At 35.4% G+C, this 272,448-nt stretch overlaps 50 protein-coding genes, 2 long non-coding RNA genes and 2 pseudogenes across 68 annotated transcripts; 24 read left to right on the forward strand and 30 right to left on the reverse strand.

Moving 5' to 3' along the window:
* Positions 1-2,987: 2,987 nt before the first annotated feature.
* On the reverse strand, positions 2,988-7,022 carry LOC108840725 (3-oxoacyl-[acyl-carrier-protein] synthase II, chloroplastic). The gene is made up of 14 exons (XM_018613583.2): positions 6,547-7,022; positions 6,085-6,275; positions 5,779-5,982; positions 5,570-5,680; positions 5,392-5,487; positions 5,236-5,281; positions 5,064-5,143; positions 4,653-4,721; positions 4,376-4,460; positions 4,031-4,185; positions 3,872-3,952; positions 3,667-3,726; positions 3,424-3,591; positions 2,988-3,243 (listed from the first exon to the last, which is right to left on the reverse strand). Exons 1-13 carry the CDS (start codon positions 6,800-6,802, stop codon positions 3,475-3,477), a joined length of 1,551 nt encoding a protein of 516 aa, XP_018469085.2. The 5' UTR covers positions 6,803-7,022; the 3' UTR covers positions 2,988-3,243; positions 3,424-3,474.
* A 6,480-nt stretch (positions 7,023-13,502) lies between these two features.
* Positions 13,503-16,788, forward strand: LOC108857645 (protein DA1). The gene is made up of 9 exons (XM_018631689.2): positions 13,503-14,153; positions 14,343-14,604; positions 14,696-15,042; positions 15,133-15,253; positions 15,356-15,439; positions 15,545-15,664; positions 15,743-15,955; positions 16,054-16,294; positions 16,373-16,788. The coding sequence occupies exons 2-9, from the start codon at positions 14,410-14,412 to the stop codon at positions 16,687-16,689; spliced, it is 1,638 nt and encodes a 545-aa protein (XP_018487191.2). The 5' UTR covers positions 13,503-14,153; positions 14,343-14,409; the 3' UTR covers positions 16,690-16,788.
* A 1,753-nt stretch (positions 16,789-18,541) lies between these two features.
* LOC108821358 (probable galacturonosyltransferase-like 1) lies at positions 18,542-19,959 on the reverse strand. The gene has a single exon (XM_018594429.2). It carries the CDS (start codon positions 19,792-19,794, stop codon positions 18,745-18,747), a length of 1,050 nt encoding a protein of 349 aa, XP_018449931.2. The 5' UTR covers positions 19,795-19,959; the 3' UTR covers positions 18,542-18,744.
* Positions 19,960-25,670: 5,711 nt separating this feature from the next.
* On the reverse strand, positions 25,671-27,146 carry LOC108862385 (uncharacterized). Its single transcript, XM_018636533.2, has 2 exons — positions 26,992-27,146; positions 25,671-26,550 (listed from the first exon to the last, which is right to left on the reverse strand). Exon 2 carries the CDS (start codon positions 26,515-26,517, stop codon positions 25,831-25,833), a length of 687 nt encoding a protein of 228 aa, XP_018492035.2. The 5' UTR covers positions 26,518-26,550; positions 26,992-27,146; the 3' UTR covers positions 25,671-25,830.
* A 4,932-nt stretch (positions 27,147-32,078) lies between these two features.
* On the forward strand, positions 32,079-33,174 carry LOC108853073 (pathogenesis-related protein 5). The gene is made up of 2 exons (XM_018626538.2): positions 32,079-32,199; positions 32,317-33,174. The coding sequence occupies exons 1-2, from the start codon at positions 32,145-32,147 to the stop codon at positions 33,000-33,002; spliced, it is 741 nt and encodes a 246-aa protein (XP_018482040.2). The 5' UTR covers positions 32,079-32,144; the 3' UTR covers positions 33,003-33,174.
* A 2,823-nt stretch (positions 33,175-35,997) lies between these two features.
* LOC108840276 (pathogenesis-related protein 5-like) lies at positions 35,998-36,915 on the forward strand (annotated as a pseudogene).
* Positions 36,916-41,780: 4,865 nt separating this feature from the next.
* LOC108831752 (uncharacterized) lies at positions 41,781-44,736 on the reverse strand. Of its 4 annotated transcripts, none has more exons than XM_057009253.1 (6): positions 44,304-44,736; positions 42,982-43,108; positions 42,576-42,718; positions 42,439-42,498; positions 42,263-42,331; positions 41,781-42,182 (listed from the first exon to the last, which is right to left on the reverse strand). In XM_057009253.1, exons 1-6 carry the CDS (start codon positions 44,514-44,516, stop codon positions 42,063-42,065), a joined length of 732 nt encoding a protein of 243 aa, XP_056865233.1. In that variant the 5' UTR covers positions 44,517-44,736; the 3' UTR covers positions 41,781-42,062. The 4 variants fall into 4 exon arrangements, with proteins under 4 accessions (XP_056865233.1, XP_056865227.1, XP_018460798.2 ...); XM_057009247.1 differs by having other exon boundaries at positions 42,576-42,733; positions 44,304-44,733; XM_018605296.2 differs by having other exon boundaries at positions 42,439-42,501; positions 42,576-42,733; positions 44,304-44,733.
* A 3,874-nt stretch (positions 44,737-48,610) lies between these two features.
* LOC108826587 (methyltransferase-like protein 2) lies at positions 48,611-50,936 on the forward strand. 5 transcript variants are annotated; one of them, XR_001945521.2, is made up of 8 exons: positions 48,611-49,155; positions 49,232-49,356; positions 49,456-49,489; positions 49,579-49,654; positions 49,789-49,966; positions 50,059-50,152; positions 50,230-50,329; positions 50,459-50,598. XR_001945521.2 is itself a non-coding variant. In XM_057009264.1 (8 exons), exons 1-8 carry the CDS (start codon positions 48,645-48,647, stop codon positions 50,596-50,598), a joined length of 1,251 nt encoding a protein of 416 aa, XP_056865244.1. In that variant the 5' UTR covers positions 48,611-48,644; the 3' UTR covers positions 50,599-50,936. The 5 variants fall into 5 exon arrangements, 2 of the variants coding, with proteins under 2 accessions (XP_056865244.1, XP_018455505.2); XR_001945512.2 differs by having other exon boundaries at positions 50,059-50,148; positions 50,213-50,329; XR_008945241.1 differs by having other exon boundaries at positions 50,059-50,148; positions 50,237-50,329.
* A 1,910-nt stretch (positions 50,937-52,846) lies between these two features.
* On the forward strand, positions 52,847-54,502 carry LOC108806818 (protein BRASSINAZOLE-RESISTANT 2). The gene is made up of 3 exons (XM_018579018.2): positions 52,847-52,905; positions 53,042-53,390; positions 53,508-54,502. The coding sequence occupies exons 2-3, from the start codon at positions 53,130-53,132 to the stop codon at positions 54,255-54,257; spliced, it is 1,011 nt and encodes a 336-aa protein (XP_018434520.1). The 5' UTR covers positions 52,847-52,905; positions 53,042-53,129; the 3' UTR covers positions 54,258-54,502.
* Positions 54,503-54,602: 100 nt separating this feature from the next.
* Positions 54,603-56,453, reverse strand: LOC108806810 (arabinosyltransferase RRA3). Its single transcript, XM_018579006.2, has 2 exons — positions 56,062-56,453; positions 54,603-55,874 (listed from the first exon to the last, which is right to left on the reverse strand). The coding sequence occupies exons 1-2, from the start codon at positions 56,215-56,217 to the stop codon at positions 54,759-54,761; spliced, it is 1,272 nt and encodes a 423-aa protein (XP_018434508.1). The 5' UTR covers positions 56,218-56,453; the 3' UTR covers positions 54,603-54,758.
* Positions 56,454-57,431: 978 nt separating this feature from the next.
* On the reverse strand, positions 57,432-59,712 carry LOC108811840 (uncharacterized membrane protein At1g75140). The gene has a single exon (XM_018583948.2). The coding sequence runs from the start codon at positions 59,399-59,401 to the stop codon at positions 57,602-57,604; it is 1,800 nt and encodes a 599-aa protein (XP_018439450.2). The 5' UTR covers positions 59,402-59,712; the 3' UTR covers positions 57,432-57,601.
* Positions 59,713-64,250: 4,538 nt separating this feature from the next.
* Positions 64,251-66,644, forward strand: LOC108857722 (uncharacterized). Of its 2 annotated transcripts, XR_001950374.2 has the most exons (5): positions 64,253-64,525; positions 64,641-64,740; positions 65,324-65,429; positions 65,952-66,043; positions 66,217-66,644. It is a non-coding gene; the product is annotated as an uncharacterized LOC108857722 (long non-coding RNA). The 2 variants fall into 2 exon arrangements; XR_008945245.1 differs by lacking the exon at positions 65,324-65,429 and having other exon boundaries at positions 64,251-64,525.
* An 85-nt stretch (positions 66,645-66,729) lies between these two features.
* LOC108851950 (putative wall-associated receptor kinase-like 11) lies at positions 66,730-69,873 on the reverse strand (annotated as a pseudogene).
* A 48-nt stretch (positions 69,874-69,921) lies between these two features.
* LOC108851960 (protein vip1-like) lies at positions 69,922-71,050 on the forward strand. 2 transcript variants are annotated; one of them, XM_057009281.1, is made up of 3 exons: positions 69,922-70,112; positions 70,440-70,602; positions 70,697-71,050. In XM_057009281.1, the coding sequence occupies exons 2-3, from the start codon at positions 70,484-70,486 to the stop codon at positions 70,866-70,868; spliced, it is 291 nt and encodes a 96-aa protein (XP_056865261.1). In that variant the 5' UTR covers positions 69,922-70,112; positions 70,440-70,483; the 3' UTR covers positions 70,869-71,050. The 2 variants fall into 2 exon arrangements, with proteins under 2 accessions (XP_056865261.1, XP_056865264.1); XM_057009284.1 differs by having other exon boundaries at positions 69,923-70,112; positions 70,471-70,602.
* Positions 71,051-72,958: 1,908 nt separating this feature from the next.
* On the reverse strand, positions 72,959-75,800 carry LOC108855670 (putative wall-associated receptor kinase-like 11). Its single transcript, XM_018629547.2, has 3 exons — positions 74,726-75,800; positions 74,465-74,596; positions 72,959-74,371 (listed from the first exon to the last, which is right to left on the reverse strand). Exons 1-3 carry the CDS (start codon positions 75,735-75,737, stop codon positions 73,146-73,148), a joined length of 2,370 nt encoding a protein of 789 aa, XP_018485049.1. The 5' UTR covers positions 75,738-75,800; the 3' UTR covers positions 72,959-73,145.
* A 2,359-nt stretch (positions 75,801-78,159) lies between these two features.
* Positions 78,160-80,344, reverse strand: LOC108863302 (uncharacterized protein At1g01500). Of its 2 annotated transcripts, none has more exons than XM_018637684.2 (3): positions 80,217-80,344; positions 79,213-80,023; positions 78,160-78,573 (listed from the first exon to the last, which is right to left on the reverse strand). In XM_018637684.2, the coding sequence occupies exons 2-3, from the start codon at positions 79,897-79,899 to the stop codon at positions 78,361-78,363; spliced, it is 900 nt and encodes a 299-aa protein (XP_018493186.1). In that variant the 5' UTR covers positions 79,900-80,023; positions 80,217-80,344; the 3' UTR covers positions 78,160-78,360. The 2 variants fall into 2 exon arrangements, with proteins under 2 accessions (XP_018493186.1, XP_018493195.1); XM_018637693.2 differs by having other exon boundaries at positions 80,316-80,336.
* Positions 80,345-80,637: 293 nt separating this feature from the next.
* LOC108863271 (probable methyltransferase PMT28) lies at positions 80,638-83,940 on the reverse strand. Its single transcript, XM_018637661.2, is given in 10 exon segments — positions 80,638-81,027; positions 81,030-81,079; positions 81,162-81,356; positions 81,450-81,612; positions 81,615-81,691; positions 81,771-82,038; positions 82,107-82,377; positions 82,451-82,600; positions 82,676-83,704; positions 83,780-83,940. Coding segments are annotated over 9 exon segments (2,145 nt in total). The 5' UTR covers positions 83,501-83,704; positions 83,780-83,940; the 3' UTR covers positions 80,638-80,881.
* A 696-nt stretch (positions 83,941-84,636) lies between these two features.
* LOC108863292 (3-ketoacyl-CoA synthase 4) lies at positions 84,637-88,034 on the forward strand. The gene is made up of 2 exons (XM_057009310.1): positions 84,637-86,182; positions 87,456-88,034. The coding sequence occupies exons 1-2, from the start codon at positions 85,015-85,017 to the stop codon at positions 87,833-87,835; spliced, it is 1,548 nt and encodes a 515-aa protein (XP_056865290.1). The 5' UTR covers positions 84,637-85,014; the 3' UTR covers positions 87,836-88,034.
* Positions 88,035-91,559: 3,525 nt separating this feature from the next.
* Positions 91,560-95,015, reverse strand: LOC108805157 (sugar transporter ERD6-like 4). The gene is made up of 17 exons (XM_018577164.2): positions 94,543-95,015; positions 94,359-94,421; positions 94,200-94,289; positions 94,054-94,113; positions 93,890-93,955; positions 93,713-93,778; positions 93,524-93,599; positions 93,379-93,443; positions 93,206-93,298; positions 93,030-93,110; positions 92,877-92,961; positions 92,700-92,746; positions 92,543-92,605; positions 92,389-92,448; positions 92,242-92,307; positions 92,108-92,167; positions 91,560-92,022 (listed from the first exon to the last, which is right to left on the reverse strand). Exons 1-17 carry the CDS (start codon positions 94,735-94,737, stop codon positions 91,795-91,797), a joined length of 1,464 nt encoding a protein of 487 aa, XP_018432666.1. The 5' UTR covers positions 94,738-95,015; the 3' UTR covers positions 91,560-91,794.
* Positions 95,016-96,646: 1,631 nt separating this feature from the next.
* On the forward strand, positions 96,647-98,533 carry LOC108815154 (alkylbase DNA glycosidase-like protein mag2). Its single transcript, XM_018587807.2, has 2 exons — positions 96,647-97,887; positions 98,238-98,533. The coding sequence occupies exons 1-2, from the start codon at positions 96,803-96,805 to the stop codon at positions 98,254-98,256; spliced, it is 1,104 nt and encodes a 367-aa protein (XP_018443309.1). The 5' UTR covers positions 96,647-96,802; the 3' UTR covers positions 98,257-98,533.
* Positions 98,534-98,775: 242 nt separating this feature from the next.
* On the forward strand, positions 98,776-103,350 carry LOC108810587 (uncharacterized). 2 transcript variants are annotated; one of them, XM_018582693.2, is made up of 16 exons: positions 98,776-98,921; positions 99,102-99,322; positions 99,620-99,746; positions 99,858-99,901; positions 100,135-100,228; positions 100,317-101,050; positions 101,177-101,308; positions 101,401-101,473; positions 101,574-101,613; positions 101,729-101,801; positions 101,917-101,982; positions 102,076-102,153; positions 102,236-102,408; positions 102,503-102,549; positions 102,639-102,849; positions 102,936-103,350. In XM_018582693.2, exons 2-16 carry the CDS (start codon positions 99,144-99,146, stop codon positions 103,298-103,300), a joined length of 2,436 nt encoding a protein of 811 aa, XP_018438195.1. In that variant the 5' UTR covers positions 98,776-98,921; positions 99,102-99,143; the 3' UTR covers positions 103,301-103,350. The 2 variants fall into 2 exon arrangements, with proteins under 2 accessions (XP_018438195.1, XP_018438205.1); XM_018582703.2 differs by lacking the exons at positions 98,776-98,921; positions 99,102-99,322 and having other exon boundaries at positions 99,650-99,746; positions 100,135-100,223.
* A 99-nt stretch (positions 103,351-103,449) lies between these two features.
* On the reverse strand, positions 103,450-106,140 carry LOC108810603 (uncharacterized). 2 transcript variants are annotated; one of them, XM_018582719.2, is made up of 7 exons: positions 105,993-106,140; positions 105,655-105,906; positions 105,111-105,296; positions 104,930-105,007; positions 104,746-104,811; positions 104,592-104,657; positions 103,450-104,487 (listed from the first exon to the last, which is right to left on the reverse strand). In XM_018582719.2, the coding sequence occupies exons 2-7, from the start codon at positions 105,835-105,837 to the stop codon at positions 103,741-103,743; spliced, it is 1,326 nt and encodes a 441-aa protein (XP_018438221.1). In that variant the 5' UTR covers positions 105,838-105,906; positions 105,993-106,140; the 3' UTR covers positions 103,450-103,740. The 2 variants fall into 2 exon arrangements, with proteins under 2 accessions (XP_018438221.1, XP_018438214.1); XM_018582712.2 differs by having other exon boundaries at positions 105,655-106,050.
* Positions 106,141-106,625: 485 nt separating this feature from the next.
* Positions 106,626-107,956, reverse strand: LOC108859630 (uncharacterized). The gene is made up of 2 exons (XM_018633544.2): positions 107,632-107,956; positions 106,626-106,761 (listed from the first exon to the last, which is right to left on the reverse strand). The coding sequence occupies exons 1-2, from the start codon at positions 107,850-107,852 to the stop codon at positions 106,740-106,742; spliced, it is 243 nt and encodes an 80-aa protein (XP_018489046.1). The 5' UTR covers positions 107,853-107,956; the 3' UTR covers positions 106,626-106,739.
* A 375-nt stretch (positions 107,957-108,331) lies between these two features.
* On the reverse strand, positions 108,332-109,515 carry LOC108808873 (protein RADIALIS-like 5). The gene is made up of 2 exons (XM_018580971.2): positions 109,135-109,515; positions 108,332-108,560 (listed from the first exon to the last, which is right to left on the reverse strand). Exons 1-2 carry the CDS (start codon positions 109,401-109,403, stop codon positions 108,533-108,535), a joined length of 297 nt encoding a protein of 98 aa, XP_018436473.1. The 5' UTR covers positions 109,404-109,515; the 3' UTR covers positions 108,332-108,532.
* A 2,184-nt stretch (positions 109,516-111,699) lies between these two features.
* LOC108808864 (pentatricopeptide repeat-containing protein At5g48730, chloroplastic) lies at positions 111,700-114,339 on the forward strand. The gene is made up of 2 exons (XM_018580964.2): positions 111,700-112,916; positions 113,088-114,339. Exons 1-2 carry the CDS (start codon positions 111,825-111,827, stop codon positions 114,147-114,149), a joined length of 2,154 nt encoding a protein of 717 aa, XP_018436466.1. The 5' UTR covers positions 111,700-111,824; the 3' UTR covers positions 114,150-114,339.
* A 1,031-nt stretch (positions 114,340-115,370) lies between these two features.
* LOC108839371 (uncharacterized) lies at positions 115,371-116,638 on the forward strand. The gene is made up of 4 exons (XM_018612144.2): positions 115,371-115,530; positions 115,697-115,803; positions 115,954-116,015; positions 116,141-116,638. Exons 1-4 carry the CDS (start codon positions 115,479-115,481, stop codon positions 116,250-116,252), a joined length of 333 nt encoding a protein of 110 aa, XP_018467646.1. The 5' UTR covers positions 115,371-115,478; the 3' UTR covers positions 116,253-116,638.
* Positions 116,639-116,778: 140 nt separating this feature from the next.
* On the forward strand, positions 116,779-119,375 carry LOC108805282 (isoflavone reductase homolog P3-like). Its single transcript, XM_018577293.2, has 5 exons — positions 116,779-117,521; positions 117,886-118,020; positions 118,433-118,676; positions 118,749-118,952; positions 119,054-119,375. The coding sequence occupies exons 1-5, from the start codon at positions 117,345-117,347 to the stop codon at positions 119,218-119,220; spliced, it is 927 nt and encodes a 308-aa protein (XP_018432795.1). The 5' UTR covers positions 116,779-117,344; the 3' UTR covers positions 119,221-119,375.
* Positions 119,376-121,868: 2,493 nt separating this feature from the next.
* Positions 121,869-123,775, forward strand: LOC108805301 (isoflavone reductase homolog P3). The gene is made up of 5 exons (XM_018577317.2): positions 121,869-122,130; positions 122,392-122,526; positions 122,871-123,114; positions 123,212-123,415; positions 123,499-123,775. Exons 1-5 carry the CDS (start codon positions 121,954-121,956, stop codon positions 123,663-123,665), a joined length of 927 nt encoding a protein of 308 aa, XP_018432819.1. The 5' UTR covers positions 121,869-121,953; the 3' UTR covers positions 123,666-123,775.
* Positions 123,747-124,930, reverse strand: LOC108805309 (glutathione S-transferase DHAR1, mitochondrial). Its single transcript, XM_018577330.2, has 3 exons — positions 124,731-124,930; positions 124,513-124,603; positions 123,747-124,395 (listed from the first exon to the last, which is right to left on the reverse strand). The coding sequence occupies exons 1-3, from the start codon at positions 124,786-124,788 to the stop codon at positions 123,903-123,905; spliced, it is 642 nt and encodes a 213-aa protein (XP_018432832.1). The 5' UTR covers positions 124,789-124,930; the 3' UTR covers positions 123,747-123,902.
* A 1,892-nt stretch (positions 124,931-126,822) lies between these two features.
* On the forward strand, positions 126,823-128,274 carry LOC108805320 (gamma carbonic anhydrase 1, mitochondrial). Its single transcript, XM_056989426.1, is given in 7 exon segments — positions 126,823-126,877; positions 126,966-126,979; positions 127,125-127,259; positions 127,261-127,344; positions 127,817-127,843; positions 127,845-127,989; positions 127,992-128,274. Coding segments are annotated over 7 exon segments (528 nt in total). The 3' UTR covers positions 128,060-128,274.
* Positions 128,275-130,830: 2,556 nt separating this feature from the next.
* LOC108863022 (uncharacterized) lies at positions 130,831-132,910 on the forward strand. Its single transcript, XM_018637314.2, has 8 exons — positions 130,831-131,066; positions 131,181-131,429; positions 131,521-131,592; positions 131,685-131,723; positions 131,812-131,919; positions 132,003-132,100; positions 132,215-132,326; positions 132,483-132,910. Exons 1-8 carry the CDS (start codon positions 130,917-130,919, stop codon positions 132,729-132,731), a joined length of 1,077 nt encoding a protein of 358 aa, XP_018492816.1. The 5' UTR covers positions 130,831-130,916; the 3' UTR covers positions 132,732-132,910.
* A 4,490-nt stretch (positions 132,911-137,400) lies between these two features.
* Positions 137,401-138,339, forward strand: LOC108844511 (uncharacterized). The gene has a single exon (XM_018617779.1). It carries the CDS (start codon positions 137,401-137,403, stop codon positions 138,337-138,339), a length of 939 nt encoding a protein of 312 aa, XP_018473281.1.
* A 360-nt stretch (positions 138,340-138,699) lies between these two features.
* LOC108841710 (jasmonate O-methyltransferase) lies at positions 138,700-141,518 on the reverse strand. The gene is made up of 4 exons (XM_018614472.2): positions 141,360-141,518; positions 140,762-141,202; positions 139,801-140,091; positions 138,700-139,204 (listed from the first exon to the last, which is right to left on the reverse strand). The coding sequence occupies exons 1-4, from the start codon at positions 141,432-141,434 to the stop codon at positions 138,827-138,829; spliced, it is 1,185 nt and encodes a 394-aa protein (XP_018469974.1). The 5' UTR covers positions 141,435-141,518; the 3' UTR covers positions 138,700-138,826.
* Positions 141,519-147,615: 6,097 nt separating this feature from the next.
* On the reverse strand, positions 147,616-151,502 carry LOC108863072 (phosphatidylinositol/phosphatidylcholine transfer protein SFH4). The gene is made up of 14 exons (XM_057009353.1): positions 151,211-151,502; positions 150,714-151,023; positions 150,443-150,542; positions 150,083-150,349; positions 149,919-149,996; positions 149,730-149,831; positions 149,593-149,642; positions 149,148-149,247; positions 148,986-149,081; positions 148,795-148,908; positions 148,596-148,716; positions 148,129-148,529; positions 147,970-148,044; positions 147,616-147,889 (listed from the first exon to the last, which is right to left on the reverse strand). Exons 1-14 carry the CDS (start codon positions 151,242-151,244, stop codon positions 147,869-147,871), a joined length of 1,869 nt encoding a protein of 622 aa, XP_056865333.1. The 5' UTR covers positions 151,245-151,502; the 3' UTR covers positions 147,616-147,868.
* A 350-nt stretch (positions 151,503-151,852) lies between these two features.
* LOC108863052 (bifunctional nuclease 2) lies at positions 151,853-154,366 on the reverse strand. 3 transcript variants are annotated; one of them, XM_018637363.2, is made up of 11 exons: positions 154,274-154,366; positions 153,701-153,986; positions 153,444-153,614; positions 153,296-153,345; positions 153,151-153,207; positions 153,021-153,086; positions 152,855-152,929; positions 152,662-152,780; positions 152,476-152,567; positions 152,274-152,342; positions 151,853-152,176 (listed from the first exon to the last, which is right to left on the reverse strand). In XM_018637363.2, exons 2-10 carry the CDS (start codon positions 153,984-153,986, stop codon positions 152,281-152,283), a joined length of 978 nt encoding a protein of 325 aa, XP_018492865.1. In that variant the 5' UTR covers positions 154,274-154,366; the 3' UTR covers positions 151,853-152,176; positions 152,274-152,280. The 3 variants fall into 3 exon arrangements, with proteins under 3 accessions (XP_018492865.1, XP_018492856.1, XP_056865339.1); XM_018637354.2 differs by having other exon boundaries at positions 153,701-153,989; XM_057009359.1 differs by having other exon boundaries at positions 151,853-152,171; positions 154,274-154,341.
* Positions 154,367-162,159: 7,793 nt separating this feature from the next.
* On the reverse strand, positions 162,160-163,718 carry LOC108840190 (chlorophyllase-1). The gene is made up of 2 exons (XM_018613025.2): positions 163,301-163,718; positions 162,160-162,961 (listed from the first exon to the last, which is right to left on the reverse strand). Exons 1-2 carry the CDS (start codon positions 163,568-163,570, stop codon positions 162,257-162,259), a joined length of 975 nt encoding a protein of 324 aa, XP_018468527.2. The 5' UTR covers positions 163,571-163,718; the 3' UTR covers positions 162,160-162,256.
* Positions 163,719-164,282: 564 nt separating this feature from the next.
* LOC108838067 (uncharacterized) lies at positions 164,283-166,227 on the reverse strand. The gene is made up of 8 exons (XM_018611049.2): positions 165,995-166,227; positions 165,802-165,894; positions 165,624-165,702; positions 165,447-165,525; positions 165,324-165,363; positions 165,113-165,247; positions 164,878-165,015; positions 164,283-164,798 (listed from the first exon to the last, which is right to left on the reverse strand). The coding sequence occupies exons 1-8, from the start codon at positions 166,216-166,218 to the stop codon at positions 164,537-164,539; spliced, it is 1,050 nt and encodes a 349-aa protein (XP_018466551.2). The 5' UTR covers positions 166,219-166,227; the 3' UTR covers positions 164,283-164,536.
* Positions 166,228-166,462: 235 nt separating this feature from the next.
* On the reverse strand, positions 166,463-169,279 carry LOC108861268 (BEL1-like homeodomain protein 10). 2 transcript variants are annotated; one of them, XM_018635105.2, is made up of 5 exons: positions 169,086-169,279; positions 167,819-168,610; positions 167,310-167,722; positions 167,171-167,231; positions 166,463-167,092 (listed from the first exon to the last, which is right to left on the reverse strand). In XM_018635105.2, exons 2-5 carry the CDS (start codon positions 168,500-168,502, stop codon positions 166,697-166,699), a joined length of 1,554 nt encoding a protein of 517 aa, XP_018490607.1. In that variant the 5' UTR covers positions 168,503-168,610; positions 169,086-169,279; the 3' UTR covers positions 166,463-166,696. The 2 variants fall into 2 exon arrangements, with proteins under 2 accessions (XP_018490607.1, XP_056865343.1); XM_057009363.1 differs by lacking the exon at positions 169,086-169,279 and having other exon boundaries at positions 167,819-168,893.
* Positions 169,280-174,704: 5,425 nt separating this feature from the next.
* On the forward strand, positions 174,705-176,820 carry LOC108862325 (uncharacterized). Its single transcript, XM_018636422.2, has 5 exons — positions 174,705-175,129; positions 175,223-175,365; positions 175,443-175,714; positions 175,813-175,967; positions 176,056-176,820. Exons 1-5 carry the CDS (start codon positions 174,853-174,855, stop codon positions 176,643-176,645), a joined length of 1,437 nt encoding a protein of 478 aa, XP_018491924.2. The 5' UTR covers positions 174,705-174,852; the 3' UTR covers positions 176,646-176,820.
* LOC108862307 (jacalin-related lectin 3) lies at positions 176,631-179,381 on the reverse strand. Its single transcript, XM_018636400.2, has 7 exons — positions 179,240-179,381; positions 178,922-179,125; positions 178,394-178,840; positions 178,052-178,297; positions 177,579-177,950; positions 177,254-177,475; positions 176,631-177,168 (listed from the first exon to the last, which is right to left on the reverse strand). The coding sequence occupies exons 1-7, from the start codon at positions 179,240-179,242 to the stop codon at positions 176,866-176,868; spliced, it is 1,797 nt and encodes a 598-aa protein (XP_018491902.2). The 5' UTR covers positions 179,243-179,381; the 3' UTR covers positions 176,631-176,865.
* Positions 179,382-179,536: 155 nt separating this feature from the next.
* On the reverse strand, positions 179,537-182,614 carry LOC108862299 (pentatricopeptide repeat-containing protein At1g19720). The gene is made up of 2 exons (XM_018636389.2): positions 179,759-182,614; positions 179,537-179,677 (listed from the first exon to the last, which is right to left on the reverse strand). Exon 1 carries the CDS (start codon positions 182,483-182,485, stop codon positions 179,780-179,782), a length of 2,706 nt encoding a protein of 901 aa, XP_018491891.2. The 5' UTR covers positions 182,486-182,614; the 3' UTR covers positions 179,537-179,677; positions 179,759-179,779.
* Positions 182,615-183,743: 1,129 nt separating this feature from the next.
* On the reverse strand, positions 183,744-184,800 carry LOC108846025 (thioredoxin H-type 2). Its single transcript, XM_018619574.2, has 3 exons — positions 184,641-184,800; positions 184,135-184,260; positions 183,744-184,039 (listed from the first exon to the last, which is right to left on the reverse strand). Exons 1-3 carry the CDS (start codon positions 184,728-184,730, stop codon positions 183,896-183,898), a joined length of 360 nt encoding a protein of 119 aa, XP_018475076.2. The 5' UTR covers positions 184,731-184,800; the 3' UTR covers positions 183,744-183,895.
* A 297-nt stretch (positions 184,801-185,097) lies between these two features.
* LOC108845169 (uncharacterized) lies at positions 185,098-186,250 on the forward strand. Its single transcript, XM_018618646.2, has one exon. The coding sequence runs from the start codon at positions 185,146-185,148 to the stop codon at positions 186,016-186,018; it is 873 nt and encodes a 290-aa protein (XP_018474148.1). The 5' UTR covers positions 185,098-185,145; the 3' UTR covers positions 186,019-186,250.
* A 1,688-nt stretch (positions 186,251-187,938) lies between these two features.
* LOC108840365 (purine permease 14) lies at positions 187,939-189,346 on the forward strand. Its single transcript, XM_018613230.2, has 2 exons — positions 187,939-188,091; positions 188,162-189,346. The coding sequence occupies exons 1-2, from the start codon at positions 188,052-188,054 to the stop codon at positions 189,304-189,306; spliced, it is 1,185 nt and encodes a 394-aa protein (XP_018468732.2). The 5' UTR covers positions 187,939-188,051; the 3' UTR covers positions 189,307-189,346.
* Positions 189,347-192,377: 3,031 nt separating this feature from the next.
* LOC108858091 (purine permease 14) lies at positions 192,378-193,949 on the forward strand. The gene is made up of 2 exons (XM_018632073.2): positions 192,378-192,536; positions 192,649-193,949. Exons 1-2 carry the CDS (start codon positions 192,497-192,499, stop codon positions 193,725-193,727), a joined length of 1,119 nt encoding a protein of 372 aa, XP_018487575.2. The 5' UTR covers positions 192,378-192,496; the 3' UTR covers positions 193,728-193,949.
* Positions 193,909-195,460, reverse strand: LOC108844540 (uncharacterized). Its single transcript, XM_018617809.2, has 6 exons — positions 195,156-195,460; positions 194,912-195,023; positions 194,687-194,814; positions 194,544-194,594; positions 194,300-194,440; positions 193,909-194,188 (listed from the first exon to the last, which is right to left on the reverse strand). Exons 1-6 carry the CDS (start codon positions 195,447-195,449, stop codon positions 194,096-194,098), a joined length of 819 nt encoding a protein of 272 aa, XP_018473311.1. The 5' UTR covers positions 195,450-195,460; the 3' UTR covers positions 193,909-194,095.
* Positions 195,461-197,115: 1,655 nt separating this feature from the next.
* On the reverse strand, positions 197,116-199,038 carry LOC108855388 (protein SHI RELATED SEQUENCE 7). Its single transcript, XM_018629198.2, has 3 exons — positions 198,703-199,038; positions 197,929-198,591; positions 197,116-197,710 (listed from the first exon to the last, which is right to left on the reverse strand). The coding sequence occupies exons 2-3, from the start codon at positions 198,584-198,586 to the stop codon at positions 197,325-197,327; spliced, it is 1,044 nt and encodes a 347-aa protein (XP_018484700.1). The 5' UTR covers positions 198,587-198,591; positions 198,703-199,038; the 3' UTR covers positions 197,116-197,324.
* A 5,873-nt stretch (positions 199,039-204,911) lies between these two features.
* On the forward strand, positions 204,912-206,643 carry LOC108810031 (protein TRIGALACTOSYLDIACYLGLYCEROL 1, chloroplastic). Of its 2 annotated transcripts, none has more exons than XM_018582195.2 (3): positions 204,912-205,055; positions 205,389-205,479; positions 205,563-206,643. In XM_018582195.2, the coding sequence occupies exons 2-3, from the start codon at positions 205,433-205,435 to the stop codon at positions 206,557-206,559; spliced, it is 1,044 nt and encodes a 347-aa protein (XP_018437697.1). In that variant the 5' UTR covers positions 204,912-205,055; positions 205,389-205,432; the 3' UTR covers positions 206,560-206,643. The 2 variants fall into 2 exon arrangements, with proteins under 2 accessions (XP_018437697.1, XP_018437764.1); XM_018582262.2 differs by having other exon boundaries at positions 205,011-205,072.
* A 5,347-nt stretch (positions 206,644-211,990) lies between these two features.
* On the forward strand, positions 211,991-212,640 carry LOC108857418 (protein SMALL AUXIN UP-REGULATED RNA 54). Its single transcript, XM_018631408.2, has one exon. It carries the CDS (start codon positions 212,137-212,139, stop codon positions 212,479-212,481), a length of 345 nt encoding a protein of 114 aa, XP_018486910.2. The 5' UTR covers positions 211,991-212,136; the 3' UTR covers positions 212,482-212,640.
* Positions 212,641-216,854: 4,214 nt separating this feature from the next.
* Positions 216,855-222,682, reverse strand: LOC108836461 (filament-like plant protein 4). The gene is made up of 6 exons (XM_057009407.1): positions 222,286-222,682; positions 221,528-221,617; positions 221,225-221,444; positions 217,589-219,755; positions 217,455-217,512; positions 216,855-217,372 (listed from the first exon to the last, which is right to left on the reverse strand). The coding sequence occupies exons 2-6, from the start codon at positions 221,615-221,617 to the stop codon at positions 217,019-217,021; spliced, it is 2,889 nt and encodes a 962-aa protein (XP_056865387.1). The 5' UTR covers positions 222,286-222,682; the 3' UTR covers positions 216,855-217,018.
* Positions 222,683-237,188: 14,506 nt separating this feature from the next.
* LOC130507900 (uncharacterized) lies at positions 237,189-237,987 on the forward strand. The gene is made up of 2 exons (XR_008942531.1): positions 237,189-237,549; positions 237,622-237,987. It is a non-coding gene; the product is annotated as an uncharacterized LOC130507900 (long non-coding RNA).
* A 6,057-nt stretch (positions 237,988-244,044) lies between these two features.
* On the reverse strand, positions 244,045-245,136 carry LOC108844565 (uncharacterized). Its single transcript, XM_056989438.1, has one exon. The coding sequence runs from the start codon at positions 245,134-245,136 to the stop codon at positions 244,045-244,047; it is 1,092 nt and encodes a 363-aa protein (XP_056845418.1).
* A 2-nt stretch (positions 245,137-245,138) lies between these two features.
* Positions 245,139-247,001, reverse strand: LOC108844573 (uncharacterized). Its single transcript, XM_018617856.2, has 3 exons — positions 246,518-247,001; positions 246,209-246,419; positions 245,139-246,153 (listed from the first exon to the last, which is right to left on the reverse strand). The coding sequence occupies exons 1-3, from the start codon at positions 246,999-247,001 to the stop codon at positions 245,139-245,141; spliced, it is 1,710 nt and encodes a 569-aa protein (XP_018473358.1).
* A 5,437-nt stretch (positions 247,002-252,438) lies between these two features.
* Positions 252,439-253,348, reverse strand: LOC108851445 (auxin-induced protein 6B). Its single transcript, XM_018624880.2, has one exon. The coding sequence runs from the start codon at positions 253,260-253,262 to the stop codon at positions 252,801-252,803; it is 462 nt and encodes a 153-aa protein (XP_018480382.1). The 5' UTR covers positions 253,263-253,348; the 3' UTR covers positions 252,439-252,800.
* Between the last annotated feature and the right edge of the window lie 19,100 nt (positions 253,349-272,448).

Here is a 272,448-nt window from a genome sequence, read left to right on the forward strand (position 1 = left end):
TAAAACAAATTTTCTTACTAAACTTTTTACCTTTGTAATTTTGAATGTGTATTTATAGAGAATAAATAATTCTAATATGCAAAAGTCATCAACAGAACATCATGGTCCAATGGTAAGGACGGACTCCTTCCTGCATCCAGGTTGTGAGTTCGAACCCTGTTGGAGGGAACTAAGTCATGATTTCTGGACATCAACACAGATATAGGCATAGTCATGATTTCTGGACATCAACACAGATATAGGCATATGCTTTAAGGCCCATTTGCATACCCGGAAAGAGGGTCTATCCGTAGGCTGCACCTCCCCTTGGAAATTAGTTTGGGCCCTTCCATAGGCCCGGGATACCCCAGGTTAATCAAAAAAAAAAAAAAAGTCATGGCTCCACCATTGGTGAATCCCAAACAGTAACTAATAGCCTAAAACATTCCAAGAAATTTCCAACAAAAAGATCGAACCTTTTGAAGTTTTAAGTCTGGTGTAAGCTTGGGCTCGACGCTCCTGATTCTCAAGCAATCTCTGAAGCAAAACCAAGGTTCGAGAGGCGACGCCTGTGGAGCTAGTACACAAGGCAATACAAGTGTTGGGCAATAACAAAGACCGAAACTTTACTTGATTTCAAGATCTAAGTTTGCGACTTTGTGGCTGAGAGTCGTGACTGACATGAGAATTAGGGTAAAAGATTACGTAAAACCATAAGTTTTTGCAGTTTTTGGATTAGTTTTTGATTTTTGTTTTCCCAAAAGTTATTTTGCATCCAATTATGATTTTGAAAAAATAGGTTCTCTAAAATGTAGGGAAACTAGTTTTTGCAAATAACTCTATTTTAACATAAAATCAAAAGTCAAGTTTTCATGGTTTCTTCTTTATCTACTGTGGTTTTTCAATTTTTTTAAAATAAATTGTTTTATTATATATGTATTAATAGAAAACAAGAATGATAATTGCTATAGAAAAATGTTTAATAAGAATAATATGCTTACAACTGGTACCGTTTATGAAAATTTGTGATACATTCTTTTGATAATTTTAATTTTATTTTAATAACAAGAAATAGACTTCTACGTCAAAATATCAAACGAAAAATCATTAATCAAATTTTTCAAATACCAAAAAGACAAAAGACAAAATTCAGAACTAAAAATATATTTAAATAATCATATACAGTTTACCAAACTTATAAAACTATATTTTAATTTTATTTAGTATGTTTAAATAATAAATTAACTATCAGTTCTATATTTTTTAATATGTGTGGAAGTGAATATATTTAAAAATCTAACTATTGATATTTTTGTTTATAGTATTTGTATTATAGAAGATTTTTAAAATATAACTAATTTTTATTTTGATTAGATTTTTTTATATATTTTCTTTTTACTGCAATAATTATGTATTGTCATATATATATATATATATATGAATTTTGGTTTATCTGTTTAATTTGCATTTTTGAAATAATTTTATTTAATAAAGAAATGTAAATGAAGTGGTAATATCTTGTATTATTTGTTGCTTCTTAGTAAATATATTATTCTTAATTTTTATTTCATGTTCAAAAAATAATATAATATAGTAAATTTAAAACTAAAAGATCATCATTCAATTTTTTCAGAAACTCAAACTACAACAAAATCAAAAAAAAAAAAATAAGTATATCATTAATTTTTAAAACAAAAACCAAAAGTTAAATTTTAAAAGTAAACTTACGGATTATTAGCTAAAACTTTTAGGAGGATTTAGGGTATTCTACGGGTAATTATCCAGTGTTAACATCTCTAGATGTTGGTTTGAAAGCACATTAAAATCGTAAGAACGAAAGTAAAAACTCGATCATAGATCGAACATATTTTACAGATAAAGTTCAATCATATAATAGTAGAGACTATGAACATAAAAACAAAAACAAAAGCAAGAACCCTCTCTCGACCCTCTGAAAGATAAAATTGTGGTAAGAGAGTCCAGAGAATTTCATCTCTCTAAGAAAAGAGAGAAAAAGGGTTCTTGATCGGTGAACTTGATTGATTTAGATGTATATGTTTTTACCTAAATTTGTTTACTCATTTAATTTTTATGGAGGAATGAGTTTAATTATTAAATTTTTCATACTTTTTAACTCAAATGATACAAATTTTTTAAAAAATCCACTTAAATGATACCAATTTAGGGTCTGACTGGTATAGCGGTTGCGGACATTTGCAAATATGGTTGAATACGGTTTTAAACGTTTTTAAGAGATTTGTACGACTGGTACAACAGTTTGAAATCGGTCAGTCTTTGGGATACTTATAACTAGCTGCCTACCAAATACAGAAGCAGTTAAATACTAAATTAACAACATTTACATATTATATAATTATAAAAGTATTAAAAATTATAATATTATAATAAATATAAAATTATACTATTGAATTTTTTAAAATTATAGAAAAAATAATTTTGTTTTCAAAGTTTATAATATATATATATATATTATTTCAATTTAAAATTTTATTGAATATTCTTATTTTTATTTCTATATTGTTTTAAATAAAAAAAATATCTTTCCGCGACCATCCGCAACCATAAACACAAGAACTTTTGAATTTAAGAAGTTCAGAGCGTTTGAAGCGATTTATAATAATTTCTATGATTGTTATAAAATGCCAACAACCCCTATCAACCGTAAAAACTATGTTTGCGGATGGTAACAAAAAAACCAATCATATCATTAGAAAAATGCTTAGTTACCAACTTTTGTTTCTTTAAATGTATAATTTTTTTTGATCAAAAAACTAAAAAATAAAAAAACAAATGTATAATTGTTTCACATTAAAAATGTTTTACATTCAAAGATTGACTAAGTTTTAGAAATATTAAAATAATGGGCCTAAAGAAATTTCCATGTCTTTGATAGTGTTATTGGTCCAAATGATAATGGGCCTAAAGAAACTTAACTTGAATGGGCACATATCAAAATTTTCTGATATGTGCACAAAATCATAGCGTGATAGATGTTGAATCTTTGGTAAAGCTTTCGAAGAAGACAAATACAAGAAATGTTAGCTCAAATATTGCAATCTTACTAAGAAAAATGACAAATGAAGTATTGTTGTTGCAGCGCACACAAAGAACAGATTGTTCATGACAAATCCTCAGCTACCTCATCAGTTTTGTTCTCTTTTCCACTTTGCTTAAACTCTGTGTGCAAGTTAATCCAATCCTGAATCATGTCACTACGAAAAACATGGGAAGTTCTTGTACACACTGCATCAAAACATGGGAAGTTCTTGTAGACAAGGATATCTATCTTATTAAAATATATGTTACGTAAGGAGCCAACTGTCCCCAAAAAAAATCTGAGATTGCATCAACGATGGGCCAAGATAGCATTAAAGAAGGAGAAAGAAAAATATATGGAAGAGAAGAGAAGAAATAAAGATGTACCTTACAGCAAGTTACTCAAGAGTACACAGCATTGGACTTTTCGGCTTTCATTTATTTGTAAGGAGCGAAAATGATGCTAGAGTTTTGGCCACCAAAGCCGAAAGAGTTCGACAAGGCTGCTTTAATATCCAGTCTCTCCTTCTTAAGACCCACAAGCAGCTTTGTATCCTGATCCATCATTTCGTAATTGAGGTTGTGGTAATCATTCAGAGATGTCAAACTATAAATTTATATCAGTCATACCACTTCTTTGTCTGGATTCTCGAGGTTGATATTTGGATGAACCCATCCTGTCTTTATTGCCTGTAGGGGTGAGAATGTCACATAATGTTAAATGTTTTGTCCACTCAACTTCTTTCCTCATCCAAAGAAAATTGATTGTTTTTATACACAAGTTCCTTTCATGTTTGATATAGTGATGTCTAATAGACTTAAAAGTGTCATTAACCTGAACGGTTGCAACAGCCTCCACGGCACCAGAAGCTCCCAGCAAGTGCCCAATCATAGATTTTGTTGAGTTTACCCTTAGCTGCCAATTTTTCAGAGAGCACGTGAGAAAATACAGACATCAAGACAGGAAATGCGGTGTAGGTAATAACAATTTTACCTCAGGGTTTTGGCCAAAACAGTGAGAAAGAGCGTGGTACTCCTTAAGGTCTCCAGCTGGTGTAGAGGTAGCATGAGCATTCACGTAATTTATGTCTTCCTTAGAAATCCCGGCATGAGCTAACGCTTTCTCGATAGCAAGAATGACTCCGGCACCTGCGGATGATATTAGATATCTCCTTCAGTGAAAAAGGGTTGAATGAATAAGAAACCATTGAAAGTAAAGCCTAGAAATATGCTCTCGAGCAACCAAATAATGCTCGTCTCATAGATATCGTTTTAACTTCATAGAAAAGTAAATCAGGCGAAGGAAAAAAAAAGCTCAGTGGATCAGAGAATCAATTACCATCAGGACGTGGTTCGGTTATATGATATGCATCACATGTGAAACTACCCCCAAGGAACTCTGCGTATATAGTTGCTCCTCTTTTCTTCGAAAGCAGAGTATATCAGTTTATACATAAACATTTTCATTTGTGAAAAGAAAAAGAGGTAACAAAACGTTGAAGAAAAAGAGGTAACCAAACTTTGAAGAATAATAGGTGGTGGCCAAGTAGTATGGAGCAAAAGGCAAAACAAGAGGCATCCGTTTCTGTTTGCAATTTTTAAAAGGAGTGACAAACCTTGGCATGCTCAAGTTCTTCTAAAAGCAGAACTCCAGCTCCCTCTCCCATGACAAATCCATCCCGGTTCTGTTTAGCAACCAAGAATCAGGTTTAATAGATCTTTCAGTATTATCCTACACGAGTTAGATGCACTGGACATTCTTGTCTGTAAAAAATCTTTACAGTGCCAAGACAAAGAGAGCTGACACCAATGGTTTCCCCCAATGTTTTAAATGAGTATCACTAGAAAACCCTTTAATGCATTAGAGATCTCAATGAGGTGATGAATCACCATGTGGTCCATGTATAGGTTTATTAGGTTCCCATATTTTAAAAATTCACGTTTTTTTAGTAATCAAGATTCAAAAGGAACAGTAAGAGAATATTGAAATAAAAAGGATAAGAGGTAGTCAAATGGTGGGAAATTACACTATCCCAAGGACGAGAAGCTTTGGTGGGATCATCATTATTTTCTGAAAGTGCCCGGCAGGCAACAAAACCTCCCAACCCTGCATCAGTACACATGAGATGAGATTTTGATGATGGCACAAAGTTCGGTAACAAAGGGATGCATATAGTATGAAAGGCAAAGAGTATGCACCTATTGGAATAATAACCGAGTCAGAGCCACCACAGAGCATTACATCCTATAAGTTTTAGGGAAGAAGAGAGCCAAGTGTCACACACAAAATAGTTTCACCATGAACACTAACTACCATATTATAACAAAAGTTCCCAGTGGATGGAGGATACTTACAGCTTCACCTCTAGTAATGTGGTTTGCCGCATTGAGAATACAGAAGTTTCCGGTGGCACATGCAGTTGAAATAGAGTAGTTTGGACCCATCCATCCCTAATGTACCATAACGAAGAAAAGTCAAAACCTACGTGCAGCCAGTTGATTGGTATATTACGACATATAATATTGGTCAGACCAGATCCAAGGCAAGCATAGCGGAACCCATATTTGTAGTGGCAAAAGGTACACAGAAAGGGTTCATCTTCCTGTAAGAGATTTTCAAAGCTTCAAGCGCATCGTAAAAGACCTGTACAGTAGCAAATGCAACAATTAGAAACAGATTTCCACATGAGGGTCCAAAACTGTTTCAAATCTTTTCATTTTTGTTTCAGAACAATAAGATACCTTCATGCCTCCCATAGCAGAGCCAATCAAAACACCACATCTTGATTTGTCGAACTCTGCCATGACATCCTGAGTCACCCCACCATCCTCCAACGCCTTCTTGCCAGCGGTTAGAAGATAAAGCATGAACTTGTCCATCCTTTTGGAAAGTTTAGGAGCAACCAATCCTCCAGTCGAAAAAGATTTAATCTCTCCAGCGATTCTCTTGGAACAAAGGCAACATATAGAGTGAGAAAAGAAAAAAACTACCAAAGAGAAAAAGCCTCCTTCCTGACATTATATATATAACAGAGAGAGAGAGCTTACAGTGGGAAATGCAGAACAGTCGAAACTCTCAATAGGGCTAATACCACTGTTGCCTTGAAGCAAATTGTCATAAAAAGTATGAGGGTCATGACCTAGTGGTGTTTCAACTCCCATGCCAGTCACAACAACTCGTCGAGGAGGTTTCTTGCTAACCATTGCTTCCTTCTCCATCTCTAGAGTAGTGACTTGCCCTAATAACCCAATAATAATAATAATAATAAAAATTAGTTTTGCTTCAAACACTAAGCCTTCTACCAACAGTAACAGTAACAAAAATCTCTGCTTATACTCTATCTCTATACGTTTTTATAACTTTTAAAACCGCACCGCAGTTGAACCGCTTCTCCTGCACCGCTTAAACCGCAGTTTTTATTCAGAGCCTAAGTTGGTCAACTTGCAGAAACTGCTAAGAATCTAGACAGTAGGAAAATAAATAAAAAATAGATGGAATTTGGTATATACCAGAGGCTGATGCTCGATTGAATCTCCTTTGCTTTGGATTCAAGAAAGTGTGATTAGATTCGAAAAGGAAGGATGAGGCATTGTTGTCACGGGAACTCATAAGAAGAGGCTGGGGTCCATGGAGCGAGCATTTACTAAGCAGTCTATTCCGGTGAGGCCAGCGGCTACTACTCCTCGTAGTGTCGAATTGAGTGGCGGAGGAGATGCAAGCAGCCACTAGCGAATCGCATAAGGAAGACGCACCACCCATCGTCATACTCTCGGATGAAGGTGGAGAAAACGAGAAAGGTGTGAGAATCTAGCAGAAGAAGAGATTGGATTATTCTCGAGTAATGATTATCTGATCTCTCTCTCTCTCACTCTCACTCAGTTGAGTGTTTGGAGTAGGCGTAAGTTCTTGTGCGGAGGGAGACGCCAAGTCGTTTCTCTGAACATCTGCAAAGCGCGAGAGACCTCTGAGAGAGAGAGAGAGGAATAAAAAGTTTAATAACATTTTATTTTATTATATATCCCCAAAAATGTTAACGACCAGAATAAATTAGTTATTTCAATTTTTTGTTGCTTTTTTATAGAGAACTTAAGCTTTTTTAGTTGACAAAAAAAAAGCTTTTTTAGTTTTTTATTTTTTTTGACGGAGTGAAATTTAAACAAATGACTTACTACACGCCAAAATTATTTAAAAGTTGCTACGTAGTCTTTTTCATAAAATAATTATGTTTTTTTGTGCAACAAATAATTGTGTTTATCTGGTCCTTAACAAATGTTTTCGAAAATTAGATTTGGATTTTGTCTAGAATAAAATAAATAATTCGCAAAACCACCTCGGTGTTATCGAAGGAAGAAGCGACACTAAAAGTCTTTTAACATTTAAAAAAAAAATATTAAAGTCAATTATTTATTCATTCAAGCGTTGTCCAGTGATAGGGCAAACGAATGACTTTTTATTTTGGGATGTTCATGCAGTTGTAAAAGAATTCTCATGAGTCATGATTAAATATATAAGAGAACTATAAGGTATTTCCTTGTACTCGAACTTATAGTTACTTGGTCAGATCTGATAGTGGGATAGTAGCTAAGCATGCATCACTGCTACTCAGCTGCTTTGGCTATATTTTATATCATGCATATATGTTTGGATGTGGCTAGCTTTGTAGTCTATCTGCCGAGTGACTGAGTGAGTATATAGAACTAGATAACAAAACAAAAGACTACATCTTTTTACCTGCTTTTACGCATACACCATGATATGGTGGAGCATAGAAAGTGGGTTACTGGGAACTTCGACGGCATAGGATCGGATTGGTATAGATACTTTTGATACATCCATCTTCTACAAATGGGTCAGCAATCTATGATTCTTCTATTTTAATCTTCTAATTAGATTCTGACCCGCCTTTTCAAATGCGGGTATATTTTTCATTTTTTATGATGAATTTAATTTTTTTTTTTGGTAATCATATTTGTGTTTAATATTTTAATATAATTGTTTGTAACTATATTAAATATGTCAAGTTATACCATACGCTTATGTCATATGTATTTCATAAATTATTTTAAACTTTAGTTCTAAAGTTTATAACATATTATATTTTCGTAGTAGTTACCTAACATAATTAGTCAACAATATTTGTATCCAAAAAATGATTCGGAATCGACCCAAAAATCAAAGTCTCATCATCTATTATATTTGGCATATACACTAAGACGGTTTTTAAAGTGTTACATCCGAAAACTAATATCAAATCCAACCCGCATAGAAAACCGAACAATTTTTTTGAAAAAATGTTTGAATTCTTTTTAATGTATTTTGTTAACCCTACCCAAAACTCATATATATATACATATATATATATATATATGTGTGTGTGTGAATATGTTAATATGGTGTTCACTAATTTTAAGTAAAATCACATTTAGTAAATATTTTTAATCGAATAACCTATTTAAAAGTCGTTAAACTAAAACCTGTAAAATATATTTTTGTGAATAATATTTCCATAATAATATCAACTGATCATGTTTGTAATTTGATAGAACATATAAATTAAATAATTAAATTTTATTATAAACAGATATTTATATTTATTATCTATCTTAATTGATTCATGAACTTTTATTGCATTGGTCTAAATTTTAATCCTTTTTCAAAACTATATATTCAGTTATATATTAGCTATGATTTTTACTCATGGGCTGTTGGTAGTTGTTTATCATTATAATAACAAATATTTATAATCCTCTATATATTAATTGAGAAACATTTGAAAAATTGTAACCTCAATTTTGTAATAATTAAAAAAGACCCAAATGCTTAGGTGTCATTCAATTAGATAGTCAATTACATTCAATTGAAAAATAAGTAGGTCCACATTCGATTTTTATATATTGCTAGATGCATTCATTGGTCAAACTATATGATATGATAGATATGATATGATATTTATAATATAAGCATTTATGATTGTTCTGCTAGATATAATTAATATTTTATTTTATTTCCTTAAATAAAACCTACGGAATTACCATAATGACTAATATATATATATGACAATTAATGTTTCTAATAATAAAGATTTGATAACAATTTATATCTCCTCCATCATTTTTTGTTTCATTTTATATTATTAAAATAAATTATATAATCGAATTAGCTATAAAATTAAAATATAGATTTTTCGTATATGTTATATTTTGAATTTTAAAAAATGACAATAAATGACTAAAATTATTAAAATTATTATGTTAAAAATTAATGATCAATGGTTTAACACTTTTATTATAAAAAGATACACATGATTTTAAACCCACATTCGATTTTTATATGTCGCTAGATACATTCGATTTTTATATGTCGCTAGATACATTCTTTGGTCAAACTATATGATATGATATGATATTTACAATAAAAGAATTTATGATTGTTCCGCTAGATATAATTACCATTTTCTTTTCTTTCGTTAAATAAAACCTACGAAATTAACATAAATGACTAATATATATATATATGACAATTAATGTATCTAATAATATATATTTGATAACAATTTATATCTCCTCCATCATTTTTTGTTTAATTTTATATTATTAAAATAAATTAAACAATCGAATTAGCTATAAAATTAAATTTAGATTTTTCGTATATGTTATATTTCGAATTTTAAAAAATGACAGTAAATGACTAAAACTATTAAACTATTATGTTAAAAATTAATGATCAATGATTTAACACTTTTATTATAAAAAGATACACATGATTTTAAAACCATATGAGTAAAAAGTATCATTTAATAATAAAACAAATAAATATATAGTTTAAACTATATACCATATAATATTACATAAATATTTTAATTTCAAAACTTTCAATGAGTTTTCAAGAACATTTATAAATTATAAACTTATTAAATTTTTCACATTGAAAATTTTGTTATCAATGATTTAAATATTTTGTTATAAAACGATATAAATGATCATAGAACCGTATGATTGTGAAGTTTCATTTAATAAATAACTATATAAAATATAATATATAAAATATATTATTCTTAGAAAAGTAAATTGGTCCATCTTAACTTATATTACACTTTTTATTAAACTAACTATCGAATTTATAAATAATGTACAGAAACAATCTCGCACTTTCCTTAAATAAAAGCTATGAAATTACCTAATATAATTAACGTATATATGAAAATTAATTATTATGAATAGTGAATATTTGATAGCAATTTTTGTATCTTAGTTTTTTTTATATTATTAAAAGATATTAAAAATCACATTAACTATATATTAAAAACATTTAGATTTTTTCTTATATGTTATTTTTTGAATTTTTCAAAACGTTTATAAATTATTAGAAATTTGAATATATCACTTTGAAAATTTTGTGATCAATAGCTTAATTTGTTTTGTTATAATAAGATACAGATAATTATAAAATTGTACTAACATGAATTTTTATTTTATAAATATTCAAATTAAATAATATATATTGGATGTATCAATTTTATTCGTTCAGTTGAAAGCTTTCAAAACTTTGTGGAAGACTAAAGTCAAAGTAATTCAATTTTGGAAATAAGAAGATGATGGTTCTAAAATCATTAAAATAGTTCTCAATGATGTGAAAGTTAAATATTAAAAAATTGTAAAACATGTTTTTGTAATAAAAAATGACTTATTGACCATATTACAGTTTTTATAGATATAAACATGGTGATAAAAAATTTAAGCCCAAATTGATCAGACTCATCATAAATTCAAAATAGATTTTAGTACATAATTACAATTACAAATGTTCAGCCCAACATATCTCATATATAGTATACAGTATAACATCTTTAAATTAATAATCAATAAATTAATACACACTAAAAATCTATATAAATTAATATAATTTAATAATCCCAAATTGAATTTTTGGTTCAATTAGTATATCGATAAATTAATAATTTCTATAAATTAATAAAAAATTATAATTTTGGTGTAGTCCCAAAATTATTAATTTATAGAGGTTTCATTGTATATATATATATATATACTAAAGGAAAAACATTTTAAGAAATTTATTCACACTATAATGGAATGTGGCAGTCTCACAATTATTTAAGAATGAACATTCACACTCTAACAAATTTTTTCACACTCTACATAAATGTGTTCAAACTATGTATTTTATGTTTTATTTTTAATATAAAATTTACATGTAAGGTTCCAAAAAATATGAATTTAAAATCCAATTCTACGATAGGATATTAATATATGATAAAAAACAATCCAAAACCAACTAATATTCAAATTAGGACGGTTCAATATGCTAAACCGAAGAGTATCGAACCGAACAGAAATAGATAATATGGTTTTGTTTTGGTATATACCGTCGTAACCAAATGGATGTAATTTTATAAAAACCGTAGGATTTGGATATGGTTTGATTTATAACCGATTAAACTGAAACATGTAAATATGTATATATTTATAACGACTCATGAATATCTATTTGTTATATAAGTTGAACCATAATTATAATTTGTAAATCACTTGAATCACTTGAATTGTAATTAAGTAACAATTTACTGCAACTGAGGCTTCTTATTTTCTTAGTCTTTCTTTTTCGATATTTTGTTTTATTTTAACAATAACTAAATTGAAGTAAAGATTATAAATTTGATCAACAATTAGTTGAAATTCTTTACAACTTTTTTTTATCTTTAAACAAACAGAACTGTGTTCAATCGAAAACATATTAATTTGATGAACACTAAATATGGAAGAATATAAAAGCTTTTATTTCATGCTTCGGTTTTGTCTTTTATTTTTATTTTCAAAATTTAGAGCTTTGGTATTAATTCTAGATTGGATTATTTTATCAGATGATAGAAGCATTTTTTTGTTTTTTATTATTTTATTTAAATATATAATATTTTTTAGTAAATGACTTTTTGACAACATGACTCTAAAATTCGTATAATATATAATATGATCTCAAACTAAATAATTATTTTTTGGTATAAAACCGAATAAACTGAAAACCGACGGTATATAAGCCAAATCGAACCGAAGTAAAAATGGATTTAGAATAGTAGTTATATTTTACTAACCAAAATACAGTAAAAACCGAACATAACTGAAACCAACCCGATATCCGGATTGAACACTCCTAATCTAAATGAAACCGAACTATTGTTTCATTCTCTAAAACATAATAAAAATAACAACTTCATCCCGCGCAAGGCGCGGACCTTATCCTAGTTATATATTATAAAGCTAAAGATGACAAAAAAAATTATCAAGCTAATAAATAATATTTATTTTTGTCTAAAACTAACAAAAGTTATTAAACGTGGGATTGTATCTGGGTTGTAAAGGTATTTCTATTAATGATTTGTATGTGGAATAGTTAATATCATCAAAGAAATGTTCATGAAGTCTATATAGTCACGTATGAGTTTGTACCAATGAATAATTTTATACCTTTCAATTTTTAATAGTATGAGGTATATTACGGTTACTTCTAAAAAAGAACGAATATTACGGTTGCATAAATCGTTGTTAGTGGAAGTTATTAGTGGAAGTGGTTACTTTAAATGTAGTTATAAAATATGTTGGACTAAACCTATATCAATAGGTCATGATCCAAAAATTTAATAGTATTGATAATAAAAGTCTGGGCATCCAAAAGTTTAATAGTATTGATAATAAAAGTCTGGGCTTGTAATGCTATGGGCCTCTAAAAGCCAGCTAAAAGTCTCAGTTACGGTCCTCTACGGTCACCATAACTTCCGAGAATGTATAAGAAATGAAACGGAGACTTCACGTATATCTCTAGTCACCGGTTTATCGACACGTATATTCATACAGATAACACGAGTTGCTTTATTAATTAACAAAATTCTTGCATCTTCATTTCTCAAGTATTTTATACGTTCATGTAAAATGTATACGTTAGCGTCTTATGACGTGCGTGTAACTGTGTATAGACCAGAGACTAATGCAATATGACATGATTGAACTTTACTTTTTGAAGAAATTTGAAACTTCCCTTTACCGTTTTCTTACCCCAGTAATAATTTACTTTCAAGTTAAAGTTTGCTTTTCTAGAATAAAAAGGTTCTTTAACTGGGTTTGCTTGTAAGATATAAATCAAGCTTTTTCAGAGTTCGTCTATATCATTAATTCATTATTGAAAATACTAAATATACTTTTCTCTTTTCTTTTTCCTTTCCTAGCTTTCTGCTGCTGAATTACCACTGAAAGTTAACAAATTTGAGAACAAAACCTTAAAATAATTCTTTGTGTGAATCAAAACTCGAGATAATCGATATTATCCTATAAATCGAGTAAACAATCTGGGTTAATATGTCACGATTATTATTATTAAACAATACTTAAAGTATCTTAGATATATGAATAAAAAAATGTGCAAAAATAATAAGATTTGCAGACAAGAATTGACTTTTAAAAATCGCATATTGTTTCTCTTAATAACTCGCAGCGTCGCGAAAACAAGGAAGCTCGACGACCAAAAACATCCGACGCGGAGACTTTAGAAAGAAAAAAAAAAGCTAATTAATCCTCTGCAATCCAGAGTTCTCGATCAACGATCTCTTACTCCTACCTCTTTCGTGATCCTCATCAAGCAAAAAAAAAAAAAATCCTTTTTTTGTTGTAAATTTGGGTTTATGCATTTGCACAAAAAAAAAAAAAGATTTTGACTTTTTTTGAAATAAGAGGGCGTAGTAATGAAGCACATTCTGGGTTGATTCCTTTTGAAGTAGAAGAACATTGATTTTGTCAAAGTTACCTTACCTTCTTGTTTCTCTTTTATTAAAAATAAAAAGAAGAAGAGATTCCTTTCTTTTTTTTTGTTTCCCTTTACTCATTTCTCTATCCCGTTCTGTAAAGATTCTTAGATTCTCCTCCAAAGTTTTGAAGCTAAAGGGGCGTCCTTTTTAAGATTCTCCCTGTTGGCTTCAGTTTCTTCATTCGATCGTTTCGTGTATTCATTAAAAGCGGAGGTTTTTAGATTTTTTTTTTTCGGGAGGTTGCGTAGAAGCAAACTGAGATCTTCTCTCTGATCCAGGGGGGTTTCGCCTTAATTTTTCTCAAAGGTAAAAGCCTTGATTTTTCAGGCATCTCCACCGCTTATATATGCTGAATTGGTTTTTCATTTTTTGAACTCGTTTTGCCTAATTGGTTGTGGTTTAATCGTTTGTTGTAGTCTACAAAATGCTGTTTCTTTTTTTTTTGTCTGAATTTAGGGTTTTGGTCTGAAACCAGAGATCTTATGATTGTTGCAGGTGAAAAGAAGTTTTATTGACTATATGAGCAGATAGTTAGTTAGTTATTAGGGAAGAGGTTACTACTATGGGATGGTTTAACAAGATCTTCAAAGGCTCTACCCAGAGGTTCCGGGTTGGGAATAATGACCACGATCACAATGGCGGCGGCTATTATCAGAGTTATCCACATGATGATGATGAGCCTAGTGCTGCTGATACAGACCCTGATCCTGATCCTGATGATACTCCTCATCATACTCAGGAACCATCTACCTCTGAGGTTATTACTATGACTGTTTTATATTAACATTACCTCCGCTCTGTTCTGTTCTGTTGCTTCAACCTTTTCTTCTTTGTTTCCCTTTTACTAGGAGGATACATCTAACGACCAGGAGAATGAAGAAATAGACCGTGCAATCGCATTGTCTCTACTAGAAGAGAGTCAAGGACAGACTAATAATAATACAGGGAAATACGCAATGGTGGATGAAGATGAGCAACTCGCTAGAGCCATACAAGAGAGTATGGTTGTTGGGAATAGTACACCGCGTCAGAAACATGGAAGCAGTTATGATGTTGGGAGTGCGTATGGTGGGGCTGGTGGAGACGTATACGGGAACGGACATATGAATGGAGGTGGAGGTGGAGGTGGAGGAAATGTATTTGCCAATGGAGATATTTATTATCCAAGACCTACTGCTTTTCCTATGGATTTCAGGTTTCACTTTTTGATGATTAGTCTGTTGAGTTTGTTTCTGTCCAGCTAAGTAGTAAACTTATCGACAACGTGTGTCACTTACCCTACTAGGATTTGTGCTGGGTGCAATATGGAGATTGGACATGGAAGATATCTGAATTGCTTGAATGCACTATGGCATCCAGAATGTTTTCGATGTTATGGCTGTAGGCACCCCATTTCTGAGTACGAGGTGTGAAGTCAAACTCTTCCAACTTGTTATTCATTTGGTTGTAGTTAACCTTTGAAGTAATGCATAACATGTTTTCCTTTTTCTTTCTTTTTTTCTTAATAGTTCTCAACATCTGGTAACTACCCTTTTCACAAAGCTTGTTATAGAGAGAGATATCATCCAAAGTGTGATGTCTGCAGCCTCTTTGTAAGTAAAATCTTTAACCTTTTTCCATTTTTTTTAAAGTGGCTTTTTATGTGTTGACTTCTTCGGATATTGCAACTTATCTTCTGTTGATTTCTTGTGTGACAGATTCCAACAAACCATGCTGGTCTTATTGAATATAGGGCGCATCCTTTTTGGGTCCAGAAGTATTGCCCTTCTCATGAACACGATGCTACCCCAAGATGTTGCAGTTGCGAAAGAATGGAGGTGAGTCTTACTGTCCCACAACCAACATCTGCAGCTCAAAGTCGAAATGTCAACTTTCGTTTCTTTTTATTTTTGTAGCCACGGAATACAGGATATGTTGAACTTAACGATGGGCGGAAACTTTGTCTCGAGTGTCTGGACTCAGCGGTCATGGACACTTTTCAATGCCAGCCTCTGTACTTGCAGATACAAGAATTCTACGAAGGGCTTTTCATGAAGGTGGAGCAGGACGTTCCACTTCTTTTAGTTGAGAGGCAAGCACTTAACGAAGCCAGAGAAGGTGAAAAGAATGTGAGTATAAAAAAATTATTACTTCAGTGAATATATCACGTTTTTGCTTCTTTTTTTTTCAATAGTGTTATAGCTTTTTGGTTGTGTGGCTCTCTTAGGGTCACTATCACATGCCAGAGACAAGAGGACTCTGTCTTTCAGAAGAACAAACTGTTAGCACTGTGAGAAAGAGATCGAAGCATGGGACAGGAAACTGGGCTGGGAATATGATTACAGAGCCTTACAAGCTAACGCGTCAATGCGAGGTCACTGCCATTCTCATCTTATTTGGTCTCCCTAGGCTACTCACTGGTTCGATTCTAGCTCATGAGATGATGCACGCCTGGATGCGCCTCAAAGGTGAGTTTCTGATTAAGACTGCTTCTTCTCTTGTTTCCACATTGTTGAATCGTGTTATTACAATGTGGTCTTGAATAGGCTTCCGGACACTGAGCCAGGACGTTGAAGAAGGAATATGTCAAGTGATGGCTCATAAGTGGTTAGAAGCAGAGTTAGCTTCTGGTTCAAGAAACAGCAATGTTGCATCATCATCTTCTTCTTCTTCTAGAGGAGTGAAGAAGGGACCAAGATCGCAGTACGAGAGGAAGCTTGGTGAGTTTTTCAAGCACCAAATCGAGTCTGATGCTTCTCCGGTTTATGGAGACGGGTTCAGGGCCGGGAGGTTAGCGGTTAACAAGTATGGTTTGCCAAAAACACTTGAGCATATACAGATGACCGGTAGATTCCCGGTTTAAGAACAAAGTCTTTTGTTTTTTCGATTGTGATACCCTTTTTTATTTATAGGATCATCATTATTCTTATGTGATTGAATTATAGTTGTAATCATTCCATGATTCTTTTGTATTTCTATTATCAGATTCAGAGTTGGCCCAATCTAAAATTGAACCGTATCAAACCAAAGACCAAACCGAACTGAACCAAAAACTATATAACTGAATACTAACAAGTAATAACTGGTTGTAAACAAGTCTTTGGATATATAACTGTTTCATCATACAAGTCTTTTGACTGTAACAAAGCTAAAGAACTGACAGTTGTTACTTGTTAATTGTCGGAGTTAGATAATGGCCAAACGATTGGATATGTGGGTCACTGGGCTTGTTAATAAGATATGGTGATCAACAGATCAAACGAGTAAGCTCTCTGTATCAGATTGTTGGTCATAGTACGGTTGTAATGCTTTGATTATAACAAATTTAATAATTGTGATTGGTTAAGAATTAATTTGCTTCAGATCAACTCAAGCTACAGTGATTAAAATTGACGAGCTACCTATTTTGTTTTTCCTTTTCTTGGATGTGAAACAAACCACAAACCTACCTTCGATCTGTGTTTCTTATCTACCAAACCGGAGATCTTATCCCGGTCTGGTTTGTTGTGATTTTGAATGGTACTGTTTGTGTCGTGGTGTTCCATTGTCAATACCATTGTCACGTATTGCTTATAATAAAGACTATAATAAAAGCTCAGAAGTCACTCTACTTGTTATTTTTGAGTTTTGACTGTAGTCAAATAACTTCCCACTCGCTATACTTTCATGTAAAAGAACCTCTTTTTTTTTTTTTTTTTTTTTGTAACTGGAAGAACCTCTTTATCATATAATCTAACACTGGAGGATAAGTAAGTTTGAAAATGTTAGGAAATGTACCGGTTAAACATTTTTTTTTATTAAGAAAAAGCCTCAAAGGCTCAAAGGTCAAACTGTATAGTTAATGTATGATGGGACTCTGCTCGTGCTTTTTTCTTTCTCTCGCTTATACCACCGACACTCTGTTTCCAATAATTTTTTAAAACGTAAACAATTACATATTAAAAAAAATTATTTACTAAACCGTTTAGTTATAATTATAGATCTGTATTATAGTTTCTTGTTATTTCATTCAAACAAGCACGTCCCGGGTTAACTACCAGTAGTCTTGTAGTAAACTATCCTACAAGAACATTTCTTCTTTTCCTTTTCTTGTTTTTCTTCAAAATATCTACGTTATTATTTCTAATAGTATCCACTACATACGCATATGGGAATATACTTGGAAAGGAGCTGGTTTGGTTCTAATGTTTTTTTGTATGATTTGGTATTTTCGTATGAGAAAATGGAATTGCAAACTTAAGACACGTGCTTTTGTTTTGAGGACAGTTAATAGAACTTCGAAAATTAGGCAACACATGTGCCCTTCAACCTATGAACCATCTACACATAGAATCGGTCCATGGAACATCATGTACCCTCTTCCTTTTACAATAATAGATTCTTTTAGCTGGAAAGACTGCGAATTCTATTTCTACAAATACCTTTTTGTTCCATTTACCCTCATATGATTATTCCCCGTATCACATATGCAAACGCATCTTTTTCCGGCTAATAAACGCTCAATAATTATTCAATCATCTCGATTGACAAAGAAAAATTATTCAATCATCTCCAATTGACGAAAATGACAATGGGGACATGTAAAAATGCTTCGTTTTATCAACAATATGTCGTTTGAACATAGGCATATCGTTTCAAAAAACTTCATTTGTTCCATACTTCTATTTTGAATATGCAAACGCAAACACAGCGTTTTGCCGCCTCCAAACTTGCGAAACCATTTCAACCGCCTCCGTTTTATTGTTAATTTCTATATACGTACTCCGAACAAAACGATCAAAAACAACGAACAAATGCAAAACGCTTTTTGTTTGTCACAATTTACGAATAGATTTACATGGAAAAACAAAAATCACGTATATATTTTTAATTTCTTTAATGTATGTATGTACCGGTATAATAAGTAAACCGAACTGGGTCAAGAATCCAAAGCAAACGGCGTTTGGAGAAGATCGTAGGGAGACCAAAGCGCGTCTAACGGACAAGGCCGACCAGCGTCGAGTCTAGCCCATGGCTTACCTTTCCCACTCCAATGCAACAGACTCACCGGACCAGGATGCAAGTCTCGGCACAGTCCCCTGAAGTTATCTCCTCCCAAACCGTGCTGGTTCCAACGATGATTAACCGGTTTAATCAAACCGGCGAAAACCAGCAAAAACGGCGGTAGCGAACCGAGCTCGTATATCCTCATCCGCTTCTGCATCGCCATCCAGTCCTCGATGCGCGCGGTGTACTCTCCTTCCCGCCACCGCGAGAGATCGATCACCATCACTCCGGTGTTGAAGTAGCAGGCCCTGCGATCGGCGAACGTCAAGGAGAGAGTCGGGTTCGACCAGAAGGCCGAGGTGAAGTAGGAGGTGAAGTTGGCTCTGCAGTACTCCGGCGCGGCGAGGACGGTGTCTCGGCCGAGATCCGTGGCGGCGAGTTTGGCGATGTCGTCGACGAGGATCAGATCGGAGTCTAGGTAGACGACGCGGCGGACGCACGGCGGGAGGAGATCGGCGAGGTAGCTCCGGGCGTAGTTCAGGGGACAGTCTAGGGCGGAGCGGATGGAGGAGGAGATCAGGCGGGAGACGGAGGAGACGTTGAAGACGTAGACTTCGAACTCGAGGTAAGGGAACGAGGCGGAGATGGTGGAGCGTAGAGACGAGGCGTCGGCGGAAGCCGAGGCTACGAAGTGGAAGACTATGTTTTCGGGGCAAGAGGAGTGTTGGAGGACGGAGAGGACGGCGGCGACTGAGCCGCGAATGTAGGCTAAGTCTAGTGTCATGGCCACGTGGACAGCTCGACGAGAGCAGAATATTGGCTTGGTCGACACGTCATCTCCGGGATCGATTATGGGGCAATCAGCAGAATTGTAAAACTGTGGGGCTTCTTTGAATTTTTGGATGATTGAAGAGGCGGAAATGGGATTAGGAAAAACAATGAAGAGAAGCGAGAGGAGAATGAGAAGAAGATGTTGGGACATGTTTTTTCTCAGACTCTCTCACGGTATTGGTGAAGGTTTCTCTCAGCTGAGAAGAGCTGTCTCTCAGACTTTGATCATGTGTGTGTGTGTGTCTGAGAGAGAGATATAAAAAGGTTTTTGTTTAGATTTTAGGTTTCTCTCATGAATTTATATATTGATTAGATTCCACGCCCTTTTCATCATTTTATATTACTTCTTTTGTGAACATGATTAGGAATATAAATGATAATAGCTCCTGAATCCAATATTGTGTCAGTGAAAAATTATTGTTTTGGTCAAATACCATTTACTGAGTTTTAGAATTTGGGAATTTTTAATGTTTTGTCATATTTTTTGATTAAAGAAATGTGGTAATTTATTACTTCCACATGTTAGCCGAAAATCATTGTAGATCCACATTATAGGCTATATAATGTTATATCAATTGGTGATTAAGTTATTTAGTAATAAGGTTCCAGTAGTCTTTGTAATTTTATTCAATGTTGTTTCCTACACAATGCAAAGAAAGACATGGAACTTGATAAATGACATTGATATGTACTTATCAAGATCAAATTCACACACGTAATATACATATGTTTGTCTGCATGCAATACAAACAAATAGTCTTTTGGAATTCGAATTTTGTGGATACATATGTCTCGATGATTTATATAAATATTGTGTGGCTGGTACTAGTACTACTACTTACGATTCAAAATGCACAAAAATAGGGGGACTATGAAAACGTGATGAAATGTATGTTTTGAGAATAATTTAACAATCAAAAACTCTAAAAATAATATATATATATATATATATATATATATATACATGACTTGGTCAGTAATTTTTATGGTTGAGATGTTATGTTTAGCTTAAAACTTCATTGTCAATCTATTCGTATTTGTTATAGGTTTTGTTAGTTTTTCTTTGAAGTTTCTATTTATGGTCCTTTGTCACTTTCCATGAATATATGAAATTCATAGGTGAATTGATATATATGATATATATATATATAAAGAATATTGGATCAAATATTAAAAGAATTGTAACGCTGGTAAGCATTTTACAATATTGCTTCCACGCTTTTTTTTTTGGTTATTGGTTGTAGATAGTCTTTTATTTTTCAATGATTGAAATTTGAAATTTTCTTATATTTCTTTATTTCCTTGACCTTTTAATTTATTTTCATTTTTGGCTCATAAGGATGGGCACATGGTCAGAGAGCCTTTTGAGTAGGTTTCTCTTGTTCTTTCCCTTCCAAAGTTTCTAATTATTGTCAGCATGAACTAAGATTTTAGAATAAACTAACGTCTATTGTTACTATCATATGATAAAATTTAAAAATCACTAAAAATAAGCTCTGGCTATAAATAATCGATAAGGTTTTACCATTAAACAACATCGTCTGGGGAAAGTTTTTTTATATAAATTTTTGATGTAAGAATTAGTATTACTTTAACTAATTGATACTCATGACTACGAATATCAAGAAGGAAATCTGAGTCCTTAGTTTTACGCACATATGTAAGCTCGTTTTATTTAGTATTGGTAGTAATTATGTTGAAGAGAATTTGAGACCATGATATTAAAAACATAGTAAAATTTTCTTAAAACAAATACAATATAATTTCATAAATATCCTAATTACAAGGTGGTGGACTATTAGTCTTGAGATAGTTTCGTCACAATACGGACCCGCTTTCGAAAATTTATATGGCCATTTGAATTAGCGTTAATCCGCAAAAATACGTAAAATGCTATGGAACTAGTCGGTTGACTTCAGTCGCCGGATCCCTAGAGTTATAAAAACAATATCCATTATAGTTTCATAACTATCCATTATAACTAGCTATAAGCCTATAACCCTGATCATAAAAACAAATGCAGAAAAGCATGATGCGTGGGCCAAACGTGAAATGAAATAATATCTCAAATCCTAGTGGAACGACTTTTCTGCCATCACCACCATCCACCAACCAAATGTAAATCGCGATCTTTAGAGTTTAGACATGTCTTTTGACAAAAAAAGGCATGTCCTTTTTCTCTGTACTCTTTTTTGCACATCAAGGTCATTTTTTTTGAAATGGATACATTCATTTTGCAAACACAGGCTGTCCGGACCACCAGAAAAGTGTAAACATCTACCTTATTAAAACAGAAACATTCTGTTGGACCTAACATTTATTTTGTAAGTTTTTAAATTAAATACACTTTTATACTTTTTAATTAAACCTACATTAAATTATTAATGTTCCTTTCTTTATACTATTATCCATGTTTTCAAACAATATACTTATTTCTTTATACTACTATCAATGTTTCCAAACAATATATTTTTTATACAACTATCAATGTTTCCAAACAATACAATAGTTAATCTTAGTTATTTTATATCTATCATTTCTCTTTAAAATTTTGTAGAAATATCATAATTTTATAAATTGCAAAATAATAAAATTTAAAATTTGGATTATAAGATTACAAAACTATGAAACTATTATAATTTAAATCAAATTAGATTACATATCGGTCATCCAACAGTTCAATCGGTTAGTCTCGGATTTTAATGATTTTTTTAATATAAATATTTTAAAAACTTAAATTGAATTGTTAGATCTCCGGATTAACCGGTATAATCACAATCGGGTTGAATTAAAAAATCTATCTTATTAAAACAGAAACATTCTGTTGGACCTAACATTTATTTTGTAAGTTTTTAAATTAAATACACTTTTATACTTTATAATTAAACCTACATTAAATTATTAATGTTCCTTTCTTTATACTATTATCCATGTTTTCAAACAATATACTAAATTCTTTATACTACCATCAATGTTTCCAAACAATATATTTTTATACTACTATCAATGTTTCCAAACAATACAATAATTAATCTTAGTTATTTTATATATATCATTTCTCTTTAAAATTTTGTAGAAACGTCATAATTTTATAAATTGCAAAATAATAAACTTTAAAATTTGGATTATAAGATTACAAATTATGAAACTATTATAATTTAAATCAAATTAGATTACATATCGGTCATCCAACAGTTCAATCGGTTAGTCTCGGATTTTAATGATTTTTTTTAATATGAATATTTTAAAAACTTAAATTGAATTGTTAGATCTCCGGATTAACCGGTATAATCTCAATCGGGTTGAATTAAAAAACATTGATTTAAGTGCAAAAATATTCTAAACACACTCTTTAAAATTACCAAAATATTTGTGATATTATTAGTGAAATTTTTCATCGTAAAATATTCCGCGCTTCCAAACGCTGGTCAAATCTAGTTCGCTATTACAACATCTAAAAAAACATTCTAGAATTTTGAATATGATTTTTTTTGCTTTCTAAATTTCTTTTTTCAACTTAAAATTTAAAGTTTTGAATATTGAAACTTGAAATATAAAGTATCACTATTCAAAACTTTAAATTTAAAATTTAATATTTTATTTGTATTTTTGTCATTTATTACTTTTTGGTTATCATTTTAATTTATAAAAACAATTATCTCGTAAATATTTCAAAATTGTCTTTATAAGTTTAAAAAAAAAAAAAGACTTAAAATATTTTTAAACTAGAACTAGATAACAACATTATTACAAGATTTAATATAGTATTTTGTTTGTAATTTAATATTTAATTATGTAATTTTATTCATAATTTTGTATATTAGTATAATATTTTATCAATTAATATTGCTTTAATATTTTTAATACATGTGTTAGTTATTTAAAAAATTTATAAATTTATATTAGTTATGTAGAACATAAAGACCGTATTTTAAAATACAAACAATTTTAAAGTTAAGTTTGAAATTTTGTTTTCGGAAAAAAACTTTTTAAACTTTAAATTAGAGTTTTGAAAACTTTAAAATACAGATTTTTTTGGAGATGCCCTAAGACATCTCATTTAGAATTACCATTGAAGATAAAAATTCGTTGGGTAATAAGCGATCTTGAATCTAAGCCATAACACCATTACTAAGTCCACCTGTTAAAACGTATGTTTCATTTACTTAGCACAATTGTTTTCAGATATAGTTTCATTGAGTTAAATTTAGAAAACTACTGTAAATTTTAAACACGAGAAACAAAAATAATTAAGATGGCAAAACTGATCTGTTGGGCAATCCTTTTCTCTTGAAAATCGCTTCACTTATTTCCTAAGGGAATTGGGTGTGATGAGTGCGAGGTCTCATTCTTCTATTTACTTATAATTTCAAGCAAAACTAGTTTTATTTCATCATTATGATTCTGATCATAATATGAATGATATGTAGCGCCACTCTTAGCTAATTAATCACACGGTGGTGAACTAGTGATTATGAGAGAGCTTCATTCCTAATAAGAACTCAGTTTCGAAACTCCGTGTGGTCATCCGATCTAATATTACATTACAAGAATATGTAAAATATCGTAAACTTTGTGGGATAGTCGGGTGATCTTGGTTGCCTTATTTCCATGATTACTAGAAGAGAAAAGGACACTCTTATCTAATTTTTACTCCGCAGATCCAAATCATGATACTCAAAAACTATGATCACCCTTATTTAATATCCTTACTCAATGTCTTAAACGTTAAACTAGAAATTTAATTCAATATGTGTTTTGATGGATGATAAACACCACGGTGTGATACTAAAAAATAACATGCACAATGAAGTAAAGTTTTGACAAAATATAAAACGAAAATAACAACAAACGTAAAGTATCTATGATATTATCAAGTTAGTAAAATTCGTCTTAATTCACACTACATATGAGTTCTCTCTATTAAGTCTTCAAGATATGTCATCAAAATAAAGGCATGTGGCTTCATATGACAGACTACACATAGTGACGATCGTAATAATAAATAAGCATGTGCAAGAATAGAAGGCTTATAGTTAATACCTGTTCATGTATCTATGCAATATACATATGTATCTGAATTTTTGAAATAAAATTAAAACACAAGTATATGATCGGCGGCAAATATATTGTAGCTTTTGCCTTTCTATGTGTGTGTATAAACTCAGACAAAAAATTGAAAACATACCATCAAAAGGTATATTTCGAATGAACATTTATAGGATATGTATACAGTATACACGTACATGCGCTTCCAAGATTCCATACGCCATAACTTCAGTCTTCTTCGGAATCGTTAGATCGGTACATATCCTACTTCCTAATACTTTAAAATCTTGGATTCATCGACTTCATTTGAATTAAATATCTGCATGTGTATCCATTCGGTCCCATACTTGTTTTAGTAAGTAAAATTTATAATGCCGCATGCATGTTTTTGATAGATAAAGCTTGAGAGTTGAGACAATACTAACATAGTACTCAAAACATTACATACTATTTTTTAGGAAGGTCGAAAAACTATAATCTTAAAAGAGCTGGGGATAAATTCATATATTTACAACTGTTAAATTTTTAATAAATATTGTGACGATTAAACAAATATTATGAGAAAAATAATAATAGAACAAAAATCTTTCTACCGCACAAGGCAGACAATTGTTCTGGTAGCTAGCTACTATACCAAGTAATAAGGAGCATCTTGTGTCTTGTCTTCCAAGCTAACACTAGAGAATATCTACCTGCTGTAAGAACTTAGCCAGCAATGGGAACAATACAAAAGCAAACTGAGAGACAATCCCTTGACCAACAAGAAGACATGTTGTGCAGACAATAATGTAGATTGAACCATCACCAGATTCATATAACCTCAAGTTCAAGGTCTTTCAATACAATACGAGGCTCCAAGAACGTGTTTGCTAAAATCGCCCGCTACTAATTCAATATAACATAATGGTAAATTATGATCGACTTTCACATTACAAGAATAAACTAAACAACATAAGTCTTGTAGACTCGCAAAGCAAATCCTCGAAGAAACAGGTATTATTAATTAACATATGAACAATTTTGCTAAGCACAAGATCAATACAAGCCAAGTCATAGAACAATTTTCCCGGGGTTTATACAAATCCGGTCTCAAATAAACAAGTGGAGGAGGCAAAAGCTCTCTAATCGATTTTCCTCACTAGCTTAAGATGAGGGAAAACACAACGACGATAAAAACAAAGCATAGCAATGCCTTCAAGTGGTAGTCTTGTTGTCCTTGTCTCCCCGTGTACCGTTGATAACTATGCATATGCGAGTGTCCTCCATGGAAAGGGTTTGAGAACCCGTGAGGGAAACCACCAGAAGCAGCAGCAGCAGCTCCATACATGGCTGCATCAGGGAACCCATGGAAATGGAGGTTGAACAACGAAGGTATCAAACCTCCAAACGCTGCAGGCAACGCGGTAAAGTTACCGAACCGAGCACCCGCCACGGGAGCTGCAAAACCTCCCATGAACCCACCAAAACCGTGATGACCAAACCCATGGTTTGGCTCGGGAGGTTGCGCTGTTTCGGGTCTCTGTCCCGATGGACGGTTCGGCACTTGGATTCCAGGAATGGACTTGGACCTAGGGTCGGTAGATGATTTGCCTCTACCGTACAGAGGAACCAACCTGTCTTCTTGGATCACGGCTTTGCAAACGGGACATTCACTTGAGGTTGAGTGGAGATGGAGCCATTTGTACAAGCAAGGCCAACAGAACAAGTGACCACAGAGAGTCACAATAGGATCTTGAGCCAAGTCAAAGCAGATGTTACATTCGAAGTTACTCGAATCATCGCTGTTTGTATTGTTGCCGCTAGAACAAGAAGGTATATCAGACATGATTCACCAGACAAACATCTGATTCTCTTACTCCTACAACAGCATTAAGCACATAATAATTTGAATTAAGTAAAACAAACATAGGAATTACATAATCTGGTAATCTATTACTTAATAAGGCTATATATTTTCACTACCTGTTTACGTAATAATTTGGTTTCGAAGACTCTATATATCATATATTAATTTTGTAACATCAATTTAAATCACCAAAATTGTTTGCCCAAATTTCCTTTCATGAGGATTAAATAAACAATTAATTGCTGGATCACTAAAGCTTCATGAGGATTCAATAAACGTCCAGATATCTCTGTTAAAACAACTAAAATCTCCAGTTATATATTCCGGCGATTATAATAACCAATCAACGTTATACCGGAATCAAACCAAATCAGGCAAATCACTAAGCATAAACACGAAATTCAAGAAGTTTATTGAATCTTAAACAAAGAAATGATCGGAATATATACGTACCTATTGACTAAAGAGTTCGATCGCGGCGATGAAGGGATGATACAGATCGCAATCCTGGGAGGAGCAAAGTTCGCTTAAGGGCTAAGATTGGCCGGAGACAGGGAGGGGACCAACCATGGAAAAATCTTCTGACAATTATTTAACTGACCTGTTTTATAATTTGTTGTCTTTTTCTATTTTACTTAATTAGCGTGTCGTAGTGGTCCCCAGATACACGTGAACACATGTGTACACGTGACTTTGAACTAGTGGTTAGTTGAAGTCAACTATGTCTTGTTGATCGTTGGATAGTTAGGTCGATAACGATCTAGTTAAAATTACTTCTGAGGTCATGTACCTACCAGTTAGTGTATTATTACCGTCGCACGAGGCGGCTTCAAGGCTTTTTAAATTCAAAATTTTGACAGTGTTGGTTTTGACTTTTTACTATCCTGAACTTCAAGTGCAAAATTACTTTCGTGTCTGATCATTACTCTGGTTCCACCGTGTTAGAATCCTTTATTGGCCATCTTTGCCCTTGAGAGACGTCGGTGAGGTTTGTGATCCTATTCGGAAACCAGAGAATCTCTCCCACATGAAACTCTTATTCACGGAACCTAGAACCTATAGGTAAAGTACTGGCTAACATCAATTCCATAGAAGTACTACAAAACTCTTTTTTTTGTGGAAATGCAATCTATGATTTGAAGCTTAACCACGCTGCCCTTCTTTCGTTGAAAATGTCTTCAGAACTAATCCTTGAAAAAGGTTTCATCTCTATGTTGTACAAGTTCCATTGGTAAAAGTGCTGATGGACTAACTTTTTTTAATCGGGTATTCATTTGAATTGTGAAGAAAGTGTGTTGCTTTATTTATAAACAAGAGGTGATAAACATTTTCTGATTTGGTCGGTGAAGGAAGTGTCACATGTCACCCCCCCCCCCCCCCAGAAAAAAACGGTTAGTCCAATTTTTGTGGATGACATGTGAGATACGAAACACATGTCGCAGCGCTCTTTTTACTGTTTCAAGAGATCTATCTTCCCAGGTACGTTCTGTTCTTGACATGCTTTTGCATTCTCCTGCAGTGTATCTATAGTATGTTTTTTGTTCCTTAAACATTATGTGAATAGGTACACGCACAGTTGGGCAGGTGGTGACAACGGGTAATGATAGAAAGAGCTTTGAGCCTCTCGTTTTTAGCCATCTTTGGTTAGAAAAGTGGTGAAGAAACCTAAGACTTAAAACCAAACAATCCTTCTAGTTGCTTTTGATCCCTTAATCCATTATTTCCTCTGTGCTTTGATCTTAGATATTTTTGTATTACTTGGAAATAAGATCCTATGAATGAGGATACTTTTCAAAGCTGTAAATGATGTATGACGAAAATATTATGAAATAGGTAAGCCCCTAGTAGTACTAATTTAATACCGAGACTCAGCAATGAGAGGTCTTCTAGAATTTCGGAAAGTTTATTTAAGGGCTACATAATAAACACGGCACTTGTACCTGTCGGTACTTATCTTGAGACATAGGTCTGTAAAACACATTATTAATCGATTAATAGATGATCATAAATTATTTTGGTTGCAATTTTTGCAAGTTACTTAGGCATTCATATATGTATCCGGGGATTTTATGGAATAGTCTGCGGCATGCTAAAATTCTTCTAACCGTCTTGGAAAGGTAAGGGCATCTCCATATCTACTCTATAATTTACTCAATTTATAGAGTAAATATAGTGATAAATGGAGTAGTGAATAAAAAATAAAAACATTACTCCATTTACAGAGTAATATTTTTTTTTTGTTCATTATTCCATTTTCTACTTTATTTACTTTATAAACGAAGTAAATTATAGAGTGAAGATGGAGATGTTCTGAGAAGGTTTTAAAAAATTATCTTTTCAACTATGTAGTTTAAAAAGTGAATATATATATATATATATATATATGTATAATTTTGTAGAGAAGGTAAATATTAGTTGAAGGTTGAGAAGTTAAACAAAATTATCTTTCAACTATTAAATCTCTCTTTACCTTGAATGGTTAAGTACTATTATGTAGTTCAAATATAATGTAAGAATCATGTAAGCGCTATCACGTATTACAAGCCATACATTAGTGTATTTCTTTCTTATTACTCATAATAAATAAATAATAGGAAAAATGTCAGGAAAAAATGCAAAACAATATTTTTTTTGTAAAAACAAGTCAATTCATTTAATGAAAGGGGGACTTCTTGAACAAGAGAATTCTATTAGAAAAAGGTATCCGCACATTTATAAAAAATTCAAGATTTTTATTGATAATTCAGTACAGAATATTTTAGAAAAAATTGAGATACGTAATAAATACTATTTTTACATACGTGGAAAATAAAAAACGTAAAATGACAAAAAGAAAATCTGAAAGCGAAACAAACTCGTACAAGAAAATTCAAGTTTGTGTCGTGTGTTTTGGATCTTTGAATAAATACGTGATCAAGATAGTAGAAAAGTAATCACCAATTGACAATTGCCATATCTACCAGTTTCCGTTCACCTCGCATATCCCAAACATCAATATGGAAAAGACGGGCACACCGATTAGACCGGAACCAAGAAAATCATAGTTCAAAAGTTTGTTATTGAACACGCTAAACTAAAGGACAGATGAATCGTATACACATATTTACACGTATCTCATGCACAACTTAGCATGGAACATTTTTAGCAGAAAAAAAGAACTTAGCATGGAAAATAAATTATATTATCACTTAGAATCTTTCGAATGTTAAATGATATAAAAATTGGCTCTAACAAAGAAATACACCATTACAAATCCGGCATCTTGTTGTCGTCATGCAGTAAGGAAAAAAGTTGAGACGATAACACGTCTTATTAGTTTTGATCCATGATATACAAAATTAAGTCATATTATTCGTAAACACCAATATAGATATGAATCATGGACTTTTCCATAGAGATTTGGAATATCCCCAAATTAATAAAAAAGAATACACCATTACAAGACACTATAGTTCAACCATATATTACCGACCGGGTGTACCTAGGACCTAGGTGAGAGATAGATGGGACAAATCCAGAAAGTCAAATGGTTCAATGGCCCTATGAATCTTTAGTTAAAAACTTTTTTTCTAATATGATGTGTTATATTTGCTAGTTCTGCCCCTGGTTACAGACAAAATCAAAATGTATATTTGTATGTCTTTGTCAAGTCTCCCTAACTCTGTATTACACGGCTGCGCAAAATATTTGTTTTGATTTGATTTGTTATCCATTTTAATTCGAACCTAAAATTTTTGATATTCGTAAACTTACGAAACAAAGCAGATCACAAATACTAATATTTTTATGAATGAGATATTCGATTCAATCCATTATATATACATTTAAAGAATTATAAATATAAGTTATATAAATATTATATTTTATATAAGTTTACAAGAATTTTATTTAATAAATTTATTAAATAATTTATTAGAATTTTAAAATTGTAATCTGTTTTTATGATAAAATATTATTATATTTATTTTCTAGTTTTTATTTTTATGAATCGAATCTGATATCCTGTAAAAAATTCTTTAAAAAATTCAAATATTCAGGACATTGAATATCCGGATAGCTACAGATCGAATCAGATCGGATAATTAAGTATTCGTAAGAAACATATTGGATAAAAATACCTCCAAAAATCTGGAAATCCGATCTGTTCTACCCTAAATATGTACATTGGCCAAACAATTTAACTATGAGGTATTCACTTCAACTTTTCTCATAATACAATTTGATGCATTTGTTTTTACAAAATAAAATTTGGATTACTAAACCATATATATTATCTTTTAAAATAATATACCTATTTATAGATTTTTAATAACCATGATAAATGTTTTAAAGAATTTAGCTATTTTTCAACTTTGCTATTTATATATTTATTTGAGTTTAACTTATTCAGTTAGCTAGTGCATTTCTAACATATGTGCATTTCTAGCTGAAAATAGAATTAAAGCACATATGTTAACTTATTCAGTTAGCTAGTACATTCAGTTAACATATGTGCTAGCCAGTTTTATGTAGTTTGATTTTTGGTATATCCATATATATCTTTCATGTAAACTCATATTTTCTTTTATCAGAGCATTTTTAACAGTAGAGTACACATGAAGCTCTCAACAAATAGAAAATATTAATATCTTAATTTTATAACCTTTTCAATTTATTTCCAAAATCTAAATCATAGGTACGTAACATGTGTAGAAATTTTCTCTCACATATGTTTAAAGTGTTCTCAAACAAGAACACTTTTTAAAAACTTTATATTTTGTTTTTGAGAACACCACAATGTTGATGCTCTTACTTCATAACATTCTTATAATGAATACTCATTTTTCAGTTTGACCAAATTTTATAATAAACTTGATTCATTTTTAATCTAGATCTAGATCTTTTAGTTTTATAACGTTTAATGATCTGTTAATTTTATAAAAAGACATATATTATAACTGAAATGCTATTTTATGAAATAAAATTATCTATTATTATATAAAATATATACATTGTTTACTAGTTATAATAAAAATATTTTACAAATTATTTCACATATTCCATTTTAAAATTTAACGAAGAAGAAATTCTCTTTAAAAAAAGTTCCTTGTGTTTCAGATTTTAAACCTACAAAATAAAAGATATATGTAGAATTCACAGACAAAACTATTTCAATCCACCTTTTTCTTCTAAAATATACCTTTTTATTTTTTTTATCTATATTTACAAATAGGAATAGCATTGATCTATATTTTAACTCTAAATATAAAAATGCTATTTTGAAAAATATATTTCACATCTATCATGAAATTAATTTATTTTATAAGACAATAAAAATATATTGGAAATGGTTTGATAGTTTTAGTTTTTATTTCATATATCTATTATCTTATTTTTCTATTCCAGAAATAATCATTTTGTTTTCTGTATATTCTTAATTAGTAGGAAAAAACAGTTACAAGTTACAACCAATATTCACGTCAGTCCTTGTGAATTTTATAAAAAAATATTGAAAATGATAAAATTCAGTCGGCAGCACACTTGAAAATCTACTATAAATAGGGGAGCCGTGCCATTAACTTTCATTCATCATTACATACACATTCGACCAATACTCGAGAATAAAAATGGCTAACTTCTCTAGTTCACACCTTCTCTTCATCTCCTTCATCATAGCTTCAGGTATACTCACAAATATACATTCTTTTCCACAAAAGTTTTCACAGCATTTTTATTTTATGCAAAGGAAATGATATAATATAATACAATCTAACTAACTTGGATTGCTTATTTTACAAGGGACACTATCCGTTGTCTCCGGAACCGTCTTTACCATCGTGAACAGCTGCAGTTTCAACGTCTGGCCAGGCATCCTCACTGGAAACGGCGCACAACTCAACGACGGCGGCTTTCTCTTAACCCCTGGAGCTTCCGTCGATGTAACCGCACCCGCGGGATGGTCCGGCCGAATATGGGGCAGAACGGGCTGCAACTTCGATGGCTCAGGCGCTGGGAGATGTCTCACCGGCGACTGCGGCAACAAACTAAAATGCGCGGGCGCAGGAGGAGTTCCACCGGTCACACTCGCCGAGTTCACAATCGGCAATGGCGGCGGACAGGACTTCTACGACGTAAGCCTCGTCGACGGCTACAACGTCCAGATGGGAATCACGACGCGAGACGGCTCAGGCGACTGCCAAAACGTTGGATGCGTTTCGGACCTGAACGGGAGCTGTCCGAACGATCTACGTGTTATGGACGGGGGGAACGTTGTGGCGTGTAAGAGCGCTTGCGCCGCGTTTAACAAACCAGAGTATTGTTGCACCGGTGCGTTCGATAAACCGGAGACTTGTCCGCCCACGGATTTCTCGAGGATTTTCAAAGCGGCTTGCCCTAAAGCGTATAGCTACGCATACGACGACGCTTCCAGCACTTTTACTTGCACCAATGCTAATTACTCCGTCGTTTTCTGTCCAAGATCATAGATAGATACACGCTTACATTATATCATTATCACACAATCATTATACTAATTATCAACGTGTATTACCGTGGAGTCGCTGGATGTAATAAGAGCTTTTGCGGGATGAGATAAATTCCGCAGGCTGACATTATAGTGAATAATAAAAGCTACAGAATAAACTTTATGATAAAAAATCGTGTGATTAGCTATTTTTGTGTGTGGAATGATAGCGTACTACATAATTAACCAACAGACATGTCTAATATTCAGAACGTGAATGATTTTACTCACTCAATAAACTATTATTTTAATAATTTATCATTACATTAATCAATAATATGGTATACTATTTTTATCATTAATTTTTCTTTATTATTGGATATGTTCTGTTATTCTAATAATTAATTGCTTGATAGTTCAGCTGCTAAATACATGTTTAATGATGGAATACAATTTTCTTTTTTTTTTCTTTTATCGAAACCCACATGGGTTCTATAGAAGTAATTCACCATGCCATGCTCTCTAACAACGATTCCTGTTCGTATACGTTTATACTCCACTAAAGGACTAGTCAGGCGAAGAAAAAAGGGGAGGCATGCAGATACTGGCGTGAGAGTTTGAGCGTTTATATAAAAGGCGCGCGAGAGGAAGAGTATTGAAGTTAAATCTAATCTGATTGCAGCGAGAAAAGAGAGATTGAAAATCTTCGAATGTTGTCGCAAAGAAAAGGACGAAGGTAATAAGTGCATGGAGAGAAATGAAGCGGAAGTTTGGTTGTATATCTTCGGTCTACTCGCAACAGACATATCAATAAATTATGTTTCAATCTAGTATAAAAATAATGGTACTACTCGTTTTAAAAAAAAAAAAAAAAGAGTGAGAGAGGTCACATGAAAACACATTTACATTGTAACATACTAATATCAGAACAGATAGTAAATTCATTTGGGAGCTTAGTTAGAGTTATGTTTCTTGATTTCAGGGTCTTTTTTTTTGTTTGATGGCGGTAAATTACATGGTTAAACAACAGAAGCAAGAGGAAATAACATTCTACTCCTTAAGCCAAACATCTCCAGAACAAGCTAAAACTAGCTGCAGCAAGCCACAAATGGTTACTCAAGTCGGGGCATCACTGTACTTAGAGGATCTGTTATGAAGTCGGGGCTTGTTTCTTTTAGCTGATGCAGTTGAGATCAGTGTTTCTGGCTTCTTTGAATTGCAACTTGCACGCTCTCTTCATTCTCTTTGCAGCTTGGACAAACGCCATAATAACTTGAAGCTCGTCCATTTGCTGAAAATATCATAACATTAAAATTGTATCATCATAAACAAAACTATAACACACAAGACGAATCAAGTGAAGTCTCAGAAGGATACCAAATGCTCCTGAGACATAAAGTGTCTCTGAACAATGTCAAATAGTTGCTCCTTTGATGGATTTGGAATTGCATCCACCTACAAGATTTTTATTCATGAGCAAGAGCACATAGAAAGTAGAGTTCTAGATCAAGTGAAGAGAAGGTTTTCTTTCTTCCTTATTATATAATAAACTTACAAGGTTGAAATGTTGCCAATATTTCAGTAAAGCAGGCATTTCCAGTTTGTTAAGATCAACCTTCTGCGTGAAAGCATTAGTACAAGATCAGTGGCATTAGATTCAAGGAAACGAAACAACTTGTCATAGAAACAAGGCTGAGAATATCAGTTTATAAGGTTACAGCTTTTATGTGTCCAAAGAACAATATGCCACTTAGTAACTCACTGGAGACTAAACAAAGTTGAAAAATCTCTATCGAGTTTTTCTTGACAATTGACAGAATCCTTTAAGAATAAATAATTAATTTGTTTTTTTCTTTTTTTGCTGAAAAATGGAAAATCAGAAATCTTGAAGAAAGACAAGGAATCAAACTTACTCGGATTTTTGTGATGTAGACATGTAGCGTGGACATGAGTTTCGTTATGCCGCCTTTGAATAGAGCCCGGCGGTTTAAAAAGTCTAATCTCTATGTTTTTTTTTTTTTTTTGGGAAAATTTAACCTCTATGTTGGAAAGTTCCGTTGGTAAAAATGCTGCTGGAACATTTGTTTAAATCTCGGATTCATTTGAATGGCGACAAAGTGTGTTGCTTCTTGTAGATATTTTTTTAAGTTGTCCACACAGTACATAACATTTTTTTTTTTTGAGAACGTAATCAATACTAGTATTTTGACGTACGTGGAAAAAAAAAACGTAAAATGACAAAAACTGAAAAATAAACTCGTACAAGAAAATTCAAGTTTGTGTGGTGTGTTTTGGATGTTTTGAATAAATACGTGATCATCAAGATAGTAGAAAAGTAATCGCCAATTGGAAATTGCCATATCTACTAGCTTTTCGCTCACCTCACATATCCCCAACATCAGTTAGCAAAAGGACACACGACTTAGACTGGCAGCAAGAAAATTATAGTTCAAAACTTTTTTTTTTTTTTATATAGTTCAAAACTTTCTGATTGAAGATGCTAAAATTCAAGGACAAATTAATGAATCACATATACAAGTTTACCTATCACATTAAATTTGGCTCTACTAACCATTACAAAAGAATATTCAACCATATGTTACAGACTAGATCACATGGTATGTTTTTGTCAAGTCTCCCTAACCCCTGTTTCACTTACAAAGTCGTCTATATATCGTTTTCTGCATTTATTTTAATTATGCCTGTGAAAAGCTTGTGGAATTTAGATCTCTGTAACTTGGTCAAATATCGTTTGAAGAAATGATAGAATTCATTCAGTTGGTTGCACACTTGAAAAAATTACTATAAATAGAGGGATCCGTGCCATTAACTTTCATTCATCATTACACATTCAATTAATACTTGAGATTAAAAATGGCGCGTTTCTCTTGTTTACACCTTCTCTTCTTCATATCCACAGGTATACGTACTGACGTACACACATGCATTAATGCATACATACATACACTTTGCCCCTCATCTTCTTCTCCTTCATCAGCGTTCCGCATAAGTTCTCACAAAAGTAATTGTTTCATGCATAGACAAGGATATAGTATTATAAGTATCTCTAAGGATATTTATTAATACAATATAATATAACTATATAAGTAACTTTGATTGTATATTATGCAAGGCACAATTTCCGTCGTATCCGGCACCGTCTTCACCATCGTGAACAGTTGCAGTTTCACCGTCTGGCCGGGAATCCTCACCGGAGACAACGGTGTACAACTCAACGACGGTGGATTTGAGTTAGCTCCAGGAGCTACCGTCGATGTAACCGCTCCTGCGGGATGGTCCGGCCGGATATGGGGCCGAACGGGCTGCAACTTCGATGGCTCCGGCGCGGGAAGTTGCCTCACGGGAGACTGCGGCAACAAACTAAAATGCGCAGGCGCAGGAGGAGTTCCACCAGTCACACTCGCCGAATTCACAATCGGCACTGGTGGCGGGCCGGACAACTACGACGTAAGCCTCGTTGATGGTTACAACGTCCAGATGGCACTCACAAGTCACAACACGAGACGGCACAGGCGATTGCCAAAACGGTGGATGCGTTTCGGACCTGAACGGGAGCTGTCCGAACGACCAACGCGTTCTGGACGGAGCGAATAATGTTGTGGCGTGCAAGAGCGCTTGCGCGGCGTTTAACAAACCTGAGTATTGTTGCACCGGTGCTTTCGATAAGCCGGAGACTTGTCCGCCGACGGAATTATCAAAGATATTTAAAGCAGCTTGCCCTAGAGCGTATAGCTATGCTTACGACGACCGTAATACGAGCCTTTTTACTTGCACCAATGCCAATTACTCCATCGTTTTCTGTCCCAGAGCATAGATCCATTATCATTATCAACTGGTAATATGTACCGTGTAATCGCTGAATGTAATAAACGCTTTTGCGGGATGTAATAAATTCCGCAGGCTGATATTATAAGAAATAACTAGATTTTGATCCGTCCTTGTAAAGGGCGGGTATATTTTTGTTTTTAATTTTCTTTTTTAAAAATTTAATTTTTATATTTGTTATTTTTTTAATCTTACAAATAAAAACATAAATAAGATTACAAAAAAACACCAAATATAAAAATTATACTCTAAAAGAAAAAAAAAAATTTATGGTGGATCAGGAAAAATAAATGGCTTTATATATAATGAAAAAGTAATTTTAAATAAAATTTATATTTTTAAATTATATATACCCGTTATATTCATAGTTTTCAATTTTTTTTAAAAAAGTCAGATGAAATATAATCAATTATAAGTGTTTCAGATTTTATTACAGCATCAGAGTTTTAAGTTTTAGATGTTAAATTTTATGAATAAAAATGAAAAAAATTTAGAAGTCAAATATATTCACCTAATACTTTATCTACATTTAAATGGTGCTGAAAAGCGTTTTATTTGTACCTATTATTTAACTAATTTTAGTGGGATACATATATGACTTATAGACGAATTAAAATATAAAAATGTTTTCATATTCGATCTGAACCCGTAGATGAACCGATAAACCCAGTAACCCATCTACAATCTATTTCAAATTTTATGTAAATTTTTTAAATTAAAAATCTGGAAAATTGCAAAAACATGCTATTAACCGGACCGACTGATTCGGTAAAAAGTCTTTAGTTGTATAGTATCTTATTTTTTAGCCAATGTTTTAATTTGGTATTAAAAATTAGTTAAATTTTTCTTTTTTTTCCATGGAGGAGAAAATTAGAAATTCAAATAAAAGTGTGAATATTATATGTTTATAGTATATTATGTGGCTAGTGCTTATGTGCCTATACAGATGTAGTCGTATATTTAGTTTCTTATATTACTTATATATATATATTTTATTTTTTTTTGAAACTGGCTTCATATATATTACTTATATATTTGGTTGACGTATTTTACTGTTTTGAACATTTAAAATAATCTATCAAAGTATTAAGGAAGCTGGGGAAGATTAAAGTTAAAAAAAAAAGTAGGGAAGGTTAATGCTTTATTAGACCACCGAGAAGTAGGGTGAGACTAATATTTGCTTTATTGTTTTTTATTAGAAGTCGGGGAAGCATACTGAAATGAGATATGCGAAATATTAGGTAGTTCAAGTGGTCTATTTTTTCATTTCCTAATACACCCTTAATGAGTTTTTAAATTGAAGGCAAAATCAATGACACAAAAAGTAATATACCCTGTAAGAGTAGGGGTAAATACAAAAAAGAGTTCCTGATTTAATAGTATTGATAAACTACAGAATGAAATTTATGAAAAAATATCGTATGATATTTAGTTAGTTTTATGGGATGATGGTATATACAGAATTACCAACATATTTTAATATTCATAGTATTTTTTTGTAACAATGAATGATTATACTCACTCAACTAACGCAAATACACAGAAATCTAACTGGTTAACAATGTGATGTATATTTTTTTTCTCCTAAGAGCAAGCTAATTACAAAGTTTCTTAGTTTTGGATATTTCAAAATTTACAGAAAAAATAATTTACTGTAATTAAATTAATTAGATTTTCAAATGTTAAGATACGCATCTGGCATTGAAAATTCTTCTAGAAACTTTAAATTAACATTTGAGAACTCTATTCATTTAAATATATACTAGATTTTGACCCGCACGCCCGTGCGGGTATATTTTCTTTATAAAATATATTGCTATTTATTTTTCATGTCAATATTAGAATTGGGCAAAAAACTCGAATCCAAAAAATCGAACCGATCCCGATCCAAAAAGAAGTACCAACCCGAACCGAAATTAATTAAATATCCAAATTATTCAAAATTTTGATATTTAGATAACTAAAACTGAATCCGATCCGAACCGAAGTATTTTTGATACCCGAATGTATTTGAAAAAGATTTATATAATTGTATATATATTATTTTTTAGATTTAATGTATATTAAAACATCTAGAATATATATGGTACTTTTAAGTTGGTTTAAATAATTTAAAATATATGTAAATAGTCAAATGTAAATATTTAAAATAGTTAAAGTATACTAAAAACACCAAAAATACTTAAAATAATTATTGATTCTCTATCCAAATATTTAAATCAAACCAATTTATATGTTAAGTTTAGGTATTCTGATATATGTTATTCAAATTTATATGCAATATATTATTTTGTTATATATTTAAGAAATTTAAAGATCTGAATCGAATACGAACCAAAATTTAAAATATCCATATCTTTGACCCCGGAAATCCGAAACCCAAATAGACCCGAACCAAATAAGAATGGGTACCCAAAAGTCCACCCCTAATTCACAATCTCTTTTTTTCCTTTAAAAATAGAACAAACATATAATTAATAGTATTTTATACGTACCATCATATAAATAATTACATATATTATATTTTTAAAATTCAATGTGAAATATAAAAATCATAATTTAAGTTGGTATATGAAATTTGACTTTGTATTATATTTTTCTTATATATATTGAAAAACATTTTAATAATGGTTATTGGAAAATATTTTAGTAAAAATAAAATTTTGAAAATATGTTTATTTTGAATCAGTTTTTGATATAAATCAACTTTAAATTATTATTTAATTTTTTTTTATGATTATTTTAGACAATGATATTTTTAGACAATGGTATTTGTATATTTTAAAATTGGCCCAAATAGAGTGTTTCTTATAATATAATACATTTTCAATTTTTCTTAATAACATAAATTCATTATTTTCTTATAATTATGATATATATGTTTCCAAACAACATTATATTTTTTTATACTGCTATTCATGTTTCCAAACAAACATATTTCTTTTTAAAACTGTTATCCAAGTTTCCAAATAAACATCTTTTCAAAATTGTTATATATGTTTCCAAACAAACTTAATTTGTACTTCAGTTTTAATAATATAGATAAGATTCTTTAATTAAATATTTACGACTTTTTAGGAATGTAGGTTTTAATAGTTAGATATTATACTTGATTTGCAAGATTAGAATGTATTTTGCGGTAGTTAATTGATGCAAAAATGGTTAAGTTTATAGCGAGAATATAGGAAGATAATTTTGTTAAGGAGATTAATAAATGATTAATCATGATTTTGAATCCCGAAAAATATATAGTGATAAGATCGTATTGTTTAGTAATGATTTATTTTATTTAAATAATAATATAAACTATGATAAAATCTATATTAAATGTATAATTTAATTTTAAAACACCTAATAGACAGTTTTAGATTATGCAAACCAATATTAACCAAGGAATATCACATGGAATCTATGACTTAGTAATGGTAAAGGTACATATGAATATAAGATATTGAATCTTATTATTTGTAGAGCAAGAGGAAAAAGTTTGGTCGTGAATTCCATTAGATATTGTACTGTGGTTATGCAATGAAAAGGTTGAAAATTCAGATTGCTTTCAGTTGGTTCTGTTTTGTTAAGGTTTTCTACAGGTTTGGTAATTATATGGTTTGTTGATAAAAGAAACGGCAGATTTGAAGGTTTAGTTGCTGTCATTTAATACAGCTGGTTTATTATTGGTATCGCTTAGTCCCTGGTTTATTATTGTCATTGTTTAGTCTCGGTTAAATCATTAAAAGTAATAGAAGAGTTTAAGGCGGTGGCATTCTTTGGTAAATATTGAGGAAAAATCTGGGGTATTTTATTTTTGTACTTCAGTTTTAATAGTTTAGATATTTTTGTTTAGTGTGAGATATCAAAGTTAGGAACCTAGCAACAGAAATGCTCTGAGAAAATGTTTTCATATATGAAGTATCTTCTTCTAATAATTCATTGTTTGGTGCACAGTTAATGATGAAATACAAATTTTGTATAGAAATTTTAGTTTTACAACCGGCGGGGTTAGTCTAGTGGTACTTGAAGAGTTTCGGTTTCAATACGGTTCCGGGTTCTATTTCCACTGGCCCCACAAATATGAGCCCATTAATTTCGGCTCATTTGAATGTCCAGAAAACGATATAGCCCATCACATCTATCCGGAGGTTAGGTTTGTGTCATCACTGATCCGGATTAACCTTTTTTAAAAAACAAAAAAAAAGAAATTTTAACTTTACCTCAAATTTGATATTAGTTTTTAAATTTATTTAAATGATAATTATCTTAGATTTATTATAAAAAGACAAGATTAATCATATAAATTATTTATAAAAGTTTAAGAATTATTTATATAAGTAACTAGACTTAACCTAACCCTCTAGATACTAAACCATAAACAATAATTATTAAACCCATGACTTTAAAATATTTTTGATTGAATATATTTTTTTAAAAAAATATTCAATTTAGTTTATTTCAAACAATTTCTCAATTATTTATCCACAGGCACATGCGTTCCATAAAAGTAATTCACCATCGTTCCATAAAAGCAATTCACCATCCCATGCATCCACATTCCTCACCTGGCTAACTTACCCATATCGTCATCATCGTCGTCCTTGAACAGCGATTCCTGTTAGTATACGTTTATTCTCCACTAAAGGACCCAGTCAACCGAAAAAGAAAGGGGATGCAGAAAAAGAGACCGCCGTGAGAGTTTATGCGTTTATATAAGAAGGCGAGCATAAGATCGAGCATAAGCTAAGTCTCGAGAGTAAGATATGTGATTGCAGCAAGAAAGGAGATAGAAAATCTTGAATGTTTTGTTTATTGCGCAAAAAAGAATGAAGAGGAAGAAGGTTGGTTGTGTGACTTCTTCTTCTACTCAGCAATAGGCCTATCAATTTTGTTATGTTTCAATCTAGTATAACAAACAATTATACCAATCGTTTTGAGAAAAATAGAAAAAGAGAGCGAGAAGTCATATTAAAACATATTTACAATCTAACAAACCAAATATCAGAACATAGATTAATTTGAATTGGGAGCTTTAGAGAGTCATGTTTCTTGGAATCAGGGTCATTTAGTGGTTTTTTTTACACGGCTAAACAAAGAAGCAAGAAGAAACAACATTCTACTCCTTACCCAAACATCTCCGGAAGGAACGAGCTAAAACTAGCTGCAGCAAGCCACAAATTGGTTAAACAAGTTTGGCATCACTGTACTTACAGGATGTGTTATAAAAGTCAGGGCTTGTTTCTTTTTAGCTGATGCAGTTAAGATCAGTGTTTCTGGCCTCTTCTTTTGATTGCAACTTGCACGCTCTCTTCACTCTCTTTGCAGCTTGGACAAACCCCATAATAACTTGAAGCTCATCCATTTGCTGAAAATATCATAACATTTTTAATTGTATTTTAGCAGAACAAAAATCAAGTGAAGCCCTCAGAAGAATACCAAATCTACCTGAGACATAAAGTGTTTCTGAACAATGTCAATTAGTTGCTCCTTTGATGGATTTGGAATTGCATCCACCTACATACATGATGTTTTATTCATGAGCAAGAGCACATACAAAAGTAGAGTTCTAGAATGATGAGCAAAGAGAAGGTTTTATTTTTTATTCTTAAAAATTAACTTACAAGGTTGAAATGTTGCCAATATTTCAGTAAAGCAGGCATCTCCAGTTTGCTAAGATCAACCTTCTGCAGAAAAGTTAAGATCAGCCGCATAATGTTCAAATAGCAAATGAAAGAAACCTCAGACTGTGAATGCATACCATCATGTTCTGAGGGGGAGTAAAAGCAGAGCTTTTAGATTGGGAGTCAGATGATAAAGACCTGCTCAGGGTCTTGTGAGATGACCGAGATGATCTCTGCCTTCTTAGCTTCGACTTATGAGGCTTCAGTGTGTCCTCAGATGCTGGAAAAGAAACAACTTGTCAAAGAAACAAGGCTGATAATATCAGTTAAAAAGGTTACAGCTTTATGCCAGTAACTCACTGGAGACTAAACAAAGTTGACAAAATCTCTATCAAGTTTTTCTTAACAATTTGCAGAATCCTTTACGAATAAATAATTTACTTTTTACTTTTTTGCTAAAAATGGAAAATTAGAAATCTTTTTTTTTTTTTGCTAAAAGATTAAAATTAGAAATCTTGAAGAAAGCAAAGGAATCAAACTTACTCATATCAGAACCATTCCTTAGTGTGTTTTCGAAATCAAGATCATCGTCATCTTCGTTTCCAGTAGGAGCTTCAAGGACACTGAGTGCATTCCTCTGCAACTTTACTTCTATTCCATTTGTCAACACCTAAAAAGAAACAACAATGATTGAGATTAAATATATATTAATTACTCCATAAAGTAGTACTGACAGATTCATTTAAATAAACTCCAGAAGAAGAAGAGTAGATGTGATATGTTCCTCATATCATTGAAAGAAACTTTTATCTTATTTCCAATGGGAACTGGTGGGAATGTGATATCATAAATTAGAAAACTAGTACTGCGAGAAAATCGTATATAATATTCAGATTATTCTTTAAAGTTGAAAGTCCAGAATATGGTGAAGTTACACTCCTTTTTGGTCCACATACACAGAGACCCTATAAACAAAAAGGATCTTGGCAGAACGAATTTTATAATATAAACTGTAAACTAAACCAACCAGAGGAAAAAGATTTTGATAAAAGAAAAGTAGACAGCAGTGGCACTGCTTGGGGACGAAAATGACTCAACTAAAAACAAAGAAAGAAGAAAACAAATGATTATATCATTAATCAAAGACTCTTAAATTTCAAACAGCCAGCTTGAATCCATAAAGGTATAGAGAAATTAAGATGATAACTAGTGCATATTTGATATGATGGTATTTTCAACAGGCGCGAAAAAAAAAATTAAAGTTGCCTTCTTTTTTTTTTCCTGCCTAACTTTTAATGTTATAAACTCAAAAAATTCACTTATCCCTTCCCTATAGCTGATTCCTGAGATTGAGCCAGAATTTCAGCGAGGAACATCAAAATAGATACTAGTACTAAAAGGTGTTTCAGAAGCTTTTTATTAGGAGAAAAATAAATATAAAAGAAAATAAAATCAATGAAGGCTTCATGTATAACCTAACCAACTAACCAAGAACACCAAATGCAAAGGTTGAACAGTTGTAAAAAACAAAGCCAGTAAAACACTAATGGTAAGGTTAAATGCTAACATGCATGCAAAGAAGCTCAATCGCCAGATTTATTACACTCTTTTAACTCTTGTTTTAATGATTAGATGCGACAAGACAGACAATAAATAAATCGAGGAGAAACATTACAACTACTTACCTAGTAAATCGAAGCTCATTGATGATATAAACTACTATCATATCCAGAAAACAAATTTGAAAACTTTAGAGATTCAATAGATTGAATCCTAATTTGATAAATCTATAGAGTAAACCCAGATTGGATTGGATCGAATTACTAAAAAATAATAAGAAAAAGATGAAAACTTTGGTGACTAACCAGCCAATGCCAACCACCGAGACCGACAGCTTTCTTGACAACACCTTGAAGACCAACAAGCACCGATTTCGTCCGGTTGTTTCCGGTAACCACCACTTTCGTATGACGTGGCAGCACCGTTAACTCCTCTTCGCTGCCGCTGTCTCCGCAGAAGCTCTGTACTTGGCGAAATCCGCCATTAACGAGTCCTGAGCTATCCACAGTCTCCAGCATTCTTCTTCTTCTTCTAATTCGATTTAGTCTCTCAGGGGGAAACAAAAGATTTCTCAATTTCAGCTCTCCACACTGGTACAAGATCGAAGATCATGCATTGCGAGAGAGTGAGAAAGTTAGATGATCTAAGGAGAAACTAAAGAGAAATCTATGCAAAAATTAATAGGTTTGTTCCACAAGAAGCAGCAAAGAGAGAGAGAAGCAGAGTAAAGAGGAGGAAGCGAGGGAAAGAGAAGAGAGAGAGAATGATAATAGCGACCGGCTCCAAACACGTTGACCAATTAAACTTGACCACGTAAGCATTTTACTGACACTATATGCGTTATGCAGAAACAGAACCGGTTTTTCAAAAAAAATTCATTGGATTCAACCGGAAGGTTACTTTTCGTAATTTTAGACACGCGATTGACCTGAATGGTTGACTGGTGTTTAATAAAGACAGGCTTGAATGGGACCCATTTCGCGGCAAATGACGCTTGTATCCTTCTTCATCTCACTTTTTTCATTGTGTGAAATTTAGTTTTCCTCTGTCCTTATCTAATAAATTTTGCTCTTTTATGATGGTTCTCTGTTTGGTAGAAAATTGTTTTTTTTTTGTAGAACTATGTTAGTGTAAACAGAAAAAATAAAGAATCCGAGGAATCAATTGCTGGTTTAAAATATAATATTAGTGAAATTAATGGAACACATACTGTACATCAAAATAAACAGTATAATAATTTTAAACTCATTTAGTGACTAATAGTATCTCTAATGTAAAATTTCATTTTTTAAAAATAGAATAATTCCATAATTGAGTGTGATTTTTTATAATCATGCTCTGTTTTAAAAGTCACTAGATAACAAATGTAGTTATTTTTATTTAATTTTGAGTAATACTTTCTTTAGTCTTTTCTTTTAATTTTTTATTATTATTTTGATTAAAGAAGATAAATTGAAAACCTGTTGATAATATGTTATGAAAGGTCCTTAAACCAAACCAGCAGCCATCAGGCTATGTTGCGGTGTATATGAATTCATTTTTACTAATTTAAAAAGAGAAATGATTTTTTTACTTTTTACTATGTAATATTAGACACCTTTATATCAATCATTTTTTCAAAAATTAATAGTTCCATAATTAAGTGTGAATTTTTTTTCTAATCATGCTCTATTTAAAAGTGAAAAATAAAACAATTAATGAAAAAGCGTTATTCTATTTATGGAACAAATCAATTTTATCTTATTATAAAATAAAAAATAGAATGGATTTGAAGTACTTTTTATTTCACTATATTTTGGAATAAAAATGTAGTGGAGTTAGAAATGTTTTCAAAATCTTTTATTAAGTGATAACTCTGTTTTATTTTAAGAAGTACAATGGCTTGTAAAAGTACAAATTAAAATGACTCTTTAAATATCATGGGTGTAGTTAAGAAAAACAATACTATAAAGATACATGCTCTGTTCAATAGATAGATATATCACGTGCCAAATTCTTTTCTATAATTAGTGACATAAATTTAAAGGCAAATCCTTATTATATAAAAATAAAAAAATTTAGAATTTTAAATAATAAAAAATTAACTAAAAACATGAGACTTTGTGTATATGCGCTCTTTTCCCTCTCTTTAAATCGGTAATATATGTGTTACTAACAAAAAAAAAAAACAAATTTTAGTACGATACTTAAAAAAACTCTAGCCAAATAATACACAAATCATAACAATACACTGCTGAAAAAATATTAATATCGAATCATTATAATATTTTTAAAATCATTAAATAAAAAATGTAATTTTTATCGAATTTTGCATAAAATACTTTCTCTAGTATTTTCTTTTAATTATTTTATTATTTTGATTACAGAAGATAAATTGAAAACTTGTTGATAATGATGCTATGAAAGGTCCTTAAAACCAAACACAGCAGCCATCAGGCTATGTTTTTGGTGTATATGAATTCATTTTTTTACTAATTTAAAAGGAGAAATGGTTTTTCTTTTACGTTTTACTATGTAAAATTACACAGCTTTAGATCAATTATTTGTGCATAACTTTTATAGGGCCACTGATTGTCATAGTCAGAGTTTGCAATGGCCACCCCCGCAAAATAAAACAAACCGTCCCCATATTTGGGGAAACTATCAAAGCGACCCCTCACCAAACCCCCTGCTTCAATTATTCACAACTTTTAATGCTTACCACTAGATTTTTGACCCGCCCTTAAAATGACGGGTATAATTTTTTGTTTTATATTTTTAAACAATTCAAGTTTTAAATTTGTGTTTTAATTATATTTGTGTTTTCATTTATATAATATATTTTTAAATGATTGATAAAAGGTTTTAATAATTATATTAAAATAATTGGACTACACCTATATCAATAGGTCATGTTCCTATCTTAATAGTATTGATATATATATTTATGTACTTTTGTAGAATAATAAATTGCAATATTACTAATCTTAATATATATTGGAATGTTAGATTTAGGGGTAGGCGTTTAGATACGGATTGGCTATTTTGGATTTTCGTTCAGGTATTTTTGTACTTCAGATCGGATTCGGGTACAACTATTTTTAGTTCGGTTATTGGGGTTGGGTTCAGATATTTAGATTTTGGAAAAAAAATTCCAGTATTAAATTTAATAATTTAACTTTCACATAACTGATCTTATATTTTTAATAAATTGAATGATTAATAGATTTGGAGATAACATTTTAAAAACAAAAATCACTAATTTGGTTATTATTTTAAAATTTTAGATGTAATGTTTGTTAATTAATGAAATAAAAAACTTGACATGCATTTTAAGTGAATATAAACTCATATTGTCTGTAATTATGTGTATATTATATGATCTTAAAGTATCTTTGGCATCAATATAAATATTTTAAATAAAAAAGAGATGTAAAATACAAATATATGATTAAGTATAAATATGTTGGATTATCTTTGGATATCCATTCAGATTCAGATATTACCCGTTTGAGTTCAGACATCTAATGTCTTTTAATTCAATATTCGTTGGGATATTTTGCTACTTCTTTTCAGATTTCAGATCAGATTTTTCGGGTCGAATTCGGATATAGGTTCGGATATCGGATAAAATGTCAAGGCTTAATACTTAGATTTAAAGAGAATCACACTTGATTAGTTATTTCCATATATTCTGCAATGCTAGATTTCAAAATAATTACGCTTGATTGTAGGAAAGATAAATAAGAACGTTAGATTAAGAGTGATATATATCGGGAGATCGTATCTATATGCTAAACTTTTGAAAAAAATCAGTTATAATAAATGTTCAATATCCACATGGTTTGTTCTGAATAATTATGATTATATTATTAATTTCTAACTGATACTAAAAAAGCGGAGTCGTAATATATGTGTAAACCAAACTAACCGTTTGAGGTCAATTTTTTGTAGTTCTATATACTCTTTAATTTGTAACCTAAGATTTTTTCAGTGTAATATTATATTTTAGATTTTGACTCACTAACATTTCAACAAATGGTCGAGGCTATTGCAACCAGAACTGGAGAAGACTATAATCACAATTGATTTAGTATTATTAAATCTGTCAGATTTACAAACAATTGACTGGTTTAACGTTTTCATGAATTTCAATGTCATTTATATAATGTATAATATATATATAAGATATAAAATGTTAGTGACGTTTTTTTGCAAGTAAGATAGTAAACGTAAATTTTAAGTTTATGGTAAGTCAATCACCCGGCTAAATCAAAGCTGATTAGTAATAGTTGTAATTTAAATTATTAATTGATTTTAAGGTAGTGGCATGAAGTTGTAATTATTGAGGAAAATTAAGGGCTAATTTTTTTTTTACTTCAGCTTTAATAGTTTAGATATCTCCCTCCCATCAAAAATCAAATTCTTACTTATTTAATTTGAAACATAAAAGCTATAAAAAAATATCTAGAGACCAGAATGGGCCTTTTGCTTATTTGAATTAAATGAACACAATCTGTTAGCCACCGGCAAATTTACGAGGGTTACATGTTCAACATTCAAAAATATCAGGTTAATTTGGTTAATTATAAAACTTCAAGGGGTTTATAAGAAAAAAAGTTTTTGGAGGGTTTTGTTCAAAGAAGAGAGTGAACAGCCGGAGCTTAATGGCGAAACCTAATCGTCTAGCTAGGTTCCTTGATTCCGGTATCTACGAGTCATCCGACGATTCTAAATGGCTATTCTTAGACCCAGTTCGCATAATCAACCGTTCGTACACTCGATTTAGGGTCTCACCTTCTGCTTACTACTCTCGTCTCTTCAACAACTCAAAGCACCTCAATTCACAACAGCAGCAGCAGCAGCAGCAGCCCAGCGAACCTAACACGAGAAAGCGTAAACGGAATAAGAAGAAAGACGCTAGCTTTCACCTTCCTAGTGCGGGAGAGCAAGCTTCTAGTCTTCGTCATCAGGGGGCGAGGCTGTTCTTATCCGAAGCGTATGAGTCGCTTTTAGGGGAAACCGAGTTGTTGAGTTTAGTAAAGGGTCTAAGCAGTGATGATAGGACCAAGTCTTGTGACGACGATGAAGTCTCTTTTGTTGAGCTAGGAGGAGTGTGGCAAGCTTCTTTGTACGAGATAACTCTGTGTTCCAATCTACATTCCGATGATGATAAAGGTTTTGTCTTTTCTCTAGTTCACTTTGCTAAATCCTGTCTGAAAAACCAAGGAACCTGATTATTTGATCTCAATAGAGGAATGCAGTGAAGAGAGAGTGTTTAAGGTGTTCAATAACCTAGTGGTGAACGAGACAGAAGAAGTTGAAGCTGAGTTTTCGAACGGGAGATATATAATGCCTAGGAAGAGTTGCTTCTACATGGTTTGTGCTACTTTTATGATTTGCTGTCTTAAAGATTTTATTTTTTTATTTTATTTGATGTGTGATATGGTTCTTCTCGCCTGATTTTGTTTACTGCAGTCTGATTTACTGCACATCCGAAACCTTGTTCCTGGTAAGTGGTAACTATTGTGATGTTACCTTATCAGTAGGCGACTGAGCCTAGTTAATGTATTTTATCTTATTGACGTTATATATATGCAGCTAAACATGAGGAAGGCTTCAATCTTATAGTTATTGATCCGCCCTGGGAAAATGCAAGCGCTCATCAGAAGTCAAAGTTTGTTCTTCTTGTCTCTCTCTGTCATATAAATATGTTAATATCTACTTGAAAGATGCGCGTGGAATATGCTGTTTATTGTATTTGAATGAGAGTTTATGAGACATGTTTTATTTTTTTGATTCTTGTTTTAGGTATCCGACTTTACCAAACAGATACTTCTTGTCCCTCCCAATCAAACAGCTCACTCATGATGAAGGAGCTCTTGTGGCTTTATGGGTAACCAATAGAGAGAAATTACTTAACTTTGTTGAGAAAGAGCTATTCCCTGCGTGGGGAGTTAAGTACGTAGCTACAATGTATTGGTTAAAGGTTGATCCCAACTTGATGCACCCTCTTGGTTTTTGAGTTTGCCTTCATGACTTGAACTTTTAACACGTGTTGTCTATGGAAAAATGTTATAGGTGAAACCAGACGGTACAATGATTTGCGATCTGGACCTTGTCCATCATAAACCTTACGAATATCTGCTACTAGGCTACCGCTTTAACGAAGTAAGTCAGTCACTTCTTGTCTTTGTTACTTGAATAATCTGCAAACTGATCTTCTGTTTCTCAGCTGTGTGTATGTCATAGCTTGCAGAACCAAAACATAGGTTAGATTTTGAACTCTTGGATAAGAACAAAGTTATCATAAGCATCCCTGGAGATTTTTCGAGGAAACCCCCAATTGGAGGTATACTTCTACATCTCTAGCTCACAGTCTTCATCGAATTCACGAGCATAATGCTGCTGTTTGTTGAAATTCTAGCTGCACAAGTTCCCTGATTCTCTTTGTTCTTTTTCACGTGGACTTTTTGTGTAGAGATACTAATGAAACATGTTCCCGGGTCACAACCAGCTCGGTGCCTTGAGCTATTTGCTAGAGAAATGGCAGCTGGATGGACCTCTTGGGGAAACGAACCGCTTCACTTCCAGGACTCGAGATATTTCTTGAAAGACTAATGTGTGCATCAACACATAGGTTTTGGCCAGAAGAAGACTGACTTGGACCAATTTTCATTGTGGGGATACGCTGAGGAGACCTTCGGGTAGCACTAGAAGGTCTTGCCGACTGTTAAAATAAGACGAGAAGCCTGAAAGAGCTAGAGTAAGATTATTGTCTGAGAGAGTCAGAAGGTCTTGCCGACTGTACCATCATTTTTCTTTTGACATCATTGTACCATCAATTTAGGAAGCTAATTTTTTTTCTCCTGTCATGGCAGATGTTTCAGAAAAATTAAAGATATCACCAGTACAGTAAAATCACATACTTTATTAATATATTTTATTAGGTTTCAATTCTTTATAAAATGCAATATGAATAACTAAAGGCAAAAGCGTGTAAAATTAATTCAACAAGTGACTACTCGTTGGAAGATCATATCTGCTTTGATGGGTCAATGTGTGGGGCAAATCCACTATCCCATTTTCCTATTATGTTCAGTGAACTATACATTATTTAAAAAACATAAAATTAAAGAAAATCAAGACCAGTGAATGGAAGGGCCACAACAATAATTCCAAGTATAGTTGATTGTCATAACAATCAAATAATATGCTTACCAATAGACATTTTATCTGTTAAATTTGATTCAATTCACTATTTATTTCGATTCAATCTGAAAAATATGAATATCCGTAAGTCTTCGAAGTAAAACAATATTAAAAACTAATATCCGTTAAAAATGAAACAAATCACAAATACTAAAAAAATTAGAGGCGGATATCTGATCCGCTCTAACTTATATACAAATAGATGTAAATCTATGACTAAATACTGAGTTTTACATGTATAATCTTAATTATTATTTTAACATATAATTTTATTAATTTTAATATTTTTATTTATAAAATTACTTATAAAATTTAAAATATATAAAATATTTATAGAAAACTACAATTTTCTAAAATATTTGTTTAATAAGAAAAAAATATTAGTTTTAAAAATTCATAAAAAAATAGTTTCACTAGTTTTTAGTTTATCTTTTATATTATGTAAAAAATTAAGAAGAAAACAAATGTGTATAATGTTATGTTGATTTATTTGTATTGAAAAAGATGATAAAATATCTGTAAATATCTATGAATATTCGCAAATATCTATAAATTTTTTAGATATCCGAAAAATCGGATATCTTTATTTTTTGAAACAAAATAAATAAAAAAATTAGATATTCGTGAAATGCAAAGTAAATCACAAATACTGAAAAATGTGGTGCTATTTGATCTGTGCCCTCCCCTACTTACAAATATTAATAGTGCATATATTTCAAACATAAAAGGTTTCAAGCTTCCCAAAATTCTAAAAAATTACTACATAATAGGTCAGTAAAAAAAACCATCTATCAGAATTCTATTTGCATATATTTTTTGTTTTCACAATATTATCAATAAAAATTATAAAATTGTGGTAGAAAACAAAAGCAAAAAGAAAAAGATAGTAATCATTAGATAGCACATGATAATACCACTAATCAGGACAAAAGTGAGCATTTCTTTTGTTTTTGTTTCTTACTATAGACTCTATAGTGACAATTAAATTTTAATTAAAAAGAAATAAATCATGAAACGTTATGAGGCTTAAATTAGGAGAAATTGCCAAAAATACCATTTTCATAGTACCACTTTTCATGTTTACACTAACCACTTTTACCACTACTTTTAATGAAGGGTTTAGATTTGAACGTTTAGGATTTAGGGTTTAGATTTTATGTTTTAGGGTTTAGATTTGATGTTTTAGGGTTTAGGGTATAAAGTTTAGGGTTTAGAGTTGAGGATTTAGGGTTTATAGTTGAGGTTTCAGGGTTTAGGGTTTAGGATATTGAATTTAGGGTATATAGTTTAGGGTTTAGGGTTTAGAGTTGAAGATTTAGGGTTTAGGGTTTAGAATTGAGGGTTTAGGATTTAAAATTTTGGATTAAAATTTTGAAAAGCATATAAAAATAAAAATATAAGAGTCTTTAACATTTTAATAAATAAGGTATTTTTGAAAATGTGTACTTAGTGGTGGTAAAGATGAATAATGGTACCTTCAAAGTGGTATTTTTGAAAATTCCCCTTAAATTAATTTGTTTTCTGTTAACATGTCCGAAAAACCAATCAGGTGGGGTGTTCCACGGTCATACTATCAGCGGACCCACTTCCTTAACGGGACCCACATGTCTCTCTTCTTTTCTCTTTATAATCAGGCCATTGTTCCACAGATCGAGAGAAACATACATAACGTACTGCTTCAACTGATTCACTGCGCAAAACCACACAGTAAGCAACGTACGCCACAGCTAAATCTCACCATTCGTCCAAAACTATATAGACACGTGGCTTATTTACGTCACACTCATTCACCCAGTTTTTTCCTTTATTTAATTGATTTTAATAATGGAAAAGATTCTTTGTAACATTCCAGCGAAGAGAGAAAAAGCGTCCTCCTCGTGACGGAGCACTAACTCCTCACTCTTCTTTCTGAAGGTGGTTGAGGGAAGAAGAAGAAGAAGATGACGTCTGACGGTGCGACGTCGACGTCAGCAGCTGCAGCAGCAGCGTTGGCGACGAGGAGGAAGCCATCGTGGAGAGAGAGGGAGAACAACCGGAGGAGGGAGAGGAGGAGAAGAGCCGTAGCTGCGAAGATCTATAACGGTCTTAGAGCTCAAGGTAACTACAATCTCCCCAAGCACTGCGACAACAACGAAGTTCTCAAGGCTCTTTGTTCCGAAGCTGGTTGGGTTGTCGAAGAAGACGGAACCACTTATCGCAAGGTATATATCTATATAGATCTGAGCTTATTGTCTGAAAGTTTCTAAAAGTGGATCTAGTTATGTTTTGTTTTGTCTGGGGTTACTATATTTAGATCTCTAATGTTCTTCGACCATCAGGGACATAAGCCTCTTCCTGGTGATATAGCTGGATCATCCTCGCGAGCCACTCCTTACTCCTCTTCTTATAACCAAAGCCCATTCGAGAGTCCAATCCTTTCATACCAAGTCAGTCCATCGTCTTCTTCATTCCCTAGCCCTTCTCGCGGTGGCGGCGGCGACACGCACAACAACATCTCCACCATCTTCCCTTTCCTCAGGAACGGTGGGATACCTTCATCGCTTCCTCCGCTCAGGATCTCAAACAGTGCTCCGGTGACTCCACCAGTCTCGTCCCCAACTTCTAAGCACCCCAAGCCGTTACCTACTTGGGAGTCTTTTACCAAACAGTCCATGGCCATTGCTGCTAAACAGTCAATGTCGTCTTTCAACTACCCGTTCTACGCGGTGTCTGCACCGGCGAGTCCCACTCATCATCGCCAGTTCAATGCTCCCGCTACTATACCCGAGTGCGATGAGTCTGACGCTTCCACCGTTGATTCTGGTCATTGGATAAGCTTTCAGAAGTTCTCACAGCAGCCTTTCCACGGCGTACTCTCTGCAGCAGTGCCGGCTTCTCCTACTTTCAATCTAGCGAAACCACCCGTGCCTCAGCGGTTATCTTCAAACGCTGGAGCGATCCAAGAGATTGGTCAAAGCTCGGAGTTTAAATTTGAGAACAGGCAAGTTACGCCGTGGGAAGGAGAGAAGATCCATGATGTGGCTATGGAGGATCTTGAGCTCACACTTGGAAACGCTAAAGGTCGTTAGTTGATTGATATATGAAGAACAAAAAGAATAACCCGTTGTGGCATGTCGGAAGGGAGTGTTAGTGTGTTTGGTTCAGTTCATGGTTCTGGTTCTTGTACTAGAATTGATATTCATAGTACCAATGAGTTTGTTTTACATTGCATTATTTTGTAGATAGACTGCAAGATGTACGTTTCTATTATGTATCATTCCTTTTAGATCTTGTAAGACATTAAAAAATATATTTATTTTTAGTGGCTTGAACTTGAGATATACCAAAGGATGAAACAGGAAGGGCTGAAACAGAGGAAACAGAGAGAACAATGTGGAAGAAAAAGGGTTCATCATGTAACAAGAACAGAGATGTAAAGAAAAAAAAAAGACTTGAGATCGTAGTCATAAGTTACACAAAATTCGTAATACAAAAAAAAAGAAGACGTGAAAAGTAAAATTAGAATCACAGAATATCAAGAAACTTTTTGAGCCTACCCTGTTTTTTTTTCAGGTGAATGAATCATATCATCATTCAGAACCATCTGGGAAGCTATCAAGAGCGTCTTGCTTACCGTTTACATAGAACTCAACCACAGCTTGCATTCTATTAAGCTTATCCGGATGGTAATTCACATGAACAATCACCGGTTTCACCTTCTTCTTCAGCTCCTGATCCTTCCTAACAGTCTTGAAAAGCACCTTACTGTTCATAAACTCATACATATCCATCACCCTCTTCGAAGCATGCAGCCCAACGTAGTCAGGATGCGAGGGATAAAACAACTCCTCGTTGAAAACCGCTTGGTCCCACAGCTTAGCCTTGGAGAGCCTATCCGCCACACGATCAAGCAGCTCTATCGAAGGAACCGTTGGTCTTAGATAGAAAAAACCAGAGTTGAAAACCCATATCCTCATTGTGTGAGCGTACCGAGCCCATCCCATGGCCGGTTCGTCAAACACATCGTTGAATCCATAAGCCGTCATGTTGCTATGCCCATCGCTCATCGACTCCACGTCGGAGTCTCGGTACAGATGCCTAAACGGGTTCTGCAAGAAGACAATGTCCACGTCCGAGAGGAGAACGCCGTAACCGAGCTGCAAGAACTCTCTCAACACACGGAACTTCAGTCCGGAGACCGCGTGGTTCCCTCCGGTCTTCCCGACCGTGTCCACGTCCTTGTCCGGATCCCTCTTGTAATAAGCGACGTCGTTCGATTTACAGAAATTCTCAATGTAATCGTCCAACGCGACGACCAGGTAGTTAGTGATGCCCAGTCTCTTCACGCTGGCGATCTGAACCTCCAGCATCGCTTTCACGTTCGAGTTTGCGAGCGCCACGATCACCTCTTTATCGACGGCGGTGTCCTCTAGAATCTTTGCTAGTCTCGGGTTTACGGATTCGTCGGGGAGGATGGTTGGATTGGTTCTAAGGCTCTTGACGGTTCCGAAAGGACCAGGCTTGATCTTTGGTCCTAAAGATAGAACCTGTTTTCTCGCGCTGTCTGATCCTTGCTCAGCTGAACGCAACTTCTCCGTTAGCTCCCGGACCTGCTTCTTCAGATCTGCGTTCTTCTCTGAGAGAGATGCAAAATCTGATTTCAGCATCTTGATACGTGCGGGTGATTCACAAGAAGAGGATCCAGTCTGAACAAAGAATCACAAAGTCAAACTACAAACTCAAAACCTATAAAACAACACATTGCCACTTAAGACCTATAATGGCTGAGACTAGCGCAAGGGGATACTCAATTTAGGTTATATACATCTATGTAACTTGTTTAGAGAACCTAAAAGGGGAGCGACTATAGATCTAGGGCACGAGATCGAGTACCTGGAGGCGTTCATTTACAGTAAGAGAGGAGCTCGAGTTGAAGAAGCCGTTGGGGAAGAGAACGGCGCATACGCAGCCGATGATGATACCGATGAGGATGGCGATCGCAATTCGAGATCCACGGAGCTGTTGGGTTCTGTCTCTACGACCAGCCATGGCCGTTGACTTTCTCTCTCTCTCTCCTCCTTTCACAAAGGAGACGCAGAAGCTTAAACTTAAAATGACTCCTTCCCTGATTTACTACCCCAAAAGAGAAAGAGTTTGGTACAACGTGACAAAAGCCCTAGAAAATGTTGTGTGTTTTTTCGGTGGGTATTGAAGTTGTTGAGAGAAGAGAGAAGAGAGAGAGAGAGAGAGAGAGAGAGAGAGAGAGGGAGGTTGTTTAGCCTGTTCTGCATTTACAACGACGACGACGATGAATCAAAGGCTGCTAAGTAATATTCCTCTACTTCATGGTGTAAATTTATTTCTCAAGTTCACTAGTTTTAAGTGAAGGATGGACCGTTTGATGAGATGACTCGATTTTCTGACGGTCAACATAAGCACAATATAAAACCTGTAAATGGTAATTAATTTTATGAATATTATGAATGCAATAAATGGAATAATTCAGTCAACATAAGCACACTATAAAACCTGTAAATGGTAATTAATTTTATGGATATTATGAATGAATATAATCAAAAGAATATAATGCAAATAAATGGAATAAAAAACTACTCACTCAATCAATTAATTCAACCAATTATAAAAAGATACAAATATTTAGATTTTTTTTTAAAAAAAAAATATCATTCAATCAATTAGTTGAATTATAAAAAACCAAACATTATTTTATTAGTCACACATTATCCAATAAATAGAAAAATGCATTAAAATATGTAAACTATTTATATTGTGAAACAATTTATTTTTTGCTAAAACTACCTACAATTAGAAAAAGAAGAAGTATAAGATAGAAACTAGAATTTCACTCTAATTTATTTCATTTCATTTACTAACTTTTAAACATAAATGTTTTATAATTATATTTCATTTTATTCTATATATTTCACAAAAAAATCATTACAATGAGATTTATTTTTTAATTCATTTAAATGGAAGTATTTTAATTTGAAATCTCAGGGAATAATCATTTCATACAAATTTATTCTCAAAAATTAGTAATCTTCTTGCTCCTAAAGAGAGATTTCAGAGATATATTAAAAACCCTAAATAAGTCCGCACATCTAGAATCCACTTGCTAGCACGATCACACATGATAGACCAAACACACTATGCATGATTGAGATTAGTTAAGCTGTCAAGCCTTGGATCGCATCTTTTTACTACCAAACGTCTATCTAGTGATCAACAACTTGTGCCAGCACTTTGCAAAGAATTTAACATTTATTCAAACATTTAAAAGACAATGTCTGTAAATTAACAAAGGAGGAAACTTTTAAAAAGCTTTAGAAATTACAAAAGAGTAAAACTTTCTTACATGTCAAAATTCAAATGTTGCAAAAGTCCAGATCGATTCTTCCTTCTTTTTTTCTTTTTAACTTTCGTCGTCCATAACTTTGTTGTTACCATACAAACTATCTCTCCTATTACCAAACCCGCTCGAATCAAGACCCGACCCACCTCGATAATTATTATGATCCTGCGCGGTTGTTCTATACCCTCCTCCATCCACCGGAGCTCTCGAACTCTGCTCATTACGGTACGGGGACGCACCAACGTACCTCCTCCTAAGATCCATCAGGTCATCGTTTCTTCTAGCAGGCTCAGTAAAACTCGGCTCCTTCGCAGAGCTGTTCTGTCCCGCGGCCGCCGTAAAAGGATCATCCGGTCCCCACGCGGTGAGTGATTCTTTCTTCTTCGCGAAAAAATGCCAAGCTCCGAACAGAAACAGTATGAAGAAGAACACAGGACTGCTCCAGAGCATCGTGTTGAACTCTCCTTTGAGACTCGGGAGCTTCGACTTGTAAACACCGAAGTACCCGTCTCCTAAACCCACCACGAGAAGATTCTCTCTGTCGCTAGCTACCAAAGGCCTCGCCTTCACAGCCACATTCCTCGAATACGACTGACGATGGCTCAAGAAAGACGATCTGATCTCTTCCAAACCAGCTGAGAACAAGAGACGCGGACCGGCGGTTCTCACGTAATGCTGAGTCGATACGTTGAAGGCGAAAACTTTCTCTTCGTTGATCACGAGTAGGTATCCTTTGATCGACTGTAACGCCACCGGCTCCTCCATTTGAAACTTCTTCTTGGATCTAACTCTGCATTTGAAGTTCATTATATCTCCGTGGAGCAGCACGTGGATGATCTCCCCTTCCGACGTGAACCCGTAGGCTTTGGACCGTTCCGTCGCGTCGAAGACGTAGCTTCTCGCGAGGGAATGGTTCAGCCCTTCGCACTCGGTTTCTCTGATCTTCATGCTCCTCAAGTCCAGCGAACCTGCGCCGGACTCGGTGAGGAACAACAGCCTCTGCTTCAAGAACACAAGCGGTCTACTCGACGGGAGAACCGAACCGTGAACCGTCCGGTTCTCGGTTAAAACCGTCAGCTTCCCGCTGAGATCCGTGGCCAAGATGTACCTAACACGACCGACATGGTGCACTTCCAACAACGTCACGGGATCATCAGCAGAATCGTCAACATCGAAGGCACCAACGTGCTCCATCGAAACGGAGTTGGAGTTCCAGTCCTCCCCGTTAGATCCCTCGTGGATCCGGTGGAACAAAACGGCGCCGTTCTGATGACCAGTGACGACGAAACTCGAGTTCTTGAACATGGAAAGATACGAAACCATAGCCGTGACGGGAGAATCAACCGTGGTGAAGAACTCGACCAAAACGTCGCCGTTTCTCAGGAACACGTAGACTCTGCCTCTAGAGTCCCCGACGGCGAAGTACTTGCTGGAGCCTTCGAAGTCCTTGAAGGGCAACACGTTGACGCAAGTCGCGTCTGAATCGAGCTTCACGGCCGACGTGAAGGAGAATCTCTCCGACCAGAAAGGACTGTACTTTGTCACCGAGAAGGCCTTGGCTCTCCCTCCTCCTCTTCCTCCGACTTCTTCATCTTCTGATTTAGTGATCTCGTTGTTCTTCGAATCAGATAACTTAGCTTCTAGATTAGAGACGATCTCCGTCAGATTCTTAACGAGCTCCTCGAGCTTATGCAGTAGAGCATCTTCTCGGGTGGATTCGGTAACCGATACAGCTACATCGGTTTCTTCGAGGATGGCCGGAGATTCGTTGGTATACGAGGGCGCGATGAAAAGAAGAGTGAGGGTGATTATAAAGTAGAAGGTGAGAAGGAAGGACTTGCCGTTTCGTGGATCCGCCATTGTAAGTGTGTGTGAAGCGGAAAAGGTTTCTCCTTTTTTTTGGCCGTCTCTGGATCAGTGAGTAACCGCCATATAAGCAGATCTGTAGGAGGAGATGTTAGAGAGATTCAGGATCTGGAAAGAGAGCCCGGTTTGGAATTTTTAAAACTGAGATTTTGGGGTTTGTTTAGTAAGAGAAATAATTGTCCGAAAGAAGGAGACTTTTTATGTTCCGAGATTTGATCCGGTCGTCTTCAGTCACGGTGAAGCTTGGATTGGCGCTAAGAAAATATCAGATACATGTCTTTTAAGATATTTTTTGAGACTACTTTTTTTTTTTGACATCAGCATTCAACACTTACGATTTTTTTTTCTTTTAGCATATAAAATATAAGCTATTGGTGAAATTTGTGGTTGGTCATATGCAATTGTTAATTTTTTTATTTAACGTATGACTGAATCAGTAATTATTTTTTTGGATCAGAAGTTGAATCAACCTTCATGAAAATCTAACGCTCAACGAATGTCCTGACTAATTGTGATAAATAGCCTCGTTTTTTTTAATTAGCAGCGTAAGACGTTATTCTTTTTTTTTTCCACTCATAGGACGTTATTCTTACAGGAATAAAGGTTAAAACTTAATTAATAAAATGTAAGTGTTTCAAAAAAAATGTAAAACGCATATTCAAACCCAAAACACACATAAATTGGTTTTTGTTTGTTTCAGGTTAAATCAATTTACTTCAAGAACTAAACATTTTTTTTGAACAACTCAAGAACTAAACATTAATATCAAAAAAAAAAAAAAACATTAATATCACAGATATCATTAAGTTTTTCGCCGCCGACCCTTTTAGATGGCCACATATAGAAATAGAATTAGAAAAAAGCTCACATGCTGATCAGCGACAAGATCCACTGACTCTCCACGTGAAGTTTCTTGGTCACAGTGAAGCAAAAAGCCCTCGATATTTTCACAACACATTGTCCCAGTGCTCATACATGGACAAAGTCCACCCAATCTCAGTTCTCACATACGAGATCTCCCTTACAACCTTCGTCTCAATTTATAAGACCAACAAAACAGAAAAATGGCTTACTGACCAAACAAAAGCGACTGTATCAAACCCTTTTTGTGTTATGTCACTGAAAAAGAGAAATGTGAAATGAGGAGAAAGAGGAGTGTCTGAATAGCCAAGGAGACTGCCTAACGACTAGCCAACTCAGAGACTCTCGATAAAGTCTTTGATACATATGGTGTTAAGACGCAGGCAAGTCATCCTTGGCTACCACACAACTTCTCCTTCTTCATGTCACCGTTTCTCTTTATTTTTTTCTTTCTCTTATGATGTTGTTGATGTACACACTGTAATACTATGTGTATATATAGGACTGACGGCATGAGTACCTAGTGGACACAATAAGTTTGACCCAACTTGTGTGCATGGCTATGTTGGAATATGTTCTTAAAGATTTGGTACTGGGATGGTCTGATGAGTATAACAAGTTGCCGAACCATATTTAATATTCGTGTTTCGACGTAGCTATGAAAGTTGTTTATGTGTTGGAGATCTCTATTCATATTTGCTATATAGTGTTAAGAAGAAGAAAAACAATTCAAAATGATATTGTCACTACTTGTAACTAGCCTGGCTACCAAAATAATGTCATTACAATACAATGATCATTCATTAATACACACCATCTGATGTTTTTCAGTTTATAACTAAGTATTCATCTAAATAGATGGACGACATTAACTCAAACTAAATCCAATCTTTTTCAGCAATACAAGCTGTTCGGTATTCCTAAGATCAGCATGCCCGCATATTACAATTTACCATCAGTCGTCTCTAATCTCTATAAATGTTTTATCTTCTCTATCGGGTCAATACCCTTTTTCTTACTAGTTGACTACTTGTGTAATTGGGACAAAAAAGATAAGAACATTTTATAAAAGTCATGATGCCATATGAATTTGTGTAGTAAACATGGAATATATGGAGCTTCCTGCAAATACTTATATAAAAATACAATTTTTGGTATTATTCTTATTTTCATTCAGAGTTAGCTAGAAAGAATGTACCCTCATGATGGAAACGAAAGCTGTCACCCGTATATTTAGGATTCTGCTTTCACTTGAAAAGTACTAATTTATGTATGCATACTTGTATGAATGATCTGAAAAGGCCACACAATTAATAATGCAGTTATTGCCTATTATAATATTTATCGACATAGTCTTCTATATAGCATATAAATTATATATTATTAAAATAAAATTCATTTTTAATTAAATATCAAAATCATTTTTAATATATTAGTGAATCAATTAAAAACTAATAATAAACCAATAACTTAGCTAAAAATCTAAAACCTAAATATGATAAATAAGAAAAAACTAACTAAATTTTAATATGACATATAAATTTAATATTACTAAAATAAAATTCGTTTTTAATCATATATAAGATTCATTAAGAGTATTTTTTAAATTAATAAATTAGTAACTTAGATAAAAACAAATAATGAATCAATGATTTAGCTAAAACATAATAAAAATACGATAAATAAGCAAAATTATCTAAAATCATAGAGAACAGAAAAATTGCCAACATTCATTTTCGTTAGTAATTTCCTATGATCACCGCGAGAAAGCTCTGTCGCCGTCGAAGAGACCCACCGAGAGACACATTCGACGAAACCCAGCAAATAAAAACCGATTAGAACAAGAAGAGGTTCAATCACATGCATAATCGATCAAATCGCCAAAAAAATTGCTTTTGTCGAGAGGATTCAAGAGAGAGAAACACAAGTTTGATATACTCTTAACGCGTAACCAGACCTCCACCCTCTTGTTTGTTGACACGTGTCCACCAAAATGCGTTCTTTCGTGGGCTAATTAAAGAACCGTTTCTTCCGCTTTCTTATTTTTTAAACTTTTTTTTTAAAACAATAATTACCTAAAAAGACGGCATTAAACTATCGCGATAATGATGTTCTAAATTGCTCCAAAAAGAAGCAAAGAGAATGAAGTGAGGTTTTAAAATTTAAATTTATAGGAATCCATGTGAACGACGAAAGACGATTGCTGTCTGGTACTGCGTGCTAAACGATTCACCTTTGAATTCTCCGTTCGTGGTACATGAATGAGCTGTGAACTCTGGAAACTGTTTTGTAGACTCTTAATATCCTCCAGATAACTTGCGAATGCTGGCCACTCTTCTGGTTCCGAAACTAGGCCTGCGACTTAAACCCGAAACCGAATATCCGAACCGGATCCGACCCGAAGTTAACCGGTTCGGCTCGGTTTCGGATCTAGGGTATTTAACCGATGGGTAAATATATGAATATCCATGGGTATCGGGTCGGGTTCGGTTAATACCCGAAACGGCTCGGGTAACCCGATTAATCCGAATTATCTGGGTGAGAACATGAATTATAGATTGTTTTCCGCTTTCTACGTTTAAAATCGGTGATTATATGTCAAATCTTGAAGTTTTATGTGTAAATGACAAAAAAACATGTATCAAAATGGTGTTTTTATGTCTGAAACATGAAAGGAGGCTGCAAATTAGGGTTTAGATAAGGGGAAACACGAAGAAGAAGTTGAAGGAATTTACAAAATTGCTATTCATTAAAGAAAAATAAATAAATTAACAAAAAAAAGGTCATCTCCGGTGTTCGAACTCAGGTGGGCATCAGCTTTTAAAGCATACTTGACCGCTGGGAGACTTTAACTGATTGTCCAATTCAGTCAAGTATATAAATATAATTACATTTCGGGCTTTAATTGGATACCCGGAACCGAACTGAAACTGGCGGTATCCGAACCGAAACCCGAACCGAAATTTTCAAAGTACCCATTGGATATAGAATTAATTTATCCGAAGACCCGGACCCGAATGAATATTATCCAAATCTGAACCGAATATCCGAAGTCCCAGGCCTATCCGAAACCATCTTCACCAATTAAGAACAATCCGTTGCAAACATAACATGAAATTAATTGTCGTAAATTTTTCATGCACTCCATTACCCAAATTAAAGCCTCTACCTCCGAATGGAGAGGGGACATACTTGCCCGCACATTTCGCGCTCCCATTAGTCCCTCAAATCTTTTCAAAGTACTATACCAACCTTGTCTTGAGAAAAAAATCTTTATCTTTCCACGATCCATCGATAAAACACCATCGCCTGGGATTGTGACAGTTTGATGCACCTGGGGTGTTATAGTATGTCTTACATCCAATTCCTGAGCCATTAAAACCTTTTAGTACCTATGTATCCATTTATTGTTCACTGGTTTTTAGTCTTTTTAGAAAATTAAATTGAATTTTATAGATAAATTATACTCACTTTGTTCCGTAATATAATATGTTTATTTGAATATACAAGAATTAAGAAACTTATATTTTAGAAGCTAATATTATTAAATAATATAAATTAATTATAAACTATTCAATCATAAATAATGTAGTAAACTGCTATTGATTAACTAATTTTCAATAAAGTTAAAATACCTTAAAATATCAAAACATTTTATATTTTAAAACATCAAAACTTTTCCAAAACATCTTACTCCCTCTGTCTTTAATTATAAATAGTTTTAGAGGAAAACTTTTGTTTCAAAATATAAGTTTTTTCCACATTTCAATTTGCTTTTGTATTTATTGAATATTGTGTATCCAATAAATAATATATGTATTTTTTATGGTTGGTTGGATTTGTACAATAAATACTACTTTGTAAAATATCTACATTTAAAAACAGAGGGAGTATAATATTAATTTATACTAACCAATAATGTTGCTCAAAGTGAATAAGACACGTGAGTTTCCAGAATTAATGAACCTTGCCAAGTTAAATCACGCGCGAACGTTTTAACCGCCTTCTCTCGTTATATTTCATATACGCCGTTGATTAATTTACACGTCAATACTTCTCGACCGTAAGATCTTTCTAATAGCCCCGAAACTTTTTAACCGACTCGGATTCTGGGGCTCTATATAAGAAGTCGTCAACTTCTTATGCCTTTGATCTTTTCTATCCAAATCTCCCGCTAATTGGTCGATGGTTCTCATTGTTAGGGTTTGGGCTCGATCCCGGTGACGCTGATCCTGAGCCGCTATTACGTTCATCGAGGTATGTTCTTTTCTGTGTCTAGGGTTTCTCGATTTTGGTTGCTACACTCTTTCGGTTCTTGTGTTGGATCTCGTCGATACAATTTACTTACTTTTGGAGACTATTATTTGCGTAGGATTTAATATGAGCGGACAGGGGTTAACGAGATGTGATCAATTATGCTTGATCGACAAGCAACCATGAGCCCGCGTGTAAGAGGAACGATCTTGGTCCCGGTATCTTCTTATTGCTGTAACTCTTGCACATTCTTTGTTTGGGCTCTCAAACGAAAAAGATGTATAAACAAAAGATAGTTAGGGGATGTACATGACCTTTGCCATGACAGGTGCGCTTGCTTGGCAGGTCACAAACCCTTAATAAAAAGATACAGAGTTTTTGGTTCTGCGGAGGGATGGGAGATGGTACGGGATTGGTTTATATTCTTTCTTTTGCCCGGCTCTCCCTCCCTCCGGGCTGTGTGTGCGCGCCTGTGTCTCTCTTTTACTTTCTTGTTCATTCATATGCTTCTTGCATGCCCCCATCATGCTTCTTGCATGCCCCCATCATGCTTCTTGCATATCACTATATGCTTCTTGCATACACACGTTAGGCTTCTTGCATACCACTATATGCTTCTTGCATACACACGTTATGCTTCTTGCATACACACGTCATGCTTCTTGCATACACACGTCATGCTTCTTGCATACCACTATATGCTTCTTGCATACACACGTTATGCTTCTTGCATACCACAAAGAGAATCACATTGTGGCATCACTTGTGCCTTTCTAATATGTGGCTTGCATATGAACGAAGAGAATCACTGAGCATCGCTTGTGCTCTTTAATATGCTTCTTGCATGTGCTGACAATCGCAAGGGAACAACAAACCTGACATTGAGCCTTTGATGACTTAAACAAAGGTAATGATCTTAATCTTTTTTTCTTTCTCAGAAACAGAACGCCCCATATTGAAAGAATTAAGGTGGAAACTTCTAATTAGTGCCTTTACGACAAGGCAGTTTCGCGATCTTAATTCATCGCATCTTAAGTTAAATGCGGTTTATTTTTTGTTCTCCAACTACTTTAACTGCATAGTTGTGATATATCAGAATATGTTTGCAGAATACTGTTCTGTTTCTCTATTGCGATCATGTAGCTTGTACTCATAGACTATTGACAAGTTTTCAGAATATTATTCTTAATAAATTCTCAAGGTAATATATGGATACTGAATTTGTATATTCTTCGGGATTGGGTACGTGGCTATGATTATAAGGCTATAGGTATATACATTAATAATCAAAGGTTTGGCTCAAGTAATTGTTGTTCTGATGTGGCTGTGGTACTGTGGGTAACACTTAATGTGAGCTATGCTGGTTCTTTGCGTTTTTACCATCGAGTTATCCTAAAAGTGGTGGATTTGTTTCAAAAATGGTTGGTAGGACGATGGAATCAGAATCTATAAAAGCTGAACAGTTGCAAGGAGGTTGGGCTCTGTATCTTGTGGATTTTTGGTAACACTATTTATCCAACGGTAAGGTTATTGGTAACTATTGTAAATGGTATAAGACATTAATGCATGGTTTCTCTATTTTCCTTTCATCATTGTCCTTTGTCTGGCTCATAATTTCATATGATATGATGACTAATTGTCTGAATGTTACTTGTCCTAGTTGCATGCAAGCCTAAATTCTGTTTTCGTCTCAGGTGACCATCTAAAATGAGCAAGCCTTCGTCTGAATATATATATTTATTTGGATACAAACGAGAGAGTAAGAAGTGGACCTGTCGGCTCAGATGGGAAAGTACAACCTGCAAGAAAGTTCGGCTGTAACCTATTGGGTTCCTTTTTTTCTTTTTTTATTCTCTTAATTAACAAAGAGATAAGAAAAGCTTATAGGTTTTGATGGTATAGATAATAAGGATTCGTTTGCTGTTTTGTGTAGTAGTACTCGAATGAAACTTGTGGGTGGAGGATAGTCATGGCATTTTTTGTGTACATCTGAGGATGCCTCCTCAAATGTTTAAAGGCAACACTAAAAAATTATGGGGTTTGAAAAATAAACGACTCTTACGAGGAGAGTAGAAATTCTTTTATTATTCTTGCTTCAAACAATGACACATCTATTATAATTTTTTTTGTTTTGAGTAAATTTAAGATTCAGAGAAAAAAGACAGTTTGATGAAAAGCTTTTAGAGTACGTTTTGTATCAAAACACAGGATCGCTTCAAATCTCTAAAAGGATAATAGTTAAATGCATAGAAGCGAAAAAAAAAAAAAGGGACAACCCCATCGGAGACTAGAGAGAGATGCAAGAGAGAAACAAGCCTTCTACAGATAAGTACACACGAACAGGTACAATTAGAGAGGAAAACAAACCACAAACAAATGCCAAACCATCAAAAATGGCTTATTTTTTTCAGAGTTACCTACACTTTGTTCACCATGTAGTACGAGGAAACAATGGTTCAACATCTGACAAGGACGATAAAGGGACAATACCTGGGGCCGGAGCTGTAACAGCAATGGTCCACGAATCAGCAATCTCTATCATATTCATTCCTTCTTCTTCCTCTTCATCATCACCACTTTCAGTCTCTACCATTATTAAATCCTCTGGAGATGAACATATCTTCTCTAACTCGGTGAACACTTCTCTCATGTATGGCCTCTTCTTTCCCTTTGAATTCAAACATCTTCTTGCTAGATTTGCCACTGCCATTACTTGTTCCGGTTTGCAGCCATCTTTCATTCGAGCATCCATAATATCAAAAAACTTGTTCTCTTTCATTGCATCTCTGAAATGATCAGCCAAACCTCTTATTTCCTGAGAATCCGGTAGGGTCAGTACAGGCTTCTCACCTGTGATTAGCTCAGCAAGGATGACACCAAAACTATAAACATCACTCTTATCGGTATATTGGCTAGATCCATAGTACTCTGGATCCACATATCCCACTGTCCCTGAGATAACGGTCGTCCAGTGAGTATGATCCACTGTTACCGTCCTTGAAGTACCAAAATCCGACACCTTGGCTCGACATTTCTCGTCTAGTAATATGTTTGTTGACTTGACATCTCTGTGATAGATTGGAGAACTCGCAGCAGAGTGCAGATAGGAAAGAGCACCTGCGATATCTACAGCAACGCGCAGACGCACGCCCCATATCATTGTGTAATCATCAGATTCTTCATGTATGTGTTGGAAAAGGTTGCCATTGGGGATAAACTCGTAAACCAGAACAGGAACTTCCGTCTCCAGACAACATCCCATGAGCTTGACGACATGTCTATGGTTGACCTGTGAGAGAATGACGACCTCGTTGATGAACTCCTCTAGTTTGTCTTCATCTACGGCTTTAGATTTCTTGACAGCAACGGTTTTACCATCGACAAGCATTCCCTTGTAAACAGTGCCTTGACCACCCTGGCCAAGTATCCTGTCCTCACTGAAGTTTTCAGTGGCTTTTTCAAGCTCTTTTGAGGTGAATATTCTCGTCTTCTCTATGCTGCCTTTAGTTGTATTGAGTTGTTGTTGCAACAATAGTCCCCCATTACGTTTGAAGAACTTTTTTTTCCTCTGTCTCATCTTTCTCTTTTTAAGAAACTTTCGCAAAAACCAGATTCCACCTACTAGGAGTAACGTACCAAAACTTGCGCCTACTCCTGAAAACGACACAAGAGAGAATATTGTGTTGATGATCATCACATGTTTGCACTTTATGAGATTGTGATATGATTCTGAAGATTGACTTACCTATCATTATTGTTCCAGTCTTATCGCCCACGCAATCATAACTTCCAGGCACATTTACGCAAGTTCCACTGTTTGCACAGTACCCGCCAATTCCATCAGGGCTGCGTTGATGGAGGCATTCATTAACATCTGAAAAATTAATATTTATAGATTGTGGAATTTTTAATTAGCTATGTGTTGTTTATAATAAGTTCTTTGACATGTAATCCTAACAAGATGGAGACATGGAAGATCTGTAAGCCTAACAAGATGTTTACACCACACAGAAATATATACGTTTTAAAACAATTAATGTACTAACCTTCACATCCGTTGGACAGATAGGGGTTGCCTGTATAACCTTGGTTGCATCCACAGTTTGCATAGTTGGTCCCAGAAATGGTTATATTGTTGCATACACAACTTATTCTGGATTGATATCTATATTCTAAGCTTCTGTACTCTTTTGAGTTTTTGCAGCTCAAGGAGTCTAAGAATGGAAGGTTCTTTGTTTGAATGACCCATCCTATGCTAACTGTAGCATACTCTTTAGCAAAAAAAATTTCCGGCTCTGTTACATTTGATGACATGTAGACTTCATCTGTTAGGAAAGCGACTCTACATTTTCGGTTTGTCGAGTTTCCATCATCATCATCAAAGCTCTCTAACCTGAGGCCGATCACCTGGTGAGCATCAGTATCATCTGGTAGACTTGCACGGCAGCATCCATTGCCATCACAGCTTCTTTCATATTCCCCTACGTTATTAATACAATCTTGAGTGTTAGCATAAGGCAACGCATTGCTAGAACACCTGGATTTGTCGAAAAATGGGACGTCTCTTTGTTTGAAGTGCAACTTAACTCACATCCCACCATGCTTGGCTCGATGTTAGTCAACGACGCCTTGCTGTTGCAACCAACAGCTACGAGGCTATTTCCATTCCCAATGAAAAAGGGCTACCCGTCAAATTCAAAACCGATCCTGACTCTTTTCTTCCATCTCTGGAACATCCAACAGATATTATCGGGATTTTGACTCGAACCGATCCATAAGACCTGCGACTATTGTAAGTAACAGCTCCGTCATCAGGAAGAGAGATATACACAACTTCCACGCGCATCTTGGAAAGGAATGGGGAAGTAGCGTTTTTGCATTCGATCTTGTACCATTCGTTGAGGTAACAACCTTCTTGGATTCCAAAAGGGTATGGGATCTTTATATTTCTACATGATTCGGGTTGACACGAGCTCGAAAGGGAGAAAACATTTGAAGCAAGGATGAGCACAAGAAGGGGAGAGAGAAGAATCGAAAAGGAGGAACTGGTGCCGCACCTCATGGTGTTGCTTCTCTTGCTGGACATAACTAGTTCCTTGTTAAACAAGTATAGCCAGACTCACAAGGTTACTTGCAGCACAGGCTAGAAAGGAACATGAGATGTTTTGTAAGAACTTAGACCATCTCCATCGCTGGCTTTTAAAGGGTTTAAAATTATAGCCCAACCTCTTACCATGTTTTGATTAAAAAAATAATATAATTAACTTGAATGATAAGAGGTGCCTCTTAATTAATGATTTTTAGGGGTGAGTCTTTAATGACGTGGCACGTCCAAATGAAGGCTATTTTCCCTAGCCTTGCTTAACGACATCGTCGTATCTTCTGCTCAAATTGCGTATGTTTCCTACTTCTCAATCGCAGCGGACGATGGTTCCCGGTGTGGATCGGCGCTGCGGTTTCCTGGAGATCGGCCTCTCCTCGTTACTTGATCTTTCCATATCTTATTCCCTGTGTAGCCTCTCTTCACTCATCAGTCCATCGCTGTCGTCTTTCTTTCAAGCTTCTCTGAGTGCGAATTGGTCAACAGCAGGTAACTTTGATCCTTCGACTTCTCTCGAAAGTTCTTCTCTTGATCTATAGTTAGAATACATCAAAATCAACTATCTGATGTTCTTGATGCCAACTTCAACGAGTTTGGCTTGGAATCGTGTTCCAGAAACGAATCATGTAAAGCTAAATCGTTATGCTGTAGAAATCGAAAATATGATTTGCGTAGTAGTAGTATTCATGAGTTTTGATTTCGTCTAGTTTCGTAAGCTTGATCACGAACTGTAGATAAACAGTCTATCGAAGTCTAATTAAGCTGAAACAATTAGGGCTTTTGTTTTCTAAGAGACGAAGTTGCTATGCTTTGCAGGATACTAATTTGATTATTTGGGTTGAATTAGCTAACTGAACAAGATGGATCATGAAAATGGATATGGTGTGGAAGTCACTGGGCTATCTCCAGCCGTTACTGAGAAAGATCTCATCGACTTCTTCTCCTTCTCTGGTGCAATCGAATATATTGATATTGTCAGGTGAGTTTTACTTCCATTAAATTTGATATCATATTCCTTTTTCTCTGCATTGATTCAGAAGATAAAAACTCTGTTATGTTGTTAACGAGATAAGGTCGGGTGAGCAAGCGTGCACTGCGTATGTGATGTTCAAGGATCCTTACTCTCAGGAAACTGCCGTCTTCAGAATCGAATCACTCGGTTCTTTGATTTTAACTTCAAGGGGCAACCATATTGGAGCAGCGAGTTTGCATAACTCGTTGGGGACAGCATCACGAGGAGTTTGACTTCTGGACCGCGACTCAGCGTGGTTTTGTTGATGACACAAACTCACATGTATGAATCTCTTGCTTTTATCTTTCTACAAGCCACTGGATAGCAATTTAGTTATGTTCAGTATAGTCTTCATGTTGAAAGAACCGATGATTTTGTGCTGGTTTGCTCTCATGTAATATATCAATCTTTCATACTCAAACAGTGTAAATATATTTTTTGGGAGTTTACCAATGGACACCCAAAAAATTGAAAGTTCTTAACTTTTCAAAATTAATTAAAATAATTAAAACAAAATGCTAAGAATCACACTTAAGGGGTTTACCAATGGAGTTGTTCTTAGGGAAATGAGACGGGAATTCCGGATAGATAAATCCCAAACTAGGAATCCTACTATGGATTCGAAGAACGGGTAAACAAAGGTGTAGGAGATGATCACTGAGGTAGAAGGATCAACTCGAAAACCAGAGTTCGTATGATGCGAAGTTCTTTGTATGAACTTAGCAAGTAACTTGAGAGATAAGCAATAGGTTTTAAGAAAGCTTTATTGATTGATTGTATGAATATAAAAGTGCCCTTAAGCTACATATATATAGCAAACCAAGAGGAGGTTTAACTATGAAAAAGGAAAAACATAAACTTATAATTAAAAGGAAAATTAACATAAGAATTTAGAAAATAAAAACTTAGAAATATGGAAAACTAGTAAAGAACCGACATTGTGACTTTCCCGTCACAGGAAATATCATACGAAAAGTGTAGGTGTGCTGTAAACAATTTTCGTCCGAAAATATAAATTGACTAGAGGAGCGTTTCTGATACGTCAAGGTCAATAGTCAACGCCGTCGTGTTTGAAAGATGTGTAGTTGCCTAATCATCACAACAAAATGTATAAATAATTTAGAAATGTCGTATAGTTCTGGAAGAAGAAGAAAGTTTCATGTCATATGACCAAGTCCTATAGCCACTAAGCAGCAACAATTCAACATCAACAAATAAATTTGATGTTTATGTGATAAAGTCCAAGCCCCAGCTTAAGCCCACTGAGCTGAGTGCTTGGTGAGATCTCTGTTTCAACATAAGAGGAAGTTGAACATAGGTAAACTTTGGACTACTCACTTGAGGCGACTACAGCGGGTGCTTGTGCAATGAGTGAGTTATGAGATACTGGATACAGTAGCGGTGGGCATTTTATCCGTACCCGAACCCGTATCCGAATTCGACCGAAAAACCTGAACCGAAACCGAACTGAAGTAGCAAAATACCCGAACGGGTATTGAAACAGGAGATATTGGATATCCGAACCCGAACGGATAATACCCGAATCCGAATGGATATCCGAAGATAACCGAACATATGTATACTTAGGTCTATATTCATAGTTTACTTCTTTAATTTTATTCAAAATGTTTATTTTTATTATGCACATAGTTCAAAATTAGATAATTTACATATAATTAGAAAAAGGTGAATTTTTACTCACTTAAAATGCATCTCAAAATTTTTATTTCATGCATTAACAAAAGTTAAATCTAAAATTTAAAAATAATAATCAATATATTATCTTTTATTTGTAAAATGTTATCTTTAAATTTATTAATCATTCAATTATTAGAAAATAAAAAAATCAGTTAACTGAAATTTATATATTTTTAAATACAAAAAACTTGAGAAATGAAAAATTTAATATTTCTTTCCAAAATCTAAATATCCGAAAACCCGAACCGAAATACCAGAACCCGAATTAAAAATACCAGAACCCGATCCGAAGTAAAGAAATACCCGAACGGGTATTATACTCCTATACCGAAATACCCGAAAATTTGAAATATCCGATCCGAACCCGAACGGGTACCCGAACGCCCACCCCTAGTGGATAGTATTGTCTGTAAGAACATACTGATTCTAGTTTTTTTAAGTCGAGCATGAACTTAAACTTGGTACTGTTTCGACTTTCTATCTCTGTATTCACTTTTCTTCTTACCCAAATCGTTTCTTATTTCAAACAAACGACTGCGTGTGAGGGAAGGTTTTAGTCTTATACCGAAGACTCTCGAGCTTAATCATCTTAAACCTTATATAATAAGATTAATACAATCGAGAAGGCTATAAAGGCTTAAACTATAGATATACTACAAGTACAAAATATTATACAAGATCGAAAATCATTTGCAGAACACAGCACAAATTTAGTTTGGTAGCAATGAATAACAAGTACCCACAATTTTCACACCAATCTTTGAAAACACCATCAATTAATTTTATTCACCATTACCAGATTTTCTTATAGTTTACCATGTGGGACGAGGAAACAATGGTTTAACATCTGACGAGGAAGGCGAAGGGACAATAATGAATGCTGGAGCAGTAACGCCAGTGGTCCACGAATCAGCAATCTCTATCATATTCATTCCTTCTTCCTCTTCATCATCATCCTTGTCAGTTTCAATCTTTACCAGTGGATCCTCTGGAGATGAACATATTTTCTCCAATTGGGCAAACACTTCTCTCATATATGGCCGTTTCTTCCCCTTGGAGTTCAAACATTTCCTCGCTAGATTTGCCACTGCCATTACTTGTTCCGGTTTGCACGCATCTTTTATTCGAGCATCTATAATATCAAAGAATTTGTTCTCTTTCATGGCAGCTCTGAAATGATCCGCCAAGCCTCTTATTTCTTGGGAGTCCGGTAGGGTTATCACAGGCTTCTCCCCTGTGATTAGCTCAACAAGGATGACACCAAAGCTATAAACATCACTTTTATCAGTATATTGGCTAGATCCGTAGTACTCTGGATCCACATATCCGACCGTCCCTGAGATAACTGTGGTCCAGTGAGTATGATCCACAGTTACTGTTCTTGAAGTACCGAAGTCCGACACTTTGGCTCGATATTTCTCGTCCAATAATATGTTTGTTGACTTGACATCTCGATGATAAATAGGAGAGCACGCAGCAGAGTGCAAATAGGAAAGAGCTCCTGCGATATCTACAGCAATGCGTAGACGCACGCCCCATATCATGCTGTAATCATCAGATTCTTCATGGATATGTTGAAAAAGGTTACCATTGGGGATAAACTCATAAACCAGAACAGGAACTTCCGTCTCCAGACAACAACCCATGAGCTTGACGACATGTCTATGGTTGACCTGGGTTAGAATGACGACCTCGTTGATGAACTCCTCTAGTTTATCTTCATCTACAACTTTGGATTTCTTGACCGCAACCGTTCTACCATCCACCAGCATTCCTTTGTACACGGTGCCTTGACCACCCTGTCCAAGTATCCTGTTGTCGCTGAAGTTTTCAGTGGCTTTTTCAAGCTCTCTTGAGGTGAATATTCTTGTCTTCTCGACGTTGCCATCTCTTGTTTGTAATTGTTGTTGTAATAATAGTCCCCCGTTACGTTTGAAGAACATTCGTTTCCTTCGAGTTATCTTTCTCTTCTTAAGAAATTTTCTCAACAACCAAATTCCACCTACTAGGACTAAAACGCCAAAACCTGAACCTACTCCTGAAAATAGCACATGATGATCATCACATGTTTGAATCTAGGAGAGTATCTTTATCATGTTAAACTAATCTGAAGATAAATTTAGTGACTTACCTATCATTATTGCTCCAGTCTTATCTCCCACGCAATTAAAAGTTCCAGGCATATTTACGCAAGTGTCACTATCTCTGCAGTACATGCGCCTTTCATTTCTATTAGGATCCCGTACTTGGCACTCATTAATATCTGGAAATGGATATGAAAGGTGATTTTTGAATTTGTTCTATGTATTACACTGAAGTCACCAAACGTTAAAGATTTTGTAATCCTAACGCACAAGAAAAAGAGAGAATCTTTTTATACAATTTTACTGACCTTTGCATCCGTTTAAGAGGTAGGGGTTGCCTCTGTAACCTTGGTTGCATCCACAGTTTGCATAATTGGTCCCAGAAGTGGCGATACTGTTGCATATGCAGGTCACTTCGCGAACTTTATAAAATGAAACACTCTCGTACTCTTTTGCGGTTTTGCAGCCCAAAGATTTTATGTAAGAAAGATTATTCGTCTGAATGATCCATCCCATCCTTACTGTAGCATACCCCTTAGAGAAAAAACTTTCTGGCCTCGTTGCATTCGATAGCATGTACACTTCATCTGTTAAGAAAGCGACTCTGCATTTTCCGAGTGTCGAGTTTCCTTGATCAAAGCTCTCTATACCGACACCTATCACCCGTTGATCCTGAAAACCTTCTACAGTTTCCTCGCAGCAACCATTACCATCACATCTTCTTTCTTCTTCTCTTTTGTTCTTTGTACAAACCGGATTGCTAGAACACCAGTCATCGTCGAAGAAAGGGATGCTTTTGCTAGGTGGCCTCTCTTTTCTTGCAGTGCAATTCAACTCGCATCCCACTTTGATCGGTTCAATGTTGGTCAACGATGCTTTGCCGTTGCAACCAACAGCTACAAGGCTGTTTCCAGCCTCGAAGAAAAAAGGACTATCCGTCAAATTCAAAACCGAATCTGAATCTTTTCCGTCTCTGGAACATCCAACGGAGGTTATCGGGCTTTTGATACGGATTGACCCGTATGAACTGGGACTGTATGAAATGAAAGAATAAATACTCTCTGTCTCAAGCGGAAGAGATATATTCACAACTTCTAGTCCCATCTTGAAAAGGAAGGGAAGAGTGTCGTTTCTGCATTCGATTTTGTACCATTCGTTGATGTAGCAACCTTCTTGGATTCCAAAAGGGTATGGGATCTTTATACTTCCACATGATTCGGTTTGGCACGAGCTTGAAAGAGTGACAACATTAGAAGCAAGGAGAAGCATAAGCATAAGAGAGAGAAGAAACAACGTGGAGTAATTGTTATTGCACCTCATGATGTTGCTTCTCTTGCTAGACAATAATTTTTTCTTGCAAACGGACTCACAGGAATGTTACGGTTACTTGCAACACAGGTTACAAGTTAACATATATATATTTTCACAAGAACTTGGGAGATATCACAGGACAAGTTTGCTGGTGTTGTGTGGGAAACACCGAAACAGTTACCATCTGAAAAGTATAATTCAACCAGTTGCGAATTCTTAAAGGTCAGGTCAATAGTCAACTCTTATGTTATAACTATATCCCCAAAATTACATTATCTCTTAGTCCTAATACCTTTTTTTAATTTGAAGTCTTACCTAGAGACAACGATAGAAGAGTGATCGATTCGTCTTCTGTATAAAAAAGGATGATAAATGTGGAAAAGATAGACAAAGCTAATACAATACAAGTATTAAGAACAAAGGAGGTGAAAGAAAAAAGGTTGGATGTGACAAAGTAAGAGAAAAAGAAATTAGCATAATTGACTATATTCTTATATTTGAACCAAATTATCTTATCTAGTTTACAAGTTAGTTTTCTCATCAGCCAAGTTCTGAATACAAAAGCTAACTCTCTCACTCATTTATTTACAGGAAATAAGATGCCAACAAACCCACATGAAAGTGTTTATTTCACATCACACCCAAAATACTACGGCTATATAAAAAAAGAGAGGATATTTCTATACTTCAATTTATTTTATTTAAACTAGAGAAGCCTCCTCCTGAGGTTTCTGGTAGTTGATTGATAAGAGCATCTCCAAAAACACTCTCTATTTTAGAGTTTACAAAACTCTAAATTTGAAGTTTTAATGTATATTTCTCCAAAAGAAAAACTTCAAACCTAACTTTAAAATTATTTATATTTTACACTATGATCCCTATATTTGTTATAATTAATATAAATCCATAAAACTTATAAATAACTAGCACATATATAAATATATCACATTAATATTAATTAATAAAATGTTACAGTAAATATATAAATTATAAATATAAATATATAACTAAATATTAAACTACAAGAAAAAACACTATATTTTGAAGCTTGAAAAACTTCATATTTGAAGTTTAAAAATGTTTTTAAACTTCATATTTGAAGTCTAAAGATGTTCTTAAACCTTAAAACTTTTTATTTTAAATTTTATATGTAGTTTTATGTGTAAAACTAAAATTTATAAAAAAAAATGAAAATTATATGATATGATTTTTTAAAGATTAAAGTGATAAACAACAAAATATCTAAAAAAATCATAAAATGTAATATGTAATTGTAATTAAGGACCAAAATGCAAATAAAAATGTGAAACTTCAAATTTGAAGTTTTGAGTAGTGATACTCTATATTTGAAGTTTCACTACTAAAAACTTCAAATTTGAAGTTTTAAAGTTTTTTTTGGAGAACAAAAAACTTTAAATATGAAGTTATAGAGTGTTTTTTGGAGATGCTCTAAGTACTTACGAGAAGACCGACACCAATCCCAATACCAACACATGCACCAAGTCCAATTCCAACACCAACTCTTACGTACACCTGCATTGAACCATGACATCTCTCCATCTAAGCACTCACTTCTCCAATACATATCTCCCTCATATTCCTCTTTGTAATTCGCGTATTCTGCTGTCTGTAGATAAAAAGAATGATACTTCGAAGGACACCAACAGTACAAAAGAATCATACTTTCAAAGATCAGCGTTGCTAGTTACTTCTCATACAAGCTTCTATGCAACAACTCCCATTGCTTGTTTAGTATCAACCAGTGGCGAATTTCTAATAGCTTAACGTCAATAGTCAACCCTAAGTTGTTTTAATTACAATTAGATTAGATGCCGCAAGCAACCATATTTAGTTCTAAATATTTCTAATTATCATCTCGTTTACTTAATACATTTTGTAAGTCTTATTAGCAAATATACAAATAAACTAATTCACTAATTAATCACAAGTCATTTTTGGGTTTGACCAAAACTTAATTATTCAGCATATTTTGATGATAAAACTAAGGCAGGAAAATGATTGCTCAACTCCACCACTCTAATAAAGTCTAATGGGAAAATTGTCCTCTGTAGATAAATTGAACTTGCTTTCATTGTGTGTAAAGGAATTCTAAGAACATTATAATACCCAATACAATAATCCAGTGATGTATACTTATAATTGACTTTAACATAATTAACTACTTTGTAGTTTGTATGATCTTTGATTTAGTTATCATATTTTGGGACTACAGTAAGAGACTGCACAAAATTTCGACGTGTGTACATGAATCATAAGTATACAATTAAATATTCAAAGGCATCTAAGCCATAGAGCTCGTTTGCAAGCTTTCATTCACAAGTGTTTGATTTCACATCACATGCAAATACAAGCTATTCAAAGGCATTGAAGCCAAAAGTAAGTGAATTAGGAGTTGTAGAGTGTAGACCTATATAAAAGTTATCCGCATCAGCCAACTTCTGAATATAAAAGTTACTTTTACTCTTCATCACTTATTTACAACAACACAGGTACCAACAATCCCACACTAAAGTCTCTGATTCACAATCACACCCAAAATACAAACAATTAAAAATGATTCTTTCAAAAATTCAAGGTAAAAATTTGCAAATGTATATATATATAATTTAAACTACAGAAGCCTCCTTCTGAAGTTTCTGGTAGTTGATTGATAAGTACGTACGAGAAGGCCCACACCAATGCCAAGACCAACACAGACCCCAAGTCCAATCCCAACACCAACCCTTACACCTGCATTGAACCATGACATCTCTCCATCTAAGCACTCATTTCTCCAGTACATGTCTCCTTCATATTCCTCTTTATAATTTGCGTACTCTGTTGCCTACACACAAAAGAAAAAGAATGATAACGTAAAGACACCGACCACAGAAAGAATCATAATTTGAAGGACAGGTACTTCTCATACTGCCCATCTATGCAGTAACTCCTACTATGTATTTACTATATGACTCTAGTTTCTACCAGTAATAGTGAATGTTGAAGTGGAAGCACTCTTATAACACTGCAATGATTCAAAGTATTTGACAGACTTTTTAAAACATTACAAAGATGGCATATATTGGGGGATTGCGGGTGGGAACCACCATTGGGTTTGGGTCATAGAAGCAGCAGACAAAAGGATAAGAGCTTCAACATAACAAGAGGCATATGGGAGATTTTTATTTGTCTCCTTAAATTGTAAACTGTATCTAGCCACATGTCCACATTCACCAGCCGGAGAGACTGGTCCACTTCAATTCTTTTAACAATTTTTATCTTCTTGTGACTACCAACAAACATGTATTTAGTAGGGAAAAGAGATCCGATCAAAAAGATTTTAAGTTTTCATCAGAGATGGTAATCAGTAAGTTAAACCCAAATAAAAAAAAAATGTCCAAGAAATAATTGTGAGGCGATGAGAAGACATATGCTATATCTTGAGACATTCAAGAACAAACTCAGATAATAACTTGAAAGTTACCTGAAGATCAAGCTCAGATGATGTGTCTTTCTGAGGCTCTTCTGCAGTTTCATACTCTGGAATTGAATCCAAGGCCATTCTTCTACTTTGCTTCTTTCTCAAACCAAGCTGCAGAGTCTTGGTTAAGATGATGGGTGTTCCTGAGAAGCAGCCAGTGACATAGACCTCAATAGTTGGCAACGGGGACAATAAATCTTGACCAGTCTTGTTCTTCTCCTTTAGGAAATCAGACCCTGCAGTGATCTCAGCTTCACAAGTCATGTTCCACTGCTTCTTCGACTCATTTCTATCAGACATCTCAAGAGTTCCAGACAAGACTAGCTCCTTCTTGTCATAAACCTCAAACTTTACGCTACCATTTAACCTGATACTGTCTGTGCTAACATAAGTAGCTTCTTCAGATTTCTTATCAACACGATCCCTCCTGAGCTGTGAAGAACACCCTTCTGAGTACATGCTCATCCTAACACCGTTTATCTCCAGAAGCGTGTCTGGATCCAGAGGAATGTGGTTGATGGTGAGTACCTCAGGGGTTGAATCTTCCACCTTGAAATTACTTATCCTGACGTAGAACACTCTCAGATCCAACCAGGGGGAGGAGATTATGGGGCTGTGCTGGTTATAGTTATGATATCTAGATATGTCAAAGGCTTCACTTTTGTTGAGTGTCTCACAAGTCTCCTCCATGACACAGAGGAAGAGGATCAACGAGTATGTAAAACCCAAGGTTAAAAATTCACTCCAAAAAAATCTAATCAGAAAAGTGAAAGCACTTGTGTGTAAGCTTTAGTTCCGATGCAAAAGCAGAGACCTGGTTTTGAGGAACAGAAAGACTTATCGTTAGGACATGAAAAAAAAAGAGAATAAGGAAAGAATATTCCCATCATGCAACACACAGTCACAACATAAACAATAGAGCTGCTATAAGTTGTTGAATCACAAACGTTAAAGTTTCAAGAAGCTCTGAAATTGAAAGTGTACTCCTTCAAGAACAAAGTAACTACCTTTGCCAACACTAGAAGCTTCTCAAAACTATGTAGTAGATCCCAAGAGACTGAAAAGAAATAAATATTTCAATTATTTAAAGAGAAAACAAAACTCACCAAAGAAGAAACTCTATCCACAAATCCTGACTTGTCTAAACTCGTGGTGTACACAATATTAACCTTCTTGTCAACGTCTAAAAGAAACAAAAGATTAAAAGATATCGGAGGGAAATATTTGTTTATGGCCAAGATTATACTTGTGTAAACCCCACCACCACAACTAAGATCACAGCTTTTCTTGTCTATCTAATGGGAACGCAGCGCGTGTCCGAGGATTAAGATGGGCCCACTTGAGCTGATATAGTTTTTAAGTATGTCCTTGTCTGAAGAGAAAACATCCATTAAATGTCGGTAAAATATAGAAAAGTCTACGGGGATAAAAAGGAAGAGCAAAAATATCAGAAACAGTGATGAAGATGATGTGTTCTTCTGACCTAGCAATCTTATCAGAGTTACTTCTAACGACCGACCTTACCTTAGTAATAATATAAATTGCATTTGAGTCCTCTAAGTTTAAACTTAATCACTAAATTGTTTAGATGAACATGTATACATGTATGTAACTCAACAGTCTAGTAACCTCTGATAGATATATAGTAACAGTAACAAAAGTAAAAAAAGAATCATGGACGCCACAATGTCTTCTGAGCACACAACATTCCTTCCTTGTCTTGAGCATAAGTCATACGTATCTCCCAATGCAAGCTTCTCAAAATCTCTTCCAGTGGTTCTAATATCTCCACTTTGTCACGTACCACCACCCAACCTCCGGCCTTGTCAATCTATCCATCTCCACCACGATCGAAGCCGGTTGCTTACACCTGTTAACAACAACAAAAATGTAGATCTCTCATTTGACAAGCAATTTTTAGATTCAAACGATCACTACTAACTTTAATATACCTGTTCTTGAGGCGTGAGAAGAGATGATCGGCATGGAGAAGGTCATAAGATCTTGGATATGTTCCAAATGGTTCACACCAATCATGGTATATACCGATGAGACCCCTCTCGTATATGAAAGGAAGCGTATCTGGAGAATGAACCGGCACTACATTCATCACCCACACGCTCTGATTCACCAATGACGCCGCAAACCTGTTGTAAGAAAATGAAAACCAGTTAGAAAAGAATCACCAAATGTAAAGAAAGATTTTATCCTTTTCCCCCCCCCCCCCCCCCCCCCCATACCCGCCATAGATTGCTGTCATGTCCATCACATTCCGGATATGTAACCAGTCGATTCCTAGTCCAGTGAGGTAAGATTTGTTAACCATAGCTTTCCAGTGATCTGTATCTCCAACGGCTTTATCTTTGTTGGTTAACCACTCAGGGTATGTTTCGAGTCTCTTTGCCATTCTTCAGGCCACTCTGCTCCATGCTGCTCTATAGCTGACGGTATCTCATATAAACAGGTTTTCATCGGCACATACCTATCCACAAAAAGCTCAGCAGACTCACCAAACAAGTTCATTGAAAGAAAAGATAAAAAACTATATAATATATACTTACCAAGCTGCGTCTGGGTTCTCGTTTTCCTTGCAAAGAGGTGGATTCTTCCTCCTTCTCAATCCATAAATATCATTTGATTCTGGTTTCTGATATATCCTCACTCCCATTTCACTTGCTTCTTCGGTTTTGTGTGCAAGAATGTTCCAACAAATAGAAGCTGTCAATGCTGTCATCGCTTCATCATCCTCAATCTTTTCATTATTACTTGACAATATGAAGTAACCATTAGGTCTTAAAATCCTGTTCATCTCCAGAAGAAGTTTACCACCTGAGATTAAAAAAAAATTATGATGACTCAGAAGAACTCATCATGACACTCTAATAGAACACACTTACCATGAGAATGCCAGTGAACTCTGCAAGCAGAACAATGAATGGTATCAAAGACTCCACTAGGGAAAGGAAGCCTTCTGCTTGCCAAAGCACTGACGAAAGTAGGAAACCCACGCTCAAGAGAGACCTGTGCTAAGTCGACTAGATCGTCTTTTAAGCCTAGAGATACTGTCAAAACATCCTTATCCAGCAGTGCAGCTACAAAACTTGACTCTGAACATCCAATGTCCAACACTATACGAACGTTCTTCCCCCATTCAATATCTGGTACCATCTATCAAAACACCAATTCATGTTTTCAAACACTTCTCTTACACAAAGCTTGCCTCTAAACAAATGATACTCACCTCTTGAATGAATTCAAGGTACTGAAGAACGTTTCCGCTGAAGGCAGTCTTGTTCTGTGGGAAAGTTAGGTATTCACCGGACTCATTCACCCAGTTATGCTTCTTTATATACCCAGCCAGCTTCGGATGCGCCACGTTCTTATACAATATCTGATGTGAACAGAGAGAAGCATGAGATCAAAACTAACTTAAAAGCAAAGTAAAAGAAGATCAACAATCTTAAACCTTAGATTTGCTTTCAGGCCAGGGAACAGGAGGATCATAGCCATCATGCGGTAGAGGAACAAGACACATCACAGGCTTCTTAGGACAACTCCTCTCTCTATGTCTGTAACTCTGAAGCCTCCCTATTAACCCGTCGTTATCAATACACGGCATGTAATTATGCTTGCTCCTAGTGTTACACAGTCTCCAGCTATACTCAGCTTTAGGATCAAACACTGGACCTTTCCTCTTCCTCTTTACTTCTTCCTTCTTTTCTTCCACTTCTTCATCCACCGATGCACTTGACTCGTCTCCATTTCCATCGGACTCTCCTTCATTGCCATCCGACTCGGTTCCTTCCTCTCCATCTTCCTTATTAGACTCAGACTCCTCAGTTTCTGCTTCTACTTGTTCTTGAACCTCCTTGACCACAGCTTCTTCTTCTACTACCACCACAGGCTTAGGCAAATCCTTCTTCTTATGTGGATGAGACACAACAACAACATGCTCTTTCTTTTTCTTGGCTTCGTGTTTATGAACAGACCCACCACCAACGTGGTGTCTCCCCTCTTTTGATTTCGAACCAGTCTCAACTTTGCTCTTCTCATGTGATTTGCTAGATTCAGTATGAGCTGGGTTAGTGCGAGAGGACACTGGCTCAGCAATGTCGTCGAAGCTTTCTCTCTGAACATTGAAGGAAGAAGCGTAGGAAGATAAGAAGGACCAGAAGAAGACGAAGCAGAGTCCCAAAACAACAATGAAAGCCATCTTCACCCAAATCCCACGCGGCTGTTTGATCCTTCGAGCGAAATGAGCAATCCCCATTTTTCTCTTAATCTCCATCATTATTGAAGAAGAAGAAGAAGAAGACCACTTTCAACGCATATGTCTCTGAACAAAACAGAGATCTCCACAGAACACCACTAGGGATTGATTAGCTCGGGAACCAAAAGGATCTGGGGGAAAGCTAAGCAAACTCAATCACAGACTTAAAGCAGGATCTAGGCGAGTTTCAAAGAGCCCTGAGCTCGAGTTAGTGGGGGAAAGCTGCTAAAAGAAGAAACTTTATTGATCTGGTCGAAATGAGATTCACAACTACGGAACAACAAATCTCAGATTGCTTACCAGAAAACGTAAAGACAGAGACTGAAAATTTACAACTCTTTTCTTAGAGCTTACACTAATATTATCCTCAATGATATGTCTGGCCTTTTTCCATGTTTAGTTGAAAGTTGAAAAAGGAAAGAAAAAAAAAATATTGTAAGTTCGGTAATAACTGAGAGCAGTGGTCAGAGCTAAGTCCGGTGAGTGTCAAAAGAGCGGTGAGATTACTAGCAATTATGGGCTTTAACTAACTAAGACCAATGGGCTTTAAGTAATTGAGCTCAGTGGGCTCATGCAATGTAATATGAGAGTGCTGATTACGGCATATTCAAGCAACATTATAAAATGAGAGACGTAAATTTCAAATAAGAGAAAGCGTGATAGAGAGAGAATCTCAACTTCCAATGATAATTGGGATAAGCATTTACTACTGTGTTAGCCACGTTTATAGGTGTGATAACGAAGTCAACAATGCTGTTCAACTTTAGACAAATCTTTCATCAATCACACAAGTCACAATAGTAGTAGTATTTTTAGATCCTGAAAATCTTCTACAATTTCTTCTCAGTGGTAAAATTATTTACATAAAATGTTAATGGATTTTTCCCAGTCCACTAGCACTCCCCTCTTTCCAAAACTTGCTGATAGAGAAATAAACACTCATTTAACACAAAATTACAAGTATTTTAACGAATTTTATTCATTTAAAACTTGAGAAAAAATTAGAAAGTTGGTGTCGTTCACGTATCTACGAAAGTTCATTTTTGGCACACGCGCAAACATTTTCTAAAAAGAAGTATATTTACAGATAGAGATGCTAAATTTTATATAATTTCTTACTAATAAAAAAATACTGATTTCTCAAAAAAGCAAAAGAAAAAGGAAACAGGTCACATGGCTCCTCACGTTCCTCGGGTCTCTATATTACTGTGTGCCTTCCTCAAGATTCCCTTGGACGGAGCCTCCACTTACCACCACCGTTTCTCTTTAATTTCTCCGCTTCTTGGTTTCTCCTCTCCATTCCCTAACACAAACCCTCGTATTATTCTCAGACATTTTGTTTTTTTTCTTTCTCTCTAAATCAAACCTCTGTGTGTTTGGTTGGTCTTCGTCAAAGTTGTCTCCTTTAAAAAAAGAAAAGACAGCCTGAATTTAATAGTCTTCAGACAGCATTGTCTGAACCAGCTCCTTACCGTACAAAAAAATAACAAACTCTTTTTTTTTCTGTCAGTTCAATAAATCTCAAACCTTTGACCATGGACAGTACCGGAGAATCACGACTCGGCGGGAACGGCGGTGACGGTTCTGTCGGAGTACAGATCCGACAAACCCGGAGACTACCCGATTTTCTCCAGAGCGTGAATCTCAAGTACGTGAAGCTAGGCTACCACTACGTGATCTCAAACCTCCTGACCCTCTGTCTACTCCCCCTCGCCGTCGCTATCTCCGTCCAAGCCTCCCAGACCAACCCCGACGATCTCCGCCACCTCTGGCTCCACCTCCAGTACAATCTCGTCAGCGTCATCGTCTGCTCCGCGGTCCTCGTCTTCGGTCTAACCGTCTACGTCACTACCCGGCCCAGACCCGTTTACCTCGTCGACTTCTCCTGTTACCTCCCTCCCGATCACCTCAAAGCTCCCTTCTCCCGTTTCATGGACCACTCTCGCCTCACCGGAGACTTCGAGGACTCTGCGCTGGAGTTCCAGCGCAAGATCCTCGAACGCTCCGGCTTGGGGGAGGACACGTACGTCCCCGAAGCGATGCATCACGTCCCGCCGAGGATCTCCATGGCCGCTGCGAGAGAAGAAGCTGAGCAGGTCATGTTCGGTGCCTTGGATAGCCTCTTCGCGAACACGAGCATAAATCCCAAGGACGTTGGGATCTTGGTGGTTAACTGTAGTCTCTTTAACCCGACGCCTTCGTTGTCTGCGATGATCGTGAACAAGTATAAGCTTAGAGGGAACATTAGGAGTTATAACCTCGGCGGGATGGGATGCAGCGCGGGGGTTATCGCGGTTGATCTCGCGAAAGATATGTTGTTGGTGCATAGGAAGACTTACGCGGTTGTTGTCTCCACGGAGAACATAACTCAGAACTGGTACTTCGGTAACAACAAAGCCATGTTGATACCGAACTGCTTGTTTCGCGTCGGCGGCTCCGCGGTTCTGCTTTCGAACAGGTCTAGCGACAAGAGGAGGTCCAAGTACAGGCTTTCGCACGTGGTCAGGACGCACCGCGGAGCGGACGACAAGGCTTTCCGCTGCGTGTATCAAGAAGAGGACGGTACGGGGAGAACGGGTGTTTCTTTGTCGAAAGATCTGATGGCGATAGCAGGGGAGACTCTCAAGACCAATATCACCACGTTGGGTCCTCTTGTGTTGCCGATAAGCGAGCAGATTCTCTTCTTCACGACGCTTGTTGTGAAGAAGCTGTAAAGTATAATAGAATATGATATATTATTGTGTTGTGATGAATATAAGAATACAAGATCCATATATATAGTGGTAACATTAACATAATGTTGACACTAGATAATGTTAACTTTCCTAAACACGTAATGGAAATATGCTAAGAATATATTGAGGTTGACTTGCTCTTCAAGTCTTTCCTTTTAGTCTTCAGGGTCTTTATGGGTTTCACGGGCTTCACAATCTTGGTCCGTAAGATACACATCTTCCGGCCCGACATATCTCTAATACTCCCCCGCACGACAAACGTGGGATGCAACACGCAAATCTGCAACCACAAAGCAGACCACGTATGTCGTGGACACTATATCGAGGAAAACAAATCAGTAGATTCCTTCGAGAATGAACTTCAACTTAGACAAAGAGGGATGAAAACTTCAGTTCTTCTTTGGTCTTGACAATGGGAATACATCCCGTGAGCGCAACTGCAGCTCCAAAAACAATCGTCCTATCTCGGACAGTCCGTAACTTGGACTAAACAAATTGACCTAAAACTTGAACGTTCTACTAGAACTCTCCCATAATGGTTAAACTATAACCAATAAATCCCAAACTATTGGAAAACAACTAACTCTGAGAAATTCTAAACTATAGAAAATCTCTAACAAAAATAATCTATGTGAAACCACAACCCTTTAGCATTACTGAAAACCTCGTATTCTCTTGCACTCACAAAAACCAAACCAATATAGAAAAACAAAAAAAAAACCAGAAAAAAAAAATATTTGACTTGAAGTCAATCTAACGTACTAGACAAACCCTAATAATATTATTAACTAAAAAAAACACCAAACCTAGCGGCTCATGACCACGTCACAACGTCTTCATCGTCACTATTCTCACTATCTTCTTCAGCATCGCCAACACCAACGATGATAAGCATCATCAAAGCTTAAAACTTATAATGCGGAAGCTTTAATTTTGATCCCTAAAAATCGAATGCTCTGATACCATATTCTATTATACTTTACATGGTATTAGAGATATATTATTGTGTTGTGATGAATATAAGAATACAAGATCCATATATATAGTGGTAACATTAACATAATGTTGACACTAGATAATGTTAACTTTCCTAAACACGTAATGGAAATATGCTAAGAATATATTGAGGTTGACTTGCTCTTCAAGTCTTTCCTTTTAGTCTTCAGGGTCTTTATGGGTTTCACGGGCTTCACAATCTTGGTCCGTAAGATACACATCTTCCGGCCCGACATATCTCTAATAGAAGCTTTTTAACGGTAAGGTGAAACCGTATATTCCGGATTTTAAGCTCGCTTTCGAGCATTTCTGTATCCATGCTGGTGGAAGAGCAGTGATCGATGAGTTGGAGAAGAATCTGCAGCTCTCGCCGGTTCATGTCGAGGCTTCGAGGATGACTCTTCATAGGTTTGGGAACACGTCTTCGAGCTCGATTTGGTATGAGTTGGCTTACATAGAGGCGAAGGGAAGGATGAGGAGAGGTAACCGTGTGTGGCAGATTGCGTTTGGGAGTGGTTTTAAGTGTAACAGCGCGGTTTGGGAAGCTTTGAGGAATGTGAAACCTTCAAAGAACAGTCCATGGGAAGATTGTATTGACAAGTATCCAGTAACTTTAAGTTATTAGGCTTCGTTTTGAGAAACTTTGAGAGACTCTTTAAGTACTATTCCATGGTTGTTTCGTTAACGAAAAAGAAAATTAGATTTGATCTTTGACATTGTCAACGTTTCTTGTTCTTTTTAGGGTTTTTAGTGATAAATCCCCTGTTATAGTATGTAATTTAGCCATTCAAGTTCTATTCCGTTATAGTATGTTACTCTGTCTATTGTTCCATTGTTCCGTTTAGGGATGTTGTATTGGGTTACCCAGCCCAACCCAACCCTATAAAATATAAACCCAACTCTATTCTAACCCAACCCAACATTAACCCTAATAGTCTATGCATGAAGGGGTTGGGTTAGGGTTACCCATTTTATAAAATCTTTTAAAACAAAAGCAAATAATATTAACATGATTAACACTGTTTAGCTATTTTGAGAATTTTGACGGAAAATGAGATTTTGCAAATTCAACAAAAAAACAAAATTTTGTGTTTTTGGCAGAAAACCTTAATTTTTTGATTTGGACAGAAAAATTCAATTTTCAGGTTTTGGTGGAAAAACTTATTTTTTTTTGTTTTGGCAGGAAAACTCATTATTGTGGTATTGACGAGAAAACTCAATTTCTCGGTTTTGGCAGAAAACAAAAATTTCTAAATTTTGACGGAAAAAATCGATTCCCCAGTTTAAGCGGAAAACTCGATTTTTCGGTTTTGGTTGGAAAACTCGATTTTCCGGTTTTGGCGGGAAACCTCGATTTTCCGGTTTTCTCGGGAAAACTCAATTTCTCGGTTTTCTAGGAAAAAACCGATTTCTCGTTTTTCTCGGAAAAACCGATTTCTCGGTTTTCTCGGAAAACTCGATTTCTCGGTTTTCTCGGGAAAACTTGATTTCTCGGTTTTCTCGAGAAAACCCGATTTCTCGGTTTTGGCGGGAACCCCAATTTCTTGGTTTCTCGGGAAAACTAGATTTCTCGGTTTTCTTGGGAAAACCCGATTTCTCGGTTTTCTCGAGAAAACCCGATTTCTCGGTTTTCTCGAGAAAACCCGATTTCTCGGTTTTGGCGGGAAACCCCGATTTCTCATTTTTCTCGGGAAAACCGATTTTTCGGTTTTCTCTAAAAACAAGATTTCTCGGTTTTCTTGAAAAACCCTGATTTCTCGGGAAAACTCAATTTCTCGGTTTCGGCGGGATAACTCGTTTTTTGGTTTTGGCGGGAAATCCTAATTTCTCGGTTTTGGCAAGAAACCCCGGTTTCTCGTTTTTGGCGGGAAAACTCAATTTCTTGATTTCTCGGTTTTGACGGAAAAATTCGATTTCCCAATTTTGGCTTGAAAACTCGATTTTTCGGGTTTCTCGGTTTTGGTGGGAAAACTTAATTTATCGATTTTGGCGGGAAAAACCAGTTTTACGGTTTATGTGGAAAAACTCTATTTTGTGGTTTTTGGTGGGAAAACTCGATTTTGTGGTTTTTCGGAAAAACTTGATTTTTTCGATTTTGGCGAAAAAACCGATTTGGCAAAATATTTTTTTTTTTGTGATTTTGACGGAAAAAAATCATTTCTGAAATTTTATAGAAACTTTTTTAGCAATTTTAACGAAAAAAAAAAAATTGAGGGTTTGACCCTACAACAAAACATTGTTCTATAACAAAAAATATCTAATAGGGTTAACCCTGTGAAAACCCTTTATTTCCTTAGCCCAGCCCTAAAGTGGCCCTAAACATTTTATGAATAATATATTTGGGTTAGGTTCTTAAATTATTGAATGGGCTGGGTCAGCCCTAAATCTCACAACCCTATATAACATCCCTAGTTCCGTTATTTATGAACGAATGTCGTTTACACAGAGTTTTATTTTAGTGATTGGTTCTTCTTAAGATTTGCTTAAGAGATTGGGCTTATCACTTGTATTTTGAGTGTTAAGAGATAATACACAGTCATTTTACGTTACAGAGAGCCAAGTGCCTTATCAGAACTTTAAATAACTCTAGTGATCAAATGAATGAGGGAAAGTATTATAGAAAAAATCTCTAAGCATGTTATACAAAGAGTTTTGCCATAATAAGATAGCACAAACAAAATAATCACAAACACAATCATTTTTTTTTTTGCAAACTTGAAACTTCACTAATATGTATGTGCATGCGTGAGAAGAACATACCTTGATTTGTTGACCAATCAATAACAGTAAACTAGATACTGACCCGCCCTTTTCAAGGGCGGAAATTATTGAAAGAAAGACAATAAATTTTTATATATATAGTTTTTGAATAATATTGTTTTTGGTTATAAAATATTCACATTTTTTAAACTAAAACTTGTACAGTGAAACCTCTATAAATTAATAATATTGGGACTACACCAAAACTATAAATTGTTTTAATTTATAGAGGTTATTAATTTATCGATATAATATATTGAACCAAAAATTCAATGTTGAGACTATAAAATTATAATATTTATAAAAACATTAGTGTATATAATTTATAGAGTATTAGTTCAAAGAGTTTATACTATATATAAACGTTAATATGTGTGAGATTCAAAATTTATAGGTAAAATATTTAGACAATGCTTTTAATTGTTACTGAGAAAACGAAAAAAATCAAATAAATTTTAATTCCACAAAAAATAATGTATTTTTATTATAATATTGTTTGTAGATATATTATAAAGTATTTTATTTTTAAGTTTCAAATACAATGTTAGTTGGTTAAAACCCAATATTTATAAGGCCTAATGTAAAATTGGTTTACATAATCGTATGACCCTTTATTTGTAAAGCAACAAAATTTTAATAATTTTCCAAAACCCATTAGTTAAATCATTTATAATGTGTATTTATGTTGGTTTAAATTAAGTTGTTAGTCATGTTGATATATTCAAGGAACCAAACAGATTTAAATAGCCAAACACCTACTATTCTAGAGAAGGTCCAAATTTAAATTACAACTTCTAAATGGTAGATAAATTTTAGGACCCTAAATTAATATAGTAGAAGCGTCTGTATGTCCAGTTAACAAAATAGACATCTTACTGGGCCTTTCGGTTTGCTAATATTACGATCTTCATGTCGGTGTATAACCTAATGTAAAACTTTTTTTGTATCCAGAATATTAGTCCTATAGGCTATAGGGTGAATAAGTTAATGCCCTTCAGAGCGATTGAGCAAGAACCTTCTTCAATGAATCATTCGCAGCTACAAGAAAGATTTAGAGCAAAATTGCGATGGCTGAGATGAATGGCTACGGGCGGGGTGACACAAACTCTCCTCTGTGGTTTTCTCTTCTCTCCAAGTCACCTGTCTCAAAGCCTAATGAAACATTAGTCTCTAAGCCCCCGAAATTTTTGATAAAATTTACATGGAAATAAACCCCAAATCTGTAAAAAAAAAAAATTCAGTCCCCAAATTATTGAATTTTTTCTTGACTCGTTTGCAGCCTCCAAAATTTCAAAACCGGCCCTACCTGTCTCAGGTATTCTTATGTGTCTTTGCGTCTAGGTCTTTATGTTTTCACGTTGATAGGTTTTTTTAGCTATCTAGAACTCTATGAACAGTATATTATTCCTTTATTATCAGTGAGAAATAGAATACATTTGTTTTCAAAACAAATATCTTATGGTACTAAGCTATGCTTTCATGGCAAACATGCTCAGATCATCAGTCTCATGGTGACTCTGGTGTAAAGACTCATAGCTTCTTTAACAGACAACATCAAAGCATACACTCTCACTCTCTCAACTTAGCTCTTATACACAGTTAATATAATTATATTGCTAATCCGAAAGACCACACACAAAATGAAATGCTTTTACAATATAAACACATTATATAATCAATGCCCAAAGAAAGACACTGAACAAAGCACAAATGAAAGTCTTAGACAAGGACAAAAGAATGTTCTGTAATGGCCAAAAAAAAATATATGAAAAAATGAATGCTGTCTTGTCTTCTTCTTCTTCTTCTTCTTCTCCGTCTCTTGAATCATCTGAACAAAGCTTGAATCTCTTCAAGAGTTTTACCTTTAGTCTCAGGAACCCAAAGACTTACAAAAGCCACAGTGAATCCACAAACCAAAGCATAGAGAGTAAACGTTCCACCACTGCTCCAAGCTAAAAGCATATTTGCAGTCATTGTGACTAACCAGGAGACAAACCAGTTGGCCAAAGTTGCTATACTCCCGGCTAAGCCTTTTATATTCACAGGAAGAATCTGTTTTTACAACAACAAAAAAGAAACTTAATTATTAGTAAGAGATTAGTACTTGTTCTGATGTTAACATCAGATATTCAACTACCTCAGACATTATCAGCCACGGAATTGGTCCCATTCCTAGAGAGCAAGCAATAACCATAGTCTGTAAAGATGTAAAGAAGAAAGTTACTTTTGGGTATAAAACAATGAAAAGAATGTAAATACAACAGAACTTACCACAACTCCAACTACAGAGACCATGCTTAGAATGTTGTACATATCCGACTCAGGTGATACAAATTCCTAACAAGAGATTACAAACTCAGGATTAAAGTGAAACCATACATTTCAAGAAATATTAATATCAAAAGTTTAAAAAAGTACCTTAAGGTAAAATGCGACTGCTACAATCACCAGGCTTATGGTCATCCCTATAGAAGAGATCTGCATTTTTAAGAGGAAAAACTAAATCATTTGTTTGCAATTTACACAGAGTTAGTTAGATACATATATATATACGTCTCAAGTAAATCCTCACCATGAGCAGAAGTCGCCGACCTGATTTATCCACCAACCATGTAGCTACAGCAGTCGCCACTACCTGGTTTAGAACGATTAACAGAACTGTTTTAAAAAAGTTGAGACTAATGTCTCCTAGATTTAAAGCTGTATTGAAGGATCCCTTATATTATTACCTGAACAGCACCAACTCCAAATGTTGCTACATTACTCGATGAGACCCCTAAGTGAATAAAATGGGAACAAAGTCAGAGCATAATTAAACTAAGAGTATGTGTTTATTCTTCTCTTAGGAACATTCCAAAGAATCAAAGACAAAACATTTTTGACTCTCTCTCTCTCTCTCTCTCTACCTGCAGATTCAAAGATTGTACTCGAATAGAACAAGACGCCGTTAATTCCTCCCAGTTGTTGAAGTACAAGAAGTCCTATACCAACCTGAAACACACGTGTGAGTTTCTCTCACACAGTTAGCTCCCGGAAGGTAAAAGAGTAACTAACTGTACCATTAGTGGGAAATAATATCTCCTGCGCTTGAGGTCTACAAACCGAATTGCAGAACGTTTGGTAGATGATGCCACAGATCTCTGTATTTTGGCAAAAACATTTAGCCATCATGAACCCGTGTTACCATATTGAAACCAGCAATCATGTTTGAGCAGTTTTCAGTTTAGGCAAATACCTTGATCTCATTAACCTCAATGGTAATATCAGTATCAAAACCACGGAGAACTTGCAAGGAAGTTTCAAAATCATCTGTTAAACCCATCTTTGCCTACACCAATAATAAGAAAAAAATGATCAGTAAAACAACAGACTCAACGATAATAGGGCAATAAGGATCTAAAGAGTTACCAGCCACCGAGGAGATTCAGGGATGAAAAACAGACCAGGTATCAATAATGTACATGGCAATACTCCTAAAGTTAAAAAAAAAAGACAAAATCAAGTAAAGTGATTAGACCGTAACGAGAGTTAACATGTAATGATTGAGAGTTACCTAAAACTGCAAGAATTCTCCATGGAACAAAGAGGCCGAGTAGATATGCCAACATTATCCCAATTGTTACAGAAAGCTATATATAACCACACAAAACATCTATTGTATAATGTTTAAAAAAAGAAAATCACCTCATATAAAATGCAACAAAAAGTAAAGTGAAGATAATTAAAAACATGTGACCCAGACCTGGTTTACTGAACCTAAGGCTCCTCTCATGTTCTGTGGAGCGATCTCGGCTATATACACAGGCACCTAAAAAAATCCAGATTCAAAGTTGTGTAAATATATATATACTGTAGATTACTTTTGTTCCGAAAATAAACATTCCTGAAATCAAAAGAGCTCGTTCGAGTCTAGTGTTACCGTGTAAGATATGATCCCCACGCCAAAACCTTCTAACAATCTTCCCATGTAAAGAAAAGAAGTATCCTAAACCCAAAAAAGAAAAAAAAAAAAAAGAAGAATGAGTTAAAGAGACAGGCCAACAACAACATCAGAAAGTTGAGAGAGAGCACCCAAAGACTTACTTTGGCAAACGATATTGAAAGCCAGCCAATAATATTGGGAATCGCAGCAATCATCAGAGACTGTCAAAGAAAAAAAACACCACACAGCAGTAAGAAAGAAGATATTATATGAGTGAATTAAATCAAGAAACAAAAAACTCTCTTACCCCTTTTCTTCCGATGTATTCAGAAATCTGACCACTAGCAATAGCCCCAACCATAGCACCCACATTGGATAGAGACCCAAACACAGAGTACTAAAACACCAAATACATGATAGTAAGACTCTGAAAAGAAAAAAACAGAGAATTTATAAAACTTTTTACCTCGGATACAGTTAAACCAAGATCCTTAGTAATGTGAGCTTGAGTTGGAGAAGAATAACCACACTGAACAACACACAAAATTCAGAGCTTTCAACATTATAATAAGTTGTTCCATTATTGATCAAATAAAGAAAGCTTAGATTATTATTTTTTGTGTGTGTGTGTGTGTGTGTGTTTGTCTTACAGTGAAACCGAATTGAATAGGACCAAGAGCAACGATCAAAACACAAGCTAGGACAGAGATGGAGCTGTCTCGAATGACTTGAGAGGATTCCAACATGCTAGATTGTCTTGAACCCATCCGATACCAGCTTCCCGTGTGTAAGAATGGTCTGCGAAGATCATTCCTTCCCTCTTCCGTCTCATCCCTGAAACTCATCTTTTTTTTTCTAAGTTTATAGAAACAATCGTAACCTTCAGAGAAGAAAGCGTAGAAGAGGCAAAATGAAAAAGGCTTTTATATGGAAAAAAGAAAAGAAAAGAATGAGCTTAAATTTCTTCTGGGGTTTCGTATGATCTCTATGAAATTTGATTTGGAGGAATATATGATGGGAGGGAGATGTCTTCTCTTTTGTAAAAAATCTATCGTAGGTTGTGAGCCAATGCGTGCGTGGAGAGACGTAGACAGTTTCTGAGTTTTCGACCTCACAGACCCGTTTCTTTGAATCATTTATAGGATTTCGATATAGAAACAAAATCATCCTAAGGGATTTTTCTTCTTTTTTTCTTTTTAGTTGTCGACGTATAATAAAAACAAATCTTGATTTGAAAAAACATTTTTAATGTAATAGATTCGTCGAAACAAAATAATACAATCCACTAGAAGTTTTATCTAGTAATACTAATAATCACTTTGATTTATATGGATTTTATATAAGATTGATCGAATCATCATTGACGCATGTTCACATATACGACCACTAAAACAATACTTTAATTTATCTATCCTTTAGATACTCATTCACATAACTGATTACGCAAACACTATTGCTCTTCAAATTTTCATAATTCAGTACTTTATTTTATCAAATTTATCAAAACTAGTCCCACATATTGGAAGGTTGAGGTGACCTTAGCTAATATATATCATAATCGTAATACCACTATTGTCTGCGTGTGTGTTTAATTCTATCTTTGTTGTTCTGGTAAACCATCTATTTTAAGATATTTTATGTATGTAATAAACTTCCCATATTGACAATACGTCAACTACGAGCACACTAGATGTTTTTTTTTTTATTAAACCAAAAAAAGTGACAAATGTAGTGGAAAGTTTAGCTAAAAGCTTGAATATACCCAAAATCAATAAACATCAGTGCTATACTTGCCTTGAAGACTCGCATAATTGAGACGAAGTTGTTATAATATTGTAAGGTACAATTTTTTTTTATTTTTTTTTGAATGAGTTCTAAATCGAGAGAACTCTAATTAGGTGGTCTATGAGGCCACGACAAAAGAAGACAGTAGATATCACACCAAACACGTCTTATTTTGGGGTTATGATTCATAGGTTCTGATTCATCCCCTACTTCACATATAAAAAATACTATTTTGCTGACCCCAAACTGTAGATTCGTTTATATTCATTGGTTGTCTCGTCATCGTCTCTCACGTGTATTTGCCTATGTTCTCTTGTTAACGTTGCCGGATCCCGACACAAGCTTTCTGTTTCATTGTCCCCACCTCTGCTTAGTTGGAATCTTATAGTCGACGATGCTTTTAATTTTTTATTCGAAGATATTTTCAAACTCCAGTTCCATTCCATAATGAGTTGATCGGTAGCATACAAAAATATACATAAACTTTCTTCAAAAAAAAAAATACATAAACTAAAATTACAGAAAAAGAATGAATACCATTACCAAACCATATATAACTATAGATATCTACTATAAACTAAATGTAAATGTGTGAATAATTACAGATTCAGCTTCAACACTAACTACATTTTCACCACAAAAATCCTTCGCAATCTATGTTTAGTTCATCTTCTTCGTCCACAGAAAATGATAAAGTAACAAATATGCTGATCTTAAGAAAGCTATCTCTTCATGGGACTATGTTTTATTGCTGCTCATATTTCTTAAACGTCTAGTAAACGATGACACTGATATATAATAAAGTTATCATTATCATCTTACAACAAAAAATGAATTTACTAAAAATCGAATGTAATGTGTGGGATAATTGTTGTTGGATTCATGGGCTCAAAGTCTTTAAGCTCGTTAACAATGAGTATCTGGGCTTGACTTGTGACCTAAAAACCCATATACATTGGTTATCGGAGCGTGAAGGTCACTCTCATCAAAGGCGCGCCTAAGAGAAAGATACAACGACGGATCAGACTCGAGAGACGTAGCTTTCTTCACTCGGAGAAGAAGTGGAGAAAGTAGATACAATTCAAAAACCCTAATTTCATCCTTTCTGAATCAATTGATTTCAACATGGGCGAACAATCCTCATCTCAACCACAATCGCCTCAACCCGATTCCCACACCCTAATCCCGCCGCAATCCGTCGCCGATTCAACCGCACTCTCCGGCGATATCGTCTCCTCCACCACCATCGACACCCGACGGATCACAGAGCTAGGCAACGTCTCGTCTCCCCCTTCCAAAATCCCCCTCCGTCCCCGGAAAATCCGGAAACTCGCACACGACGGCGGCGCCGACGAAGACGCCAAGGCCGCGGCGGCGGAGGATAGCAAATCCGCCGCGAAAGGTAAACAACCGTCGCATCCGCGCGCCGTAACCGTCCCGAGGATCCACGCCCGCCCGCTCACGCACGAAGGCGAGCTCGAGGCGGCGATCCACCACCTCCGAAGCTCGGATCCGCTCCTCGCGGAGCTGATCGACGTCTACCCTCCGCCGTCGTTCGAGTCCTTCCCGACTCCCTTCCTCGCCCTGATACGCAACATCCTCTACCAGCAGCTCGCCGCCAAGGCAGGGAACTCGATCTACACACGCTTCGTCGCTCTCTGCGGCGGCGAGCAGCTCGTCGTCCCCGAGACGGTCTTAGCGCTGGACCCTCAGCAGCTCCGTCAGATCGGCGTGTCGCGGAGGAAGGCGAGCTACCTCCACGACCTCGCCAGGAAGTATCAGAACGGGATCTTGTCAGATTCCGCGATCGTTAGCATGGACGATAAGTCTCTGTTCACGATGCTGACGATGGTTAACGGAATCGGGTCGTGGTCTGTTCATATGTTTATGATCAATTCTTTGCACAGACCGGATGTTTTGCCGGTTAATGATCTCGGGGTTAGGAAAGGTGTTCAGATGCTGTTTAACTTGGAGGAGTTGCCGAGGCCATCGCAGATGGAGCAGCTTTGTGTTAAGTGGCGACCGTACAGGTCGGTGGCTTCTTGGTACATGTGGCGGCTCATTGAAGCGAAGGGCACACCGTCGAATAGTACCGTTTCGGCGAGAGTTATGTCGTTGCCGCCGTTAGATGACATTCAACAACAAGAGCATCAGCAGCAGCAGCAACAGTCACAGCAGCTTCTGGATCCTATGAGCGTGTTCAGTATCGGGTAAGTATGATCAAACTAAACGGTTTTTTGTTCGTATCTAATATAATGTGCTTTGTCCAAAGATTTGGGGAATGTGCGTATATTTGATAATGAGTCTGGTAATGAGCTTTCATGTCATGTGTGCTAGAAATCACTGATGTTCTAAAATACCATCAAATGGAGGTTGATTCATTGCCTGATCGATGTTAAATTTTGAATACTTTATTTCTCTCAAGGATTGGTGGTGCATTAACCATTTTTCTTGATTATTATTATCCATTCCAAGAAGCATGATATATCATTATGATTTAAAGCTGCTACAATGTGTCATACGCTATTTCTGATAATCTTTGGATGACATGTTATAACAGGGCTTGGGGACAATCATAGCTGTGTCTCCTCCCGCTTTGCTGTCTTAGTTCGTGGGTGGTTTACTTGGCTTCTTATCTGAGCTATTGTTTCTGGTCTTCGGCTTCTTCTATCTAAGTAAAAATGTCCGGGAGAAGGAATCAAATGAACTCTTTTTGTAAGCTGATGAACCAGGGATCATGGGTCTTTAGATGAGTCAGAGAGTCTGTAATGTAATCTTAAGAGTAGCTGATGAATGACAAAGGTGTTTTCAAGACAACTTCCTTCCTGTTTATGTCTGAAACAGCACCATATCTCATCCTTAATCTCTAAACCATCAAAGATTCGTAGCTAACATTGTGGTATAAAACCACGATTACTTTAATTTTCTAAATTGTAGTATAAAACCCTGATAAATACAATACAATCGAACAAAGTGATCACTACTAAATATAATCTCAATTCGATTATAATTTAAAAGTTATTTGGTTTTTTTACGGTATGCCTAATTCAAGTAAAATTTATCAGATAAAACTTTTTGGACAGGGATATATAGAGAGGCTCATTAACGGCCCAAACCTAATTAAAATTTTAATCTCCGTAGGTACTAAATTTCAGTAGCCGCGAGTCGATCTCTGGACGGGAGGAAGAAGCATCCAAGAGTTTTTTCCCCGCCTTCGCCGCAGCAAACACTCTTCCTGTCGCCGGTGAGTTCTGTTCCTCCAAGTTTTCCCCTAATTTCATTGTTCCTCCTAAGTCTCTTGTCTGTTTCTGTTATTTCCTAATTTTAAATCTACAACTGTAAGAATTCTCCGGCGATCGACGTGGTAAGCTTCAATTCGTCCTTCGTACTAACTCGTAATATCTACTACTTAATTTTCTTCTAGGGAGGAACAATTTTTCTTTTTAAAATAAAAAAAACGGGATCAATGAATGAAGAAGAGCCTTCAGGAAGTGGTGAAAAAGAATGTAGCATATCATTGTTTGATTATTCCGTTGAAAATCATCTCAAGGCAATGGAATCGATCAGTGATCTTTGTAATGAAGCTGGTATTGATATCGAGAAGACTGATCTCAACGGACTATCATCATCTGTTACACTCTTGAGGTCAGTATAAGAGTCAGTTATGTGTGATATGATATTAGTTTTAGTACTGTATAAGTGTTTTGAGATCCGTTGCAACTTCTGTTTTCTGTTTCATGAATGTGTTAATGACACTCTTAAGAGTAGAAATACAAATCAAACGAATAGTTTTGTTGTTTTGTTTCAAATAGTTATTTCTACCTTCTCTTTTATCCAACTGTTCTTTAACCATCTGAGAGACCACCTGATCACTGTGAAATTGTTTCCACAATGTTTTCTACTCGTTGATTTTGATACTCAAAAATCTAATATATCATTTAGGGAATGGAGGCATTTTAGTTATGAACCAAAAAGTTGTGGATTCTATAATGAAGCTGAAAAAGGCTGTGAACCAAAAGATGTCAGCAGTCACACTTTGCCTCAGTTTTCTTCTGCACGAGCTCCTAAGGTTTGTATTTATCTTTGCACTAAAAGTTTTTTTTTTTTTGAATCTTAATTCGTTACCTTCCATTTACTTCAACAATAATGCTCTTTTGACTCTGTATTATTATTGTCGCAGCTTAAGATAGATGGCGATGAATCATCATCATTAGGTGAACTCAGGTAAATAATTTAGATTTAATATGATCTGTAATTATTTAAATCTCAGCTGGTTCTGCTAGCTAGCAAAACTCATGCATCACTTTGAGTTTAGTGATTGAGTTAAGCGGGTAATTAGCTAGTCAGCACACTGGGCAGTGCTTGTTTATGTGCCTATATACTTTGTCCTTGTTCAATAACCAACAAGGGTTTCCTGGTCATGATCTTTTATGTGATGATTGTATTCACCTCTGCAGCAAGGATTTTGTTATGCATGTTGGAGGCTCTGTTTGGGCATTGGAGTGGTGTCCCAGAGTTCATGCAAATCCAGATGCTCTGGCAAAATGTGAGGTGATTATTTCATTTTTTCTACTTTTGATACTTTTACATAAACAAAAATCTTAGGTTTTCATTGCTCTGAGTCTTTACTGTTGTGCAGTTTCTAGCTGTGGCTACTCATCCCCCTCAGTCATACAGTCACAAGATAGGCGTTCGACTTTCAGGCAGGGGCATTATTCAGATATGGTGCGTTATAAATGTCAAATGCGAGAACGATGGCGCCCATATATCAGGGAAGAAGCCAGGAAAGTCTCAAAAGAAACCATCCGTTGAACTTAATAAAAAAGGAGAACCTAAAAAGCCGAGAGGCAGGCCCAGAAAGCATCCAGTAGAGACAACAGAGCCCAAGAAGACAAGAGGAAGACCTAAGAGGAAGTGCACTTCTGACCTTCCTGTTGAGCTTGACGGTGACGTTCTATGCGTTGAAGCTTTGTCTGTTCGGTATCCTGAAGAGCCAGTTGTTCCCGAAACTCCTCTTCCAGAACCTTCAGTAACAGAAACTAAAACCAACAACGGAAGCTCAGGACAAGTGTTGTCTTCAGAAAATGCAAATATCAAACTTCCCGTACGGAGAAAGAGACAGAAAACCCAACGTGCTGAAGAAGCATGCAAACCTGTCCTGTTAGAAGATAGTGAAGCTGTTGGAAACGTACCAGGAAAAGCATCCTCAGGTATCTCTGAAGACGTTGCTCTTCCAAGGGTAGTCTTATGCCTAGCACACAATGGAAAAGTTGCTTGGGATATGAAATGGCGTCCCCCATCTTCAGATGATTCTCTTAATGAACATAGAATGGGGTATTTAGCTGTCTTGTTGGGGAATGGATCTCTGGAAGTGTAAGCCAAAGCTACTTCTCTTTCTTCCTTTTGCTTTGAGTTTCTGTCTCCGCAATGCAATGCGGCCTTGTCTTTGTTTTCAACTAGGCTGCATGTACCATAAAATGATGAACAACTTTTATGCAGGTGGGATGTGCCAATGCCTCAGGCGATATCAGCTCTATATTTGTCTTCAAAGAAAGATGCGACTGATCCTCGTTTTGTGAAACTGTCTCCCGTTTTCAAATGTTCAAACTTGAAGTGTGGTGATTCACAGAGGTTAGTACATGTCTTACATTTGCCAGTTTTCTTTTAACCTCGCGCACATAAAGCATATAACTTATTATTCTTGCTCATCTATTATCGTACAGTATTCCTTTGACAGTTGAGTGGTCGACTTCTGGGAACCCTGACTTCTTACTCGCTGGTTGCCACGATGGCACGGTAACTATTACATTATTTTTCTATCTGTAAATGTATTGAGGAATAAGAATTGCACTGCTTAATTGCTTTGGCTCTGTTTGTTTCGTTCTATTTGCATCAGGTTGCTCTCTGGAAGTTTTCTACAACTAAACCTTCAGAAGGTATTATCACAACATGACATATTTTTCCTTATATGCCAGTTAGTTTATTCTGACATTGTGGCTAGAGAGATAGTGCTCTGTTGGTTTCACATTTGCTTTTTTCATTCCGGTGCAGATACAAGACCTTTGCTTTTCTTCAGCGCTGATACATCTCCTATTAGGGCAGTTGCATGGGCTCCTGGTGAAAGGTCAGTGACATGAAATCACACCCATAAAGATCAGTAATTCTCGTTCTCTGTTTTTTGTTTTCATTCAGTTTGAGATTAAGTGGGCATATAGTAATTTAAAAAAAAAAAATTGCAGTGATCAGGAAAGTGCAAACGTAATAGCTACTGCTGGACATAAAGGTCTCAAGTTTTGGGACTTACGGTACACCTTCATATATATCAGCTACATACATCGCTTTTTTCGGTGTTGATACATAACCCATTGCTTGCTTCTTATCTTGTTTTTTTTCTGTAGTGATCCGTACCGTCCTTTATGGGATTTGCATCCCGTACCAAGGTTTATTTACAGCCTCGATTGGTTACAAGACCCAAAGTACTAATTGTTACTCTATACTCAGTTGATTTGAGATCAATCATTAAAAGTTTCTCATGGTTTATCAAATTTTTATCTGTAGATGTGTCTTATTGGCCTTTGACGATGGAACAATGAGAATCCTAAGCTTTGTGAAGGTTGCCTATGATGTTCCCGCAACCGGAAGGCCGTATCCTAACACAAAACAGCAAGGGTTAAGCGTCTATAACTGTTCGTCTTATCCCATCTGGAGTATTCAAGTATCACGGCTAACAGGTTTAAGAATGCCTTTCATGTAATTGCTTAAATTTCAGTTGTAAGATATTAGCTTAACACACACCACTGAACATAATGTTTTTAACTTCATCAGGCATGGCTGCTTATTGCACTGCAGATGGGTCTGTTTCTCGTTTCCAGGTTTGTTTATTAATTTTTTTCACTGCAGCTCTTCTGTTTGTGTATTTTGTAAAGATTTATTCTCGGTCTTGTTGGGGTTTTTTATACAGCTTACGGCCAAAGCGGTGGAAAAAGACTCGAGAAACCGGACACCTCACTTCCTCTGTGGACGACTAACAATGAACGATTCCAACTTTATAGTGCATAGTCCAGTGCCTAACGTACCAATCAACTTGAAGAAGCCAGTTAGTGAGAACGGTGAAAAACAGAGATGCCTTAAAAGTCTCTTGAACGAATCTCCTAATCGACACACAGCTCCAGGTGAGTTAAAAACTCTTTACCACAAATGTCAAGTCTCCTGAGCACCTTTAGACCATTAAGAACTAATTTACTTTTCATTTCTACAGCTTTTGGAGAGGACGAGGATCAGGGATTAGAGTCTGAACCCGAGGGAAGTAACAAGAAGTCATCAAAATCAAAGGCTAAAAAGGGAAAGAGCAGCACAGTGGAGGAGGACGAGAACAGAGGAGCACTGGTCTGTGTGAAAGAAGATGGCGATGAAGAAGAAGAAGGAAGAAGAAAGGAAGGAAGCAACAGTAGCAGCGGAGTGAAAGTAGAACAGCTCCCACCTAAAATGGTGGCGATGCATAGAGTGCGGTGGAATGTGAACAAAGGAAGCGAGAGATGGTTGTGTTATGGTGGAGCTGCTGGGATCGTTAGGTGTCAAGAGATTGCTATGTTTGGTTCGGTCGGTAAACAAAACTGGAGATAAAATGTAGAACAATGCTTTTAAATTATCTTATTAAATCATTTAGTCACAAATTGATAATATGGAAACTGATTCATTCCAAAACCTTGTTGATTCTGTCGTAAAAAAAAAACAAGGAACAAAGCCCTGAAAACATGTTCTACAAAACGAACTGATCGTAACAGTAAGCTTCCATTGAGAAGCAAACAGAATCTTACAATGGATACAACATTTTTGTGAAAAACAAAACTCTCGACACTAATCCTGGAAGCGTGTAATAATAATAATAATAATTCCGTTCGTTGGATCATCAGTATGACTCTCTGGCTTTGGTGTTTTACTAAAGAAAAAGCCGAAACAAATGGAAAATGCCCCGGACAAAAACAAAGGGAAGTAAGTAACTACCTTTTAGTAGTGGTGCAACTGGTGAAAGATGATGAATCTAATATTGTAATGTAATGTTGTCATACTTGCATCCGACATTGACGGCCGTGGAGGTTCTTAAGCTTAGTGAGTTCTTTCCTTCTCTTCCTAGCTTCCGCTGCAGCCAAAGAGCCTTGCTTCTTCCCCTGTAGAGACATCAAAACACGGTGGCCAGGGGTGACTCCGTTAGCCGAGTCAGAAACATCTTCATGCTTGAAACTAAAACCTTGCTGCGTTGTGGCGGGAGCACCATCTCCTTCTGAGAGGGCTTCAGCTGCAGATTCGTTGAGATCATACAGAGGTCTTGTTGTCTCGGTTGAACCAGAGTCCTCTTCTTTGATGCTAGTAAGAGTTTTTGTGACCTCAACTGGTTTTGGTGAAGAATCATCGATATGGTGATGCCCGTTTGAAGAGACAACTCTTTGCTGATCTTCGAACGCAAAGGGGACACCATTGCTCTGATCAGGAGGAGGAGCAGGGAGAAACCAAGGGCATGGCACGACGTAAAAATGAGTCTTCTGCCCATTATCATCTCCAGGATTTCCATTCTCCTGCGAGGTCATGGCTTTGGCAGACACTCCTCCAGTGGTGGTGAACGGTGCTGTAAAACCGTTTTGGCTTTCGTGGGGGGAGACCATTGGATTTGATGGGTGAGTAACATGAGGCCAGCAGAAAAGCTGGTATGGATTCTGGTTGTAGAAGTAAAAGGGAGTAGTAGATGATGTAGACATCTCAACTTGTGATGGTTTGGGAGATTCTTTTGTCTCGGGTTGTACTGACTTAGCTACCTGTAAAAAAAAAAACAGAAATCACAATGAGATGTGGCACTGCAAGCAAATATAGTGTACCTAACACTGATATGGTGTTTGATAGGATTAAGTGAGAGACTGACCTGTTCTTTCAAGTGCTTGTTAATAGTCTCCAAAGACTCAAACTCTTTCAAGGCCCAATCTTTTTCCTGCCAGCAGAGATGTCATTAGCTTATTATAACAACGCTCTCAAAGGGTTCACTATTTGCTAAAGCTAGAAATGTAAATACTACATACCCTTCTTAGATTCTCATTCTCATATGCTAGATCAGCTGCTTTTTTACTCAACTCCTCGCACATTGCCTGTATATATATATGCGACATTATATACTTTACAATAGTATTTAAGCAGATATAGACCTAGATGTTTACAGGTCCAAAAGACGTAAGCATAGCATAACCGGGCGATAGTGAACCTTACCTGTCTTCGCCGTATCGTCTGCCTAGCGGATTCTCTGTTAGCTAGAATTCTTCGGATTCTACGCTCTTCTCTTTCAGCCTAAAGAGCAGTAATAGTAGCAGCAATCGTAAGCTCCCAATAAAGAAACTAAACAAAAAAAAAAGAGAAAACTACAAAACCTCTTGCTATAGAAAAATCTTACCTCACTTAAATTCTGCCTTGATCGGCCACAACCACTTGGTCTATTATTACACCTTAGTGTCGAAGCAAGATTTGGTTTAGGTGGTGTTTCACCACCATTCGATTCAGTTTTAACCGGAACTTCAGTTACTTCTCTACTAATCGGTTCGACAACAACATCTTCTTCTTCTTCTTTCACTGCTCGTTCCTGTTACACAAATATATGTCTTAACTATTTCCAGCAAAAAAAAAAACATGTTCTTTTAAGTTGTTTTCCCGATATAACTTTAAACTAGTTAAACGACCAACAAAAAGCTCTTCAGACATAAAAAAAAAATCTTCTAGATGATGACATCAGTATTTGTTTGTAACTAATAAGCGTAATAACAAAATTAAACTGTATCATATTCTCAACCTAATTTAAGTGTAATAACAAAAAAAAAACGTTACACTATTATTTTCTTCCTGGCTATTCGAAATCCGATTATTTGGATCTAAATACTACAGCGAAGAGAAAGACAGTTGAAAAAGAATATATGGGAAAGCGAAGAGACGGATACGAGAACCTCAGGTAGATCCGGAGTAGGTAACGTTTCCGAGTCAGGCGGAGGAGGAGACTCGGTCTTGACTCGCTTCCTGACTCGTTTCCCTTTGCTTCCCCAGCTCGCCGCCGATTCGAATACCTGCTCTCGCATTACCGCCAGCTGCGCCAAATCCGCTAATGCCTCCGCCGCCTCCAGCTCCGTCATGTTCGCCGCCGCCGCCTCAGCATCCTCCTCAGACGACGAGGTAGAACAACAGCTCGATGTAGGCTCCAACTCCATCCAGAAACAAATTCAAACAGAAGATTTTGAGAAGAAATGAAAAAAAAAATAGGAAGAGAGAGAGAGGGAGAGAGAGAGACTGTGTAACTCTTCAAGACAAGAGGAGAAAGAGGGAAATATGCCTGAGGAGCCCACCGTTTGCGAGAGCTCGACACGTGTCGTGCCAACTCATCGTCTACAATTGGTGTTCAACAATAGCACCGTGTATCTACGCCCGCCACGTGTCGTTTTAACCAAGTTAGCAACGGCGGCACGTGCCGTGTGAGGGGCGTACGTGCGAAGCCGAGATTTGGGACCGCCGCTTATCTCTTCACAACTCTGAGGGGGGGGAAGAAGGCGCGGAGTTTAAGGTGAAAGGTCGGTTTGATACTTTTGATTAGCTCAGATTTCGCCACGTGTGATGGTTTTATTGGATATTTACGTGGCGACCTCTGACCCATGAGATTAAGTGGTTGATATATGGTGTTGCCATCTTACGGTTGAGCTTTTGGTGCATCCACCAACACACAATCAATTTCGGCTTTCGGAACCGAACGTATAAATGGGCTGGGTTTTGGTCGTCATTAATGAGCCTTTTAATTATCACAATTGGCCAATCATGTGGAGCACACTCACTAATGAGTTTGACGCATGATGGATTAGTTTAATTTTACGGTTTATGATTAGCGGAATAATGGAGAAGCTCATGCGTTCTGTTTAAACACATTCAGGTGTACATGTTTTGTCATTAGAGATTAGATAAACAAAATCAATTACATATATAGGTAGAGAGCTCTTTTCACTATGTAAACACATCACATCTATAAGATGTTTACTCATTCCTCCATTTAGAAATGGATTCCCATCTCCCTACAAAAAGTAAAATAAACGAAGTTTATATTAAGGAGTGATTATGGAAATTTTTAAGAACCTAGGAACAAATCATATAGAGCGATTGTCGATAGATATATCTGAAATTTTTGACCCCTTCAACCCATAAGCAACTATAAGAGAGTATTATATATAAATAGTAAGACTCAAACTCTATATTGCTTCTTGTTATATTCAAGACCATTTACCCATCACAGGAAAATCATAGACACTAGACTCAATTCCTATATTGTTTCTTGACCGTACAGATGTTATAATTTTCTTTTCTTTAACTATCAGAAGGTTCTAAAGTGAAGATCGTAATTTTCCAATACCTAAAACAATAATATGTCACATTAGTTTTTCTCTCAAACGGCTTTAGATTTCGTGACATTTGGTTTCTGCTTATGGTTATTTTTCAGTTTAGCTAACTACACATTGATAATGTTTCAAGTTAAATATAAGAATACATAAATTTAGCCATATATAAGTTAATGTGATGTCAATATTCTAAGAGCATTTCCAACTCATTTCTATTTTCACCTCTATAATAGCATTTAGAGATGAAATTGCTCTAACCCACCTCTATTTTTTTTCTATAATAGAGATCTCTATTTTTTCCTCTATTTATAGAGGAAGAAATAGCATTCCTCTATTTTTTACTCTATAAAATAGAGATTGCTATTTTGAAGAAATACATTGGAGCATATTTCATCTCTATTATAGAGTTCCTCTATTTTAGAAGTGAAAATAACAAAATACATTGGACATAGTCTAAGCAAAAAAGAACTAAGTATAGCAAACCAGACTTGCTAATTTCAATTAAACTTATAGGCCAAAAAAAAGATTTTAAAAGAATGATAGTCATACTTGGCTTTATCACCGAACCATCCGTAAACGGACTTTGCGGTAGACGATACGGTTTCGACGGCTTCTTTGCCACCGTGTTCATTGAATGCGTTTGTGACTCCTGTCAAGGCAGAGTCTATCCTCTGCCCAACAGTAGTCGGCTGTTCCTCCTCAGCCACCACAGAGTTTGTCGAAACAAGTAGCATCACGGACAAAACCACAGCTACCCATGTTTTCGCCATTCTAACTCCGGCAAACTTCTTTTTAAAAAATATTAAAACAAATAGGATTCTGAAACTAGAGGTAATGATCTTTTTATTTAAGCGTCTATATAAAGTTAAAACGATTTTTCCGTGTTGTACTTCCTTTTGTTGGGTTGTAAATTTAAATGTTCCTTTTATATATGAGAACAAAAACGATAATTTAGTTTGGTTTTATTTTAGCTGTAGCGGTCAACCGTTGACGGCGGTTACACCGAAAATAGTACTAGGTAAGGTGGCTTTCGTTTCATACGAGTTCTAAATTAAGTAACAGTGTAATGATTTTCGTATGCGTTTTTTGGTCCATATATATATATAGAATATGGTGAAATTCGCGCTGTTATTATTTTTACAAAACGTGTTTTGTTTTTTTCTTCGGATTACTAGGCCTTTATATATGTATGATTATCCATATGTGGAGAAGAAGACTCGTGTTCCATCGAAAATCAAAACACAAAAACTGACAAAATATATAATAATCAAACAATAAAAACAAAACCATAATAGATACAGAATTTGATTTATTTGATGTGAAAAAAAGAAAGACAAATAAATATGTAGCAGAGTGAAAAGATAACGAGACAATGATCAGTAATCATCAGCAAGCGAATATATTCATCTGAATGTTTGCATATCAGTATTGCTTCATATCAATGTGTGCTTCACTGGATTCTCATATTCTTCATTAACCTGTCCAAGAAAATCAGTAGAGTTAGTTTGAGGATTTGCTTAATGAAAGCTTTTTTATTGATAAATAAACAGTGCAAAGTTAGAAACTTAGAATCACTCTGGAATATATGAATATTATAAAACTTGATACATACATTTATAAGATTCAAAGGGAGGTACAATGTGCGCATGTGATGATGTATTTATAAGGATTTGATTTCATGTGACTACTTCTCGAATGTCGAAAATAGAAGGTATGGTGAGTGTGGATGCATGTTTTTTTTATTTTAGTATTTGATGTACAATTATAGGATCCAGCGTTAATAATATACTTCAACCACAAAGACTAACTCATATTAGTCCAATAACAGCCAAAATTTTGAAACAATTTTCACTTACATATTTATTATTTAATCAAAAAACGAATGTAGATTCTAAATATTTGGTCTTAGCCACAATAAATTAAAGAATACACGATGTAAATATTGGATTTATTTCCCTAATAAGCGACCATAAATTCTACAAGATCTGTTCTAAAACGACAAGACTTCACCTTCTTAACATTTTACCAAAAAAAAGAAAAAGAAGACTTTACCTCAGATCAAAGTCATTGATGCCTCGTGATTTACTTCCAACATCGATGGTCTTGTATTTGGGCAAAGGGACTAAGTCTTGTTCGATGTTCTTAATATCTTCGACGAGAATGTCATAGTGACGTTTGACTTCCTCTGCCGATTTACTTCCGACGGCCTTTGCCACGTTTTGCCAACGGTCGGGAGTGTCTTTGTCGTAAACGGCTAAAGCCCTCTCGAAGATTTTATTTTGTTTAGATGTCCAAGACGAACTCATAGAACTTGAGGCCATTTTTGTATTATAAACTTCTTTACGGATTTTTGTTTTGAGATATTTGTTTAGGTAAACGATTAAAGATAAACAAAAGGGATTGTTGCTCAAGTTACAAATACAAACGAATGCCAAGATAGGCTCCTTATATGGAGGAAAAGAAAGTAATAAGAGATTCTGCAAGTGGTGGTATTTATCCTTTTCAGGTTATATATCAAAATAAAAAAGTATGATGTTCTTATCTACGTTTTTGGGGTCCATTAGTCCATATATGGTTCTTTGGGAGAAGATTACGGAGAAATCGATCGTTCTGGCTTAGTATTCTACTAATTAAGTTTTGAATGTAGCAGTAGATATACTACAGTTACAAAATATATTGAGAAAGTACTCGTCGTCATATTACTTAAATGATTATATCATTCACAATATTCTCATCAAAAGTTCATTTATATGCTAAACTTTTTTATTTAACATTCCATGATCTGTTGAACTCTATGAGTGTTACGACATCGTTGAAAAATGTTATGTGGTTCAAACCCGTTAGTAGAATATCCTCCTAAATATAAATCCAGATATTGTGTTCAACTATTCATTAGCCATTAGATAAATTGGTCACGTATGGTAGTAATTAGAGTGTGCCGTAAAGAAATCATTAATGAAACGTTTAGAATGAAATCTTGAAGACAGTGGTATTCAGAGAAAGTGAAGACTGAACCAGTAAGACCCCATCCTGTCGTTGTACTCCAATGAATCAGATTCACCTTAGCTATATGACAAAAGAATGTGCTGAACTGCTGATTCGATGAGTTAAAATATCTTTATTTTATAAGCAGGTAATGTCACATTATAAAATGGTTAATACAATCATTGTTTGATGTGAAAAGAAAAAGAAAAACGGTTTGATGCAAGAAATATGAAGATCGAATTAGGGACTCATTATGTCATCTCATGGACGAAACTTCATGGAGTTAACTTTTATACTTTTACCATCGATTATATATTTTATACAAGAATAGTTATTTGAAAGGAGATGGATCGATGCTCTTGGGCACTATGAATCTAATAACTTATCTCGTGTGGTGTATGAAACCAAATTTGGACGACGACCTTTTTAATAAGAGCCACTTATAATTTGCTGAATAAGAATAGTTCCATAAGGGATATTATCACCTCCTTGGGGATAAAATTCCAATATCCCTATCTCTGCATTGATTCTTATCATAGTTGTGCGTGTTTTATCATTTTTTCAAAATGAATTTATCTTAATACAGTAGGTATATCAATACATATGTTTCACTATTCTCTTTTATTTACAAAAATACAAGAAAAGTAAGACTGTTCTATAATTACGTAAGAATTATTGATCATTTCATAAGTTAAGAAAATGTTAAGACTTCTGCAAACTCGGCTTAATGACTTATATTGGCACAAATCAAATACTAGTATAATCTTTAGTATTTGTGAATAACTTCGTATATTACGAATATCTAGTTCTTTTGCTTTACTTCAAAAATTCAAGAATATCCGGAAAATTAGATATCGAGAAAATAATTGGATATTTGCAGATATTTACAAAAACTTACGGATATCTCATCTATTTTACTTGATACAAATAATTTAGAAATTTCGATACAAATCTATTCTTTAAAATATTTATTTCACATGATATATAAAATAAAAAATTAATAAAAATAGTCAAACTACATGTTTTGTAAATTTCAAACCTAGTTAATAATAATAATAAGACAAAACTTTTTAAAATTGTAATTTTCATAGCTTATTTTTGGTTTGGTAGTTTTATAAGTAAAATGTGAATATAATTTATTAGATTACATATTAGAATAATTATGATATAACCCAATACAATTAAAACTCTACGTTTAATCAAGATATATATGTATTTTTATACTATCTTCTAGAACAGAGTAGATATCTGCTTATTAAAATTTTAGTATTTGTGAAATTTGATTATATTTAACAGATATTGATTTTTATTAATTTATTTCACTTCAACAGTTTATTTACACTTATCTAGAATTTTTGGATCGAATCGAACGAAAACAAATAACTAATAAAATCAAAATAAACTAAATGGACAAAATGTCTAGTCCTTCCTTATATGTCTTGCATTTACTCCCAAAAAATTAAAAGATGTGATCCCCCACCGCGGGGTTTCGAAAATCGCAACGGTAAAGTAGCCTATAGGGTCGAAACAGAAAATGTAGAAGCATTAGACGACTATGAGTAAAAATCATAAATGTTAGGGTTATATATGAAAATACCAAAAGAAAGACGCGAGAACGGCAAAGGCAACCCTAATTCGAATCCCATCTCTGTGATCTTGTTCACCTCAATATTTTAGCTGGGGCTAGGGTTTTACCCAGATTTATCGATCCACCTCCATTCATCTCTGTTCAAAAAAAAAACCCCACATCGGAGAAGATGAAATCTCTCCTTCTCTCTCGACAAGCCATCCGTCGTGTTTCACTGTCCCCACCTTTCTGCAGATACTTCTCCGCCGTCACACCGTCCATCTCCCACTCCGATCGTCATCTGAGAAGAAGCCACGACGAACCGATCCCTAGACCCATTATTTCATCTCCTCTCACTCGCCATTTCCACTCCACGCGCGAGTCCCGCCTCAGCGACTCGACCGCCTCCCAGATTCACCACGACGAAGACAACGACGAAGAAGAAGAAGAAGATGGAACCACGAACGAGTTCCTCTCCCGATTCGTCTGGATAATGCGCGGGAAACTCTCGGAATCTTACCCGGACTCCGACAAGAAGACGGTCGACGGCATGCTCCTCCTCATCGTCGAGAAAGTCGTGGAGGAGATCGAGAGCGGAGGGTTCAGCAAGGTCGGAGGAGGATCGACTCCTCCGCCTTCTTCTCCGTCGGAGGAGTTCAGCGACGATCTCTGGGCCACGATCTGGGAAGTGAGCAACACGGTGCTGAGAGACATGGAGAAAGAGAGGAAGAAGGAGAAGATGAAGGTGTACGTCCAGTCTCCCGAGGTGATGGAGATGTGTAGGTTCGCTGGAGAGATTGGGATCCGCGGGGATCTTCTCAGGGAGCTTAGGTTCAAATGGGCGAGGGAGAAGATGGAAGAAGCCGAGTTTCAAGAGAGCTTAGAGCAGATGCGTGATTTGGACACTTCAATTCGAGAATCTGAAACAGTTGATGCTGATGAGGAAGGAGAAGGAGAAGAGTCTGTTGTTCCTAAGACTATCTCTCTTCCTAAGCGTAAGGGGAAGTTCAAGTACAAGATCTACGGGCTCGAGTTGTCTGATCCGAAATGGGGTGAAGTGGCTGATAAGATCCACGAAGCTGAGGAGGAAGCTGACTGGAGAGAGGCGAAACCTGTTACTGGAAAATGCAAATTGGTTATGGAGAAGCTCGAGGCTTTGGAGGAAAAGGATGATCCTAAGGGATTGATCGCTGAATGGGTTGAGTTGTTGGAGCCTCAGCGTGTTGACTGGATTGCTTTGCTTGATCAGCTGCGTGAATCAAACACCAATGCATACTTAAAGGTTACACCTTTGGCCTACTCCTGTAGCGTTGGTTCTTGACTGATAGCAAAGTAGATTGTTTGGACTTAAAGCTTTCAACTTTGTTAATTGGAGACTCGTATCTGTTAATATAGTTAGGTTGTTAGGTTGTGTGTTTAAATCAATTTGGTACTGGTTTTGATGTTTAAACAGGTGGCAGAGCATGTCCTGGATGATAAATCGTTCAGGGCAAGCATCTCGGACTACTCAAAGCTCATACACTTCCACGCCAAAGAGAACCACACGGAAGATGTCGAGAGGATACTAAAGAAAATGTCTCAAAACGGGATCTTTCCAGACATTTCAGTCGCGACAGCACTGATCCACATGTACAGCAAGTCAGGCAACCTGGAGCGAGCAACCGAGGCGTTTGAAAGCTTGAAGAGCTATGGTTTAAGGCCAGACAAGAAGATCTACTCGTCCATGATCATGGGCTACGTTAACGCAGGCAAGCCCAAACTAGGCGAGAGGCTGATGAGAGACATGGATGCGAGAGACATGAAGTGCTCGGACGAAGTTTACATGGCTATGCTTCGAGCTTTTGCGCAAACGGGAGACGCTGATGGAGCTGCTGCGATGTTCACATCGATGCAGCTTGATTTTAAGGATACGAACTGTTTCGAAGGTTATAGCTTGCTCGTGGAAGCATGCGGGAGAGCAGGGAACGCGGGAAAAGCCAAAATCAACTTCGATCAGATGAGAGCGCGCGGGTTCAAACCTGACGATAAGTGCATTGCGAACATGATCCGAGCGTATAAGAGAGAGAACTCGTTGGATAAAGCGTTGAGGCTTTTGCTGCAGCTCGAGAAAGACGGTATCGAACTCGGTGTGATCACTTACACGGTCCTTGTTGATTGGATGGCTAACCTCGGGCTTATAGAGGAAGCAGAGCAGCTTCTGGTCAAGATCTCTCAGCTAGGGGAAGCCCCACCGTTTGAGCTCCAGGTGAGCTTGTGCTATATGTACTCTACTGCCAGGAACGAGAAGAAGACACTTCAAGCTCTTGGGGTTTTGGAAGCTAAGAAAGATCAGATGGGACCTAACGAGTTTGAGAGAGTGATAACTGGGTTGAAGATGGGCGGGTTCGAGAAAGATGCCAGGAGGATGTTTAAGCATATGGAAGCTCGGAAGTTTCTGCCTTCGGATAGACTGAAGATCGATATGGGTGCATCACCATCGTTTGGGTCCGGGTTTAGTAGCAAAATGAGACGATAGATGTGTCTCTATGTGAAAGGAACTTTTGAAGCTTTCATCATTCCAGAGTTTAATGTTGTGAGTGAACTCACATTTCAGAGAGTTTATGTTTCCTCCATTGATTTAAAACTGTAGTAGCTGTGGTTCTGTAATACTAATAATCTTTGTTCCTTTTGGAATTTTGGAGATCTATTCACCTGCTTCATTTTGAGTCGTGATGTTTTTCTCTGTGGATCTTCCTGGTCCTAACAAGTGCTTCAACGAGAGTTCTTGTTTATGAATATCAACTTTATTTTTTGCATTGTCTTTGTTTCTTCGTTTCTTGTTTCTGATTTTTCTTCCGTGTAATATAACTTGGTTCGAGTTTCCAAGAATGTAATCAGTTTATTTCATGCCGCCATAACCGGCCACAATGCGAAACCGGTGTTTGTTTTAAACCGGGATCTCGAATTTAATAGCAGTTTCATTTCATGCCGCCATAACCGGCCACAATGCGAAACCGGTGTTTGTTTTAAACCGGAATCTCCAATTATTTTTGACGTCTTCATCAACTTTGTAGAAAGCGAATATATAATTTCTTCCACCAAGTTGTGGGTAGTAGATAATTTTGAAAAATTGAAGGAGATGATAATGTCCATATATGATGTGTCTGCCACGCATCATACACGTGTCAGCTAATTCCTACTGTTCTGTAAAAAGTTAGAAACCATAATTTAAAGTTTTTTTCTTTTCAAAAAGAGATAAAATTATGACAAAAGAAAAGAGATCAAATAATCTGTCACGGATTGAATTTCCGATTTAAATAATTTCCGATAACCGTTTAGGTTTGACATGGATGGTTTGTGTTATACCCCAAAAAGACAAAACTTACGACATCATATTTAGTCATGTTTTTGTTTTGATCTTTGTTATAACCGTTTATGCTCTAAACGAAAGCAAAATGGGATATATATCTACAGATCTAGTTAAATTGTCAATAAGATACGAGATAGACAAGAAGATAAAGCTGGTGGAAACTCAATAACGTCGGTGGGAAGCAAGCTAAAATATCTCTCTGCAAATTTCAGTTGTTTATTCAAATCTATTACCTAAATCAGTGGGCGCTCTACTGTAGTTTCAAATAGCCAAAAAAAAAAAATCGATGGGATTGATTTTCTTATTTAAATTATATGAACTTGGACCGAAGTAAAATAATAATAAAAAACAAACTTAGGGATAAGAATTTATCTAGATTACTTGCACACTTGCATGGAGCACTATATATATAGAAAAATGTTCCACACACATCACAGATAGATCTACTGATCAAATAAATTTAAAAGACTATTGGAAAAAAAATACTAAAAGCAAATGGGTTCTTTAATGTCAGGATGGGACTCTCCAACAAAGGATCCCAACTCAGGTAATCAATATAAACCATGAATACACGTATGAGTAATTAATGGTTGTGCGATGAAATGATACATGGATTTTATCATATATGTTCCATCATCTATATGACACTTTGCGCGCAAATTTTAAGCGCGGTCATCTTTTTCCGAAATAATGATGAAATTGAAAATTTACAGTGAGAAGGTGCAAGTCACTTACAAGAGAAGAAATCGACGCTTTCTGGAAGACAAAGAAGAAGACTGAAGAGGAACATGTTCAAGCCGTTTCCAAGTTGGTTACTGAGGTCGAGACCAATCTATTAATTTATTAAAAGCTTTAATTCAGGCCCCCAAAGAAGAATTTTCGTCAGTGATTTTTAGTAATTGACTTGATAAACGGACCACCAAAAAGAATTAAGGTCTAAAAAGAAGCCTTTAAATTTATTTGTTCACAGGAAGTTGCGGAAAGTCAAGGGATAGAGGATCCTTACGAAAACCAAAGCAAGAAGAGTGGATGGTAATATGCAACTCTTTTACTATCTAGCTAGGTTCAAGTCATGAATCTTATAAATTTGGATATTATAAAATAAAAAAATGAAGTTTACAAAAAAAAATAAAAAATGAATTGCTGTGTGTTGTTAGGTGGAGAAGAAGCAACTGGGCGTTCTTGAATGAGCCAAGGGAGGAAGAGGGTCGACCCAATAATTACGTTCCGCAGTTCCAGGTGGCTCACATCGCCAAAATCGCGGGCTAATTAATAGCGCTACAGTCACCAGCTTGTCAGAATTCACCTAGGTGAATTGTGATTTTAGTTTTCTTTTGGGGTGGTTTAATTACCGGGCGGTCACATGTTATATAATATATATGATATTGTGGTTACTTGTTGGCCGTATTAGTATCAGGATGTGAGTATAAAACATGTAACAGGGGTGTGGGGTTTTAAATTTTTTTTTTTCTCTTTTGTTATGTGCCATGTATATTTTTTTGGTTGTGTGGGTAAGGAAAGTAATCTGAAATGTGGATTTGTACATTTGTCGTATGAGCTGGCTGCGTGGGTGCGTGGCCATCTTCTGGTAGTAATGAAATGAACTCTCCTTTTTTTTTTTTGTTCAAACATAAATGAACTCTCCTTTTATGTTACCTACTTCCTGGCCGAAATCGAACCATTTATCAACAGTCTATTATAACAGTCTTTTGGTATTTGTGTAGGTTCTGTAAATTGTTACCTTTTTGGTAGATTCAGATCTGGTGTGATAGAAGGACCGTCTTATATTTGGAATTTTTAAGTGATGGTGGTCACTATAGTTTTTCTCAGTTTAGAAAAAAATTCCATGCCACAAATAGTGAGGATCTTAGTTTTTTTCAAAATCACTTTGTTTTGAAAAACGTGATTCATTTGGTAAAAAATTGAAAGCCAACTACCATTATAGGGCTACTTAAAGCCAACTACGATTTTAAGGCCACCTGAAGCTAACTACCATTGTAAGGCAACTTAAAGCTCAAAATAAGGCAGCTGAGGGCACCGTTTTAGGGCAACTTAAAGCCAACTACGATTTTAAGGCCACCTGAAGCTAACTACCATTGTGAGGCAACTTAAAGCTCAAAAGAAGGCAGCTGAGACAAAAACAGAGTACATCGGTAACTACCATTTTAGGGCAACTTAAAGCCAACTACGATTTTAAAACCACCTGAAGCTAACTACCATTGTGAGGCAACTTAAAGCTTAAAATAAGGCAGCTGAGACAAAGACAGGGTACATCGGTAAAATCTTGCTCTTTATTTATTCTCACTCGAGAAGTCTCCGAAACTCAAAATTCAACGGAAAAGAAGTAGGAAGAGAGGAGAGATGGCGAGCAAGATTCTGGTGATCGGGGCGACCGGTTACATAGGAAGAGTGTTCGTCAAGGGAAGCGTCGAGTCCGGCCACGCCACTTCCGCTCTGGTCAGAGAATCCTCTCTCTCCGATCCCGTTAAGGCCAAACTCGTCCAGAGTTTCCAAGACCTTGGTGTCACCATACTCTACGTACATTGCTTATTAATAAATCCCTTCTCCCGCGTCTCTTTAAATTAAATCTTACTTTTTATTAGAATTGTGTACAGTATAGTCTTTTTCTTGTGAACACACAAACTGTAACGATCGGATTTAAAGCATAATAGTGCTAAACGTCTCTAGACCTTTTTATTTTTCTAAATGAATAGATCAGTCCAATAGATGATCTTACTTTCCCAAGACTGTCTAAAATGTTTGGAACGCCTAGAATCGCGTCTGTATAAAACCACGTCGACCTTGTTTCTCTTTTACACTGCTCTTCTAAGCTTTGCATAGATATTGTGTTTTCTAATCTTTGTTGATTAGCGTCTGATGGTTCGTGTTGTGAAAACAACAGGGAAGCGTAAATGAGAAAGAGAGCTTGGTGAAAGCGATCAAACAAGTAGATGTCGTGATTTCTGCTCTTGGTCGAACTCAGATTCTAGATCAGGTCAACATCATCGACGCCATCAAAGAAGCTGGAAATGTCAAGGTCCGTTTTTCAACCTCTTTCTTTTCTTTTGTGTATAAGATACATCCATTTTTGAATTAACAGGAGGTTATGGATTGAAGATTGAAGATCAACAGTTTATCTAATAATATTAGTTTTGTCCAAATGTAATATTAGTTTTGTCCAAATGCCATTCAAACTCATGACTTTATAAACTTCGTAGTTTATAGTGGTTTTTCATGCTGACACTTGATTATGGATCAAATATCTATAGTTCCTAAACCCGAACCACAACATGTAATTTTAGTTTTGTCCGAATGTCACTCAATCTTATGACTTTTGGACTTTGTTTGTAGTGATTTATTGTGATTTTTCAAGTTAAGCTACATACATACTTTCTCACAATATCGAGAAGATAATAGATTTTCAGAACGACCTCTTTTCAAATATGCAGAGATTCTTACCTTCGGAATTTGGAAATGACGTAGACCGTACGGTGGCCATCGAGCCGACGTTATCGGGATTCATCATGAAAGCTCAGATACGTCGCGCCATAGAGGCCGCGGAGATACCTTATACGTATGTTGTCTCAGGTGGCTTTGCTGGCTATTTCGTACCTAGTTTGGGTCAATGCCACTTGGGACTCAGAACTCCTCCTACAGACAGAGTTTCCATCTTCGACAGTGGCGATGCAAAAGGTACTCGATACACCCATTTAACGTTACACTCAGTTCAGTATTGTGATCATTTTTCTTCTCTCTTTGTTGTAGCTATTATCAACACAGAAGAGGACATTGTTGCCACTACAATGAAAGCTGTTGATGACCCGAAAACACTTAACAAGATTCTCTACATCCATCCACCCAAGAACATTGTCTCGCAGAACGATATGGTCAGTTTGTGGGAGAGAAAGATCGGTAAGACTCTGGAGAAAATCTATGTTTCAGAGGAAGAACTTCTCAAAAGCATCCAAGGTGATCACTTTTACCATACAAAACAGTTTTTCTTTTTTTAATCTCATAGTGATCAGTAAAAATGGAGTATTACTAAAAGTCTTTTCTTTTCACTTGTGAAGAGGCTCAGGATCCAATGGATGTTGTGATGGGTTTGATCCATGCAATACTAGTGCAAGGTGAGCTTACCTCCTTCACTATAGACCCTTCTGTTGGAGTGGAAGCTTCCGAGCTTTACCCTGATGTCAAGTACACCAGTCTCGATGAGTTTCTCAACCAGTTTGTTTGAGAACAAACAACCTCTTTATGTTGCATGTATGTTTTAATAATCTGAGATCGATTACATTCTGTTATAATGTAAGTCTCCGTGGAGAGTGTCATATATATATGATGTCCATCCTTATCTATAGGATTGGATATACACAAATCAGATACATGTTTATCTATAACTAACGTATCTTATCTATCGCTAATCTTAATTCAAACGAGGCTTACTATTTGATTGATACACAATAACAAAACATAATAGGTCGAAGAACATTATTTTGGCTCCGAATGATAACAGCGGGTTGGACGGTGCGGAACAAGTAGATTAGTTAATGCAGTGCGGTTTTACTGCGTTTTATACATGAGAAACACACACTGCGGAACAATTGCGGTTCGTATAAGCGGTACGGTTCATAACAAAATATGAATGGTGACATTTATAATGAATAGTGTAACTGCAGGATACATATAATTTATTTTATATTATATAAACTAAAATATTAGTGATTGTGATATAATTTTAAATATATATGTATATATATATATTATTTTTAAAAAATTATATAACTGAAATATGAATAATATTTTTGGGTATTTCGACATAAAAATAATATCTAAAATTATTTGATTATTTAAAACTCATTATAGTTAAATTTATAAATATATAGACTATAAAAATTTGGATATTCATTCATTTTTCGATTCGATTTTGATTCGGTCCTAGAGATATAAGTCCACTAGTATAATTGATAGGATAATATTTTAGTTTGATTTTTTCAGTTCCGGATAAATGTACCAAGACCTACTTACTACCATTAAATCTTAACAATTCATATAAACAATTTTGTTATTTTGCATTCCTCAGTATAAAATGATACATATAAATGTTGTACATGTATAAAGTATTTGTATATTTTATTTCATAAATTTTATCAAAAATTAATATGATGGTAAATTTTATAAGTTTATAATTTAATTATAAAGAAAATATTAAGTTGAGTATTAGTTTTTACATTTTTAGCAATTAAAATAATAAAAATATTTTTTTTGTCTAATAACATACTTCAAACCACACCAAACTACTCTCTTTTCCGTTCTTGTGCTGTCTATTGTGCGGTCCGAGAAGATTTTTTCCCACCTATAGTTTTTCTTAATTTATAATTATTTTACCTGTAGAAATTAGTAAAGAAAAAAGCAGTTGAATGGTAACATACTTCTCGTCCCGCAGTGCTTATTACTCGGACCGCTGTCAACACTTAAGGCCTTTACTGATAGGGAAGATAGACTTTGAACCACATCATCATCACACAACAGATGTAACCAGTAGTTTAATCAAATCTATTACTTAAATCAGTGGACGCTATACTGTAATTTCTCCAATAGCCGAACAAAAAAATTAGTTTGATAGGATTGATTTTCTTCTTACTTTATATGAACTTGGACCGAAGTAAAATAATGATAACTAAAAATAACTTTTATCCTTTTTTTTGTTCAACAAAAGAAATGTTATATCCTTAGAGATAAGAATTATTTAGATGACTTGCACACTTGCATGGAGTGCGACCAATATATCCTTAGGGATAAGAATTATCTAGAATAGTTTTGTTAAGACCCATTTATTAAATGAGTTATATTAAAAATTATTGGGATATTTTCAACCCATTTAATTTAATATAATAAATTAATTATTTTCGTTGGAAAATTCGGTTTTGTAGTTTTAGTGATAAAAATTGGTTTTGTAGTTTTGGCCGAAAACTCGAATTTTGGTTTTGGTGAGAAAATTTAGTTTTCCGTTTTTAGCAGGAAACTCGATTTTGCGATTTTGACGGAAAAATTCGATTTTATAATTTTGGCAAAAAAATTCGATTTTGCAGTTTTGGCAAAAAACTCAATTTTGGACGAAAAAACTTGATTTTTCGGTTTGATTTAATTATTGTTAAAAAAATCATAAAATTAAAACAATTCACAATTAAATCAGTAAAGTAATAGTTTAAATGAATCTAAATGAGTTTAAATGGGTATATGGAAATTTTTTGGATTCTAAATGAATATTCTTAATAGACTTAGTTTTAAATGGGTCTAAACGAATATAAGTTTTAAATGGGGTCAGTTTTAAACAGAATATATTTAAATGGGGTGGGTTTTATCATTTTAACGTGCGGTTCCGAAATGTGGATTTGTACATTTATATTGATAAGTATCATCGTATGAGCAGGCTGTGTGGGTGCGTGGCCATCTTACTGGTAGTAATGAAATGGACTCTCTTTTTATGTTATCTACTTCCTGGCCGAAATCGAACCATTTATCAACAGTAACAGGCTTTTGGTATTTGAGTAGGTTCTATAAATTGTTACTTTTTTGGTAGATGCAGATCTGGTGCGATATAAAAGGGCCGTCTTATATTTGGCATTTTTTAATTGATGAAGGTCACTATAGTTTTTGTCGTTTTGAAAAAAAATACCATGTCACAAATAGTGAGGATGTTACTTTTTTTAAAACCACTTTGTTTTGAAAAAACGTGATTCATTGGGTAAAATTGAAAGCGAACTACCATTTAAGGCAACTCTGTGGTCAAAATAAGGCAGCTCAGACAAAGACAGGGGGTACATCGGTAACTTCACGTAAAATCCTCCTGATCGAAACGACTACAATAAATCTGCGTCGTCGGTTCGCTCTCTTTTATTCAACTCAAGAAGTCTCCGAAACTCAATATTCAACATCAACGGAGAAGAAAGAAGTAGGAAGAGAGAAAGAGATGACGAGCAAGACTCTGGTGATCGGGGCGACGGGTTACATAGGAAAAGTCTTCGTCGAGGGAAGCGTCAAGTCCGGCCACGCCACTTTCGCTCTGGTCAGAGAATCCTCTCTCTCCGATCCCGTTAAGGCCAAACTCGTCCAGAGTTTCAAAGACCTTGGCGTCACCATACTCTACGTACGTTGACTATTTTCAACCCTTTCTCCTTCGTCTCTTTAAAAATACAATCTTATTTTTTATTCATTGCCATGATTCAATGTTTATTCGAATTGTGTACAGTAGCACTTTTTTTCGTGTGAACACTCTCAAATTGTAACGATCAGATTTTAAGCATAATAGTGCCAACCAAACAGTCTCTAGACCTTTTTTTTTTAATGAATAGATTAGTCCAATAGTTGATCTTAACCACGTTGACTAGAGTCTGATGATTCACAACAGGGAAGCTTAAATGAGAAAGAGAGCTTGGTGAAAGCGATCAAACAAGTAGATGTCGTGATTTCTGCTCTAGGTCGAACCCAGATTCTAGATCAGGTCAACATCATCGACGCCATCAAAGAAGCTGGAAATGTCAAGGTCCGCTTTTCAACCTCTTTCTTTTCTTTTGTGTATAAGATACATCCATTTTTGAATTAACATGAGGCTAATAGATTGAACTGTACATTAGTTTTGTCCGAATGTCACTCAATTTTGTGACTTGTCCGAATGTCACTCAATTTTGTCTTTTAGACTTTGTTTATAAGACTTTGTTTATATTAGTGAACAAAAAAAAGACTTTGTTTATAGTGATTTTCTTCAAGTTGAGCTAACTACACTTGGTTATAGACATGCACATTACATCCATACTTTCTGACAGGATCAAGAAGATGCTTAATATAAGATTTTCACAACGAATTCTTTTTATTTTTATTTTTATGCAGAGATTCTTACCTTCGGAATTTGGCAATGACGTGGACCGTACGGTGGCCATCGAGCCGGCGTTATCGGAATTCATCATGAAAGCTCAAATACGTCGTGCCATAGAAGCCGCGGGGATACCTTATACGTATGTTGTCACAGGTTGCTTTGCTGGCTTTTTCGTACCTAGTTTGGGTCAATGCCACTTGCGACTCAGAACTCCTCCTACTGACAAAGTTTCCATCTACGACAGTGGCGATGCCAAAGGTACTCTATACACCCATTTAAAGTTGCACACTCACTTCAGTTAACTTGTCATCATTATAGGTATGAAACTCTGATTCTTTTTTTTCTTTGTTGCTAGCTATTATCAACACAGAAGAAGACATTGTTGCGTATACAATGAAAGCTGTTGATGACTCGAGAACCCTCGACAAGATTCTCTACGTCCATCCACCCAAGAACATTGTCTCGCAGAACGATATGGTCAGTTTGTGGGAGAGAAAGATCGGTAAGACTCTGGAGAAGATTTATGTTTCAGAGGAAGAACTTCTCAAAAGCATCCAAGGTGATGATCACTTTTACTATACAAACGTATAATAATCAAGCAAACGTATTTACTAAAAGTTTCTTTTCTTTTCACTTGTGCAGAGGCTCAGCCTCCAATGGATTTTGTGATGGGTTTGATCCATACAGTACTAGTGAAAGGTGATCTTACCTCCTTCACTATAGACCCTTCCGTTGGAGTGGAGGCTTCCGAGCTTTACCCTGATGTCAAGTACACCAGTGTCGATGAGTTTCTCAACCAGTTTGTTTGAGACACAAACAAACAAACCTCCTTTTATGTTGCATTTTAATAATCTGAGATCGATTACATTCGAGTTTTTTAGACGCTAATCTTTTAATTCAAACGATCCTTATTATTTGATTTGATACACAATAACAACAACATAAACAGGTCCAAGAACATTATTTTACTGATATAAGAGAAGATAGACCTTGAACCACATCATCATCCATCACACAACAGATGGAGGAACTAGTAGTACTTGACATCAGGGGTTGACCTTGTGTTCCCATCCTGCTATCACATACTTCTCCTCGGTCTTTGTTTTCTCAAAGGAGTCGAGAGAGAACAACGCTTTCATGTAGCCATGAACATGAGGCAAGCTCTCGGGGACGGACCAGCTTTTGTAGTGTCCGAGAGCGACCTTGAGATGGTAAAGCTTTGGTGCTAAGCTAAGATCCACCGCGCTGACTTTCCCACCCGCGATGAAAGGACCGTCATGAGTCTTGAGGTGAGCCTCGAGAGCTTCAAGCTCATCGAGCAAGGCCTTCTCGGATCCGTCGCTGGAGTCTTTGCTCTTCAAGAAAGTGACGAAAGCGCCGAAGATTTTGGATCCGACGGAGGCAAACTCGGGAGGGGTTTTGAGAGATGGCTCGGGGTACTTCTCCTCGAGAATGCCGGTGATGACGTCGGAGTCAGGAACCCACTTGTCGTCGTTCTTAAGCACTGGTACTTTCCCTTCAGGACTAATGGCTAAGAACCTGTGTCATTAAATATATAACCAAAGCCGGTGAATCAGTACTAATCATCAATGAGTAGGACAGGTGAAACAAGGTTAGATTCGATGATGTAAGGTAATTAGGGTGAGAGAAACTGACCATTGAGGTTTGTCGGAGACGTTAATGAGATGCATTTTGTAGGGCAGATTCTTCTCCTCGAGGGTGAGAAGAACCCGTTGGCTGAAAGGGCCTGAAACGACAAAAAAAAAACATTTGTATTACAAATTTTAACATTTCGAAGAGCATCAAAGATAAAATAAACTTGCAAAATCAAAGCTTTAAGGAAAATAGAGAAAGAGAGGGAGAAAGATGTTTACAGTCGCCGAGAACATCAGGGGCACCAACGGCGGCTTTCACGCAGACTTCGAGAGCCATCTTCTTTTTAATTTTATTTGGAGCGATGGAATAATGATCGAGTTAAGCAGTGCCTTTAAATAGAGTCCTCACACACACACACTCTCTTTAGTGAATCAACCAAACCAGTGGTCCATTATTGCGGAGGGACAATGTTATCTTTTTCCACGTGATGTGCGTGGCAAGAGACACGATATGGAGTTTTGAATCGTGTCGGTAAGGTTATCAACTTAACCACAACACTAATGCAACACACACACAAATTGTTGTATCTCGTGATTCAGATTTTTTACTAATTGATCCAATAAGAATGATCAACGCGTCAGATGGGAATATTTTAGCGTAACTGTTAGGCAGGCCTTCAATTTTATATTAAGCACATCCCGTTAGATTCAGATTCCAGAAAATTATCAATGGTTCATTTATTTATTATTGGTTCAGTTAGACATAGCGGTTTGGTTGAACCAGAATAAACCAATCTAATTGTGGGGATTCGCCGTTCCAGAGTATATTCCCTTCACTTCTACCATCTTCCACTTCGTCACCGAGTCCTGCCGGTTAACTCTAGCTCTAGGAAGGTGAAGACGACCAAATGGGAACCCTAAGGCAGAGCATTTTACTCCGTCGGATTTTGGATCCGTCAGCCTCTCGATCGCCTCGGGTGTCTCGCCTTCAAAGGCAAAAACTGCTTTCCAGAGAGCAACGTAAGCTTCAATGCAGCTCTAGATTTTTCACTCCAATTTCAAATTCGTATGAAAGAGAAGCGTCTCTTAAGTTACAGTTGATTAGGTTTAGACGTCTGGAATTGATGTTTTTGTAGGTAGTCGTTATACTAGATTTGAATAGCAGAGGTGATCAAGTCCATGTAGTATCCAGGCATCGGACATTGCTGAATGTATTTGATAAGGGCTCCGATTGTGGATACGGAAGCTTTTGTTGCACCAAGCGCATCAGTCATTGGCAACGTTCAGGTTGGAAGAGGATCATCTATTTGGTGTGGATGCGTACTACGAGGTCAGCAAGCCCTCTAAAGCTTCAGTGTTTAGTGGTTGACTGATTTGGTTTCTTATATAGTGACCGAAGTTTTGTTTGATATATATATATATATATATATATATATATATATATATATCATCTACATCTCTGTATCCTTAGCTAGGTAGGTCAACCGAGCAGAGAACGAATGTATGTTCTTTAGTCTTCTTTTATGGTGTAGTGATGAATAAGACTATAAGACTGCTCAATGTTATGCTACGATTATACTGCAATCTTCTCTTGATGAAACGTATGAGTATATGATATCCACTTTTATCGAATTTGAGCTGGATTTTCAGTGCCGGTATGAGTTCTTTCTTTCTTTTCTGTGATGCTTTTCTTTAGGGTTATATGGTTTTGGTTAGGCCTGGGCATCCGGGTCTTCGGGTCGGGTTCGGGTCGGGTTTTATCGGGTCCGGGTCTTTCGGGTCTTCGGAATTTAGACCCATATGGGTATTTATAATTTTCGGGTCGGTTCTGGGTCGGGTCTTGTCGGGTCCGGGTCGGTTCGGATCTAGAATTTCAGTACCCGTAAAACACCTATAATATTCGGGTATTGTTCGGATCCGGGTCGGTTCGGGTATATAAAACCCCAAAAAACTCGAAATACCCAAACTGGACCCGAAAACTCGAAAAGTACCCGAAAAAACCATAAAAGTACCTGAATATTTACCCAAAATCAGACCTAAAAACTCAAAAAATATCTAAATATCCAAAATATTTTCTGAAAATCTAAAATTACACTCGAAATTTGAAATTATACCCCAAAATACGAACCTAAAACTTAAAAAAAAATTAGAAATACCAAAAATATACCCAATCACCCAAATATACCTAATATATAAAATAAATCTCGGGTATTTTGGGTACCCGATCGGGTTTCGGTTCGGGTCCGGGTCTTACCCGAGACCCGCGGATCCAAAATAAAAAGACCCATATGAGTACTTATAATTTTTCGGGTCGGTTCCGGGTCTGGTATTTTCGGGTCGGTTCTGGATCGGGTCCTCAGGTCCGGGTAAAATGCCCAGGCCTAGTTTGGTATTAGGTTGTCCTTTCGTACAGACTGCAGTTATTGGTACTGTATGGTTAAGCCTATTACTTCTTACCAAGAAGCAGTGGACTAACATACACTCTAAACTTGCTCTTTTTTTTATTCTGCGCAGGGGATGAGAACACCGTTAGTGTTGGATCAGGAACTACTATTTAGGACAACTCACTTGTGCGTGTGGTAAAATCAAACTTAAGCGGGAAGGTGCCTCCAGCCATCATCGGAGACAATGTACCCATTGGTTAGTGGGAATCTCTTGCTATTTGTTTTGCAGTTGTCTGATAATTCATGCATCTCTGCTAAGCATCTGGGATATTGTTTTAAACCAGATATATTACAGGTCATAGGTGCTGTTTTGCATGGATGTACTGTTGAGGATGAGGCCTTTATCTGGATGGATACGCCACGATCTTGACGGTGTTGTCGTTGAAAAGCATGGCTTGGTTGTTGCTGGTGCGCTTGTTCGACAAAACACTAGAATCCCTTCTGGAGAGGTATACTTTTTCCTAAAAGTTTGTATTATCATAAGCTCATTTGTACTGAAATACTTCTATTGCTACTTAGACAGCATAGGGTATGTCATTAACAATGCCATTTCTTGTAAGACAATCGTCTCTAACGCTGAGATTATCACGCTGAGATTATCAAGGATTAGATGCGAAGTTGAAATGCAGTTTTAGTCTAGGAATTCTTCTCCTCTGTCTGAAAAAAACATAATTAATCCACTTTCGGATGAAGTAATAGAAGCTCAACTTTCATTTTAAAGACTTATGATCATGTTTGATTAGGTCAAAGTGCATTTTAAACAATGAGGAACACTCTTCTATTTAGTATTAAGGGTTTACCAGCATGTGAATACAAAAGCGTGCTTGTATCTCATCGTAACTGATTCAACTCCTTCGAAAACCAATGTTTACCGACAGATTTAACTTTTATGTTTTAACATATTTGTCTATAAGGACTCAGATATGGGGAGGAAACCCAGCAAAAGTGCCTCAGGAAGCTCCGTAATAAGGAACCTCACGTTGCAGAGAATGAAAAGCCACTAAATGCGGTCGAGTTCGACAAGGGTCTGCGCAAGAGGTATGCTCAAAAAGACGAGGAGTATGAGTCAATGCTTGGTATTTTCAGAGAAACTCCACGGACCTTAAACGCCCTAACAACATAGAGCCTGATAAAGAAGCCATGCGTTCTTCAAATGTGAACTGATTTTTTTGGGGTATGCTTTCTGATCGAAACCTTATTAGTATGAGATGTCTCAATAAAGATTATGTTTCGGTCTCTGGTTTGAATAATGGCAAGTAGAGTACACTAGAGTAGACTAAATGTCCAGCTTTGCTCGACTTTTTCTTCATGGTTTCTTAGGGAATGGTCTTGTCAGGAGAAAAAACTTTGGATGCTATTACTTTGGTTTGAAAATAAGAATCAAACTAGATTAGGACCCGCCCTAAAGGGCGGAAATTGATTTGTCAAATTTCAATTAATAATATATGGTATATATAATATGTGTATATAATATTATATATATTTTGTGTAACATTTATATATATATATACATATTAGACATATATATAATATTTTATTAAATATATATAGAATTTAATAGTGTTATAATTTGTGTTGTACTTGTTATTAGTTTGTATTTAATCTTCTTTTATTTTTAGTATAATAATTTGCCTTGTCACACCTTTTACCTTTTAACTTATACACATAGTTATGCATTTTTCAAAAAAAAAATTTATACACATAGTCTCGTAAAATGTAATATATAAAAAACATATTTAAAAAATCTACTGACCATATGCCACCATTATTTGGTTGTTTGAACAAAAAAAAATCATGTTCTTGTATAACTATGTATGTTGTGATATGATGTAGGTGAAGAGTAAATATATGGAAGTAAAGTTAGTGATACGAACATGAACCTATGTTGGTCTATGCCACAATTATTTGGTTTTTGGAAGATCAATGAGCATAAGCATACACGGTCTTTGTATGCTTACGTTGTAAATGAGTCGGATATTTTTTCTCTTATGTCTGGAATGATATAGAACTCGTTGATTTAAGAGTGATTCAGTTTTATATGATCTAATTAGGGCTGGGCAAAAAATCCGAACCCGAAAAACCGAACCGAACCCGATCCAAAAAAGTAGCACCGAACCCGAACCAAAATTGATTAAATATCCGAACGGATTCAAAATTTCGGTATTTAAAGAACCGAAACCGAACCCGATCCAAACCGAAATATTTTGGGTACCCGAATGTATCCGAAATAAATTTATATACTTGAATATATACATTATTTTTATATATAATGTATATTAAAAATATTAAAAATATATAAGATACCTTTTAATTTTCCAAAATACTCGGAAAATATATGCAAATAGTCAAAAGCAAATGTTTAAAATAGCTAAAATATACTGAAAACACCGAAATAGTTAAATATCTATTGATTCTTATCCAAATATTCAAAGAAAACTAATTTATGTGTTAAATTAAGGTATTTTGGCATATATGTTATGAAAATTTATATGTAATATATTATCTTTCTTATAGATTTTGAAAATTTAAAGTATATAATAAATTTTGAAAATTTAAAAACATTTTAAATGGGTTATCCGAACCCGAACCGAACCCGTAAAGATCTGAACCGAACCCGAACCGAAATTTAAAAATATCCGAATGAGGCTGAAATCTTTGACCCCGATAATCCGAAACCCGAATGGACTGAACCGAAACCCGAATGGGTACCCGAACGTCCAGTCCTAGATCTAATTATATTAAAAGATTAACCAAAAATATTATAAAAGTGTTACTGGTTAGGTTTAACTAATCTATGTTGGTTAAGATTTGGTTTAATTTAAGTTGGTAGGTTGCATTGTATAGGAGACATCATATATTCTAGCAACAATTATGAAAGAGTCCAAAATTTAAATGAGAACTTCAAATAGTAGATAATCCCTAAATTAATAGATTAGATGTTATGAAAGATGAGGAGTGAGTGAGTAATAATAGACTGATATGCATGTGCAAATTCATGTGCGCCTATGTTGCTATGAAGAATAAAGATCCAAACCCCTTAGATACATTTTATATAATTTCTACAAAATTATTAGTGGGGTTGATGGTATTGGTACCGTGAATTACGCTTGCTTGGTCGTCTTTTTTTTTTTTGTGTGTGAAAATAAAAATCAAATCTTGTATCGTCTCTTTTTATTATTGATTCGTCTCTTTCTTTTTATCAAACGGCGTTTCTTTTCTTGAAATTTCTCTTTTGGTAGTATTTTTGTCTTTGTTTTCTAGCTTTTTGTTGCCGTTTCTGCAGGAATCTACCAACCATTTGTTTATAATATAATTCGAATAATTGAATTCTCCCTACTACTACTCCCTTTGTAGATCTCAATTGAATTTAGTGGTCTCTCAATATTCAGAGCTCGAAACAGGGACACTCTATGGAGCTAAAATATTGGGGCACTAGATGATTATGATTGTGTATAGAATTGGCTTCAACTTTCATGATTGTTTGTGTACGTAAAGTGTTCAAGGTATGATGAGTGTAGCATTCATTGATTGACATTTCAAGGAGCAACTGAGGCTAATTGTATATAATCAAATCCGTAGCTAATAATATCATAAGCAAAAGAAAGCCGGAGTTTGCATATGATATGATATGATAAACATTTAAATAAAGGTAATGGGAAATTGTTTTATATTGTTTTTTTTTTGGGGGGTCGAAAGTAATGGGAAATTTGTTATCTTTCTTTTCTAATAAGCGGCGCCAATTGCAATGCGTGGCTATAGAAGCTTCAACACACTCAATGACACGAATGAATAAATCTTTAGCAGGGAAACAAATCCAGAAAAAAGCGTCGTTATCAGTTACTGTATATTATTTGATTTCGGTAGGGGTAATCTCGTAAATAATCGTTATTAACCTGTCCTCTTCTTCCTCGCCTAGTAGTCACCGAGTATAAAACTGAGATTTAGCCAATGCAAAAATATCGGGCAAGGCCTTATCGAGTGCACAACAAGAGATACAGAGCGAAAGAGATCTCATCAGAGAATGGTAGCGGAGGTCTTGCCCAATAATAGCCAGGAAGCTCATCCTCCAGTGGTACTTGGACTCCAACCAGCAGCTCTTATCGATAACGTCGCTCCCGTCGATTGGTCCTTACTCGATCAAATTCCCGGTGATCGTGGTGGCTCCATTCCCGTAAAGCCCCTCTTAACTCTGTTTCTGTTTATTTTTGTTGTTATGCGATGTTCTCATTGGTTTAGGCTAAGATTTTTTAATCGAATTGTATCAATCTGTTTTTTTTTTTGGTAGGTGCAAAAGGATGAGTTAGAGCATATACTGAAAGAGCTTAACACACATATAAGTGCGGCTCCATTAAAGAAGATGGCTGGTGGAAGTGTGGCTAATACTGTTCGAGGATTGAGTGTTGGGTTCGGTATACCCACGGGGATCATTGGGGCTTATGGCGACGATGAACAAGGGCAGTTGTTTGTGAGCAATATGGGTTTCAGTGGTGTCAGTATCTCAAGGTTGAGGAAGAAGAAAGGTTCCACTGGGCAGGTTTATTTTACTCCTGCTCTCAACTGCTGAAATTGCGCCTTCGTTTATTTGGAAAGAGTTGGTTTTGAATCTTCTTTTAAAATTGTTTTAGTGCGTTTGCTTGGTTGATGACTCTGGTAATCGCACAATGCGACCATGTCTCTCCAGTGCTGTCAAGATTCAGGTTTGTTTGTCTATTCTCTCCTTTTTGAGGAGTTTGTAGTTACTTACAGTGAATGAGATATAGGATGGTGAAAGCTAAATTCTCTTTTCCAGGCTGATGAGTTAAGCAAAGATGATTTCACTGGCTCTAAGGTTAATACCTAGCTAGCTCTTCTATTCTTTCTTTTTCAATACCAAGCATTCTAAAACAACAATGTTTGATGGTATTGCTCTGTTACAGTGGTTGGTCCTAAGATATGCACTTCTTAACTTAGAAGTAATTAAAGCAGCTATTGGATTTGCCAAGCAAGAAGGTCTTTCTGTTTCTTTGGATTTAGCTAGTTTTGAGGTTAGCTTTTGAGACTTTACTAATGATTAAGCATTTCAGCTTGTTTCGTTTGAAAAAAAATAACTAAACATTCTTGTGATTAGATGGTCAGGAATTATAGATCAGAGCTGAGACAGCTTCTGGAGTCTGGTAACATAGATCTTTGCTTTGCTAACGAGGATGAAGCAGCTGAACTGCTTAGGTAATCCCATGTTACTATATCCCATTGCAAAGATCTACTCTGTTTCTTTTTTCTCTTCCACATTTGTTTAAGTCCACAACAGTATACTCTTACACTCGAGGTTGTGAGTTTCAGGGGTGAGCAAGAAGCGGGCCCGGAGGCTGCTCTTGAGTTCCTAAGCAGGCATTGCAGTTGGGCTGTGGTAACTTTAGGCCCTAAAGGCTGCATTGCAAAACATGATAAGGAGGTTTGTCTTTTATCAAAAGTAAAAAAAAACCTTTACGTTTCACTTAGACTTAATTGCTTTAACCTGCTTGTGAGGAAAATAAAGCGGTAGTTCAAATTGCGATATAAAAGCTTAGATCCTTTGGTCTATAATCTTAACTCATAACTTCTTGAACAGGTGGTACAAGTACCGGCCATAGGTGAGACAATAGCTACTGATGCCACGGGAGCAGGTGACCTATTCGCCAGCGGGTTTCTGTATGGATTGATAAAGGGATTGCCTTTGGAAGAGTGTTGCAAAATGGGATCATGCAGTGGGGGATCCGTCATCCGTTCTCTCGGAGGAGAAGTGACCCCAGAGAACTGGCAATGGATGCACAAACAGTTGCAGTTGAAGAACTTGCCTGTTCCTGACATTCGCAACTGATGATCAACTAGCAGATTCTGGCTTTCAAATTTCAAGTGATTACGCCTTAAACAGGGCCGTTTCATATTTGAATTACTCTTATGCTTTTATGTTCTTCACAGAGAATCTTTCAGCATGCATTGTATCTGTACTGAAGTCTCACTTTAATTCAGTAACATAATTGGTTGTTTCCAAGTTTATACGGAAAAGAGTAAAAGGGCTTTATAAGGTTTTAGGGTTAAAAAAAAAAAAAAAAAAAAGGTTTTAGGGTTTAAGTTTTACTATGGCTCACAAGGATCAATTTTTCGGCGGCCGAAAGGAAGCATGAAAACAGAGAAGTACCTTGTTATTAGTCCATTTAGCTGAAAAAATAGATTCCACGAAGTGAATTCTGAGTTTGACATGATTGAAAAGCTAGTTAGTGTTCAGGGAACAGGCGAATCATATAAGAGCATTAGTCCTTAGAGGCGAAACATGCCAGCATAGACCGTAACTGTTATCGTCAATGGATAGAGCTTGTGCTAATAATCTGATTGCATTTGTGAAGTTGTAGCAATCAATAGTGCAAGTTAGTTGTATTTCTATCAGTAAACATATACAGGCCTAACTCCCGATAACCGAAAGAACCGATTCGATAACAGTTAGTAAATACAACTAACTTGCACTATTGATTGCTACAACTTCGTATAGAACAAGTTGCTTTCTTGTTCCGGACTGATCGATGGCCACCTTCCCAACGTAAATGAGTACAAGAATCAACTTGTTAAGGATTTTCCATGCGCAAGATTTATTTTAATAATAATGTGACGTTTTGGTAATAATAATATATGCAGGATTTACGTCTGAAAGACTTTTCCAATGAGATGATTGATCATTATCATTATGAAAACAAATGAGTGCCATCGCTTAGGAAAATTGCTGAGAGGTTTATGTATGATCCAACCGAAGCTGTCGAAGGAAACAAGCTGACATCATGTTTTGTGGACTTTGAAGTAAGAGAATTAAACAGTAATTGGTTTTCGATAAGAGAAGGACGTTACAGAACAGCAAGTACAACAGCATTGACCGTGAAACCCACTAATGAAGTAAGTTGCTACTGTGATTTCTAGTTTTAATTGGCTTTGTTGGAATCCTTTAACAAAGCCAGTTTCGTAGCCCCTAGTAAGTTGTTACTGTGATTTCTAGTTTTACCAGCTTTATCTATAATCTGTGAGAACAAAGACAAACCTAGGGGTTGGTGTTTGGTTCTTCGGTTCGATTCGGATCGGTTCTTTTGGTTATCAGGTTTCTCGGTTCTTGAAATTTAGTAACCATTAAAAAACTAAGATCATCGCCAAGATTCTTGTGGCACGGCTTAAACCTCTACTAGAACATATTATCTCACCAAATCAGTCGGCTTTTGTTCCGGAGAGACTGATCTCTGATAATATAATCATTGCGCATGAGATGGTGCATGGGTTGAGAACGCATGAGAGGATATCTAAGGAACATATGGCCATAAAAACAGATATGTCTAAGGCATATGATCGTATTGAATGGTCTTATCTGGAAGGACTGATGTCGGCAATAGGTTTTTCATGAAAAATTCAGAGCTTGGATCATGTTCTGTGTCCGGTCAGTGTTCTACACGGTTCTTATAAATGGTGAAGAACAGGGGAAAGTTGTGCCAAGTAGAGGTCTACGACAAGGGGATCCTCTGTCCCCTTTTCTGTTTGACCTCTGTACGGAAGGGTTAACACATCAACTGAATGAGGCTGAGAGGAGAGGAGAAATCACGGGGATCAAATTTGCAGATAATGGTCCAGCGGTGCATCATCTATTCTTCGCTGATGACTCGCTACTTCTGGTGAAGGCGAATGAGGAAGAGTGTAATGTGGTCTGCAAGATACTGAAAGAGTATGAAAAGGTGTCTGGCCAAATGATAAGTTTCTCGAAATCTGCCATTACTTTTGGCAAAAATGTACCGGAGGAAAGGAAAGTCAAGATAAAGGAGATCACAGGGATCAACAATGAAGGAGGGACTGGGAAATACTTGGGCCTGCCTGAGTGTTTTAGTGGATCTAAAGTTGCTATGCTGCAGTACATTCACGAGCAGATGACGTCGAGGTTCCACAACTGGTACGCCTTCTTCTTATCTAGTGGAGGTAAGGAAGTGTTGTTGAAATCAGTGGCTATGGTTATGCCGGTCTTTGCAATGTCAGTCTTCAAGTTGCCTAAGTTGACATGTAGAAACCTTACTAGTGCAATGGCCAATTTTTGGTGGAATGCTCAAGAAGGGAAAAATAAAATGCATTGGGTTTCTTGGGACAGGATGTGTCTTGATAAGGAGGATGGTGGTCTAGGATTTAGAGACTTAGAGAAATTCAATCAAGCCTTGCTGGCAAAACAAGGGTGGAAATTGCTTATGAACCCTGACTCTTTATGTGCAAGAGTGATGCGTAGTAGATACTATCCTACAGGGGATTTTCTTACGGCAAGCATTGGCTCTAGACCATCATATGCGTGGAGGAGTGTACTGTTTGGAAGGGAGTTGCTGGTGAAGGGACTACGACGAAATGTAGGATCGGGGGATACTATCTATGTGTGGATGGATAAGTGGTTGTTCGATTCTGCTCCTATTGCGCCTCTGAGAAAACAGATTTTCTTTGACATTGAGCTGAAGGTAAGGGATCTTATCAATCCACAAACCAAGACTTGGGACAGAGGTAAACTGGAAGAGCTCTTTGTTCCTGATGATATAGCTCGCATACTGAAGCAAAAGCCAGCCTTTGGGAAGGATGACTCGTATGAATGGGTTCACAATAGATGGGGGGCTTACTCAGTGAAGTCGGGATATTGGTTGGCTTGTTCTCTTGATCAGTCTGAAGTTAGGAACATTGCAAGAAGTAGGCCCTCTATTAATGCTGTACGAAGTAAAGTTTGGAAGGTGAAGACTGCGCCAAAAATCAAAGTTTTCATGTGGAAAGCGCTCTCAAATGCTCTTGCAGTTTCAGACGAGTGTTTGGCGAGAGGGATGAAGGTAGACCCTCGGTGTCAGAGGTGTGGGGAGGTAGGAGAATCTATTAACCACGTTTTGTTCACCTGTCCAGCGGCTCGGTTAGTTTGGGCGACCTCAGGGTTTCCTTTTCCATCGAACGGTTTTGAACATGGAGGTTTGTATGCCAATCTTTGGTATCTTATGAAGGCAGGGGAAGATATGAGAATTCCAAGTGCCTTGAGGCGAAGCTTCCCGTGGATCCTATGGATGATTTGGAAAAATAAAAATGCTTTTTGTATTGAGGGGAAGGAGTTTGCAGCAGAAGATACGGTGGCGAAGATTTTTGAAGACTCTAAAAGATGGTTCGATGTTCTAGAGGAGGCAAGTACAGTTGAGGAAAGTAGGAATCGGAGGTTGCTTGCTGGAAAAGGTTGGAAAGCCCCAGAGAGAAACAGAGTGAAGTGTAATATTGGGATCTCATGGGCAAAAGATACTAAGTTGGCAGGGACGAGTTGGATTGTAAGGGGGTGTGATGGTAGAGCTTTGCTACATAGCCGGAGGGCCTTCAATGGAGTATCATCGATCATGGAGGCTAAACGCTTAGGGTTGACTTGGGCTATGGAGAGTATGGTATCTTATAGAATCCAAAGGGTAACTCTTGAAATTGAAGCAGATGATTTAGTTGGTTCGATTAATAAACCAAAGGCGTGGCCAGCGTTTCGAGCGGATGGACTGGAGCTCAGAGACATTCTAAACAAGTTAGTGGATGGAAGAGTGGTTGCAGTGAGAAGAGAGGAGAACAGAGCAGCCTTTTTGATCGCTCGAAGTGTGACAAAAGAAAAGCGAATACAGTCTTATGTGGCTCAAGGTAGTCCCTCTTGGCTTAATGAACTACTTGCGGAGGAAGGTAGAAGAAACACAAGTCGGTAATGGTGATGTCGTGTTTTGCTATCTGGCTGTTGTGTTGGGGGAGGAAGGGTCTTAGGCCTTGGCTCCTGGTTTTCTATGAGTTTTCATTTTGTTGTTTCTGGTGTTTTATGTTTCGAAAACTTGGTCCTTTTTGATTTATAAAACCTTCTCAGAGTTAAAAAAAAAAAAAAGAGTCGGTTCTTGTAAATATCTTGTTAGACATCAGTTGTTTTCTCGCAACATCTAGAGATCACGTTATTACTTTATAAACTCAAAAATATGATACATTATCATGTTTGGTCCAAAAATGTGTGATGCATTATATTACTTGATGCTAAAGAAAATTTTACTCAAGGAAAAAATTGAAAGAAAAAGCAAGCTTGCTAAAAAGATTTCAAGTAACATATCTACAGCCGAATCTATATTATTTGCCTAGTGAGATGTTCATTAAATATTGGGGATCTTTTCATATCGGAAAACTTACTATATCCATGGAGATACTATTTCTATAAAAGGACCACTCTGGTTTCAAGAGATCGTATCTGTCTCCAGTATCAGAACATCTTTTTTTCTCCAACATAATATTTTCCTCTCCCATTGAAAATTGTAACATTTCCTTCATTAGTTCTCCCACTTTCCCGTTCAAATTCCCCTAGAAAATCTATCACATATCCACACTTTCCCGTTTTGCTTCTCCGGAACCCTAGATTTATTTCACACATATAAATATATATATATATATATATATATATATACACACCATACATAATCAAGCTAGCGAATCCTATATGCTAACAAAACAATATGGAGGAGGAGAACGATGAGTCGACTAAGAGACATGACAACACGTTTAGCTTGCATAGTATCTTTGTAATCGTCCAAGTCTCAGCCGCCCTAGCCGTCGCCGGTTACTTCGGTTTAGAAGGATTCATCCTTTGGTTCGATTGGTTCCGTTTGGTTCTAAGAAACATTTTCTTCATTTTCATCATCTTAAACGCTCTCATCGGCTCCATTTACTTTACTTTCCGCAAAGCCACCGAGATAAAGAAACCGAGTCTCTATGATGAATATATCACCGCCGTCCCCTCCGTCGTCCGTTCTTCCCCGGAGCAGTCGACTTTTGCACCGATGGAGGTTGGAGATTATGGTGGTGGTGGTGGATATTATAATAACTCGAGTTATTATCAGGAGAGTGTGCAGCCGTTTCAAGCGGTTGAGGAGAGTAGCTGCTATGAACGAGTGGTGACGGAGAGGATGACGAGCTCGGAGAAGAAGATGAAGAAGAAGAAGAAGACGAGGTCGACGGTGGAGTATCATCATGAAAGGACGGTATCAGAGAGAGTGATGATGCAAACGACGGGCGGGTCGTGCAGGTCGTGGCAGGCGATGATGGATGAGCTGAGCAACGAGCAGTTTCGTACGACGATTGAGTCTTTTATCATGGAGAAGAAGAAGATGATGATGTATGGCTGGAGGCAAAACGGTGACCCTCAGTTGCAAAACGGCGTTGTTGATGATCAGTTGCAAAACGGTGTCCCTCAGCTGCAAAACGGCGGTTTCCACCAGTGGCGTAACGGTTTCCCTCAGCTGCAAAACGGCGGTTTTCACCAGTGGCAAAACGGTTTCCCTCAGCTGCAAAACGGCGGCGTTCAACAGTGGCAAAACGGTTTCCCTCAGTTGGAAGGGCAGCCTGATTACGATGGGACTGGTGGTCATGGTCCGTACTTAGCTATTTCGAATTAGAGCCAGGCGACTATGTAGAAGTAACAGAAGAAAAAAATTATGAATTTGATTCTCTTAGATCATTGGAACATTTGGATTTTTTTAGAGGTTTTATAGTTTATGTTTCCAATTTTAATCTTGGTTGTTCTGTTTCTAGGGCCATTAATTAATGATGTATTCTAATACAGATGAGGCTCCTATTAATTTCTGTCACATGAAATGAAAGGTTGTCAGTTTTTGACATAAAAAATCATTTATTCGTTACACAAATAAGATACAAGCGAGCAAGAACGTGAAGACAATTCGAGTAAAAAAACATTGTTTGAGGAGCAACGTTTAGCAAAAACGTGTGCCACTCTATTTGCGTCTTGAAAGATACTCTGTTTAAATCACACATATTTTTATTCTTGAAGCAAATGACATTACATATACTTCATTAATTAAAAAGTACTAAATCATGTCACTGTAGGTCCAAAGACATGTAAAAGAAGCATAGGTTATAACATGATCAACCCATTCTCAGGAGCGAAACAATAATAAGAGCGTATCGAGGCGAGTTCACATACAAGTATTCTCCCACTATCTTTGCATACCTTTCAAAAAGTTCGTCCATCACGTTTTGACGAAATGTGGGTTCTAGCATCGGCTCTACCACGGCTCGTATTGTCTTAGCCACTCTTCGTCCACTAGCTAGGGCTTCGGGCTTGGAGCGTAATATGTCATAGGTTTTATCGTTAATACTCCCACCTTCCCAATCAACCGGACTTATCTCAAGTCGATCAATCGAAAACGAACCTTCTTTCTCTATCACCATTTTCAACTCTTCGGAGCTCGCAGCATAGTAAGGAGCGTTAAAAGCATCGATATTCTCTTCTTCGATGATACCCTTTAGATGAAGAACATAAAAGAAAGGAACCTTTTAGTTATGAGTTGTTGAGTAGTAAACTTGATTTGGCTATATATTATTTGTTGATCCAATAATCTTATGGGTTGGCTATTATCACTCGTCCAAGAATCCAAAATCTTGTTGCAGCAGACCCAAAGATTTAAATTAGTTTGATCAAATATCTAAAAAGCTTAGGAACCAGTCTTGAATGGGCTTTGAGAAAAGTCCAGGCTACATTAATTGAGATATAAAGTGATTTTCGTCATCAGTCTACTTGATTTCTACTATAGTTTGGATGAATTTCGTCATATTAGCTACTGTTTGGCACTACCAAACGAAACGTATATGGTATCAAAACTATGTGTATATGATATGTATCAATCTACATAGATTGGCTGAACTGAAACATAAGACTACTCAATGAATTTGGAAAAGCAAGCATGGGGCCACTTTACCAGGATAACTTAATTGGTCAAGTAACGTGCTACTGTCAGATCCCTATTGAGTAATATGGGCCATATGCCCACATATATCTAAAAGACTAGATACTTACATGCTGGTTCTAATTATATGTAAACATATTTGCAACACTATACCTCATTGGCCATGGACATAAGCGCTTGAGCTAGGAGCTCCCACTGAAAGCAAGCTTCTTCGACCGTAGGATCCGGTGAGCTTCTACCGAGGAACGATAAAACCATTCTGCCTCCAGGAACCAACTCCTCGGATCGCGATCTCAGAAACGCCGAGAAATCGGTTTGGAATTGAAGAGCGTAGGCCTTTTGTGCACTCTCAGGACTTGTTTTCGATATGTATATCTTCCCCATGTTGTCTAGATTAGCTGTTGTGACCACCCCATCTTCGTTGTTCACTTCACCGCATGGAACCTTGTATATGGATAATAATTTCATTTGTTAGCATGTACTGATTATCGTAGTGTGATGTATAGATGAAGTGAGACAATTGTTTTCTAGTGTGATGTATGATGTGTCATATGTGCACCACTAGGTTTTCCATCTTTTTGGTTTCTCGAATAAGAAAGATTCCCACGCACTAGATTTTTTTCTCTCTTAATAAAAGGTATATTAGTAGCGTAAATATTTTCCTGTTGCTGTATCGTGAAAGTTGTTTTTAGTATATATTTATTAAAAGAATAATTAATTGTATCCATTCTTAATGTTTTGCAAAGAATGTGATTTTGACACTTTTTCACACAAATTAATAAAATTAATAAAATTGTTGAAATGTATTTATATTTTTATTAGTTATATCTAATTAACCAATAATATTTGAGATAAAAATTATTATCTATAACTTCAATTGTATTTTGTAATTAATATTAAGCTTAAGTATACCCTGAATAAAAATTCTAAATTAAAATGACTCTTTTTGTGAAAACGAGGGTAGTATCTTAGATTTAAGTATTTAACAATTCAATATTCAGAATGTAAGTTGGCAAATGGCATTTTCTTTTTGGAAGAAACTAGTTATTTAACACATACTCGTAAATATCATATATTCATAAGTAAAATTCGCCTAGAGAAACAGAAACCACACCTGAGACAACCAGTGTAAACTAGAAGAAGAATGAACAAAGTGAAGGCTCCTGCAAGGAAACAAACGTCCGTAGAAAGATCCAGGAACCGCCGACAAAAAACACGGTCCTCCTCCTCCTCCGTGCTGAAAACCTAAAGCCGCCTTATTGCTATTTTCTCTCTTCTTAAGCCGGTCGTAAAACTCTGGCAAAGAAGCAAAGATGTAGTTGAAGTCATTGCTAGGAAGGTCGTTGAGAGAGACTCTTAGCTCAGGGACAGGACGGTGGAGGTCAGGACACAAATTTTGGATTGTGTCTACGATATTGGAGATGGACAATAGACTGTTGGGACCTGTGGAGCAGCCTAAGTCGGCAATCCCAAAACTCGAAATTTCAGAACTGCTCATCATTAGCTTCTTCAAGGTCTCGTCCAATACTCTTCTGCCTAGAGATATTATGTTGCTCTGCGAGTTACATAAACATTGTCCACATGTGTTGTTAATTTTTGTGGTCTAGAACCAAAATAAATATTAAAATATAGATGGATTTTGACATTACAATATATACTATATATTATGTACACATGACTACTATGAATATTTCTTTATATGAAACTTTAACCTGAGCTGTAGAGTTTTTGGCATAACTTGTTTCACCGTTTCCCCTGTTCATGTGGAGAATTCGCATGACTTCCATTTCTCTCTTTCTCTCTCTATATATGTCCTTTTCTGAGGCAGAAGGTTTATGAAGAAAATAAGTGATGTTGGGTTGGTATATATAAGGGAGTAGGGTAAGAGAGCAGTTCTATAACAGCCACAACCACATGCATCTTATGTACCTTGAGTTATCTCTCCATAGTGTTCTCTTCTTACGAATATCCTTTATATTAAAATTGTTCAAGGTGATTTGAAACCATGTGCGGGTTACAAAGTCCTCTAGACTAGAACAAATTATTAATATAAAACAATTTTGTTTCTTATTCCTAGTCATATACTTTTCAGGTGATTTAGAATATAATTAACTTTTTATTTTCTTTATCAAAAAGAATATAATTAACTCAAATTTTATCCAATCAGATTGAAGTGCTACGTTTGGATACGGAACAGTTAAATTTAGTTGTCATGTTTTGGGATAATATGGAAGAAATCAAATACTTCACTTTCATTAACGGTACGTGAACGAAAATTAAAGGAAAACTAAATTGTAACGAAAAAAATTATTCAATCTTGTGTTAGTTGGTTAAAAGATAGATTCTTATTATTAATCACGTGTGATTTCATATGGCTTTCGTAAACACTTAACCGGAAAAAGATCGTATACATTTTTAATCCGTATGCAAAGGAAAGAAATACGTAGCGAGAACAATGGCCAAAAACATCTTCATCGGTGCCTTCTCATGGAATTTATGAAAACAATAGGATTTTAATATAGTATTAATTGGGTCTTTTATAAATTAAGAAACACCCACTTATGGAAATTGATCTCTTTATAGGTTGGGTTCACTTAGTATTTGTTCTTCTCTACTCTTACGTACAAGTACATATATAACAGTACTGAATCTACTGATCGATGACAATAATTAAGGAACCTAACTAATTTTGTGTGTTGTGTTCCTTAGTATTCATATTAATTGTACGATAATCTACTAGGTACTCTTGATATGAATAACAATCTGATAACCAAAGTCGAATATAAAATCATGTAATTTTGTATCAGCCGAATGGTGGAAAATATATAAGAAATGAAGGATATTTTCGATTAAACAAAACTTAGGTTCATTCTCATGGTTAAATTCGCTTTTCATTTTATGATCAAGTATCACGTAGATAATTAAATAATAAATATTAAATTAAATTAAAAAGAGCTAAAAAAATAATTTTAGTGATGCTAATACTAACATCTAAATTCTAAACTTTAAATTTTAAATTTTAAATTTTAGATCGTAAATCTAAATTTTAGACCTTAAACCCCAATAATATACCATAAACTCAAATTCTAGATTTCAAACCAAAACTATATTCTCTAAACCTAAAACCTAGACTGTAAACCTAAATCATGAACTTTAAATTCAAACTCTATACCGTAAACCCAAATCCTAGATCATAAACTCAAACTGTATATCCTAAACGCAAATCCTAGATCCTGAACCGAAAATGTAAATCTTAAATTCAAACTCTAAACCTAGACGATATAGGATTTGGATTTAAGGTTTAGAGTTTAGATTTATGGTATATGATTTGAGTTTATGGTTGTTTGGATTTACGGTTTAAGTTTATAATCTAGGTTTTAAGTTTAGTATATATATATACAGTTTGAGTTTACGATATAGGATTTGAATTTATGGTATATGGTTTGGGTTTAGTGTCAAGGATTTGAGTTTATGCTTTAAAGTTTAAAATTTAAGATTTAAAAATTTGTTAACGGCGTTAATGTTATTAAAATTGCCTTTTCAATTATTTTTATTTAATTTAATATTTATTATTTAATTATTTATATAGCACTTTAATTGATCACAGAGTAGGCTGGATTTAAAAGTTCATCTTATGGGGTGAACCTAAATTCTTGTTATTTTCAATTTACATGGTCGATGGTGTTAAAAATGAAAAAAAATTCATAACCTTGAGGAAAACTGAACTAGATGAGAGTCATTATTAATGCTCAAATATATACCCAAGAACATATGCGTGAAGCATAACAAAAAGTGCTCTATTTGGTATATTTTGGAAATGGAAACGTTTTGTATTCGTTAGGTCTACGAAATTTAAAGACTTTTTTGCGGTGCCCAGCTCTCGGTTTTAGACTGGTTTCGGTTTGTAAGGTTCGAGCTTGACTCGTAGCTCATCGGGGTCTCTAGAACTTTGTCCCGCTATCTTGGGGTTTTTTTCATTCTGTTTAGGATCTATTGTTTAGTTTTATTTCCGCATTACGCTACTTGTTCACTGTGTAATTTCTATCAGAAATTCGAAAATTGATATAATAATTTAATATTTTACCAAAAAACAAAAATTTAAAGATTTTTCTATTATGAATGAACTGTTTTTTTTGTGTAAATATTAAATTATTGATGAATTGTTAGATAGGACTGATTAATCTTATTAACAAAGTTCCAAACCGATACTGATATTTCGAGTAATCGTGTATTATTAGCAGTCTAGCAGGTAATTATAAACTACAGTTAGCTAATTGATCTTAACTGACGGACCTGGGAATTTGTTTAGATCCACTGCATGCTACAGTTAAACTTATATTTTATTAATTTATTCGTTTCATAATAGATGATATTTTGACTTAATATACAAAAATTAAGAAATTTATTTTAAAAATAATTATAAAAATATAATTTAAAAATCATTCAACTAATCATAAAAATAATTACAAAAATTAATTAGTTACACAATTTTCAGCAAATTTAAAATAATATAAAAATATGAAAACATTTATCTATTTTAAAACAACAAACATTTTCTAAAATATCATCTATTATAAAATGGAGGGAGCATTAAAATAGGTTTTGTTTTTTCGAGTATTTTAAAGTCAGGCAAGAAAAAAACAGTTTAGTTCACTTCACATGTCTTTTGTCTTTTGTCTTGTATGTGCGTTTATGGTCCCATATTTATGTATAAATTGTGTTAAGAAACTCATTTGTACTGTTTTGCCATTCGTCAACTTTCAAATAGTTTATTATTTTAGGAAAAGGTAAAATGTAAAACTGTCATGATTAGATTATTGTTATTATTATGATAATAACCTGCTTTTTAGGTATCAATCGATGTGGTTGCCCTTAGGGTTTAGTAATGTCAAAACATAAGACGTAGTACGTACCAACCGATCTAGCTTCTTAAGAACTCGTGTGATCAATAAAGCACAACTCAGTGTTCTGAAATATACGATATCAATCAATTTAGGCTTGAATGGTCTCAAATCTGAAAGTATTATTAATATAGACCGAATAAAGACGCGAATTAAAAATATATATGATTATTGATTTGTTTCTTTTCTTTTGGACCCCATTGCATACGATTCGTGGAACATCATATATTTCAAAGATGACATTCGAAGTTTCGAACCATTCCTCAAGATAAATATATGTGAGAAAGCATTATTAATTTTGTCACGTTTTCTACCTGTTCCACAGTAAGGAGACGACGGTCTACGGTATCAAGGTATAGTATCTAAGAAAGAATTTATATAGTACTATCGAAACTAAGAGTGATATTTTATCTACTGATTTCTTGCACGCAAAATATCAAAGCTACTTTTCAATCTTTTCTATTTTTACATTTTAATTTCATTATTAAACTATTATTTGGAAAAATAAATAAACAAGTTTTTGGTGAACCACGTGGGATTTGCTGTCAAGCAATTTTCTAACGCGAATAGATTGCCAGATGAGGTAGTAATTTCACGTGTACATTCTGCTTCACGTTCTGACGATGAGCCTCTTTCTCGTTATATATAATTGGAATTGTTTAATCTAATTTAAGTTATTACTTCTGTTGAGCTGTGTTTCTTTTTATGTCAACATGTCTTACAAGACTCTTTTTATACCCTGTATTTGTTTTTTTGGTCACATGTTTATACCCTGTATTTGTTTTTTTTTTGAACATTTATACCCTGTATTTGTTAAATTCTTTTTGGTGTAAAAGTTGAAAATATTTGTTAAATTCTCTTAAATCAGTGTTACAGATATACATCTTTTTAAATGTATATTAGAAAAGCTAGTTTTTTTCTAAAAAAAATATGATACATATATCTCCAGTCACATGATCAACAGTTTTCATATGCTGTTTTATTTTGAAGGTATTGCAAGGATACGTGCAGGTCTGGATAACTGCATAACATGTCATTTTTAAATACATTATTTAGAAAGGGGGGGACTTCTAAACTTGTTGAGACTTCAGAAAATAAAAACAAGGAAAATTTTGTGTAAACTGATTTAATTTAAAAGCATTTAATTATTTATTCATATTTGAATACTTCATAAATGATAAAGCTACCTTTCGAAGTTGATTATATATGATTGGGGAAAGAGAGAACACAAGTCTAACTCAGTGTTTGCTTACTTGTTTGGTTAGTTCTGACGAGAAAAAGAAAACTATCAAAGAAAAGGCAAAACATGTGTCTGATGTGATAATTTGGCACACTGATTGGACTACATACGTCTAGTTTATATTACAAAGATTCAATCGTTGATATACTAAACTTTAGATATTTTCAAACTGATATTAAATTTTATTGAAATACTTATTTAAATTAAAGATTCATACTTTGGTTTGATTGGGAAAATTTTCTTAACTATATAAGAAATTTAAATTGGACCAATTGTTTGAATACAAATATAAACCAAATGATAAAATACTTTGAATAAAATAATTTTATGGTTTGGTAATATTGGTCTCTCAAGAGCATTCTTTCTTTGTAGGTTTTTACTCATGTTTTGGGCAAAAAGTTCTAGACACCTCGCATAGTATCTTAATCAGTTCCTCTGTCTCAGTCCCTCTCCGTGTCTCCAGCGGAGCGTAGCTGGGCAGAGCTTGGTTTATCGCATTAGGTTCTTTATTGCGGACCATGGCGTCTTTTTGTGTTCTTGATTGTGTCAGTCGGAGTTCTTTTGGCAGGGAGACCTGGGTTGAGATGTGTTATCTCAGTGTTAAGGCATCCATTGGCCTCCTTAGCAAGCTTATCTTTTAACATGAACTGGAACTTTTTGTATCCAGATTAGCCTTCATTGCAACCCGACTTGTCTGGAGGCAGAGCGTTTTGGGGTGTTCCGGACCTTGGCGTTTCTTCCTTCCATTGTCCCAGCGGTTAACTGAGGCTCCAGTGACATGCTTTTCAGTATGTTTGATATTCTCTTATTATCATTATGTTAAGAACTTTATGGACAGTTTAAATTATGAGCTTGAAGAGATCATCGAAATCAGTTACGCCGGTAATGGTGCGAGAAAACCGACATTCTAGGCAAATAGGTAAACCTCACATTCTCGAAGTTTCCATTAACAGTGAAATCGGGGACTGATACTCTAAAGATTTTCAAACGGTTTAGCGGATGGCTAGGGCCGGCCTTGGACCATGCGTAGTGAAACATTTGTAACAGGGCCCCAAAATTTTTGAAGAAAACTATATAGACATAAGAAAAAAAGAAAAATTTAGACCTCAAAAAAAAAATTTAGATCCCCAATTTTTTTTTTTACATTAACATTACAATATATCCCGAAATCTCAAGACGAGCCCTGTGGATAGCGTCGGTTAAGTGAGCGAGCGTTAGTCTTGTGAAGTTTAGTGCAGAAAATTTTGGTTAATTCAAGCTTGTATTAACCAAAATTTTCGGTTGTGAATAAAATTGTAAATGCTTTTAAAAAACAACAACACATTACTCTTGGTTTCTAAAAGAATAACGTATACAAATGCGTTGCCTCATAAAAAGAAAAGGAAAAAAAAGGAAATGCATTTTGTAATTGATTTTATTGTGGCTGGAAATGAATCAGTCATTAAGTTTGGTTTAAGTTAGAGAGCGACTCCGATGACCAAAAAAGAAAAAAAAAAGAAGAGAACGACTCCTCATAACCTAATTAATATATATCTTGTTATGTCAAATCATCTTGTACTATATCAAGATTTCATTCACATTTTTGTGGACGTTTGCCGCAGTCTAATTTGATGTATCGCAACTCATAGCAAAAAGAAACCATTGTTGTGTGGCATTGTGATGGATGATTCCTTGTTTTTGGGAGAATTGTGCTATCAAATTACAGATTAAAAGAGGTTAAAAAACTGTACCTGAAACTTGCGATAAGTCCTTTGTTTGGTCATATCAAACATGTGTTTTGTCTAAGATCCCACTTTCTTCTAACATGCAAAGACCATACATGTCACATGATGCAATCCATGTCACAGGTCACTTGACTTTTTTTTTTTACTTTCGAACTTTCAATACAGAATCCAATGTGGCAAACACCAACAATTCACACATTCGATAGCATCATTATGCAGATCAACAAAGGACTTTGATTATTAAACTAAAATCTCACCGCAAGTTTCTTTATAATCCACTACAACCTTTGCTCTGTAACCAACCAGATCGTTGAACATGCACTCTTTGCTAATTAACTCGGGAACTTGATCTCACTTCACCAGCAGAACTTCTTTCTCTGTATCATATGCTCAATCATTAAAACATAGATATTGCAATGAAAGGGGAGAAAAGTTAGCTGCAAAAAAGGAGGCTAACCTTGTACTTAGCTTCCTCTTGCCGGTCTATGTAACCCAAAAGTTCTTCTTGCTTCATTAAAGCCTCGTGTAACGCCTGCCCAAGACCCAAAACTAGGTCATTACAAGGCTCATAATGACTCACTATCAGTATCTTTCAGGGTTTTTAGAATGGTTATACCTTCTTCGTATTAATGAGCTCTGCTTCTAGTGCATCCACGCGATAAACAGCAGCATTGAGCAACTCCTCTTTCTCATGAGGCATCTCGGATTTCTTCAAGTGAAGGGTTTCTATCTGTTTCTCGAGATCGCCTAGTCTGCTCACAACAGAGGAAATGATATTGACTCTTTCATCGATGGTACTTGGACGAGAAGGCGAAGGAGGACGAGATTCCCTTGCATCACGTTCGTCACACAGCTCATCTCTAGCGCTTGAGGGAATCAACTGGGAGTGGTGACTCATAGTCTGTGGCAGAGTCAGAGAGGCGAATAGTGCTAAAATGTTCATGAAGAACGCAGTCAGCCACCTCCAGATTTGACTAACACTTCCTACTGTCCTCAAACTAGATGTATAATCCGGACCTGTAACACATTCCATTATATGTCTTGACATTTTAGAAATATAACAATTTTGTTCAGGAGTCTTACCTTTGGAAACATTTGAAATCTCGTGTGACTGCCAAGCAACATCCACAACTTTGTCCACCATTGGCACACAGTCTTCATACTCGGATAAAACACAAGGACTTACTTTACCATTGGCCTTGATCTAAAATAATAGCATAACAAGCATGTCAGGTCCGGTGAGAACTAAAAACTAAGTTTTTGATGCAACTTGAACGCTTACACTTTCAGAAACAGGAGTTAACTTAGGTATATGATTTCTAATATTTGTTTTAGGTGAAGACAACTCTTCTACTTCAGACCCTGACTCTGCTGTTGACGTGTCACTAGCTTTCATCTGAGCCAAGAGACGATATATATTACTATTACAGTCTGATAAACTTTATGTCCCAACTACCAAAACGAAAACCTTACCCCATAATAAGTTTGCTTATTAGATGGAGATATTTGGGAATCACTGCTTAGAACAGAACCAGCATGCCTACAGAACGTCCCACCACTGCGACCCATCTGCATGAAGGCTGAGAAAACCATTAGAATGATCATATGCATAATACAAACATAACGATCAATCACCTTTAGTATCTCAGGGTCCTTCCACGGCCCTTTGTCAGATCTCATACAGCCTCCTTGATCTGCACAAGTGCAAGTACCACCGAGAAAATCTGGCAGCTGGCTGAATAATTTCCAAATATGTTCAGATGATATAGAATTATATTCTGGAGATATATGATAATAGACATGAAAAGAAATCACTTCAAAGACTAAGACTCTGATATGTGACTATGGTTAGAGAGATTAGGATATTTAACATTTAGAGTTTTGCTAATTTTCTATTTAATAATTGGTTTTGAAGTTTTACCTTTTTATATTAGTTCAAGTGTTTTCCCATTTTTACAAAGTTGTATCAGTATATACATTTTCATTTGATTAATAATAGAGAATCTTCCAAGAATTAAAATCTCTAAGAGAGATTAGGTTAAAAGGAACTAAGCTTTTTGGTTCCTATCAGACTCCCTACCTTGCATCAATCACTTCAAGTAACTTGTTCTGGAACTTGTTTCCGAGGACCTATTAGAATCACATTGATCCAATTAAATCATCTACAAGAAAAAAAAATGTTGAAGTAGATATTTAGAAACAACGGTTTTAAGTTACATCTATTTTGGAGACAGTCTTTGGGTCAAGAAACGACTTCACCGTGCCCCAAAGTAGCTTAAAACCAGGGCCGGCATTAATGATGAACATACGGTGAAGTGTCTGCACATGTCAGTACACATGTTAGAAAACTCTGCTCAAAAACAGGGGTTTGCTAATGAGAAAATGAATGGCAGGAGCAGCCACTACCTCAGGATAGTTATCATTATCAATCTTTTGCAGTTGCGTGATAAGATCCCGCGCAGACTTAGTGAAATTCTTTAATCCCTGCAAAATATATATATCGACGATGCAGAGAGTCTAAAAAAAGAGTTTTCATAACCTTGTTTATAAAAAGAAAGAGAGAAATGTACCACGCCTTGGACATCAAGAATTGTTGTGCTAGAGTCGACGTGTCTCTTAGCAGCGATGCAACAAGCAGGAAATTTGATGGTAACAGTTTTCTCAAACTCTCTAACATGATATCTAAGGTATCTTTCCAGTGTAGTGACTTGCAAGAGTTTGCAAGGGTCGACTCTACCTAATCTTTCAATGTAAACAGGTCTTCCGTCCTTGTCAACACCATGGTATCCTTGGGGGTAGTATTTTAGAACTTGATCCAACTCAGGAAACTCAAAGTCCTGCCAAGTGAAGACATCAGTCAGCAAACACAATCGCACACAATATTTTTTCTTTCAGAACACACATGAAAAAATAAATAAAAACCTTACTACCTCCAAAATAGTGTCTGTACCAAAATCTCTTCTCCATTGGATCATGTTGGCCCACATTAACTTTGCTTTTCCAAGATCGAATCTCCTTGCATACAAGAATCTACAGAAAGAAGAAATGTCATGAAAACAAACAAGTGGTCTCTCTATACTTCATATCAAAACACAAACATGACGTCATCATCAACACAAAAGACATCATCATAAGAAGAAAAATATACATGAATTCACACAAGAAAATATCATTATAAAATAAAGAAAGAGCAAAAAGGACCTCAGCATCATGTGATAATCATCAAGACTTGGAGGAAGCAAATCATCAGAGATGAGTGACTGTCGGAACTCAGAGACGTATCGCAACTCCTCAACATCATGTATGTCTTCAAAAGTAAGAGATGGAGTCCGATCGATGCTTCTTCCCTTGCTTGGCCTCCTCTTCCTGCTCAGAGAACGTCTTAACTTGCTAGAAGCCTTTGACGCTTTCTTCTTGAAGATTCCGATTCTAGTCTTCTTCTCGTCCTCTGAAACTTCGAAATCTGACTTCCGTTCTCTTTTCTCATCGTTGCTAGAGAAACCTTCAAAACCTTGAGAGACAGACAATTCAAAATTACATATTAAGAACATATCTACGAGTGAAAATATAATTGAGAAAACTTGAAAAGAGGTAATCTTCACTCTCATGACATATATTACAACCGATATAGTATCTGTAAACCCTAGGGAAATTGCTAAACAGAAAACGATGAAGAGATGTGAGAAGAGGCTACTGACAGGGTCTTGTGAAACGATCAAGAGGACCAGACATGGTGAGAATAGATCGAAGGTTTGAAACTTTGAATAGTCGAGCCTTGACAATTCGAAAGAAAGAGAGAAAGCAGAGAGATGGTGAAACGGTAGATGGAGGAGTTACTGAGGAATTTAAGTTTTTTTTCTTTTGGTGCAGTTATGATTTTAATTAATGTGAAATAAATGTTATTTCCATGGCCGCCGGAAATGCAAAGAAATCTCTGCCATCAATGTTTGAAACTTTGAATATTGTCTCTTCTTCCCTTTCGTCTGCCTCTTCGTTGATCCTTTGATATTTTTATTTTATTTATTTATCTATCACAATCCAACAGCGGTTTGTTTTTGTTATTATTTGCTTCAGACATCAAAGACACGTGTGAAGCTCTTGGCGGGAACCCACTTCTGTTCGATTATGACTTGTTTGCTTTTTTTTTTATTTGTTTTTTCAGAATGTATTGAATTTTGGCTTTTGAATTAGAATAATCTGTCTGTAAACATCAAATAATTTTCTTATATGTAACTAAAGTTATAACGATATTTTATTTTATGTAGGCAATATAATACGCGCGGTCCTACTTCCGGTAATCCGGAATCTGCAATAATTCGCTAAGGACAAATTGACAAAAAAAAATCATACTTTCCACTAAAATTTATTAATCTAATTACGAGAGATGATCAATGTATGATTATGTATGTACACATCACTGATTGGTTTCACACGATAACACTACATACAAGATTTTATGTCTTTTATCTTCGAGGAACTTACTAACAACGTGCACATGTGTATGATAGACGAGTATTCTCCATCACACGAGATATATTATTTCTTTTGCAAGGTTGGAAGCGTCCATGTCCATCACTTTGATCGCAGCTTCTAAGCAATGGCTTCTTTATTATTTACAATAATAATACTACTACTTTTATAAATACATTTGTCTCGGAACTGCTCTGCAGTAAATGAAACAAACACAGAACGTAAATTACTCGTTTTGGTTTCCCTGTAAGCCCAAAGTAGAATGAGCTTTTGTTTTTTTTCTACCATTACCTGTCGATCATGTGTATTTCCTTAGTTTGCGTTTCGCTTGAAACTGGCCAAGCTTGTCTCTCCACTCAGCTGCAACATTCATTGAAACCCCAAAACACAAGACAGGACATTTAAGAAAGAAAAAAAATAACCAAGATCACCAAATAAAAAAAAAAGATTTTGAAATGGGAGAGTCAGGACAGAGGGAGAGACTAATTATTACCTGCTTCATCATACCGTTCTTCATTAACGGCTTGCATCATGTTGTTCAAGAGATCAAACTCTTTTGTATCAAGACAAGGCTGACCATTTGGCCTAACACAAGTAGGAAAAAAAAACACAAAGTTTTTGTTAAGTTGGTAATTGTCAACGTTGTTCAGACTAATTTCACTAGCAACTTAGAATTTACCGGTCTAGTTCAGTATGTAATAAACCATCAGAAGCAGGTGTTTGCTTTGATAGCTTTCCAGACTCGATGACTCTCATTCCATCACTGTATGCTAGAAACTTGTTAACTTGGATGGGTACCTAAGGCCACACCATTTTTCAAGAGTGGTTAAGATGATCCCGTGAGTTATATGGTTATTGTAATATAAATGTACCTTGCATCTGACAGCTATATTGATTGCATCTGAAGGACGTAGATCGAAGCTTACACAATCAGACTTATCCCCCACCTGCAAATCCCCATTCAGAACAGCCTTAGCATAAGAAATGAAAACGAGACACTAAATGGAAGATGCATTTTGAAGACCAGAAGTTGCAAACCTTTGAAAGGAATAACTGTGCGTAATACGCCTCGTGAACTCTTGTGGTAACTCGAACAAGCCTAACCTGCGGTTAACTTTCTTCGTCTAAGAATTTGTATTCAAAAGAAACAAAAAAGGAAAGGCTTTACCTCGTAACCCATTTTATCTACCATCTCCATCACCACTTCATACATAGTTGGCCTTGCCTACACAAATTAATCCCTATGTTAATAACTCTCCACTGATTCAAACAGAGAAGCTGGAGATAATAATATATAATAAAAAAAAACGTACTATTTTCACATTCGTCAATGCTGCCATAAGTAACACACTTGGCATCTCCACTGCAATTCAAACCAATAGAAAGGAGGATGAGATTCAAAAACACCGGAAAAATAAATGGAAATACTCAACACACAAATGAGTGTGAGAGATCACATACAGACGATAATAGGAAGAAGAAGACCAGTTCCATCTTCCATTTTCAGCACAATAGCAGAGTGTGGAGCATAACTCGGGAGATTCCCTCCCTGAGGATTATTGTGAACACAACGAAGCTGCCTACCGTCTCTCATCTTCACCACAAAACCATCCGGTCCACTTCTTACCTCAGCTAATTAAGAGAAAAAAAAAACACCAAGAAGAAGACATCAATGATTAGAATGAAACACTGATGGTTTTAATCATTATTTTATTTACCAGATTCAAGTACACTAGACTTGACATAATCTTCATCGTTCTCGTTGAAATTCTCTGCTGTGCTTCCGTTACCATCTGAATGCGAGCTGAAAAGACACTGTATACCCTTACACCTCCGTACTATCACTGTAGCAACCTGGGACTTGACTTTTTTAGTCTGATGACCCCAAAACCGGTTCCTGAGAAGCCTAGGTCTCGAAACAGTGGAGTTGACGAGCGAAGCAGACACACTCACTTGTCTGGGACGAACACTAGGGCAAACAATCGGTGATTGAAGCGACCTCATCTTCTATGCAGAAGAACACATTAAGAAAATTAAATATTTTTTTTTAGAATACAACATTACCAAACCTAACTTAATTCTCAAAATACTTTACTTGAATGAATAACTCACAACTCGATATAGAAATCACTGATCCCACATAAAACAACAACAACAACAACAACAGCTAGTTTGAATAATCTCAACGATCGGTGTATTTATCGATTAAAAAAGACTATAATATAACGTAGCTTGGATCTGTGTGTGATGAACATATAATCGAAATACCAGAAAGTGTTTGGATTTTTTACCTTCAAAATTTTCGTAAGATTCAATTGGATGATTCTCAACAGAGAGGACTGAAGGGAAAGTATGATCTTGTACAGACAGATCAACGAAAGATAATAATAATATAAGAGAGATATTTTTTTTTTCTTATCGACCCATATTTGACGAATTTACCCTTTTCACCAATCGATAGCAATTTTCGCTTATGTTCGTGGAAGGGGTAAAACGGAGAATTTGTCTTAGTTATGGTGACGCGGAGGGTAACTCGTGAAAAACTGACAAGTCATCAAGTAACAGTCGCCGAATAATTATCTCTGAATGGATGCCACGTGTGCGGCGCTTGTGTCAGTATGGTTTGGATAAGGCTGTTTGGATAAAATGTACGACAGAGAGTGTGACTGTGTTTTCGTTTGCTCGAAAGTCTTGTGTCAATAAAATGGGCTTTTGGAACATTTAATTATTTATCGGCCCAAATTATATAGGTTTATGGCTTCAGCCTCACTAGTCCGTTCCGAGTGAGAGGAAGACACTTCTCTTTTTTAAAATTGGCTAAATCAAACCTTCATGAGACAGATTGTGGAATCATATCTTGGGAGTAACTCCTCAGACCCTGTGACATAGCGGTCATAATTTAATTTTTTTTTTTACTTTCGGTCTGGTTTTGATTAACAGAAGATACAATTTTTTATAGAATATAGAAATTGTTGAATAATGAATGGGAAAGCTTCCTTTGATCATCGACTAAGCAGTCGTATATATACATGATACATGTAGTTATCCTAACTATAAGATAAACACCAAACTAGAAGTAGATAATGATGAAATAGAATATGTCGATCATATATATCGGTACATAACACTCCCCCTTGATCGACACATCTGGTTCAGGGTTCATTCATGCTTTTGATGTTGCCTCATTAAAACCTTTCCAGGAAAACCCAGTTGGACAAAACCATGGATAAGGAAAAAGAGTACAACACATGAACTCCCCTTGATGAATGCATCACTGAATATCTTTCAGTCGACGCATCTCGATCTGGTGTATGAGCTTCTTGAGGCCCGCAGGAAATGGTGAAGAAGTCGGCTGGATTGTCTTGTGACCGGGCTTGTACTTCTTTCTCTAATCTCGTGGACAATGAATTCTTAGACGGGATCTTCTTATTTGTTGTCGTCTACTCCATAATCTGGTCGGGCATGTTGACATTATGGTCCTCGACCAAATCATAATCACGGGTACATATACTCTCTACATGAATCTGTCTCTTTTGTCATTGTCCATCTAATTTGGATAGACTTCGACCAGTCATACGCCTGATCATTCTTTTGGGCCATTGTGGTTTCTCTTTAACCACTGATATACACATAATGGCTCATACTTGCATTGTAGTCTTATACATAAATTTTATTAGTTAAACATCGCAATCCATACTTATATTTTATGGCATTTCATGACCTTCTTGCCGTGGACCATCCCACGAGCTGAAACACATATATTTAGGTCATAGACCTTGTCCACACACGCCTATAACTTGCCCATGAATGGCTAATATATTGCAGTCTAATATTGCTGCAATTACATGGTAAGTGTGCTGCGATGATGTTACTACAATGTCCTTATTCATTGCCGTTGGTTCCTTAGAACCTTCTTTACCATCAGCTATATCTTAGACTATGTATATTGATATGCATGTTGTTAATTGGTATCTTAAGGCCATCCCACGTTTTGGGTTATTATGTTGGTCGTCTCACATGGACGATTGGACCAGAACATGGTCAGGCATGGTCTTTGATTAATAAGGCCGTGAACCTTAATGGTTCTCTTTGCCTTCTCCTGCGACCATCTCATATGTCACTTAGAATGTGCTGATTTCAACATATACACCCACGGCCATGGTCCCTGCTGCAAGTCATTGCAGCCTCATTATATTTAAAATATGGCCTATTTAAGGATCAATCGATAACTTGTATCATTGAAACCATTGAACCATTGAACCTCTCATTAGGTTGGTTTGATATAAACATAAACACAAGGAATTATAATATCCTCTATAAGGATCTATGGACTGATTGTACTAAGTATTTTCTTAGTCTTTCATATCACTTGCAGCTGCTTTGTTTTCAGTCCATGAATAGCTTAGGAACAAAACTATTCTATGAGAATTTCTTTTCTCATCTTTTTGATACTTTTATCATTTCTTTATCCAGTGATCAACATGCTGCTTACTACATTTCTTTCTTACTTATATCCAGACATTTATCATTTTCGAATTTGTAGTAGCATCCAACACATAGGAGTACATCTCCTTATAATTTGTTCCTTTGGTCTCTGTGAGTATCCTTGTGTAATCAAGCCATTCCTTGAATGCTTTAAATAGGAATATGAACACCTTAGTCCATGTCTCACTATTTCTTTTCCTTTCCCACACATGACCTATTTTCACTGGTTTTATCTTATCAGATGGTGTTTCTATATATGGTCAATACACCCATCTCTTTTATAGATTCTTTGAATCTTTCTTTGAACCCCCACGGTTTCCTTTAGTCTATGAATGCATTCTTGTATTCTCGTGGGTTCTGATCCTCGCTTATATCTTTTAAACTCAAGTGCTATTTCCTTATGCATCTTTATCTTTTATGTGTCGACACTTCTTTTATAGTGTTCCATTGTGTTCCAGACATGAACTAATCGATTAGAGATTTCATTCTTACTAAGAACCTTCATTTACCTTGCAGTTTGGCGTCCCAAACTACATGGTCTGGTCTGTTAGATGTTTAGCTGCGGAGCCTTATCTCAATGTCTGGTCTGGTTTCTCTTATGACCTCGGATATGTCATTTCTATGCACCTTTCTTTTTATTTCCGAGGTTCCTTATCTTATGGAACATATTGGTCTATCTTTAGACTTTATAGCAACTTGATTATGTCTCTTATAGGACATTAATTTCGTGGTGCTTAAGCTGGTATGACTTAGTCATTCTTTTTCTTTTCTTTTCGGGTCTAATCTGTCTGGCATTCTTTTAGCTAGCTTTGTATGATCTTTCTTTGGACGTCTTAAATCATATTCTCTGGTCCGAGGATCTTGCCAAGACAAGGATGGTTAATACCATTCCATTTCTCTTTATACTTTTACCAGCTTATTTCTTTCTCCTCCTAATGTTGGATAGTCGGATTTAATCATGCAATCCGTAAACCTGGCCTTAATCTGATCACCCATATTTGGCTCAAGGTTTCTTATAAAATCGTGGGAGAAAGCATTCTCATATCCAACATATATTCCCAATCTTATCTCATCTTCTTATGAGGTTCCATCCTAGACGGCACATATTATTGTGGTGGACTATACATAATCTCTTAGGATGGTCTATGTCTGGATCATGACCATTTATCATTTTTAGATGGGAATATCTATGTTCACTTTATATGGCCTGATGCATATTTTTATTACATGTAAATCCATGTGTTCCCAAGCATTAGCTAGTGATCTTTGTATCCCAAAGAATTCGGCCAAGTTCTATCATGGTCATAGACCATGTCACTCGGATTTTTAGTGTTGTTTATGGACCACGGGAGTGTCATTTCTCCCCCTCATGAACATGCTAAAAATCTTTTAGATGCTTGGAACATTATAGCCTATTGAGTTTCCCTTGTGTACATGTTACACAACGTGAGATTCTATGGGATAACTCTTTTGTGCCTTTTTTTTTATATATCAATCTTTGCATCAATTTTAAAGACCTGGATGGCTAGTCCAGTCATGCCATAAAGTGTATAAAATTTCGTGGTCAACCTATCTGGTTACCTAGGCCTTTTGCCTTTATCATACTGATCTTTTAGCATAGTTTAGATCAGTTGAGAGTACAGTCTCGACCATTTTTATGCCTTGGGCAATTTTTACTTTCTTTATAATCTTAAGGAACTTATATTTCCTTTGCCCATTGGTTCAATGTGGAAACCATTCATTTTTCAAAATTTTATAACTCAAATGGGACTTTTATTTGGGTGAATAATTCATGCCCCTTTTAGGCAATGCCTTTGGTCGGATGATTTTTAATTACTATACTCATTTTTAAATTTTCATTTGTCATTTATCAATCAAGAAATTATCAAGCAAGTCAAACATGATAATATAAAACTAATACAACTCTTAATATATATAAAAAATCGTAAATGACAAACAAATAAAACATAAAATCAGAATGTCGAAATCTCGATTCTTAGGCAATGTATAAGCCGGCCACTCCTTTTATTATTCTGGGCGTGGCTTCTTTGGATTCATCCTTATTCTCTCCAGCCTTATTGACTTCAGGAAGTCTCATCTCACTGGTTTTGCTTTAGTATCTCATTATTCTTCTCAGCTTGTAATAGATGCGAGATCAAATTCGTATAAGTGGTGAAACCTTTTTTTCTGTAGAGATATTGTAACAATAGATCCTTTGGATCAGATGTGAGGAATGTCTTTTCCAGTAAATCTCCCTCTGTTACCTCTTCACCACATAGTTTCAATTTAGAAACTATTTTGATTAGAGCTGAGTTATATTCATCTACAGACTTAAAGTCCCGAAATCTGAGATTTATCCACTCATGCCTAGCCTTTGGTAATAACACTATTGTGTATCTGGATTTTAACTCTGTCCAAAGGTCTAGAGGATTCTCAATATTTAGATACTGATCTCTGAGATCCTCAGTGAGATGTTGGTGAATAATTGTTACTGCCCCATATTTTTCATTTTCAGTTGCATACTCGCCTTTGATGATACATCTGTCAAGTCCTCTTATCTTCAGGACAATTGCAGTGTTCATGGCCCATTTTAAATAATTATCTCCAGAGAGATTAAGGGCTAGATAATCCAAATTCGACATCTGAAAATATAGATTTTAGAGTCTTATTATTTGACTTATAATCGGATTCATACAATGCATTTTGGTTTCTTTCAACCTTTTATTTATGCAATGTGATTTGGTTTCTTTCAACCTCTAAATTATTCAATTCAATCCGATTTCTTTTAGTCAATATAGCAATGCAACTTTGGTTTCTTTCAACCTTTGATTTTTATGCAATGCAATCCAATTTTCCATTCAATCTAGCAATCCGATTTTCTCATATGATCGGTCAAAAAATTGTTTCATGATGCAACCTTAGCAATCAATGTCTATATGATCAAGATGAGCTAAAAAAAATTAAATCAGATCAAATAAATGATTCTAGATGATTTAAATGTAATCGGATTCTAGAAAGAGAAAATATGGTTTAGGATTTCGAAAATATAGAGTTTTACTTTTTTTATAAAAACTTTCGAAACCATTGATCTAAATAGTCATTATATGACTTTAAAAAAAATCAGATCAATCTAAACAATTTTAGCATTTTTCTAATCTTCCATTATTCTAAAACTAATTTGGAAATTTTCAGAAACCATAAAAAGTCAATTTTCACAAAACCGGAAATTTCTAGAAAAATTAAAATTTGCAATTTAGCAATCTAGAAAATTTCTATTAATTTTTCTATCAATCCCTAATGATTCAAGTCAATTTCGGCATTGATCAGGGAAATCATCTAGCAAATAGACTAAAATTTAACAATTTTAATCAAAAATCACCTATTTGCAATCTGATTTCATAAAAAAAAAATTAGGGTTTGTGTAATTCTCAATTCTAAGCAGTTCTAAAACATCAAGAACAACTTAAAAATATTTAAACTAGACAATCAGATCAAGAAATCAAGTCGGAATCACAAAAAAAAAATAGATGTTTTTGGATGAAGCCGATCATGTTTATGTTTTAGGGGATTGATCGATTTCTAGGTTTAAGGATTCGATTTGATCATTCAGATCAAAGAGGTTTTGAGATTCAGAAACCATTATGGTTTTGATTCTTATTGATAAAAAAATCTCATATCGAACTTTTGGTTTAAGAGCTTCGATTTACTCATGGAAGGGTAGGGACCTATTAAACTTTTGCTAGGTTTTTATTTGGGTTTTTGCAAAATTTTAATGGTCATTCCTTTATCAATCAACCACGTTCGATTATGTGTTCTTTTAGGGTTTCAACGTTTACCTTTAGAACTTCGAAGTGTAGATTTGGACCACCGAGAGCTGGAACAAGTCGGATCGCGAACTGCATGACCGGAACGGATCAGAATTTGGTCGCGTCTTAGGTTGAGCAAAAACCTCTTGTAGCTTTAGAAACGGTTTGAGAGAACGAGCTGTTTGAAGTGCCGCCGTCAATTAGGGTTTTTGAAGTAGCTCGGGATTTTAGAGTCTCGTGCTGATAACGTGTTGAATAATGAATGGGAAAGCTTCCTTTGATCATCGACTAAACAGTCGTATATATACATGATACATATAGTTATCCTAACTATAAGATAAACACCAAACTAGAAATAGATAATGATGAAATAGAATATGTCGATCATATATATCGGTACATAATAGAAATCAATTTCTTGCAAATTATAAGATGCAGAAATTATTGAGAGGTAGATCCAGAACATGTATATAAAAAATGTCACATATGTAAAACTGTCCATCGATATAGTCACATCGTGGAATCGGTTATTCATCAATATCACGTATATTGAAGATAGTTGAACATCATATTTAATAGTAAGTATAGATTATATGACAATGTGGGTGATAGTTTGACAAGACTTCAAAAAATGGACAAATTAACCAGATATGAAAATTAATTGAATAAAAACGACAATATTAGATGCCCCTACATGACCCCCATCAATTTTTAAGTTTAGTTTAATATAAACATATAACTTTAGTATATATTGAATAACTGGTCTTTTTTAAGAGACTGATCTCCATGTTTATTGTGAAATCTCTAATAATTTTATACATATATGATTTTGATCCGGTTGATTTTTGGTTCACCTCCGTCATTGTGCCCCTAGGTAAAAATACAAATATAATGTCGAGAATAGCTCATTTTGTATCTGTTACTTATCAACTACTTCCCTGTGAACCAAAGAAACTAAGATGGAAGTCATCCACACTTAAATTATCCATAACAAGTTCTTTTACCCTAAGTAAGATATGAGATCATGATTAACTCTGGTTTATTAACTGAAATTTTTAACTTCGGGTAAAAAGATAGTTCTTAATTTTTCTTAGATTTTAGCTAAGAAAAGCTAAAAACTATCTTTTAAATAAAAGATATAAGAACCGTTTTAGTTAAAAAAATATAAAAAATGTTAAATCATGAGTTAAAAATCTCGGCTAAAAGTAAGTAACAATTGCATTTTCGGAAAGCATTTTTATCTATATATTCGAATAAAAATTATATATCGTATTTTTGAGATAATATTAATCATGTTTGTCGTGATGCAATTCCTTTCATCGTCTGCTGGTCAAAACCCATGCATGTGAACCTCGGAGTAAAATGATCACACAACACACCTCGAAAAATTGTAAGGACCATTTCGTTGCTAGAATACAAACAAAACGAGCTTTAATGTGTTCGTCTCTATTACTGACATTGCTATTTTAAGATTCTTTACACACATTTGAATATATTAGGACCATCTCGTCGCGACAATACAAACAAACAAAATTTTAAATGAGATTGTCGTCTCTGTTTCACAACACAATTCTATAGTTCTATGCAAGATATTGCACACAATCAATTCAAAAATACATCAACTTTTCTTGTCAACACATGCCACACTCTTTAGGACGACCTTTGTGTAGAGTTTTTTGTATCTCTCATTTTGATCGCTTTTAAATTCTTATGTGCATATGTTTTCGGAATCTCAAAAATTGTAATAGAATTTTCAGCACTTATTTTTCCATGCATTTTTCAAAATTTTCATTCTAACCATTTTGCCACATACTATAATCATCAGATATTTATGATATTGGAATTCCATAAGTATTGAGAACATATTTATGTTTAGTGGATAAATATTCAATAAGTTTATTAAAAATAGTGAAACATGCAACAAGTTTATTACGAGTTTGGAGCCTCTATCAAATAAGTTTATTACGTTACATAGCCACAAATCTAGACGAGATGACCAGAAGCCTCTTCCAGCTCCGGCAAAGGATCAAGCCTCGCCGGGGAAACCGAAGGATCCTTCACAATCTGTCGAATCTCTGACTTTTCACCCCATAGACTATACTTTAAAAACGCAACCACGATCCCACCCACAAAACTCCTCATCTCACTCTTTTTGCGTTTCCCGTTCTTACACATACAACCCGCCATAAACCCGACAAAACCAGGCAAATTATCGTCCAACATATCCATATGTCCGTAATCCGCAGCCACAAAATGTCCCTTCGTAGGCTTACACTCATTATAAAACTCCACATGGTTCACTTCCGCTGGTGCGCATGGTGGCATCAGCATGTTACTCTTCGGTCCAAGACCCGTACCGATCACTGCAACCGGTATGTCCAGGTCGAAAGATTCCGGTTTGTAAGTTAAGATTTCCGGCTTGGTTCTCATGCATTTGCTGACTCCTGCAACTGGATCTATTCCTACAAGAGCTGAAAACTTGATGGATGGGTCTAGTGTTGTGGCATGGCCTAACGCAACCGCAAACGCGGTTTTACCACCGCGGCTATGGCCCACGAGTGCGGTGTACTTGCCATTAGCGTTTACCGGATTTGGGAGGTGAGCTTTGAGGTTTTTTGAGATCCAGTTTATCACTTTTCCAGCATCGTCCACTTCCACTTGCCCTCCTGGCGGCATAATCTTGCACAGCTGCAAGTCATACCCAAAAAAAAAAAAAGATTATTAACTGGCTAACTTATAAATTCATGTAAAATAAATAATTATTAATTTTATATCCGGTTTCTAAAAGTAGGCTATTGAAATCTATAGAGCTTATAAAATCAGCCATTTACGTAGACGTAATGTATTTTATATGATATGCATAACACCTAAAAACTGTAATACAAGTCAATATAATTTTAATATTTTTACTAATAAGAAAACACTAACTATATAACTAGTTCACAAAAAAAAAGATAACAGACTCAATTAGTTTCTTAGATAAACTTTAATTAATACTTTATACTATTAAAAAAAAACTATACATACCTGTGGGGCTACAACAATGTAGCCATGAGAAGCTACGTGGGTAATAACATCAGAGTAGAAGTAGTTACGAAGATAGAATCCATGGAAGAATAAGACGACGGGGTAAGTTCCGGCGACTGTTGGGGAGGTGATTATTACAGGCTTTGGAGGTGCGGTCAAATCGTTTGCCGACGGATCTGCGGGGATCACGGTTGTTGGAAGGCTGCCTTTCTCAAACTCCAAAGGAGTTGCCGCCGAGTAAAACGTCTCACTCTCCTCCTTCCCCGCCATTTGTATTATATTGGGAAAAGAGTGTGTTAAGACGTATGATTTATAGAAATGTTGATGAATGTCTCGAGGTGTCTCTAGTTGTTACTATATAGGAGAACTCCGAGAATAGTATGTGATTTTTTTTTTCTTATCCATTTTTCGTTCAGTGGTTCTTGGCTTCTCGTAGCAAAACTCAACATGTGATTCGAAGTATCTATGAATCCGACAAATGCAAAAAGAGCACGTGATTTTCATTGTTCCAATTGTTACAAGTTGGTTAGAAAATTAGTGTGCGTGATTTGATTGTTTTCTTGCCTAGACGCCATGCAAGGTCAAACTGCTTGCCCTACCAACCGCCTCCCTTGGTTTTGATCGACGGCCATCTCCGTCAACTATTTGAAACTGCTCGCAGCCGTTGGATCCCAATCTATGTGTTACACGTAGCATCTTCACATGCCTCTGTTTCAATCATTCGGAAGGAATCCTAGTTGGTCTGTTGAGTCCTTCGTTGCTGAATTTGTTATATATATATATATAGATTTTAGAATCACGGATAATTTCTCTCTTGTATATATTTGACATTTTAAATGTTGATTTGCCTTGAACTTATATAAAGTAGAAAAATCTAATCAGTTAGCATTGCATGTTATATATATCACGTGTTTTTTCAATAATCTGAAAAATCATTTGACCTTTAGCTAATAAAATACTGTAGCCTTCTTTAAATGGTGACGATAAAAATATGTAGAATTTATAATCGAGCACCAAAAGCTCCAGGTCCAAGTCTTTTATGAAATGGCACTTTGGTTCCATTAGCTCCAAGTGGAGTAGCCCCTTAGCCAGGGATGATATTTAAACGATGCCAAACGTTTCAGAAATGGCATCATCTATGGGAACTGATGCAAAATCTAATAATGGTAATTCTCACAGACTGATGCCATGCACTTTCTTGTCGTGATTCAGCAGTCTTGGCCGCCTGATCCGTGCTTAAAACGGGTTGTCCATCTTCTCGACAATGCTTTGTAGTCCCGACTTGTACGAAGGATGGAGCAATTTGACTCCTAGTTTATCCTTCATATGTTGGTTACTAACTCGTTTTTCGCCTCTCAGTGAACTCTGCTCCCGAGACTCATACAGAAACGGTTTCGTTTCGATCTTCCTTTTCCAACGTTTTTCAATCAACTCCAAGGCGTATTGGAACACCTCTTCTCTTGGTGCTGGATCATCATCGACGATGTTGTAGATCTCTCTGCCATAAAAAGGTCATATTTGATTTCACAAACAAACTGAACATGAAGTAGCATATACCTATACATGTATATGTATACCTCGATGATGGGTTTTCAATGGAAGCTTGAAGAGCTTGGCATATATCTTGAACATGGACTCTGGAGGTGAATCTACGGGACGCTCTTCTCAGTTGAGTTTCAGACAAATGCTCCCGCTTTAACAAAGTGTCAATCGCACTGCAGCAAGAAAACATTTCCTTTTTGAGAGTCAGTCTTTAAAAAACTAATTCCTTGGAGGCAATAAGAGGAAGAAGCAGAAGGTGTGAAAGACAACCTGCGACCAGGTCCATAGATACCACCAAGTCGAAGGACTTGAGTAGAAAGACCAAGATCACTCCCCAAGCTCAACCATCCTTCCTCTGCAGCTAGCCTTATCTTAGCTGACTGTGTTTTAGGATTAGGGGGATCACTACAAGATTGATTGATTTAGACTCATTATGACAAAAAAAAGAGCAGCAGTATGAGAAAAAAAAAAAAAAATGTACTCTTCAGTGACCCAAGCACCACCATAGTCTCCATAAACACCTACAAGAAATCAATCTTTAACCCAAATTAAAAAAAAAAACAAAGAAAAGAAGAAGAAGAAGAAAAGCAGGTTCTTTACATACTTGTTGAAGAGAGATAACAAAGCCATTGAAGATTTCCACTCGAGAGCTTCTCTCTGACAAGTTCTACATTCCGCAACATCTTTTGACCAAAACAAGATAAACTTTTGTCAGTTTAAGTCAGTTAAGGCAAAAAGAGATACGATAAAAAAAAAAGGCAGAGGAAAGAAAAGTAAAAACCGGATCACCAATGTCAGCTAGAGGTGGAATGGAAACGAGCAGGTGAGTGTAATCTTTCACTGTTTCTAGCAACCTCCATCTGATTATTTGGTTAACAAGTAAACCAAATTAAAAAAAATCAGATTCAGAGATTTACTACTACTACTACTACTAACATGGAGTAAAAGTGATGTGTTACTGAGGTGAATCAGCAGAAAATAGGTGAAGATCGATTCCTTTCTTCTCCCACTCTTTCTTCTTCGATTCACTCCTGCAAGTCCCTGAAACCAACCTGAACCACCACCAACAAGAGTGTGTGAAAAAGAGCTATAAATATCTGATTGATTATCAATTCATCATCATATGAAGAAGAGAGAAATTGATAGCATTACCAATCTGCTTCTTTGAGCTTTTCCGCGAAGAATCCTCCGACGAATCCCGTCCCGAGAATGAACATCCGGTTCCGGGACTCTGAATCCGGTGTACCGAATCGAGAGTCGCTGGTTGCTGATAACGGCCGGCAGAAGTTGATTCTGCTACGATTGGAGAAGTTTAGTGGTGTAGGATTGAAACGGAGAGGAATCTCCGGCGTCAACTGAAAAACCTCCATTGACATCGGAGGTGGACTCACGATGACACTTTATGCAGTCCCTGTTGAAAAAAAGAGAGGGGACTGAGCGCCGTTTCGTTTACAGAACGTCGAACAGCGCGTCGTTTCTATGATCCAGTAAATAATTATAGAATCAGAAAGCCAATCGAAAAGATCGTCTCTGACAAGATACGGGTCACATGTTATTGAATCGGCATTGTGTTGTTAGCACTTGAGTTATGAAAAAGAGCTCTCAAATCTTTCTAACATGTTAAATGAAATGGTGTTCACACTTTTGTAAGAGTATTTCTTTACACCACCACCTTGAACCATATACACACATCAATATCTCAATATTTGGGGGTTTATACACAAAAGAAACCTACATATCTGCTTTATATGCCCCCCACAGATATGGGTGGTGTGTATTATATATGCCTAAACTATAAAGTTGCAAAACAAGCACATTCCTTGCGCTTCAACAATCAATGCCCTCCTCTTGTTATCAAACAGCAAAGTCGTGCAAGTGATGGGCATTGGAGAATCTACTGTCTTGCTGGTTGTTCCCGCCAATGTTGTTGTAACGGTAATCCTCCTCCATAACATACCCTTGATAGTTGTTCAGTAGCGTCTCGTAATCCCCTGACCGGTTCACCTCTTGTTGTTTTGGCTCATCTGATGAGAAGCCAATGTTTGCTGTGTCTGCAGATGGATAAGCGGTGTTATTGTTATCTTCCGGTTGCTGCTGCGACGACGAGGAGTCTTCTTGGTTTGTGATGTTAGGTTCTTGAGAAGACTTGGAGATACGTAACTCAGACTCATCACTAAACTCTTGTTTATAAATATCTTCGATCATCGGTTTCCATAGACGAACTCTCGCGTTTATGAACCAATTAGCAACCTAAAAAAATTACATATCAGAGAAAGTAAGATGACTCAAAACAGAACACGAAAGTTACCAAAAAGTTCAGTTTTTTACCTGGTTTTTAGACAGTCCTGTCTGTTTTGCAAGCATCATTTTCTCAGAATCTTTCGGATATCTACAAATAAACGTTCTGTAATCTTTAAACTCAAAAAAAGGCTGTGACTTGCGAGAGAAGAAAAGAAAAAACACATACGGATGAAGGAAATGTTCGAAGAGCCAAGCGCGAAGAGCAGAGACAGAGTTCTCAGGGAGACCTCTCTGAGGCCTCCAGGACGGTCGAACCATTCCAATCTGTTGATGGAAAGCTCTCTGCTGTCTCAACCGTTGATCTAAGTACCTCAGCCTCGGTATCCTCTCTCCTCCTCCTCCTCCTTGCTGCTGCTGCTGCTCATCTAACGACAACTCTCCTCCTCCTTTCTCCCCAAGCTTCTCTCTGACGATCTGAATCTGCTCCTCTATCGTGTCCCGGAGAGAGCGGAAACTGCGAGAGATTTTGTTGAGAGCCACTGATGTGTAAGGCTTAGATGCTCCGAATCCTGCTACTATCTCGAACGATGAAGCTAATGCCTCCATTTGATGGTAGTACTGGTTGTATCTTTTATCTACCTGCAAACCATTATTATTACACAAACCAAAGCACTATTATAGCCAAAGCATATACTCAGAACTTAAGTTTTAAGAGATGTGAGTTGAGTTAGTTACCTCATCAACCATTGCCAGAAGCTTGTTCTTCTTGTTCTGAAGCTCTGTTGTAGACAACTCTCCACTTTCTGTATCCTTGGTGGAATCATTGTTAAAGTCTTGACCTTTCTTCTTCTTATTTCTCATCTCTTTCTTGACACTAACCATTTCTTCCAGCAAACTCTGAGCCGGTTTAAGATACCGAGAACGCAACACGCTGCTCATCATAAACCCTCCCGACGTTTCGTTGTACCGATAATTGTTGTAGAGTCCTGCAGCATAACCGGAGGAAGGATTAGATTGACACAACAACAGCAACGACGACATCATCTCTTTGCTCTTTTCCTCCTCCAAGTTAAACGGCGGCGTTTCTTTAACCGAGATTGAAGGATTATTCGGGGTGAAACCCAATTGGTGGTGGTGGTATTGCTGGTGGTGGTGAAACGAAGGAAGAGAGATTTGATTGCCGAGGGTTAGAGACAGTCCTTGACCGTCGTGAAAGCTTTGATCGCTGCTCGAAACGGTGCCGTTGAGATTCTGAAGACCCGTTACTACTCCGGTGGTTCCGGTGGTTGGTGGAATGAAAACCATCTCGTTTCGAACATGTTCGGAGGAGGAAGACGCTTCTTGTTGTTGTTGTTGATGGTTGAGAAAGATTGGTTCTTGCTGGTAATAATTGACATTACTTGAGTAATAAACCTCCATGGTTTTTTTTTTCGTTTATTTAACGGCCCTTTTGTTTTAGTGACTTTGCAGGAATTTTGTTACAGTGGACCATCTTTAGTTCAATGAGTTTGGTCGGAAAAGGAGTTCCTGCAAAAATAAAATAAAAGAGAGGAAGAGTGGTCTGAGATGAAGTTAAATCATCTTTTTGGTGCGAATTCTTAACAGTCTGGAAAGCAACAACATTTCTGAGGATTAAGGTCAAATTCTTGATAAAGCAAAAGGTTTTTTTTGGTCAGGAACAAAGAAACCCAGAAAACCTAATTCAGGATTTGTGTAAATCAAAGAGGAAAAATTGAATAAAATGCAGACTAAAAGAGGTTGTGTAGCTCAACTCAGTGACTCAAAAGCAGAGAAAAAGATCAATTATTACATACTTATAAAAAAAAGTAAAGTGTTTTTTCTCTTTTTTCTTTTGATGATTTCATCTTCATAGGAAATTTTTCTAAAAAGGAAGGTCGAAAATATGAAAAATATAAAGTAAAAAAAAAGAAAAATAAATACAGCGCAGATCAACAATCATAGAGAATCAAGAATCAAAAACTTGGACTAAAAGAGAAACTACCTGCACGAGAAAATGAGACTTTGAAAACCCTACAAAAAAAAAGAGAGAGATTGTTGTGATGAGTGTGGATGTGGCTGCTCTATCAGGAAACACAAAAGCGAAGGAGTTTCCAACAGTCCAAGACAAAAAGAAAAGACTTGAGACCCAATCCCGAGAGAGGAAAACAATTAATATTGGAAATTCCCAAATGAACAAAAAAAAAATTCAATCCACAAGAACAAAACCAATTCTCTTTTTTTTTTGATCATTGGTTTAAACAAACTCATATTCTTCATATTCTTATCATTGGGACATCTAGACACCAACCCAATTTTTAAATTCAAACTTTGCTATGCAATATATCAACAATAAAATAATGACACCACCGGAAATTTTTAAATTCAAACTTGGCTATGCAATATATCAACAATAAAATAATGACACTACCGGAATTTTTTGACAAACGCTACCTGTAATTTTTAATCTTTTCTGGTGGAAGTTTCTGTACCTTATGAGTCGAGTGTAAATTAATTAATTGATTCTTTTTGTGCCAGCCATTCCTATATAAACACGTGAGAACATATAAATCACTAATCGTCATTGGCCTGACGCATACCAGTGACTAAATACAAAAAGAAACAAAACGTTTGAAGGCAATAATGCAATGGTAATACCATATATTTTTTTTGAATTACACAGAGGTATCTTGGCCTCACAGAAATGGTCCAGACTAGTCACGTGTTGCCACATGTCGGTCTTCTATCCCTGGCGATGCCGAAATGTTAATTCCCCAGTGGCCAGAATTCGAACTCAGGTGGCAAAACTCACAGCTGTGAACTCTTTACCAACTGAGCTAGAAACCCCGGTTTAATACTATATATTAGTGAATAGTGTTTGATGTTAGTATATGAAAATAACATTATAAAATAAAAAAGGAAAAATCTAACTATATATTTAGAGGAATATACTAAACTGGTCTAAAGAAGAAGAGGATGAAAGAAAAAACAAAGGTGGGTGGGTTCAATTGAAGGATTAAATGACTTAACAACCAGTTGGTGAGTCCCTCCTTACTCTACTGTTATACCCAATTTTCTCTAAGTTTCTTGTCTTTTTCATATCTTTTTAGCTAGATATACACCTATATATATTTCAGTCTATTAGTATATGTTTCTATTTGCATATTCCGTAATGCATAAAATACGTAAATACTATTTTTATAGCTACACCAATGTGATGTATAAAAGGACAAATGTATAGTTTTTGAGAGAGATGATTCTATTGATTTTGTTCCCACGTGGATGTTGATTTATATTCAAAATATAATAGAGGCAGTTAGCTGATGAGGAAAGTATTAAATGTAATAAAAATCTGAGATGGTTGATTTCATTGGTTTTAAAATGTAACTAGATTTTTCACTTTTATGAAATATATTATTTGTTTGTAATTATTGAATTTATTTATTTTAATAAAATTTTCTTTATAATAAATTCGACACATAGAGTATCTCTGGTAAACTATGTATTTCTCTAGTTTTATTTTATTCGCTCTTCAATCAACATATTTATTTGGCTTGTTGTTAAAATAAGTGATTATAGACTTTAATCTCTGCACCTCCTCGGATGTATATTTAAAAAAATATGATGATATTTGTTTTTCATGTAATTATTAGGGTTTGGCAAAATGAATCCGAGGAACAGAATTGATACCAATCCGTAAATATAGTACCAAACCTGAACATAAATTGATTAAATATTCGAATTATTCAAAATTTAGTTAGTTAGAGAACCGAATCGGATCCGAACCGAAGTATTCGTGTACCTGAAATTATCTAAAAATAGATTTATATACTTATATATTAATTATTTTTATATTTAACGTATATAAAACATCAAGAATTATACTTTTAAATTAGTTTAAAATACTTGAAAATGTATATAGATAATCAAAAACAAATATCTAAAATAGTTAAAGTATACTCAAATCACCAAAAATACTTAAAATAATTATTGATTTCGTATCCAAAATTTTAAATCAAACCAATCACTACAAAAAAAACATTGTTTAGCATCATTTATTTTCTATTTTTGCATTACTTATAAATGATGTAAAAGAATTTTGCATCACTTAAATAAATGACTCTGAAAGTGGTGATGCAAATAATTTGTATCATTTTATTTGAAAATTGATGTGAAAAAACTAAATAATCACATCACTTATTATACATGATTCTAGTATGTATCAATTGTAGAAAAGTGATACTAACAATTACATCAGTTTTTAAAAGATGTTATATTAGCATCAGTTACAATAATTGATGTTAATTAATTATAATATTAATTAATAGTTAAATTAATATTAAAAATTAATAGTTTAATATTTATACTAGTTTAATTATTAACGTGATACAGTATTTCTATAAACAAAAATTGAAATAACTTTTTATTAATAATTTTTTTCCTGTGATGATACAAGCTAATGAAAAAAGAAAGAAACATGAAGATAAATTTACAGAGGAAAAAGAACTGTAAAATATATAAACAGAATTGGCTATGAAAGTTTCCTCAATCCAGGTTTTTCTTCTTTCTTTTCTTTTTGTTCTTTGTATCCATATTTCAATCTCGTTAGTGGCGTGGCGTGAAGACTTCCTGAGACTTCTATTCTTCTTCCGCACTTCAAATCAGTATTGTATATCCTCTTTAATCTCTGGACACTTCCAAAGATCTATATATAAGCCATAAACATAAAATCCTATAAGTTCATCATTTTCTCAAAACTTGACAAATTAAAGAAATAAGAAATATGAAAATAGTACCTCTCATAAACTTTCATATACTTCCTAAGAAGAAACCAAACCGGCATCATAATGAAAAGTTGTTCTGGACAAAAAAAACTTCGTACCATAGATTTTAAACTGACAAATATAAGAAATTGAAAGAGCAAGAGGAAGAGAAAAAGGAAGATGGAGATGTTGGTTATCGAGAAAAGAAGAATAAACGTTGTTCCTAAGTTGAAACAGTTATATGAAGAAGTTATAAAAAAAAAGAAACAGTTATATGAAGACATGACCAATCAAATAAAAGCAAAAAGAAAATTAAACAAACAAATATCCCTTAACGATCGTGATCTTTTTTTCTTTCTTTTTGTTGTTATGCTATTTTCTTAACGAGATTTGTTTTAGTGGTTACGATAGTGGTCCTTTTTTCTGGAATTTTATAATTTACGAGTTCATTGTTGTGATGTAATTATCTTTATATTAACTTAAATGTTTGATTTGACGCAAAATTAAATTAAAATAACATCATTTTTGTTAAACTGATGTTAAAGAAAAATATAGTTCAATAATTTTAGTTAGCGTCAATTTTTTGGCGAAATAAATTATGTATCAGTTTAGTAAGTGATGTCAACAAAAAAATATAAATGCATCACTTATTTAATTGATGTAACTTTATATTGTAGTATCAATTTTGGTAAATTGATACAAAGTACCAAAACAAATATCATTTTATTGAATTGATGCAAAATAAATTAATATTAATATCACTTATCATAACTGATGCTAATTTATATTTATTTGTCTCATTTATAAATAAGTGACTTAAAATAGAATCACTTAGTTAAGTGATGCAATTTAAGTGATTCAATTCATCTATTTTTTGTAGTGAATTGATATGTTAAGCTTAGGTATTCTGACATATGTTATTTAAATTTATAGGTAATATATTACTTTATTTATAGATTTTGAGAAATTTAAAATATATAGTGATTTAAAACTTTAAAAATAATTTAAATAGGTTATCCAAACTCAAACCCGCAAAGATCCGAATCAAACTCAAACAAAAATTTAGAGACATCCTAATAGGACTGAAATCTTTGACCTCGAAAACCCGAAACACAAACAGATCAGAACCAAACCCGTATGGATGTCTGAAAACCCATCCTTAGTCATTATTATATATCGTATAATTTCATCATATAATTAATCATATTTTATATGTACCATCATATAAGTAATCATATAATTAATAGTATTTAATACGTATCATCATATAAATAATTACATATATTATATTTTAAAAACTTAATATGAAATATAAAAACCATAATCTGAGTTGGTATTTCAAATTAGGCTTTGTATTGTATTTTTCTTATATATATATTGACAACATTCTTTTATAATGGACTTAATAACTTAAGCTCATTATTTTTTCTGTTTAATACTGCTATCTTTGTTTCCAAACAAAATTTTTTTTTTAAAAAGACTACAATCTATGTTTCCAAACACACCAAATTTTTTTAATACTCTTATCCAAGTAACCAAACAAAATGATTTTGTACTTGAGTTTTAATAAGATAGATGGTGTAATAAAATAATTATTATACTATATAACTATGATGAATTTTCTTAGAAGAGTATAATAATTTAAGATGAGGATAATGATTCATGAATCGGTTATGCTACTAGTACTAAATGGGGAAATGGTTTGCCCCAAAATAAAGAGTTATTCTTGGGTTCACCCCTAGAATGAACCTAGAGGTTCACCCAACCAATAAGAATCATTCATTTCACAATTGATATCTTTTAAATAAAGAAACAAAGTATTGTCAAGTTATATTATATTTAAAATAAATAAAATAAAAACAAATAAAAATAATAGTAGTTACAAAAAAAAATTTAAAATTTTTTTTTAACATTTTCAAAAGATAAAATAAACCCTAAACCCTAAATCATAAACCCTAAACCCTAAACCCTTGAGTATACGGTATACCTTAAACCCTTGGGTATATGCTAAACCCTTGGATAATCTTAAACTCTAAACCCTAAATTCAAGTATATGCAAAAGAAATTTAGATATTTTAACGCCGTCATCGAAATACTAAACCCTAAATCCTAAACTCTAAACTCTAAACTTTTGGGTAAATCCTAAACTCTTTTTAGGATTAAGGATTTGGTATTTTTAAGATTTAGTGTTTAATGTTTTTAATTTAAATTTTAGAGTTTAGGCTTAGTGTTTTGATGACGGATTTAAAATATTTTTAATTTTTTTCCATATATTACTATTTTATTTATTTTAAACATTTTTATTTTAAAAACATCATATAACTTGATAATATTTTATTTCCTTATTTAAAAGATATCAATTATGAAATGAGTGATTTCTATTTGTTGGATGAACCTCTAGGTTCATTCTAGGGGTGAACCCAATAACAAGTCCAAAATAAAATGGGGAAATGGTCTGAGCAAGAAACGAAGACTTTTAATTTGAAAAGAAAAGAAAAAAAAGTTATTAAGTTGTACCAGTTGTCAAACATCTAATAAATGGTATGGACATCCAACATCTTTATAACAGTAACACTAAACAGCCACAAGTTACGGCCGTGTGACAAAAAGTAAATGTCTTTAGTGCCACTGCCACATACAACGTTGGAAAATAAGACAATGGATCCACCACCCCTAAAAATCATGCTTTGTGAAATTTCAGCAAAACCAAACCAATAGCGAGAGGAAGAAAAAAAAACAGATGGGCCTTTTATGGATAACCAATAATATATCAGGTCTTCTAGGCCCATTATTAAGCAAAACCCGACATGTCCGAAGTATAAACAACAGGCAGTCCATTCGTATTACCTGAAAACGGCTTGAAGTTGGGGGCAGTGCTCCAACTTCTCACTACCAATTTCACACTCTCGATTTCTGTAGCTTTCCTTCATAGAGATCCTCGGAATCGCAGAGATGGATTGCAACTTTGGAAAACCCTAGGATCTGGTGAATCTAGTCGGAGAGAGACTAATGGGGAAACCATCGTCAACGAGTGTGTGGTTAACAATGCAGAAGAAGAAGAGATGGCCACTGATGATTCTGCTCGTTCTATCAGTATCAACCGTGGGAATGATTCTCGTCAGATCCGCTTTTGATTCCTGCAGTGTTAACGGAAACAGATGCGGAAGATTCGTCGTGGAGAAGGCAGGCAGCAGCAGCGGCGCGAAGATCCGATCATCGACAAATCCTCTGGATTTCATGAAATCGAAGCTCGTTTTACTCGTCTCTCACGAGCTCTCCCTCTCAGGTGACGATAATACAAGCTCCCTGAGTCTCGGGTCGAGCTCAAGTTTGTGTCTTTTCGAGTGATGAAGTTAGTTTTTCTGTGTGTGTGTTTTAGGTGGGCCTTTGCTGTTGATGGAGCTCGCGTTTTTGTTGAGAGGAGTTGGTGCTGAAGTTGTTTGGACTACGAATCAGAAACCAGTTGAAGCTGATGAGGTGGTTAATGTTTTGGAACGCAAGATGTTGGATCGAGGAGTGAAGGTTTGAGATTTAGCTACTCCTACAAGATTGTTCTTTTTTAATTTCTTATCGGAATTTAATCTTCTTGATTGGTTTAGGTTATCTCAGCAAAGAGTAAGAAAGCTATAGACACAGCTCTCAAGTCTGATTTGGTTGTTTTGAACACTGCTGTTACTGGGAAATGGCTTGATTCTGTACTCAAGGACAATGTTCCTCAAGTTCTTCCCAAGATCCTATGGTGGATTCATGAGATGAGAGGTCATTATTTCAAGGCGGATTTAGTTAAGCATCTCCCTTTTGTTGCCGGGGCGATGATTGATTCGCATGCAACAGCTGAATACTGGAAGAACAGAACTCATGATCGCTTAGGGTCTGTTTTCCTCTCTTTGCAACTTCTTGTTTTCAGTTTTGTTCTTTATCTCGGGTTTTAGCGTTAATGTGTCTACTTTTTGGACTGTTGTAACACAGGATTAAAATGCCTAAAACTTATGTCGTGCACCTAGGAAATAGCAAGGAGTTGATGGAAGTTGCTGAAGATAGTTTCGCCAAGAAAGTTCTACGTGAGCAAGTTCGAGAGTCTCTTGGAGTGCAGAGTGATGACATACTGTTTGGCATTATCAATAGTAAGCCGTCTATCACATTCTGCCTGATACTCAATTTCCTCAAGAATTTACTTAATTTGCTTTTTTACGGGTGATTATTTTATGGCAGGTGTGTCTAGAGGAAAGGGCCAAGATCTATTCCTCCGAGCCTTCCATGAAAGTCTACAAATTATCAAAGGGGCTAAAAAGCTTGAGGTACCAACAATGCATGCAGTGGTAGTAGGAAGCGACATGAGCGCACAGACGAAATTCGAGACAGAGCTACGCAGATTTGTTCAAGAGAAGCAACTTCAGAAAGTCGTCCACTTTGTCAACAAAACAATGAAAGTAGCACCATATCTAGCAGCCATTGACGTTCTTGTCCAAAACTCTCAAGCCAGAGGAGAATGCTTCGGTAGAATAACAATCGAAGCCATGGCCTTTAAGCTTCCTGTGCTCGGTACCGCAGCAGGAGGAACAATGGAGATTGTAGTGAACAGAACAACTGGTCTATTACACAACGCAGGTAAAGACGGTGTGTTACCTCTTGCCAGAAACATTGTGAAGCTGGCAACAAACGTGGAGATGAGGACGACAATGGGGAAGAAAGGGTATGAGAGGGTAAAAGAGATGTTTATGGAACATCATATGTCTCATCGAATAGCATCTGTGCTCAGAGAAGTGTTGCAACATGCAAAAGTTCACTCACGAACAACATAATAGTTATCATTAAACAGGATTTAGCATGTAAAATGCCAATGTTGTTACATTTTATTTTACACACACATCTTGTTTCTCTAGCGTTTTTTTCGTACTCATCTGTTTATAGTAACAACAATGTTATTTATCTGGAAAGGAAACTCAATGCGTTTAGGCGCATGTTTATTTTACTGCATACGAGGTTAGATATTTTTTTCTTGTTTTGTGCAGACAAGATTGTTCAGTACACCTTGAAACAGGAAGCTCTGTTGTATTGAGGCTTAGTGTTGTTGCCAAGCCAGTGCTGCATATGAACCCCAATGGCGTCCAAGTAAGCGCTGCTTCTTCCATGTAAACCCAACACTTTTCCTTCTGTTGCAGTTGAAGTGAAATAAGTTCCAGTCTCCTCACCGTAGGGACCGTACTTGCCACGGCTCGTGTAGAAACTCATAGACTTGACCACACTAGTATTGTCTGAGTTATTCAGTGGTCCGTAATACCCTGAAATGCAGGTGAGCGTCTCGTTTGGGTACTCGAGTTTAATCTGCAAGAGAGATTCAACATCAGCATGGTTGTGATGCATCAAAAAATACGAAAATGGTTTTATATATGAAAGATTTTTTGTTTACCCTGTGTGTGAAGACTCCATTGTTACCACCATGTTTAACCGACCAAACAGATTGTCCATTTCTATCGTACTCGACTTGTAACGAAGAGATAGCATCATTTCCTCTAGTTACAAATATCTGTTTGATCCCTGAATATACACCATCGTCCCATGGTTTACCTCCTTGGCCTCCCCACGGTCCAGGCCCGCTCGGTGTTGGTTCTTTGACGACTCCACGCTCAAACTGTGAAAATGATTTACACTCAACAAGTAAGCTGCTAATAGGGTGGTTAATCCTGAAACCCTATACACCAACCCATAATACAGTTGGTTATTCTACAAGTTACCTCTTCGCCACGGCCGTTTGCTGCAAGTACTAGCTTATTAGCCCATGGGGAATTTTCGATTACAGCAACGCCAGAGCTATTATGGGGAACAATTGCATTGTGAGGAGATGGCTTGAGGGGACTTATCTTGCAATCCATAACATGAACACCAATTGCATCAAGAAACAAACCCTCTCTTCCAATGAATCCAACAACTTTACCATCATCCGTTTTATGAGTAAAAGAAGGTCCTTGTTCTTCTCCAAAAGGTCCATGCTTTCCTTTGTTTGTGTGAAATGTAAGTGACTTTATCACATTAGGTCCCATGTAGATCAAAGGTCCATATGTTCCCGTTACATGTGTTAAAATCTCTGATGGGTAATCAAATACAATCTGCAAAATGTTTTCAAACAAAAAAAAAACAGAGAGAATGTGATATATGGTGTAATTAAAATGTTTAAACAAACTTTAAAAGAAATTTTGAATTCACACACCTTTTCATGTTTGAATCCTCCCCTGCCACCATGCTTGCTTCCCCATACAGCTTGTCCTCTAGAATCATAACACACCTTCATGGACACAATCCCGACACTGCGTGACAAATTGATTTGTCTAATACCGGTATAAATCCCATCGTCAAATATGATTCCACCGGCTCCACCCCATGGTCCATATGATTTTACACCACCTCCAGCTTTTGGCTGCACTTTTGGCTGCACCTTCTCAGTATCTGTCACCACCTGATAAAAACAAATTCGATGCTCTTTTTGGTAAACAAAAACCGGGTAAAAATTCGAAAGGCCTGAAATGTATTAACATAAAAGTCTTGAAATCACCTTATGTTTGGTGATCTCAGCACCTGTGTGTTCTCGGGGTTGATGAGAAGGCAAAGTTGAATCTTTCTTCTTGAGTGCAACAAATATGTCAAAGTTTTGACCAACACTTCCTTGAATCACTGAATATTCGAAATCCTTGTCACCACTGTGGACATTTTGATGTGCGTGCATGACAATTTTCGACGAGGGATTATCCTCTTTAGGAATTTGTTGAAGATGAACACCAATAGCATCCAAATAGGAACCAGCTTTCCCATGGAACCCAGTAACCTTCGACTCTGATTTTGGCAATGAGAAACATGTACCTGACTCAACACCAAACGGTCCATACTTTTTGCGGTTACTCTCAAAGGTAAGCGACCGAACGCATACATGTCCCCAGATGTCATAGCTGCCATAGGTTCCATGTACTGAGGTCAAATACTCATGCGGGTAATCAAGTATGACCTTAAACCAAACGAAAACGGGTGATCAAATTTATGAAAACTATAGAGGATTAGTTTAGGGAAAGTGTCTCTTTGTTTTTACCTTTTCAAACTTCGAGCCTCCGTTTCCTCCATGTTTTTCAGACCAAAACGAGCTTCCATTCTTGTCATACTCAACTTGGATGGAGTCTATACTAGAGCCATGCGCTATAACTATTTGCCTTACTGTGGTGAACGTTCCATCATCCCATGCATGACCACCTTGGCCTCCCCATGGCCCAACTGATGCAGGCTTCCCTTGAACACTCTGCAGCAACAACTTCAAGTTAATCTCACATAGTCATAACTGCAATATGAGGTTTTCAAGGTGCAAAATCATATACATAAAAATAAAAAGGTAAACAAAAGATGTTGCTAATACCATCCTCAAGACTCAGATGATCTCAAAAGACTCAAAGCAAGAGTAAGAAGCTCGAGTGAAGAGATAGTTGACTCCTGCAACACATAGCTTAGGCATCTGATGGGAATTTATGATGGAAGAAAAGGTTACGTTTGTGGTTGGGCATTTTCTGGAATATATTAAATCAAGTTGCGGAATACACGTCACTACAAGCAACTCATTCGCGTTTCCACTTTCAAGGGAAGTCATGGAAGGAAAACGGAATCCTATTCTGAAAGAATCCTATCTTCCAGGATAACAAAAACATGCACTATTGAACCATTCCTAAATAGGTAAGGTTCCCTATCTGGTGCCCATATTAGTATCAAAATGACTTCAAGACACCACTGGAGTTAAGGAGCCTTCAATCTTCAACCAAAATTTACTCAAGCTATGCTACTAACTCAGTAATCTCTTCAACTGCAAAAACATATACGAGTAAGAATATACATTACTTGGTTATGTGATTAAAACCACTGATTAAATCAAGTTAAACAGTACCTTAGTGCCTGGCTAATCACTCTACCAATAATCTTTACAGGAACAATCCCCATTCTTAAAGTGGTGCAAGCATCTAGTGTCCTCCAACAATATTTTACAGCTGTGTCTTTTAGAGATGTACTTTGCAGTATTATGGCAATCCCGGCACATCCTAAGATTTTTCAAGATCCTAATCGTCTTAGGTGCACGCGATGGGGAAATTAGACCAAAAGCCATGGCAAACTTTTCGCTGTGGATTCCACAAGTTTCTTCCCTTCCTTCTTCCTCAATCAGAAGTTCTCCATTGTATTGATCATTTCTATCATCCATCCTACACAACTTTTCCACCCATGGATACAGCACATCAGTACATAGTTTAGACTGATCGCCTGTCGTGAATGTATGAACTAAATTTCTAACTTCAATCCAGCTCTGTCCAATAGGTTTCTTCAGCAGCTTTTCTTTCCTTGGTTTCTTTCCTTCTAGAGATCTCCCAAGTCTTGCACCTAAGGCATAGATCTGGGATACCAGATTTTCAGTGGGCGGGGTTTCAGGTTCCAAGGAGAACAAGTGCTCTGCTGCATGGATTGCCGAGTCAATATCACCGTGAATTCTGCAGGCGGTTAAGAAGCTTTCCCAGATAGGTGGCTCTGATTGAACATTCATCTCCTGGATAAACTGCAGTGCTTCTTCGAGTCTATTGGATCGTCCGTACAAAGATACCATAGCACAACAATGTTCCAGAGCAGGAATAATATGGTAATCATTCGCTATGCTGGAGAATACTTTCTTTCCCTCGTCTACATTTCCCATTAGACCGTGTGCAAGGATGATACTCGAAAGAGTTCCCCTATTTGGCTTAATCTCCTCTGTCTTCATTTGATCAAAAAGATCAAGCGCTGGACCATAGCTACCGTGTAAAACGTAACCTCCAATCAACGAGTTCCAAGTTATGATGTCTTTCGTTTTCATACCCTTGAATATCGTTCTTGCGTATCCTATATCCCCTGACTTGGCATAAGTATCAATTAAAGCGTTTTTAACAGCATGAACAGCATCTAGGTTTCTCCGCAGTACACAGCCGTGTATCTCTCTTACCATTCTGGCCCCAAGAAGATTAGCGCAAGCAGGCAAAAGACTCAGTATGGTAACTGAATTTGGCATGAAACGAGAGAACTGCATTTTCCTAAAAAGTTCCAAGGCCTCGTCTTTCTTTCCGTTTTGTATATAACCCGCAATGATTAGGTTCCATGAAGCAGTGCTCCGCTGAACTTTCCCATCTTTTTCCATCCTCTGAAACAGATCCATAGCCTCACCCTCGTCTCCGTTCTGAATATATCCCGAGATCATCGTGTTCCATGTGATGATATTTGGTTTTACATTTTCCTCCTGCATCCTCATAAACAATTCATAAGCCTTCCCACAATATTCTGCTTGGCAGTAACCTGTTATCATTGAGTTCCAAGTATACACATCCTTATTCTTTATCGAATCAAAAACTTTCCTGGCTTCTTCAAGCTTCCCACACTTCGAATACATATCTACCAGAGAATTCCCCACAAGCAGATCATCCATAAACCCCATCTTGACAGCGATAGAGTGAACTTCTGATCCCAAGTTCAGAATCTTCAAACACGAACAAGCAGACACAGCACTCATAATAGTGACTCCATTAGGCACCACACCCGCTAAAAACATCTTCCTAAACGTATCCAACGCCTGATATCTCTTCCCGTTATGTATCAACCCCGAAATCATAGCTGTCCAGGTAAACACGTCGGCAGTGACACCAAAATTCTCCATCTTCTGCATCAAATCCATCGCGGCGTCGCATTTTCCCAGCTGGTTGTAACCTCCAATCAGTATGTTCCAAGTAACAAGCCCCGGGGAGATCCCTTCTTTCTCCATCTCCTCGACCAAATCAACAGCTTCTTCATGTTTACCGTTTTGGCAGTAAGCTAACAGCACAGAGTTCCAAGCAACCACATCTCTCTCCTCCATGCGTCTAAAGAACTTCGTAGCTAAACCCAACTCACCACACTTCGCATACACCGCCAAAATCGAGTTGCTAACACGGAGACAAGAAGTCATCCCGAGTTTAACAACCACCGAATGAACCAGCTTCCCGGTCTCAACATCACCACAGTTCGCACACCCTTGCAGTATCTTGGGAAACAAGAAATCATCAGGCAGAACTCCATCCTCCATCATCATAACAAAGAGCTTAGAGACTTCTCTCCAGCGATGCTCCCTCGAGTAAGCACCGATCATAGCGGACCAAGTGTAGAGGTTTCTCTCACGCATTGAATCGAACACCTTGCGCGCATCGGCCAAACACCCGCATTTCGCGTACATGCTCAGCAGCTTTGTCTCCACGAAGACGTCGGGCTGGGGGAGGAACAGACCGAAGCGAGCGTGGAGGATACGGCCGAGGTGGACGGAGCCGGAATCGATGCAGGATTCGAGGAGGTTGAGGTAAGTGCTTCGTTTCATCTTCATCTTGGTTGTTCCTCCTTGCTGGAACATGGAGTCTAGAGCTTTCTCGGCTTCGAGGAGGGTTCCGTTTCTACAGAGGTAGTCGAGTTGATCCTCGGGGGTGATGGTGTTTGGTTGTTGTTTCTTTTTGGTGAAAGACAGAGACTTTTTCCTGGATTTTGTTGGATGGGTTTCTGGTGAAGTCTCTACCTTTGTCGGAATCTGATAGTTCAAACAAGTTTTGGGGAATGATGGTATGAATAGCTTCTCCATTCTTCTTCCTCCTCCTCCGTCTTCTCTTTGGGTTTTCTGCGAAAGTTTACAGATATTACATACACTGTAGGCTCGGCGAGAAGAAGAAGAAGATAAGGAAGAAGGATTTAGAACCCTGGTAAGTGGGAATCCTTCGGCTACAAATATGATACGAAACGTTTGGTGATAAGAATTTCAACTTGCAATTAGATTTAGACACGTGTCTTATGACTGCTCTCACAATTCAGAATTTTTCTACAGCTTTGTAATAAATTCTGCGGTTTCAGTCATTCGAGTAAAGCAAACGAATCTGGTTCTCCTCGGTTTTATAGTATTGTCTTTTGGACCGAAAAACTTTTTGTACAGTGACTGTTACTATAGTTTTGAGTTTGAGCCAAATCTATCTAGCTTTACATCAAAAAAAGGGAAGAGACTTATCTAAGCGAGAAATTTCTATGGCCTTCCCATAATACGGAGTCCTCTCTTGTTCTCATGCTGGGAGATGCAATTTCACGACTTGCTTATCTATGGGTTCAATCATGCATGTTGCTTAGTTATGCTTTTCACCAAATCTTATCCCCCATTTCGCTCCACTCCAAATAGCGTACGTGTAAAAGTCTGAAAAAGAATAACTCAAATCTTGCGGTCTTTGTTGATCAGCAAGGAACCTAACTCTATTTTCTCATTCATGTATGTAATGACTTGATAGTAACTTTTCTACGTGAGGTTTTACCACACTTCCTCAAAAAATCCACATTGATAGAACAAACGATCTCCAGTTAAAAATCTGTTCTGGATAGCAATCCATACAGTGAAATAGTACTTTGGAGTATTGGAAACCAAACTCCACGAGACCATGAAATCTGTGGCTGCATCGCTGGCGAAAGCTTCCATGTTTCTTTTGAGGTAAAGGCCAATAGTCTGACTTCGTCTCCCTGACGCAATCCTCTGGACTGGAGCTTCTTATCTTCTCTCCTTCACGCCGTTGAGAGAGAGAGAAAGAGAGAGTAACATCAACTATTACAATGTTAAATTATCCGGCGGCAATGTCAAATTATCCGGCGGCCAACAGGAATAGCTAGAACTACGGGTTTACCACATTGAAGTTATCCCTCAAGTGTCACTAACCAAGACCCGTTGGTTAAACAAAATCCGCATCCATGGAGAATCAAACACAGATAAATCATCTCTGTAGCTCAAACACGTTCACTATTATCACGACGTTTAGTTTGTTTGTAAGATGAAAAGCAGATCCGGTAAGTAAACGCCAGTAACCAAATAACAAAAAGCATGGTCTTAGTTATGTATAATATTGTTGCAGACTCGAAAGAGTCAGAGATCACTTAACTTCGACATTATTCATCTGCATCTACAATCTCCATGCGAAACTTAAAATAAAACTAACTGGAACTTATTGTCTCATAACCGAAATTAAGCAGTGGCAACACCAGTATGCTTGGCTATTGTGGCATGAAGATCTTCCTTCCTTGCACCAACGAGCTTCTCCACAACATTTCCGTCTTTGATGAACACAAAGGTCGGCATTGCCTCCACACCAAACTCTTGCGCTACACTCTGTTTAAAACAGCACAAGGGTGGGTTACAATAACATGTGCCGTTGGGTGTACGTAATAACTAATTATAAGTGCAAACAAAAGATTGGTGTTGACCTGCAGTTCGTCGACGTCCACCTTGAAGAAGATGGCACTTGACATGAACTTCTTGGCCAAATCGGCGAAAACTGGAGCAATCATGCGGCATGGTGGACACCATGAAGCAGTGAAATCTATCACAATCTGCAAAAGAAAAAAATGAAAACAATTACAAAATACTAAATCATCTAAAGCTTTGTAATGTTTTTAACATAAGGATGACTCTGATCTGCAATAATGCGAAATGAAGAACACAAGACCAAAGAAAAAAAAATAGATCGGTTGGTTACATACATGACACTTAAAACATTTTAAAAAAACGAAGATTTTCAATGATGTATCGTTTCCATGGCAGATCGATCGATTTATGTTTGACACATCCTTCAATCAATCCGTTTATTTCACTCAACGGAAACCAAAATTTAAACCCTAACAGATACCCTAATCAACCAATCGCACGCATGAAATGAAATAAAAACGAAAACATAAATACCAAAATCAAACAATACAGAATTGCATGATACCAGCTTGTTGGTTTGTTTGGCTGTATCGAGCTGCACGGCCCATACATCATTCGCGTGGCAACCGATCACTTGTCCCTCTTCTGCCGCCATTTCTTCTCTAATCTGACAAAGTTGAGCAAACCTAAAATTCTCAAACACTCCAAGCGAGCTAGCTTATAAAAAGAGGAAACTATGTTGACAGAATTACCCCTGTGTATTATACTATTACGAAATGGCATCCAGCTGGGCCGTGGGCTCGCTGAAGCCTCATGCACGTAGACACGATAGGAAAATTGTCGATGAAGAAGAGGTCTCCAGTGTCCCAAGTTCGAACTCTCTCTTCCACTCATATTTAAAAATCAAACGTGGTCACACGAACGAACTAAAAGTCTAAAACTATCAGATAAGATTTTTACTTTTTTTTCTTCAACAGATAATAATTTAATTTTAAATAAAGAAAATCATTAAATATTAATCTCTTCCTTTGTGGCTCACCACACAACACAACTGACCTCTTCACCCTCTAATGGCGATTCCAAGCTCACTCTCATACTCCACCATCAAATCCACGCCGCCGTATCTTCCCGCCTTCCACAACCAACCCTCAACTCTCCCGCCTAATTACCTACGCACCACCAACACCACCACCACCAACCGTCGATTCTCTAAGCTAACCTCCTTCCGATGCTCATCCTCCTCCTTCTCCGAGAAGCACCACAACAACGCCAACAACCCATCCAAATCCGACGACCTAGTCGAGCTCCCTCTCTTCCCTCTCCCGCTCGTCCTCTTCCCCGGCGCCACCATCCCGCTCCAGATCTTCGAGTACCGCTACCGCGTCATGATGCAGACCCTCCTCCAGTCCGATCTCCGATTCGGCGTCGTCTACTCCGACGCCGCCTCGGGCTCCGCGGCGGGGGTGGGATGCGTCGGGGAGATCGTCAAGCACGAGCGCCTCGTCGACGACAGGTTCTTCCTCATCTGCAAGGGCCAGGAGCGGTTCCGCGTCGCGGATCTCGTCCGCACGAAGCCTTACCTCGTCGCGAGGGTGACGTGGCTGGAGGATCGGCCGTCCGGGGAGGAGAATAATAATCTCGAGGAGCTGGCGGGGGAGGTGGAGGTTCTGATGAAGGAGGTGATTCGGTTGTCGAACAGGTTGAACGGGAAGAAGGAGGAGGAGGAGGAGGAGAAGGCGAGGGATCTGAGGAAGAATCAGTTCCCGACTCCGTTCTCGTTCTTCGTGGGGAGCACGTTCGAAGGGGCGCCGATGGAGCAGCAGGCGTTGCTGGAGCTTGAGGACACGGCGGCTAGGTTGAAGAGAGAGAGGGAGACGCTGAGGAATACGCTTAATTACTTGACTGCTGCTTCTGCTGTCAAAGATGTCTTCCCGTCGACTTAGTTTGGTCTATCTTTCAGTGTTTGAAGTTTATTGGATACACTATATTTGATCAATGTGTATAAGTTGCAGAAGCGTTAGTTACTCTAGATGGTGGAAGATGTTTTATAGGATCGTTATAGTTTGGGTTGGTCAAGAAATGTGTTTTGCTTGATTGCCTCTATGATCAAAGAATAGTCTAGTGATGCAAGTTGAAGTTCTTAATACCAAATCGTTGCTTCTTGAGTTGGCTTAATCGGAGTTTCAATACCAAATCCCTGTGTGCCTCTTTATAATTATAGGACCATATAGTTGGATGAAGTAGAGGGTTTTTACTTGGTTTATTGTCTCTGTGATCAAAGACTAGTCTAGTGATGTAAGTAAGTTTTTCAATACCAATCCTTGCTTCTCGAGTTTGCATTTTCATTAAAAGGCCTGTAAATTGCTATTTGGAGAAGTTAGCTTCATCAAAGTTTCAATAACCTAATTGTGTTTTAGTATTAAAACTGGTACACCTATGATGATGATTTGAGGAACATGTAGAAAATTGGTATAGGTGATGGTTGGGGACAGAGCTGAAATATATAATCCATAAAGGCTAGTGGTTGTTACTTTGACTTTGTGAATCTGTTGACACAGGTTAGGTAATGTTACTTATACATATACCTCTATACTACTTTGTCTGCCTCTGTTTTTACTTTGTCAAGCCATAAGCTTTAAAAGTTAACAGTTCTTATTGATTGTGATGTCAAGTGGCGTTATTTGAATAAGGGTCCAATGTGGTTGTGAGCTTTTATGTTATGGGGCGTATAGTTTCTAGTCATCAATATTGAAGGGATAGATTAGAGTCTAGTGTAGAGCGACGTAGAAACAGTGTGGGGACATTTTATGGTGAAACGCTGCTAATTCGTTCAAGGAGATTGCGTGTCATCCATTTGTGGACTCAGGATTCTAAGTAAAATGCCAAAAGAGCACCAATTGAATTGTCTCTCTGTTCATCTCCCTTGTTCAAAATCTCTCGGATATGCATTTGGCCGTAGAATGATTACTGTTTGCATTGAAGAACATTGAATCTGTGTTCTAAATTGGCAAAGTAGTTACTGCGTACAAGTAATGGCATTATGGCAGTGTAAAACATAACCTTTGTGTGGGATTAATGACTAACTAGATCTGGCTCTGCACAACCGTGCGAATTTTTATTTTTATTTTTATGTTTTTATTTAATTATTTATATATTTTTTCAAATACAATAAATTGTATAGTTTCTCTGTTATAAAACAGTTTTATAGGTGAAGTTGTTAGATATGTTGAGTATATAAGATGTGATATTTTAATGATACCAAAATGTTAGTTAGATTTAAATGAAAATTTATTTTCTAGTAATAGTTCATTTACTTAAAAATCATTTACTTCTCTTCTCTTTTAATATACTCTCTCTCTCTTTTTTAAAAGATAGTCTTTTTATTGTTTTCACACATTAAGAAAACATATTAAATCACTATAATAAATTTATTATTTTTTGTAATTTTTAATTTTCAACAATTTTTAGCCAATAATAGAATAATCCAATAAAACCAATTAATTTTCTTAAAATTTACAATTTTTTCATAGAAAATATAAAACAATCATCTTTTAAAAACAATTTTTATTTTCAGAACAATCATTTTTTAGGAATAGAGGAAGTAATAGATTATTTCATTCATATGATATGAGTTTAACTTATCGCAGTGATATTATTAAGTTATAAGTTACCATTAAGTATGCAAATATAATTGGGTTTAACTTGGGCAAATCATATCCGTGTGGCCTTCTCCTTGTCCTCTGTCCTGCCGGTTTGTCGTGGACTAGTAACTGAATGCTGATGTTTGAAGCAACGCAGAAAATATCTAAACAAGCACGCGTAGACAAGAGTTCACGTGATTGACTATTACGCCGCCAAGAAGACTTATCTTCCGTGTATATATAAAAATCACTTTCTTCTTCCATCATCATCCAGTCAAAAAATATCACAAACACACAAACACACATATCGTATCTCCGACAATCAGTTCCAAACCATGGCTCAGCATCAACCAATCTTTCAGACAAAGCCAGAAGGTAATAATACTAATCTACTAATGTCATTCTCTTCTACAAACAATTTGATTCTAATTTCTCTCTTTTACAGAACATTCTGTGCAGATTCCCGTCAGCATCGAGCGTGATTCAACCACGCTCACAAACCCAAACCGGAAACCAAACCACTGGCCGACCATTCTCCTCTCAACCATTTTCGTCATCATAGGCCAATCCATAGCCATACTCCTCGAAAACTTATACTACGAACAAATCAACCGAAGCGTGTACAACAAACACGGCCAAAGCGACGGCGTTTGGACTCAAGCTCTCCTCCAAACCGTAGGATTCCCTCTCCTCCTCCTCCCTTTCATCATCCTCCTCACCACCAAGAAACACAACAACAACAACAACCCTCCCATAACCTCCGACCAGTTCCACTACAAATCCTTAGCAGTAATCTACATCTGCATCGGAATCCTCATGTCGGCTCAAGGGAGACTCTCCGCCATGGGAAAGCTCGACATACCATTTTTTTTCTTCGTCCTCATCTCCTTAGCGCAGCTCTTCTTCACTCCCATCTTCGCACGTTTCATCAACAAGATCAAGTTCAACAGATGGGTCGTAATCTCCTTGGTTCTGGCCATCGGCGCCGGAGCCGCCAACTTCACATCCACGTTCGGCGGCGAGCCAGACCGTAGGGAGGACTTTCACGTAAGAGGCGCATGGGCTGCTCTGTTCGCCGCCGTCTGCTTCTCTCTCCTCCTCTGCAACATCCAAAACGTCTTCGACAGCTACATCTTCAAACGCACGGAACCAACCACTAGAAAACCGAGCTTCGCGTCCGTTTTCGAAGTCATAGTCTTCTCCTCTCTAGTCGCCACGCTCATCTCCGCGGTGGGTCTTCTCATCGCCGGGGAACAGCACGGTCTGGAGAGAGAGATGAACGGTTTCCCGAAGGGGAAAGGCGCGTACGTGATGGTTATGGTGGGACAAGCCGTTTCGTGGCAGCTGTACTGGGTCGGGATCGTGGGGCTCGTCTTCTCTGTCTCGAGCGTGTTGTCGAATGTGATCAACGTCGTTACGTGGCCGCTCGTGTCGTTGCTTGTTGTCATCTTCTTTAACTTCAAGAACTTCACGAGGGAAGGCGATGATGAGTTCTATACTCTCAAAGGTTGCGCTTTGATTCCTGCCGCGTTAAGCGTCGCCGCTTATTTCTTTGGGCTTCACAAAGAGAATCGTCGTAGTGCGTATTAAGTTTTTTTTTTTAATTTTTCCTTGATTTGTTTGTAAATTAAGTAATCACTAGATTTTGATCCGCGCTTAAAAGCGTGAGTTTCTTTTTAAAATTAAATAAACTATTTTAAATAAATTTATGTATAAAATAGTGTATAGGTCTAGGCATATTTATATGGAACCGTCAATCGAATCATATCAAACTGAAATACACGAAATCAAAATTGAAATTAATTTCATAAATCACCGATCATATCCTATCTTAGGACCCAGAAAACTGAAACCAAACACGTACTTGAATTTTTCAAAACAATTAAATACCTAAAAATAATTATATTTAATTTCTAAATAACCAAATATACTAAAACTACTATTTATAAACCAAATTACCCAAAATTTTGAATTATTCGAACAAACCAAATGATCCGATGTTTAAACAGAAAACCCCAAATTACCCAATATTTGTTATCTATAAATCTGAAAATATCTAAAAACCAAAATCAAATATGAAATTACCTGAAAACCAGAATCGAAGTAGAAAGAATTGGACCTAACTTTTCTTGGATATTGCCGGTTCCCAAACCGAACCGAACCAACACATAAATAACCCAACCGGAACCAAACCATATTTTGTAAATACATAAACAGTTCTTATATTTTAGAACCAAACACTAAAAACAAAATACACAAACCGAAACCAGATGTTGGGGGCTGATAGTGCATCTACATTTAAATGGTGGGAAAAAAGCATTTTGTTTTTAACAAATTATTTAACTCCTATTATTGAGGGTGCATATGTGATTTACAAACAAATTAAGATTTATCGAGTATTTTTATATCCGATCCAGATTCGTGGTTAAACCTATAACGTATATAATATGGGCTTACTTATGTTTTTATTTGGCATTGTATTAGAGATTTTACCAATTTATATGTATCAAAAAAAATTCAAATTTAATGAAAACCTATTAAGTAAAAATCGGATAAAAGAAAAATAAAACCATAATTAAAATGTGAACCGACACCGGCTGCCCTCCGGTAAAACCCATAAAAACCTGATTAACAACACTTTTAGAAAAATAATTAAATTTCACATATTCTTTAATAATACACAAACTAAATAAATTATTTGACTTGTTCTAGTAAAACGCGGAAAAAACTGATAATACCTTTTAAAATACATGAAAATAGTGAAAGTCAAATAAGTACAAAATATATGGTTTATAGTATAGGGATTTGTTTTGTATTGGAAATATACATAATACCCCTCAACATATTTTGTAAGTTCATACATTGATTCTTAAAAAAAAAATGAATAACATACCCACTAATTTAATCACGACCAGTAGCATTTTGATTTTCTTTTATGTTTGGTTATTCATATAAGGTCGAAAATATGTGCATCGCATATTTTTAATTTGTTTTGACTTTTTCCTTACTTGACGAATGCATTCAAAATATTAAGATGTGGAATAGGCTATTTTAGATGCAAAGATATCGGTGATATCTTTTGGGTTTGTCTCTTTTGATAATACTGATAATTTTTGTTAAGGTAAGTACAAATCATACATAGTTTCTATTGAATAGGTCCAACAACTTTTTTAAAGTAGATTTTTTGGGAATGCTTCCCTTTTAATAGTATAGATTTAATGAAAACCTATTAAGTAAAAATCGGATAAAAGAAAAATAAAACTATAATTAAAATGTGAACCGACACCGGCTGCCCTCCGGTAAAACCCATAAAAACCTGATTAACAACACTTTTAGAAAAATAATTAAATTTCACATATTCTTTAATAATACACAAACTAAATAAATTATTTGACTTGTTCTAGTAAAACGCGGAAAAAACTGATAATACCTTTTAAAATACATGAAAATAGTGAAAGTCAAATAAGTACAAAATATATGGTTTATAGTATAGGGATTTGTTTTGTATTGGAAATATACATAATACCCCTCAACATATTTTGTAAGTTCATACATTGATTCTTAAAAAAAAATGAATAACATACCCACTAATTTAATCACGACCAGTAGCATTTTGATTTTCTTTTATGTTTGGTTATTCATATAAGGTCGAAAATATGTGCATCGCATATTTTTAATTTGTTTTGACTTTTTCCTTACTTGACGAATGCATTCAAAATATTAAGATGTGGAAAAGGCTATTTTAGATGCAAAGATATCGGTGATATCTTTTGGGTTGGTCTCTTTTGATAATACTGATAATTTTTGTTAAGGTAAGTACAAATTATACATAGTTTCTATTGAATAGGTCCAACAACTTTTTTAAAGTAGTTTTTTTGGGAATGCTTCCCTTTTAATAGTATAGATATATTTTATGTTTTTTTAAAAAGTAATCGTGTATTTTATTGTTTTTTCTTTTCAACTGTATATTTTTATTCTTTATTTGTGTGTAAGTGATAGTATGTTGTTACAAAATGTATATTTATCTAATTTTAATTGTAAGTTCTACAATGAAATGTTTCAAGTATCCCATAAACCTTACCTCTACGTTGAAATCATTTTAATTTTTAACTCTGGTGAATAGCGGTAATGGTGATGAGTGGTAATTAATAAACGACAATGTCACAAAGGCAATTTGTGAACAACGGTTACTAGATGACGTTGATGGTGAATGGTCTGTTTAGCAACTTGACAAAAAAAGAAGTGTGGACCGCCCAAGAAATATGTCTATATGGACCAGCACTCCAGCAGCAAACATCCTCATTTACTTTATTAGTGAGATAGAGTAACAAAAATAGATAAAAAAATGTTACAGTATGTTTATGTATTTAATATCTATAAAACATGTGGTAAAATGTTTCATATTTTATTCTTTACTTAAAGAAGTTGAGTGACAATTCTTCATGTAAAGATTAAAAAGATATAGATGAGTGACTTCGATTGAACTATTCCTCATGAATTACTACAATTTTTTGAAAGAAAGAAAAATAATCTATCCTCTCATGAAGTTGATATGATTGAGCGGGACCAAAAACAACCCTAAGGCTAAATCGCATTGATATCCCCCACCCCCCACCCCGACTTTATTGACTAGTACCCTGCTAATGGCACTGCCTAGGTCGACCTATCACTGTATAGAATAAACACCACACATTACATTTTCCCAAGAATTATCCAATCTCTGAATATTGAAGCCAATCTCTGGGATCAGTTCCAAGATCTGTCATAGATATCTGAAACCATGGCCAAGAATCATCAACCACTTCAAACCAAGCCACAAGGTAAATATTATATAGCCAGTTATAGTCTTAATATCAACTACTCTCTGTGAATCACCTCGATTCTTGATCTATTCGATCCTCGACTCTTGTTAATTGTTCTTGGATTTTGCAGAAAGATTTGTGCATATACCAGTCAACAACAAGCAAGATTCGATCACACTAGGAAACCCGAACCGGAAACTCAACCATTGGCCAACCATCATCCTCTTCATTATATGCGTCATCACAGGTCAACCCATTGCTAAAATCCTCGAAAACTACTACAACGACCAAATCGACCACACCGAAAAACGTCAAAACGACGGCGTTTGGACTCAATCTCTCCTCCAAACCGTTGGATTCCCTCTCCTTCTCCCTCTCTATATCTTCACCGCCAAGAAACACAACCCACAACAATCTCAAACCACTCCCGACCGAACCTCAACCAAGTACATAATATGTTTCTCCGGTCTGATCGGAATCCTCTGGTCCAATCAAGGAAGATTCTCCGCCAAGGCAAAGCTCGAACTCCCCGTTAGGGTTTTCACGCTGATCTACACGACGCAGCTCTTCTTCACTCTCATCTTCGCCGCCTTCATCAACAAACTCAAACTCAACCGATGGATCATCACCTCTCTCGTCTTGGCGATCGTCACCGGAGCTCTCACCTTCTCTTCCTCCTTCGCCGGCGAACCCCCCGACGAAGCAGAGGTGGATTACCGAAGAGGCTCGCTGGCTGCTCTAATCTCCAGCGTATACTTCTCTCTCTTCCTCTGTGTCATCCAAAACGTATCCAAACGCACAGAACCAAGCTTCGCTTCCGTTTGCAAGGTCCTAATCATCTCCTCCCTAGTGGCTACCGTAAGCTCAGCCGCAGGTCTTCTCATCGAGGGCGAGCAAGAGGATTTGAAGAGGGAGATGAACGGGTTCTCGAAAGGGAGAGGTGCGTGCGCGATGGCTATGGTGGGTCAAGCCGTTGCGTGGCAGGTTTACTGGGTCGGGATCGTGGGACTCGTCTTCTCCGTGTCGAGCGTGTTGGCTAACGTGATCAGTGTCATCACGTGGTCGGTCGTGTCGGTGCTCGTTGTGATATTCTTTGGTTACGTGGACGATGAGTTTGATGTCTTCAAAGGTGTCACCTTGATCACAGCCTCCTTGAGTACCGCCGCTTATTTCTATAGACTTCACAAAGAGAATCGTAACTGTAACTAGTAACTACTGACGTGGTGGTGATCTTCAGGAGGTTACTTTTTTAATTTTCTCGATTTTATTTGGTAAAATTCAAACTGTATTTGTTTCTCTGTTTTTTTTATTTCTAAAATTTATACTCTGTCCGTTGTAGCTACATTGTAAGTTCTGTATCTGTATACTTGTGTTACAGAAAACAACCTCATGAAAGATACCTTTTCACATTAGAGTTCAAAAGTTCCAATCTTTTACCTGTTCAAAAAGAAAAGTTCCACTTTTTTTTCTAGTGTTAAAAAAAAAGGATCCAATTTTTACAACCTTTTTTTCTTCTGATTTTCTGATGATGCCTTTTTAGTCTTTACTGAGCATCCTGTTGTGTGTGCCCGCCCTTCTCAAACACATTTCTTGTATTCTGGTTTAAGCTCGTAAGCACGACCACTCCTTGAATACACACAAAGCTCTTTGAGTATCTCTTTCAAGAATATCTGGAAGAAAAAAAAAAGCAAACAGAGTTTCCAGCAAGATTAGATAACATGTAAAGCTGATTTCTTCTGCTGTTTATGGATACAAGTCTTAAGAAGATAGAGCATGCATACCTCTGGTTGGTTGGTTTTTTGAGCAAGCTGTCTCAGTGTCCATCTCGGTTCTCTTTCAAATAGTTGGAACACTTTCGCTTCCACCTCACTACGATCGCTTCTTGTCCTCTTTTCCCTTCGCTTATTAAGCTTCTCTGTCACCTGTTACATGGAGGGAGGGAGGACAAAAAACATATCAGTCAAAGAAGTACAAAACATTAATTAGAGTGTGAGCAGAACCAAGAGAAGAGAAACAAAGCATCACCACCAATGCAGGCGTGGGCGTCAAGTGTTCTCCCCGGCAACCATCAAGAACCTTTTCAAAGAAAGAGGTTAGCATTTTTCTTATGGTAAGACCAAGACTACATCTTTAAGTACTTGAACTTAGATGGAGTTACAACAAAGAACCTGAATATGTCTATTTTCAGCCACCGGTTTCATGTTCCTCACACGTAAAAGCTTTCCGTATTCTTCAATGCAATCATGAGGTCTCATATCGAGTTTATGCGTCACCGTTCCTTCCACCTCAAGTTTACCTAAATACGAAGAGGTGTCATCAAGTGTATTCAAGTGATGAAAGTTCATTTAAAGTGTATATATGAATATTCAAAACCAAAAGCAAAAAGACCAGACCTTGATTTGATTCGGAGAAGATACGCACTGGACCAACAAAGTCTTTGGATTTGTTTACAGAATAGAGCTTCGAAATGTTCTGTAGCTCAGCACTAGCCATCTCCATTCTCAACTAAAACAGAATAAGAGATCTTTGTATGAACTACTACTAAATCATGCATCAAGAAGATCAAGAATGAGGAAGACGTGATTCCCAAGTTCGTCTGACCTAAAAACAGAACGAGGGATGTGTTATCGGATTTACCTCAGGCGACAAATCGGGACCGAGGAGATTGAAGGACTCACTATACTTGGCCACGAGACCAAGTTCCTGAGAAAACGAAGAAGACGAAGAAAGTTGGCGCCACGCCTTGTCGACCCTTGGTGGACACTTCATCAGCAAAACCATCTCGTCGGCTTTCTCCGTTTCTAATTCTTGATATTCTTCTTCCACCGCTAGTTCCATCAGTCGTTCTATTTCCTCTGCAATAATCGTCTCGTCTTCATGCATTTTCTTTCTCTGGATCTTCGTCTTCTTCTGCGTTTCCGATATCCCCATTGTTTCTTTCTTGTTCTGCGAAAGCGGGAAGAGAGAGGTGAGTGAGAGTACCTTTATAGTGTTTATACAAAGCCCAATTAAGAGGAGTAAGAACCTTTATAGGTTACACAAGGCCCAATAAGTCTTCTATGGTCTGCTACTTTGCTTATAGTGCAGAGTGCGGGGGCCCTTTATTTTTGTTTAATGATTATTCAAACACGAAACAAGAGAGAGAAGAAAATCATTGAATCTAAAGGATCACTCTTTTTCAAACGGTCGTTGTTTGATATGTAAAGAGGAACTGTTTATTTTCTTTATGAAAAGAGGGTTTTGATGAATAAAATGTCATATCAGCCCTAGTCGAATTAGGTATGCAGATGTTGTCTAGGAGATGCATAAAACAACAAAAACCCTATGTTTTATGAATCGTATGGTCTTTTTACCTTGACCATTGACTTTTACTATGTTTCTTGACCCCTTTCATTTCTTTTATTCCATTTTCCAACATAGTAATTATCCTCCACATTTTCTCTAATGATTAAAAGCAAATGTTCCTTTCACAAACCTTTTAATGGTACTAATTCAAATATACACTTCTAAAACAAAAAAGAAACCCTTGTATATTAAGCCTATATATTCACATGGGGAGGGTTGCTAATTCGACCAATCTACTAACTAGAAATTAATAATATATCATATGTGCGTATATATAAAAATGATCGGTTAATCAACAGCCAAGTCGATAGTTACGTCAATGCAAGTTATGTAGAGAGAAGTAGACTAGTAGCTATAGTAGATATGAAACTCCATTTACATTCATCCAAAACAACTAGTACTTCACATGTATTTTAATGTTCTCAGACCTCATAAATGGTTTTGATGTTTTTCTTCACACTAGTTAACTGTGAACTCGGATCTTCCACAATAAGTCACCATCTCCAAATTAGAGCGACAAACTGTACGTAACTGCATACTGTCGATCAAAAGATTCATCTCCATGTGGGAACGTCAACTTGTAGCTATTGTCGATCAAAGATAAGGGAAGCAGCCAACAGAAAAAAAAAATTTAGACGATGAGGAACCTGATCTAATTTGTTTTATGCACTGAATTTCAAGCTTGTTTTAGGAAAAAAAAAATCTAGTTAAACTTTCGATATTTATAATAAAAACAATAAAAGCTTGATACGACTGGATACATAACTTAATTCACCCTCGGATTTGTTTTTCTTTATTTTTCTAGAAAATATTAATATTGCATATATGTAAAATGTCCAAATTAATGAGTTTGTGAACTGATGATGGTTTCTACTGTTTCACTCTGTGGAAATTAGATTGGGCAGCATAAAAGTGACGTTCATATAAATAGATTTGAAATTGTTTGCTCAATTGAACACGAAACCTAGTTAAGTCCTGTTTAGATCCGGCAAGCAAACGGATAAACTGGGAAAAAGCAGCTTCGAGTTCAACACCAGACAGAAAGCTAATTCACTATCAAACCCAACCCTATTCTACACAAAAGATCTAACTTACCACCCAAAAAAAAGACGATATAAAAAATTTAAAGTGGTTGATAAAAGAGAGAGTTATGTTGATCTCATTGGGAAGATTAAACATTAAAAAGAACAAGCAGAAGATCAGACTTGTAACTCTGACAAACTTAATTGTAATAATATTCCTTTCAGCGAAGAAAAAATATATTAATAATCTCTTGTTATCTCTAGAAAACGTACAGTGTGCATGTTAATCAGTACTCTCACAAACCCTAGCTAGGTACGAAAGTTACCATATTGTCCGACAACAACAAAACCCTCGAAATAATAATTTTCGTACTCGTAGTCCTCTGATAATTATAAGAGTAATCACAAACGTTTTAAAGATATAACATTTCAACCTTAATTAAGACCTAGGAGATGCAAAGAAGGATGTAGCGGGGGTGATAAAAGAGTTGATCGGTGCCGCAGTGTAAACCGAAGAATGGTCAATTGATGCGTTAATAATATTACTCGCGGTCACGGCGGTTGTAGTGGCGACTGAAGAGGCTGAGGCCAAGAGGTTAAGATGGTGTTGAGAGGTTTCTACTGCTGCGGCGGCAGGGCTTGAGCTGTAACGGTGATCATCTGACGGACCTTGGTCGTAGAGAATGCCTTTGAACACGTGTCCTCCGATGCTCACAGCCGTTTGATATGCATACTCTTCGTCTTCATCCTCGATTGAGCTGACTCTCATACACCGGAAAACCGCGGGTAAACTTACCTCCGGTGGTAAGTGACTACTTTCAAACCCTAAATTCAAAAAAAAATTACTATAAATCCAAATATTACACATATTTTAATATAAAGTTCATATAATCGAATAAAACCAAATTCTTGCAAAGAAATTCATTCTCACACTCAAAGGATATTTGACAAAACAATCAAAATCAGATCTTCTGAAAGATCAAAAAAAGTAAATGTTCCACACTAAAGACCGATAAATTAGGCTAATTAAAAAATCATAATACCTGAAGAGCTAGCATTAACTACACGGATACAAGCAAGAGCTGATCCACCACCACCACCGCCTTGACCTCCATTTTCATCGCCCTCTCTATCATCATCATCATCACCACAGCCAGAGCTAGCATCTCTGCTCCGCTTAGTTGGCAAACCAGCTAACTGAGCCTGTCTCTCACGGCGTTTAGCAGCCGGGACCCACGTACTCTTCACGTGGGTTTGGCAATCAAACCCTCGGCTCTTACAACAAGTACGGCATCTCATATGAGGACAATCTTTCTTGGCTTGATTCCCACAGTCTTGGCAATTCATGCTTCCGTGCCTAGTTACCGTAAACCTTCCCGTGGACGATCTCACCGGCTCGTGGTCGGGGACGACGTTGAAGTACAAGCTCCGATTACTACTCCGGTTATTGTTATGGCTGCTACCACCTGGAACCATACCAAAAGAGTAGAAATTTGTAGGATGAGCCAGGTGGTTTTGTTGTTCTTGTTGTTGCTGAAAATATTGGGGTGGCCAGATCTCAAAACCCTTGTTGTTGTTGGAGATCTCGTCTTTATATAGATGAAGATAATTGTTGCTCCTGTCTTCATTATGGTCCTTGTCTTGATGATGATGATCTTGTTTGTTGTTATCTCTACCTCCTAGATAGAACAATCCAGCCATTTCTTCTACTTCCAATCACAAACACACACCACAGTAAAGAGAGAGAAAGAGAGAATATTTATGAGACTAATGTTAGGGGTTTGCGAAATAAATTATTTTGGGGGATTCGAGTTTACCTTCTTCTTTTTTTCTTTTGCTCCCTACCTCATTAATTTCTAGACTTGAAGATATGTTAGGTGTTTGAAAGGATCAGTGGAACTTGGAGCGGATGAGAGAGTAATGATGGTAGGAAATTTAAGAAACTGCTGCAAACGCCGCCAAGGGTTTATTGCTTCTCTTCAAATCATTTAAGACATTTGTATTATTTATCTCTCTGTGTCTCTCTCATCAAGAACTCGAGTAACTGCTGTTTTCTCAGTGGAGAGAGAGAAGGAGAAGAGTTAAGAGATAGAAAGTACTATGAGATTTTCTTCAATGGGGCACTTTCTCTACAGTTGTACTCCAGTTTCAGTGAATCCCTATCACAATAAATATTGCACAATATTAATAAATAAATAAATATAATATATACATATATATGTGTATATTATGGACAAACTAAACTATAGCCTAAATATGTTTTGTTTTGTTTTGTTTTCTGGAACTATTACTACTACTAGGCGCTATTTTTTAAGTAATTTCTTCTGGAGTAATCATTCGATTATATATTGGGATCCTAGTTACTCTTTTGCTCTTTTTTCTCTGTCTCTGTAGTCTTAATAATTATCCAAATCCAAATGTTTCTGCAATTTTATTTAGAACAACAAAGTACAATAACATATTTTTAACAGCAGAACAAACCAATTAACAACCAAAAAACAGCTCACACAGTTCTCTGCGCGGTTGATTTATTTCTTCCGACAGTGAACAGAGCGCCACGTGTCTAACAATTCGTTTTTCGTATTCGCACTTCCCTTTCTTTTACCCCCTTGTTTCCAATGTTTTCAGATAACTTTTTGTTTTGTTGTTGAATCGGAATCCTCTGAAATAGAAGCATAAACAAATCTCTCAAAATCCAGATTTGCAGATTTTAATTAATATTTAATGCATTTTCTAGTAATGATCTCGATCGATAGGAGCACTAAATAAAATACACGTAATTTTAAAAACTAATTTTTGTTTAATCATATATTATTATTGATATAATACATAAAATGAGTGGAATCACCTTGGTCTGGTGATCAAAGATTTAAGACTTCTACATCCAAATATGAAATTTAAATTGCTCTGGATTTCAATTTTCAGAAAAAATGGATTATGCCGAAAATTAAAGAAAATAATACATAAACGTGATATTTCTTTGGTTAATAACTCAAAGTTTACATAATTCTTATTCACTGCTTTTACAAAGTAGTACAAACCATCTGTCGGAAAAACAAAAAGTTGCCGCTTGATCAGAGAGCGATTAGACGGTCTTTGAAGCAATTTAACTGATGTGATAGAATAATTATTCTATTCAAACGCTGCCTCGTGCGGTTTTATTTCAATAATTAACAGATTAAATTGCTTAACTGAGATAGGACGCCGCAAAGGTACTATTTGGCTGAAATATTAAAAGGTTACTTAATCGTAAATTTATAGATTTCAAATATCTTCGATCATTTCGGTACGTTACTAACACTATTATTTTCACATTTTTGTCCTTTAGTTTGTATACCATTAGGATATTTAACAGAATTAACTTAACCTTCAAATCGGGATTCTTCCGAAGTCCAGCAAAATGTGATATATATCGCGGAGTTTATTAATACCGTTCATAAGCTTATCAGAATATAATGTAACCACAATCACTATAATAAGAGTATATGTATTCATAATTGAAACTAACGAGCGTTGTGAATATGCGGTTAAACAAAATATTTATATAAATGGGCAATTTGTTTAGTGGGTGTGCTTGACAGCAAACCCTATAGTCTAAGTTCTAGATCACGGGTAATAATTAGGAAGGAACGGATGGATAGGATCCACTACGTTCTCCAACCAAAATACTCCATGAAATGGTTCAGACGTTTTAAAATATTAAAGACGTACGATTGATATGATTGTAATTCATCATAGTTAAATCCGTGAGTTTATTGGTTCGTATAATTAACCCTGGCCATATCATAATAGTCTATAAACTACTGGAGAAAATGTTAAACATACATCTGTTGATCGGCGTGAGAGTGAGACTAAACAAGCTAATCCAATCCGGGTAGTCTGATCACGTGGAACCGCGTGATTTAGCGGCGCAGTTAATGTTAATTTAAGACTGCATGTCATTTAGTTTTAGTTCCACTAGATACTCTTTTTATTTTCTCTCGACTCATGAAATAAAATAATGTGTTATTTAGTTTGTATAGAAGTTCCCCGCCTTCTTTTTGTTTGGCTTTCGTTCTCAGCCTTAAGTTTTTGTTGTTGTTTCAAATTAGCATACACAAGTTTTTTTGTTCTGTTTATATACCATCAAGAATTTTAGGAATATCTTGTCTTGTAAATTAGAACCGTAGGTAAGGCTGGGGCACGGAGTAAAGATCTCGAATTTTAAAGATATATGTGATCCGATCCATCCCGTACGAATAATCAGATTTTTTTATTCGATTTGATCTGTAATATTCCGGATAATCGGTGTTACAGATATTCGAAAAATCAGTATATTTTACTGGATATCCGATTTGATCTGTCGGTCCAATAAAAAATATTTTTTTTCAAAAATATTAAAAGAAAAAGAAAAATTTAAATAGAAATTATAATATTTCATTAAAGTTACTTAAAAAGTGCATACTTATAAAACTTAATGACCAAATAATTAATTTAGTGGATAAAATAACTAATAATTTATATAAAAATATAAAATTATATATAATTTATATATACATGTATATGTATATGCACATTACTGATTGGATTAGATATCCATTTTTAAAAAAGATTATTTGTGATTTACTCCTTATTTGACGAATATTAAATTTTAGTATTTGATTCATAAAACTATGATATCCGATTTTTTTTGACCGAGTCGAAACGAATACCATATTGAATGGCCATTCCTAACCGTAGGCAATGAGATTATAATATATACTGTATTGTTCAAAGGATTAATGATGAAAGTTCCCGGTGGTTTTCTTGATCATAGGGATCATCATTTTAGTGCTATTAGAACAACCTCATTAAAAAGTATCTAACTAAAGATTTTCAAAATATGATAAAATATATACTGTATGTTATAATTGTCGGGTTTGATATCTCAAAATTATAGATTTGATATTTTGGATTGAGTTTTATTCATAATTAAATTATAATGTATATTAATATTTGGGATAAGAATTTCATGGTGATAAACCACCGGTAAAGATGTGTTTAAACATCTCGTTTTGTACTAAACGAGAGACCAACCGATAACTTTCACATTTCTTCTTCTTAATGGTAGAAAGGTATGTATTTTTCCGGTGATAATCTATAGTATATTATATTGCGTGCGTTGAAAAATCATTGCTAATGATATGCATATACGAGATGTTTAGTGGCTCAACTGTAAATGATTGTTGGAACATAATCACATGAACTTACCATGGTTTGTCAACATACACACAGGGCAGAGCTAGAAACGAAATCTATTGAAATCAAAATACATATAGTATTGGAAGTTCCACAACTAGTAAAAGGACCAAACCATTAAAATGTAAAAATTGTCAGTATATTACAATGTGTGCCTATATTAACCTAAATTTTTAAATTGACAGGGGTCAGCTGACCCCAGCTACTTCATTGGCTTTGCCACTGTACACACACATATATAAAGGCAAGTAGAGAGTGATGAATGCATGACTTGTTTGGGGAAATTTATAGACGAAGTGAAATCCCAATTATTATGTCTTTGTCTTTCTTTCTCGAGCCTTGCGCTTACCTTTGGCTTCATCTCTCTGTCTCTCGCTCTTGAAAGTTTAAACTTGAAGTCAATCATTATCCTTGCTAGCTAGTATATACATGCGTTTTGTTTGGGTTAGTTGGCTAGCATTGATGATGAACACATGTTACTTTGGCATTGTTAATAATTTTTTATAACATTGAGAAAGTTTGCTAACTTAGGAGTTAGGATGTTTGCAAGCTAAAAACTCTGTTGTGAATGGCTATGATGTTAAAAATATGAGATATAAAAAGGGATTGCTCTAGTGATAAAATTGATTTTATATGATCATAGTTTTTCTTTGACATGATAATAAATTTTGTGCAGAAGGGATACATATGACATTGATATAGTTTGCAAATGGTCTTTCATTAGGGTTTGACACAAGATACATAACGTATTCAAATTCCATTTGTTCATCATATCTCATGTTGTTATTCTACATTGAATTCTGTACCAGAAAAGCATATTACGGGATAGTACGAGTAAACCAAACCATCTAGTCTAATTACATACCGGCATTTCATCTCGCACAAGTATCCAAAATGGTTTTTCAGCGAGAATTGTTTCTTGTATTTGTCCCCGTTTGTACAGTTACAAGGCAATATCCTTCCCAGGAACTACATTAGCTTTCTAAATGCTAAAATATATTTATTAAATGAATATGAATGTACACATCTAAATTATCAATTATCATTGAGAAATGATAAGGTTTGTATATACTCACCAAAACCCTTAGTCAACATTGAAATTTTTCTTCCTAAAAATATGGAAACGAGTGTAGTTTGTTTCTATATATAACTAGTCCAAATTGTATCTTGGGTTTTGATAGATCCACTTTTCTTATCGGCCACTACGTAATATATACAGCGACGACAGACGTGATTTAAAATTTAGTTTAGGATTCAACATAGCTAGAACCTTTCGAGCCAAATATAACATCTTAATATTGAGTGGAGCCATATTGACAAAAAGAAATATACCTTCTCTAATCTCATTATAAATTATCACAACAACAAGAAGGAGAGATATATACATGATAAAAGTCCAAACTGTAACAAGAAAATAAATAAATAAATGTAGATTTTTTGAAATTAACATAAGACTGATCAAAATCTCTGTGACCGTCAGTTTTTTAGCTTAAAGCTAAGTGATAATTATGCTCTTTCCGCCACGAATGGCTTTTTGTCTTGCTGAATAAAGTAAGGAAGTGACTCAAAGCTTCTTGCTAAAGTTAAGATATGGAAACTTTATTCGTATATATTATGTTAATACCAAAATATATATGTATACGAAGAGGATAGTTTTTTTTTGAATCTTAGTATACATATTATATGAAGAACATGTTAAATATCATATTAGTACGAAAGAAGAGATATATAGTTAAGTTTTCTTTTTACGAACACGGTTAGCTAAACTTTAACATATTATCCATTTATTGTGAGTAATTGAGTATTGATTCTATCAAATATAAATATCCAATCCAATACTAAATGTTGGGGAGAAGACTCTCTCTAGGAATCATTGGCTAGATAATCAAATACACGAATTGTGAAAAAGGATAAAAACCATTATAAATTGGAAATATATATATATATCAAGGAAAATGTAATTGCTTAACTAGCTTATACGATATTACACAATAGATAATATAAAAATAGAAGCCAAGGGAACATAAGTGGTGTTCTAGGAGGACAGGTGAGCGAAGTAAAGTGAGAAAAAAGGAAGGAAGGGGGGGCTAGTTCTGAAACCCTAGATGAAAGCAACACTGCATTGCCAATAGTAGAAACAGTGGGATATCACGAGATTCAACTCATTCCTACTTCTTAGTATCCACTCCACTTGTAGAACTAGCTAGCCCCCCGGCCACGTGGTCCTCTCCTCTTCTACTAGCTTTATGGGCCTTCTTCAGCCGGCGGGACCTATCTTCCCATCCCATGCACATGCACCACATCACATATGATTTATCCCTATATATAATTCATAACATATATATATATATATATATATATATAATATACGCATAACGTATAAAAGTGTGCACCCTTCTTTTATTTTTTCTTCTATTTATTAACCCAAATTAAGCACTCAATTTTTTGTAGGAGAAGTAATTGTTTTGGTCTGTAGTGTAGAGTAGGGTAAATGTGTATACATAAAAACGTAGAGAGGCGTATATTATAGAGAGAGTGCCCTTAAAGAACGGACCGGCTGAACAAAAAGATAACGTTGTTGTCTCCACAAAGGTTACAAACACTCTCTGTCACATGACCACCACCATTTCTCTTTCCACAAACCAATCTGATATCACCTTGAATTATCGGTTATACTCGTATTATCTTTGCATATACGCTTAGAAAATATAAAATTGACATTTATACTGTGTTTAAAAAAACGGGGCGGGGAAGATGTAGAAGGCCCACGCTTTTTTAATTGTAAAAATTGTTGGGCTTTACAGCCCAATTAGTGTTTTGCCACTTTTTTTTTTTTTTTTTGCTGCATACTCTTTGCAACTGTTGGTTGTTTGTTAGCTATGTGTTTACTCTCTCTCTTTCTCTCGATGAATCCATCTTCTTCGACCTTCTTAGCCTCGTCACTATTCTAAACGTAAGTTCTTTTTCAAGGTACTATTCAGTAGTAGTTGCTCTTATCAAGGTTTGCGTTGATCTCAAAAGTAAGAAGAACTGATAAACCTAATTGGTTTCCCTTCCATTGTAGAAATTTCACCTAGATTCGTTGATCTCAGAGTATTAGATTGAATTTCGAAATTGAATGCCTTAGAGATTGATCGATTGATTGATTGATTGTTCATGATCCGGAACTTAGTTATGGACTCGTTAGCGTCTGATTTTGGATATTCGGTTTTTCCAATTGCTGCGATTTAAAATCGATTGTGTTTTCTATGTCATATTGCTAATCACGTTTGGTGTCACGCTTTAGCTAGCTGGAACTGAATCAGTGAGCTCCTAAAGAAGAAGACAACAATGATGCAGACTTGTTGTATCCATCAGTCTTTGACTTTCCCTCATAGGTATTTTTTTTTTTTAATAATAAGGTTTCCCCTTTGCTTCACTGTTCAGATTGATTCCAAGTTGTTATATTGGATACTTGCAGAACTCTTCCAAGGTGTGATGCTTCTTCCATCGCTATTAAACCCCCAAAAGTCTGTTTTACTGTTAAAAAACAGCCTTTTGGGGTTTCGAACTTTGTACGGGGAAGAAGATTATATGTGAACTTGAATGCTAATGACTCGCACCCATCCATGTCTATGTTTGAAGAAGTAACCTCCCCTGAAAACACCGCGCCGCCGGAAGCTGAGCTTCCATTTAGTAAATGGTCACCTTCTAAATACATATGGAGAGGCTTATCGGTCCCCATCATAGCGGGACAGGTCGTTCTCCGGATACTGAAAGGCAAGATCCACTGGAGAAACACTCTCCAGCAGCTGGAGAGAACCGGACCCAAGTCTCTAGGAGTCTGTCTTCTGACTTCCACGTTTGTCGGCATGGCTTTCACCATCCAGTTCGTTAGAGAGTTTACTAGACTAGGCCTCAACAGATCCATCGGTGGCGTCTTGGCTTTGGCCTTCTCTAGAGAGCTGAGTCCGGTCATCACATCGATTGTTGTCGCTGGACGTATGGGAAGCGCTTTCGCAGCCGAGCTGGGGACGATGCAAGTCTCTGAGCAGACGGATACGCTCCGTGTCTTGGGAGCGGACCCGATCGATTATCTGATCACGCCGAGAGTCATCGCTTCGTGTTTGGCTCTGCCGTTTCTGACGCTCATGTGTTTCACCGTCGGGATGGCTTCGAGTGCTCTGCTCTCTGATGCGGTTTATGGGATTAGCATTAACATAATCATGGACTCGGCTCATCGAGCGCTTAGGCCGTGGGACATTGTGAGTGCTATGATTAAGTCTCAGGTGTTTGGAGCTATTATATCGGTGATTAGCTGTTCTTGGGGAGTGACTACGACGGGAGGTGCTAAAGGTGTCGGAGAATCTACAACTTCTGCTGTTGTTATGTCTCTTGTCGGAATCTTTATTGCGGATTTTGTTCTTTCTTCCTTCTTCTTTCAAGGTGCTGGAGATTCTTTAAAGAACTGTGTGTGACATACTCTTATTTTTTTCTGGCTTCTTGATCCAGTTTGAATATTTGTGGTTTAGATCGGTTCAGTAAATCAGTTCAATCCAAAAGATGGGTATGTATTATATTATCTAGAATGTTTTCACCAAAATGATCCATCTTCATCATATGCTTCAAACATGTCTCACCATCCACACCAGCTGTTTCAACCAGAGCTCTAAGATCACATCCAATAAGATTCTCACAACGCTCCGTTCTACCTATAGCATCCAACTCAACACCTGAGCTTAAAGGAACACTCTAGAGTTGTCTGAAGCGAAGCTCGTTGAGAAGGGTTAGGAAGAGGCATATAGAGATGTATCCCAAGCCTGGTCATGGTCTTTAAACCGCATGGAGGGTCAGCACCTCTAGTCTATTCGTTGTGCTAATCACAATTACACCATCTCGTTTTTGACCACCGCTGAGCTCAGTGAGCAACTGATTCAAAGGCCGTTCGAGAACCCATGCACCTTGTCCTCCACGTTTTTTTTGTCAATGAATCAGCCTCGTCAGATAATCTTATGCAATGCGCAAAATCCTTGTGCAGCTAAATAGTTCCCTAATAGCTTTCTTGGTAATCTCCGACTTAATTGCTCCTACTTCGTTGAGCCACTGCTTTGGCAAATATTTGTTATGAACTTCAGTGTGTAAAGAGTAATACAAACTATTCTAGCAAATAACTTTTCAAGCAAGGTCGTTCTAGCAATACCGTGAACTCGTAACGGTCAACGGATGACTTATATCGTCAACCAGTTATCACTATTACAATTTGCATAAAAAGAGTTGTAAGAAGCTAGCTTTTATTATATACTCAGCTTCTCTTCAGTAAGATTGTCCGCGTCCTCCTTCTAATTCGGTTCATCCACCTTCAAGCCTTGATCACTTAACTCCTCTACAACCTTTAACGGTCTATCACTAATGTTTTACCACAACCTGGCAGTCCATAGAGCACGAAAACTTCCCTTGTGCAGAACTTAATTTTCCTCCCACTCTTCTTTGATACTTTAAATGTATGATTTCTATCTTTTCTTACATGATCGAGACCACCAATATATTCCCAAATTTCAGAGGAAGTCATGGAGAATCCTTCTCTTGTTTATTTTTTAACACTGATTTATTATGATATTATAATCATTAGGAAGATTACATAGACGATTCAAAATCTTTCTCTTGTTAAGGATGGTTTAGATGAGAGAGAAATCAATGTTTTTCCACCTAAAATATAAATGGGCTGCTAAGCTAATATAATAATACGTCAGAACCCTGTATTGCAGGTAAGCATTCTCCTTGCCCGACGAAGTTTTTCTGCTGATTTGCTAATTCTGAAACTAATTTTTAAAAATGGCTGCTAAGCCTAATAACATATTGACTAAAGTCATAAGTTTTAGAACTTGAATAGCTGTATTGTATATATCAGCATCCTCATCTGAAATTTGGTGGGATCCACTATTTAATGTATTTATTCACACGTATAAATATATTTCTTTTATTTTATAATAAATATCATTCTAATTTTTATTTGTTACGTAAAATTATCACTTTACAATTATAATACAATTATACTTATTTGAATATAAAAATTAATTACAAACTACATTGATTTTATTTTATTTTTAACTCGAAGAAAGTTGAGATACATAGTGTCGATAAGAAACCAAAAACAAAAAATATAAACCAAACAAAATAAAACAAAGACATAAACTGAGCCTAAAACCCATATATGTCCACAAATCTATTCCTTCCACCTTTCGAGAAGAATTCGATATCAATGGAGCTAACCTAAAGAACAAATGTCTTGAGCAGTCCCAACCCTGAAGGGAATATCACCAAGCCATATTAGAACCAGTAACATCAGAAACAATCGAGAGGTCAAATCTACACCAACTCCAGCAGCTGCTATCCATGTGAAACTTGCATGACCAGAAACCACCACTAAAACTAAAATACAAGGACAAAAGACCTTGAAACGCTACTTGGGAAAACGTCAAAGAAGACCACCAATTCTTACACGCGGACACTCGCAAGGCAGCCAAGTGATCTACAGAACAAAGACTACCCACCTCCTCGCAAGAGAAAAACTGAAGATCAAGTTAACTACTTCGTCTAGAAACCATCTCCCAAAACCATAAAGGTCCAAGATAAGGTCTAGTAGATACCTCCACAGCGAACATAAATCACAAAAAACGAACCCAAAAAGCTAACTTAGGATGCGACGAAGTGACTGAAACAACAAGAACCAAACAAAAGCAGTATTCCCACGACTTCAAACTAATATTAATTCACCACACAAGAACATAAGTTTCGGTGATCGAGATGCTAGAAAAACCATCCTTCCTAGAGACACAAAGCCGACGATAGAGATGTTAGAAGAACCATCCCTTTCCGGAGACAGAAAGCCGGTAGTAAAGAGCTTTGAGAGCCTCTTTCCCCAGAATCTTATCCGTTTCCGGTGGTGGTGAAAACCACCAACCACCGGAGCAAGAGAAAGAAGACCGACAGCTACTCTTCTAACTAGAGTTTTTTGTCTGACAAAAATAATTTCCTAAGACAGTATTTTGAAACTACATTGATTTTATAAATAGTTTTATTTATCTCAAATATTATTAGTTAGATAAGTATAATTAGTCACGAACTTATATATATTTCTGTCGTTTTCTTATTAAAAGGTAGATTAAGGTAAAAGGAGTCAATGCTACTATCGAAGATATATCACTCAATATTATTATTAAGGTAGATTCAGAGAAACATATACTTTCTCTTTTTGATAATTTGCTAAGAAAAATAGACTTGTACGACTGGGTTTTCTGTTACTGGAACATAAACAAAACTACTAAGCTGTTGTTAGAAAAAAAACTACTAAACTGCAACGATTTAAATTATTTGCATCTTAGCTAGTTTGCTTACCTCACATTCACGTGATGCAGAACGACCTAGCACGAATTCCATGTCCTACTGGACCACTAAACGCAAAATTAAACTATTTTCTCTTTTTTTTTTACCACAAACTATTTTCTTTTTAATAAATGAAAATACTCACTTAGTATCACCAAACTTTAGCAAGAAAAAAAAACTAAAAATAAATGAGTTATTTAGCTTCTTCAAAAAGAACTGGTAATGTCTTTTCTTAGCTGAATTCAAAACATCATTTTAAAAATCTTTTCTAGTGCAAAACATTAATTTTATAATGTCTTTTTGATAATCCAGCTTTTAATCTCCGGGGACTGGGGGTCCATATAAATACTCCAGTGGCCACACGCTGCTGTCATTTAATTTTCTAAACTGTTCTTCTCTTTCTATTATTTTAAACAATTTTCCGTTTTCAAAAGCTTTACGGCGGGTATTAACTTCAAAAATTTATATTTTACATGAATCTCATTTTTTCCCAAACACAATAAATAAAATATACTAATAGAAAACAAATGGGATATTTTGGGACGTGCATGTGCATCCTGGCATGAATATTAATTGAGAAACCCTTAATTGGTTAGAGTACTGGCCTTCGTCCTTCGCATTTGCATTAAATTGTCCTTTACACCATCTCACCGATTTGCTACCATTTCTTGGTTATTAATCATCAGTTAGTCTGAGCTTGTAGATATTGAAATTGAAATACGTGAAGGACTAAGGACGGTACTTGATAGTTTATGGTGGTGATGGATTACAATGAAAGAAAATTTGTATATAAAAAGACAATCGAAGATCGAGAAAAGCATTCACAACGCACAGTTTTCCGGCACAAAACTATGGTTTTCTCTGCTTAATCGTTCTTGCCAAAAACACCATTTTTCATAAACTTCTTTTAAATAACTCACCATCGAATTCGTGTATAATTTTAATACGTGCCAAATTTATATTAAAGAGATTTCACTATTTGTGCATGTTAATTTATTACGTTCAAAACGAATGTTTAGGATAAAATTAGCTAACCACATTTCCATTTCCGTAATTCTTTTTTATAATTTTTTTTTTTGTAACAAGCTTTGAAAAAAGGATTAAACCCGGGTCAATGATGACATAAGCCTAACCTCAATCCGGAGGTATAGCCCACGGATAGACTCTCTCCTGGACATTCAAATGAGTCGAAATCAATAACTCATATCCGTGTGGCCGGTGGGATTTTAACCCGGATTCATCTTATTGGGTTCTTTTTTATAATGCTATTTTAGTTATTCTTTTCTTCTTGGAAATTACGGACGTCGAATTTTTGTTTAGTTTGTAATCTAGTCTTTGTAGCCATGCAAATAAACTAACTACTGCAACTATGCTTTAAACTTCTCGTACGTAACCGTGCGGCTATATATTATTCTACGTATACTCGTTTGACTATTAAAATTTTGTGCTGAGTGTATATGTTGGCAACCAAATTATATTTGGAGAGCATTTTTATTGTGTGAGCCGAAAGTTAGTTAGAAAATTAACTATTTCCAATCAAGTTTGAAAGTTTTTTTTTTTTTTGTAAACATCAAGTTTGAAAGTTAGATGCAGCATCTGCAACTAATTTGTACCATTAATCTGCATTTACTATAGTTTTATAACATCCTATATATGCTATGTTTCTAAAGCTAAACCAGATGAAAGAGTCACTTTCTAGTTTTATAACATCCTATATATGCTATGTTCTCAATTTTAAAGCCAAAAAGTTCTCTCAGTTCTCTAACAAATTTAGATTTTTTCTCCAGTTTTTCATATATATTAAGAGAATAAATTAAAGCCGATTATAGATGCACTAGTTACATTTTTATAATTTTTAAGGATTAGAAAATATATTTTAAACAATTTTTTATCTTTTTCGAAAAAGATAAAATGTCTAACAGTACAACAGATAAATATATATGGTACAAAGTATCTGTTTTGTAGCAGACAAACACACCTTACTTCATCACCCGATGCCTCAAAATCTCCTCTCTTTAATGTGTATATATGCATATATGTACATGTTTATAAATAGCTAGATACTCCCATTTTGTACAAAGATATTGCGATGGTATAATCCATCAAATGATCAAAACTTTACCAGATTGTGTAAATCATTTCATTTTTATCCCCTTATAAGGTTTGAAGTTTTGTTTGGTTCAAGCACGTAGTTATGTAAGCATCAACAACACCATGCCGTTACATAGTAGAAAAATGATAGATATGAGTCATATGACGGATCTAATTCCGTAGTTATATAATTGCCTAATACTTTTTCCAAAACGTGAAAAATTTCCCCAGTTTCAATAGTAGGATATTGGCTCGTAACTTTAGCACACATTATTAATCTCTCTGATTTTATAGAGTCGTGTATAACTTTCTTACACCAAGAATATAACGTTTTCAGGGAACTCACAGTCTACATATATGTGTATATCTCTATATATACTTAGTAAAACCATCAATAAATACCCCACAACCACAACTCAAGAAACCATTATTCATTCTCTGACTCTTTCCACACCCCTAACAGGAAGATAAAGAGTTCTATATAAAACACACAAGGAGATATTGCAAATACAAAACAAAGAATCTCGAGATTGTTTTCCGAATAAAAACACACACATTTTATTCCAAAGGATTCAAAGACAATGGCGATTAAAATGTTGACCGCGAGCAAGCTAACCCAAACCACTATGATAAAGCAAATTTTGAAGAGGTGCTCAAGTTTGGGGAAGAAACAGAGTAGTGAATATAATGATGAACAGGAACAAGATGGTGAATCATTTCCTCTAGATGTGCCCAAAGGTCACTTCGTGGTCTACGTAGGGGAGAATCGGGTCAGGTATGTTTTACACATTTCATTTTTGACCCGACCTGAATTTAAGCTTCTTCTACAACAAGCTGAGGAAGAGTTTGGCTTCGATCACGACATGGGCCTCACTATTCCTTGTGAGGAAGTAGCTTTCAAATCCATTATCACCTCCATGTTCTGATCAACATATATTTAGGGTCTGTTGGTTTTTTGTACTTTTAGAGGACTAAGCTTTATTTAGCGTTTAATCTTTAGATAACCTGGGATAATATCGGGTTAGTGTATCCATTAGGAGAGATGCCTCTAAGAATTATCAATAAAATCGTTTTTGGTTATTATCTTGGATTTTGCAAGGAGTAATTAAGAAAATAGTCTGATATATATTTTCTTTTTTTTTTTTGCTAAGAATGCTAATATCATATTAATGATGTTCAAGATTTTACAAAAAGTTAAATCTACAGACTACTCTATCCTGGCAAAAAAGAAGAAAAAACAGGATGGAGCAAAAAGAGCTTAAAATGCCTACAAATTAGATTAACCAACTTGACAGGAGGTTTCGAAATTGCTTTCTGTCCCTCCTAGCCAGAACCGTGTTCTTCACTTCTCTATATATCATCCTTGCAACTACCGCTGGTGGAATGATAATATTGTTATGGTAGACGTTGTTCCTCTGTCTCCACAGGTGGTAGACTGTCGATTGAACAGAAAGCTTGCGGAGGATGATAGAATGTGTTTTCTATTTTCTCTTCATGGCAGTTTGATTTTCTTCTTATAATTTGTGTTTTCTATTTTCTGTCAGTGAATGTGTAATATATATATATTCTTCTTCTTTGGTTTTAACGGCTATATACATATACTACTGCATAACACTTCCCATTTAAAGAATACATTAACTAATATAGTCTATATACATGTCTTATTAAAACAAATATTTGGGTCCAATTGGGATATATAAACTTATTTCATTCACACGACTGGAACACATGGAAGATCATTTGCATATAATATGAAATGAATTTGGTACTTGTTCGACTTTCTAAATTATTCTTTAAGGACAACAATATAAAACTTTATTGTGCGAGCTCGTCCAGGAAAGTAATCAAAAGGACGCCTTCTTTTGGAATAGGCAGTTTCAGCCGTTAAGAACTGTTGAAAATTGAAACTCGTTATAAGAAAGTATTGAAATGTGTATCCAGAGGACCATAACCTTCTCAAGATACACTCCGTAACACACGCATGCAGAAGCAGGCCATATTTGCTACAAATAAATGTTGTTAATTAGCTGGTACGCAGACTGGGATAAAAGTTAAAGGTTCCACGATTTGCTCTAAATTATACGAGTCAGTGGGAATAGTTAAATCTTTATTATTATAATAAAGCAATAGCTAATCTATTTTTTTGTGTTTAAAAAAATGGAATTTTTTTTATGTTTCTTAAAGAAATACTAAGTACAATTCGTCGATCTTCGGAATCATCGAACTGTGTTAATATGATTACAGTTAATATAGATCACTGATTATCAAGTATCAACTGTAAAATAGTAGTCCCCTGACAACTTTTTTTACTAGTACATATACAGAAACAAGCTCTTATTACAAAAAGAAAAGTATGATAATGAACTGTTGCAAAGCATTATACATTTCTGTAGAATATTTTAAAGTGACTGGTTTATAAATCAATACCATATCAACGTCTGAGATATAGCACATGCAAGTGGTACCCACAATTTTGAAATCTAAAAATTAGATCCCTGCAATATGTCTTGGAGTTATGATCCTATTGTCAAGAATGGTACGTGATGGCACACATTTTTTGGTCTTTTGACGGCTTAGATTCAACACGAACTTTGAACATATCGCATGCTCTTTCATTTATGTTTCACCTATATGCCATTTTCCCCGACCGTACGGTACTTAACGGACGGTCGAGTTTCCTTAAAACCTTACAATCATAAGAACTCACGTTTTCGACCAAAAAAAAAAAAATCACGTTTTTTTTTTTGTAACATGGCTTTCTTATAAAGAGAAAAAATAAAAATGTTTACAAAGCCCTTAAGCTTTTAGTTACACCAGGCCAGACCCATAGTTAAAACTCATAATAAAGAACCCAAGAACCTAATTACCCAAAATTGAGAAAACCCAAACAGATGATTTTTGTAAAGTGTCGTTATATTCTAGAGAAGAACGATGCAGAAGTTGAAACGATGGAGAGATCCCAGCAGTTGATCAGAGCCAGAGTTGCATCATCTTCGAAGACAGCAGTGGATTAATAGAACGGATGCTAGATATTCGATTCCTGATTTGTCTGTCCCAGCCTGAGAAGAAAGAGTCGACAGAGCGGAAGGAGTTTGTATGTAGGCGGCTGTTCCTTTCATGCTAGAGCTAGTAGAGGGTCGCTTTCCATACAAGCAGAGTAAGCAGTGTTTTTGCCTTCCGTGATTTTGTGATAGGTAGGTTAACCATCACACTAACCATTCTTGTCCAATATGCAGGGGAGGAGATATCAACCTTTGCAGCGCTTAGTGTCCAGAGTGCCGAAGTATAAGAGCAGTGATGAAAGAAATGATCACGAGTCTCAGGTTAACCATCACACTAACTCACGCTTTTTTCTTTCCAACATAATTTTAACGAAATTATTTACGGATTAAAATACTAACGTTCGACGGAGCCTTCAAAGTATTTGAAAAAAAAGGAGGACCTTAGGAGTACGATAAATAAGGATGATTCTTTATCAACAACTATTTCTCAACAAAATTTAAACTATGCTCGCATTAATGTTCCGTTAACAAAAACTTACATAATGTGGTGTTAACTTGCACTAGAATTTTGAATCATATTTTTTTTTGGAAGCTAGGCAGTCAACATACGCAACTTCCTTTTTTTAACGCAATACCTAACTTCCTAAAAACCACAATTTAAATTCTATACGGTTATATCGTTGATGGAGAGAAATAGTAGTACGTGGTGCCTGCAAAACTGCTATATTAGTAATTTAGTATGAATATACTTTTAAAAACTTCAAATGAATATGCTTCAATCACTCAGGCCTGCAATCAGTTATGAAGAAATGTATAAGATTTCTTTCAGTTGGCCGTTGCTTCATGAAACGTATAGTGTCTAATAGAAGAGAATTATGGTGGTGGATAGTAAATTGATAGCGCATACAATTTTTAGTGAAGTAAGAAAGCTACGTTTGTTAAAAAAAAAAAAGGAAAGCTACGCAATCTTTAAAAACCAAGAAAACAAAAAAAATGGTTGAGAAAATCACAAAAACAGAGAGAAACGACTAAGAATCCATCAAAGTCACATTTTCATAATACATTAGGTAATACGTATGTCATATTCAAAATCTTTTCTATTTCTGGTTGAACAAATCTTAATTAATAGCGCCCAATATTTATATGTTGGGCTAATTAACGGAAATACAAATTACAACCAAATCTTAATATTAGCTGTCTCCAATGACAACGACTTAGCAAAACACAAACTGACACACACATATACATTTGTCCGAGTTTCAGAAGAAGAAAAACTAGCTAAGATTAAATGCGTTTGTGGGTTTAAATTTGTCAGTTAAGTTCATCCATTCGTAAAGTATAAATTAATTGGCTAATTATTTGATCAGTATAACTTTTGCATCAGTGGAAGTTTTTTAGTTCTATGAGAAATCGTGTAAAGATTTTACTATAAACTGTTGAAAATAATGGAAGAAGCTCTTGTAAGTGTAATTTAATTATTATTTATACATATATACGTTATAAGTTTTCTGACTCGAACTAGCTACGGTGGATGAGGGTGCATGTGAATTGAACTAGCTAGGGTCAGAAGTAATAGAATGATCGGTGGATTATTCTGGTACATATGAATATGTGATAGCCTTATAAAATCAAGCATTATTTAAGCTTGAAAATATCGGATTTGAATAAACTAAACCCTAATTGCTGGAAAAATAAAGAATTATAGTTTCATTTCCACAATTAAGATTGTTAACCCTAATCAATGTATCCGAATGTTCACTCCTGGTATACTTTCTGATGGGTTTACAATCATTTATTGGCAACCACAGAAACCCATATTTATTATTTTATAAAACTAAACTTCGAATTCAAACTTTGATTCCGGCCTTCAAATTCGATTTATTGTTGATTATTTCTGGACAACTGTTGGGAGTTGGGACGTACTATTATTCTATTTCTATAGTAAAGAATCGAGTTAAAATTCAAGTTCACGAACTAGCTATTCGAAGATCTTTGTATTCTGTTTGCCAACCGAGGAGATGTAACAAATGAAATGAAGATACACTAATACTTTCCCCCTTCTTAACTACAAAAAGCGATGATTCAACTGAAAATAGGAGTAGTGACGCGATCATGCGATTGACAAAGTGCCATAAAAGTTGCCCACGAGACGAATTTATTGGGCTGGGCTTAGTTCAAAAGTTAAATTTAATTTCAAAAATGAGAATTCCATTTTTTTAATTAATGTATTTTTCTAGAAACCTTATACATAAAAAAAAACAATACAGAGATGGGTAGATTGACATTTACACGCCGTAGAAATCAACACCAAACTTGTTGTCATTACGGAAAGAAAAAGAAAAAAACTAAAGTTAAAAAACATTCCCACATAGTAAAAATACCGTATATATAGCAGCAATAGATACGATATACAACATAGTTAGATTTATAGATTATTTTTCTCTCTTTTTGTTGTTGTTGTTTACTTTGCTTTAGAGGAGAAGAACCTGCTGAATCCTCTAGAGTGTTTCTCAGGGGTAAGTCCCGACGAGGACGATGATGATAATGGGTTTGACTTGGTGTGTCTATGTTTTGACCCTACCGGAGATCTCATCGTAGGCATCGCTGGTGTTTCTGACGGCGAGCTCATTCTGTTGCCTTGAGGACTTGTAGTTGCGTATTCGTTGTCTTCTTCTAGGTTTAGGGTTTGTTCTTGGCTTGTAGACGAAGCAACCTGTTCTGTGGGAGGACACATGGATTTGAGTTGCTTCCCGAGAAGCAATATAGTCTCTTGACACTCTTGTAGCTTCTCTGCTGCAGCTGCTAGCTCATTGTCCTGTAACCATTCCATAAACACAAGATTTAAAAAATGACCGTCTTGGTTAGATAGTAAATGAAGTTTTGTTTTCGAAAGTTACCTGTTTGGTTTTAGGATCAGCTTCAGTAACTAAACAAGTCGGGCACTTTTGCTTGTCCCTGAAGTTTTGTAGAGAAGCAAAGTTAGAGACTTTACGGTGAAAGAAAAGAGAGCAACGTTTAGTTTTTAACATACCTTTGTAATTGCTCCTCGAGTTCTTGGCATTTGGTTAAAGCCTCACGGTGATTTTCCTTTTCTTCATGAAGCTCATCTTCTAAGTTCTCGATCTTGCTTTTCAGGGAACTCAACTCAATTTCCAGCTCAGCTGATCTAGTTTCAAGAGATCTATACGACTCCACCATGCATTTAAGCTGAGTCTCGGCCATGCCATTAGACTTCTGAGCAGATTCCAAATCTGATTTGACCTCGGCAAGAAGCTGCTCTGTTTCTTGTAGTTTTGACTTGGTTGCTTCGAGATCTGCTTCACAGCTTGCAAGGTTGGTCTCTGCCTTTTCTTTCTCCAGTTTCAACTCTTCAAACTCTTCTAATGTAAACTTACAAGCTGCTGCTGCTGAGAGCTTGGCATCATAGCCAGATGTACCGTTGCAGTCATCTGGAATCTCGGAATCAGAGCTCTGAGAACAACCATGTTCACCTGATGAATCTTTCCGAAGATGTGCTTTGTTCTCCGGTAGAGCCACTTTATCGATGCAATCTGGACTTTGAATCTCCACTTCAGACGGGTTATATCCCAACAACACATTGATTTTCAGCTCGCTAGCATCGACTAAAACTCGTGAGAGATCAAACAGAAAGTCCTCTAGAGTCTTCTCCTTGCTCAAGACTCTGTCGTATGTGACAGATAACTCTTGAACTTTCTGTGAGAATGTGTCCTGACACTGCGTTGCTTCTTTCCCAAGATAGGAAACAAAGTTGTATATCTGAGATAGAGCATGAGACAGTTCTTGTGTTATTATTACCTCAACGACGGTAACGTTCTCCTCTGTGGTCTCATTTGGCATAGCAACATTAGGTTCATCACATTCAAAAGGCAGCTTAGCAACACTACCCGCATCTTCAATAGCACATTGTACCTCTGCCAAAATCTTCTCAGAGGCGGTATCTTTGGGGAGAGACTGAAGCAAAGTGGAGATTCTTTGCTTCAGCTGCGTCGCTGGTGAAACCTCAGCTTCAGAGTCATTTGCTAGCTTCTCCATTTCTAGAAAATCATCCATAAGCTCCAACTGGTTAGCACTCTCTGTCTTCTTCATCTTGGCACTGTTTTTATTATCCTTAGCTGTTTGAGAGAGTTCAGACATCAAAGACCCAGCGATGCTTCTAGCATCTTCGTTTCCGTCCTCAGACATCGAAGCCATACTTGGAGGGTTACTAGCATTCTGGTGAGAGAATACGTCAAACCCACTCTTCGTTGGACTACTCTTACTCATCATCACCATCTGAGCTTCCAACGTCTGAACCCTGTTTGTCGTCTTGGCACAGAGGTTCCTCGACACTTGAAGCTCGCTGTTACGCCTCGCCAACGCTTCTTTAAGCATCTTGGTCTCTTCCTCCATCGCCACTAACCGCTCCGTCAGCAAATCGTTCTCTTTGTGAAACTTGTCGAGCGAGAACTCTGACATCTGATGATGTGTTGACATTGGTGACATGAGAGGACTAGACGGCCTAGCCGGTGACGACCTCCTTTGCCTGTGATCTCCATACTCTCCTCTCCCCCCTAAACTCTCAACCTCCATTTTCATCTGCGCAAGCGCCGCAGGACCTGGAAGCTTCTTCCTCACCAACGTCCTTAGCCTCTGGCACTCACCTTCCAGCTTCGCGATCTTCTTGACACCTTCCAGATGCTGCTTGTTCGCCGCCTCAGCTGACCTCATGCTCATGTTCTTCTCCTCGTTCCTGATCTCGAGCTCCTTGGTGATCACGTGAGTCTCGTACTTGAGAGTATTAATCTCCCTCTCACAAGACTCTATGTTATTCTTGAGATGCTCGATCTCAGACTCAGCCTGAGACTTCTCCTCGCGTATCCTCATAAGCATGTTGGACCTCTCCTGCAGCGACCTAGAGAGCGCGTCGTTCTCGGCCCCGGAGCGTAGCAGCTCTTGCTCGAACTCGCGGATCTTGTACTCGAACTCGTCTCTGAGCTTGTCCATCTGGTTGGTCTTTGTTGAGATGACGTCGTGCAGCTTCTGCTCGTTCTCTTCTTTTAGACTCCTTATCTGTCTCATACACTCCTTCAAAGCTCCGTCTAAATGCGCAGCTCTGTCTTCAACGGTTAGCTTGGCGAGCGTAACGGTTTCCAGAGATGTTTTCAATGAGGAAGCTTCTGCTTCAGCTTTTTCCCATCCTGAAAAATAATAAAATAAAAACAATTAATCAAAAGAAGGAAAAAAAAACAACTCTGTGTCACTTACTAGCACTTTAAACCCTAAAGTTTTTTCACTAACACTTTTAACCTTTAAAGTGACATTTGTATCATAAAAAACCTCCAAATCAAAAAGTTGACCGGTTCAGCAGGTAATTTTTCAAAAATAATTATTTAATTAATAAAATAAACAAAATAAATAAATAAAAATCCAAAAATAAATAAAGTCGAAATTTTTAATAAAATTTACAAAAATTTAAAAAATTAAAATTTTAGAAAATTAAATAAATATTTTTAAAATTATTTTCTAAAGTATTAAAAAAATAAAATAACTAAAAATTAATAATGAATAAAATTAAATTTTAAATAGAGAAGAACTAAATAAAAAGTTCACAATTTTTTTTTAAAATGGAAAATAGAAAATTCAAAATTCACTAGTTACGATGATGGTTTCTCACATAACCATTAACAATGGCGATAATTGCCATATCTAGGCCTGGGCATATTATCCATAATCCGGAACCGAACCCGAACCCGAACCGAAAAACCCGAACCCGACCGGTTTTGGATCTATCAAAATACCCGATCGGTTTTGATATGCTGATACTTTGGTTATATGGCCCATATCTCCAATGATAGTTTCCAACATCATCGTTAAAAATGACAAAAAATATTTTTCAAAACTTTTGAATTTTCATTTTTTTTGAAATATATGAATTTTTTATTTTTATGTTTTTTTTTAATTTGATCTCATTTATTTTTGAACTTTAATTTTCTAAATATTAATTAATTTTCTGATTTTTCTAATTTTTTCTAATTTTATTTAATTTATTAGTTTTTATTACATTTTACGATTTTTGTTTAATTTTCTGGTTTTTTATTTTTTTGTTTATTTTACTTATTAAATAATATTATTTAAAATATTATTTAATTAGTTAAATAATCAAAAAATTAAACAAAAATCGTAAAATTTAATAAAAAATCATAAATTAAATAAAAAATCGTAAAATTTTTGAATTTTTTTTTAAAAAATTGAACTTTTTATTTAGTTCTTCTCTATTTAAATTTAATCTTATTTATTATTACAATTTTAGTTATTTTTATTTTGTTAAAATTTTATAAAATTATTTAATTTTTAAAATATTTATTCAATTTTTATTATATTTTCATTTTTGTGCATTTTATTAAGGTTTCGATTTTTATTTATTATTTGGATTTATTTATTTATTTATTTTTATTTTATTAATTAAATAATTATTTTTGAAAAATTTCCTGCTGAACAGGTCAACTTTTTGATTTGGAGGTTTTTTATGATACAAAAGTCACTTTGAAGGTTAAAAATGTTAGTGAAAAAACTTCAAGGTTTAAAGTGCTAGTAAGTGACACTTTGAAGGTTTTTTATGCGATTTTCCCGTTTAAATAATATCATAATATATATATATTATATATACCAGTGACGGCTTCTTCAGCGACTTTGGAGTGCTGTTTGACGAGAAGCTCCTTGGCAGTAACATCTGCATTAGCTGTGGAGAGCTTGGAGTCGAGATCCTTGATCTGATCTTCTAGGTTTGAGACTTGTTGTTCGTAATTGTGAACTTGGTCTTTCAAAGCGTTGAAATGAGAGTATTGATCGAAGGAGATCTGGATGTAGCTCGCCTTCTTCCCATTCTCCTGTTTAATATTTTTTTTAATTATCAATTATCAGGAAAACAAACTGAGAGAATCAAGAGAGAGAGGTGAAGTTAGTTAGTTACGTGGTGGTGTTGGTCAAGAACCTCGGTGGTGACTGTAGGCGGTGTTTTCTCAGAGGATTTCTTCTTCCATGGCCAACTCTTACGATCCATCTACACAACATCCAAATATTTCTCAGTTATTTAAAAAAAAAACAAAAATTCGGATCACGGAGAATAACAATGAAGTTTCCAGAACAAGTACTAAAGTCAAACGAGAAAGAAAATGCCAAAAAAGGAAACTAAAAATTCAGAGATCCAGAAGCAAAAACTACGAACGATCGCAATCCACTGAGATAATTCAATTTCAAGTCCAAACGAAGAAGACGAAGGAACGAAAACAAAACAAAAAAGGGAGAAAGGAGTATGATTCTGATTACGAAGAGAGCTTGAACACACACTTGTAAACGAGTGGAATCTAGAAAGTTGAAACTAATAATGGAATAGCTCCAAAAACCGATTTCAAGGTGGAATCACGACAAAAAAAAATAAGAAAGGGCCATTACTACTACTAACTCGAATTCAGGATTCGAACGCCAAAACCGAATACAAATGGCACAAAAGGTAACCGCACCATTATAATAGTTAGAAAAACTATTTCACCGACGTTTTACAGTCACCATCTCTGATAACGAAAAGTCACCGACGCCTCTATATATATTTTTAAAAAATAAGTTCGTAGAAGAAGCAGAGGAGGATAATACGTAATATAGCTCCTCCGATAGAGAAGGTTTTGAAAAAAAAAGGAATCGAAGCAAAGCAATCGCACCACCGTAACTCACCGGAAAATGCAGAGGAGTTGAAACAGAATCTCCACCGTAAAAAAATCAGGAGCTATTAAATCATCAATATCAGCAGCAAGTAGATTGAAAAAAAAGAAAAAGAAAAAACAGAGAATCTACTCCTTTTCTAGATAGATAGAGAGAGATAGAGGAAGTGTGGTGGGTTATGGTGATAGTAGTGGTGATGTTGAAGGTGAAAGTAATCTATGTATGTATGCCTTCTCTATCACTTCAACCCCTATAGCGTAGCAGAGGCTCTCCTTTTAACTAATCCACCCATGATAGCTACCCCTTCTTTTCTTTTACCCTCTTTCTCCGACTCTTAACTATATTAAATAAACAGCAACAAATCATTCTATTTAATTAAAAATTATTCTAATTTATATGCCTTTTGTTTTTATTAATTTAGATACAAAACAAAATACTAAATAGCCTATTTTCTTAATTTCCTGGTCAAGTTTTCTTGTCACGATTATAGCAAAACAATGACATGTATCACATGTGGTTCCCTTGCTCCTCAATCCCATTAATAGAAGACACCAGGAAAATAAACCTAAGCCTTTGACGTTTTGGAATCTATAATATGACTTCAATCTTCAATGCGTCTCTCTTGTCTTGGTGTCTCTATATACACCAAACCTCTATAAAGACGTCTATACATAAAAATCAGGTTCTAAAACGCGGCCGCACCGGCCGATTAAGCAGCAGAGAAACGTTAGGCGGAGGGTAAGCGAGGCGATTTCGTCTTGTTCGGTCAATAACTCGGGCTCGTCAAAAAAAGTTCGTGTTTTTGAGGTTTTGAACTCAAAATCGAGTGCTAAATGATAAATCTATGAATATTAAGCATGAACATCTAGAAAAACGCAAAAGAAATGGATGAAATCGGTGAAATATAAGATACGGCGGCTCTGCAATTTTTTCTGCGAAACCCTACAACATATTAGGGAAGAAGAAGATAAAATTACAAGTATGCCATTAATGAAAAAAAAAAAAAAAATCGCGAAATGCACAACACTGGTATCAAACCCGCTATTTGCTGCCTGGAATCCAGCTTCAGAAACCATTCTGCCATTATAAATATCATTGCTGTATACGGAAAGCATTCATATATATCTATAATTTAACAGAAAATTAAATAATCATTAAAAATTAATCCCCGATTAATCGGCGATTAATCTCCGATTTTTCTACAACTCTCTAGGCTCATACTGACCGCCCGACTCACGCCTAGCACGATTCCGAACATGGCATAAAATAGTGACACTTATTACACAACCTTTTTTTATATGCTGTAATTGTTTCTCTATTGTAATGTTTTAATCCTCACCCAGCTCATCATAATCTTACATGAGCATACTGTTTTTTTTTTTTGCTAAATGGTAAATATCATTTCAGAAATGAAATTGTTGAGACTTACAAGATGTGATGAACAATCTATAAGACCTCTAGAACTTACTTTCATGGCAAAAAAAGAAAAAACATGAAAGCAAAAAGCAATCAAACTTGAAACCGTTCAGCTGTGGAGCGAACAGGACATCAAGTATTGATACAAACTTGTAGTAACAGGATGGAAGGTTGAACCGAGACAGGCATGTAAGAGAGACCCATGCAACTAAAAACACGAGGAACACTACGCTGGCGGGAAGCTGATTCATACGGCTGCTTGAACCAATTTGCCTTCCTCCGAGGAACAGAACCACGCCCGCTCAAGGACTGTCCTCAGGTCCGAGCTGGGACAATGAACTAAACCCAAATTTTGGCAAAAGACAAGACAACAGACACCACGGGTGCTTAATAGCGCTCAACCATCTCGACCGACTCGCCCTCTAAGTCGGTACAGAGAAAGGGGCAGCATCACCATCTCCCGAGACTTACTACCTCCTCCAGCCGCACCGTGTTAACCCGAGCTCCAAGAAGACCGAGAACCTCCACAACCTGAGACAATTCAACCTGCATTCCAATCCAAACAACAAGCAACGCCAACACCAACAACAAAGGAGGGGAGAGGAGCTAAATTAATGCATCACTCTGTAGCTAACCGCCTAATCTTGACTTGACGGAGTGTCAGAGATGTCTCTATCTCAACCAGTCCGAGGTCCCGGGACCTCTAACTCAGGCGACGCATACCCAGATAGCCTTTGGAAGCGGAGGCCACAGCGACATTTCTACCGGAGAGAAGAACCGGCGTTGGGAGAGGAGACGATTTCTTCGGTGATGAGAAGGTTGAAGCAGCGGCACAGTCACTAGAAGCACCGCGACGAAAACCCCTCTTAACTTCGACGAGTCGAAGCACACCATCTCTGAAGACGGCGACCCGAGACAAAGTCACATCACCAACAGTCTTCACGCCAGGGGTGGATTTGGATGTGGCGGGGTCGACAAGAGCCCTCCCACAGCACCGATTGGCACCGGGGAGGCAGGCGGATCTCGAAACGGCGGAGGACGATAAATTAGGTTTGGGGGTATAAAAAAAAAATCAGGGTAATCTGACGATAAAAAAAAAAAAAAAAAAAAAAAAAAAAAAAAAAAAAAAAAACTTGGGGGTATCCCGGGCCGAGACCCACACTAATCCCCAAGGGAAATGCAGTTTACGGATGGACCTTTTTTCCGAATTTTCAAATGGGTCGAAAGCATGGTCCATATCCACGTGACCACAAATCAGGGTAATCTGAATAGCAACGGATTCGAACTCAGATCCCTTTGGGATCCTGGAATGCCATGTACCATCCGACCACTGACTCGTGGTTGCCATTAAATATGCTTTCCCTTACAATTTGTTTCTTTTCTTATAAAAAAAAACAATTTGTTTCTTCATATTTGTATTTACATCTAGAATTTTGACTGGTTTTCCTTTTAATTACGTTGACTGATCACATCGAAAATGATTAGATATATTAGTATTGTATACAACCTGTATGTTTTTATACGATGGAATAAATTTCTAAATAAGTATGCCAGTGTGGTAAGTGACAAAGATGGAGTAGATACGGGAAACCGGACTACCGTAGAGTGGTGAAACTCAATCCACTATCAGTTTCCACCTTTTGCCTAGAAAAAAGGATAAATACAAGTTGAGTTTGTCATATGCTACGAACAACCAAAAATACGTGAAACTATTTATTTAATACTATGGTTAAATTCATTCAGTGATATGGTCCTTACATGCAATTGTATTTACATTAGTTTAGAGACAAGCCAGCGAATAGAGGTTTGTACACCCCAGTCTGTATATAGCAATTCCACGGACTGAAAGCACGGACTGAAAGTTAAGAAATAAAAAAATAATTTAAATTGTTTTTTTAAGATTGGAAAATTAATTGAAAAAGTGGAAAGCTGATATAACGACTTATTTTCTTTACAGAAAAAGCAAACATTATTTCTTTACAGTAAAGAACGAGACAAATAGAGAAAAATAAAAGTATAAACGAGGTCATTTTCTTAGGATCAAATAGCTTCGACTTTACATAATAACAATCATAATCAATTCCATTAGCTATATATCATCTAATATATAATGTATACTGTCTACCTACACATTTTATCGATTTTAAATTTAAATAGATAACTTGTAATTATCTTTTGAAACTAAAATCGTTTTAGTAAAAAAAATTGAAATCATTGAGAGGAAAAAAAGTCAACATCCAACTATTGTCGAAATCAAAACAGCAGCTGACAGCAAGGAAGACCCGTGGCCCCGTTTCACACGCTTACCGGTTTGATCTCACCCTAGCTACTATGCGCTGTACAGTGGATCTCATAATCTATCCGACGGCTGTGATCTGTTTCATCTATGATTCTTAGCTTCACTCACCCGTAACAACAGATAAATTATTATACCAACAATCAAGAGTGGATATAATTCGCTCGATATTATTGAATCTGATTCTTTATACTAATTATAACTTCACGAAGACGAATAGAAAAAAAATAAAGTGGCTTTTTGAAAAAGTAATATTTATATGAAAATATATAAACCTAAAAAGCGTAAAAAGTTATGGATTCTAAGCAAGTTTGGAATATGATGAGCTGTGTTGAATCGCGTTTTAGTGGCTACTGATGAATGAGAATTTGAATAGTTAAAAAGTAATTAGAGGTGGGTCCAAATATATAAAGACCACGTAACGCGCTTTTCATCACGTGATATGTCTACATTGTCTAGGGTCATTAGTACGTATATGCTTTATCTTTCAATAATCATAACAATTTTACGGCAATCCCTATGTAAGGAAACAAAAAGGAATTACAGAGAAGAAAAATACGACATACATCCTTAATATTTGTCTTATCAAAACGATAAAATAAATGGGTATTAAAATATAGTAGTATACTACTTGATAATGAATTTCATGTAAAATTGCATAATTAACGACAAGACTCTGGGACAAGAAAACATACTAACAGGCTATACTATCCATGGTCGGGTCATAGTTCGCTTGTTTGGTCTGTGTACCGAGTCGGGTCATGACCCGTCTGGTTATACACACAAAACGACATCGGATGACTGCATTGAGGTGGAACCTATCGTGGGCCAACTTCGTATATAATCATATCAAATTTACCTTTTTAACCATCTAGTCTTATTTGATTGAGGAGACTGTGCTGGGTCCATTTAAATAAAGCCTCGATTCGTGGTATAACGACAACGTATTCACACAAAAAAAAACTCGTATTAATTCACCTAAAGCTTAGTGAATTGCCCTCTTCGACCAGACGACAAACTTCACACAAAACAAATATGCGAGAGAAACAAAAACTTATTAGACCTAAGTTTAGGCAAAAAAAAACTTGTTAGAGCTGAGTATACCAAAAAAAGAAGATTAATACTACTGTCTGTAGATGTTGACCGCTAACCTAAACACGCTCAACTTAAAACTTTATATTAGTGACCAACGTACATCGATCCAAAGTAAAGTTGGTATATGTTTTTATCATTAGTGATTCTATAATTTATCATTAATTTATGAGAATTTGCATCCTCTACACACAGCAAAATTGTCACATCATGTGCATTTAATTTTTTTTGAGCAACAGAAATTGATTATCTAAAAGGCCCATAGGCCATTAGTTGTTTGCAGAAGCAGATACAAGATGGGCGAGATGGGCCTTAGCCAAAGAATCTGCCAGCCCATTAGAAAGCCTAGAGACATAAGAAATTTTGCAGAAAACAAAGGAGGAAGAGATCGAGTCGATGTCCGCCAAAACACCGTAGAGTTCTGTCGGTCGCCGGTTCGATTGGATCGCTGTGGTGAGCGCTTGAGCATCTGATCGTAGCCAGATTGAAGTGATTCCGATGGTGGCAGCATGTAGGAGAGCTTCCCTAATCGCCAAAGCCTCTGCCATTAGGGCTGAAGAGACGAACGAGTGTGAGCTTCCTCCTCTAGAGATCTCGCGATTGGAGTCCCTGATGATCCAGCCCGTCCCCGCCTGTAGTGTGTCGCTTCTCCAGGCTCCATCGGTGTTGCATGTCGTCGTGACGGTGTGGGGAGGAGCAACCGGAGATGCGAGTTGAGGGCGATGAGAACCTCCTCCGATCAATGGCTGTGCCTGTTCCCATTCCTTCGCCGCATGGAGAGCCTTTTGGACTGTTTCTGTAGGCGTCGAGATCCTATTCTCAAAGGTAACCTGATTTCGACAAATCCAAATTCCCCAGAGGATCCACGGAAATATATTAATGGTGATACCTGCAGGTGGAAGGAGCCTTTTTTGGGATGATGCAGAGAGCTCCTCTGCAAAGGTTGAGACTTGGGAAGAGTCAAATGTGCATTTAGTTAATTTCTATTTTTTTAGGATTTTCAGCAAATTGACTCTTAATTTATCTCGTTAAACAGAATAATGACCGTCAGTTCTACAATTATGCCACTAAACATAGGATTGATACCTTCTAATCAGGGGGTTATAACCATTTACTTAATTTGGTACGGTGATGACCCCTCAAACCAATTTTGATGGCAATAAATAATTTGATCTACTAATCATCATTTTATTACAAATCTAATAGCTGGACTGTGCTACAGTATTTAATAAAAATGGTACATGGGTTATTTGATTTAAAAATATTAGGTGGTTGTTTAATTTATTTAATAGTTTAACTGATAAACATATATACTGACCTAAAACTCGTAACTGTTACCAACTACAATAAAATACAAATAAACCTTCCTTTACCAGCTAAAACGAAGACAGATGTACATCAACTACTCACAAAATACATACTTTATTATATTATGTGTGTATATATAATAAGCAGTACAACTATCTATTTGGTTTTCATATAGAAAGTATATTCTCAAATACTTTTTATAATATTTAGTTTTAATAATAGTTTAGTTTTTATCTGAAACAAAACTCGAACTCTTACATGTCCGTGTGGACATTATTATCATATGTTATATACATCCACTTCCAATTTATATTCTCTGTCTGATGTATATTAATGTAATATGTATACGTTCAGAAACGTGAACAATATATTCATGTGAGCGAAATTCCAAAACAAAGAAAAAGGACACGAAAAGGAGAACTTCAATTTAGAGTGTTGGCTCCTTAAGTGCAATGCACATGCGAGCCACGTAGATATATTTACAGTGTATGGCATGTGAAGTTTTCCTGCACGTTGAATTTACTCAGAGCTTTAAATCCATAAGAAAATGAATACTCATGCATTCGTAATAATTGTGAAAATAGACATATGAAAGGCTGGTTTTGGAGAATAACCGAATTTCTGTCCAAAATATTTACTTTATAAGCAAATTAACAAATAAAATACGAGACACATGAAAAATATAAGATACAAAACAAATTAAAAAATTCTCAAAAAGATAAATTAAATATAAAATGGTTAGCTATTAACTTTACTATAATTAGTAATACATGACACTAAGCAAATAAAAAGAGAGAAAATCTGGCGGTGGTGGACGAGCGATGATTACAAGAGAGTGATTTTCTACCTCGAAATAGATCCAATTTTATTTTCCAGCCTTTGCTTTGTTCGTACGTTATAATTTTTATTGTCGATAAAATCGATTAAAATTTTAAACATTCTGAGACACTTAGATAAATTAACTTGTTATATTTCAACGAGATGGGTCCCCGAACACCACCAGCACACTAGACAGCTTTGTTCCACTTCTTTCTTGTGAAAAAAAAACATACTTTTTGTAAAAGAAAAAATTATATATATATATATAATATATATATAAATTTGAGAAAATCATTTACGCATTATCTTTTATTATTTACCAACATCATCATCAAAGAAAAATTAAGAAACTATTTATTTGTGTTCAAGAAAAAAAGAATTTATTTATTTATTAGGTCACATTCCTTAGGATTCTGTTCTGTAAAAGTCACATGATCCAACTTTCTTTTTGATCTTTTGCTTCCTCTGTTGGCAATCATTATCATCGTGATGAACTGTGGTTTTTTTTTTTGCTTTCATATATATATTTACAGAGCATGCTCACAAAATTACTGTGGACAGGCAGAAAAGAGTTCGTGTCAATATTATTCTTTCCAAGTTTTTATGACACATTTACATTCCCGATACCATTCTTTATAGGTTCTGTTATTTGTTTTAATTGATCCATTTAAATTATTTTTAAATATGATTTGAAAACTATTTTTAATACATTTTGTAATATTATGACATTTGCCGTCCCTTATTAGTTTTTTTTTTGCCATCTAACTATAATTATTAAAGCTCAAATGCCAAGGAAAAACTTATACACAACTGGTCCAAAAGACTGATCCCAAACAAAGAAAACCCTAAAGCCTAACAGGCCATATACACAATCCAGGTCCAAAAATCTAAACAATCCCACTCCACGCCGCTCCACGTGTTGGGACGTGAAACCGAAGAGGAACACGTAGCGATGGTTACAGAGACGCCATCTCAGATGACCGGAAAGCACCGCCGGGATCTGTGGTCGTATCTCCACTGGATCGTTAGCCACCATCTTCTCTCCTAGTGAAAGTCGTCACTGAATCAAACGAGACATAATACTCCGGAGAAGAAACCACCGGGAAACTCCAACGAAACCCGAAAACCACTTCCAACAACAACGTTAGAAGTATAGGAATTCAGTTTCTTCGACACACACGCCGCAGCTTCAGAGAGCATCCGTTGATTATTTGAATCGAGATCTCCTCTGAACTCGGCCACCAAACCCAAGGACGAACCTTCTCACAGTGCGAACACTTCCAAGGAGTCGAAGCCGGCGACCACCACCGAAGAGGAAACGGCACGGTCCCAGAAACAATTACCAGCCATCCATCAAAAGGGAGACGCGGTACCGAAGCAAACAAGCCGACGATGAGAGAACGGGAACCGCCTCTATATCCCGGAGCCGGATAAAAAGAAAGAAAAAGGGACACGATTGTCCCTTCTTCGCCGCAAGCCACATGCAAAGCAGAAAAAAAGAAAATAAATTAAGAGAAGTCAGATCGGCACTGACTGTGGGAGTCGGACCGACAGTGGCTGTAGTGAGAGATCAGAGGTTTTAATTCTAGAGAGAGACTTTTAGACAATCCTTTTCCTCAAATTGTTTTATCGCAGCTAGAAGTGTGATTTGATGCTCTATTTGCTGTCCCTTATTAGTTTACAAGTTTATTCGATTGTTGTATGTATAATTAAATTGTCAAATGATTTTGGCTGGGGATTAAGGGATAAGTCTAAGTAATTCAAATCGAAACAAAAGTTCGAACACAACATGTATTTTCTTGGATGTGGCAGGACACCTAAATTCAACGTACTTACTTTGATTATTAGTTAGCTAATGATCATATGTGTTCAGTTTACCTTTAATCAAATACATCAAATACATATTGTCTGAAAAATAATTAAATTGGAAAGAGTCATTTCTTGTCTTTACTTTGATTATTAGTTAGCTATAATGATCATATGTATTCAATTTACCTTTAATCAAATTCATATTGTCCTGAAAAATAATTAAATTGGAAATAGTCATCCTCTTCTTATTATTTGAGGAGATCATTTGATAATTAACCTTTAGTTCATGTGTTATTTTCAATTGTGTCATTTCCTATGTGTCAATCCCACAAGTTCTCTTACACCCTATATTAAAAGACCATTTGTTAACTAGACAAATTATAAAATTTGCCATTGATCATTATAATATAACTTGACTAGTATACTATAATCTTCTTCATTATTGACAAACAACAATTAAAACGTCTACAATTAATGAAATATTGTAACTATTTTCGGAAATATATTTATTACTTAGTCTATTATATGCTTTTAGACATAATAAATTATTGAGGCATATTGTACTTTCAGAATATATTGTAGGACTATATAGAAATCGAATATGACGATGAGTTTTCACACGACGATGTATTTTTTTTGACATCACGACGATGTATTAAAACGTAACTATAATTATTTTTATAGAGAAACCTAATTTATTTCTTTGGAAACTGTTTTTATATAAAAACCATATTTTATTTCTTTGTCAATGTTTGAGTAATTGTGGCTTACTGAGATGCAACATAGTATATATATACAAGGAGTTTATAATATGGTTTTGAATTATATTATTTCTCTATCGATGATACCTTTGTACTTTTGAATCATTGTTTTAAATTTTCATAAAACAATCCAATATTATTTTTAAAATAATGATTGCTTCACCTTTACCATAATTGTTTTTATAGAGAAATCAAAATTTATTTCTTCACAGAAATGTTTGAGTCATTGTGGCTTATTGAGTTGCATGATAGTATTTTGATTTAAGGGGTTTATAATATGATTTTTAAATTATATTATTTCTCTATCAATGGTACCTTTGTACTTTTGAATCACTTTTAAAAATTTTCATAAGACGATCCAATATTATTTTTAAATACCAATTACTTCTCCTTTGCAATCAATAACTATGTTTAGTAATCAATAACTATGTTTTGTTAATGCCATATTTCTTAATGCAATATACTATTTGATTGTTTATTGGCAAAAGGAAATATGAATTTTCTTTACAACGTTAATGCAATAGCGGAAAAATATATTTCAACGTTAATTAGGTCATTGATTCACTTAATTTAGGTGTTTAAAGATCAAATATGAATTGTCAATCATATTGTTTAAAAAAAGAAATATCAATCACAATTTACTTGGGGGACCTAATGCATGATCTTAATAATATATCTATGTTAATTATGTTATTGTTTCGAAAAAAATACATGTCAAAGACCAAATTTGAATTGTCAATCACGTCAATTTAAAAATATAAATGTGATCGTCACCGATAGAATTTAATAAGATTGACCAAATCCTCAGTTTGTTTCCTATTATACAACAATATTGGATAGTATTTAATTGTAAGTTTTTTTAAAATATATATATTATGTAAAATTGTATTCTTTACAAAAGTCATTAGTTACAATTTATTTTTTAATATTATAAAATTTGTATATCAATCTATACGTTATAATAAAAACTTCGTATATAATACGTGATCTACGTGTTTTTTACTCTATCTCAATCTCTTTCAAACTAAATTTGGTATGCAATTCAATATGTTTGACGGAAATAAAGACGGTAATTGTTTCATATCTAAAATATATATTCAATTCATTAATTATTTTTACAAACGTATCAATCAGATCTAAAATTTTGGAGTCAAGTTTGGAATCAATTCATAATCTTCACTAATTGTTTTTTTAAACAATCAATTAATTTTCCTCAATTATAGTCATTGAGAAACAAATTTCCATATACACTTCGAAATTCAAATTTTGCGTAGTTTGAAAGCTGCATTTTTTATTACAACATGTGTTAAGGCAAGTTTTCAAGTATTTTGTTAATATTTTAATACTTCGAAAATCATGATCAAATTATGCATAAATCATCTTTTACGATGTGAGACGAAAAACTAATGAAAGAAGTATGTACCTACTACAAAATACTATATTGGAATGATTTTAAGTTTTGGATTCGACCAATCATAAAATATGCAATATTTGAAACTACGTATATGTTCAAAATTATTAGTCTCAGTTAGAATAAAAACTAAAATCAACAGTTATTTAGGAAAATACATTCAATTTTCGTAAACATTGCATAATCTTTGATTATGTTTTCTTTCCACTCAAAATAAGTATTCAATTCATTTATTGATTTTACAAACATATCAATCAGATCTCAAATTTCTGAGTCAAGTTTGGAATCAATTCATAATCTTCATTAATTAATTTTTTAAAAATGATCAGGTAATTTTCCTCAATTATAGTCGCTGAGAAACAAATTCGATATACAGTTCAAGATCCAAATTTTGCGTAATTTGAGAGCTGCATTTTTTTATAACAACATGTGTTAAGGCAAGTTTTAAACTAAATTGTACCGCAAGTTTGGGAATATTAATTAGTAAATATTTACTATAATTTTGGCTATTTGTTTTCATCATTAAAACCCTAAACATTCAGCAACTTCAAACACATTTTCTCACCACATCATTTTTTTCCAATCATTATTAACAAAACTAGAAGTACACTAGGAAACCACCAATGACAGATTTCATTAATTTTATATAAGTTTTTGGTTCCTCTTATAGATTCAATTCCACGAACTATACTTCAACCACAAAAAGCAAATAACACAAAATTTAAAAAACTCTGAAGCTTACTTTATTTACATATCCTAAATTTCGTTGAATCTTTTAATATGAAATAATATGTAATATTTATGTCTATGATTTTTACCTTTCTAATACTTATATATTTAAAATTATAATTTCGTTAAGCTATTTCATCTTGTGCAAGGCGCAGGTTATCACCTAGTTTCTCATGTTATAATCATGGTAGTTATATGCATTACAATTCGTTAATTGGTATCTAAAACTTGGTTAGTGATAAACATTTAAGCAAATTAAACACGCAATTTATCAAACCGACCCTACCATGTGACCGGTTTTAGCCAGTTACACTATCATCATCAGTTTACGCCTCCAAGCACAGAAGCACTATATATATATACATATATATTAGATGAATTAAAAGTCAAATTTGGTTGATCACATCTAATCTATTATAATAGAAGTTTATATCTGATTTTTTTTTAATTTGGGCTATTTCTTAAAAACTATATCAAATTTTACATAATCTAAATAGAATATCTTTCAATATCTTAATCTTTTTATTTGAAATGTAGATAAATATTTTTATAAAATCTAACAAAATCTTTAAAAATTGTTTTCAGAATCTTTATAAAAATTGTTTCCAAAACTATTTAAATTATAACTTTCATAAAATATGATTAAAGATTAAAATTAATTAAATTTTGATTTATTAACGAAAACTAAAATTATACAAAAATCTTATCTGCTAAAACAGAAGTCATGATTTCTTTTATTCGTGATTTTTGGACTATTTCTTAGAAACAATATCAAATTTTACATAATTTAAATAAAATATTTTTAACTATCTTAATCTTTTTATTTGAAATGTAAATACATATTTTAGAAAAAAATCTAACAAAATCTTTGAAAATTGTTTTCAGAATATTTTTAGAATCTATTTCCAAAAAATAATTAATTAAATCTAATTGTCATAAAATATAATTAGAGATCAAAATTAATTTAGTTTTGATTTATAAACGAAAGTTAAAATGATAGAAAATTCAATTATTTTAATGATAATAACAATTTAAATTGATTAATTTTTGAAAATAGCATTTTACAAAGATTTTGTTAGAAAGGAATATTCTTTTTATAAAATAAAAATATTATCATTAAATTATGTAGAATGGTAATGACAACCATAAATTTTATAAATGAAAAATGAGCATATATTATGATAAAATTTGCTTAAAATTGTAATAGCGATATGATTATATAATACCATATAAAATAAATAAAAACATAACCATTATTTCTTTGATTGATTGAAAAATGAAAAACACGCAATTCTAGTCACTTTTAATGTTGATTAAGAAATTTCGGACATTTGATTAGCATTACTGAGACTTAATTAAATTTAAAACTTTAAATTTGCATAAAATAAATTATTTATTTTCTGGCAAACATACTCTTTAGTTTTTACTGTCTAAGTAACACCGTGAATGATGATTCACAAAATAGGTAAATAAACAAACTTGGAAAATATATGCGGGGAATCTGAAACAATTGCTAACGAACATGTGCGTCTGACCTCGTCCGTTCGTACGTTGCAATACCTTATAAGACAAAGAACAAAGAGAAACAGAGAAGGGAAGTTAATTGTAATGCACATTTTTAGTAATTGATACTGAAACAAAGACTATACATACACAAATATGCACGTTCCACTTCAAGCACTCATAGTTCATGTCTTCATGTCCGAACAATCCTTCCTAGTGTTTGTTTATATACAACAATTATTTAGGGGAAAAGTGTTTCAATAGAGAATATACGAACCAATTTGGACAACAAACAATTTTTCGTGATTAAAGAAACAAAATAGTATCATTGATTTATGGAATTGTTTTTTATTCAAGTTTTGTTAGACAACTTCATCTTCAGCCACACCAGATATTGCCAAAGAAACTTAAGTGGTCCAATCTATAGAGTGAATCATATATGTACATAGAAACCCTGCGGAGAACAAATTATGAAATGCAAGACCCACAAATTCATCATTTATATAAATCGTTCTTTGTTTTGTATGCATTGGCGCTATTCTGCAGTAGTTGTGCCTTTATGATCCATTCATGGCACCTTCTATCAATTTTCCCTACCTTTCTTTTTTCTTGTTGCACCTTTTTAAACCAAGGTGTGTGGATGGGTCCAAATTTATCTATCGTACGTGTAGTTTGTTTGTTTACACGCTATTTCTTATCTATGCTATATAAAATTCTAAAATTTTACCCTAGAGAGAGATTTTAAGATTAAGAGTTTCGACTACCAAGTTACCCACGAGGAAGAAATCACAACGTTCAGGGTCAACTAGCTATTTCCCCACAAAAAGTATCATATACCATCAAATGTCTTCTAAACTATGGACTCGTTCTATATCTCCCTAAAATAAAAATTCTAAATTTAATTCCCCATGACTATCGGTTAATAAAGAATTTGGTACAATCATAGGACCAAACCATCAAACTCAAATAGAACCGTTTTTCTGGTTTCAAACTAAAAAATATTTAACCAAGATTTACCGGTCCGTTTACCCATTCTGTTTAACATGCTCTATCAACTCAAACACCACTACAATAGTAGCTCTCGATGATGTAATCACTACAAGAAAAATGCATTTTAATAGCAGACGAAGATAGCGTTTTTTTGCTTTCTGGTATAGTTGATATATCCGTTAGTTTTAGATAGCGTTTGTATTTTTGGAAACGCTATGATATAATTGTATATTTAAAAATGCTATGATAGAGTATTTTTAATAGCACATTATTAAAAACGTTATCTTTGACTTTTTAAATCTTTAAACCCTAAACAAGTTTTTAAACTCTAAACTCTAAACATAACTTCAAAATCTAACTATTTTAATATCAAATCTTAAATTTAACCTCAAATATTATACATAAACTCAATACTATTTCTTTTCAATAATTAATCTTAAATTCCAATACCCTAAAATTTTAACCCTCAAACCCTATATTCAAACATTTATTCCAAATTTATAACTTTAAATCTTAAATCAAAATACAAACTTTTTAAACCATATACTCAAACATCTAAATTTAAACTAATTTCATTTACTATACTCTTTTACTTTAAACCTTTAAACTAATTTCATGTCACAATTTGAAAATTTTTGGACTTGGACTAGTGTTATATACGAACCACATGATCTTCTTTTGAATCTAAACATAGTGATTCACTAACTGTTTTCTGATTGGTCAATAATGTGGCTGACAAAGATCGCTACTTTCAGCCTTTGATAAATGTTGATCCAATGGCCACAGTTAATTAACCAATTTTTCTAATTTATTTATCTGTCTCCAAACTTTTTCTTTCCTTTTTATTTTGTTATTCTTCTCTACGCCATAACTTCTTTCTCTTCTTCTTTTCCCTGTCTCTGCACATCTCTCTTTCTTGTTCTCTAAACCACGACCACCACCGTTTCTTCTTATTCCTCTTGTTCAAATGGCGGTGAACTTCGAGGAAGGACGGAAGAGAAGACAACATGGACACATGGTCGAGATCTGGAAATCCAAGTGTAAGAGAGCTTGCTCCAAAAATGTCGCTAACGTCTTCAATCCACACAGAAACTTCAATACGTTGCTTATCCATTGCTTCTGCTTCATCGATCCAGAAACAGGTAGAAATCAATATAGATCTGAAATCGATTTCTAGGGTTTATAACTGATTAAATCGTTTTATTTTTTATTAGTTGGAGAGCTTGCTTTCTATGAAACTTGATGCTTGAGACAAAGGTGCGCGGAGAGGATTGATAAGAAGTGGTGAGCCGAAGACGAGCTCGACGACAGTGAGTGGGAAGAGCCGTGGTGATTCCGTCGCCGTCTCCGACGTCAAAGGAAAGAAGAGAGAGACGCAAGGGCTTGGTCTTCACAGCGAATGGTGGTTGACGGCGGCCGAGTTGAGAAGCTTGAAAGCGGCGTGGTTTTGTTATTAGGTTTAGTTAGCAAATAGGTTTAGGGTTAAGCTTGGTTTAGGTTTGGTTTATTTGGTTTATTTTTTTCATGTAAACCATTTGTAATTTTTAATTCAATCTAATTTATAAATTATAATTTTAATATATTACATTTTTTAAAAAGAATATTTATAAATATTGAAAATGAAATATATATAATTTTTTTTCTTTTTAATAATATAAATAATAACAGAAAATAAATGTTATCAAAGACTATTTAATTGCATATAAAAAACGCTATAATATATGACAATAAGATAGCACTGCAAAAAACCGCTATCTAAAGTGTTTGACCTATTATGACGGGCGATGACACATCGCTTCATAAACCGCTATCGTATTGATAGATAGCGTTTTTCGTCCGCTAATAAAAGCCATTTTTCTTGTAGTGAATTTTCCTTAGTCTCTTAAGTTTTTTCTACATCTGTATTTAATTAACGAGTTTTATATCAAATTAGGAACTACTCTGTATAGCTTGTTTGACAACATCAGGCTTTTTTTTGAGAAAGGGTTGAAAAACTATTTGTTAGCCAAGTACGTCCATATGCTTTGTAACGTATTGAAGTCTACCTTCAAGCTATAGAACGACATATTTAACTAGATGAAGCACAACGATCATTTTTAATCAAAATTGGCTACATGTTAACCATTAATAACAGAAGGTTTATTACTTATATCTCATTCTTAAGCAGTATGAAAATATGTGTTTCAAAAAAAAAAAGTAGTATGAAAATATATAGCATCGGAAGAGAGCTCAAATGGGTCCTCCTCATCTTTAAATTTTATTTTCTTTTATGCAATGATAACAACAAGATACAATCATACACTCAAGTGTGTGAAAAAAAAAGAGAATGGGAGAGAATGATGAGATGGTATGGAGAGATTTGTACTGTACATTGCACACACTTTTGAAGTGCACGTTTGTGTGGTGTCGCTGTCCTTCACCAAACTCCGTCTCAACCTAACCAAAACTTATAAATCGGTTATCACGTGATTAACCAACGGTTTATGTTTCGTAACTGAATCACGTGACAACATCTTGTCCCATCTATCCCAACCGAACCGGTTCTATCCAGCGGGGGGTGTCTTGTTTGGGTTTCAAAAAAATTGAAATAATACCAAGTAAATAATAAGCCTAGCCCATAAATGACAATATTCTTTATAATTGTCTTTAATAGGCCTTGTTATATAAGGCCGTTCCTAACTTAGTATATATTTCTATAAACTTTTCCACTTAACTCTCTTTGGTGTGCGTGCCTGGCCCATTTTGGCTTGTGTCTCGTTTTGAAGAAATTTACAGTAGATAACCAAATTTTTCATGCAACAAAAAGAGAGCATCAGAACCTAGACTCACGTAAGGTTCTGTTACCTTTTTAAAATTATAATGATTTTAGAGAAGTACTTGTTTACATGTACCACAAAATCATATTTGAACACTTAACATTAGAGAACTTAGATAGAATCTAAGCCCTTTCTCAAAAAAAAAAAACTTAGATAGAATCTATGTGAAAGACTAGGCCACATCCCAGTAAAAAAAACAGTTTTGAGCCATTCAGATTTGCTTATTATCATAAGATTCAAAAGGATATACAACCGAACTATGTTTAATTACTTTTATTTACTTTTGAGAAAAGTTATGTTTTATACTGTTTTTATTTCCACATGTAACTTTCATGAATGACAGCTAAATAAAGTCCTAATTAAGTGTAGAACCAATATTTATCACCGACACCCCGACTGGCCACATATATTACCCCACGTTATCAGTAGGCTAGTTATCAGTATAGATCCTTTCTTTTAAAGTCCAAACAATGCTTTTCAATCGAGAAAGACATGCAAGTAATCCAAAAACTAACAGAGACATATACATAGAATTGACAACCATTTTCTCATTTGCCAACCAAAGTGACAGATCTTCTGACCTTACATTCCTCAGGCTTCGGTTTTCCCCCTCAAAAAGTTTCTGACCTTTAAAATAAAAAGTTGGTATAACCTATAAAGACATTCAATCAGTGAAGCATCCTATTTCTGTATTGTGACTTCTCACGGTTTTGGGTTATTTTTTCACTTATTAGTCTCTTATGGTAAGTCTATACGTAATTCGTAGGTTACTGAGAGCTAAGCATTTATAGTCACTATAGAGTTTGGTATGTAAATGTGTTACTCAAAATAATTCCTTTAAAGAGATATTAGCCACATAAGATCGATCCAATATATAATTCCCTTGAGGTTATCTTATTGATATATTTCTCAAACTAATTAGCTTAACCTCATTATTTTCAAATTAAACTCCACCATCCGACTTATGACGAGTCTATAACCAATCCGGTACACAATTTACAAGTCAAAAGAATAAAACAATACGATGCTTTTTAATTGTACCATTTTATAAAACCTTCTTTGTAAGATAGGTTGAAAAACGACCAATCCTTTTACTTATTTAGTGATCAGGAATATTCAGTAGAGCTCTAACATAATAAGTTTCAATTCGGTCTCTCTGGTACATTTTGGTTCAATTTTGATGTTAAGATATTGCATCAATTATCCATCCAAGTATCCAACTGTAGTTATTTCAACGAGATAAAAGGGGAATTTTTTTATATAAAAATGTTATAACTAAACCAATGTATGTAAAGAACAAGACTGTACTCGACGATAGAGACAAAGGGGCCGCTGGTTTCAGTTTTCTCTACACGCACGCACCCACCGGAAGTATCTTTTTTTTTTTGTCAACAGAAGTATCCCTATTCATAACAAAAATTTAATCGTTTATTTCATTTTTCAAAATTTCTAATCAGAACTCTATAAATTCATGAACGTGAAGTTCTCTACATGTTGCTCTAGTTGAAATAAAGAAAAGTGCAAATAGTATACTATACATAAACACAGTACTATATATATTAAAATCGTTATAAATTACAAAAATAAGAGATAGCGAATAAATTAAAGAAAAGTTTTCCTTTTCAGGTACAAGAAAAAATAAAAACTAATGTCAGGGAAAAGTAGTAAACGATGACAACTTTATTTTCTTTACATGAAGCACTCCAGATAGTATCTAAATTTTCCCTAATCCCCAGGTTCTTTAGTTTTCTCCAATTTTCATTTTAAACTATCGTAAAAAAAGGAGTTTCTAAACAAGAGAAAAAAAACGGTAACCGTGAGGAAAGGTACTTAGGGTAGAGATCGTAAAATGATCATAAGGTATTAAGGACAAAGGTAGAAAAATAGAACTTCCGTGACTGGATCAATGGCTCCCGATAGGGTTTCTTTCCATGTCCTTTTGGAGAATTTTTTTTTTATAAACCCTTTCGCCTTTCTTTAAAAGAACGCAATTAATGATAAAAGAAAGGAGTAACCCATAAATAAGTTACGATTAATGATAAGGATGATTGGATTTTCTATTATGATCCAACATGTAAGCTATTTGAACCGAAACCTAAATTAAAAGTTTAAAACTAATTAAATGATAATAATTTAGTTCTTTTTTTACAACAATAAAAAACTAAACTATCATATTACCACTAAACCCTAAAAAATTACCACTAAACTACTACTACTTTGTTCCTTTTGAAGAATCGTTTCATCAGTTTTCTGCCAACAATAGAAATATTTATAGTTTCTGTATTTTCTGTCAACAACAGAAATTTATACAATTTTTGTGTCTAATAATATTTTCTTCTAACTATTTATACAAATCTAGTAAAAAAAGCTATTTATACGATTCATACGAATCCATTAAACGTATCGCATGTAAATCCAATTCTAAATTATACACACACATATATATATATATTCATGTCATTTCAACTTCCAAGTGGCACTGCAGTGTTCGTACAGATGGAAAAGGACCTGTAGAGATATTGATGTATATGTTGTTGAATGAAGTATTCTTTTTCTCATTTTTGTATTGATGTATATGAGTGGGTAGATTTTAAAGTAGAAAAGCTGTTAGAACATATCCCAGATATCGTATATATGTGGGGTTTAGGATGATGGAGGCAGAGTCAGTTTCATAGATACATATATAGCATTATTGTAGCTTTTAGAAAGTATTGTGACATTTTTATAACAAAAAATGACTGAGTGCATTTCCATTTCAAGTCTACAATCGTATATGTAACTGAAAACAGATTGATTCCACATCTACCGATTATTTGCTAAACCAATCAGTTGAAAAATACATGAAATGAATTTGAATCACTATCTTATCTATTAAAAGAAAAGTACAAAAGTTCTACTGTAGAAAGTCATAGTAGACCATTTAGTTAAATATTTAATATGATATATTTGATTATTTACATAAATCTTTGAATATTTACATTAATCAATCAAATATATATTTATTTTTAAAACATTTGATAATAAATAAGATAATAAATTAATTTAACTATACATTTTATTTTTAATTATAACAAAATCTGTTGAGAAAAAATCTAATAAGATCTTATCAAAATAAATATTTTTTATAAATTAATATAATTAATTAACTGATTTTGTGATTAGTAATATAATATTATAAATTAATTTTAATTTTAATAAAAATATAAATTGTATCCTATATTTTATTAATTTTAATAATTATATTCTATAATATATTAAAATAGAAATGATATATGGAATAAATATAAAAATAAACTAAATTGGTAAACTAACCTAAATTTTTTTTAAAGTGCTTTCATTTAAATCAATAAATAAAGATCAATCAACGTTAAAATGGGTTAAAATTCGTAAATCTTGTAATATTAAAAAAATCTTAATTTATATATTTTTAACTCACAACAATATATTATCTAAAAATTATAACTTATTACTTTTATCTATTTTGAAACTCATAATAATATATTATCTAAAATAATTATATGAAAATATAAATTATATAACTAACATTTAATTAATGTGATATTTACAAAATATCCTATCAGAATACTTTCAAATTTTAATATACATTAAAATATTAATAAAAATTAATTTTCACAATAATTTTATTGTTTATTTACAATTATAACTAAATTTGTTTAAAATATAAATATAAAAAGTTACTAAAATCAAAATATTTTTAATAAAATAATGCATTAATTTATTAACAAAAAGATTCAAAAGTCATACAATCTTCCAAACTTAAATTAGTTGTCTAATTTTTCAAAACAAATTTGATTAAATATAAATCGTGAAAATAAATATTCCAAAATCATAAATAATATTCCAAATTTTACAAATAATAAAATAATAGATGCTAAAGTATAATGATTCAAAATACAATATAAGAAACAAATTATATTGTAAAAATTAAAATAGTATAATGTTAAAAAATTTAATTTAATAATAGAAAATTAGAAAACTTAATACCATAACTTCAAAACATCATATATGGATAAAATTTACTAAAATAATATTATAGAAGCTACTATGCATATATTACTAAACTAATATGCTTGAACTATTTAAACAAAATAATGTATATACCTATAAAATCCAGCAACATACTAAAATGATAAATGCTAAAGTATATTTTAGATACAATATGAAAATATAAATTATCCTACACAAATATCATTTCTATAGTATAACTAAATAAAATTTTAAAATGTAATATATGCAAACTACGTAGATTAAAAAATATATTTTCTACGTTATTGTATATTTGATTGTTTTAGTCTATGAATTTATTATACCGAACTCCAAATATATTAGTATATAATAATAATTAATAACAAATTTTGATGTATACAACAAATTATTATATATTAATAATATCAAATAAAAAATTTAAACAATAAAACTATAGAATTATACAATATATAACATTAAAATATAAATTATTTATTTAAAACAATTATGGGAAAATCAAAATTATACATTTACAACAAATAATCAGTAGTGGTAGTCCAGTGGTGTTTAAGAGGATTAAACCCAATATGATGAATCTTGGTTCGAATCCCGTTAGCCGTACGGATATAGACTATTACTTTGAATCATTTGAATACTTAAAAGAAAATTTATCTGTGAATTGTATCTCTATCCGGAAGTTAAGACTGTATCTTTAATAAATCTGAATTTAAACATTTTTTAGTCAAAAAAAGTCCGTACTGACGTGCCATCAAGATCTAATAGGTCCTTTTTTTTTGGTCAACTAAAATTGCATTTAAAAGGATGAAGAAGGTTCTAGCCCGTGGGCCGGCCCATTACACAAAGAGGAGTCCTCAGAATGGATTTAGCCAATGAATCAGCTAGCCCATTCTTGGCCCGGGAAATGAAACAGAAAGATGATTCGACAAACAGAGAAGAGAGAGTTTCGATATCTTTGAGAATACCGTTGATCTCTTTCTCGAAGATCTTGCCGTTGATTGCCCTGATCAGGGTTTGATTGTCGGAGTAGATCTGGAGGAAGGTGATTCCTGAAGCTGCTGCGTCTTGGAGGGCGTTTCTAATCGCAAGGGCCTCAGCCGCAAGAGGAGAGGCGACATTCCAGTGAATTTTAGCTCCCTGCGTAGTCCTGGAGCTTGGTGGTTCAGAGGCGATCCAAGCAAGACCTGCTGTTTGCGTCTTCTTATCCCACGCTGCGTCTGTTTTGATGATCCTTGTTCCGATCGACGGAGGTTGAGAGAGTCCTAAGAGAGGTAAACCAGCGATCGATCCTTGTGTCGTTGTTGAAATCTTCTTTTGGGTCAGTTGAGCTTGATTCCATTCTCTGGCTAGCTTGATCGCTCTAATGGCTGTCTCTTCTACAGTGTAGGTTCGTTGTTCGAAGATGACCACGTTCCGAGCCGTCCATAGAGCCCAGAGGATCCACGGAAGGAGAGGGGTTGTTACCCCTAGCGGTGGGAGGCAGCGGTTGTTCCTGAAAGCTACTAGAGCAGAGGCAACATCTGGAAGAGAAGCAATATCTATATTTAGTGTCAAGTGGGTGTACTCCCACACCTTCACTGCAAACTCGCAACTGAAGAATATGTGAGCCTCCGTTTCTCGTTGTCCACATCTGATACACTTGATCTCTTGAGTAACTCCGCTGCTTTGTAGGTTGGCTCCTAATGGGATTGCTTTTTGGATGGTAGTCCATAGGAAGGTCTTCATCTTGGGAGAGAAAGTTCCACTCCACACGTCTTTTATCCAGTCGAAGCCACTTTGATTGCTAGCTGGCGTTAGGGCTTGTCCTTTGATAGAGTGGTAACCCGACTTTACGCTATAGATTCCATTGCGTGTCGGGTACCAAATGTAGCTATCTTCCGCTCCTAAGGTGCTCGGTTGGAGGTTCATGATCATAGGGCTAGATCAGGGAGGATTTCCTCAATACGCTGCTTGTTCCAGCGAAGTTCCGAAGTGAGCAAGTCAGACACTCTCAGGTCGCTCTCATCTTCAGTGATCGGTCCACACGGTATGGTTCTCTGAATTAATGAGACCCATGAGTCCTTCCATACCTTTGTTGATCGTCCATTACCGATGGCTTTTCCCAGGTTTTGCTTGAGGAGGTCTCTACCAAGTAGGATTCCTCTCCATCCGTGGGAGCACGAAGGAGCTATAGGAGTTTCCAGGAAGCTGTTGTTTCTGCAGTATTTGCCGGTAAGAACTCTTGCCAACAGACACCCTGGATTATTTAGTATTCTCCATGAAATCTTTGCAAGGAGGACTAGGTTGAAGTCTTGGATTTCTCTGAATCCTAGTCCTCCCTCCGCTTTCTGATTTGTTAGTTTGCTCCAAGCCACCCAACTCATTTTACGAATCTGATCGTCTTTGTCCCACCAAAAGCGGGTGAGAACTGATTGTATCCGTTTGCACAGGCTTGCTGGTAGGAGAAAACAAGACATGCTGTATGTTGGTATTGCTTGCAGGATGGACTTTAACATTGTCATTTTACCCGCCTTAGAGAGTCGTCTGGAGGCTAGGCTTGACGCTCTTTGCATGATCCTGTCTATGATAGCTGTGAAGAGGTCTTTCTTCCTGCGCTCAAAATGCTCGGGAAGGCCTAGGTACTTGCCGTTTCCTCCTTCTTTACTAATCCCAAGTATATTCTTTGCTGTTGTTCTTTTATCTTGAGATGTCTTCTTGGAGAAAGTAATCGATGACTTGGCTGTGTTGATTTTATGACCCGATGCCTGTTCATATTCGCTGAGGATTAGGGCTAATGTGGAGCAGCTTTCTGGACTTGATTGGCAGAAGAACATGGTGTCGTCTGCGAAGAGGAGGTGACTGACTCTTGGGCTTCCTCTGGCCACTCTGATACCCTGGAGGGTGCCGTTAGCTTCCGCTTCTTTGCATAAGCTTGTCAAGACCTCACTACAGAGGATGAAAACATAGGGAGAAGATAGACTGGATTTCTCTTATTACTGACGCTCCGACTACGTCCCAGTATGCTTGGAAGAAACTCGCCGAAAAGCCATCCGGGCCAGGCGCCTTGTCGGGGTGGATTTCGAAAAGGGCTGCTCTGATCTCCTCTGCTGAGGGATCCTTTATCAGTCCTGGTTCATCAAAGGGGATACACGTTCTTGAAGGGCTCTCTGCACGATGTGGCTTTTCTCTGAAGGAACTGAGGTAAACAAATCCTGATAGTAGTCGCAAACAACATCTGAGATTAGCTTTTCCTCATATATAGGTTGTCCTTCTTTGTTCTCGATTACTGAGAGATTATTTCTTGCTCTACGCCCCTTAGTAACTGCATGAAAATACCCCGTGTTAGAGTCCCCTAGGGCAAGCCATAGTTGTCGACTTCGTTGTTTCCAAAACTCCTCCTCCTCCTTATATGCTTTCAGCAGCTTTCCATTTAGCTCATAGAGGAGCGGATCGTTTGAGTTAGTTGATGACATAGCAGTATCGAGTTGTTCCTTTAGCGTCTCCACAGTTTTCCTGCTGTTTTCTTGGAACTTCCTGCACCATCTGATAATAGCTCTATGGCACATAGATAGTCTAGTTTCAACGTCTAGGTGGGAGAACTGCCCCCAAATATCAGATATGATCGTTTTGACCTCTGTATTGTCTCTTAGTCTCCTATCAAATCTGAAGATACGGTTTCCTTTTCTTCTTGTAGGATCCAAGACCGAGAGAAGGGGCCTGTGATCAGAGCCTTCGTACCGAAGATAGTGACTTCTACAAGACGGGAATACATCTGCCCAGTTGCTGTTGCCCATTGCTCTGTCGAGCCTACAGTGAACAAGGTGGTTGCCTCGTTTGCCTCTCCAAGATAAAAAATCTCATGTATGCTTGATATCGAAGAGGTCGTTCCTTGAGATGAAGGTTCTGAAAGCTCCAAAGGTACCCTCTGCTCTCTCAACTCCTCCTGATTTCTCACCATTATCAATTATATCGTTGAAGTCTCCTGTGAGGAACCATGGTTCGTCAGCTGCAGAGGCTAGGTTCGTGACCTGATTCCACACTTCCTGTCTTTTTGAGTGCTCAGGTGCTCCGTAGACGAATGTAGCTTGGAACGATTTACCCTTGTGGAGAATCTTTGCGTCTATGTAGTTATCGGAGGCAGAGAGAATAGAGACTGTTAGTTCTTTCTTCCAGCCAAGGTAGAGGCCTCCTTCTCCTGGTGAGTGTGGTGGAACTATGTAGTGGTGGTCTAGTTGCATGCATTCCAGTTCTTTAAGTACCATGCTTTCTTGGTTTTTTGTTTCCATTAGGAACACTAGGTCAGGGTAGTTTACTTTTCGAAACTCCCTTAGTCGCTGGGCTGTTTGGGGGGTTCCCAAGCCCACAACAGTTCCAGCTCACCACGACTAAGGAGCCGGGGGAGGGGACCTGTGAAAATCCTTCCGCTTTTTGTTTGTGGGGGGGATAATCACTGTGTTAGGTTGAACTGAAGAAGAGGATGCCGCGCCTGTGTTAGCTTTTGATGATAGGGAGGGTTGTCGTTTCTTGGTTGATAGGGGTCTAGCTGGCGAGCGGTGTGTTGTAGCCAAGTTTCTTTTACGTGAGCTAGCTCCTTTTAGTGCTCCAGGGCTTGTGACATAGGCATTAAGTTTTGCTGGTCTTACTCTTCTCCTAGTAGACTGACTATCTTGCATGACTCTTGCAGATGTTTGGTTGTTGGTGCTTACTGGTACATCCAAAGGAGGCTGGTTCTTTGAAGTGTTCTCTGCTTCCAGAGGAGGCAGGATAGGGGATTTCGTAGCAGCTTGGATTCTTCTTGATGTCTCCTCCATGAGACCTTATGGATCTCCCTGTAGAACTCTCTGTCGTCGGGCCACGTTCTCAATTGGGTCGGCGCAACTTAGGTATTGGGCAGTAACATTTTCCAACTCTTGCATAATGTTTTCTTGCGTTTGATCTGTTTGAGTTGTCTTCTCAGTTACAGGTGGAATAGTGAGAGCTGAGCCCGCTGCTGCTGCAATAATACCTGATGCCGTCTTGGCTAGTAATTCTTGCGTGTCTCCCTGCTGGACCCTCTGCCTTCTTGCTGCAGCTTCCGTAGGATCAGGACAGCTCAGATACAAGTTTGTCGCTTCTTGAATCTCTGCTAGGACCTCCTCTGTGGAGAGCACCTGAGAACTTAGTAGCCCACTAGCCTGTAGATCCTGTTGCTTGGAGGAGATTGGAGGTGAAGTTACTTCGTTTTGCTGAGCAGTAGGGCGCTTCACTCTCCAGAAGGTTTCTTCTTTTTCTGGGAAGAGGGATCTTCTCCTTAGGGTCCCTTCTACATTCTTTGTCCTCTGAAGCAGAAAAGGGGGGGATGGGTACGTCACTCTCTCAGTGACTTGAGATGGTTGATTCTTCACCTGATTAGCATTGTGAAGCGGTGGAGGGGGGGGGGCACGAGTGTGTCTTGTGCTAACTCTGTCTCCAAAAGCTATACCGTGTCTGTCCACTCTGTTTTGAAAGTTCGTGGGAGCCTGATTTCTGGTTTCCTTGCTTGAGACTCGCGTATGCTCCCTGGTTTGTTCAGCTTGAGTTCTCACTGTTTGTGTTCTTTGGCTCGGAGAGTGCTGCTTGTAGTCAGGTCTGTAGTTTACCTCCTGTGTTGCTTTCTCCTTTTTCTCTGGACAGTTGTAGCTCAAGTGGGTGAGGCGAGAACAGTAAGAGCAGTGGTTCTCGAGCCGTTCATACTCCAAGGTCAGTTTGCACTCCTCTCCTGACTCAAACTCCAGTATTGTTTCTTTTGTGAGAGGTTGTAGTCCGTTAACCAATACTCTGGTTCTTGCAGCTGTCTTTGTAAGCTCTTGGCCTGCGTAGACTCCGAGTTCTTTACCCACATTGTAGACCATAGTTCGTGCCAGAAGTGAAGGGGGAGTCCTTTAATGCTGATCCAGAAGGGAATCATAGAGGGGAAGGAGTCGGAGATGACCGGTTCCCAGCGTTGAAGGATGACCATCCAGTAGTTGTAGTGGTATGGCCTGTTGTCGAGTACCAGTTGGAGATCCTCCTCATACTCAAAACGGAACTAGAAACAGTCATGGCCCAAGTCAGAGCCTGTAACTGTACCCCGAGTGTTCCACTTTCGAGACAGAGCTGGAATGAGCGACCTAATGCGCTGCTCTTGAGGGTTTGTAACCCTACCGATGAGCGTAAGGGGGTTCTCTTGGATAAGGGAGGCGTTGTCTAGAGGTGGGGCTCTTATTCGCTTGGTGTTCCTTTGGTTTGTTTCTTGCATAATACCCTTCTCCTTTTCTTCCTTAGTGAAACGTCTCTCCATTGCAGGTAGGGGCGGAAGTTGAAGATGAAACTGAGTTGAGAGTGTTGAAAAAACTGTAGATTCGAGCCGGAGATCTGGATTGCAAGCTTCAAAGTTCGTAGAATTGAATTTGAAATTTGAAGATGAACTTGTGGAGGACGCTACTTCTGGTAACAAAATAGGGTTTCCAAAGGGGTGTTGAAAGCAGACCAGTGGATACTTTCCAGTCTTAGCAAAGAAGTGTGTTGTCACTTTCCGGGCAGCGTCCAGCGTGTAGTCCTAAAGCTCCTTCCTCGTTACTCGTGCCTGGGAGAGAAATCTCGACCAGCTCCTCCTGCAGTTTTTAGAACGTTTATTCAGAAAGAAAAACTCTGATCTAATCTATCTTATTAAAGGTGAAGTACAAATTCGGTGCGTTTGGATACTTGGATAAGATTAATAAAAAAAATTGGTGTGTTTGGTTATAGCTATAAAAAATGGAGTGTTTGGAAACTTGAATAGTAGTATCTATTAATTGTGTTTCCATATTTCACTTAGTTTAACAATTTAATTAATTATATTACCTTAATAATAAATTACATCATTAATTATATTACCATAATAATAATAGTTCATATTTTTATTTATTAGTTAATCAATATTAACTTTGTGCCAATTATAAAATCAAAAATGCTAAATAATTAGGTTTTACATATGATTAAACATTTGGTTTATTTTATTTTACTAAAATATTTTTATTTTAGTTACAATCGGTGGAAAATTACGTACCCAAAAACATAGTTCAAAAATATGTTTTGTGAATAAAATAATAACTTAAATCAAAATACTTAAAATGTCCTACATTTATTGTCACTTAATTTTCCACTCCATATAATTATTTTACTTGATAAAAAAAACTCTTTCTATTTCACTTAATTTAGCAAAACACATAAAACAGTTTTTTATTAATTTATATAATCATTTAGACATGAACATTATCTGTCTATTTAGGTACATGTTGTTCTTTTCGGATATCCTTTTTTTTTTGGTAACCAAGTCCCGCTTGAATATTATAAACTTATGTGTGGATTTTGAGTTGGATCATTCTAGATCTGGATGAATTCGGTTATGATGTATAGGAACCTAAAAATATTTAAATAACCAATGTATCTAAAACGGGTTCAGATATTTGTAACAAAAATAACCATATAACCTGATTCGGTCCAGATCTTTTGAGTATCGTTAGTTACCAGATCTTTTGAATATCGATGTATAAAAATATATTTCACGGGCCAATTTAACAAAATATTAATTGGTTCAGTTGAAATAAATATATTTTAAAAAATTATATGAACTGAAAAAATCACTATAAGAGTACTTACATTTGGATTCAAATCATTTTTTTAATAACAAACTACACAAATATGTTGATTTGTATACAAATTTAAATTACAATGTAAATATTTAATTGAACACAATTAATACAGAAATATGTGGCATTGTTTAAACAAAATATCAAAGTAAACAGTTGCGTTCTAAAATCATTTATTTTAACAACAAGCCAAATAAATATGTTGATTTGAGAAGAAATAGAATAAAGCCAGATAAATACATAGTTTACCAGAGACACTCTATATGTCAAATTTATTATAAAGAAATTTTTACTAAGATAAATACATTCAATAATTACAAACAAATAATATATTTCATAAAAGTAAAAAATAATATCCGCGCTTCGATATGTTGATTGGAGAGGGAATAAAACAAAGTTAGAGAAACACATAGTTTACCAGAGACACTATGTGTGTCAAATTTATTATAAAGAAAATTTTACTAAAATAAATATGTTCAATAATTACAAACAAATAATATATTTCATAAAAGTAAAAAATAATACCCGCGCTTTCGAAGCGCGGGTCAAAATCTAGTAGGTCCTTAAAACGAGAGACAATAGTGATTGTCCTTGCGATGTTTTGATGTATTTAACTTTTCCTGGGGAAAGAATTTGCACTGCATGTGAATAATTTATCTTTTAGATTTAGAGTTTATTTAGATGAACGGCTAAAAGAAAAATCCAGTTGTTTTCTACTTTCAAACTCACTGACTAATAGTTTGACCAAAATTACTTTACTTCATGTTGAGCTTATTAAACAGTTCCCCATATGCTTGTTTCACACCCACCAAACTCTAAATCACCATAATTATGCCGCCGCAACTATTCTAATTTATAGCTGTATGTATCCTTTCATCAGACACATAAAGTATAAAACTATAAGATACAATTGTCATTGTCTATAAAAATAAGTAGCACCACGCAATAGTAATAGAAGATGATGTACCCTACAGTACTGAATTAAATGATAAACTAGATTTATTATCTAGTTAAAACTACTCATATTCTTTTTTTTTTTTTTTTTTAACTACTCATATTCCTTTTACAAAAAAAAAAAAAACTACTCGTGTTCTCCTCACATAAACACAGACGTAAGACACTTACTGTTAAATATATTATGGTGATCACAAGAGAGCGCAGCAATAGTCTGAAACTACTTTTTAAGTTCGAGCATTAATTTAGAGTTTAGATAAAAATGTAAAGTACGCAAAATAATTCCAAACACTAATTAAAGTTAAGCTGTAGAGAGGATTATGTGTACCAGACTGTACTTTTTACTGTGTGGAGAAAGTGAAGACAAAACAAAGAAGTTGAGAACGGTCAGACGAACCAGGTGAAATGGGCTAATAGTCTTTCCTTCACATGGCCTTTGTCGGAATGCAATATTTTAAAATTTGCAAACTTATTACCTTTTTCATATTTTGAAAAACTTCAAATATGTGCAAAATTATGGTTATATTATATGTATAATCAATGATTTAATATATGCATTCTTTATACTATTAAGTTCATATCCATTGTAATTTTATAGGCTTCAATTGGTAAAATAATTATATTAAAATCAAAAGTCCACAAAACAATCTGATTCAAAATGTTCATCTTATATCTTCTTATTTACATTTACAATCTTTGAACTCGGATTCGAACCCGGGATGACTCGGTGGAACGACTCACCCACCTTTTAACCGCCATCTCCTTTTCTACCCACATCCTCGTCTGTCTTGACTCAGTGAGTAACTCGCCACCAGATTAAAACCCCAGGCCCCAATAATTAAATATTTAAATAAAAAAAGTTAAAACATTAATTAGCACCACCCGACTCGGTGGCAAGCCGGCCGGCTCAATGACGATTTATTCGAAAATTCGTCTTCTTCCTTCGCATGGCGATCAAACTCGTTCCGAGTCAAACCAAACCGGTTCAGAAATCGTACGGAACAACACTCCTCACCAAACGGCTTTCTCGGCGACGCCGTAATGAAGCAACGGATGAGATTCGATCAACAGATCTAGCTTGCTCTTGACTCCTCCGTGGCATTTCTGGATATCTTCAGGACAAGTAAACCGGTTCGACCGGGAAGAATCAGACCGAGAAATGAACCGGATGGCTTCCTCGAAAACCGAGTCTTCGCAAGGGATAACCAACGGTCCCTGGTTCACGAAACCGTACTCCTCCTCAGCTTGGACAAGGAGGTTGCTCAGGATCGGATGGTTCAGGTACGACGCGCGCACCACGAATCTCCTGCGCTCGCTACCCACGCAAACTGCCACGTGTCCAGACGGAACATCGGACGGCACACAACGGCTGACTGAAGAAGATAACCGAGCTTTGTTGCGCCATCGCCTTAGCATTTGCCTGAGCCTCACAATGTGGCGGATCTTGCTGCATTTCCCAAGACTTCCAGCCATTTGTTATCTTTTATTAGGGAGCTGATATGTTTATTTTTTCACGAGAAAGTGAGAGAAAAAGTCAGGTGGGAGGGATTTGAGCGTTTGGGAGAGACGATGTTTAAATAGTGAAGGGAATACAACTGCCATTGAATATTCGATATAATTACGAGATTGCCTTCTGTCTTTTCGGGTTAGTGATAGCTTTTTGATTATGGTTTTATATTTATTTATTTGTTAATTATTATGGTTCGTATTAATAGTCTTTGTTTGGATAATTGTGTTAGTGAATCGATTATGGAAGGAATTAACTTGACCCTCAGATTATACTACACGCAGGATAAGATTCGTATTTCGATGTAACGATCACTTTATTGACTATACGTGCACATTTTGGAATTCTAAAACACTTAAACTGATAAGACGTTTTAATTTGTTGGCAGAAAACAAAAGGCATTAAATTTGTTGACAAACAAAAATATATTTAAATTTGAATAAGCTTTCAAACAAAACAAATTCAAGTTCTTACCTTTTAAGTTATAAGTTAAAGTTTGAGAATATAAAAAACCCACCACATGGGTAGCAGGAATTATTAAGATTACTAATTTATCATTAACAAAGCATAACACCAAATTGTATAAGCTTGTCTCTCGCCACTAGCAGTTAAATGTTTACCAGAAAATGTTTTCTCCCGAACAACTTTTTTTTTTTGACAAATTTTTCCCGAACAACTTAATTTTATTTTTCAGAATATATATATAACACAACGTACCAAATCACTTATTTTTGTAGTTTTGGAAATGTGTCCATGCCACCATGTGCGGCGATGCCCCATCTCGATTTTTTTCTATCTTACTTTTGAAAAATATTCTCAGAACAACAAGCAGCCAAAACAAATATGCAAAAAATAATCATTATGTCCTAAATTTTATAATGCGAATCATAAATCAATGAACTTCAAATGCAATTGTTACTCTCGGTCTAATATGATGTGCCTGTTTCTCCAAATTCGGTCTAGTTAATATTTATATTATTAACATCTGGTATTCGCTACCAAAAAAACACATTTGTATATATGAATATACACGGTGGTTCATATGTAATAGACTTGTGGTAAATATTTGCAACAAATAATAGTGCTAACTATTTGGAACTATGATGGTAAATAGGTAGAAATAAACATAAACAAAATATTTAAACAAACAGAAGTGGGTCAATGAAGTGCATGATATGGAGGGTAGCTAGGGTGCATTCCCCTCATGCGGTAGCGGTACGTACGTAACCCCACTTGTTGGATTTAAGGATCTTCTAGTCTCTTTACAATTTTCCTTCTTATAACCAAATCTTATTTGCCTATGCATATTTCATTATTATTGCTTACAATAATTGCATGATCATCCATCCCAGTGCTATGCATCGGCATTTTAATGTCTCTTTCTGGCCTCTTTTACTCTATTGCATAACAGCTTACACTCTATTTTGATTAAATATGTCGAACTAATCCCACGGTGTTGGTATACGCATATACTGCATGAAGAGTATGCACCTTACATTCAACCCAAATACAATCCAAATAAACTCGATTTGAATCCTAAAGGTTATATGTACGTTCATGGCAAATATTTCAGGCAGGCCATTCGCTCACTGAGATCAGGATACTGGTTCTTTTTAATTTTACAATAGGGTGATTAAAACCTTTTTTTTTTGCTAAATAGGGTAATTAAAACTTAAACAAACATCTATACAAACCATTGATTCCGTTTTTTCCGGTTCCAAGTTCTAATTTTTCAAAAGCATTAACCAGTACGTACGGACCCACGAAACGTCTCCGTCATTCTGCTATTTCATTTTGTTCTAATTAAACTATCTATTCGATTCCCTGAAAACAATTATCGCCTTAAGTATTCTAATTTGTTTCCATTATGAGCCGGTGGTTAGCTATAATAAGCAGAGGGGATGAACCTGATTTAAAGTTTTGTCTTCCTCTATTTTTCAACCCAAGGAACAAGTACTCATAGTTTTCACGGACCATACGGCATTGATTAATATCAATCAGACAATCAGAAATAAAATTAAGTTAGCTATCTTGCCCTGTTAAAACTGAAATAAACCGATAAATTGTCGTGGAAGTTTTATTGGTCAGTGGCTTGACTAATACTAATTCATTAATGTACTGCTGTGTGCAGTCCTCTTACTGTGTGTGCAGGCTTACTGTTGTCTGCAGTCTTCTTACTGCTGTGTGCAGTCTTACTGTATTCATTCTAGCTTTTGGTTTTGTGTATTGGTATTTTTCCTTTTGGTGGCAGTTGAAGGAGAAGTCATTGCTATAGTTAGCTGGATGAATATGATTATGGCGGGTACAGGTTATCCGTTTGTCTCCTGCTTGGAGCAGCCCCTGTTTCCAATATGTCCTCTTGTATGGAGTGATTTGGATTTACAAGTGTCGTTGGTATTGCAAGGATCTTCCTCCCATCGAGTGCTCTCCTCTGCGTCTGGTGCAGTACGTGTGGTCCTATGGATTACACTAGATGCTATCTTTCAAGAAGCTTATGAAACCGTTGTAATGCGATTTCTTATGGTATCTTTCTATGATTTGTGTCGCCATCCTATCTTTTATTTTACCAGCTTTTTGGTTTGTTTGGCTCGACTTAGCTTTGTTGTATCCTCCTTTGATGGAGTTTGAACCTCTATAATTTAAATATAAGTATGGTTTGATAAAAAAAAATACTAATTCATTAATGTTTTTACATTTTATGTGAATTAACGGAAAAATGCTTACAAAAAAAATTGTAACATGTCACAAGAACTACTTTCAAACGTTAGTCGAGTTAGCAGTTTACGGCTGAGTACTTAACTAAACCTTAATGTTTATTTAATTTTGGATTAACAGTGTGAATAAAAGGGAAATCATTAGTCCATCTCCAATGGAACTCCAATACACCATTTTAGTGTAGATTTTACACCAAAATTATCTCTAACCCAACTCTAAAATCACACCATTTTGATGTAACACTATAATTTTACACCATATTTGGTGTGACACTATTCATCACACCAAAACACTATTCACTCTAATAAAACACTATTCACTTATTTTATTAATAAACACATACAATTAAATAAATGAAAAACAAAAGATAAATACATATAATATTATAAAATAACTTTTAGTGTGAAATTTGGTGTTGTGGTTGGAGAAAATTTTATTTTTGGTGCTAAAACTACACTAAATAATGTGATTTTGACACTAAAACAGTGTTATCGGTTGGAGATGCTCTTAATTACTACTCCCTCTGTTTCATAATAAGTGTCACTCTGAGCTCATTTTCTTGTTACACAAAGAGTGTCACTTTACAATTCCAATGTAAATTATATTAACTTTCAGCTGAAAATTAATTACAAACTGTATTGATTTTATAAATAATTTTATTTATCTAAAATACTATTGATCAAAGATGTATAATTAATTACAACTTACATATATTTCAACAACTTTTTTAATCTGTGTGAAAAATGTCACAACGACATTTTTAAGAAACGGAGGGAGTACTAACTAAGTGGAGGTGTATGATTGGTTATAGCTGGCACATGCCATATGTTTAGCAAAAGGTATTAAGGGGCGTACTAATCACTACGACATTAATCAGGATTATGCTTTGTATTTAGGCAAATATCTTTTCGGCGTTGTCTGACAACTTCTAAGGTTTAGCCACGTCTTTATCTCCTTTCCTAATTATTTGTTTAAAAGTTAAGAAACTGAACTTTTATCTAGTAGCATGTGTAACACTAGATTTGATTACATCACGGAGGTAGACTGGAACAAAACATGCCAAAGGTAATAAAAACGAAGCAGACAACTTGTAAGAAAATGAGAAAAGCAGAGGACACAGCCTTCCATCGCTGTTATATCATTAGTGTTCGTACATAAATTAGTTTTACGTAATTTAATTGCTGATTGAAGGAATTTTCTAATATACGTATTTATAACCAGAAATTATGGACTTCTGTCCCACAATTCCCATTAATATTTAGTAAGAAAAAAGAGGGAATCAGTCATTTAAAATATTATAATTATTATATTATGTAATTATCGTAACATTTCCAATAGCAGACATTTACAATATACTCGTAAGTCGAAGATGATGAAAAATAAGTCAAGAGTATGAAATATTGATTGGTGAACAAAACTTTTTACTAGCAAATTTAGTAAAATAGACCGACCTTTGAGATTTAAGAAAGTAAATTGAATCCTCCGAGTTGAAGGAAATATAGTTACCTATTTAACATTTCGACCAAAAAAAATATAAATATATATATATATATATATATATATATATATATATATATATATATATATTTAATTAGCTACTTAACGATCATATAAATTGTTACATCCTTTAGCATGTTTGATATAGGATAACCTATTTACGATATTATAATGTCTGAGTAGAATGTTCTTTTTCTTGTAGTTAATGAATTGTGTACTAGAAAAAATTATGGGTCAGAATGGAAAATAGAAAAATGTTCGAAAAAAATGGAGAGAAAATAGGCCGAAAGATATAAACCTAAGCTACAATAAAGAAAACGAAATAATTGAATGCAAAGGGATAACAGCCTTGCACTGGAATTATATAAACAAAAATTTATAGAATTGATTATAAGAGTGAAGGAATACAGCAGGCACAATGACGTATGTGATTTCATGATTAAACAAAATTTAGTAAAATAGAGTTAGCTAAAACAATAAAAAGAAAAGAAAAATTGAGAATCCAGTTGTGTGCAAGAAATAAACAACAACTTATTCAAAGATAGCATAATTTGTTTCGGCATCCAAATAGTTAGATATTTACCTAATTTTTTTTTTGTCAACTTACCTAAAATAATTTAGTTACTTAAACTTATCTATGCAAAAGAAAACAAGTAACCAATGGTAATTGCGAGTGGATGTAAAATAATAGTACTTGGATGTCTTTTTTAATTAAACAAATAACAATTAAATATAAGACCATCTGTAATGTATTTCTCTATTTTTATTTCTAAAATAGAATAATTTCAAATAGAGATATATTTTTTTACAATGTATTTTTTATTTCTGTCTCAAAAATAAATATTTTTGAAAGATTTTATTTTTATTTTACAACAAATACTTTTTATTTATGAAAGTTGAAAATTAACCTTTTTAGTTTTTCTTTTACAAAATTTTCATAAAATTAATACCTTTTTAAAATAAAGTTTCATTAAGAAAATATTAGATAGATAAAATGTGTGCTTATATATTTATAAAAACTGTATTTTCTTATAAAAATATTTGTTGTAGTTATAGTTATAAAATTGAAAGTTCAGACACTGTTTTGAATATAAAAATATGATTTTATAATAAAAATTGCTACTTTCCTCTATATAAATAGAAGAAAAAATAACAATAAATGAATATAATAATTCGTGGGAACACTTTTCTTTTATTGTAACATATATCTTTGTTGATATATGATATTCAGTGGCCCGGTTATTTACAAAGAGGGTATATATCTCTATCGTATGGTCCCACGCTAAGATAACCGTAGAGCAACATATTCGAATACGCGATCCTTGGAATTATCGTAGGATCCATCCAACCACTAACATTTTTTCCTCTGTTAGTAACATGTAGAAGTGACTATAACAATGGATTTGAAATACTATTGAGTATAATTAATAACTAGATTAGGACCCGCCCTAAAGGGCGGAAATTGATTTGTCAAATTTTAATTAATAATATATGGTATATATAATATGTGTATATAATATTATATATATTTTGTGTAACATTATATATATATACATATTAGACATATATATAATATTTTATTAAATATATAAAATTTAATAGTGTTATAATTTGTGTTGTATTTGTTATTAGTTTGTATTTAATCTTCTTTTATTTTTAGTATAATAATTTGCCTTGTCACACCTTTTACCTTTTAACTTATACACATAGTTATGCATTTTTCAGAAAAAACTTATACACATACTCTCGTAAAATGTAATATATAAAAAACATATTTAAAAAATCTACTAACCATATGCCACCATTATTTGGTTATTTGAACAAAAAAAAATCATGTCTTTGTATAACTGTGTATGTTGTGATATGATGTATGTGAAGAGTAAATATATGGAAGTAAAGTTAGTGATACGAACATGAGCCTATGTTGGTCTATGCCACAATTATTTGGTTTTTGGAAGATCAATGAGCATAAGCATACACGGTCTTTGTATGCTTACGTTGTAAATGAGTCGGATATTTTTTCTCTTATGTCTGGAATGATATAGAACTCGTTGATTTAAGAGTGGTTCAGTTTTATATGATCTAATTAGGGCTGGGCAAAAAATCTGAACCCGAAAAACCGAACCGAAGCCGATCCAAAAAAGTAGCACCGAACCCGAACCAAAATTGATTAAATATCCGAACGGATTCAAAATTTCGGTATTTAAAGAACCGAAACCGAACCCGATCCGAACCGAAATATTTTGGGTACCCGAATGTATCTGAAATAAATTTATATACTTGAATATATACATTATTTTATATATAATGTATATTAAAAATATTAAAAATATATAAGATACCTTTTAATTTTCCAAAATACTCGGAAAATATATGCAAATAGTCAAAAGTAAATATTTAAAATAGCTAAAATATACTGAAAACACCAAAATAGTTAAATATATATTGATTCTTTATCCAAATATTCAAAGAAAACTAATTTATGTGTTAAATTAAGGTATTTTGGCATATATGTTATGAAAATTTATATGTAATATATTATCTTTCTTATAGATTTTGAAAATTTAAAGTATATAATAAATTTTGAAAATTTAAAAACATTTTAAATGGGTTATCCGAACCCGAACCGAACCCGTAAAGATCCGAACCGAACCCGAACCAAAATTTAAAAATATTCGAATGGGACTGAAATCTTTGACCCCGAAAACCTGAAACCCGAATAGACTGAACCGAAACCCGAATGGGTACCCGAACGCCCAGTCCTAGATCTAATTATATTAAGAGATTAACCAAAAATATTATAAAAGTGTTACTGGTTAGGTTTAACTAATCTATGTTGGTTAAGATTTGGTTTAATTTAAGTTGGTAGGTTGCATTGTATAGGAGACATCATATATTCTAGCAACAATTATGAAAGAGTCCAAAATTTAAATGAGAACTTCAAATAGTAGATAATCCCTAAATTAATAGATTAGATAACAGCTCAGAAAACAGTATAATCGAAGGATTAAATAAATATGTATTAATGTGCAAAAAAAACAAAGAAGAGGCCAAATATGTTATCGGAAAAATGATTAGTGGTTTTGACTGAGTCGTGAAGAACGTCAATGGGCAAGCCAGTCCATAGACCAGCTCATTAAAATTTAGTCTCCTAAAACTATTGTGAATCTCAGAAGGCCTCATTTGAATCTGATTTAATCAGTTAATTAATAGTTAGACTTTCCATTATCCCATAACTCGTAATACTCCCTCTGTTTTTTAAAGATAGATGTTTTAGAAAAATAAATTGTTTCACAAAGATGTATTTTTTATGTTTCCTATACAAAAATTGCAAATTTCAATAAAATTGATTGGATTTATTGAAAGACTATTGGTTAAAATGTATTGGAATTTGATAATTTCTAAAAATGATGTATAGTTAATATGTTTTCTTAATATGTGTGAAAACACCAAAACATACATCTTTAAAAAACAGAGGGAGTAGTATGTAAGATTATTGAAACAATACAGATGATTTGTAATTGCCAGGTCAAATTATATTTTTAAATAAGAACCTAAATATTTTATGACAAAATGGATGAGTTTTTTTCGTAGTATAACTTATCCATACAATTGCCAGACAATTACTCTGAACAACATTAAGCGATATAGATATGAATGGTTATTTTCTTTGTTTGCGGAAAATAAGAACAGTAAACTATGGAAGAAAATAGTCTTTTTGAAATTTATTAATTGTATTAAACAAGGATTTTTCACCTATTCAGAAGTTTACCGTGGCGATTACATGCAAATCAAGATTCCGATTGGTATTGATGAAGAAACAGTAACAATATGATGTACAAGTTATATATTTTTATTAAAAATTTTAATAAAAAGATTAATAAAATAATAATAGTATACAATTTTAAAATTATCATAAATAGTATATAATATATTTATTATAAAATAATATATATTAATAATATATTTGTTATTAAAATAATGAATCTTATTTAATAATATAAATTTATTTATTTTTAATGTGAAATGTTATTATTAAAAATAAAATCTAAAATTATTTTAGAATACTAAATTATTTTTGAACATAAAATAATTTTGATATTATTAAATAAAATAAATTAACTATATATAAGTTATATACAAATTATCATTATTTATTTACTGGTAGAGTATTAAATGACTCATATATTATATTATCATAAAATTAGTATATGACATATAATTTATTTATTTCTAAATAATATATATATTTTTATTTTAAATATATAAACATATATTATGTTATGTTTTTATTAAAAATAATGAATTATATGTGTAAGTATAGAAATTATATTATATTATAAATCTGAAATTTTTTTAAAAAAATATTTAATCGGAATTTTCATTTAAAAAAATATTATGAACATAATTTTTATATTACTAAATCAAAATAAATTAATTATGTGTAATTATTTTAAATTTCTTATATATTCAAACTAAAATACTCAACCAAAAACTTCATATGAGAACATTGACTAAATATTATTTAGAGAAAATTAAAATCTTATAAATATTTTTCTAAATAATTTTATAATATATATTGATCAAATAATAACTAGCATATATTCTGTCAATAAAGCCCTAGAAAGATTATACGGTGGTCCAAGTTTTAACCATCAATGCCAAATTTCCACCGTCTGGATCGTGAACATATCAAAGCGACTGATGTTTAGGTTTAAATTTTTAAGACACAAAAGAATAACTAAATACGTCTAAATGGTCGAATAACTAAATACAATATAATCTCTTTAAATTAATAATCTATAAATTAATATTTATATAAATTAATATAATTTTATAGTTCTAAATTGAATTTTTGGTTCAATTAGTATCTCGATAAATTAATAATCTCTATAAATTAATAAAAAATATAGTTTTGGTGTAATCTCAATATTATTAATTTATAAAAGTTTTACTGTAAGCCTAAATCAAAATAGGCATAGACCCCACTTTACTGACGTTAAGAAGCAGACTCAAACAATTACACCAGCAGCATTTTCTTTGTATTACTTACAAATATATAGTATTTTTTTGTAACACCAATTTAAATTCCCCTAAGGGAAGAGTTCATTAAAAAGCTTCTGAAATATATAGTTTAAAATTTAACAAAAACTCTACAAAAAAACAATCTGAGTATTTCCCATTTTCTGCTGATTTTTTGTTTATCACAGTTCCAACTCTACACTTGACTATACATATTCGGTCCCTACATATTCTAAAAGAATTGCCGTTCGTGGCCGGCGGACATTTCAAATATTCAATTAATTGATTTGCGTTTACAACTATATACTTCGCTAAAGTATAAATTTGAAAAAAGGAGAAACTAAACGAAATAGATTTGAGCATTCCAAGTTAAATTTATCCTGATTACCATTTGTATCCATACCTTAACTATAAAGAGTTCTGCAAAGATCAGATCATAAGAGTTAATTTGTATACTCATACCTAGGGGTGTCAAAATGGGTCATGATCCATGGTTTGATCCAACCCAAATTGACCCATTAACCCAAATGAATTATTTATTTTTGATTCAACAGGTCGATGGGTTAACAAGTTAAATGGATCTATTGGGTTGGATCAACTCTAACCCATTTAGTTTTTAATTAAAAAATAGCCAAAATCACAAAAACACATTTTCTCACAAAAATCGGAAAAACTTAATTTCCCGTCAAAATCGAAAATGCAAATTTTCATCAAAATCGTAAAAATAACAATTTCCCGCCAAAAATTAGAAAAACGCAATTTCCCTCCAAAACCGACAAACAAAATTTCCCGCCAAAACCGGAAAAACACAATTTCCCGCCAAACCCGGAAAAACGCAATTCCCCGCCAAAACCGGAAAATGCAATTTCCCGCCAAAACCAGAAAATTGCAATTTTCCGTCAAATCGGAAAAACCCAATTTCCTGCCGAAACCGACAAACACAGTTTCCCGCCAAAACCGGAAAAACGCAATTTCCCACCAAAATAAGATAACACAATTTCCCATAAAATCGGAAAAACGCAATTTCCTGCCAAAACCGGAAAACGCAATTTCCTGCCAAAACCGGAAAACGCAATTTTCCGTCAAATTCGGAAAAACGCAATTTCCCGCCAAAACCGGAAAACACAATTTTCCGCCAAAACCGGAAAACGCAATTTCCCATCAAAATCGGAAAAACGCAATTTCCCGCAAAAACCAGAAAACGCGATTTCCCGTCAAAACCGGAAAACACGATTTTCCGCCAAAACCAGAAAAACGTGATTTCCTGTCAAAACTGGAAAATGCAATTTCCCGCCAAAACCGGAAAACGCAATTTCCCGTCAAAATCAAAAAACGCAATTTTCCGCCAAAACCGGAAAAACGCAATTTCCCGGCAAAACCGGAAAACGTAATTTCCCGCCAAAACCGGAGAAACGCAATTTCCCGCCAAGATCCAAAAATGCAATTTCTCGAAAAAACCAAAAAATAAAATTTTTAATTCGATCAACTTGGTCTTAACTTATGTCTCAATTCGATCAATTTGGTTTTAACTTAAAAATGATTCTTTATAAAGATGTTGGGTTCATGGGTCATCCATTAATCCATTTGACCCATTTAATTTAATGGGTCATGGATCAACCCAATCCATTTAATAAATGGGTTGGATTGAACCATGACCCATTAATAATCAACCCATTTGGGTTATGAGTTAGGTTGACCCATTTGATTCATTTTGACACCCCTACTCATACCATATACAAACCATATATGATATTTGTGTGTGTGGAATTCGTTTTGTTACATATGTATGAATCTTTTGATAAAAAAAAAAGAGAAATGAATCAATTCATATACACTACAAACAGTTAAATCAAATTCAGCTCCAATTAAAAATCAATATTGTGAAAATAATCCAAGACAGATAATGATGACATGCATCAGGATGAAATACGTGTTTCGACTTCCTCTTTAGTTAAATCAAATTCAGATTCAATTAAAAATCAAAATTGTGAAAATAATCCAAGACAGATAATGGCATGCATCAGGATGAAATACGAGTTTCGACTCCCTCTTTAGTTAATAAAACGTACTCTCAAGCCTCATACGCTAACTACGAATTGATGAGGAAGAAAAAAGAAGCGATGAGTTCCAAGAAAAGATAAAAAAGAATGTGACTGCTCATAAGAAGCATAGTATTAAGACCTCTTTCCATCTTTATCTACCTGCAAACTCTGCCATCAATTATACACTTTTCATATTTCTAAAAAAAATATATATAATTATACACTTTTCATATTTCTAAAAAAAAATATATATATATATAAACCGGGGCTTCTAGCTCAGTTGGTAAAGGGTTCACAGCTGTGAGTTCCGCCACCTGGGTTCGAATCCCGACCACTGGGGAATTAACATTTCGGCATCGCCAGGGACAGAGGACCGACATGTGGCAACACGTGACTAGTCTGGACCACTTCGGTGGGGCCAGGATACCTCTGTATAATTCAAAAAAAATATATATATATATATATGTAGCATTGTGGTTATTTAAAAATTGTTAGTTTACTTTTGTTAGTGAGCTAGAAAATGGTCAGTGGATGAAAATGATTGGATCTCATATGATTGGAATTATAGAATTGAATGACACCAATATTTCATGAAATCACAAGCAGTTATATAGTTGTACCCACATTGTATGGTTTATTGGTATTAGCTTGGACACATTTATCCAGAACCGAAGAGTCAAACCGATTCGGAAAACAAAATTTGGTTTTGAGTTAAATCCTAAATGAAACCAAATTGGAACATAACGGAAAATCACATGGATTTTTATAATATAGTTTATATACTTATAAACTATATTTAGTTTTATTGTAATTAAATAATTTTAAACACTATTTATAAACTTAATTACTTAGAAAATGAATCATCCAAATATATTTTATTTAAAATATTAAAAATTATCTGAATTATCCAAATTTTATGTGAAAACTAAAAACTGATATTTAGTTTGAAAACTCAAAACTTTTGGCTTTTAAACTCAAATTAACTAAAAGAGAACCAAAATGAAACCAAATTGGATCCGAAATTATTTCAAATATTAATTGGTTCCCAGCTTTATTATTTGAACCAAAAACTGAAATAACCGAACCGAAACCAAAACGAATTCCTAAATACTCGAAAGAATCTTATATTCTAAAACAAAAAATAACTAAAACTAAAATAAACCAAACCAAGCCAATACCCAAAATGCTCATGCATAATTGATAACCATTTATTGATTTCTTAAGGCAATGTATTTAGTTTTGAAATTTTTATCCTCCAAAATGCTTACGAACTCGTTAGCTTATTTGAGTTGCAAATAGGGTTTTTCTTTTTTTTTGGGTGGTGGGCGGTGTCTCAGATATCATGTAAGATGTCCTCTTGGCATACTCTCTTCGTTTTCTTTATTGTATGGTTTGTCTGCTCTGTTTTGTTTGTTTTAAGCTCGTTCTCTTGATCTTAGGATCGTATAACTATACCAAATAGGTCTGAGGAGTTTTCATGGTTCATTTGAATCTTGAATTAAGCCTAACATGTATAGGTGTGGGGTTTTCGTTTTTTGTACATTGGATTCAATTTAATTTTTCAATGGTTTCCGCAAAATCACAAAAAAATCTAATCATCTATAACGAAAGGTTTAGTTAAGATTTCCTTCAACAGACAAGACTCTATTTGTGATAACCTAAAGATGCAGAACAGATTTATGTAGAGATGACTAAAACAAAGCGGTAAATAAGAGACTGTGAGAGAGAAGAGAAGGAGAATACACAAACATTTAAGGAGTTCACGCCATTAACGAGGGTCGCTAGAGGTTACAAGTGATTCTCCTAACAATTCTTCACTACCTAACAAAATCACTCTGTTAAACCTCTTAGAAACTACCCAAGGCTTACGCCTTTACATCTTGTTTCTCTCAGCCTTACAGTGCTTCTTGTGTGCTCTCACACTCCCACTTCTGCTCTGCTTTCTCTTTCTCGGCCAATGCTTCTATTCATGGATGAAGCAACCTTGGTTCTTGTGCAGGTACAAAACGCCAAAAGCCTCCTCTCTTACAAATTACGATAAGGGCAAATGCATATAGATAAGTTGTCATGTTTTGTACACAGAATATACACCAATAGTAAAGCTTCTCTTTGTTATCCAGAGTCTGCTAACTCATCCCAAGTAAACCTCACTTTTAACTTGAGTTCTTCTTTGGTTACCATTTGAATATTGCTAAGACTTGTTCATCAAGTTCTTATCTTCACAGGTCTCTTCAGTCCGGTATACTGCACCACCCCCAAACACAACAACTTTTTCTTGTCACTCGAACTATAACGAGAATGAAAGTATTTTCACAATTAGCATTCAAAACAACTATATACATTTTTTATCCAAATACAAAAAGGTCTTGCCAGTATGACTCTCAAATTTAATATTACAAATTTACAATGCAATGTCAATATTCAGATATTAGATCATTGTAAATATGACCAAAAAAAAGATCATTGTAAATATCTTATATTGGAGGGATCAATCATTGTTTACAAATAAAATACAACTGCTTCTTGTTTGTACAAAAGTTCCTTTCATTATACCAGGCGATGTTTTAACCAAAGAATCAATAATCTGTCATTTAACTACAAAATCAACAAACAAGAAGATAGCAAATTAATGATATGCATGAATATGAATGTGATCTAAACCAAGATAGAATCAGAATCGCATTTGATATCTTATTTAGCAAATGAATTTATTTAATGATAGAACACTTTGGGCGACTTTAATCATGAGAATATAATCTCATAACTAACTCGAAATTACATATATGTTTTCTAACTTTTCCTGGTAGGTACTTTATGTTTGTATGCTGTACATGAGAAGTCAAAGTTGTATATTATGAGGGGGTGATTAAATTCTTGTTAATGATGTTGGCTTTTAAGTTCTAACCTAATCATTGTATCGTAATGATTGGAAATGATTGAATGTTGAAATTTTATTTTGGCATTTGGCAATTAGCACCAACTATATTAACTAATCCTTATTGCCTTCCTTCGTTCTTCAACTTCTCAATGAGTTACAACATGATTAAATGTAGAGCATATAGTAAACATATAAATCAAAGTTCAGCCATCCAATCTTGTGTAGGAACTGTTAGCCACTAGTTCAAATACTGCAGTACAAGTTAAGATAACTTTTGCATTTTCTAGAGTCGTATGTGGATTCCCACAAGATTTTTTTTTTCATGTTTTATCCTCGCCACATAATGTTAAACATCACTTCTGACTATTTCAAGTGAATAACACTTTTTTTTGACCAAACCTTTAATTTCATAATAAAAGAGTGCATACATTAGCCTGCCACCAACGACAAGGCTGAAAGAGCTAATAGCCCCTGTTTCGCCAAGGAGTCAGCCTCCCTATTATACAATCTTGGAACATGGATAAAAGATATAGACTCAAAGGACTTATACAACACCAGAATGTCATGAACAACTCCTTGAAGTTCATTGTATCGGCTGTTGGAGTTTAGGAGCTCCACGAGGGATTTAGAGTCTGATTTAACAATCAGACATCCATATCCTAAGACTACCACTTCAGCAAGGGAAGTTTTAACTGCAAGAGTCTCTGCCATGAGAGCAGACGAGACGTTACGACGGTTTGCAAAGTGATTCCTTGAAGTTCCATTCTCATCAACAAATCTCCACCCAAACCCGCTTCTCTGTTTCCTGCCCGTCAAGCTGCATCCACGAAGCACGTGCTACCTGCAGTTGCAATGCTCGGTGGCACATGCACATACTTCTTCCAAGCTTGGGCTTTCGGAATGGCTTCTTGAGCAGCCTGCCACGCACGAGCTTCTCCCACCGCTTTTGAGACTACCCCTTGTTCAGTGAAAACTCTGTCTTCAAATAGCATTTTGTTCCTAGCAGTCCACAGACTCCAAACAATCCAAGGAAGGAGGTGAGAATTACTTAGACCTGTTGGTGGTAAGTTCACCAGCTGGAGGGAGGATTGGAGTAGTTGAGGAATTGTAGAAACGCTGTCGATTGTAGGCTTATTAGCTGCCGGTACCAGATCCCACACGCGAGAAGCAAAGGGGCAGTGAAGGAGAGCGTGTAGTTCCTTTTCAACTGCTCCGCATCTCTTACATGAGCCATCTACATCCATTCCTCGAGCCAACAAATTAGCACCGATAGGCAGGGCTCTGTTGCCCACTCTCCACAGGAAGTTCTTCAATTTAGGGGAGGTCCGAGCTTGCCAAATACATTGGTTCCATTTCAGACCTGGATTGACAACAGGTTCCACATTTAATTTGGCCAGTGCATACCCGGATTTAGTTGAGTAGTCCCCTCTTTCTCAGGTAGCCAGACTAGGTTATCTTGCATACCAAGAACACTAGGAACCAGGAGTCGAATGTTGTCCTCATACTGAGGTAAGTGGCTTCTTATAGCTGGGATATTCCAATCGCCAGACGCAGGATCAATAAGATCAGCCACCATCATGTTCTGGTTTTGAGCCGTAGGGGGTCCTATAGGCGTCAGAGGAGTAGAGGTAGAGAGCCACGGATCTCTCCACACACTAATCTGTCGACCATTTCCCACAATCCAACCTGCTCCTCTTTTGAGAACCACTCTTCCAGCTAAGATGCTCCTCCATCCATGTGAAGTTGTCTTAGGAACTTGAGCTTCCATAAATGTAGTAGAGTGACAGTACTTGCTCGTGAGGATTTGCGATAGCAGAGAGTCCGGGTGCTTGATGATACGCCAGGCCACTTTAGCAAGCAGGGCGTCGTTGAATTGTTCGATTTCTCTGAAACCCAAACCTCCAGCACTCTTAGGTAGAGTAAGCTTGTTCCATGATACGCACGACATCTTGCGGATGTTTGGTTTCGCATCCCACCAGAATCTGGTGAAGATAGCCTGGATTTGCTTACAAAGGGACTTATGCAGCTTGAAACAGGTTATTGCATAAGATGGCATAGAGGAGAGCACATCTTTTAGCAACACCTGTTTTCCGGCCCCGGAAAGGTACTTGGCAGACCAGTTATGGGATCTTTGTCGGATTTTGTCCATAATGCTGGCAAAGATGTCTCGCTTCCTGCGGCCAAAGTGTTCTGGGAGTCCTAAATATTTCCCAACCCCGCCTTCATTCTGAATTTGTAGACATTCTTTGACGCGTTGGCGGACTTCTATGGGTGTTTTGCTGGAGAAAGTGATCGACGACTTCAGCAAGTTAATCTTCTGACCTGAGGCTTCCTCATACTGCTTGAGTATGGATGCTAGCGTGTGGCAACTGGCCTGGTCTGTTCGACAGAAGAACATGGTGTCATCCGCAAAGAGGAGATGCGTAATGGCAGGGGCGCTTCTCACGACTTTGATTCCCGGGAACGCACCTCTTGCTTGAGCTTGAGAGCATAGACTAGAGAGAACTTCCGAGCAGAGAATAAAGAGATACGGCGACAGCGAGTCTCCCTGTCTAAGGCCTCTCGAGGGGATGACTTTCCCCTGTGGACTTCCGTTGATAAGGAAAGAATATGAGACAGTACTCACACAGACCATCAGCCAATCGACAAACTGGTTGTGAAAACCGAACCCTTCTAATACTTTCCGTAGGAAATTCCACTCAATCCGATCATACGCCTTGCTCATGTCGGTTTTGATAGCCATTGAGCAACGCTGTTTAGCCTCCGATGCTTTCAGACAATGGAGAATCTCATGGGTAATGAGAACATTATCTGTTATCGCCCTGCCGGAGACAAACGCCGACTGATGTGCTGAGATTAGGGACGGGAGGAGGGATTGCAGACGGCTGGTTAAGATCTTGGCAATAATCTTGTATTGTGTTGAGCAAAGTGCTATTGGTCTGTAATCAGAAACCTTCCTCGGTCCCTTGCCTTTAGGAATTAGGCGCACATGAGTTTCATTGTGGCGAGGGTGGAGAGAACCATCAATGAAGAACTGCCTGATATCACCCGCCACATCCTCTCCAATGATGTCCCAATACGCCTGATAGAAGCTGGCCCAAAAGCCATCCGGGCCAGGAGCTTTATCCGCATGGATATTAAATACAGCCTTGGTGATCTCTGCCATGTCTGGGATTCTAAGCAGGACTTCGTTCTGAAATTCTGAAATTTTCCTCTGGATAGTGTTTTCGACCACTGCGAGATTAGAGCTGGCATTGGAGGTGAAGAGATCTCTATAATAGTTTGCAATGGTACGTGCAATTCTCCCTTCCTCCCAATAAACATTACCAGCTTCATCTTCAATCACTGCAAAGTTATTCAAGGTCTTGAGACTCCGAGTAACTGCGTGGAAGAAAGTTGAAATTTTGTCCCTAGCCTGTAGCCATTGAATCCTGCTTCTCTGTCTCCAGTATCTTTCCTCGTCAGCGTAGGCTGCTTCTAGCACACTGGTGAGCCGTCCAATAAGCTCTGGATTGGGAACAGCTGAGGACAGAACTTCCTCTAGAGTTTTCTTCGAATGTGCATGTTACAAGAAAAAATGAATGTTAAATATATCTTTTAAGAATTAACACAAACTAACATACCTACAATTTACCAGAAATCAAGTATTTCTAAATAGATTTTAGATTTGAAAAGTGTTTGATTTGCTTGTAAAATATTCAGGTTAGCGATGTGCAACCAACTTTACTGAATCTCAAATTAAAATGAAATATGGATCATCGTATAATGCCGAATTTGTCATTGTCAAATGAATCTCTCCCACTTCTCTTTTTTTCTTTTTGTATTCCATACCGTAATAAGCAAATTCAGAAATAATATTTAAAACTAGGATAAGACCCGCGCCTTGCGCGGGATGAAGTTATTATTTTATTATATTTTGAAAAATAAAACAATAGTTCGGTTTCATTTGGATTAGGGGTGTTCAATCCGGATATCAGGTTTCAGTTCGGTTCGATTTTGTCGGTATTTCGGTTATTAAAATATAAATACTATTCTAAATCCATATTTACTTCGGTTCGATTTGGTTTATATGCCGTCGGTTTTCAGTTTATTCAGTTTTATACCAAAAAACATAATTATTTAGTTTGAGATCACGAATTTTAGAGTCATGTTGTCAAAAAGTCATTTATAATAAAATATTATATATTTAAATAAAATAATAAAAAAAAAACAAAAGGCTTCTATCATCTAATAAAATAATCAAATCTATAATTAATATCAAAGCTCTAAATTTTGAAAAAAAAACAAAACAGAATCATGAAATAAAAGTTTTTATATTCTTCCATATTTGGTGTTCATCAAATTAATATGTCTTCATCAAAAAAAGTTGTTGAGAATTTCGACTAGTTGTTGTCCATCAAATTTATAATCTTAACTTCAATTTAGTTACTGTTAAAATAAGAAAAAAAGATTAAAAAATAGACTAAGAAAATAAGAAATCTCAGTTGCAATAAATTGTTACTTAATTATAGTTCAAGTGATTCAAGTGTTTTACAAATTATAATTATAGTTCAACTCATATAACAAATAGGAATTTCATGCGTCGTTATAAATATACATATATTTACACGTTTCAGTTTAATCTGTTATAAATCAAACCATATCCAAATCCTACGGTTTTTATAAAATCACATACATTCGGTTTGTATGGTATATACCAAATTAAAACCATATTATCGATTGTTTAATATCTTTTAATAATATAAAATTCTTTTAAAAAAGAACTAAGATACAAAAATTGTTATCAAATATTTATTATTCATAATAATTAATTTTCATATATACGTTAATCATATTTGGTAATTTTGTAGTTTTTATTTAAGGAAAGTGCGAGATTGTTTTTTGTACATTATTTATCAATTTGATAGTTAGTTTAATAAAAAGTGTAATATAAGTTAAGATTGACCAACCTATTTTTCTAAGAATAATATATTTTATAAATAGTATATTTCATATGGT

The sequence above is a fragment of the Raphanus sativus genome, chromosome 1 (genome assembly GCF_000801105.2).
Source record: "Raphanus sativus cultivar WK10039 chromosome 1, ASM80110v3, whole genome shotgun sequence".
Lineage (NCBI taxonomy): Eukaryota > Viridiplantae > Streptophyta > Magnoliopsida > Brassicales > Brassicaceae > Raphanus > Raphanus sativus.

Excerpts from the sequence above, each read along its gene's own strand:
- LOC108862307 (XM_018636400.2), bottom strand. Across the intron at positions 177,951-178,051 it reads GAGGATTCAAACATGAAAAG|ATTGTATTTGATTACCCATC; the intron begins GTGTGTGAATTC and ends AACATTTTGCAG. Across the intron at positions 177,169-177,253 it reads ATGGAGTCTTCACACACAGG|ATTAAACTCGAGTACCCAAA; the intron begins GTAAACAAAAAA and ends TCTCTCTTGCAG.
- LOC108844573 (XM_018617856.2), bottom strand. The coding sequence starts at position 247,001 with ATGGGCAACAGCAACTGGGCAGATGTATTCCCGTCTTGTAGAAGTCAC. Across the intron at positions 246,420-246,517 it reads TCATGCAGTTACTAAGGGGC|GATTTGTTTACCTCAGTTCC; the intron begins GTAGAGCAAGAA and ends GACTACTATCAG. Across the intron at positions 246,154-246,208 it reads TACTGGGACGTAGTCGGAGC|TGAGGTCTTGACAAGCTTAT; the intron begins GTCAGTAATAAG and ends CATCCTCTGTAG.
- LOC108811840 (XM_018583948.2), bottom strand. The coding sequence starts at position 59,401 with ATGGCGGATCCACGAAACGGCAAGTCCTTCCTTCTCACCTTCTACTTT.
- LOC108844540 (XM_018617809.2), bottom strand. The coding sequence starts at position 195,449 with ATGGGGATATCGGAAACGCAGAAGAAGACGAAGATCCAGAGAAAGAAA. Across the intron at positions 194,595-194,686 it reads CTGAAAATAGACATATTCAG|GTTCTTGATGGTTGCCGGGG; the intron begins GTTCTTTGTTGT and ends TTCTTTGAAAAG. Across the intron at positions 194,441-194,543 it reads CGCCCACGCCTGCATTGGTG|GTGACAGAGAAGCTTAATAA; the intron begins GTGATGCTTTGT and ends TCCATGTAACAG.
- LOC108806810 (XM_018579006.2), bottom strand. The coding sequence starts at position 56,217 with ATGGCTGGTCGTAGAGACAGAACCCAACAGCTCCGTGGATCTCGAATT. Across the intron at positions 55,875-56,061 it reads CTGTAAATGAACGCCTCCAG|ACTGGATCCTCTTCTTGTGA; the intron begins GTACTCGATCTC and ends TTCTTTGTTCAG.
- LOC108851445 (XM_018624880.2), bottom strand. The coding sequence starts at position 253,262 with ATGGCTGGAAGTCTTGGGAAATGCAGCAAGATCCGCCACATTGTGAGG.
- LOC108810031 (XM_018582195.2), top strand. The coding sequence starts at position 205,433 with ATGATGCAGACTTGTTGTATCCATCAGTCTTTGACTTTCCCTCATAG. Across the intron at positions 205,480-205,562 it reads TCTTTGACTTTCCCTCATAG|AACTCTTCCAAGGTGTGATG; the intron begins GTATTTTTTTTT and ends GGATACTTGCAG.
- LOC108861268 (XM_018635105.2), bottom strand. The coding sequence starts at position 168,502 with ATGGAGGTTTATTACTCAAGTAATGTCAATTATTACCAGCAAGAACCA. Across the intron at positions 167,723-167,818 it reads TTCTGGCAATGGTTGATGAG|GTAGATAAAAGATACAACCA; the intron begins GTAACTAACTCA and ends AATGGTTTGCAG. Across the intron at positions 167,232-167,309 it reads TTCGAACATTTCCTTCATCC|ATATCCGAAAGATTCTGAGA; the intron begins GTATGTGTTTTT and ends GTTTATTTGTAG.
- LOC108846025 (XM_018619574.2), bottom strand. The coding sequence starts at position 184,730 with ATGGCGGCAGAAGAGGGACAAGTGATCGGTTGCCACGCGAATGATGTA. Across the intron at positions 184,261-184,640 it reads CCAAACAAACCAACAAGCTG|ATTGTGATAGATTTCACTGC; the intron begins GTATCATGCAAT and ends TTTCTTTTGCAG. Across the intron at positions 184,040-184,134 it reads TGGACGTCGACGAACTGCAG|AGTGTAGCGCAAGAGTTTGG; the intron begins GTCAACACCAAT and ends TGTTTTAAACAG.
- LOC108845169 (XM_018618646.2), top strand. The coding sequence starts at position 185,146 with ATGGCGATTCCAAGCTCACTCTCATACTCCACCATCAAATCCACGCCG.
- LOC108840365 (XM_018613230.2), top strand. The coding sequence starts at position 188,052 with ATGGCTCAGCATCAACCAATCTTTCAGACAAAGCCAGAAG. Across the intron at positions 188,092-188,161 it reads CTTTCAGACAAAGCCAGAAG|AACATTCTGTGCAGATTCCC; the intron begins GTAATAATACTA and ends TCTCTTTTACAG.
- LOC108855388 (XM_018629198.2), bottom strand. The coding sequence starts at position 198,586 with ATGGCTGGATTGTTCTATCTAGGAGGTAGAGATAACAACAAACAAGAT. Across the intron at positions 197,711-197,928 it reads AGTTAATGCTAGCTCTTCAG|GGTTTGAAAGTAGTCACTTA; the intron begins GTATTATGATTT and ends TTTTGAATTTAG.
- LOC108857418 (XM_018631408.2), top strand. The coding sequence starts at position 212,137 with ATGGCGATTAAAATGTTGACCGCGAGCAAGCTAACCCAAACCACTATG.
- LOC108863302 (XM_018637684.2), bottom strand. The coding sequence starts at position 79,899 with ATGGAGGAGACTTGTGAGACACTCAACAAAAGTGAAGCCTTTGACATA. Across the intron at positions 78,574-79,212 it reads CATCTGAGCTTGATCTTCAG|GCAACAGAGTACGCAAATTA; the intron begins GTAACTTTCAAG and ends TTTTGTGTGTAG.
- LOC108836461 (XM_057009407.1), bottom strand. The coding sequence starts at position 221,617 with ATGGATCGTAAGAGTTGGCCATGGAAGAAGAAATCCTCTGAGAAAACA. Across the intron at positions 217,513-217,588 it reads CTCGAGGAGCAATTACAAAG|GGACAAGCAAAAGTGCCCGA; the intron begins GTATGTTAAAAA and ends ACAAAACTTCAG. Across the intron at positions 217,373-217,454 it reads CTGATCCTAAAACCAAACAG|GACAATGAGCTAGCAGCTGC; the intron begins GTAACTTTCGAA and ends GAATGGTTACAG.
- LOC108805157 (XM_018577164.2), bottom strand. The coding sequence starts at position 94,737 with ATGAGTTTCAGGGATGAGACGGAAGAGGGAAGGAATGATCTTCGCAGA. Across the intron at positions 94,290-94,358 it reads TTGGTTTAACTGTATCCGAG|TACTCTGTGTTTGGGTCTCT; the intron begins GTAAAAAGTTTT and ends TTGGTGTTTTAG. Across the intron at positions 92,168-92,241 it reads TCTCTGTAGTTGGAGTTGTG|ACTATGGTTATTGCTTGCTC; the intron begins GTAAGTTCTGTT and ends ACATCTTTACAG.
- LOC108844511 (XM_018617779.1), top strand. The coding sequence starts at position 137,401 with ATGGAGGAGGAGAACGATGAGTCGACTAAGAGACATGACAACACGTTT.
- LOC108810587 (XM_018582693.2), top strand. The coding sequence starts at position 99,144 with ATGAATGAAGAAGAGCCTTCAGGAAGTGGTGAAAAAGAATGTAGCATA. Across the intron at positions 101,474-101,573 it reads CTGGTTGCCACGATGGCACG|GTTGCTCTCTGGAAGTTTTC; the intron begins GTAACTATTACA and ends TATTTGCATCAG. Across the intron at positions 101,983-102,075 it reads CTCAAGTTTTGGGACTTACG|TGATCCGTACCGTCCTTTAT; the intron begins GTACACCTTCAT and ends TTTTTTCTGTAG.
- LOC108806818 (XM_018579018.2), top strand. The coding sequence starts at position 53,130 with ATGACGTCTGACGGTGCGACGTCGACGTCAGCAGCTGCAGCAGCAGCG. Across the intron at positions 53,391-53,507 it reads ACGGAACCACTTATCGCAAG|GGACATAAGCCTCTTCCTGG; the intron begins GTATATATCTAT and ends TTCGACCATCAG.
- LOC108838067 (XM_018611049.2), bottom strand. The coding sequence starts at position 166,218 with ATGTCAATGGAGGTTTTTCAGTTGACGCCGGAGATTCCTCTCCGTTTC. Across the intron at positions 165,364-165,446 it reads TTGTTATCTCTCTTCAACAA|GTGTTTATGGAGACTATGGT; the intron begins GTATGTAAAGAA and ends GATTTCTTGTAG. Across the intron at positions 165,016-165,112 it reads ATCTATGGACCTGGTCGCAG|TGCGATTGACACTTTGTTAA; the intron begins GTTGTCTTTCAC and ends TTCTTGCTGCAG.
- LOC108851960 (XM_057009281.1), top strand. The coding sequence starts at position 70,484 with ATGGATCATGAAAATGGATATGGTGTGGAAGTCACTGGGCTATCTCCA. Across the intron at positions 70,603-70,696 it reads GAATATATTGATATTGTCAG|GTCGGGTGAGCAAGCGTGCA; the intron begins GTGAGTTTTACT and ends TAACGAGATAAG.
- LOC108815154 (XM_018587807.2), top strand. The coding sequence starts at position 96,803 with ATGGGCGAACAATCCTCATCTCAACCACAATCGCCTCAACCCGATTCC.
- LOC108859630 (XM_018633544.2), bottom strand. The coding sequence starts at position 107,852 with ATGGCGAAAACATGGGTAGCTGTGGTTTTGTCCGTGATGCTACTTGTT. Across the intron at positions 106,762-107,631 it reads TGGTTCGGTGATAAAGCCAA|GGAGATGGGAATCCATTTCT; the intron begins GTATGACTATCA and ends TACTTTTTGTAG.
- LOC108853073 (XM_018626538.2), top strand. The coding sequence starts at position 32,145 with ATGGCTAACTTCTCTAGTTCACACCTTCTCTTCATCTCCTTCATCATA. Across the intron at positions 32,200-32,316 it reads CTCCTTCATCATAGCTTCAG|GGACACTATCCGTTGTCTCC; the intron begins GTATACTCACAA and ends TTATTTTACAAG.
- LOC108826587 (XM_018600003.2), top strand. The coding sequence starts at position 48,645 with ATGGCGAAACCTAATCGTCTAGCTAGGTTCCTTGATTCCGGTATCTAC. Across the intron at positions 49,156-49,231 it reads ACATTCCGATGATGATAAAG|AGGAATGCAGTGAAGAGAGA; the intron begins GTTTTGTCTTTT and ends TGATCTCAATAG. Across the intron at positions 49,490-49,578 it reads CATCCGAAACCTTGTTCCTG|CTAAACATGAGGAAGGCTTC; the intron begins GTAAGTGGTAAC and ends ATATATATGCAG.
- LOC108808864 (XM_018580964.2), top strand. The coding sequence starts at position 111,825 with ATGAAATCTCTCCTTCTCTCTCGACAAGCCATCCGTCGTGTTTCACTG. Across the intron at positions 112,917-113,087 it reads ACACCAATGCATACTTAAAG|GTGGCAGAGCATGTCCTGGA; the intron begins GTTACACCTTTG and ends ATGTTTAAACAG.
- LOC108821358 (XM_018594429.2), bottom strand. The coding sequence starts at position 19,794 with ATGTCCCAACATCTTCTTCTCATTCTCCTCTCGCTTCTCTTCATTGTT.
- LOC108810603 (XM_018582712.2), bottom strand. The coding sequence starts at position 105,912 with ATGGAGTTGGAGCCTACATCGAGCTGTTGTTCTACCTCGTCGTCTGAG. Across the intron at positions 105,008-105,110 it reads CAAGGCAGAATTTAAGTGAG|GCTGAAAGAGAAGAGCGTAG; the intron begins GTAAGATTTTTC and ends ACTGCTCTTTAG. Across the intron at positions 104,812-104,929 it reads AGACGATACGGCGAAGACAG|GCAATGTGCGAGGAGTTGAG; the intron begins GTAAGGTTCACT and ends ATATATATACAG.
- LOC108858091 (XM_018632073.2), top strand. The coding sequence starts at position 192,497 with ATGGCCAAGAATCATCAACCACTTCAAACCAAGCCACAAG. Across the intron at positions 192,537-192,648 it reads ACTTCAAACCAAGCCACAAG|AAAGATTTGTGCATATACCA; the intron begins GTAAATATTATA and ends TGGATTTTGCAG.
- LOC108863052 (XM_018637363.2), bottom strand. The coding sequence starts at position 153,986 with ATGAGGTCGCTTCAATCACCGATTGTTTGCCCTAGTGTTCGTCCCAGA. Across the intron at positions 153,087-153,150 it reads TAGATAAAATGGGTTACGAG|GTTAGGCTTGTTCGAGTTAC; the intron begins GTAAAGCCTTTC and ends AGTTAACCGCAG. Across the intron at positions 152,781-152,854 it reads ATATAGCTGTCAGATGCAAG|GTACCCATCCAAGTTAACAA; the intron begins GTACATTTATAT and ends GTGTGGCCTTAG.
- LOC108840725 (XM_018613583.2), bottom strand. The coding sequence starts at position 6,802 with ATGACGATGGGTGGTGCGTCTTCCTTATGCGATTCGCTAGTGGCTGCT. Across the intron at positions 5,144-5,235 it reads CTCGGTTATTATTCCAATAG|GGTTGGGAGGTTTTGTTGCC; the intron begins GTGCATACTCTT and ends GTACTGATGCAG. Across the intron at positions 3,953-4,030 it reads GTTTTGGCCAAAACCCTGAG|CTAAGGGTAAACTCAACAAA; the intron begins GTAAAATTGTTA and ends AAAAATTGGCAG.
- LOC108862325 (XM_018636422.2), top strand. The coding sequence starts at position 174,853 with ATGGGGAAACCATCGTCAACGAGTGTGTGGTTAACAATGCAGAAGAAG. Across the intron at positions 175,130-175,222 it reads TCACGAGCTCTCCCTCTCAG|GTGGGCCTTTGCTGTTGATG; the intron begins GTGACGATAATA and ends TGTGTGTTTTAG. Across the intron at positions 175,715-175,812 it reads AGAACTCATGATCGCTTAGG|GATTAAAATGCCTAAAACTT; the intron begins GTCTGTTTTCCT and ends GTTGTAACACAG.
- LOC108857645 (XM_018631689.2), top strand. The coding sequence starts at position 14,410 with ATGGGATGGTTTAACAAGATCTTCAAAGGCTCTACCCAGAGGTTCCGG. Across the intron at positions 15,254-15,355 it reads ACCCCATTTCTGAGTACGAG|TTCTCAACATCTGGTAACTA; the intron begins GTGTGAAGTCAA and ends TTTTCTTAATAG. Across the intron at positions 15,665-15,742 it reads GCAGTTGCGAAAGAATGGAG|CCACGGAATACAGGATATGT; the intron begins GTGAGTCTTACT and ends TTATTTTTGTAG.
- LOC108863072 (XM_057009353.1), bottom strand. The coding sequence starts at position 151,244 with ATGTCTGGTCCTCTTGATCGTTTCACAAGACCCT. Across the intron at positions 149,832-149,918 it reads ATAATGATAACTATCCTGAG|ACACTTCACCGTATGTTCAT; the intron begins GTAGTGGCTGCT and ends TGACATGTGCAG. Across the intron at positions 147,890-147,969 it reads AAGAGGAAGCTAAGTACAAG|AGAAAGAAGTTCTGCTGGTG; the intron begins GTTAGCCTCCTT and ends CATATGATACAG.
- LOC108808873 (XM_018580971.2), bottom strand. The coding sequence starts at position 109,403 with ATGGCCTCAAGTTCTATGAGTTCGTCTTGGACATCTAAACAAAATAAA. Across the intron at positions 108,561-109,134 it reads ATCAATGACTTTGATCTGAG|GTTAATGAAGAATATGAGAA; the intron begins GTAAAGTCTTCT and ends TTTCTTGGACAG.
- LOC108805282 (XM_018577293.2), top strand. The coding sequence starts at position 117,345 with ATGGCGAGCAAGATTCTGGTGATCGGGGCGACCGGTTACATAGGAAGA. Across the intron at positions 117,522-117,885 it reads TTGGTGTCACCATACTCTAC|GGAAGCGTAAATGAGAAAGA; the intron begins GTACATTGCTTA and ends TGAAAACAACAG. Across the intron at positions 118,953-119,053 it reads ACTTCTCAAAAGCATCCAAG|AGGCTCAGGATCCAATGGAT; the intron begins GTGATCACTTTT and ends TCACTTGTGAAG.
- LOC108862299 (XM_018636389.2), bottom strand. The coding sequence starts at position 182,485 with ATGGAGAAGCTATTCATACCATCATTCCCCAAAACTTGTTTGAACTAT.
- LOC108839371 (XM_018612144.2), top strand. The coding sequence starts at position 115,479 with ATGGGTTCTTTAATGTCAGGATGGGACTCTCCAACAAAGGATCCCAAC. Across the intron at positions 115,531-115,696 it reads AACAAAGGATCCCAACTCAG|TGAGAAGGTGCAAGTCACTT; the intron begins GTAATCAATATA and ends GAAAATTTACAG. Across the intron at positions 116,016-116,140 it reads CAAAGCAAGAAGAGTGGATG|GTGGAGAAGAAGCAACTGGG; the intron begins GTAATATGCAAC and ends GTGTGTTGTTAG.
- LOC108862385 (XM_018636533.2), bottom strand. The coding sequence starts at position 26,517 with ATGTCTGATATACCTTCTTGTTCTAGCGGCAACAATACAAACAGCGAT.
- LOC108855670 (XM_018629547.2), bottom strand. The coding sequence starts at position 75,737 with ATGAGGTGCAATAACAATTACTCCACGTTGTTTCTTCTCTCTCTTATG. Across the intron at positions 74,597-74,725 it reads CCTCTTAAACGGATGCAAAG|ATATTAATGAGTGCCAAGTA; the intron begins GTCAGTAAAATT and ends ATCCATTTCCAG. Across the intron at positions 74,372-74,464 it reads GACTGGAGCAATAATGATAG|GAGTAGGTTCAGGTTTTGGC; the intron begins GTAAGTCACTAA and ends TGCTATTTTCAG.
- LOC108840190 (XM_018613025.2), bottom strand. The coding sequence starts at position 163,570 with ATGGCGGGGAAGGAGGAGAGTGAGACGTTTTACTCGGCGGCAACTCCT. Across the intron at positions 162,962-163,300 it reads ACATTGTTGTAGCCCCACAG|CTGTGCAAGATTATGCCGCC; the intron begins GTATGTATAGTT and ends TATGACTTGCAG.
- LOC108805301 (XM_018577317.2), top strand. The coding sequence starts at position 121,954 with ATGACGAGCAAGACTCTGGTGATCGGGGCGACGGGTTACATAGGAAAA. Across the intron at positions 122,131-122,391 it reads TTGGCGTCACCATACTCTAC|GGAAGCTTAAATGAGAAAGA; the intron begins GTACGTTGACTA and ends GATTCACAACAG. Across the intron at positions 123,416-123,498 it reads ACTTCTCAAAAGCATCCAAG|AGGCTCAGCCTCCAATGGAT; the intron begins GTGATGATCACT and ends TCACTTGTGCAG.
- LOC108831752 (XM_018605296.2), bottom strand. The coding sequence starts at position 44,516 with ATGCTGGAGACTGTGGATAGCTCAGGACTCGTTAATGGCGGATTTCGC. Across the intron at positions 43,109-44,303 it reads TCGGTGGTTGGCATTGGCTG|GTGTTGACAAATGGAATAGA; the intron begins GTTAGTCACCAA and ends GTTTCTTTTTAG. Across the intron at positions 42,183-42,262 it reads AGAAACACTTTATGTCTCAG|CAAATGGATGAGCTTCAAGT; the intron begins GTAGATTTGGTA and ends TGATATTTTCAG.
- LOC108863022 (XM_018637314.2), top strand. The coding sequence starts at position 130,917 with ATGGTAGCGGAGGTCTTGCCCAATAATAGCCAGGAAGCTCATCCTCCA. Across the intron at positions 131,430-131,520 it reads AGAAAGGTTCCACTGGGCAG|TGCGTTTGCTTGGTTGATGA; the intron begins GTTTATTTTACT and ends AAATTGTTTTAG. Across the intron at positions 132,101-132,214 it reads GAAGCAGCTGAACTGCTTAG|GGGTGAGCAAGAAGCGGGCC; the intron begins GTAATCCCATGT and ends TGTGAGTTTCAG.
- LOC108863292 (XM_057009310.1), top strand. The coding sequence starts at position 85,015 with ATGGACAGTACCGGAGAATCACGACTCGGCGGGAACGGCGGTGACGGT. Across the intron at positions 86,183-87,455 it reads CTTCACGACGCTTGTTGTGA|AGAAGCTTTTTAACGGTAAG; the intron begins AGAAGCTGTAAA and ends CATATCTCTAAT.
- LOC108841710 (XM_018614472.2), bottom strand. The coding sequence starts at position 141,434 with ATGGAAGTCATGCGAATTCTCCACATGAACAGGGGAAACGGTGAAACA. Across the intron at positions 141,203-141,359 it reads CCAAAAACTCTACAGCTCAG|AGCAACATAATATCTCTAGG; the intron begins GTTAAAGTTTCA and ends TGTAACTCGCAG. Across the intron at positions 140,092-140,761 it reads GTTTACACTGGTTGTCTCAG|GTTCCATGCGGTGAAGTGAA; the intron begins GTGTGGTTTCTG and ends TCCATATACAAG.
- LOC108844565 (XM_056989438.1), bottom strand. The coding sequence starts at position 245,136 with ATGAACCTCCAACCGAGCACCTTAGGAGCGGAAGATAGCTACATTTGG.
- LOC108805309 (XM_018577330.2), bottom strand. The coding sequence starts at position 124,788 with ATGGCTCTCGAAGTCTGCGTGAAAGCCGCCGTTGGTGCCCCTGATGTT. Across the intron at positions 124,604-124,730 it reads CCCTGATGTTCTCGGCGACT|GCCCTTTCAGCCAACGGGTT; the intron begins GTAAACATCTTT and ends TTGTCGTTTCAG. Across the intron at positions 124,396-124,512 it reads GTCTCCGACAAACCTCAATG|GTTCTTAGCCATTAGTCCTG; the intron begins GTCAGTTTCTCT and ends TTAATGACACAG.